Below are 288,358 nucleotides of genomic sequence, written 5' to 3'. Positions count from 1 at the left end.
AGAGAAAGGACAGAAAGAAAGATCTCTGATTTCCAGTAACTCTCCAGGGCCTCTCTAGGTCTGCAGTATAAAACGGTATCGCTACCAAAGATGTGGGGAAAGAAGCCTCTTCCCTCAGAAGAAATAAGCATGGCATTTGAGGCGGCCACTTGCTGTGACTCAAGAGCTCTGCAGGCTGATGACCTTAGTCTTGCAAAGAAGACTGCAAAAATATTACATTCACTTTAAAAACAGAAAAGTAAAGCTCAACTATCACTAATTATCGCATAGTGCCCTGAACATGCGCTTCGTGAGCATCATCTCATGCTATCTTCACAACCCTTCAGGTAGGCACTAGCTCCAGTTTCCATAGAAAACAAGTGTCCATGGTGACAACCCTTCTGTTCCGACCTAGATGAGCTAGGTGTGAAAGCCCCGTTTATGAAAACTCCTCAAAGGCCCTCCTTTCTCATGGTTGTCTGTGAGGGACTGTTTTCACCAAATTGGTGTAGTTTCCTGTCTGATTGTTCCACATTTTCCCACTCGGTTGCACTCTGCACATTTTTAGGAAACATGCATACATTTTTTTTTTTACACTTCTTCAGTCTCAGGCACCAGACGTCCAGGGCTCAAGAGTGGCCCTGGTTGCTGGCACTGTACTGGACATCACAGATGGAGAGTTTCTTTAGGCAGTGGCGAGTTCTCATAGCTTGGGAGATCCCCAGATACTGCTAGCTCTTGCTGTGTGTCACCATGAGAGGTGGTAGCATGCTCCTCTCGTTCTTTTTATGTTGGACTGCCATCTGCTGTGCCATTTACAGGAGAAAAATACATGGCATTGTTTGGAGTAAAATGACCGTGAAGAAAGCAGGCAAGTTTTTTTTTTTTTTTTGTATTGTCCACGAGACGGCAACCTCCTGCTAGCATGGGTGTCCTACGCAGGTGAAGGATGACTAGACTATGCTCAGCCTTGTTTCTATTCACTCTGGAGATGTGTTGAGACAGCTTATTGCTGAGAGCCAAAAACTTCATTTCATAATCAAGGCACCAGCTGCTTGATGAACCTTCTAGAAGCAGCAAGTCTTTTAAAGAGCGTTTGTTTCCCTGCTCTCCTGTCCTCGCTTTTGAATGCTAAAGCACTAAGATGCAGCACTCTTTTCTTGCTGAGAAAAAGTCTTAACATTATCCCAGGCTAAGCTCAAATTTGGTTTTTAACCAAGGATGGCCTTGAATGTTTCTGATCCTCCTGACTCTTCCTTCTGAGTGCTGGTATTGAAGGTGTAACTCAACGAGATGCTGTTTCTAAGGCGCTGGGGTTGAATCCAGGGCTTCCTGCACGCTAGGCAAGCACCCTATTAACTGAGCTGTAACCTGCCCAGAGAAACTGCTCATATTAGCTTTGTACTAATAACGGCCCCTATGAAACCATCCTCTCCGAAGCCTGGACTCTGTTGAATGATCAGCTTCTGGCGTTCAAACTGCCTACATGTCTTCCTTGCAGCTTTGTTGATAGCAAGGTGGAACAACTGTATGCTGGAGATCTCTGTGTGCCAGCCCTAAACTCTCCTGGGAAGCTTGGGGAATGGATGGCAAGGTCCAGTGAAGGACAGGAAGAGCTCAGTCTTACTTTAGCACTGGAACTTGAGCACTGTTGACATTCCCCAAATGATTTCCATGTTCAGAAGGGCCTTGAACAAAAGACAGTGCTATAGAGATGCCAAACCCTGGCTGTGCATAAGCACTGCCTGCGGGGGCACGGGGGAGGACTTTGAAAACAAAGAGAGAGGAGGGAAGGAAAAGAAGAAAAGGAAAAAGGAAAAAAAGAAAATAAGCAGATTCCTAGGCCCTTCACCAACCATGCCCGATCTCTGGGCTTGGGGCTAAGCTACTTGGATTTTTCTAATAAAACACAAGAGATTTCCAAAGGAAAACAGCTTTGTAAACACATGCCTCTGGCTACTTGTCATCATTCAGGGACCACACAGCAAAATGGCCAAGTGAGATAAATCCGCTCTTCCCCTGGGGCTTCAACACAACGTAGGGTTTCCCTTAAGCTTGGACTCCACACACTGCCCGCTACTCTCCACTGCCCCCAGGACCTTCCCAGTCTCCTTTGCGTTTAGGGTTTAGCTCTGCTTTCTAAAAGGGAAAGTAAAATAAATAAAGCTGAGGTCTAGAAAAGTGTTCAGTTTAACAGTCCTTGGGCAATGTGCCGGTTTTTTGTTTTGTTTTATTTTGTTTTGTTTTTCTGCTCTGCCTCAAGATTAGTTTTCTGTCTCCCTAGAGCCTGATCCCTTGCAACTGAGTTCATAGATTCAGTGCCTTGCCTTATGTACAGCGGATGCCAAAGAAATGTATGAAATGGGATGATGAGTGTGGAAAAGCACGCCTAGGTTCACAGTTTGATATTCAAAGTATTTAAGGGCCTTTTTAACTTATACTTGGTGGCGGGTGGGGGGGTGTAGGGGGAAGTTTGTGGTATTCAAGTTACATCAGAGACACATCTTTGCATACAAAGAGGTAGAGTAAAACTTGGGGAAATTATTGAAATTAGCAGACGGTGCACCCTGCAAGCTGTCTAATTAATGCATGGGGAATTGACTGTCACTCCAGTCTGTTGCCTGAATTCAATGGGAGAAGCCACGGAAATCTTCTTCCTTGTAATTGTATGAATTTTGCTCTTACATGTATTTAAACTAACAAGAAGACCAAAGGCATTTGAAAGCATTGCTTTTCTCTGAGGGGATTTCCTGCAGAGCCTGCAGGGCATTTACTAGGAGTGCCTGTAGGTGGTTTTCCTGCGGCTCAACCATCAGAGGCAGTTAAAGCCTGGATATGATCCAAAGCGGCTCAAGTAGGGGTCCTTCATCCCTCTGAAAGCAGCAATGAGGACTTGGGATTCAGGGAAAGGAAGTTTTTTCCTTCCTTTTGTTTACATTCCTTGTTTTCTTTTTTAAATATATTTTATTAATTTATTCATATTACATTTCAATTGTTATCCCATCCCTTGTATCCTCCCATTCCTCCCTCCCTCCCGCTTACCTCCTATTCCCCTCCCCTATGACTGTGACTGAGGGGGACCTCCTCCCCCTGTATATGCTCATAGGGTATCAAGTCTTTTCTTGGTAGCCTGCTCTCCTTCCTCTGAGTGCCACCAGGTCTCCCCATCCAGGGGATGTGGGAAAGTCAGTCCCCACTCTCCACTCAACTGTGGAGAATGTCCTGTCCATTGGCTAGATCTGGGTAGGGGTTTGAAGTTTATGGCCTGTATTGTCCTTGGCTGGTGCCATAGTTTGAGCAGGACCCCTGGACCCAGATCTGCCTGTCATAATGATCTAACTTGTAGGTTTCTAGGACCCTCTGGATCCTTCTATTTCCCCATTCTCCTATGCTTCTCTCACCTAGAGTCCCAATAGAGTGTCCTTGTTTTAGATGCAATAACAATAATTTAGTGGGCTAGGTAGAAATGTCAGTTGGTAAAGCGCTTGCCTTGCAAACTTGAGAACCTAGATACAAGCCCTCGAACCCACATTGCAAAAACTGAGAGTGGTGACAACACACTTGTAATCTCAGCACTGAGGAGTTGAAAACAAGCAGATCCCAGAGCCTCACTGACTGGCTAGCCACCCTAGACAAATTGGCAGGCCCCAGACCAGTGAGAGACAAAAACTTAAACATAATGAACAATTCAAGGAATAACATCCAAGATTGTCTTCCAGCCTCCATTCAAATGTATATACACATGCATGCACACCCAATAACACACACACACACACACACACACTCACACTCTAAACTAAACACACACACACATACACAAATGATACACAAATATGTATATTTAGCATCAGGAATACATTCCTATAATCTCAAGAGATACAGGTAGGAGGGTAAGGAGCTCAAGATCATCCTTCAAGACTGGCATGGCCTTGTCTCAAACAAAACAAAACCTACACACACACACACACACACACACACACACACACTTTCCTCTAAATTTAAGTGTGCCAGAACACTTATTCAGATTCCTCCAGGTAAAGGTTAGAAAGCTTTCGGTCTCTGTGTGAAGATGGGATCAAGTTCGTTGTTGACTACTTGGTAGCTTTTGTCCATTTAAAGCCTTAATGATCAATGTTGCTCCACTATAGCTTCTCTACCACACCAAATTTCCCAGGTAGGTATTTCTTTATGCTTCCTTCATGGATTAAAAAATGACTTCGTGGGCTAGAGTTGGCTCAGCAGTTAAGATTGCATACTGCTCTTACAGAGAGCCTGAGTGGACTTCCAGCACTCACATTAGGGAGCTCACAGCAACCTGTAACTCCAGCTTTGGGGGATCCAACACTCTCATTTGACCTACACACATATGTGCACATTCCCACACAGACACAAATGCATATACTTAAAAATAAAGAGAAAACATTTTTAAATACATTACATTGATTTTGAATATAGTTTAATGAAACAATACAAATATCAAACCTATTTACAGAATAAAAGGATCTATTTATAATGGTAAAAGCTTGGAAACTATTTAAATGCCCCTAGATACCAGAACGACCTAGAAAATTATGATATGGCTATTTGAAGGAATATTTTGCAACCAGTTTAAATGTAGATTTTGAAAGAGGGATAGCAAATAACATCATTTTAAAATAATGTACAATTAAGACCAAAATAATCTGCCACATCATACCTACTAGGGTGGCTACTGTTATGATTAAAACTGAGATGTCACACAACCAATATGAATATGGAGAGATTAATTTGGGAAGAATGGAAGTAGAGAGGAGTTGGGACCTGAGTGGGCCATGATGGTAGAAAGACAGAGGCAAAGAGGCCAGGGTGGGGGGGGCACCCTTAGAGAAAGTACAAGGGAGAACTGCAAGAGTGGGAGAGAGACAAGGTGACATGTAGGCCTTTTTATAGACTGACACACACCTGGAGGCAGGTAATGAAGTCAGAGCTTGCTAGGCAGCCTAGAGGCAGGCTCCTTATATGCCAACATTCTTCCCTTTTCTGATAATTAAAAAAATGAGATTGTTGGATTACTTTTCATACAAGATAGGTTAAAGTATATAAATGTAGGCTTATTGGAAGCAGCTCTTGGCTGCCATGCAAGGGGAGAAGAAAGAGTGGGTGAGAAAAAGCAAGAGCAACAAAATGTCCAGATTATTTTGTGAAGAGGAAGGAAAAGCTCCTGCACTGGAAAGTTCAAAGTAGAAGGCAGGGTATGCCAGCCATATCTTACAGCAGACAGGGACTGAGGGGTGCTAGGAGAATCTGGAGTTGTTTGTCCCCACTGAAGCACACCATTTCAGCCTTTCGTTGATAATAAATAGGGGTGAAGAAATCAATCATCTTTGACTGTTTCCTGCTAACACTAGGCCGGCAACAGGTAATCAAAAGGCTAAAATGTTGAACAAGTCCAGGAAAAGCAGGCTGTTGTATTTGCTGTCCAGGGTCTGAGAATATCTGCAGCAGGAGGGACATTTCAGGTCTAACTGGCACGATCTATAAGGTTAGACTGGAGCACCTGGGGGTAGCTTATAAGAATATTTTTACATTTACAAAAGGAGATAAATTTTAGACATATTAGCTACAACCAAAAGACAGACAATAGCCAAGGCTACACAGAGAAACCCTGTCTCGAAAAACAAAACAAAACAAAACAAAAAGAAATCAATGATGACTGAAAACAGATAAAAGAGTTCTTCATAGAGTAATAAACATGCTGTAACCTCTATTTTGCTGAGGGTTGTATAATTCTCTGACAACACTATAAACCATCGATACTTTATGTGGGTGAATTATATCATATGTGAATTATCTTACAATAACGTGTTATTAACATGTGTATAGTTACATACCACTGTCACTAGAGAAAGACATATACATAGAAAAGGTTCAAATTTTTACTTTTTTTCTTTTATTTTTGAGATTATAATATAATTACATCGTTTCTCCTTCCCCGTTCTTCCCTCCAAGCACTCCCTTATACCCTTCCTTGCTTTGTTTCAAATCTGTGACCTTCTTTTCATTAATTGTTGGTGTGTGTGTGTGTGTGTGTGTGTGTGTTGTGTGTGTGTGTGTGTGCATATATATCCCTAAATATAACCTGCTAACCATCTGGTATTAGATAACCAATCAATATGCTCTTCCTTGGGGAGACTCTCGGCATTCTTTAGTTGCCTGTGGTTCTTTGTCTAGGGTGCTTTGTCTAGAGATCTCATGGCAGTTCTCCCATCCACATTGGCATGTCTATTGTAAAACAAAAACTTTAAATGAACCCTACTAATGGAGAGAAATCTGTGAAAATATTTCCTGTCTAGTTTGGGAAGCCCTCCATTTTTACTTCAGTGGAGATGAATTTGTTTTCAAGCCAGACTCACCTCACTTGCAGACAAGAACATGGAGTAAGAGCGATCTTCCCTAGCATCCAGCTGTGGTGTAATAGTCAAAAAGGTGCTGGAAGCCACAGTAGACTTGCAATGGCAACAAGCCAGGTGTTGCTTCTCCAGTTACATCCCAAGTTCCACTCTTGCCCTATACCATCCTTTACAGTTTCATTTTCTCCCAGAATGTGGGCTCTTTCTATAGTTATCACTCCCGAGTCTCTGTTTGTAGCACTGAGCTCTCCCCCACACTTCAAACTTCTGTAACTGTCTGCCTCTTGTTAATAATAAAGTTTATTAACAAAGCATGCTTGTTACCATTAAAGTCTCTACCTTTAAAAGCAGCACTTGGAAGCTTATTTTTTACCCTTCATCAAGCCCAGTACAAGCTTGTGTACTGGAAGGCTCCATTTCAACACAAACATCCAGCTAGAAATAAGGTAGAGAGGAATGTGAATGGGGACCGGGGGATTTGCTGGTGTTCTATGACACTGTCTCCATTGGATCTCTGCTTGGAATCCAAAGCAGATACAGAGCTAAAGACAATATGGTGGTCCAATCTCTTCCACTCTTCTCCTCCACAATCATAAATCAGTCGTCTGATATTATAAGGGGTGTAGATAGAAGGTCACACGTTCTCCAGAAGAAAGGGAGACAAATTTTGATGGTGATTAACACTGTGTTGGTGTTATACATGTATTATCCCACTTGAAGCCCATATCAAGTCCAAGACCAGTTAAGGCAAAGTCCACTTCTAAATGGATTCAGGCAGACATACCAAGTTGTCCAAGGTCACCCAGCTAGGAAGTAGAAGAATAATACTGAACTCAGACACCTAAACTCTGTCCTTCCTCCATAAACCAAAGTTCCTTTACCTCAGCTCTAATGGCATTTAGGGCCTATCCATGTCATCTATCCAGCGAATGTCAAAATCAATGGTGACAATCAAAAACATCTTCAATAGTTCCAAATGTTTCATGTTGAGCAAAATCACCCCCATCTGAGGAAAAAACATTATGGAAGTTGGAGAAATTAACTTAGATACTACCTAAATCACCAACCCATGACAATCAGTCAATAACCCACCCCACATTCAAACCAAAAATGACCTGACTCCATTTGCAGTTAAGCAATTTTGATCAATATGGCCAAGAAGAAGGCTACAACAAGGAAAAGGAGTGGCAGAATAAAAGAAAATAGGTAAGATTATTCATTTGGAATGAGTTGCTTTTTTTTTTAAGCTGAAGAAACAGAAATGGTCCCTAAAGATTTAAGGAAAGGGCTGTTAAATATTGTTAGAATCTCTAAAGGACTTATGTTTAAATAAGAACAAGCAGGGATGTTGTCTAAGGCAGTGCATTCAAAGCTCAGATACATATTAAAATCATCCAGTGAGATTTTACACTACTGAGATCTAGGTTTTATTCCCAGGAGTCTGCAGTTTAATTGGTCTGCAATGTGGCCTGGGTTTAGGGTTATTTTAAGCCTGCCAAAGTGTTTCTAATATGAATCCTGTGCTACAACATAATGTGGTAAAGGGACAAACTGGTGCTTTATCTCCATGGGTCTTATCAATTGGATATATTAAAGTGAGTGCACATTTATTTCCATGGCAAATTAAATAAATAACCAAAGCATATCCTTTATCCTCAACACTCAACACATCAGATGTGTAGATGCTTACAGCATCCTTCAGTCAGAAATGAAAGAACTCTAATTCATAACTTTGGACCATCTTATTGCCCATTAATATTCTCAACATAAAATGAGCAAAAATGACAGAAAATGTTGGTTATTTGGGCTTTTTTAAGCAACACTACAAAATATGATGTGAGAATTCTTTTTCTTTTTTCCCATTTATTTATTTATTCAATCCCTTTACAGCCTGATCCCAGACCCGTCCCTCCTCTCCTTCCAGTCCCACCCTCACGCTCCCTCCCACTTCCCCCTTCTCCTCAGAGAAGAGGAGGCCCTCAAGGAGTACCAACCCACCCTGGTACTTCAAATCGCAGCAGGACTAAGCACATCTCCTACTGAGGCATGACAAGGCAGCCCAGCTAGAAGAAAGGGATCCAAAGGCAGGCAACAGAGTCAGAGACACACCCTACTCCCATTGTTTGGGGACCCGCATGATGACCAAGCTGCACAATTATTACATATGTATAGGGGGTCTAGGTCCAGTCCATGCATGCTCTTTGGTTAGTGGTTCATTCTCTATAAGCCCCCATGGACCCAGATTAGTTCACTCTGTAGATCTTCTTGTGGTGTCCTTGACCCCTCCAGCTCCCTCTATCCTTCCTTGAACTCTACCACAAGAGTCTCTTAGCTTTGTCTGTTGTTTGGCTATGAGTCTCTGCATCTGTTTCCATCAGCTTCTGGATGAAGCCTCTCAGAGGACAGCTATGCTAGGCTTCTCTCTGCAAGCGTAGCAGAATATCATTAATAGCAACAGGGGTTGGCTCTCTCTCATGGGGTGGGTTTCAAGTTGGGGTAGTCATTGGTTTGCTATTCCCTCAATCTCTGCCCCATCTTTAACCCTGTCCTTCTTATAGGTGAGACAATTTTTAGGTCAAAGGTTAATTATTATATGAAATGTGATTTGGAATAGTTTCAGAGCTTCCAACACTGTTTGAATTTTTTCCAAATGTCAGATGATTTTCTTAAAAGTTAACATTGATACTGCCACTATGAATAAACCAGAATTGACTGGCTCTATCAGTTTCCAATATGTTCTTTATTCAGGTAACAATAAGTCATTCTAGGTATTCATGACTATAGCCTTCAACTACTTCTTCAGTACTGATGACTGTTTCTATCACACTGAACAAAAATTCCACCAGGCCCCTCATACTATGTGTGCAATATGTATGAATGTGTATGTGTTTTTGTATGTGTGCACATGTATTGAGTATATGATTGATTGGAAGTCAACGTTGGCTGTCTCCTCTATTGCTCTCCACTTCACTTTTGAGACAAGCTCTCTCATTAAGCCTGGAGCTCTCTGATTCAGATAAACTGGACGGCCAAGGCAATCTGCCAGGTTCCAACTGTCTCTGCCTCCACAGTTCTGGGATTAAAGGAGTGTATTTCCACACCCAGCTTTTTTTTTTTTTAACCTGGACATTGAGATTCTGAACTCAGGTCCTTATGCTAGTGGGGCAAACACTTTACACTGAACCACCAGACCCCCAAAACTGATGCTTACAAGATGGGTAACATCTCAAATACCATTCTAAATCAATGAGGCTTGAGACAGGCCCATCATATGGCAGGTTAGGAACTGAGAAAACAGTAGAAGCAAGACAGCCCTCTGACCTTCTCCTATTATATCCAGAGGCAGGCCACAAAATCTAAGAAGGTCCCTCACCATCCCTTTCTTCCTAATTGGCCTCACGTGATTCATAGCCTTTTCACCCAAAGGCAAAGAATCCCAGCAAGAAGGCTTGGCTTCCCATTTATAACCATTTATAACTCTTCCACCCATTTATAACCACAAGCTCAATGCTTTGTCCTCCAATCATATTCGGAATCCACTGCCTTTTAAAACGTATACTTTACCCCAAATCTCCAAGTATTCATTTCTGAAGGCCCTGAATGACATTTAAAGTTTATATTAAGATTGATGAGATGGCTCAGCAAGTACCAAACACTTTATGCTAAACTAAATGACTTGAATCTGAACCCTAGGACCCAGATGGTAGAAGAACAGAGCTCATTCCAGATGTCTTCTGACCTCCACACCCATATCGTGTCACACACATACACACATGTCATCTGATAATAAACCAATTAATTAATAAAATAATAAATGTTTTAAATCTATGTTAAATTTTAAAAGATGGGTGTGGTGGCACATGCCTATAATCCCAGAACTTTGAGGTAGAAATAGGAAGATCAGAAGTCCAGGTCATCCTCAACTATATAATGAAGTTCAAAACCATCCTGAGCTATATGAGATCTTGTCTCAAAAATACTAAAGAGTCAATTTGTTAATCTCGTTTTTCATATGAAATATCAGTCATAAGCCTTATAATCAGTAAGAGAAGACATTTTTCTTCTTTACAAAGAATAGGCTACTTTTCACACAGTGGTTCATGGAATGTGGAAGGTTCTTGAGAATCAAGGAATAAACACCCAACGTTGTGTCTTGTTGCAAGTTATTTTTTTCAATCTCTGCTCTAAAGATTAAGGAGTGAGTTTACATATTTTGTTTTTGCCAACATAGCAAAAACACTAGGAGGAAAACAAAGGCCTGGACTCAGAGTGGGTTTCTCCAAGTTCTATAAGTACATAAACACCTGCAAGCATGGCATTTAGGTCAACAGATTATTAGATGTGCAACAGTATGTCACTAAAGCAGGTTAAGCTGGGACTTTTCTTTATACATAAGAACTGAGAAAAATGCCAGGGTCTCATGTAACCCAGGTTCACCTTCAACTCACTGTGTAACTGGGGAGAACCTTGAGCTTATAGTCATCCTATATCCACCCAGCAAATGCTGGGATTACAGGTGAGTATTCCACACTTGGTTTGTGCAGTGCTGGGTACAATCCAGGGCTCCATGAACGCTAGACAAAGACTCCACCAAATGAGTTATATGCCCAGTCTATAAGGAAAAAAGATTTTTAAATGGCATAAAATATTATTCTCTGCTTTATTTTTGTATAATTTCTGATTTTCCTTGTTGCATTCTTCCTTTCTCAGCTGGAGGTAAACCAGACCAGGATGAAGTCTGTGACAGGAAAGGATGAAGTAACATGGAAAGAGAAGGGAGCAGAGGTACTGGGAACTTTTTTTATAGCTATTGATTGCTGGACTCTGCTTTCAGTTTCCATTGATTTGTTGGTATTGACTGGATTTACTATGGCTATGCTCAGATTCAGTGAGCCAGTATTCTGTTTTCCCTGCAGCAGCATGTCCCTCATGCACAGAGGTCTTCCAGACACCTCAACCTAAAACAGAAACAAATGTACCTCTGAGCGACCAAGACAGACATCTCTCCATCAACAAGACGCTCCCAAAACACAGAATAGCCACAGGAGGGCTCACAGTTGTGTGGCTCTTCTTACAAAGCATGTTAGAAGCAACAAATTTGTTGAGAAGTTAGGAAAGAAGGTTGCCAAAAGCTGAGACACCAGCAGCCATGAAAATGGCACCCGATGAAATTGACAGCAAGAGAAAAGAAGATCAACCACAGCCAAACGTGAAATTTGCAAAACTAAAAATAAAACAGATTTGATCGCTCCATACAGAAGCCAACATGCCTATGCTTGAACTTCACATAAGGACATTGTTGTAGTCTCATTTCAGAGAAAGATTGACCTTTATCTTGACAAGCCTGAGATACAAGGGGGAAAAGTGCTCAGGAAACCATTGGCAATAACAAGAATGCAAAAAATACATTTGAGAAAGATTTCTAGTCAAAAAAGATTTACGTGTGTGAGTGTGTGTGTGTGTGTGTGTGTGTGTGTGTGTGTGTGTGTGTGTGTGTGTTGAGAACAAATATCAGGAAATAAGGAGATGTAGATTCACAAGTTATTAAATACACTCCTTCTTCCCTAACACACTGGATAAATTGGGCACTACCAGACTTGAAACTAAACTTGAAAAGCTCTTTAGAAGCCTCTTTTCCAGAAACACAACTATAACATCAATGAGGAAACTTCAAAAGGGAAGGAAACAGAAAGAGAACATGTGTTATTTCTAGCTCTCTGACATGGACATGGGAGGAATCACTGCCATCCCATTCTTCCTGCCATCTTTCCCTGCTCACATTGCTCTTGATCTTAACAGAACCATTAACACAATGTATAACTTACTCTGTTTTCATTTTACTTACTTCACTCCCTTTACACATACCTATATAATATTTATATTTATTTCAATAGTTGCCTATAAACCATGCTCCTAAACATGCTCAAATTTAGCTAATTGTCCATAGATAATGCCTTAATAAACATCTACACATATCTAGCCATTTGATCTTCTTATAGTTTTGAATAAATTATTCAATATATCATCAAAAGCATATCCAAAGTAAAACACAAAAAGTTTTGAGCAGTGACCTGCTTTAAAGGTGAAAATATTTTGTAATATTACCTAAGGCCCTTCTCCTTAGGATAGCAGAGTTCTACATTCTCACTTAGGGACTTCTCTAAATTGCCCAAGAACTCTGAAATTCACTCATATAAAGTCTTTGCAGGGAGAACTCAGAAATTCATTCTGCTCAAGTCTTTGTGGGAGGAAAACCAGAGAATCTGATCTCCTGCAGTTACATCACAATGGTTGCTGTTGCTTCAGTTGCTCTGCTCTGTGGCATAGATGACAGGCCACACATCTCAGGAGTGGGCACCAATGCCTTGAAAACATACAGCTCTCACCTGCAAAGAGGGCCTCGCAGCCCTCACAGATCCCAGACTAACAGATGAAGATAGGAGTTCTGGGAAGCAATGACATAGCCCAGGAAATTCAAAGACAAACCTAGACCAGTTCGTCCATTACACAAGGCAAGTTCAGTATGTATAATATCCATGACAAGAAAAGTGTAACAGTGAGGAAGGAGTGTGGGTAAACTGATCTTTTCTTAAGGGTAAACTGATCTATTCTTAATCTCTAAGGCATCATAGACTCTGTGCAGTACATGGAGATGGGCTTTACCTCCGTCATGGTAAAGCATCTTGTGTGGGCTAAGTAGGAAAACTGTGTTCTACAAGAGCCTTACATGCTGTGAGGCTCAAACAATAGCCAGAGGAAATGAATTGCTGGAGAATAATTTGAACCAATTCTGATGCTGTTGAAGATGTAATAACAACATGAAAAAATAGAGTTAGAAATACATCAATGTAAAATCACCTAGAAACAATACATTACTGAATTATAGATGTACAATTAGATTCACTTACCTGTGACATATGTCACCACAGGAGAAGACAAATTAATACACTTGTTTCAACTTTACAACAAGGACAGTGTTTTTCCATGAATAACCATGTACAACTATGCCCTCTGCTGTATGAAAATGGGTAATATTTTGCTCAGTTAACATTTCTGTTGCTGTTGATAAAACACCATGACTGTAAACAACTGGGGGAGAAAAGGGTTTATTTCAGCTTCCAACACTCAGGTCACGCTCCATTGCTGAGAGAAGACACGACAGAAACTCAAACAGGTCAAGAACCTGGAGGCAGGAGCTGATGCCGAGGCCATGAAGGGGTGCTGTTTCCTGGCTTGCTCATCATGGCTTGCTCAGTCTGCTTTCTTATAGTATCCAGGACCACCAGGCCAGGGTGCCATCACCCACAGTAAGTTGAACCCTTGCATGTCAATTATCAGTCCCCCTCAGTCACAGTCATAGGGGAGGGGAGTAAGGGGAAAATGGGAGGGAGGGAAGAATGGGAGGATACAAGGGATGGGATAATCATTGAGATGTAATAAGAATAAATTATAAATTTTTTTAAATGTAGATGATAATCATAAATGTAAATATAAAATAATAAACAGAAAATAAGTTTAAAAAGTGTACTACAGTCTTGCTCATGGGGCAATCTGGAGAGAACATTTTCTTAATTGAGTTTTCCTCTTCCCAAATGACCCTAGCTTATGTCAAGTTGACATGGACAAACAGTTTTCATGTGCACAAGTAGAGGAAATAACATTGCACTTTATAAGCACTGTATCTTAAGAGAAAAATATAATTTCTTAAATAAAACTGTTTAAAATTGGCAAAGAACATGCAGATTTCATTAAAATGCACTATATGAAATTCTCAAAGAACTGATAAAAAATTACCTCAAAAACAAATGAATAAAAATAAAGTACAGAGCCGAGTGTAGTGGCCTTTAGTCTCAGCACTTGGGAGGCAGAGGCAGGCAGATCTCTACGAGTTTGAGGGCTGCCTAGTCTACATGGTGAGTTCCAGGACAGCTAGGACTACACAATAAAAATCAATCACTTGATGAAAATACAAATTTTGATGCTGAATTCTGAAATGCATATCAGAAATTCATTGGTTCTCTCCACTCCAAATCTTCTAACACTCTTTTTAGATTATTAATACTTTCGTGTACAGAAGATTCAGGTCATTTCTGAGGATCAGCTTGATACTAAGGTACACTTGTTATTTCCTTTAAAAAAGAACTCATACATTAAAATTAAAAAGATGAACTTTGTTAGTCTCTTAAGTGTACTCATCTCAGTAAAATGAAAATTAAGCTTTTGATCATAGAAATTAAGTTTGTAAATTGTAAAACCACAATTACCATCCCATTTTATTTTACTATTCCATTTTACCACAACTTATTCCCACATAATATGCTAGATTTTGATATTGTACAACCAAATAAGCTGTGGTCCAGAGCTCAGGGATCTTATCACTGAGTGGCAGATGGTAAAGGGTAAGTTAACAATTGTAGAGTGCCCCTTGTTGCCATGTTCTTCTCAAAAGGCTCCAGTGGCAGAGAGCCACTGCTGTCTACATCACACCTGTGATGCCTATTCTCGCTTGTCAACTTAACTATATCTGGAATGAGCTGCAATCCAAAAATGGAGGGCACATCTGTGATCGGATCTTGAGGCAGGAAGACAACATGCCTTTGATCAGATCCTGAAGTTTGAAGACGCGGGCTTTTGATCTGGATCTTGAGGCGAGATGACACACGCCTTTAATCCAGATCTTCAGGCACACCTTTAATCTGGTCCATATCATCTGCTGGAAGCCTATATAAGGAGGATGGAAGAAGGAAGGGTTTGTTCTTTGCCTGCTTGTCCTCACGTTGCCAAAACATGCATTCCTTCACTCACTGGCACTGGAGTCTACGTCTTCAGGATTCCAGCATATGCAGAAGACCAGCTGAGACCCACAGCCTCATGGAACTGAGGAACTTCTAGATTCCTGGATTTTCCATTCATAGCTAGCCATTGTTGCATTAGGTGGACTATAACCTATAAGTCATTTTAATAAATTATTTATGTGTGTGTATGTATGTATGTATGTATCTATGTGTATATGTATGTGTATATGTATGTGTGTATGTATTCCATATATGGATAGATAGATAAATAGATAGATAGATAGATAGATAGATAGATAGATAGAAAGAGAGACATTCATTCCATAAGTTCTGTGATTGTAGAGAACCCTGACTAATACAATACCCCTTTCAAAGTTCTTGGATCCAACAACTGATCCATGTCTGAGAATAAGGTCCTGCCGGCTCAGCCCTGAGACTGACACCACGTTCACCAAACCTATTGTTATGCTCTCATCCAATTTCAAGCCTTTTTGCTATATTTTTAACTGGGGGAGACTTGATACCCAGACACTAGGGTATCTGGCAGTATTGAAGTGAGGGCTTTTAGAGGATAAAGACCAAGAATGCTGCTAAGGACTTTATAGTGTGTTGTTCAGCCTTGACCACAAAGTAATACCCCATCCAATATGTCAGTATGCCACCTTTGAGGATCTCTGCTCTACCCAATCCTGCTTTTTCCTCTAGCTTTCATAGGTATCCAAGGTCATTCTTTACTAACCATCCTATACCCTTAACTCCATCCTAATAGCTTTCTAGAGAATAGTTATATAATAACATCTCCAACAAGAAACTATTTGGTTTTATACATGTGTTAAGAGAGAGATTATTCCATTCATGTGTGGATTTACTGGTATAAAACAAAAAGCTTGGAAGACTGACACTAAACTATAAAGAGTACTTAGTAGTGACATTGAGAGCTACTCTTTTTGTTTGCTTCTGCAATTGGTTGTGGGTTTTTTTTTTTTTTTTAATCTTACTTAGAATACTGATGCACTGTCTACCATGTTAAGGAGGCAGTTTTTACCTTATAAGTGTGTGTGTGTGTGTGTGTGTGTGTGAGAGAGAGAGAGAGAGAGAGAGAGAGAGAGAGAGAGAGAGAGAGAGAGAGAGAGAGAGAGAGAGAGAGAGAGTTGCAGGAAGCAATTGTTGTGGAGGTCTAGCAATTGAAATCAGATCATCAGGCTTACACAGCAAGTGCTCTTCCCCACTGAGCCATCTCATTAGTCTTAGTTTTGGTTTTTTTTGAGATATGTTCTTACCATGAAGGCCAGGCTGGCCCCAAACTCTCAATCATCCTATCTAAACTTCCTAATACTGGATCAAAGACAAGTACTACCACACCCAGAGCAAGAGATTCTTAGTATTTTCCTTTGTGTTTAAACTGCCTGAGGTTTTGTCTCTTCCTGCTTTTCTTCCTTCCCTCCTCCTTCCCTCAGCTCCCTTTCTCTTTATTGGTTACATTAAGCACATGTTACTTTGTAATGTGGGATAGATGTTCTAATACCAAAAAGAAAAAAGGCACAGCCAATTTATGTAAGCAATGCAGAAAAGTAGACGAATGATGACCCCCAGGAAAAGTTTACTGTGGTGTCAAAGATTCTGAAAGAAACATCAGTGAGAGAAGTTGAAGAAATAGACAGCCCACTTTGTACATAAAAGCGACCAAAAAGAACCCACCAAGGAGGGATGGAAAGACCCACCAGACTATTGGAAAGATCAGAGCAACAAGTCTGATGCTCAGAGGAAAAGGGAATAGGAAAGAGGAGAGGTGAGGGTGCAAGAGTGGGGCACCTTCATAAGAGAATGAGGAGCCTCTGACACCCTAGGAAAGATTCAGAAAAGACCATGATTGCAGCGGCCCAGACAGGAGAAAGCCACAAGCAGCACACAGAGAGGAAACTTGGATGACAGCATGAGTGCCCGCACTTGTTAATAGGGCAACCAGCTGCTGATCTCACAACAAAGTGAAATCAAGGAGAAAGCATAGGAGAGGACCTAAGAGACATGGGACCCGGAGATAGCTAGAGGGGCTCCTAGAAATCTCCTCTTTCCTTGTCTTTGGAGAAAGTGTACTTAGCAGAGGCTGGCCTCAAATTTGTTATGTAGTCAAGAATGGCCTTAAATTCCCAATCCCCCACCTCCCAAGTGCTGCTATTCCGGAATGTACACTACAACCTTTTCACGCATTTTTTGAAGTTGTGGGGGCACCTCAAACCCAAAGCTTCTTCACCCAACTCTGAAGGATTGTTGGTAGGTGGTGTGGCACCTCTTACTTGACCCAGGTAAAGAACCGGCTCCCAATAACTTTCTCTGTGACTCAAGGTCCTAGGATGGAGTGAAGAGGTCCAAAGAGCCCATGAGATTACTTATAGACTCGTGTACTCCACCAGATAACCCACACTTGTACATCCCATTTGTGGGGAGGTGGGAACATAGCCTAATGTTTTTACAGTTCTACTTCCTCTGTAGCATAACCACCGTAGCATGTAGGACTTAACATTACATTCTCTCACCTTGCCTTTCAGTTCCATATATCTCTCCTCCCACTGCTGGGATGAGCAGGGGTGACAATCACAAACTGTGCAAAGGAGGACATATCCTGTATAGCAGGACATTTTTTAAATTAATTTATTTTATTTTATGTGCATTGGTGTTCTGCCTGCATGCATGTTTGTGTGAGGGTGTCAGATCTTGGAGTTATAGACAGTTGTGAGCTGCCATGTGGGAGCTGGAAATTAAACCTGGGTCCTTTGGAAGAGCAGCCAGTGCTCTTAACCTCTGCCCCTAGCAGAACATCTGTAAGTGGAACCTCATTTCTTTGATGCGCTGTCTTCCTACCCTTACCACACAAGCTATTTCCACAATGCTCTAAGGTTCTCAAGCTTCCTAATGCTGCAACCCTTCAATACAGTTTCTCATGTTGTGGTGACTCCCCCATAACCATAAAATAACTTTGTTGCAACTTCATGAATGTAATTTTATTAATGTTATAAATCACAATGTAAATATTTGGGGACATAACAGCTTGTCAAAAGGGTCATGTCCCACAGGTTGAAAACCACTGCTCTAAGACTACAGACTTAGAATGTAAAAACAGGAAGTTTTATATGACTTGCTTGAAAGAGTGGTTCACAATCAGGAGCACGTCTGAGCCACATGGGACAGTTGACAAGATTTCTGTTTTCTACAAATGAGGCTGGGCACACCAGGAATGTTTCTTAATACCCTACAATGCCTAGGGCAGCCCCCGCTGGGACAGAGCCCCAGATGCCAATGGTCCCAAGCATGAGAAACCGCTCTGTAAAGTTCCTATCATAGATGACCCTTTAAAGTTTTGCATAATCTGAATTTAAACCCCAACTTTTGCTCCTAGAGGACTGCCCAAGTTGTAAATTCCCACCAGGTGGCGCTACAACACAAATAATAATCCAACCTCCCCTATCACATCTCATCCTTTTCACCCTATGAAGTTATTATGGCCATGCTTGTTAAACAAGTCTCGCCTTCTATTTTTTCACAGTCATTTTCCATTTATTCATGAGTAAATGTATCACATGTCATCCATACATTTATGTCGTTCTCTGTGGACAGCATTAATTTCTGCACAAAAGCTTGGAAGGTAACCATGTATTAGATTCTCACCTTAGAGCTGCTGTTAACCACCACCAATGTCTTTTTGCAACTAAATTAAAATAAACAACCACTATAATTCAACCAAGAAGAGAGCCACCTCAATCAGACATGGGGGGGGGAGGGGGCAGCGGGAGAGAATCTGCTAGCTTTTTTACTTCATCTTCAGCTAACTTTTTGCTGGCCCCTTGGCCACCGAAAGACAGGAAATTCAAAAAGTGCTTTATCTTTATGATGGATGAGTCATGAGATTCAAAACACCAGTGAGCAGTGCTGTGGACAAGTCCTAAAACAATAATGCTTAAGTGAGGGGGGGCTTTTGTCTCCAGGAGATACTTGGCAATCTGTCGGGAGGTTTTTTTTAGTGTCACATGTGAGGGATGCTACTGGCACATGGTATGTAGATGGCAGATATGCTCCTAGATATCTTAGTGAGGGCAGCCTTCACAACATGGAATAATTCAGCATCAGCTATGACTAATGCTGAGAAACTTTATCTGGGAGGAAGGGGCAGGCGAAGAGCTTTCCCTTTCCCCTCCCACTGAACGAGGCGGGGTAGGGCGGGGAAGGTGCCATGATAAGTTAACTTAGACTAAGCTGTCAGAGGCAAGAAGGCTAAAAGAACAAGGAGGTGTGTTTCTCATCCTATGGAGTTGTCACATTACTTTGGACTGTTCACACTGACTATGTGAGAGAAAAATCTACTTCTCACAACTTGGAACCACTGATCTGGACCTCTGCAACAAGAGCCGAGCAATAGTGCTATTTTAGCTAACAATACAGTATACACATACACCCTCTGTATGTGTGTGTGTGCGTAGACACTCGTAGTATTTCAGGAACTGCTCTATTTGAAATAAACTTACTTTAAGCTCACTTTGTTCTGCCTTTCCTAAGAGTTCCTCACCTCTTTTTCATTGTTACCCTCTTTTGTTTCCTTCTCTTCTTCCCTGAGGCTCCAACTGACTTGCCTGCTTCCAATTACACCTAAATTTTCCCAAAATATGTTCACACTCCTACAAACAAACACATTGTCAACCTTTCTACCCATAGATAGCTCGTTCCTTGCCTAACCCAAACAGCTTGGTGTGCATGTGTGCATACACGTGTGTGTGTGTGTGTGTGTGTGTGTGTGTGTGTGTGTGTGTCCCTTTTGCAATATATTCTTCATATAATTTACTACAATATACCAGGTATGGTACGGAACACTTTCCCACCTGGGCAATAGAAATAAGAAAATGAGGAATTCCAACTCATCCAAAAGGGGTTCTATCCCAGGCAACATGAGACTCTTCCTAAACAAACAAACAAAACATAATTGCACTTTATTTACTGTCTATGCTCTCTACTCAATCAATTGTCAATTTTATGAAGTCTAAACTGTCTTGTTTGCTAGTGTATATTCACTAAATAAAATACTGCTCTCCATTAGAATTACAATTTATGCCATGTATATAATGTCATGTTCTACTGGACAGACTGATAAAGTCTAAATATAAAGATAAATTAATTTTACTCTTATTCAAGGTAAAATTCTCCTCCCCTGGGGTAAGGTTTTTTTCCCCTGAAACAGTTTCATGTATTCCTAGCTGGCCTCAGCTTCACTATGCAGCCAGAAACAAGCTTGCGTCCATCCCCAGAATCCTAGGATTACAAGTGAGCCACCATGCCCAACTTTGAAACGTGCTAGGGGTATAATCTAGGGCATCGTGCACAATAGGCAAGCATTCTGCCAACTGAGCTAAAGCACTGCCAGGTAGAGGATTGCTTAAGATTTGAGATAGTTAAACCAGGCTTGGTGATATATGCCTACAATCCCCAAACAAGAGAGAGGCAAATCTCTGTGAATTCAAACTAGCCAAAAATTAGGCTGTCTCAACCTCTAGATATCTTGCATTTCCTTTTTCAATATGAACTCTTGATATTATACTATGGAGTTTTCTTAAGCACACCAAAACCTCTCACATTTCAATATCTCAGTCATGTGCTTAGACGATACAAAGTAATGCAGATACTTAGCATTCAGCAAGCATCCAGTATGTTTGTTTGTCAAATAGTCTTTTATACTACTTTGATTCATCATTTTACAGGAATAACAAGATAATAATGTCCCACTACTGACATTGCCTAATTGTCTTAGCCTTTTGTTTGGCATTTAAATTATTTCCAACTTTCTTTCTGCTGTTTTGTTTTGTTTTGTTTTGAATAAACATGCGGTCCAAATCTGATTTTTGTAGGAATAAATTGCCACAAAGTACGGCACGTTTTGCCAAATAAGTCCACTTGTATTTCTAGTAGTTCATATTTGGTTATTAAGGACTCTCCTGAGACTCTAGAAGGGCATACACTGCTGACAATTATGATGACAGAATTACTAGCAGGCACTCTTTTTGTCTAAAGTAGTGAAATAAATCATATTAGGAACAATTTAAGGTTGATAAATGCCAGATTCAAGCAGTTAAATATATAGATCTGAGTGAAGCTATATTTTCAAAAAATTTCCCAGCCTCCATTTTAGTTAAGAAAGCAGGAAGAAAGTGAACGCTGAAGAAAACAAAAATGGAAGCTAACTGTCCTGTTTAGGCTCCGGCCGCGCCCCAGTACCCAATCGGCCCGCAGTTCTCCGCTGGGACCGCCCAGACTAGCTAATTCCCTTCCCGCACCGCCCTCTGGCTCCGTGTAGCCAATGACGTGCCGTAACATCAGCATTCAAGGCGGGACTTCCGTCCTTCGAGACCCGTAACGGAAACGCGCTCCTAGTTGCCCAGGCAACCCTCCCTCCTTCGTTTCGCTCGCGCCTCGCGTTTCCCCCGGCCTTCCCTGTCCCCACCCCTGTACGAGAGGTAGGCGTGTTGTTGCCCACTGCCTGAGAGCTGCAAGCTGCGGGTTTCACGAGGTGACTTTGGGGACTGATGGGTTGCTTTGGGGGAATAAGGGAGTAGCCTGACGGCCCAGGCCTGATTACCACAGAAGCCGTCACGTTGTGGCTTTAATTACCAGTACCCGGCAGCACGAGGTGGTTGCAGAGACTCGAGAGAATCTCAAGCCCTCACATTTTGTTAAAGAAGACTAGTTCTAATTTACGCTCTCAACCCCTTCGTGATGTCGGCTAAGAATTCTGGTGCCCAGGACCCCACCTCAGAGTCCAAATCTTTAGAAGTGAGGCTCAAGTATTGGAACTTTTTTTTAAAGCCCAGGATGTAATTCAAACGTGCCGTGTGGATCACCGTGTTGCAATAGGTCTATAAGTGCACTGTGATTTTTGTCTCTACACCCCTAACTCAGGACACATCCGTGGAGAAATGTCTAAGATACTGGTTCATTTACAAAAAAAAAAAAACAGAACGAGTTTTCTTTCAGCCTCCTTGCAACTTTGAGCTCTGTGGTCAGGAGTCTAACTGGAAATTATCTTGAGAACATTTGATAGTTGACCGAGGAAAACCTTGAGTTCTGAACAGTCATTTTCCCTGACACGATTGTTACAAACTTGTTGCACAGGCTAGGCTGTGAACAACTGTTGTTTGGAGTTTTGTTTCTTTTTTTTTTTTTTTTTTTTTTTGGTTCTTTGTTTGTTTGTTTTGTTTTAACCAAAAGCCAGAACATCATTTGAAATCTTTACACTAAAAGTTAATAACTTAAGGCTCCTAGGGTTATTTACTTTCACTATTCCTATGAAGTATTCTATTTAAAAGCACAATTTATGCTAGGCATAATTTGTCAGAATAACATTCCCTGTAGGATGACACTGTGAAGAGAAACTATGTACATGTGCTTTGGGTAAACCTAACAAAAGCAAGTTCACAGTAACGTATATCATCCCCTCTGTTGACCGCCAGCCTGAGAAAGTATAGAAATTAAACTTGCAGAGATATTTTCATTCTAAAACTATTTTACTGCTGGCAGAGGATTGTTTTGTCTTTCTTAAAATCTAGCGTTTAAGGAGAAGTTGAGATAAGGATGTCAGGAAATTAAACATGGCTGGAGTATAGATAAGAGTTTACAAACACACTATAGAACTCTTCAGAATTATTACTTTATGTTAGGAAATCTACCCATAAAATACTTGGACAAGTGACTACAAACTAACTTTGATTAAGACCAGATGAATTTAAAATATATTAATATAGTAGACATTTGGAGCTTCTTACTGTTTGTTTTTTGGTTGTTTTTTTTTTTTTTTTTTTTTAGTTACTACCCTTAGTAATTTGGGAGAGCATGGGTAAGAGAGAGTACAATCAGGGTACAAAGGATAATCTCAACAGTCCAGTAGCCTCCAGAGGCAAGAAATAATACCTGTTATTTTCTCTAGTGGAAGAAAAGTGGGAATTCTAAAAGGAGTACATTGTGGGATCTATCCCTCCAAATAAGTGCCCAGAGCAAATATAATACTCAGAAAAAGAAATTAGCAATTATTAGGAATGTGTTTATAGAAAGAAATTTGAAATAAGTCCCTGGAAATATAAAAGTGGCCTTATCTGCTTAAACTACTCAAGCTTTCTGCTGCTGTGCCACTAATTTTAAGTGTTCAGCCTCCTTTTATGGTCACACTAGGGTGTGTTGTACGAAAGACATACCTGAAGGGAAATGGACACTATCTGTTTCTTCTTTAGAATTGCATTTTCATTATCATTCTCTGTTGTCCCAGTTCCCAGTTCTCACATTGCCTGTGATGTTTCTGAATCAGAGTATCTTGATTTTTCATGGCCTCATGGTTCATTTCTGGTTGACATTAGCCACATAAGGGATTCAGTGGACTTGCAAATAAATGCATTCACAGATCTTTATCACCCTTGCTGATAAATTAAGCAATGCCATTCTGTGGGTGGAATGTTATTTGTATAGGGCGGGGCAAGAATTGTTAACTATACCTTCCAGTCTTCTCCCCCACCCCCTGTCTTCCTAGTGAAAACACTTACTACAATGTCCAGACAAAACGTAAACTGGAGCCTGAGAGAGTGGAAAGGATTCAAATAATATTTACTCGTCTCTCTCCATCTTCAGCTGTAAAGGTGGCTGGTACAGATGGAAGGACAGTGAAATGTGTGCTTGTAAGCAGGTCCTATATCCAGCTAAAGGGGGAGTTTGGGGAGCTGGCAAGGCGGTTCAGTGGATAAACACACCTGTCACCAAACCGGACACATACACACAATAAACAAATGTTCTTGTTTTTAAAATGGAGCTTTGGACTCCTACCGTGGGTAGAAATAGGGCATTTGGACTTGTGCCATGTTTAATGTCTAAATGACAAAGCCATAGGTAAAAAAAAAAATCCATGAGTGTCAAGCCTCATATGCTCAGCCAGCTATGACAACCAGCTAGGCGTGGCAGAGTAGGATGGCAGGAAACAGACTGTCAGAAATCCCCATTTTATCATTTCTCCTCCTTGAGCATCTTTGATGGGGTTGGCATTGCATGTTCAGGAAGGTGTCTTACAATCACATATCCCTTAACTTCTTTGCTTACTTTGTTTTGGTCTCCAGTGTTCTCCTTCTTTGTAGCAAACAGTATGTTCTGAGGGTCTTAATTGGGCCCTCGAACTGTCAATCTAGCTCAGAGCCAAATCAGTGGGGACCTCAATAGAAAAAAAAAGTTGATCCTTCAGGCTGTAGACACAAAGATTAATGAAATAAATCATTTCTAATATCTTCCTTTGCAAAAGTAAAAGCAAATGGGCTTTCATGTATTTAATTTTCAAACTGTTCAAAAGGAAGATAAGGCAGAAGGGAAATTCATATTCTAGAATACACATTACAGTTTTAGAGGGAGTTTGTGGTTTTATTTTACTTTCTGGTTGCCATGACACGTCCTATATCCTATATTTATAAGAATATAAATATTCAAGAAAAAAGAAATAGTATATAAATACGGAATGAAAAGGCTACATATGATGCCACTCCCTTTCAACAAAGCGTTATCATAAGGTAGAGCTTTTTAGTAATTTAGTGGAAATGGTCACATGTTTATCTCTGGAAAAAAAATGACCAAAAAAAAAAAAACCTCCTAACTGCTGCTCTTTATGTATTTAAAAAAAAATATGTCTTTCAGAGCAAGCAGAGTCACTGTAGAACAAATGTGCTTTTTTTCTATTTTCTTTTTTGCCTTAGAAAGGCTGTATGGGAAAATATATCATTCAAGACTGGGAGGCTCTGTCTTGTCTGTAGGCCTCAGCAGTGTTTAGTGAATGACCTCAATGCTGTTGTGGGTTTTTTCTTCCCTTCTTTGGTGGTTGAGGACAGACAATGAATGGTCTCTGTATTCCCCAGAGCTCAGCTGGGTGGTGACCATGATGCCATTGTGTTCCCTGTGGAGGGCTGCCCAGTTTGCAGAGCTGTGGATCCGGCCTTCCCTGACATTGCCAATCGCTTTTCTCTCCGTTCTATCGGCCCTTCAGAAGAAAACTTGTTCAGTCCCCACATGCTTGTTCCAGAAAGGAGTAGAGACTGCTGGGTGGGGGGCGGGGGGTGAAAGATAAAATGGAAGATCTTAACACCTGCTGTCCCCACATGCTTTCTTTTCTTGAGATGAGTCTACTATGGCAATGCCTGGGAGTATTGCAGTGCTGCCTTTGCCAGGGGTGCCGAGTATTTTTACTAAATCCTTAACCGGCTTAAGATTTTACCAGACCCGACTTTCACACGAACTCTGGTGCCTCACATTTGACCACGTCCCCTGGAGGGGGAGACCTGGTGGCACTCAGAGGAAGGATAGCAGGTTACCAAGAAGAGACTTGATACCCTATGAGCATATACAGGGGAGGAAGTCCCCCTCAGTCACAGTCATAGAGGAGGGGAATAAGGGGAAAATGGGAGGGAGGGAAGAATGGGAGGATACAAGGGAGGGGATAACCATTGAGATGTAATATGAATAAATTAATAAAATATATTTTTAAAAAGATAGCTTTGGAGGGTAAGCTTGACAAGGGAGAATGAATAAAACTGTAGCTGCAAATGAAAAAAAAAAGATTTTACCAGACCCATTCTGAGAGGAGCTGTTTTTAGGAGCAGATTCTCTTTGCAAAGGAGACTGTGTACTCCTTCCAGGTATATCTACTGAAAACTGCCATTCTGCCTACTAATGGCAAGTTAGTAATCTACGCCAGAAATCATGGCCCTGCCCATGCTTTATACTGTTGATTGATAGTATTTTACGGTTCATTTTTGTTGCTTTTTAAAGAAGATTTTTATGTAGGTATATGAATATTTTGCTTGCATATATGTAAGTGCACTACATTCATACAGTGCCCCAGGCAATCAGAAGGTGCATCAAATTTCCTACAGTGGTGTTACAGATGGTTGTGAGCCACTGTGTGAGTTCTGGGAATCAAATTTGTCCTCTGCAAGAGCAACCAGTGCTCTTAACCCCTGAGCCATCTCTCCAGCCCTCCAATCCTCTCCAGTAGGATTCACTGACCAAGATTAGAGATGATCATAATTTCTTTTTGTCTCTGCTAGTCTTACATAGAGCCTGATAATTTGTGAACTATATGAATTCTGTGATTCCTCCACTCACTTGCAAGTAGAAAGTGATGAACATTTGGGATGCTCAATATATTAGGGATAGAAGATACAAGGTATTATCATATTAACTAAAACTTTGGTCAACAGGAAACTAGGAATTGAGTTTATATGTTTTAAGGGGGCGGGGATTGTTAGGTAATTTTATTTAAAGCAAAGATGAACATTAACATTATATGGAAATCATTGTATATGGCCCACAACCCTAAAATATTTCCTGTCTGGACCTTTACTGAGAAATCCTAGCATAAAATATGAAAAGTGAGCTAGAAATACTCAGCTAATAATTATAAAGCTTGGTGCAAATTGCTATTCCTTTGGACATGTTTCTCAGTGCTGTATTTTATTTGAGTTTGAGAGATTAATTTGTAAATGCAAATCTTAACTCTTCAAAATTATTAATTTGAATAGCTATAGTATCTTGGGGGGTGATCCTAAAGTGTAAAAGAATATGATTTAGGAATTCAGGAAGAAAAAAATAAAGCCAGGGATAAAATGAGCATTTCTTCTCTCCAGCCCCAGTGACACTGTACTTGCTGAAGGTTGGCAGCAACTTGATTCTTAGTATTGCAGCAGCCAAAATTAATTGAATTCCTCTTCTACTTTGTATTCAAAATCAAACAAAATTGCTAGCAAAGTTCCTGTAGTCCATCTTTGACATAAATTGCGTCTTTCTTTTGTAGCGTAGATTTTCAAAATGTCTGGTGTCTAAGTGGGGTCTATAACTCGTAGGGTGTTTGCTTAGCTTGCAAAGAACCTAAGCATGGCTCACAAGGAACTGGGTTAGTTGCCTGTTATCTTCTTGGTGGCAGGACACACCAGGCTTGAGGTGAACCTCTCTGGCTGGGAAGCTGAAATCTGCTTTCTTTAGTGAGTGGTTTGTACTGGCTTCTGTTTTACAGAAATGCTTATAGTGAGCACTGGGCCATCCCTGTTACATAGAATAACTGTAACCTAATTACTTGTTGAACCCAAATCGCAGTCAACTTTGTACAAAGTAGAACTCCTTTGAAACCCCTTTTAATTACAGCCATTGACATGTGAGCTGCCGGGAAAATGTCACTAGTTACCCTTGAACCTCTTTAAGGGTTACTACCTTCTTTCTTATATTGCCTAAACGTGTAGCTGTAACAGAATTGTGTCTGCTGTCTCATAGATTTTTCAGAGTATGCTAGTACCTTTAAGGCCCAGATTGGATCTTTGCAATTATAAGTCGAAACAAGATTTGGCCTCTAATAAATGTTTATTTAAAACGGGGCTTATTAAATTTGAGTTCATCAGATTTGACCCATTTCTGTAATTTGTAAGGCATAGAATGAAGTCTAGATCCCAAGCTCTTTGTTTGCTTTGCTTTGCTTTGCTTTGCTTCGCTTGTTTTTTGAGACAGGGTCTCGCTGTATAGCTCAGGCTGGCCTGGCACTCAAACTTAACTGTTCTGTTCTCCTGCTTCAGACTCCTGAGTACTAGGATCACAGGCATACACTGCCATACCCAGCTAGGATGCAAAGCTCTTAATTTCCAGGAGACACACACACACACACACACACACAGTGACTCTAGGGACTTTTTTCATTTAATTCCTATGCTATTTGTTAATCTAGAAAACAAATTTGAGTAAGACATACGTGAAGTTCACTCTAATGTCACTGTGTGCTGCAGGCACTGAAAGTTCTTCAGGTTTCTGTGATAGAAATATGAAACTTGGCTTTAGTGAATTAGCCACTTACAGGCTTCCCCTTCAGTTTAGCACTTCAGTATGCACTGATTTCTACCATAATTGCATTTTGCCTTTTATTTTGTTGGATGGTAACACATTCAATTACTGACTATTTTCTATTTCCTCCATAGCCTATAAAGAGCATTAGCTGTTAGCAGGGTTTCCAGAAAATGGACCCTGTTTTAAACCTGTAAATTAGAGTTGAAGGGTGAGAACAAATCAGCTTACACACTCACTGCATTTGATAACGTTCTACTGGTTTCCATCCAGTGTGTGTGTGTGTGTGTGTGTGTGTGTGTGTGTGTCTGAATTTAGGAGAAGTTTGCAGAATGTCATGCCAACCCTCTTAGTAATGCCCTATATGAAAGCTTACTACACTTCACTATGAGTGCTTTTTTAAAAGATAAATATGAAAGCAATAGAAATAGTCAGTGTGACATCTTAGTTTTTTAATATACTCATGAAAACATTTTATTGAGACCACAAAAAAATCAACTTTATTTTTAACAGTTTGAGGGTTTTTTATATTCTATCCTCTAGTTAAGACAAATAGAGCTTCTTCAGTATCTGATTTCTAAAATTTTCTAATTTTTTAAAATTTTTTATAATTTATTCAGATTACATTTGGAATGTTATCTACTCACTTATGGGTATTTGATTTTTGACAAAGAAGCCAAAACCAAACAATGGAAACAAAGATTTAAAAAAATGTTCAAAACCTTAAGAATCACATTTGGGAGGGGGCTTTTGTTTCCTAGATCTTAAATTTACATGCATTTTAAGATGCTATTTTTGTTAACTGTTTGTTTTGAGATAAGATCTCAGTAGCCCAGACTGACCTTGACCTTGAGACATGGTGATCCTCCTGCCTCAGCCTCCCAAGTGCTGGAATTACAGATGTGCACCACCGAGCCTGATAGAGTTTTTTTTTTTTTTTTTAAGTACATTCTGATGTTGCAAGGCATTTTAGAAACTCTAAATGAGGAGAAGAAAGTAACTTTTATTTTATTATTAGTATGTATGTGAGGGGTGGGTGGTTAGAGGACAGCTTTTGGGAATCTTTCTTTTCATGGCGGGGGCTGGGGGCAGTGCTAGGGTCATCAGTTTTGTGTGGCAAGCACTTCTGCCTGCTAAGCTATCTCACCAGCCCTTGCATTTGTTTAAACTGGGTTGTAAGGATGGGCACATGAAGTCCAGCTGTGCTTCTGGAGCCTCTTCCTGCTAGGAAGCAGAATAATTAGGAAAAGAGTATGAAACTAAAGTGGAGGCTGATGCAACGTCTTATGTGAAAAGGCTTCTACAAGCCCCAAATTTAAGGCAGTTGGAAAGACGAAGCCTGCTCAGTCAGTTGGAAAGATAGAATCTTCTCAAGTCTTAAGAAAACCCAAGAATGGACTGGTAAATTGGCTTCATGGTGAAGGTGCTTACCACCAAGCCTGACAGCTTGAGTCAATCCCAGAGCCCACAGGAAAAGGGAGAACTGACTCATTCATGTGTGATTTACACACACACACATATGCCATAGCACACAGCACACCCACATATATAATAACTAATAAATTAATGTTCAAAAGGAAAAGAGAAGCTGAGATTATTTTAAGTAGGCATTAAACTAGTAAAGTAGGCCAGCGGTGGTGGCATATCCTGAGTACTTTAATCCCAGCACTCAGGAAGGCAGAGGCGGTTGGGTCTCTGTGAGTTCTAGGCCAGCCTGATCTACATAGTGAGTTCCAGAACAGCCAATGCTATGCAGAGAAACCTTGTCTTGAAAAACCAAAAAAGAAAAAAAAAGGTTAAACTAATATTGTAAGCTTGAAGCTCATGCTCCGTACATTGTTTTGTATATGCCTACTATTAAAGTATGTGGTTATTTTCATAGACTTTTTCTTCAGTAAACATGTAGTTGAATACAAAATCAGGCAGGACCCTTTGACTCAATCATACCTAAGGAGGTTGCTCTTCCCTAGACTAAGAGGTCAGAACCCAGGTGGCACAGGTTGTTGTTGCATGAAGGTAAGGCTTGATGGTGGCGAGGACAGCTACTTTGAAGACCATGAAATACTTGTGACTGCTACAGCCCTGCTGATGAAATGTTCATACTGTGTTTTTCAGCACCCGTTTGGACTTTGTCCATCAGAGAGAGCAGCAATGGTAAGAGTACCTATTTTTCTTATGAATTTTTAAATGTTAGTTAGGTCAGTAGTAGTGTACTTGCCTAGCATGCACAGCACCCCTGTGTTTAATCCTAGCACTGTCCCTCCCACCATCCAAAAATGATATTTCATGATACAGAGCAAAGGAAAAAGAGTTTGACTATCACAAATCCAAAATACTCAGAGTCCAAAAGTGTTTTAACACCAACATGACACACTCAATATTTTAAATTTCAAAGTAGTACAGATTATGGATATTCAGTAAAAATGTATGCAGACATTGCAAAATCCACTGAAATCTGAAATACTTCTGGCCCCAGCATTTCCAATAAGGGATACTCAGCCTGTTTGTCAGACAACTCAAAGTAAAAGCACCTCTCCTGTGACAGTAGATGTATGTCTCCAGCATCGAGGCATTATCTAAGCCAGGAGATTAGTAGGAACCAAGAAAAGGAACTAGTTAGCATGGTCATTAGAATGGGCAGGCCATTTTTAATGCGGAGCTAGTTCAGATGGCAAAGATGACAAATGTCAGGACTTTTATCTTTCTTTATCTTATCAAACCCAGCCGGTAAAGTACTGGGAGGACTAGTTGGGAAGAAGAACAGCATTAAAAGTGGGGGAGGAGTGGGGTGAAACAGGGTAATCAGGGGTGTGAATGTGATCAAAATAGACTGTGTACAAGTATGAAAACTTGCTCCCGAAACTTATTACATATACTGATTTTAAAAACCTAAAATGAACTCTTACTAGAAATAAATATTGTGAATAAAATGGAGGGATTTTAAAAAAAGAAAACAGTCTTCATTTGACTCTGTCCTCAATGTCTTGGTTTCTTTTCCTATTATTGTGATAACATACTCAGACAATTTAATGGCAATTTAAGGGAGAAAAAATATTTTGCCTCCTGGTTCAAAAGCCGAGCTCACCATGGCAGTAATATTGCATATACAATAGAAACATAGGGTGATGAATGTGTGCTTCTGCTCCATTTATATAGTCCAGGATCCCTGCCGGGGAATGGTGCCACTCACTGGAAAGGTCTTCCTGACTCAATGAACATAATCAAGATAATTCCCCCACAGGTGGACTCAGAGGTCTGCCTCCCAGCTTTGAATTGTTGAATTGTCAACACTAATCATCACATTATGTAAGCCTCTATAACCTTCAGCTATTGTTCTGTGGGGACCTGAAGAACAGATACTCAGGAAATATGTTACACTTGCCCTCTACTGTGGGGACAAACCTATTTTACACTTTTTTTTTTTTTTTTAGTTAAGCTTAGTAACATTCTGTGGAAAGTCGTGCAGTGTGCAGTGGTTTGAATGATAAATGTTCCCTATACACTCATGTATTTGAACACTTGATCCCAATTGGTGGTAGTGTTTGGGGAGGAAAAGTGCAGCCTTGTTATCAGAAGTACATCACTTGGAGTGGGCTTTGAGAATCTATAGCCTTGCCCCATTGCCAGTTCACTCTCTGTTTTAAGCTTATGGTTGAAGATGTGATCTCTCAGCTTTCTGCTCAGGCTCCTGTGTCTGCTGCTTGCTGCCATGCCTCCTGGCCATTATGGACTCTTAACCTTCTAGAACTGTACACTCTCTTTAACTCTTCTATAAATTGTTTTTGCTCCTGGTATTTTATCACAGTAGCAAAAAAGTAACTAATAACACTCAGTAAATAGCTGTTGATTAGTTGGTTAAACATTTGAAGATTCTCTAGAGGATGAACCATTTTGATGTCTGTCTTATATGTCTATTCCATAGGCATCAAAATGGAACGCTACTGCATCTTGGTATTCCCACCCAGCATATGCAAGATACTGGCAACATTATCATCATGCAATGCTTTGGATGCGAAGCCACCAGAATGCTTACAGAAAGTCCGTAGAGTCCTATTATAATTCTCCATGGTTCTCCCCTCATGGAGTTCTTTTCTCAAATTCTCTGGCTTATAAGGGTGGGTATCCTTGGCATTTTCAAGGCCAGCCCACAGCCGGGCAGGAGTTTCCCTATAGTGCTTCCTATCTCAAAAGCTCTGGGCAGCCTCTCTATGTCTGCAGTAAGGCCCAGACATCCACCAGAGAAGAGGAAACACCAGGTGAAGAGCAAGAGCTGGAGTCAGAGTCCGATTCAGATGACGAAGTAGAATACGACCTGAGCAATATGGAAATCACTGAGGAGCTCCGCCAATACTTTGCAGAGACCGAGCGGCACAGAGAAGAGCGGCGTAAGTTCTGACCTATTACCTCGTGCTCCTTTCACTACCCTGACATTTGCATTTCTTTTCTTCTCTTAACTTTCCATGTTCTTTTATAACTTTTGATTTAGGTACAGTTAATAATCTAGATGTGGTCCTAAGCCCAGAAAAACTACGGTGATGTTAGACCTAGTTACATTGGTCCTCAGAATTGTTTTATAGCAAACTGTTCATTTGAGTTCCTAATACTATATCTACCATTTTCGAGCATCAGACATTCAACCAGATGGAATGTGTATGTGTGTGTGCCTGTATGCCTCTCTAATCCACACAGCCCTCCCTCCAGGCATGAAACTCATTTTACAAATGAGAAAAGTGAAGCTTAAGGAGGTTAATTACATAACTATTCATTTGCTCTTAGGATTCAACTCTTCCAGACTGCACTCTACTGTGCATCTTTCTCTAGGCCGTGCTTCTCCCTGACACTACAAGGCTTCCCAAATGCTGTGTTCTGAACACTTCTCTGGGACACCGCTCAGAGCTAGGACTGTATAGCTCCCTGCAGTAAGAGTCAGTGTGAACCTAAACAGAATACAAAATGCCTCACATGTACAGTTCTCCTGTTTGGGCCACACTACAGGCCACAGCGTAGCAATTAATGTCTTAGAGCCTTGCACAGTAAAAACAGGATTTTTTTTTTCTATTTAAAATTGCTGGTGTTCACCAGACCATTTATTATTAGTATAAGTGCCCTTGAAATTTTACAAATACTTCTTTCCCTACAACAACCAATATTCAGTCTCAGTGTGCCTTTCAGTAGGGTCTTATGTATTTTTTGTAGAGTTTTCATTGGATTCGTTGATTGGTTGGGTTTTTGAGACAGCCTTCTATATGGCCCAAGGTGACTTAGGACTATGATCTTCCTGCCTCAGCCTCCTGAGTACTAGGAGTAAAATTATGCACCGCTATAGCCAGCTTCTTACCTATAATTTCCTAATAAACAGAAACACAAAAGCTTCAAAATAGGAACATTTTATTTCCATTTTAAAATATCTGTGCCCTCTTAACAAGAGATTAGCATTTACTGATCCCAAGTGAGTGCCAGGAACTAAGCACAGGCTTAGGATGAAGTATTATTTCTGGTAGTATCTGCCTGTTACTCTTCCCTAAACCACTTGTTCTGTTAATTTTATCAATTGACTTCTGATTAAACTGTTGATTTCTTTGATGCATATTACAAAGTATATCCAAGGGCTAGAGAAATGGCTCAGAGGCTAAAAGCACTTGTTATTCCACTCACATGGCAGTTTACAGCCCCCTGTAATTCCAGTCCCAGGAGATACAGTGCCCTTCTGACCTTTAGGACCACAAAGCATGCACATGGTGTACAGACATACATGCAGGCAAAACACCCATGCACATAAACTAAAAAAACAATAATTTAAAAAGAAAGTATATCTAAACAACTGTATGAAAATAGCATTTTGTGTTTTGCATAGAATACATTTTTTTATTATTTATTTATTTGGGGAGGTACAAGTCAGAAGACATACATGCTAGAGTTAGTTACCTCCATATGGGTCACAGAGATTGAAACTGCATGATACTTAGAAGGAGCATGAATGAAAGTTAACATCCCCCATAGGAAAGAACGCCCTCCAAAATGAACACTGCCCCTGTTGTGTTGGTCTTTATTAGATGGAATTCTAGGGTAAGATGAGGGCTTGAAACAAGGACATGTTCTCAGAGAGCATGATATTCCTAAATGAAGGTGAGATAAAATCCTGTTTAAAATGATGTATAGAAGAGTATACATCATCAGCCCACAGTTACTCATACAAACAAGGGGCAGAGCCAGCAACCAAGGCAGTGGAAGGAGCATTGTTACCAGGTAGCTGTGGAGAAATGGAGCAGTACCATCTGTTTGGAATGAGAGAAAAGGTGAGTTCACTTGGTGCTGAATAGCTGCCGTGTTAATTTTACTAGAGCCCAGATGTGTTTGTTCATCTCATGGGAAACATGAGCTCCATTATGTCTTGTGTACTCCATTCAGAGGGTTGTGTCCGTAGTGACTGGCCGTTTCGTCAGTACTCCGAGAACCTCCACTTTCTCCCTCATTCTGTCCTCTGGAAAACCTACAACATATAACAAGACTTGCTGTCCAGTGTGTTCCTGAGTTGTTTGGGTTTAGATAATGTGATTAAAGTGTGAAATCACACTGACTGTGCACCATTCCACACATGGATTCATCTCATCTAGTGCAGATGTTCAGAAGAACAAAAAAGCAGCCATCAAGATGATGCATGGCCAAGGTCATAGACGAGTGAAAGGGGCTGGGTAAACGTACTGTCCTTGTAAAAGCTCAAATGGTGATTGCCCACTAACTTCAGGCTTATGTTTGATGAGGAATGAGGGACACAGAATGAGGAGACCAATCAAATGACTGCTCTGCCAGCACCTGTGTTTTGAGTCTATTGCTGATGAGCTGGAAAGTAGGCACTCTTGATTTTATTCAACTTTGTGCTGTCCCTTGGTTGTGCTGTCATCATTAACTTCGGCGCCATAGCAGAAAATCTCATCAGAAAGATGTGCTAATCCTAGAAAAATGAGAGGAAATAACATTCTTTAATGCTCATTATTGTAGTGCTTTGTCTCTCAAACTGTTCTGCCTTTGAGCTAATTATCTGTGGAATATCTAATGAGTGTTTTCCTGCTGTGTAAAATTTCCCTAAAGTCCAAGTAGCTTCCTGTGATTATTTTTTCCCATTATGGATTGTAATTCTACATTAGTAATACCTCTTTTTAAATTCATGTTTAATTACAGGTGAAGTGTATAAATGTTAGTACAAGGCCTGTAAAGGCCAGAGGATTTGGATCCCCTGGAACCTGGAATTCCAGGCAGTTGTTAAGTCCCCTGCCATGGGTGCTGACAACCAAACCTGGATCTTCTGCAAGAACAGTCCAAACTCGTAACCATTGAGCCTTCCCTCCAGTCTCCTGCTAACATCCTGTAGATTCATAGACTGAGGCAAAGCCATGTCAAAACCATGTGCGCTAAACTTAGAGGAGTCCAGTGAAGGTTGAAGGTGGAGTGTGTTTGGTCTGACCCCACATGCATATTAATCCTCATGTTTCTTTTGTAGCAAATTTCATGGACAAACAGAAAAGGTTTATCTTTTCACATCCAAAAATCAATGTGTCCACATGGCTACCTGCCCTCCTACAAAGGCTGTAAAGTAGTGGTTCTCAACCTTCCTAATGCTGGGACCCTTTTATACAGTTGTTCGTATTGTGGTGCCCCCTAACCATAAAATTGTTTCATTGCCACTTCATAACTGTGATTTTGCTACCGTTATGAATTGTAGTGTAAATAACTGTCTTTTCCAGTGATCTTAAGCAACCCCTGTGAAAGGGTTGCTCAACCCCCAAAGGGGATGTGGCCCACATCTTGAGAACTGCTGCTTAAAGCCTAGCATCCTGCACCTTCTGGTAGCTCCCAGCATCCCTTCACTTGTAGCATTGTCACAGCCTCTATCTGCATGTAGCTTTCCCTGTGCATCTCTGTGTCCTTTTCTGTCTCATATAAAGTCACTTTCATTAGATTTAAGGTGTGCCCTAATCTAGTATAATCTCAGCATTATCTTGTAACTATCTGCAAAGCTACTCTTTCCAAGTAAGCTGTCATTTGGATGCTTCAGTGGTAAGGGCACTGAAGCCTCTTCAGCCTTCTTTTGAAGCTAGAATGGAACCTAAGAACTGTTTGGATTATTACTTAGTAAGTAAATTCCCTTGGCCAAATACCCTCATGCTAGTCACACTTTCCATGGCTGGGACAAAACACCTGTCAACTAGGAAGGAAAGGTTGATTTTGGCTCAGAGTTTCAGAAGTTGTAATCCAAGATCAGTTGGATGGAATCACGGCTTTAGGCCTGAGAAAATGCAGAACATCAGGTGGCCATGGATTGTGGTGGGAACAGAGAACATGTCTGTGCTGGTGGGTCTCCTCTTGCTAATCCTTTCATGTTCTTGGGGCCCCAGCCTTTTGAATGTTGCCACCCATATCCATGACAGATCTTCTTTCCTTGGTTGATTATCTAGAAAAACACTCTTAGACACATGCAGAGGTATGCTTTGCTACCTCCTAGGTGTTCCTCAATGCAGTCATGTTGTCAATCCAGACTCAACTGTTACAACCATATGAGAGAAAAGGTGTCTGGTAACATTGAGTGCTACTGCTGTTTTCAGTTTTAAAATGAGCCAGTTCTGTTACCCATGCAAGCCAACCATTCAGGTGTGTCTCCAGTGTGATGTCAGTTGGATCATTTGCTATCCAGTTGGCTGAGCCCTCACCCTACCTTGACAAAGAAAATGTGCCTAGAATTAAGGATCCTGGCTTTCCTTGGGAGGGAGGGAGAAAGAAAACAATGAATAATAAATGAACCAAGTAGGGGCCTTCAAGCACAGATATCATACAATTCTTAGTTCCCTAAGTCAATATATTCTAAAGTATTTTTAGACATTAAGTGATCACAGCTTGTTGGTCAGAGAGTATTTGATTTGAACTAAATGGTTGCGTCTAGGATATAGCTCAGTTGGTAAAGTACTTGCCTTGCCTGCACAGAGCCTGCGATTCCATCCTCAACACTGTATACGCCAGGCATGGTGGCACTCAACTATCATCCCACACCTCAGAAATGTAGACCATAAGATAAGGAGTTACAGGTAGTCAGCCTGGGCTAAGTGAGGATCCTAGGGCTTGTGAAACACTAAGTATCTTACCAGGCAATCTTCTGCCAGAAGAACCAGAGATGGGGGCAGGGTAAAAGAAAAGTGAGCCCAAAGAAAAGAGACGGTCCCAGATGGAATTCTACCCTTGCTTCCCATCAAAAAACCACAGGGATGTATAGAAATAAGAAGCAGACAGAGAACTGTCATGTGATTTTCTCAGACCCAGGTTTGATTTTCATTCTCCAAATAGAAGAGAGGTCAGCAGTGAAATGTCTCATTTCCTGTGCCGCATTCACTGCCATACTCCTCTCCACCAGAGCTTGAGATTAGGGCTATAGAATGCACACACCTCTGAGGAGTGAGCAGCAGAAATGCTGCTGTTTTATACTTGACAGAACGACCAAAGTCTTGAAGCAAATTCTTGGTGACTTCCAATTCATTTGTGCATTCGGCCAGGTTTGTGCACCTCCCAGTAAAGGTCAACATACATGGCTCTTCTGCAGTTTCAGAGTCATTTGCTTTATCCACATATTACTTCCACATGTGAAAATTGATTGCAGATGTTCTAAGACAACAGTGTCTGCATGTGTGGCCATAGCCATTATCTATCATCTATCTGTCTGTCTATTTAGATGTATGTGTATATGTCTGTGTGAGTGAATGCCAAATGTGTGGGAGTATTCTCAGTGGCATCAGACCCCAGCTAATTGTAAGCTGCCCAACATGGGTTCTGGGAATGAAATTTGGGTCTTTTACAACAGTATTATGTACTCCACAGGGCCTCCCCATTTGGTTTTTGGCTGTCCTGAACTCATGATGTAGACCAGCCTGGTTTTGAACTAACAACTATCCACTTGCTTCTGCCTCCTGAGTGCTAGCATTAAAGATGTATGCCATCAGGCCTGGTGTGTGTGTGTGTGTGTGTGTGTGTGTGTGTGTGTGTGTGTGTGTGTGTGTGTGTGTCTGTCTGTGTGTGTGTCTGTGTGTCTGTGTGTCTGTGTCTGTGTGTGTCTGTGTGTGTGTGCTCCAAGTTTGTAAAACTCCTTCTCACCAACTCCAAGGTGTTAGTCATAAAAAACAGGATTTACAAGAGTGACTGCGAATAGCTATATAAATGTCTTCCTTCACACTTGGTTAGCTCACTGCTATCTTCCCTTCCCAATACTAACAGAAAGGCCCAATGAGGAAAGAATGATTTATGTCATTGTTTTATTCCCCTACAGCCATCTTGACTCCTTATCTCCTGGCATTCCTCTCAGTAACAGTAGTGGCTACAGATAGTGCGCTTTCCGCTATCAATTTCCCTCTTGACAGAGTCACTTCCAGAATTTGTGTGAGCGCCATTTTACTTTCTGCAGCATTGCTTTGTTGACATTTTTATGTGGTTATTTACATAGCAATAAGAATTATAATTTTGGGACTTGCTGTGGTTTAAACAAAAGTAGAGAAGGGAGAAACAAATGGAACAAATGCTTACTTTACAGGGATTTGTTAAATTAGTAGACTAGCAGGTTTCACCTGTGCTAAGCTGTGCACTGGGGAATGAAACCCCACACCAAGAAAGGCAAATTTGTTATGTAGCAGGAAGACTATGGGTCAGATACAGAGGTCCCACCCCACATACATACCTCATTTGTGCTAGTAAGAACTGCTTCTTGGTGCTTGAGTAGATGGCTCTGTGTAAAGCACTTGTACAAGTGTGAGGACCAGAGTTTGGACCCACAGTGCCAACAGAAATACCAGATGTGCATGGCAGTCCACCTGTAATCTCAGCATTTCAGAAATGGACACAGGGTCCCAGGAGCAAGTTGACTAACCAGACAAGCTGTATCAGAGAGCTCTGGGTTCAAATGGCTGAGCTTGCCTTGATATATAAAATGGATAGTAAGTGAGGAAGACTGCTGGCCCTGGCCTCTATGTTCACATGTGTGTACACACCCAAGCACACTGCACATGGCTGCAAAGGGGAAAGAAAGAAATTAGGGCAGATGAGATGGCTTGGTGAGGAAATGGATAGCCAGCTTGAGCCCCAGGACTCACATAGAACACTGACTCCTGAAAGTTTTCTCTGCTCTCCACATATATGCCACAGACCAATGTCTATACACTCCAAACGTCATGTTTAAAGATGTGTGTCTTGCAACAGTGGACTTTGAAAGGAACTTTCCTCTCCCATGGGAGAACAGTACATGAAAGCAAACCAGGACTGCCTGCCATTCATGGCCAGGCAGATGACAAGAGAAAGCCAAGTGCTTTCATTTTTCTCCTGTGTCAACAAGGCCTGCTGCAGAGGGGTGGTGGATTGGAATGACGCATTTCTTGGTGGCATTTTGCTATTTCTGTCAGTGACTGCTAAGAAGTGAGCAGCCTTAAGAGCTTCAGAACTACTAACAGATAATGAGAATCTGCAAGTCGTGCCTCAGGATGTGCAGATCCCCTCAGCTACCCCAACAGGGTCCAAATGTACCAGTGGAAAGGGCAAGAGAAGGCCCTCAGGGACCACAGGCAGCATATGGGGTATGTTAGCAGTGGTGGCAGCATTCACCAGATCTCCTGCGTGTGCATAAGTTTTACGGTCATGGACATGTCCATTCCCAGGGCGACAGCAGCAGCTGGAGGAGGAGCGCCTGGATGACTATGTGAATGCCGACCATGGCCTGTACTACAACCAGCACCGGTCAGTGGAGCCCCCATCTGAGAAGCCTGGGGAGCGGCGCCACGCTGAGATGAAGCGCTTATATGGGGATAGTGCTCCCAAAATCCTGGCCATGGAGGCTGCTGTGCAGCTGAGCTTTGACAAGTACTGTGACAGCAAGCAGCCAAAGTACTGGCCTGTCATTCCCCTGAAGTTCTGAGCCCTGGACACAGGGACCCCAGGGAATACCTACTGAGCATAGTTCCTAGCCTCTCCTTCATCTCTTCTGAACTTTTTTTTTTTTCAGAGAAAGGACTGTATGCCACCATGATGGATTCAATCTGTCAGCCACTTAGAATTCTTTCAGCAGGAGGCATACTATTGCCAACACAAGGAATGTTCACTGGCATAAAATGATAATCATGTATTGCACTGGCTCTTGGTTTTCTCTGAAACACTCCAATGTATTTAAATTACTGCCTAGAAGCTGGACGTAGTGGCACACGCTTTTAATTCCAGTACTTGGGAGGCAGAAGCAGGCGGATCGCTGTGAGTTCAAGGCCAACCTGGTCTGTACAGCGAGTCCAGGACAACCAAGGCTACACAGAGAAACCATGTTTCGAAAGACCAAAGGAAAAAAAAAAAAAAAAGGAAAGAAAGAAAGAAAGAAATTACTGCCTAGAGATCCTGCCTGCTGTTTCACATTTTTAATTTCCTTCCTGAATGTCATAAAAGCCGTAAGCCACATGTCATCTATTCTTTATTTTCTTTTGAGACCAGTTCTCATATAGCCCAAGGTAGCCACAAATTCTTAAATCCTCCTGCTAGCTCACAGGTGTACACCCCACACTGGGCTCTTATCCACATTTTCTCTCTGTAAATGATGCAAGTGTACAGTAAGACAAGTGTCGCTTGTCACTCAGCTAGGTGTTATCCTGCATGCTCTATAAAAGACCTGAGAGTAAGTAATTTTGGCTTGGCGGGCCATGTTGTCTATGTCATACTGCCTACCCCTGTCTTTATAACATAAAAACAGCCATAGATACTCAGTAAATAAATGGATATGACTGGGTTACAATAAAACTTCATTTGTAAAAAACAGATCATGGACTGGATTTGTTCTACACAGTGAAAATCACCCATCTAACATTATTGTTACCCCATTTTCTGTTCAGAACTTGGATGTCAAACAATTGATAGCAAAGAACAGTATTTCCCGAATCCTGGTCACGTTTATAGTCTCTTTTGTTGTTAAAATGCACAGTTGAGCTCTTATTGCATATAGTAAATACCGATTTGATAAGCAAATATATCTGTGGGAAGGAAAATCTGAACATTGATGGAGCAGTCCATTATTAGAAGCCAGCTCCTTTTTAAATAAGTTATTACAGTGCATTGCCAGGGTGAGCCTGTGTTGACCTGAGAAGATTAGCACATCCATCAAAGGTTGGTGAAAAGATTTTGTATTGACGGGTTTCTCCCTAGGAACATATTGAGCGTCCATCCAGCCCCTGCCCTGAGACAAACATTCTTTTCAGCAGCCCCAGGTGTTTATGTGTTTCAAGCCCTCACTTTATTACTGGCATTGCAGTTTGTGCTTAGGTACTGAAGACAAAAAAATCAGAATTCACTTGCCCCCAAGGTGATGCGTGACTGCAATTTTCCATGTTTGGTCTTTCTCCTTTTTCTTAGATACGCTAATGCCTAAATGATAAAATTCATGTGAATCAGACAGAGAAAAACCAAAGCCTGTCTCAGCAGCAGGTGCTTAGCTGAGAGTACAGTTTTCTATACCACCTCAGATGCTGCCATGTCATCCCACCACTGCTGGTTTTGTTACTGTAAGACAGTTCACCATTCTCTCTCAGTGCTTCTCCTCCCACCTTGAAATGAGTGGTAATGATTTCCCTTCCGTGCTGACCACAATATTTATATTACACATTCCTGACTTGGGACTGGAGGGAGATTTAAGATGAAAAGAAGAGGGTCAAGTCAGGTATTTTGAAACAGTATCTTCTACCACCGTGACTTAATAAGCAGAGTGATGTCAAAGTTAAAAAAGAAGTTGCTGTATAGAAGATGGCATAAGGGACTCCATTTTGATGCTGACAGCTTAAGACATGTGCTTGTTTCTGCTAGCAACAAACTCCCAAACAGACCATCCAGAAAGCCTACCAAGATTTGCTGCAGTAGATCAGGAGATCTTATCATGCAGGAAATTTCCAAGGGATTTAAAAGCTCCACACCATGAAGATCAAAGACCAAGCATTAGAAATAATATTTTTCTGAGAGCTGATTTCTACCAGAATTCAGGAGTACATTTGGGAACCAAATGCAAAGACCAGTACATACTGCTTATTGTACCACAGGGCTAGTGTGGCTCAGTTGTGAGACTGCTTGCCTAGCATGCATGATGCCCTCAGCTCTGTCCCCAACAGCCCATAAACAAGGTATGGTAGTGTTCACCTGTAACCTCAGTACTTGGGAGGTAAAGGCAGGAGGATCAAAGAGTTCAAGGTCATCCTCAGCTACACAGTAAGTGTGAAACAAGCCTAGGCTATATGAAACCTTGTCTCGAAGAACAAAATCAATAAATTATCACGATGTGGAAGCAGAGTATTTACAAGGTTATTATGGATTATCCAACTGACAATCAGAACCATGGTAATTAAAATAGAATAACATTCCACACCTTTCAAATAGGCAAGTTATGGATAGCCAGTAGAGAGGCAGGAACTCACACCAAGGAGTATAATCATACTATTGCTATGATGAAACACCGTGACCAAAAGCGAGTTGGGGAGGAAAGGGTTTATTTAGCTTACATAGTCTATCACTGAAGGGAGTCCGGTCAGGAACTCAAAACAGGCAGGAAACTGGGGGCAGGAGCTGATGCAGAGAGCATGGAAGAATGCTGCTTTACAAGCTTGCTCAGCCTACTTTCTTGGGTTTTGGTTGGTTGCTTGCTTGGTTTTTCAAGAGAACCCTGGCTGTCCTAGAACTTGCTTTGTAGACCAGGCTGGCCTCTAACTCACAGAGATTTACCTGCCTCTGCTTCTGCCTCTGGAATGCTGGGATTAATGATATGCGCCACCATGCCCGGCATCAACCCACTTTCTTATATATTTCTTATATATTTAGCTTTGTCTCATGGAGCCCAGTCAGACTTCAAACTTGCTATAGATCAGAGGATGACTTTGAACTCCGGACCCATCTGGCTTCATCCCCTTTGCATCCAGATCTGTTTTCAGCCTTGTGATTAGTATGGCCTGGATAAGACAGCCAAAAATCTCTGCATAAAGATGGGCTTTTGACTTTCTCAGCCACTGAGGGTTGCTCTGGCAAAACCTTAAACTCTGTTGCCCAGAGAGGCAGGAGAGCTGGAAACGGTGGCCACACACATTTAATCCCAGCACCCAGGAGGTAAAGACTAGGGCTCTCTGAGTTCAGGACCAACCTGGTCTACATTAAGGAGTTCCAGGATAGCTAGGACTATGTAGAGAGACCCTGTCTCAAAAAGCAAAAAGGGGGGAGGGGCAGGGGATAATAATAATAAGGGGACAGGGTGAGAAGTAGATAGAGCTGTAGAGAGCTAGCCCTAGGCACTGAAGGGAAAAGCCAGGTATAAGCGGCATTGACACAGATCTCAGCAATGGTGTGGTAGTAGTTCCTAGTCTTGGGCACTTGTCCATTCTCTTTACATGAAATGGGAGAGTTGGAAGATAATGATGAAGTGGAAAATCTCATGAAGGGAGAGATGATCCTGTATTCTCTGCATGTGCTACGTCATCACAAGGATCTTTATAAAGTAGGAAGGCAAGTGGGTTGGAGTAGGAAAAATAAACAGTAGCAGAAGTCTAAGGCATGACTGGAAAGACAACTACCTGCAGCCTCCAGAAACTGAACATCAAGAAAATTATTTTCCCCAAGAGCTTCTAGAAGAAACTAAGCTTTTGTTGTACCTTGATTTTAGCCCTGAGACTCAGGAAGTATAAGGCCATATCTGTATGACTTGAGCCCTTGTGTTTATGGTAATCTATCAGCGGCAACAGGAAACTGATATGGGAAATGTATGATTGATTGGTGTTGCTGTGTGCTGAGCACTTCATATGCACTGAATGATTTGGTCCCAGCATAACTCTGAAGGTCAATTCCTCACTGCCCAGAGAAAGAAATGGACTCAAATGCCCAACACCAGCAAATGAGGCCACTTCAGGAGTGAAGATTGATCTGGGTTTTGAGTCTCTCTGAGCTCTTGCCTCTGTGCCATGCTTCCCACCTTTGGATGGAGGAAAGCATTTAGTGAGCCCCACCTCTTGCCTTGGGAGACTTGATTGACTCTCTGTCTTCATTGCCTGGAGTTGCAGAGCGGTTAGATGGGCATTTGCTGAAAAAACTGAAAGAGAAGTCTGAGCCATCAACTGTAGGTTGTTTGTGGTGGGGTAGATTCCCTGGGACTGGAATAAACCATTTAGGATGGCTACAAAGGCTGAAAGGAAAGAGAACCAGTGGTGGAGCTTAAGAAGGCCCATTACTGAAGGATAAGTGCCTGGAACAGAAACCTCAAAAACATATCAATAAAAGAAGACACATACACACATAGTGATAGGAAATATTCAAGATAGACACAAGTCCACGGGGAGCTTACCAGGAACTAGGAATTGGAGTGATACTCCAGAGTCCTGAGACAGTGATGGAACCACATTGTGGAATACCTTGAATATACTTGAGAGCTAGATAAACTAAGGTTTATAGTAGACTTAAATGAACTAATCCATTCATGAAGACAGCGCTCTAACCATCTCTACGATTCCAGTATCTCTTAATACATCATATTAATGCTTACTTTCTGACTTTGAACTGGAGCAAGTGTTCCATGTTACACTGTAGACTCTGAACAAATGTCAAGTCTTTACAAAGGCCTAAACTGAACAAACCCACTTCGCACAAAGCTCTGTCTGAAGGTGATAACAGTGAGAATCAATGGAGCCTAAGCTGTGAAAGTGGCAGTGAAATGGGACAGATAGATGTAAGAGATGGAGCAGAAATGACAAGTCCATCTTTCCAGGTGTTTCAGCCACTCAACCCTTTCAGTACTCCAACCAATTCATCAGAAATTTGCTGGCTCTGCCTGTTGGGCCCTACGGCCAAATCTGTCAGCCCTCTGAAGCCTTGAGGACAGAACTGAACCTGGCTCGAGTTTCAGCAACAGTCTCTGGTAAATACTTCTGCATAGAAATGACTCAACATGGTCCATCTGGGCACATCCTGGTGTTGAGCCCTGCCTGCCAACAGCCATGTAACACAAACTCAATTGGTCCCACAAATGAGGCCACTTTATGTCCTGGGAGATGCCAGATCTCCTGATGCCTTATACCCTGCCCACTCCCTATACTCTATGTAAGAGAAACCCGCCACAATATAGTTGAGACCTCGCTCCAATGAGACTTCTGACTCAGTGCATTCCCCCCACCCCACCCCCCGGGGCATAGTAGGAGGAGGCTGGGTCACCGACACTCACTATCCTGCTCAGCCCCCAGGGAGAGGAAATGGCAGACCTGAGTCCCCTCTTGTTCCAGGACTACTTGCCAGTATAAGAGACCCGACATCTGCCTACATCTCACATCACACCTCTGCCTCCTTATCTGCCTTAGCTACTGTTCTATTGCTGTGAGGAGACACCATGATCAAGGAATTTTATAAAAGGAAGCATTTAATTAGGGGCTTGCTTCCAGCTTCACAGTGCTAGACCATGCTCATCATGGTGGGGAGCAAGGTGGCAGGTAGGCAGGCATGGTTCAGGAGATGTGGCTGAGAGCTCAAGTCTGATCCACAAATTTCAGGCATAGAGACAGCAAGACTAGGCCTGATGTGAGCTTCTCAAACCTCAAAGCCTACCTCCACCCCTAGTGGCACACCTCCTCCAACAAGGCTCCACCTCCGAAGCCTTCCCAAACTAGGGACCAAGCATTCAAACATAGGAGCCTATGGGGCCATTGTCATTCAGGCCCCAAATACTAACATCTGTTTGAAATCAGGACTCATTCAGTAGATTCCAGCCTTCCCTTGCTTTAGTGTAATCTGTTCTCCGCACAACTCTCTGATTTGGATTGAATGTAAACTGTCCCCATAAGCTCATATGTTTGACCTTCTGGTCCCTAGGTGATGATGCTCTTTTAGTGTGTTGTGGTGCATGTGGGAACTGGGACCAAGCTATTGGAGGTAGCTCAGTTTGGGGTGGACATGAAGGCACTATATATTTTCTGGCTCCAGCCCATGTCCTCATCTTCGTGACCTTACTATGTGAGGAGTTCTGGTATGCCTTCCTGCCACCATGCCGAAGCTCTGCAATGCCTTTCCTACCATGATGGACTGTGACCCCTTAAAGCCATGAGCCAAGCCAACGCTTTCCTTCCTTAAGTTGCTTATATCAGGTATATTGGCTCCGGTTCTGAGAAAAGTTAACTAACAGACCCTCTAGGTATCCACATAATTCACTCTTCACGCCATGCCAAAAATGTCACTTAGGGAGGCTAGATAATGGTACTAAAGAGGAATTAGTTCTAGTGTTCTATAACACAGTATGTTAACTATGATCTATAAAGGTTTATGATGTAGTTCAAAATAACTAGAAAGGTATGAAGACTTCCAACTCATAACAAATGATAAATATTTGGGAACATAGAAATATAAATTATCCCAAATCAGTCAGTACATATTTACACATATACCGAACTATCGTACTATACCCATAAATACTAGCAAACATGATGTGTCAAAAAATAAAACACATTTTAGAAGCCAAATTAAGATAGCTCACCAAGTAAAGGCATTAGCTTCATACAAACAGGGACCCAAGCTCCAACCATGCCTGGAACCCATTTAAAAAGCTGATGTGTGATGTGCAATCCCACTGCTATAGCAGAAAGGGAGACAGAAATAGAAAAACCACCCAGAAGTTAGTGGTCTAGCTAGCCTGGAATATGCAGTGTGGCAGAGACAACAAGAGAGACCTTGCCTCAACAAAGTGGAGTAGCAAAACCAATTCCTGAAAGTCTTCCTCTGACCACCACATGTGCACCATGGCATGCACGGGCATGGGCACGGGCATGTGCGCATGCACGCGCGCGCACACACACACGCGCACACACACACCAGGTGGTAATATGACATGTCTTTGGGGTCACTGCCATCAGTATTAGATGTCTTCCTCTTTATGGTGACCAGGTGAAAGTATTTCAACCTTTGCTCTGTCTGGTATATCAAATAGGCTCTTGGATCCTGATAGGATTTTAATATGCCCATGCCTTCCTATAGCTCCAGTATACTTTGATAAAGTCATAGGATGGCACCTTTTCTACTTTTAGGAATAGGTTATTTATCAACCTGTGCCTTATGGGTGGTGTGGGACAGATGTTATTTTTTAGGTGTCCCCCATGGTGCAGAGTCATTTTCCATCCTCAAATAGAGTCAAAAGCTGCTTGTAAAATGGCATCTCTTAAGGCAAGGCACAGCCTGAAATCCAGTTTTATACAATAAGGATTAACCTGGAACAGGATACACCCTGGTCTCAACAGCCATTACCATCCTCACCGAACAGTGAAGGAAACGGGAAAGGTAAGCTGAGCGTATGTAATGTAAGCTTACTTAGCTGGACATAGTGGTAAATACTTAAAATCCCAACAACTGGAAGGTGAAGGTATAGGCTCAGAAATTTAAGAAGATACATGGGCATTTCAAGACCAGCCTGGGATGCAGGAATGGAAGTAGGGAGAAGGAAAAGGAACCGGGAACCTAGATGTTCAAGAGGCATCAAAAGTGGCATAGTTGACTGGTGGGCTTGTGGCCTGAATACACAACTTGGATACCCATGCTGGAAGCAACCTTGCCTGGGAGTCGGCTTCCTTCTGCCGAGGCAGTCATCCTGGGAGGTTAATGCATTGATTGCCTACTCCATTATCTAATCAGCCCACACACTGCCTGAGTTTATCACCAAGCAAACTCCTGGTTGTTTTTTTAACAGGAAAATCACCATCCTGAAATGGCTTAAAGCAAACTACAGTCTCAACAACAGCTTGCCTGTGAGATCTATAAGCTAAACATGAGGCTCTTTGCTTTCTTTCGACCAAGCCCCTGAAGGGTTTTATTTTTCCTCTTCCAGCCTGAACTTGTTTGTAATAAAGGCAGCCAAGAAGAGAAAATTAAAGAAATGACTCAAATGGGATATTTCTGAGACATACAATTAAGTAGAAAAGCGATGTAGTAGAGTGTGTGTGGAATAAAGCCATTTATCTAAATGAAATTTAAAAAGTACATATGAGACAATGTCTCTGAAGGTATATATGAAGCATGGTTGAGCCTAGAGGTCAGGAGCAGGCGAGAGTAGGCCCCATGGATACCAGTACTGTAGGCCCTGGCAGCACTGACTGCTCTGTTCTGTGACTAAGAACCTTTAGGACCACAGTGTCCTCTCTTGTTCTGGACAGCTGGAAGTGTCCAAAATGTCACAGGAACCAGAAAAGGCAAAAGTGGTGGAGAATAGGATGACTCTGTGACAATTGGGGAAGGCTTGTCCTAAGAAACACTCTGCTGGTTCCCAGAACTCCTGGGGCTGACAGGGCTCCAGTTGCCCATGTGCAGACCTACTTCTCAGTGCTCCCCCTTTCCAGATCAGGGCCTGTTTCTAGAGGAGCAGTGCTCTGCAGAAGAACTTTCTTCCATGATGAAAACATCCCCACTGTCTAATGTGGTAGCCAGTAGCCACATGTATCATTGAACACGGTTTCTGAGTCACACTGGAAATATTTCATATGGTCAGCAGCTTAATGGATAGCACACCCATCACCAGCTACAGTTCTGTTGGACAGTACTGATTTGCAGCAGCACTGGTAACCAAACATTGCATCAAGAAGCAAGCATCTGGGAACAGCAGGATGGCTCAACCATTAAGAGTATGTGCTGCAAAAAAATAAAAAATAAAAAATAAAAAAAATAAAGAGTATGTGCTGCTCTTCCTGAAGACCAGAGTTTGGTTCCCAGCATCCATGTTGGGCAGCTGGTAACCACCTATAACTCCAGCCCCATGGCATCTGATACCTCTGCCTTTGTAAGGTATCTGCACTAGAATGCTCATACCCACAAATAGACACACATATACAGAGAATTTGAAAATGGTAAAGCAAAGCTAAAAATCATTAAAGCAGCAGCAGCAGCAACAAGGGCCAGCAGATGGTTCATTTAAGGCACTTCCTGCCAAGCCTAATGACCTGAATTCAATTCTTGGTACTCAACATAGTGGAAGGAAAGAAATGACTCCCACAAGTTGCTCTCTGACCTCAGCCAGGGTGCATACACAAACTAAACTTTCATAAATGTAATAAAAATCAAGAAGCTATCTTGCTTGCGACAGGATCTCTATGTAGCTCTCACTGTGGTAGAACTCATTGTGTAGACCAGGCTTGCCTCAAACTCACAGAGACCTACCTGTCTCTGCCTCCCTAATGTTTGGATTAAAGTGTGTACCTCCACACTGGGCTTAAGCAGCTGTCTAAGGCAGTAAAGATGCAATTGACCTCTCTGAGCCCATCTGGGGTCTAGGTATAGTGTTTGTGTGAAAACCTGGTTAGAATTCAGGTGTCTCCCCTCTCCCCCTGGGCTCTAGCTAAAGACAGTTCTGCTGCTAGCTCTCATGACAGAAAGCAAACTCCCTCCTAGGAGAAAGAGCCCCATGACAATGCACACTAGTTTTCAATATTGTCACCCAACAAGCCAGCTAATAACATTACACAAATCTTCCAAGAGGATCAGGCTTCTGAACTTTATTTTTTATATTACCTATCATTTATTTATTTACTTGTTATTGTATGTGATGTGTGCATGTATTCATGCATGTGTGTATTGTGTGGAGTCCAGAGGACAACTTTCAGAAGTCCATTCTTTTGCTCTACCATGTTGCTAGGCTTGGCAGCAAGCACCTTTGTCCACTGAGCCATCCTGCCAAGGCTTCATAACTTTAAAAGCCAAGGTATGCTTCTCTATTCTTCTGTTCTATATATATTTGAACCCTTCTTGGTATCATGAGCCCAGCGAGAATGGCAGAGCTTAAATTTGGGACTTGACAGAAAGGCCAAAGCATGAAAGAAACACCAAGAACAACATTTTTTAAAAAATGGATAGTATGAGACAAGAATATTGTTTTAGCACATAAGTGTGAATTTCAAATAGTTCTGTTATTATCTATTTGTTTCTATGTGACAGGATATTGACTTGGCTTTGTGATTGTGGCATTTAATGACAAATATGACTCTCTCTAGTCTGTTTAACTGATATGATTCTGTTCATGAAGATGGTAAAATTGTGGCCACACATATATTATCTGAATAGCCTTTGATTCCACCTGGCATACAAAATCTCTAGAATAACAAATCCATAGAGACAGAATGTGAAATGGCCATAGCAAAGGCAGGAAGATCAAAGGAAAGGGGGAAACAAATGCTAATACGTGTGGTGTTTCTTGTTAGTGAGTGACGTGAGTGAGTGAGTAGATTTGTTTATGACAGGGTCTCAGTCAATAGCCTATGCTGGCTTCTAGGTAATCTGGCTGCCTCTTCCTCACAAGTGGTGAAATTGCAGTTTTAAGCCATCACACTAAGTTCAAAAGTTTCCTATGAAGTGATGGAAATACTCTAAATCAGCCATGGTGCTGAGAGTGGCAGGTCAGTGGTAGAGCTCATACTTAGTATGTATGATATCCTAGATTGGATGTCTGAACAGCTCCCCGAAAAAAAGCCCTGTACTGATAGTTGTACAATCCTATCACTGTGCTAAAACCATAAATGTTACACCTTAGCTAGGTGACTTATATAGTATGCAAATTATATGTAAATAACACTATCATTAAAATTATTAAAATGTAACCAGATGTCGATGATACATGTCTCTAATTCCAGCATTGGGAGATGTAGGTAAGAGGGTTAAAAATTGAAGACAGCCTCTGGCACATCACAAGTTAAGGCTGCAAGAGACCATATCTCAGGAAACTAAAAATAAATAAATAAATAAATAAATAGAAAAGGAAGATGGCTCAGTCATGCCAGCTAGACCTACATAGTAAGACTGTTTCTCCAAAACAGGAAAGAAGAAAGAGAGGGAGAGAAAAAAGAAAGAATGAATGAAAGAGAAAAGAAAGTGAAGGAAGGGAACAAACGAGAGAGAAAAGGAAGGAAGGAAAGAAGGAAAGAAGGAAGAAAACAATACATATCCCAGTGACCTAACTTCCTCCTGCTAGGCCTCACCTCCTAAAAGTTCTGCTGTCTGCCTAGAGTGCCATAGGCTGAAGACCATGGACTTTTAAAGAAGCAACAAGTTAATTGTTAGTTGATCAAATCATGGTCATGTCAGTTACTACTCTACTTTTATCATAAGACTATACATCTTAGGTGCAACAGCTAGATATAATTCTATAGAAATATAAGACAGGATAGTTAGATAAGGTCTTCAAAAACCTCAGATACATTCAGAATATGGCATTTAAATTTTTTTTTATTATTTTAAAGATTCACTGACAATGAGACAGGTTAACTCCAGAAAACACCCAGCCTACTTCAAAGAGGATGATGAGTATTCAAAGAACTTCCTTAGGGAGATGGCTTCAAATATGGCAAACCAGCCACTGGGCAAAATGTCCTCATTTCTGCCACAGACAGAATTATACCTAAAAAGGGGCAAGGTAGGATGCAGGCAGAGTTGACAGCCAAACTCTGCCAAGACAGGGTAAGCAAGTCCTCAGTAGTTCCTGTCTCACAAATATGTCTGTCAGATATATTGGATCAGAAGGCTGAAGAAGATGCTCCAACATTATAGAAAGTTTTGGGTGATTATTCAGGTAGCAAGCTGTCTCTGTCCTCTTCTCATTTGGAAAGCTAACTAACGTGCACTCCCAGCATACTCAGGTAATCAAGTTTATTCCTTCTCAAGTCTCTGATGGAGTTAAAGACCAAGTAGCTTACTTTTACAATGAAGTTTAGTTGTTTAGGGGTTAAGATGTTTTTAGGTCTAGATAGATGTTTTAAGTTGATAATGGCAAGATGTAATGGAGATTGATTTACATTCAGAATTTTAGATGCACCAAGATAGGAAAGAATTTTTCTTCAAGGCTGTCAAATACAAATAGCAAAAACACTAAGAATGTAACATTTATATAATTCTTGATTGTGTCATGGTTCTTCTTGCTATAAGTAGTTTATTGTATATATGTGTAATAATATAAATGTATATGTAAAAAATAAAAAATGTTTAATTAAAAAAAAGAAAAGGTTCAGTAGGATTATATGTGTCTGAGGTCACACAGCCAACAAGAGATTGAGATCTTATGTGAACCTAGACTCCATTATTTATGTTCCTTATCCTTTACTGCATCACCTACAAACATCAATTTTATCTTAGAGATAGATCATTTGCAAGAATTCTAATAAGTAATAGAATTGGCACTAAATGTACAAATCTTGGGCTCCATTCCTCTTACTCAAGAATCACACTGGGAAAATAAGATAATATCATCTCTCTGACAGTCAGTTTCCTTATCTTAAAAACAAGGCAAATACTGTTACCTATCTTATAGAGCAGTTCAGATATTAGATGGTAATATTCCAAGCCCTGGGGAATGATGGTTCTTATCCAGCATGGTGATCCAAGTCTAAACTATGGCTTGTTAAGGCAAAGGATCCTAGAAAGAGTTTCCTCCTTGAAAGAAAGAAAAGGCCCACTCCTTCCTGTTGCAGGATATTTGATCCCATTGTGAACCCTGAGATGGTGAACTGTAAAAACTTGTTTCTTGTTTGTCGTGATTCAGCCCTAACACACACCTTTAATCCAAGAACTTTTTGTTTATTGTAACCAAGAGATTATGGTGTGGCTCAGACAGCCCTAGCACACACCTTTAGTACAAGAGCTTTCTGTACACAGGATTTAATAAAGTTAACCCTAGGTCAAGAGGCAGAGCAAGAAACCAACTGACAGGGATTAAAGAGTTGGAGGGACTTTGAGTTGAGGGGTATTTAAGACAGTGTGCACAAGAAGAAAGGGCCTTTTGAGTTCTGAGCTAGCAAACTTTGGCCTTGGGTTGGTTTGTTTGGTTGCTTTGGGTTGGGTTTTTTGTTTGGTTTTGGTTTTGGTTTTGCATTTTCCTCCTGAGCTGTCAGCTGAGCTAGTGAGCTTTTTGGGCTTTTTCCTGTGAGACTTGAGCTGAGTAGGAAGGTCAGCTGGATGCTTTCTCTGCCTCTCTGAGCTAGCAGGTTTTCACCCCAGCATCTGGTAAAATCGAATGATTGGGGTTTTCATTTTTTTAATAACACCTTCCAATTTTGGATGGTTAGGAAAAAGTCTGTCAGAAGGCTTAATAAAGCTGAACACCTGAATTAGTCTGTCCACTTACTACCTTGTTACATAAAATTATTAAATCTATCCATGAAAGCCACTTGACCTGCAGCCTCAAGCTTCTAAACCATTGCTCATGATCTCTAGAAGGGTCTCAGACATGCCATGAGTGGATGCAACATGGCTGCCTATATCTCTGTGCATCTGAAAATGTACAGTGTCGTAGGGAGCTGAGTTTCATGGCCTGACACAGTCAAGACACATTAGGACATTTTCCCCAAGAAACTGAAAGCTGATATGAAGTCTGGCCCAATAGAGCCTTGACAGCGATGGAGAACCAATTAAAACTGTTCAAAGTTAGCCACATTTACACAAACATGTTTACGTGTCAACTGAATTCAGTAAGTTCTTCCTTACTTACCTATTGGCTCTGATCCCAAGTAAGAGCTTTTGAGACCAATAAATAGAAAGCACAGTGAGCACTTTCTAGTATCTAAAGTTCTTCCACTGGAGGAGATGTCACACTTGATCTTAGCCAGAAGGCTGAGCATCAGAGTGAAAATAAGTTTTCTAAAGCAGATTACAGGGACAGACTGAACTATCCATTTCATCTTGCTCCTAGTTGTGGCCATGTGACTAAATTCTAGCCAATGAGATCTGAACAAATGTACCCATGGCTGCTGCCAGGCATCTTTGAAAGTCAGCTGGCACATGCACACTGAAGCTTTGTTCTCCATCTCTTCCTTTTGCTGCCCTGAATCCTTATATAGTGGTTCAACTCCTGACCACAATTTTCAATCACAGATGAGACATCATGCTCTGAGAACAGTGGAGCAATGAAATGAAAGGAGTCTGCATCCTCGGGGCTGAATGGAGCATAAGAGCCATATTGATTCTGAGTAATCTGTCCTGACTTTTTTCATGAGAGGAAGTTTCATTTCCTTGAGCTACTATGATTTGGAGTCTGACGTCTGTTACCTGCAGCTGTCCCTAAGAATTTTGATCAGTTGCCAGCCATGGTGAGAAAAAGCCCCCTATGAAGATGTGGCAATCTGGCATATTAGAAATGAAGGAAGGTGAGCTGGGTACTGGTCTAGAAGGATCATGAATTCAAGGCTAGGCTGAACTTTGTAAGGAGATCCTGTCTCAAAACAAAATTCAAAAGATTGGTTAAGTGGATACAGCCCTTCTTCCATAGAGACCTGAGTTCAGGTCCACATAAAGCCAGGCATGTTAGCACACATCTTTAATCCCGGTGCTCCTGTGGTGAGCTGGGAGGCATGGGCAAGAGAATCCCCAGAAGCACACAGGCCAGCTAGCCTGGTGTACACCTTAGTGGACAAGAGACTCTGTGTCTAACAAAGATGAAAGTCGAAGACTAGCATCCACGGTTGTCCTCTGACCTTCACATATGTACTGTGGCACATGTGCACCCACATTTATGCACATGAACCCAGAGAGAGAGAAAAATAATGAAGGGAAGCTGAAACCATGGCAGACTGTGCCCATCATTGATTCCCAACTCACATCATCTGCCCACCTTTGCCACATTTATAGTAACTTGCTCTTTCCAACTTTTCATTTCTCTACAAGCAGTCAATTTTCTTTCTATTTTTGCTTAGGACCATTTCCTACAATATTTCAAGGGTCTTTTTTTCCCATTTGAAGTACAGTAGAAATAGAACTAGTTGCCAAATAGGAACAACACAAGTAGCAGAGAATCTCATTATGCATGAGCCTTATTCTGCAGGAGTGAAATGCAAAGGGCACAAGAAAGCTTCCTTTCTGAAAGGAAGCCATAAAAGGTATTGCTGCTCTCGCTTCTGTCGCTCCCTTCCGCTTTCCCTGGGGTATGTGGCACTCCCTGTACATGATTCTTTTTATGGTAGACATGCATATATGACATTTCTGTCTTAGAAGATACTGTGTCTCTCTTGGTCACAAAAGACCATTGTTTCCCAAGTTATGAAAAGAAGAGCATTAGTTCATCATGCACATTTGCCAGCACACTGTTCTTTTATGTCATCTTTCCAGGAAAAAAAGTCTGTGTTGTTGTTGTTGTTGTTGTTGTTCTAGTTGGAAAAGTAGAATTCTGGCACAATATTTTATATTTTGTCTTGTTTCATATAAGGAAGCAAAATATACTGAGTAAATATAGCCATAAAATAGCATTCCAAACAAGAGGGATAAGGAAATTGAGAGGGGACAAGAGAGGGCAATGGGGATGGAATCAAAATACATTATGTGTATGTATAGAAATGTCATGATGAAACTCGTTATTGTATATAATTAATATGTGCTATTCTCACAAGAATATTGAAAATATATCATTCCACAAACTGGACATTAATGTACTCTCTCTCTCTCTCTCTCTCTCTCTCTCTCTCTCTCTCTCTCTCTCTCTCTCTCTCTCTCTCTCTCTCTCTCAGGCTGCGTTAAAAACCTAAGAAAGAAATGAAGATATTCTAAAGACACTCTTGTCTTCTGACATCTGATGAAGCTCAAGTTCATCCAGAAGACCAAGAAGTTCATTTCACACCAATAAAACAGATTAGGATGCTAATACATTTCAACTGCTTTTTTTTTACTCACATTTTAAGATTAATTGCAAACTAAATGCAGGTATCCAAATAACAGCCATGGAAATGCCAGCTTTATCCGGGGCCGAGGATGTGACTCAGTTGGTAGTGTGCTTGCATTCACTAAGCCCTGGGTTGCACTTCTTAGCAACACATACGCCAGTTGTGGTGAGGCATGCCTGTAATCCCACCACTCTGGAAGTGGAGGCAAGAAGGTCAAAATGTCAAGGTCATTCTCAGCTACACAGTAATTTTAAGGCCAATCCGGGCTACATGAGGTAGATAAAGGAGGATCAGAAGCTCAGAGTCATCCTTGGCTATATGAGTTCCAGGCCAGCTTGCAACACATGGTAACATGAGACCCTGTCTTGAGATAGAGGTAGGCAAAGCTTTGTGAGTTCAAGGTTAACCTCATCTACATTGAGAGTTCAAAGCCATCCAAAAATGCATAATAAGACCCCCAGGCAATGGGCAAGGAAACACCTTGCTGGTGATGGTGTTCTTAAAGCAGTGAGGGCTAGAGCAGATGGCAGTCCTTTGTTCATCCTAGCATGGTGTCTGTCCTGGTGGCCAAAGCTGTCTTATACCTAGGATTCATAAAAATCAAATCAAATCCAGACAGCTCAGCACAGGAGGAAGAAGACAGAGACCTTGGGACTGCCGTGCCACGCTCAGACCCGCCCTCCAGTGCACAACACAGGCTGTCCATAGACAACTCCTTGCTGCCACACCAGGCAGCACAGATAGAGGATGTCGTACAAGGGCCCACAGCCATGGAGTCAGTTTGCAGAGGGAGCCACCCCAATGTGTGAGTAAGTGGTGGTCAGATGGGAGAGAAGGAGAAGTGCAGCAGCTTGAGTACAATGAAGAGAGATGGAACTGGAGACTAGAGGGTGGAGAGCAGTAGCCTGTTGTGAGTGGCCAGTCCTGCCACCGGGGGCCATGGTAAAGTCCCAGCCTGAGCTTCCAGTGATAGCCATGTCTGAGACTGTGGCTACTCAGCAGCAGGGGCTGGTGTCAATGTTCATGTCTCATATTACCACTAGAGAACATGGGCATGTCCCTGGTTGAGACGGGGAGGGTGATAGGATGAACCAGCCCCAAGGGCAGGAGTGTGAGAGAACTGACCCTACCATGTGTCTACCATGCAACGGCATGGGTGCAGAGGTGATTCCCCTCCCCCCTCTGCCCCTCACCACCTACAGCACTTGGGAAAGCTGCCCAGAGGATCATGAGCTCAGGAGAGCTATCCCTGCCCCTCACCAGCCTTAGCACTCAGGAGTACAGGCCCTTTACCTCCCCCAGACAGCACAGCAGAGCTGTGCAGGTGAGCTAGCCCCAAGGGTGAGAGTATGGGAGATCTGGCCCCGCTACTAGTGTGCCATGAGGTGGCCTGGGTACAGGGGAGATGCCCTTCCCCCACTCCCCCTCACTACCTCCCGCAGTCAGGAGAGCTGACCCCAAGGTCCTGAGATCGGGAGAGCTGGTTCTGCTGGTTGCAGCACTCAGGAGAGCAGGCCCTGCACTACTTCTGTGTAGCACAGTAGAGCTGGCACTGGTGGAGATATAGGGCACTGGTGGAGATGGTACATGTGAGCCAAGGAGGAGCTCCAAGGATTTCCCAAGGGAGACCTGGCCCTACCACCCATCTTTCGTGAGGTGTTATAGGTATGGGGGTGGTGCCCTAATTCCCCTCCTTCCTCACCACCGGTGAAGAATTGGTATTGGGACCATGAGAGTGAGAGAGCTAGTCCTCCCCCTTGCAATGGTTGTAGCACTCCAGAGAGTGAGCCCTGCACCTTGCCTGGGCAACACAGTGGAGCTGACCCTGATGGTGAAGGCACTAATGAGCCAACCCCAATTATGTAAAAGCAAGAGAAATGTCCCAGCTCATCACAGGCTGCAGCACCTGGGAGAGTGCCCATCCCCAGCATGGCTGGGCAGCATGGTGGAGCTGGCTCTGGAGGCATGGGCACGGATGAGCTAGCTCCGAGGGCATGAGAGCAAAAAACCTGACCCTGCCTTTTGCCAGTGATGCCATTGGGTGGCCTAGCCAGAGCAGTGCTAGAGAGCTGGCCCTGGTGGTATGGATAAAGGAGAGCTGGTAGGCTAACCAGCTCAGCTACCACCAAGGTCCAGATCCACAGCTCTGAATTTTCCCACCCCACAATTTATATCACCTGCAAATGGTTAGGACAGATGAGCGAGCCAGTCCTGCTGTTCCAAAGCTGCAGAATCTCCATGACACAGGGCAACAACAGGATAACAGGGAGAAGTCCCAGTAAGGATCCAATATTCATGGTGTCACAAAAGCCAGAGATCTTGAACCAGACCAATGACCCATTGCGATGAATATTTGCAAGTGAAGATGTGTGGACAGAGGGATATACTGTAGGGCACACTGCGACACACTACAGCTTCCATGATGAGATGTTTTCCATGCATTGTTGTTGGTGGTGGTGTGGTGTGTGTGTGTGTGTGTGTGTGTGTGTGTGTGTGTGTGTGTGTGTTTTATTTGGTGGGGGTGTGGTTTCAAGGGGGAAAGGGCGGATATGAAAGGATAGGGAGATCGGCAAGATGGGGGTGCATGATGGAAAACTCACAAAGAGTCAAAAGGTAATTTAAAATGCTATGTTTAAACAAACAAAAAGCCCTTGGATGTTGGTCCTTGCCTTTCACCTTGCTTGAGATGGAGTCTCTTGTTCATTGCTCTGAACGCCAGGCTAGCTGGCCTGTGGGCTACTGGGGGTTCTCCTGTCTCTGATTCCCATCTCAGAGGAGAGTTCAAATGCTGGGATTTACAGAAATTGATGACCAGCTCTAGCTTTTGACTTTAGTTCTGAAGATTAGAACTCAGGTCCTCGTGCTTGCACAACAAGTCCTTTACCTACTAAGCCATCTCCCCTACCCTATTGAGTCTATTTTGTGACTATACAATTTCAACTGAACCATCCTACTAAATTCTTATAAATTCTTCCCAGTGTTTTGCCGTGTTAAATAATGTTTTGATGTTTATAAATAATGCTTTGGTGAAGGTTCCATGCATAAATTCTAGTCTGTTTTTCAGATTCATTTGCCCGAGGACAGAATACAGAGGTGGAATTAGCAAGTCAAATAGAGAACATGTTTTAGGCTTTTGATAGTCACTATCAAATTGCTCTCCAAAAAGGTTATACCTATATAAATTCTCCAGGCTTATGAAAGTCATATACAGCATTAAAGGGAAAAAAAGCCCTTGATTAGCACAATCCTCCTTTAAAAAAAGGGGGGGGGAGCAGTTCTTTTTATACTAAGAAAGTGTTAGGATATCGCACATCATATGCATGGCAGAGAGTGAAAACTAAGATTCTGAGTATGAAAGAGTCATTAGAGCTTTCAGAGCAAAGCTTTGGTTAAATTGTGATGCAGCTTGCGGATCATATGAAAGCAAGTGTGCTTTGTAGGCATAGAAGGAGTCATGACTAAATATATGTGGTTGCTAAGATACTAAGCTGGAGACTAGGAATTAACTTTTCACACCTTCTCCTCCAATGAGTCATTTCAGGACTAGCCGTCTCTTCTTGTTAAATGATATGGCATGGAAACATTTGGGACAAATTGGTATTTGGCCAGAAGGGAAAGAATTGCACAAAATGAGGACAAGATAAGAGATAGGAAGATGTGAGTTCTGAAACAATGGGTTGCTTTGTAACTCCATGTCGGTGAGTCACTTGAGCCTTTCAGTCAAGTAAAATAGGAATGTTATTGCTAGCCTGATATGATCTAATCTACCTCACAGAGCTTTGATGAAAAGCACGTACATGTTAATAAAAGAGAAGTGGTCTTGGATGTTATGACTTCTTTGAAGTCTCAGGCCCTCAGCTTTGGATACTCATACATAAAGAGGGCCTTGAATGCCTCTACAAAGGCTTGGCCTTGTATTGAGTTGTAACAGATTCAACACTCTGCTTCTTCTGGGAGAATCTACTCAAAGAGAGAAAAATATTAACTAAGATCTGATCCTCGAGTTAGACTGGCATTTCCTCATTTGCCCACTTGTAAAACTGTCTACAGCTTCTGGCAAGACAAACCAGACTCATTTCTTCCTGATTTATGTTGAATCTCAGTTATGATAAATAGGAAGAGAAGAGGTGTAACAAGAATGTCTTTGTTGCCTCTGAGCCCCCTGTCCTCCATCTTTTGTTTCCATCCCTCACGATTTACCAGTAAAGCCAATCCTTGTGTCTCCGGTCTTAGCGGGTCATCTCTTCTAAACTTTCTGTGGTTGCAGGGACTCTGTCAGCATCCATCACACTTCATTCCAACTCCGTCCCATGGGAGCTACAATATTCTTTTTCCTGGCACACTATCAGACTCTTATCAGCCTATCATGGTGTCTCCTCCCTTGGACCAATGCTGATTTCTATCACAGTCATCAAATAAATGTGGTCTCTGAAGACAGAAATGGATGACAGGGTTGGGAGTGGATCTTGCTTTGTAGAGTGTCTGAGTGCTTGCCTAGCATATACAAAATGCTGGGTTCCATTCTCAACATTGCAAAATACAGTGGTGGTGGTGGTGGTACATGCCTGTAAAACCAGCACTCAGGAGGCAGAAGCAGGATAATCAGGAGTTCAGCTCATCCTCAATTACTTATCAATTTCAAGAAGAGCCTGAACTATTTGAGACACAAGACTGTGTGCATGCGTGCATTCCTGCATGTATGGTGCATTTTCCAAGTCTCGGGTCACAATAGGAAACAAATAAATACCAAGTAAAAATGAAACCATTCTGTATATCACTTCTAGAAGCAAATAGTTTTAAGCCAGACTATCTACCTAGATACATTATTATCTACTAACTGCTTTTATGCAAGCTGATATCTAGTATTCCCTGGGTAACTGCAAATGTGAAGAATAGAATAACAACTTGAGGTTACTGAGGCCCAACACTGGATGCTAGTTGTGATGAGGTCTTGTATTTAAATAGAAAAGCAGAAGATGGTTTTTTTAGTGTGGCCTTCCTAAATTCGCTACTGGAAACCTAATTTGATGGTTCTCGGGCATCTGGTGATTCTAGATAGCAGCATATTCTCTAATAAATACGGATGCCTGTGAGCCGCCCCCAGAGATTCCAGTGTAATTGATCAGGGTAGGATGTGTGTACATTTTAAATGTTCCCCAGGGGACTGGATGTGCAGCTGAGACTAAGAACCAATGCTCTGAAAGTGTCTGGGCTTGTGATGACTGATCTTCTAATTAAATCACAATGGGCTTCTGGGACATGTACGTAAAATATCTTACTTGCTCATGCACTCTCCCTCTCGAACGCTCTCATTTTCTTGCTTTCTTCATATTTACTCAATAAATTGCTCTGAGACTTTGCACTCTGCTCTTCTTCCGTGCAGTACAAACCCAAAGTCTGTTGGTTCAAACTGCATTAAGCTGGCATCTTTAAAGCCATAGCAGTAGAGAAACTGGCCTACAAAAAGGATGAGGTAATGCAATTGGTCTTGTACTTTGGCTTGTGTTGGCTTGTGTTACGTGGGTGGCTTTATGGAAGAGAGGGCACGGGAGAAGCCTAGAGAAAACATTGGCATATGGGACTTTGACAAACCTTTGTGAAATTTCACACTTGGAATAAGGCATAGCCAGGGAGGGATTCCATCTGACTCCCCTGTGGTGAATGCCATGTGGCCAGGAAGTAGGCAAAGAGTCTCTAAACCAGGTACTTCCCCTTTTTGTCTATTAAGTTGCAGGCTCCTTAGGAATTGTGATGCTTGGGTAGAAGATATACTACATTGTATCACAGTATCTGTGACCCCAAAGGGCCTTTACAGAAACTAGCCTTGTATGAAGGGTGAAATGGTACTGAGGCTCCGATGGAGGTGGCTGGGTTCATCTTTCCTATGGACCTCATCCTTGCTGCCTTTTTCACAAAGATGATGACCAAGCAGATATCCAGTGTACACAGGAAAATCCCCTTGAGAGCCTCAATAGTTCAGTAAACCATAGAAGCCTGTGATTGCCTTTTGCCAGCTTCAGAGATGGTTAACCTCAAGACTCACAGACCTTGAGGTTTTGGTCATTGACCCTTTTACGAGTATGGGTTGTGGACCACAAAGATATGGGTACATTTCTGGTACCATGTCACTCCAAAGAGGGAAAGTGCATTCCTGGTGTGTATTCATGAACCAAGAGGTCATAAAAGACTTCGGGCTACAGGCTCCCTGGCAGCCACCTAGCTGGGCTCTATCTCAGGGTCCCTAAACTAATCATCTCCGTAGCAACCAGCATCAATGCAGGATTCTGATGGACATAATTGCTGGAGGGGCTGAGTTAGACTATTTTCTCAGAGAATTGTGTTCTCCCAGGAGTAGATTCAACTAGTACTCCATTTGAATTTGATTGTTTCAGTCAGGGTTTCAACAATCATAAAGATGAAAGAAATGAAAATCCAGGCAGTCAGGGACACTTTTTACAAAATAGCAAAATTCTAACATGTCTTTTGTCCCAGTGCCTTGGTTCCATTTCTTCCTATTATTGTTTTTGTTGTTGTTGTTGCTGATCATGTAACCAATTTTATGGATATATATATTGCTGTCCTACCCCATGGCTCAGTGGGTAAACGCACATGCTGCCCAACTTGACCACCTGAGTTCCAGCCCAGACTCCCACAAATCATTTTCTGTCCTCCATACCCTCACAGTGGCCACCCGACACCACCCTCCCCCAATACAAAAAAAAAAGAAAAAAAGCATTTTTTTTAAGTTGAGTGCTATTTCAATTCTCATAAAAATGGAGGAAGCTATTCTTAAGACATCTGTTAGAAGGTTCTGGAAGTAAGTTAATGGAAACTGCTCAAGGCCAGCTGTTTGCCTTCCTGCCCTACTCAACATCGGCTGATTCTCACAGACACATTTAAAGGTGATCTAACAAACTAGCTACAATTCTTACTAAGGCTAGAATATGCCATTCTGCCTATAGATAACAAGTCTTTTCATTTTAATTCCAGGACAACCTAATTGAAACTAGCTGATGGGGGGAGGCACCCGAACTCTAGGAGAGGCCTCTTGACATGCACACTCATTTCTAGGGTTGCCTTGTCATCAGCTTGGGAGCTCCTAATTCCTGTTGTATCATCAGATTTCGGGTGTAATCCTCCACCAGAAATAAAGCCAGCCATTCTCCAGGGTAGGAGTCTGTGGGGATTTAGAAGCTCATCCGTGAGCTTTTAGAAACCCAGGAGACAGAGCACTGCAGAGTTTTCTTTCTGAGTCTGAATTGAATTCTAGCTGTAGAGCCTATTGAATCCTACAGCAAACAGATTTATAGACCTTGCTAGCTGCAGTAACAATTCTTCCTTAGGACACAGCTTTTGTATGCATAAAAATCCCACCCACCTCTCTAGGCAGGAAGTGCAGACCTTCAGGCTCAAGCCTTGACCCTTCCTCAGTTGTACTACCTTCAACACTTCTCTCAATTAGCCTGCCCCTCCTCTCTCTGTCCCTTCCTCCCTCACTCCCACCTCTATCCTCCTCCTCTCTTTCAGTTAAACTAAACCAGTACCTTCATGCTAAATTTGAATGTCTGTCTGCATAAAATCTATTTTTTTAAACCCAGAGACAGGGTCCTATGTAGCCCAGGCTGACTTCAGACTTGCTATGTAGCTGAGGATGACCTTGCCTGCTGATCCTCTGTCCACCCCTCCTAAATGCTGAAATCACATGTGTGCATCAGCACCTCTTATTTGTGTAGTAGTGGATCTGGAACCAGGGCTTTGTATGCTTGTTAGGCAAACCTCTACCAACTCCTAGCTCCTGTAAAGCTATTTCAAAACCTTCCCCACAGCTAAAATTCTAGCTGAATCTAAATGTCCAAAAGCCATTCCACCAAGTATTTGTAAATGAAATAAATGAGGGAACCCAGGTATAACTCAATGGGATTTGTGAGCTTAGCTATCACAAAGCCTGGCTTGATCTACCATGCCCTAACTCCCCCTGCCCCACCCAAGAATATAAAGAAATGAGAAACATACATATTTATAATCCAGGAATGCTTTGTTTTAGCTCTGCAACCACCATCTTTTCCTCTTATTTTAGTGCAAAGGATAGAAATCTTTAAGAGGAAAAAAAGGCAGAAATAGAAAGCAGAGGCACAGGAAGGAAATAAGAGAAGAGGAAGAGCCAAATAGTATAGTGACAGAAGCTGCAGCCCCCGAGCCTGCTGTTCCCCACTTCTGCCAGTAGCCCTGAGAACTGTGACAAAACATACCTCAATGAGATCGTGAGAGCCCACAGGGCAGCAGTTCCTGTTCCCAGAGCTCCTAACCCAACTCACTTCAGCAAATATTTACTGAAGCTCTTTCTCACAGAAAACGAGTGGCAACCTCCGACCTTGCAGGGAGACAGAGGAGACAATATGTTTCTAAAGAAACAATTTCAGGAAGTGGAGAATGTAGTCCAAGGCTGAATGACTGAGGCAAGTTACTGTGGAGAACAAAAGGCCCCCTGTGGGCTGAGGGAGCTGGCGGGGGGGGGGGGGGGGGGGGGGGGACACGCAGAAGGGAGGGTGGGACCTGTTGGAGCGTGAGGACTGGCTGATAGGGATGTGTGCGATTGAGGTGCTTTCTAATTCCACCCATTCTTCATGTAGTAGTTGTATCGTAAGTGTATGCACACGCACACATGGGGAGCTCAGAGGACAACTTTTGGGGAAGGGTCCACTGTAGGTTCCTGGGATCCAGGTCAGATCATCAGGCTTGAAAGGCAAGCACTTTTACTTGCTGAGCCATCTTGACATCTCCAGATGGCTCCTTTCTTCCTTCCAAAACGTCTCCAATAAACATGTCACAGGCCTTTGGAGGACAGTCTCCCAATTTTCTTTAGAAACTCACTTATCATTTGTGTTTGTTGGAGACAGGTTTTCACACTGTGGACGAGATCACCCTGGAGCTTACCACATAGTGCAGGCTGGCCTATTCTCATAGGAATCCTCCTGCCACTAGTGCTGGGATTCTACGCATACATCGCCATGCCTGCTTCAGCTGTCATATTAAATAAATATGCATATACATATTCTTAGTGAAAGAATCAGCAGGGTTTTTCCAAAGGACTGTTTGCTCACCCTTTGAAGAGCATTTCTATTTCCTGTTAATGTAGGGTTCATTTCCTGAGAATGGTTTATTCTTTCTCTTTTTCCACTAAGACCTCAATCAGATGGCAGGCTGTTCCTCTCACTGGGGATTTTACATTGTTAGTTTCAAGATGATCCACTCATGTGAGTGATTTATTGCTTCTTTTTTTTTCCATTCCTCCATCTCTGGCTTTCTCTGCTTAGGTTGGGAGGCCAGGGGGCTCAGAAGACAGAAGATGAACTCTCGAATGTGACAGAGTTCAGTTTCACTCGGTGGAACGATCAGAGTCTCTGAGACAGGCAGACAAATGGTCCAGCTTCTAGGCTGGTGGCCGATCTTTTAAAGACGTTCAAGAGAGGCTGGCATGGTGGCTCACTCCTACAGTGATTCTCCTGCTTTCACCTCCACAGTCTTGGAGGTAGCCTGGGCTACCTAGCAAGGCCTCATCATTTAAAAAAAAAAAGTTTAAGGTCTGAATTTTGTATACACACCACAAAAGTATGGCTTAAGAAAATTCAAAAAGCAAAGCCTGGCAGAAATGGGGCTGGAGTGCCATTGATGAGTGAGTGCATGAAGCCCTGGGTTCTGATCCCTAGAGTCACATCAAACCGGGTGAATCAGGAGGGCCAGGATATACACATAGACATATACATAGCTGATATGCATAGAGATGCATAAAGATGTACACAGATAATATACATAGAGAATTTGAGGCCTGCCCGAGCAACCGGAAACATCATCTTTAAAACAACAACAGGCTGTATACAAATGTTTGTAGCAGCATTAGTCATAGTAGCCCCCAACCTGGAAGCAACTCAAATATCCAAATCCAATGAATGAATGGATAAACAAAATATGGTTTATCTATACAACTAAACAGTAGGTGGCTGGCAAAAGAGTAGTACTGATGGTGATCCATACTACAGCACAGACAAATTTCAAACACTTTATGCTCAGTGAGAGAGCCTGACAAAAAGGACTACATTTTCACAGTTTTATTAGCATGTTAATTTTGTGTAATTATATAATAATGGGTTTCATGGTATTTTCATACATATGTAACGGTATTTGATCACATTCACCCCCAATTCCCCTCATCTGTTCCCCTCCAGCTCCCACAGATCCCCTTCCCTTTCTACTTTCATGGATCTTTCTGCGTGTGCACATGTATGTGTGAATGAGTTTCATTAGTATTGCTTATAGGAACGGAAGTATGGGGTTAACTATAGGAGTGTGGCCAGAGGCCCATATTAGTAATGAATCTATTTAAATCAAATATTCAATACAGGCAAATCTTTAAAAGCAGCAAGCATTGTGAGGTTTCTTTTAAAATATTTTTTACTTTGAGTGTGTGTGTGTGTGTGTGTGTGTGTGTGTGTGTGTGTGTGTGTAAATGTATGGTATGTGTGGGCTTAGATATTCCAGGAGGGCAGAAGAGGGCATTGGATTTCCTGGAGCTGGAGTTACAGGCAATTGTGAGCCACCAGCTGTGGGTACTAGGATCCAAACTTGACTCCTCTGAAATAGTAGTAATTACGTTCTCTCCCTTTTTAAATTATTTTATTTTGTTTTATGTGGAGAGGTAATTTTCCTGCATGTATGTCTGTGTGCCACATTCATGCCTGGTACTCGTTGAGGCCAGAAGAGGGTATCAGATTCCCTGGAACTAGAGTTACAGATGGTTGTGAGCCTCCATGTTGGAGCTGGGAACTAAACTCAGGTCCTCTAGAAGAACAGTCAGTACTCTTAACTTATGAGCTATCTTTTCAGTTCCAGCAAGTTCTCTTGAGCACTGAACTATCACTCCAATCTAAGTGGGTTATCTTTGAAACAAAACTCACATTTCTTTCTTTCTTTCTTTTCTTTTCTTTCTTTCTTTTTTCCTTCCAAACCAAACACTGACACTGGGCCGATTTCTCCTGAATGGAGAATTATCATGGTGAAATTCTGTTAAAAAAGGAAAGTGATTAAACCCTACACAAATAACTGAAGGCAACTAAAGTATGCTGAGATCGGGAGAAATAGTCTTCCCCAAGAACACTACACCAATTGAGTATCTAATACCAAATGGTCAGACCTGAAAAACATACATAAAAGTATACATATATAGGCCAAACAGGTTATATTTGTACATATACATATATGTATATATAAGCATATATATATATATATAAGCATGTAATGGCAGTTAATGTAAAAAGAGGTTATGAACTTGAAAGACAGCCATGAGGGATACATGGAGGACTTAGAGGAGGAAAAGGAAGGGGTAAATGATGTAATTATGTTATAATCTCAAAAAAAAAGAAAAGACAATAAAATTTTCAAAAAGGACACCCTTCTAATTCTTTCCTTATAGGAAGGAAAAACAGGTATTTTTCCACCTTGGAATACCATGCCATATACTGAGCAGAAGGAAAAACCCTAAAAATATTGTACATTTTCTCTAAATCCTTGCATAGACCAACACTTTTTTTCCAAATCATCCCTAAAGATGTCTCTCTCTGTCTCTGTCTTTCTCGTGCTTGTGCTTGAATGTGTGTGTGTGTGTGTGTGTGTGTGTGTGTGTGTGTGTGCACGTGCATGCGCTCATGCACACATGTGCAATTTGAAGTTGAAGCACTGTGGATACCTGATAGGAGTCCCTGGCGTTGAGGACACCCACAAACTGGGGAAGCAGTTTCCATGTGGGGATAAAGCCACAGTTCTTAGCCTCTGACTCTCTTTTGATATGGCCAAATTCTCAGTCCAATATAATTGGCCCTGAGTCTAGAATGATAGGTGACTATCAATCTTAGAACTCAGCTTAGATGAAATTGGGGCTCCTATTTGGAGGTCTGTCTCCATGATAGTGCTAAAACCAGCTGCTTTGTACCTGGAACTGCAATGCTTCAGTTGGATGAAGTTTCAGACACTAAGGGGAATGAGGATGTACCCCCATCTTCTAAGGGACCACTTCATTCTGAGACAGTGTCACCAGCTTCCCCTTAAAGTGCCAGGGAACTACTTGGGAGGAAGGGGCTCTCCAAAATGACCAGAAAGTTCTCCAACCAGATCCCATGTCCTGCCCTCCCTGGTCAGCACCTCCCAACATTCATTTGTGCTAGAGACAATTGAAAGTAGCCACTACTTGCTCTAGATCAGTTCTTTCACAGCCAAGGAAAACAGGTGAAAATTTATTGTTGTGCTGGTTGCTACTGGAAACCACCTAAAGAAGAACAAAAAACAAACGTCTTAAATATTAGTATCATTATGGGTGCTAATGAAAAACCGAAGGGTCCAAAATCAAATGACAGTGACTCACCTGCTGCTCCTTCCTAACGCAGGCCATCAAAACAGTGATAATTGGTACAGTGGATTTAGAAAGCAGTCTTTTTTTTCTTCCATTTGCAGTCTTGAGTAGGTCAGGTTGGCCTTGAACTCTCTATGTAGCTGAAGATGACTTTGACTTTCTGAACCTCACCTCTACCTCCCAAGTGCTAGGATTACAGGTGTGAGGAACCGTGCCTGGCTTCAGGAAGCAGTCTAGCTGGCACAGATGGTCACAGGGCACATCCACAGCCTGCTTTGTCAGAAGGCCATGCTGATGCCTGAGCACACAATGCTAGAAGACAGGTATCCCTCCCAGCAGCAGCACAAAGCGTCCCTTAGAGCTAGTGTCATTTTTTGTAGGCTAGAACTGGGTTGAGTAGGCCAGGAGGCGGGAGAAACACATCATTACTATGTCATGGACTCAAGATGAAAAGCATCAGGTTTTTAAGCTTGGGGAAACAAAACAAAACAAAACCAAGTTCCCAATTTACACCTTCACCTTCATAAACAATGTGTCAGTGATGCCCTGTCTTGAACTCCTGATGTAGCTGAAGATGACCTTGAAGTATCGATTCTCCTGACTCTTCTTCCAGAGTGCCGTGATAACTGGCATGTGCCACCATGCTCACTGGATCCAATACTGGGATCAAATACAGGTCTTCACATGTACTAAGCAGCCATTTACCAATTAAGCTGCACCTCTCTCTCATCTTAGTAAACTCACTACCTACGCTTCTCTCTGGCTCGTGCTCTAAGTCTTTGTCTGTAGCCTAGCCAAAGATGTAGCTTTAGCTGAGAGGCAGTCCCTAAGGAGAAAAGAGCCCTCTGTGTTTCTCCAGCACACTTAACATCCCCAGCAACACTGGATGAGAAATCCTGTCAGTGGAGCCCAGGACATGCAAGTTTCTTCTATGATGCAGCACAAGAGACTGGCGGAGTTTCACTTCTCACAATGCCAAAAGTAGTGCTGTTGATGGAGTACCTGCCTAGCATGCACAAGGCTCTGGGATGTATCCCAAGCACCACAAGAACTGGGTGTAGTGGAGCATGCCTGTAATCCCAGGACTTGGAAGGTAGAAGCAAGAGCATCAGAAGTTGAAGGTCATTTAGCTATATATAGAATTAGAGGCCAGCCCAGGCTACGTGAGATCCCATCTCTAAATATATAAACAATAAACACACACACACACTCCGGAGTGTGTGTGTGGTGTGTGTGTGTGTGTGTGTGTGTGTGTGTGTGTGTGTGTGTGTGTGTGTGTTCTAGCAGTGACTGGTGGGAATTGGATAAGGAAGCTTAAAAAAAATAAAGAGAGAGGAGAATAGGAGGAGTAAGAAAAAGGAAACCAGAAAAAGACAGATTGAGAACAGTCAGTGACAATGAGTAAGACATGAGAACAGCAAGGGGGACAACTGCTGGGAGTCCAAGCCAAGGACACTGTGGGAGTGGGAGAAAGGTTCCTCAGCACTGGTGGCTCCTGCCAAAACGAGCTGGCTACGCTATGACCCTCATCCCCCACCCTGGCATCCCTGCGTACACACTCGGCACCTGGTGAGTGGTGAAGTACTAGAGAGAGGGTCTGAACACATAGGGAGACAAAGCTCTTGAGACAAGAAATGAATGCTAGATTTAGAACACAGTCCAGAGATCAAGTGCTTTGTCTTCTGATAAAACCTTCACGAAATGAGAAAAAAAAAATTCCCATTCAGTGCTAGCAAAAGAAGCAGGTGTCAATATTTGTATCGATAGTGATAGTGAACCTACACTTCTACCCATCAACGTGGAAACATAAAAGAGGCCAGAAAAAAACAAAAGGCTCAGTAGGTAAGGGAGGTTGCTGCCAAGCCTGACACTCTGAGTTGGTTCCCTGGAATCTACATGGTGGGAGGAGACAACTGACTTCCAGAAGTTGTCCTCTAGTACACACACACACACACACACACACACACACACACACACACACTGCATTCGGAAGAAGCAGCCATGCCTCAGGAGGATGGTGAGGTAAGTGGTAGTCCACCTCATAGGGCCTTTCCTGGATGACCCTGGCTGCTCGAAATGGGAAGAAACTGTATAAGTGACGAGGCCTGTGCCACAAATATCTATCTAAGTCTATTATAGACACATGTTCTTAACAACCGCTTAGGAGAGGTATGGTTCCTCTGCCATTCTACAGCATGGCAGATAGGTTCAGGTCGTGCAAACTACCACAATGAGGATAGTGCCAGAATGGGTTCTGAGCAGCTAGCTGGTGACTTCTGTCAAATCAAAAGAGCTATGGTGTGACTATCCCTAGCCCCACCTCAGCATCCCTCAAGTCCACGTGTGGACAGGCCTACTGCAGCACCTGGTGAGCCATGGACAAGGTCAGGGTTTGAACCTCAGCCTACCTACCCCTAAAGCTTGCCTTTCTACTGAAAGCATGGGCGACTTCCTAGCTGAGTGGATTGTGCAGGGGCCAACAGAATACCATCACCTCACCACCTGCCCTTCTTGATAGGATTTAATACTTAAGCAGTTGCCCCAGCAGCAAGGCAATAGACACACATGCCAGGAAGGCAGACCCCAACTCCCCACCTGCAAAGAGGCTCAGAAAGCATGAACCCAGAAGCCACTGCCAAGGGGCAGCTCTTTCAGAGAAGAGCCGAGTTTTGTAAGACCTCAATCTGCTCACGCCACCCACGCAGAGCCCCTTAGCACAGTAGAAACCAAATGCCTCATAGCTGCTGCCCGCCTACATATTTTTTTCATGGCCCTTTGCTATGGTACAGAGATGGTACACGCTCAAAGGTCGATTAGCATTGGCATTTTGTACGATAAGCTTAAATCACAAAAACACTGTTTTCAAATGCATGTGGGGCTACAGGGAAACACAGGACACAGGCAGGATAATAGGCGTGCCATTCAGTGGCAAAAGAGAACGCTGTGCTTCATAATTGCTTCAAAATCAGTCATTCAACAGTACAAAGGGGAAAAATTAACTGAGATAAAATTCCCTTTTGAGGATATAATTATGATTATTCTAAAGCAATTATTATTCATTTTACATATTGGGAAATTGCTCCCTAAATATGACCTATTTGGTGATAGAAAGCTACCTCAATACAATTTGAATAAAGAATTTTTATTCTTTATCTTAAATTCAATTGCATTTTAAGGAATCAAAACAAGTATGACGGTTGTTAGAATTATGAATAGCAATTACTTTTTTTCTTAAGGACATTATGTTGGCTGACTGGCACTCTAATGTTTCATCCTTGTGTGTGCTGTGCTTTTATTGGTGATCCACAAAATACAAAGGCTATTTTGAAACCCATGACTAGGCAGAGGGACAAAGCATGAAGTGGATGACAGAGGGATTATTTTCCTCTACCTTTGACAAGGAGCAAATAACAAAAATAAAAAAGTATATGTACAGAAAGAACAAAATGATGATGGCTACCATTCTGAAAAGGGGGTCTGAGTTAAGCTGAATGTGGGAAAGAAAAATGAGAGAATAGCTATTCTTTGTTTGGCCAGCCCAACCCTTCAAGGGTACTAAGGTAGAGAGACTCAGGCTCTGGTAACAGGGCCTGATACTGGGTCTGTCTTCTCACCCATTCATTCATTCTTCTCATTCATTCATTCTTTCTTTCACCCAGTAACCATTCAATGAGAGCCTCACAACAATAGGAAGACATGGAGACGAGTTCAGCCATCTTTCCGGTCATTTGGAAATGAACACCTCTGCTATGACTTGAACATTTGTGTCCCCAAATCCATATGCTGAGATCCTCAGGATAATAGTATTGGAAGCTAATTAGTACCCCAATAAGGGGAGTTCCATAGTGACTCTTTAGTCTTTTCTACCACATGAAGACACGGGGATTCAGAGATGTTGTCTGTGAACCAGGAAGCAGCCCCCACCTAGCAACTACCTTGATCTTGAACATCCCAGGCCCTAGGACTGGGAGAACTACATTTCTCTGTTTATAAGCCTCCCCAACATCCAGACTGTGGTAGTTTGTCAGAGTAGCTCAAATCGACCAAGACAACTTCTTTTTTTTTTTTTTTTTTTTCCTGTAAGTTGCTTTATTGACATATCAGGGGGACAATTGGGGAACAGAGTTTACACAACATTTAGACAGCAAATCAGAATTTAAACTTCACGATAACTGTATGCTTACAAGTACCCAACCACATTTTGTGGTATTTAAGGTCCACTCCAACCTCTGTCATCTCTCTACCCTCATCATATAAGCTTCTCAGATTTTTTTTAAAGACGAGAGCCAAGACAACTTCTTATTCCTTTCATCTGAGTTCAGAATTCCAAGCCTGTCAGTCATGACCCAATCCTTGGAAGACTTTGTAGTCACCATCACTATCAATCCTTTGAGCCACAGTGTAACAAGAGACCAGATTGGAGACTAGACTCTGGAAGGCTTTACATGAAGCTACAAAAGTGGCATGGGACAAACACCTGTTGGCAAACAGGAAGGCTAGAACACACCCATCCCAGCAGAGAAAATTGGCTAAAATCAGTGGCACAGATATCAAGGTACTCCAAAGGGTCTGTCTGAGGGTGACTTGTGGCTTGTTATCTTAAAAATAGACCCCTTGCATGGAGGTTTCAATTGCTAATGAGACATATGACACATGAACTTGTATGTAGAAGGACACTTATGGGAGCACACTAGAGAAAGCCTGTGCTATGCAAGTGACATTATGTGACATGAAAGTTTGCATACAGCATTTGCCATTGATCTTCAAAAGTTCCTCCCTTGACATAATTTATTTTCTTTTCTTTAAAAAACTATTTTTGTTACATAGATAGTAATCTCAAAAGTAAGTAAAATACTTATTTTGTGTATGAATTTTTACCTGTACATATGTATGTGCAGCATGTGTATGCCTTGCTCCCAGTGAATTCCATAGAATTGAAGTTACAGAGTTACCATGTGCACTTAGCTGCTGAACGATCTCTTCAGCTTCCTTTACTTGTGTGTGTGTGTGTGTGTGTGTGTGTGTGTGTGTGTGTGTATGTGCGTGCGTGTGTGCACGCACGCGCGCGCACTTACATGCACTCACTTCTTCGTTTATGTGTATATCACTCATCTGCAGAGGGCAGAAAAGGGCATTGGATCCACTGGAACTGGAGTTACAGGTAGTTGGAAGATGACCAATGTGAGTGCTGAGAACTGAACCCTGGTTCTTTGCAAGAGCAATTGCTCTTAACCAAAAAGCCATGACTCCAGCCCCAGAATGGTATTCTCTTTCTTGATAAGTTCTCTCACCTTGCTTGCTACTCTCCATGTGTTTCTATCTGATTCTATGCTTCAGAGAAAAATCTGGATCACCCTCCAAAGATGCCATGAGGTTCCACTATAAACTAGCATCAACATGGAATAAACAAAATAGTTACCTGAGAAATGGATTGAAGCAAACGTCTACATTTCCAGTAAAGGAAGCATGTTAACTAAAAATACCATGTCAACAACAGCAAAAAATAATGTCTTGATGCAAGGCTTCATCTGACTCTGCATCTTCAAACACTTAGTGAATAAGATGGCATGCGCCAGTGGTATTCTTCACCAAGCGTGAAAGGGGACACAGGGCTAGCGACATGACTCTGTTGGTAAAGGTGATGGCTGCACAAGACTGGCAACTGGAGTTCCATCATGGAATCTACATAAAAGTCAGAGGAGAGACCTGACTCCATCAAGTTGTCTTCTGACCTCTTTGAGCACAATGTAACACACACACACACATATTTATTTTTGACACAATGTCTCTCCACATAGCCCCAACTGACTGGCATGGAACTCTATTGTAGACTAGACTGGCCTGGAAATTACCTGCCTCTGCCTCCTGAGTACTGTGGTTAAAAACATGTACCGCTTACCCCAACAATAAATAACTTTTTATAAAAGAAAGGAAGAAGAATGAAGAGATGGGCCCAAAGGGATTCAATAAGAATTTCTGGAAAGAAAATAGCAAGTGGGCTAGTCAGTGCTGCCCTCTTTCAGTGGGGAAGGGGCTAGGCATTGAATCCAAGGCCTTATGCATGCTAAGCAAGCACCCTACCATTGATATGCTGGTATGTGGGAAAGGAAAGTGTGGAGAAGCTCTTGTGCCTCCAGGCAAGCAGTCATCTATGAGAGTACACTCCACAGCCAAAGCACTACTCCATCTTGAGATTAAGCATGCTCTTCTACAAAGTTCTCATAATGTGAGTCACAGTTGCTGAGCCCCATCGGGGCACTCCTGGGCAACGTGTAGAGGACATATCCAAATGTTTGGTAGAGCTGAACATATTTTAAGAGAAAGAGATCGTCCCACAGATTGAGGGCTTATGAAGTCATCATAGCAGCTTGCTGCCCGCCCTCAATATCATTGCTTTCTAGAATGAGTAAGGATGTTGCTTGATCCTGTCTGGCCTTCAGGAGGTCAGAAGCAGAGTGATGAGCAATGACAGAGCAGAGAAGCCATATCAGATGGTCTTGCTAGACCAGCTCTTTGACCTAGGTCCCACTGTGGTATGAGAGCCAGCTCCTTCACCAGGGGACTACTGCCAGACATGGAGTTATGCCAGAAACAGCTGCATTGTTATATATGTTCCTCTTTCTGAAGTTTTAAATGGAGCTTGTTCAATTGCATTTTGGAAATCACCCTGCCAACAGGTGCCTTTCCCAGCTGAACAGCTGCATAAGCCCAGAACTCTGTGTGTGCTAATAAACAGAGGAGGGCCTTTTTCCACAACAGAAATTGGTCTGTCTCTGTGGACAACATAGAGAGTTGTGTCACACAATTAAGGAGTATTCAGGTGAAAACAGCGGTGCCCAAAGAATGGTAGTCAATGACTTGAGGTCAACCCAAAGGAAGAAAGACAGCAGGAGCAGTAGAAGGAACAGTGCGTATGTGCCACAGGCAAATCAAGACGACAAAGGGGTATGTAGACAACACAGTAGGATATTTTTGAGCTGAATAAGAATTTTAACAACTTTTTTTTTTAGGCTGCAGGTGTATAGCTTATTGGTAAGGCAAGTACCTAGCATGTGTGAGACCCCAAGTTCAATCCCTCAAACCAAACTAAACCAAACCAAAACATGTTCAAAATTGCATCAATTCAAATGGAGATCATTTGTTCGGTGAACAAAGATTCAATGGTATGCTAAAGACTGACAAGGATGCAATGCCAGGTATGGTGGCGCTCACTTTTAATCCCAGCATGTGGGAGGCAGAGGCAGGCGGACCGCTGTGAGTTCAAGGCCAGCCTGGTCTACAGAGTGATTTGCAGGACAGCCAGGGCTACACAGAGAAACCCTGCCTTGAAAAAACAAAACAAAACAAAAAAGACCAACAAGGAAGCAGACAGTCTACCAACAGAAACTGACAAGAAAGAAAGAAAATGAGGAACTAGAGGGATGGCTCAAGTCTAATGACTCAAATTTAATCCCTGGTGTCTAAAAACCTGCCCTCCAACTCCATATGTATGGTGTGGCACATACACACACATGAGCATACACACCACCACCACCACAAACAACAGCAATAAGGAGGGATTAGTGAGACACTCAGTTAGATAAAAGTGCTTACTCATATGTAGAAGTAAATTGGGCATGGTGGTACATTCCTTTAATCCCAGCATTTCCTATCTCTGTGAGTTCAAGGCCAGCCTGGTCTACATAGTGAGTTCCAAGACAGACCTTGCACATGTGTGCAAACACACACCACCACCACCACCACCACCACCACGAATTAATTGACTAATTATTAAAAGGGATATGGTTTAGTGCTTAGTATGAGTGAGACACCAGGGTTCTGTCCACAGCACAGAAAGATGAAGGAAAGTGGGGTAGAGAAGAGAGAGAAACAAAGTTTAGGCGGCAGCAAAACACAAGCAGAAATTGTATCCTCTGAGATAGAAGGGAACCAGGGGTGTCCTGGTTCTCAGAGACTCAGATAAGAAGCTGCTTGGAGAAGAATGTAGGGATGCAGTGCAAACATCCTCTTGTTAGCAGCAGTTATCTGTATCCTTGACACAGTTCAGGGGGAGAGTGTGGGCATTTAGGCTTACTGGAAGGGTCTCCAGAGACGGGGAAGTGAGAGAAACGTGTGCAAATATGGGTGACCTTTCCTAGAGGTTTTGCTTAGACAATGGTATAGTGACTACAACCTAAGGGATCAGCTCAAATGACCTGATTAAAAAACATGATTCAGGATAGACAAAAACAAGCAAGCAAAAAAACCCAACTGTTGTCCCAGGAGCAGAGCCCTAGGGAAAGGGGAAATCAGCGTTGGATTTAGAGAACTTTTTCTTTTCTTTGTTTTTGGTTTGTTTGTTTGTTTTGGGGTGTTTTTTGTTTGTTTGTTTGTTTTGAGACCAATCCCAGGGTCTCATATAATCCAGGCTGGCCTCCACCTTACTATATACCCAAGAATGATTTGAACTTCAACTCCTCCTGTTCCTCAACTCCCTAGTGCTTGAATTACAGGGATGTGGCAGTGTGCCTGGTCTATGCAGTACCAGAGATAAAAACACAGGGCTTCATGCATGCTACTCAAGTATTCTATCAACTGAGCTCCACATGTGCCTGAAATGAGAGAGAGAGAAGTGTTCCAGTTTGTTCCCACCACAGTCACGGTCTGGTGGAAAACAACATACATTACATAGACACCTAATCCAAATTAAAATTGGAACCCTTGCAGGCTTTGGAAGGATGATGAAATGCCACTGTGCCACCTCACAGGTCAGACAGAACTTTAGGAGGCAGGTGTGATGTCCCCAACTGAAAGTCAGATGCCGAGGGAGACCTAGCCAGACACAGAGAAGGTAGCAGTGATGTGCACAGAGGTCCTACATTGGAAGATAACAGTAGGATTATAAGGCAGGAGCAGGAAGAATTGAGGCAGACAATAGGAAATTAAGGTTGGTCTGAGCATGGCAAGGTGAACTGAAAATACAGAATACTAGGAATATGACTGCATCCCCACCATAATGGCTGTAATGAAAATGACAGAAAATAACAAGTATTGGCAAGTGAAGACAGTAGAACCTTTCTGTACTGACGATGAGAATGTTCTCAAAGGCATCAGTGAACTTACCAAATGACCCAGTTGCTCCAACAGGCTCAAAAGAATTGAAATCAGAGAGTTTAACAGATCTTTGTAAACTGATGTTGAGAGGAGTGTTGTTCACGGTAGCTAAAAGGTAAATGTCTGAAAGATAAATAAATAGGTCAAGAAAATGTGTGATATTTATACAATGGAAAGCATTCAGCCATAGAAGTGGAATAGAATACTGGTACCTGCTACAGCATGATGTTAAGCAAAAGAAGCCGAACACAAAGGTCACATATACTATGCCACTAATATGAAACATCCAGAAGAAAATAATCTATAGGAATGTAGGTTAGTAGCAGTTAGGACATGAGGGAAGGAAGAAATGGTGGGGACAACAGCTTAACTAGTATGTGGTTGCCCTTTAAACTGGTGAAAATTCAGTGGAGCTAGTGTTGATGTTTCTACCATAGTGTAGATACACTAGGCATCACTGAGGTCTACTTAAAAATGTTTAATTCTGGCCACGTGTGGTGGTACATGCCTGTAATCCCTGCACTTGGGAGGCAGAGGCAGGCAGATCTCTGTGAGTTCAAGGCCAGCCTGGTCTACATAATGAGTTGCAGGACAGCCTGAGCTATGTAGAAAGACCCTGTCTCAAGAAAAAAGGGATGGGATAACCATTGAGATGTAACAAGAATAAATTAATTAAAAAATACTTTATATATATTTAAAAAAAAAAAAAAAAAACTCTAATTCTATGTTGTGTGAGTTTTTACCTTGAGAAAACAACGAAAAAGAACCAGAAAAGGATACTTTTAGTATGTTTCCAGCCTGAGACAAGAGAGAATTCTATCTTCACCAACAAGGCATGAATATACTATTCAGAGCCCCTTACCTGAAGACCAAACTTGGGCAATCAGGGAATGGTGGTCATAGGACAACTCAAGATGCTGAGACATTTTTAAAACATTCCTGAAATTTTGTAAATGATAACTTTTATAACAGTTGAGGGAGCTTCTACTAGCTTGTGATATTTTCTTCTAAGAATGTTAATCTACATTGTGAACTGAAGTTTTCTCAAACAAAGGCTGATTGGCTGGTTAGAACTTAAAACACTGTGGGGCAGTTGGAATACTGTAGGTGAGGGGCTGTGTTGTCTAGGAATCTCTTTAGGCTTCTTAATACCCTGCCCATGTGCTTGATCTAACATCCTCATAAAGGTAAAATCTTTTCAGAAGGTACAAACAGACTCCTACCTTCTGTCAACCCTATAGCTATTAATGTCACCAGATAACATCTGAGGCCTGTAGCAGAGATTTCTCCCAGTTTGCTATGGTAACCTGACTACCTAGTGCTCCCACTAATGAAATTTTTAAGTGTCTTGACTCCAGTGAGGTGATGGAAAGGCATTTGCTGCCATGCCAGACCACCTGGGTTTAATACCCAGGATTCACATGGTAGAAGGAGAGAATGACTTCTGTGAATTGTTCTCTGACTGCTACAAACATACCATAGGACAGGTGCGCTCTCGCACACATGAGTTCGCGTGTGTGAGCACGCAGGCACACCCCCACACACTAAATGTAATAAAAATTAAGTGACATCTTTTAAAATGTTGTATGACTTCTTTTTTTTTTTTTTTTTTTTTACTATAAAAGACTTCATGAAACTGTGGTACTTGAGGTAACCTGAATCTGTTCCCTGACCAGGATCACTCATACTTTGTTCCCAAGTAAACTGTCTTATGTCCATTGAGGTGGCAGCTGTGTTTTGTTTCTGTTTTGCATAAACATACCAAATTCATTGTTTCTAAGCCATAGGAAGATGTAAAAAGAGTAAGAGAGATAATTTGCCCTTATTACAAGTAATAGCCTATGTGCTGGTTAATTTTAACCATTGACTTGACACAACTTAGAATAGCAGGGAAAAGAGGCTTCATGGGGGATGGTCTAGCTCAGATTGTCCTGTGGGAATGTCTGTGGGGGGGGGATTGTTTGATTGTTAAATGATGTGTGAAGATCCAGCCCATTGTGAGTGGCACCATTCCTTAGGCAGGGAATCCTGAGCAGTGCAAAAGAGAAGCAAGCTAGCTAAGAGTGAGCAAGTAAGAACACATACGTTTATTCCTTCTCTGCTCTTGACTGTGGATGGAATGCTTTAAGCTCCTGCCTTGACGTCCTGCAGTGATGGCCTGTAATCTGTAATGGTAAACCAAATACATTTTTCCTTTCCTAAGTTGCTTTTTGTCATTATATTTTATCACAGCAACAGAAATGAGACGAGGTCAGGTTAGTTAATTACTTTTGGAGCTGTATAAATTGTTCATTTTTAAATTGTATCTGTAGCTACAAGGAGACGTTGTCAGGTTAGCTATAGTCTCTGTCAGCTTAGCCATGGTCTTGGGCATTTGCTGTCAGTTCCTGACGTACTGCTGTGGACTGTGATGTAAACTCACATATGTGAGAAACTTGGCCATGGTGCAAAAATATGGACTATCACATGGAAGTCCCTAGCCATGGAGACAGACGTGGCCCAAACGGCTGGATTAAGACGCTCAGTACAAACCACATTAAAAATCGCTTGCCAATTGCTATGACTCACAGGAGCAGCATGAGATGACCTATGTTTTAAAGGCAGGGTCTGTTTTCAGTCAGCTCCGAAATCCACAGTCCCCGGGGCTGCTGCTAGTTTCTATGTGCTCTAGTCCTTCGCACTTCTAACCTCGGACTGCATAAGACCTGGCCACAGGATGTAACTTTTTACCCCATTCTCTAAGCCACAACCCAGCTGGATACCAGTTCTTTGAAAAGAGGACCCCAGAATGGACCCCTGGAGAAGGCCTTGCATTTATCTCCTGTAGCTCAGACTAGTAGTCCCACAGTCTGGAAAGATCTCTGACAGTACCAGGGTGAAAAGAACAGAGATGGGCCCTCCAATGTATTCACACTGCTCAAAACTCTCCAGAGCTGGCTAAATGTCTCGGTGGCCTCTGGTGGGAGGGAAGGAGACAGAGAGAGACTGCTGTGGGCCAGAGTCACAACACCCCTTTTGGTTGAGAACCACAGAGCTAACTCAGAAAAAAAAAATTCTACAGCTACTTCCTGACAGTTGAGCAACGCTCACTTTCCTGTTTTTGTTTTGTTGTCTTATTTGCTATTTTATCTCTCCATCTGATAAACATCCTTTTGCATTTCTTTTGACTTTAACCACCATTTACTGAAGAGAGAGTCTCAGGACAGGACTTATTAGGTTAGGAGCAACAAAGGTCTCCTGACACACACACACTGCCAAAGGGCTTTCCAGAAAGATTTGCAAAGTTTATTCACCCACCTGCAGTGAGTCTTGCTTTAATTTGTAAAGACTGTGGTTACTTAGCATGAGAACCTTAGTTTTGTTTTAAGGAAGTAGTTAATAGGGAATTCAAACCGGCTGGTTAGTCCATCTTCTGCACTTTGGTTTCCTAAGACTTAAGACTTTTGATGTTAGCAGCTTGGTGAAATCAGTCCATTACACTTGCAAAGTGAGGGAAAGTTTCTATTAAAATGAGGCTTTCCTTTTTAATCATAGAATCCCATGGCGACCACCTCCAATATTTGGACAGCTGTTCTTTCTTTTCTGTGGTTTAAAAAAAAAAAAGGCTGATATGCCCAGTCAGTGATAATAGCATGGCAAATGTGGTGCGCAGGACTTCCCAGCTGCTGGTCCTCAAGTAGCTCACGGAAGCCACAGACATACTGCTTGTGCTTGTGAATGCCCAAATCCCATTCTGGTGTTTTGACTGTCTCCTAGGAATCTGCGGGGCTGTAGGAAGCAACCAAAGGGCTCTTCCGCAAGCCAGGACTTGACATGGCTTCCTCTTGTCCTCACACAGACCACCTTGGACTATCTGTTCTTCACAGGCGGCCTCCGGTGATCACGTGCACTTGTATTCCTACCTAAGGGTGCACTCAGGACTCATTCAAAGGGATTACTCTCTGGTAAGAGGAAAACTGAGACCTGTGAGATCCCTGCTGCTTTATTACCACATGAATATTGGGTAGGAATGATTGTTCCCGTGGGACCGTGAAAACGAGCCAGTGATCCGCCTAGCACAAATCTCTGTCCTTTTATGTAAAATATTATTAGGCTTTCTAGAGCTCTGCCTTAATAAAATCTTTCCTAATCCAATAAATTTCAATAGATGAAATGTTTGCTTCCTCCTCCCTTTCTCAATCCCAAAGCCTTTCTCTTCTGGCTTAAATGTCCTTTAAATGCACTATCTAGTGTTACTGTTTATGTAACCCTCCGTTCAAGTATCACGCAGCATACCCAAAGCCATAAAGGAACACAACACAAACTATTCCTGGTGAAAGTCGGCCTCAGAAACTGCCAGGGTCCTACGGCTTTTCTAATACTTCTGTTGACAGGAAGACTCTTCTCTTACTAAAGAAGCAGAAAGAATTTAAGCGCTCGACACTGTTAAACCATTAATTCGCTTAAAGGCTCAAGTGGAAGGCCTGAACAGTTGGAGCCTCCTTTGGCTGGCATAAATCTATGGTCTCCAACAGCCTACCAAGGGTGGGCGTCCAGGGATCTAGAGAGCTGACTAACATGGAAACGTCTAGATCTAATTCCACCCCAAGACTGGAGGGTATTGCCTGAGCTCTCCTAAGTCACTTGCTATCCACAGCTAGCTCCAGTAGGTGGTCCGCACGAGGTCTTATATCAGCAGCATAAAATCACCTGGAGCAGTCTGGAAGCCCTTTCCTGGAACCCACTCACAGATGCCCTGATAAACTAGATGGTTCTAAAATGCCACTAGATTGAGGCCCAATCGATTAAGTCACCACCTGCAGCTTGTTAGCTGTACAAAAGGATTCAGGTGTGTACGTTGCCACAGCAGCTCTGCCCAATACTGGGTATCCTTCGAACAGTGTCTGCCCCCTCAGTTTCTTTATCTGTACAACGGGTAGTGAGTGGCTAAGACTTCAAGCACCCCGCGCCCCGCCTTAACTGTACTAGTTTTCATCTGGGACGTAGATTCACGCCCCCAAATTCTAGGATCCCCCTCCCCTCTTTCTACATCCCTCACCCCCTCCCCGCCTTGCTTCTCTGGTTTCCGTGCCTCTCGCTCCAAGGTCTCAGTGAAAGCTACAGGCTTGGCAACAGGGCGGGCTCGGTCACTGCCCCCAGCCTGGCCCTCGCTCCGGGCGCACAAAGCCCCCGGCGCTGACGTCAGGGCCCCTCTCGGCACGGCCGGCCCCCAGTGCAGGCGGAGCTGCGCGGCGCTCCCAGCCCGGCCAGGAGCGAAGAGCGGCCAGCCCAGCTCAGCCAAGCGCAGCCTGCCCGGAGCCCGGCCCCGCGCACGTGCCTGCCAGACCTGCAAACTTGTGCCACCGGCTCTCGTGCGTCCCCCGGGAACCCAATCGCCTGGAGCTCGCACCCCTCCCTCCAGTCTCCAACCATGGGTAAGCGATCGTGCTGGCCCCACGCCACCGCCACGGCCACCACCACGGCCACGGCCTCGCGTCCGCGCCTCACAGCCGGGCGCGCCCCGCCCTACCCCAGCTCAGGTGGCGCTACCTGAGCCACCTGGGTGACCCAGTCCAGACTGGTGCGGGAGGGGAAGGAGGCTGGAGGTGGGAGGGGCACCGCGCAGGTGTCCGCAACGCCCAGGTGCGCCTCCCTACTCCATCCACGGGGACGTCCCCACTCCCGCTGCACCTACACTGTACCCAGGCGCGTGCTAAGCGCGGGAGCTAGAGAACTGGGCCCAGAGTCGGGTAGCAAGGGGGATTGGGCAGCGCGTCCCGGACTACAGGCTCCTGCTTTATTTCAAGGGGTTGGTAGAGAGTGGCTTGTTGCCCAATTCCTGGAACGATCTCTCTGTCACCCGAGCTCCCAACCCTGAGTGCAGTACTGTTTCGCCCTAGGACCTTTAGTTCTCCTGAAGCCCAAGGAAGCATATCCACACACCCCCCCCCCCTTAAAGCCAGGATCTTCTAAGAACATTCCTTTCTCGGAACCCAGATCTTTGAAACCAATGAAGTGGGAAGGGGTGGGAGGGGACAGGATGGGACGTACTGCAAGTCTTTCTTTGTTCCCTGTTCCAATTGCCTAAGTGGAACCCCCTAAGCAGGTGGAGCCAGTGAGAAGTGGGTTCCAGTGCAATTGGGGAAACGACTATCAACAGTGAAAATTACCTGGCCAGAGGTGGGTGTTAGGTGGCTGGAGAATCCCTTCGGTCATTTCCTACCCCTTCCCTCCCCAAAATGCTGCCGTCAGCAACATGTCCTTAAACCCACACCATGGGGAGGAAAACTCAGAGTGCCTTGGAAATAAGCCTTGTGTGGCTGCTTGCAAAGCTATGTATGAGAAAGGGGTTTCTCTCTGTTTCATTTTCCTTCTCTAGTGACAGCTCCAGCCACAGCGCCACGAGGACTCAGAAGGGACCCTCGGGAACATTTTCTAACGTGAAAGTCAGTGGGCTTAACCACTGAAGGTTAACGGGCCAGGGCTTAAGAGTCACAAGCAAGCCTTCAGCCAGCACTTGTCACTACACTCCCTCCTCTACGTGTGTGGGGTGGGGAAGTGGGTTGTTTTTTCTTTTTTTCTTTTTACTGATTGAGTTTTGGGAAAGAGATAGCAAGGACACATTTTCCGTTTAAAAAAAAAAAACCACCCTGGATTAACGTTAAACAATTTTAAAACTTACTCTGATCAAAATATGAAAGAAGAAATACATCCCAAAAAGTTAGATGAAAGCTAGGATAAGAGTCTTCTAGAAAGAGTAGAACTGGGTGGGTGGCGTGTAACTCTGGTTCTTACTGCTTTCAATGCTCTCCTGTGAGTGAGCAGTACCCATCAACTTGGTCTCTCTTTTAAATGAGGTTCATGCCCAAAAGTCAGATGAGAAGTGTGGGCAGCTTGTAGCTGCTTTAGCAACTAATGCTGTCCAAGGTAATTGTAGTTTCCCAGAACTGCAGGATTGAGGAAAGCGGAGATTTTGCTGAAATGAAGTTATTTCTGCTGTTTGAACTCCAGTCCAGCACAGGAGCACCTTCTGCACAGTGGTGTTTGAAGGACTCTGGTCTTTACTGGGGGTGGGCTTTGTTTTTAAGTGGGCGTGGAAAGGAGCTGCAGTTCTCATGAAATAAATATCCAAGCCAGAAGCCTGCTCTCAAGGAAGTACTTTGTGTCTTGGACAATTATTGGTTCTACATTACGGTTGCCAATTTATGTTAATTTGTGCATACTTCATTGGTTCTGGCAGTAGCCTTGGTTTTAGTTTTGTAATTTATGTGAAAAAAGTAAGTTCCCCTCATGCCAAAAAGGAAACATAGTGACTTCCTTTAAGCTCCAAGTAAATACACTACAGGGCAATGAACTGGCTTTATTTTTCCAGATGTTGTTAATTACTGTACCCTGATGAAATGAGCTAATGTAAATGAATTAATGCTGGGAAATTTCTGACCATTGGCCCATTCCATTGATTTTTATACACACGACACTTCTTAACGTGGTATCAGTTACTTCACTGATGAAATAGATGAAATTTGTAGACATGAAAGCCCCCTTGGGGTTTCACTTTAAGCTATTTTAAAAAGTGTTAAAGAAAAAACATGATAAAAAACCAGCAGCTGCATATACAATTCCATCTCTCCATTCGTCTTCAAAGAAAACGAGCTTTTATTGCCTAATCAACTGATTTTCTTTTCTGCTCTGTTTTAGCTACCATTCACGTACAATTCGCACATTCAAAGTAGGTTTTGATACAGAGTTGTGTAACTATTACCCCATCTTCACCCCCAAAAGAGACCTGTGCCCATTAGCAGTCCCTCCTCATCCTCTCTGCCCTCCAACCCTAGCAACCAGTAGCCGACTTTCTGTCTCTATGGATTTACCTCTTCCCAATGTTCCAATAAATGAAATAAGCCAATTAATGTTTGAACTCAGTAACGTGGGTTATTTGGCACAATGAGGAGATGTTGGTGGATTGTTTGTATAGAGTACACCACCTAAATTAGTGTGCTGAGACTAATTATTTCTCCAGCTGAAGAGTTCACATGCCACAACGTGTCCTCCATCTACCAGCACTACTCTATTATATCTGATGGGAACCTATTATGGCCAACACAGTTTTGATTCTGTTTTTCTGCTCATAGGCTTGAAGACATAGTAATTAAACATATGCAATGCAACAAATTCTCAAAAGACCTCTGTGGAATATGGCTCATGTGTCCAGAAAGAGATGCTGACATTTCATTAGCTTTTTATTACTTGGATGTGAAGAAATCCAATGTCACAAAATATGGATGGAAATAATTATTTAACTCATTTTTCACAGTAAGGGAATGTATTTTAGTTTAAGACAGGCTCTCACTATGTTTCCTAAGGGTGTTTTCAAACTGGTGGGCTCAACTGGTTCTTCTGCCTCAAACTGATTCTCTGCTTCTCAAATAGCTGGGGCCAAAGACCACTATACCCAGTTGATGGGATTTTTTTATGATTATAAAGTAAAGTCATGTCACTATTGCTTTAAAATATTCATTTAAATTATATGTGGTGGCTTATAGCTATATAATCTTACCACCTAGGGGATGGAGGCTAGAAGATTTGGGGTTCACAGATATCTTTGGCTATAAAGCTAGTTTAAGGCCAGCCTGGGCTGCATCAGACCCAAGAAAGAAAGAAAGAAGAAAGAAAGAAAGAAAAAACAAAAGTGCCAGTGAGTTGACTCAGCTAGCCAGCATAACTGGAAGGGGAAACTGACTCCCAAAAGCTGTCCTCATGCACACTGTGGCAAGCACTTGAGTACACACACACACACACACAGAGAGAGAGAGAGAGAGAGAGAGAGAGAGAGAGAGAGAGAGAGAGAGAGAGAAACTAACAATAGATAAAGCTTACAAGAAAATCCAAGGTCACTGAGATGGCTCAGCCAGGCTGGTAAAAGAGTTTGCCATATAAGCCTGATTACCTAAATTTTTGTTTTGTTTTGTTGTTTTTCGAGACGGGGTTTCTCTGTGTAGCCTTCGCCATCCTGGACTCACTTTGTAGACCAGGCTGGCCTCGAACTCACAGCGATCCGCCTGCCTCTGCCTCCCGAGTGCTAGGATTAAAGGCGTGCGCCACCACCGCCCAACCATGATTACTTAAACTTAATCCCTGAACCCTACATAAAAAAAGATGGATTTGGAGGTGTCTTATCTGTAATCCCAAAACTTCTACTTTGAGATGGGAGGTGGAGAGAAGAGAATTGCCCTGAAGCTCATGAGCCAACTAGACCAGAATACACAGCAAGGCAGAAACAATAAGAAAGACCTTGCCTTGACAAGACGGAAGGAGATAACCCATTTTGGAAAAATTTTCACTGACTTTTACATGAACATCATGGCACACACACACACACACACACACACACACACAGAGAGAGAGAGAGAGAGAGAGAGAGAGAGAGAGAGAGAGAGAGAGAGAGAGACGGACAGACAGACAGACATAAATAGACAGAAACAGAGTAATAATGATGTGTCACAAACCATCTGGAGATTTTGGTGAAAGGAAAGGCCCTAACACAACCAGCCTGTCCAAAGCCGGAAAATAGAGAGAACTCTAGGAAAGTCAGGCACCTGGTCCATGCCCCAGCTTACCCTCACCACTGACTGTATACTCATTGTACACCATTCTCGCCTCTTCAACCTCAGTCTACTACAGAAAGTAAATCTATAAAACTACTTCCTTAAATCCATACACATCTACAAGTATGTAATTTAGGGCTCAAAAATGAAAAAGTATTATTATAATTGAAAACATAAGAGCAAACAGTTCCCTCATTGCTTAAATACTGTTTGGTTCTGTCCAGGCAGCAGCCAAACGTCATTTGTAGTTGGGTGAAATGCTGGCACCTTCCATGTGCCCGCCTACAGGATGATGGCTGTTCTCCAAGGCAAGTGATGGACAGAGCCCTAAGGATGCCTTTTTAAAAACATTTCCAGCTCTGGTGTTTACCCTCTTGTCTTTATAGAGCTCTTCCTGACCCCCACACCCAGGCTGTGCTCCAAAAGGAAGCAGTGCCCTGAAGACCCCTCCATACAACATTTAGTTTTAGAAGTTTGCTTAGAAATTCAGATGCAATTGGAGACAAAAGAGTGGTGTCCTGATGCATAACTGGGCAGGAAATGGTCCCAGCATGTGCTAGGCAGCTTCCTTCTGAGACTAAATGTCTAGTGAGGAGCCCACCCGGGGCCTCAGAGAGGCTCTTTTCAAAGCAGGCTGAAATTTTCTGAGTAAACCTCAAACCAAGTCCACCAAGGACTGTATGTGACAAACAAGAAGTAATTGATTCTTTATTTTTGCCCTAGCAGTAGCTGTTGGCCAAACCACTTGGCCTCCCCAGGGCATTTTAGAGGACAGTGACATCCGGGATCAAGCAGTTGGATGCTTTCTTGAAAATGCCAAAGTGGTAAATCCTATAAAGTGCCTTTTCTGTGTCCTAAATGTATTTGTTATCTTTAAACATTAATCTGCTGAGTTTTTGTTGGATACTCAAGGCCTTTCTTTGACCAAGAAATCCCAACTGGGATTGGGGTTCCTTGAAGTTTTCCATACATGAATCATAGCCACTCATTGGTTTATAATGACCAGTTTGCAATACTTTTAAAGTAAAATGAGATATAAAGACACTTGAATCTGGTCTGTGTGCAGAATCCTTTCACATCACCCACCCCACTCCCCATAAAACTTTTAACAGTTTATTACCATTTATTATTTTGGCAACTATTTTCCAAGTGACTCATTTTGGATAAGACTTTGCAAAGCAATGGACCTGGTTTGAAAAGAAAGAAAACTTCCCTTGGGGACTCATATTTCGTTAGTTTATGCAATGTTGGATTAATTTGCATAATTATGGTAACAAATACAACTGTTATGAATACCTTTTGGGACAAAGACAAAGGACTCTTCTTAAGTGCATAAACTGATAAGAGAAGTAATAATTATCATTTGGAGAAGAACTCCAGTTTTGTGGGCAATATTAAGTAAGATTTTAAAAAAGAATAGAAGATACAAAGTGCTCTAGTTACTTTGTCTCATTGCTATGATAAAAACACCAGACAAAAGCAACTTAAGAGAGAAAGGGTTTATTTGGCTTACTGTTTGAAGGTACAATCCATATGGTAAGAAGTCCATGCCGCAGGAGTTTGAGGCTGCTGATCACATTCCAGCCATGGGAGGCAGAACAATGAATGCAAGTACTCGGCTCATTTTTGTTTTTATGGGATGACACACACGGGCAGGTAAGGTGGGCCTTCCCACCTCAATTAAATTAATCTAGATATTCCTTCACAGATATGCACAAAGGCCAGCCTAATCCAATTAATCCCTCACAGCAGTGTCTAGGAGGGCAGAGGCTTGCCTCCTAGCTGAGTCAACATCTTGTGAAGTTGACAATATTGACCATCACACAAGGCAATGAAGTGAGTGCAATATGCTGGGTGAATGATGTTGGTAAGAGCACTTCTATTATATATTGGGGTCATATTCATCATTTAGATCATTGTAACATGATCGTACTGGTGATCATGGCCTGACACATTGGTATATTTATTAATAATATGACTGTCTTCCTTGCTGCTCAAATAACCAATTGTTTCAAAAGCAGAGATAACTCTATGCATTGTTGCTACCCAGTGTTCATTTGAATGATCAGCATATTATAGGAGCTCCAGATATATTTTGTTAGAAAAAATGGAATATATCATATAAGATGCAACTTTCCTCCAATAGACATATATGGACCCTAACATATGCAAAATCATTACAAGCTATGATAAACCATTTTTGATTAAATAGTACAAATAACATCATAGTGTAATTAAAATTAATATTTGTGTCACACCATTTTACATAGTAACAGAATTTTAGCACTGGAAATTGCCTTCAAAGTAATTCCATCACTTCAGGCAGCACAGACACAAAAACAATTTACACAGCAGTTTGAATGATCCTCCATTATTGTGGTTGTTATTGTTTTGCCTTTAGCTTTTTGTCTCATGATGTTAGATTTTCTTCTCTCAGTGAAAAATAAGTTCTTCTTGTCAAATTTGTGAAATTTGGGAAATCTAGGGAAATACTTAATTTTGGTGAAAACTTCCATTGTTTTGAGAATTAAAAAGCATCAAAATGTTGCTTTTCCATTCTCAACAGCTTTAGGGTTAAATCAGCATGTACCACAGTACCCTGAAGTGAGCATGTGCAGAATGAAGCTTGTGCCTCTGCCTTCCTGGTAGTACAACACCCTGACTATTAAAGGAACGGAGGAGACCTGCTTAGATGCACCAAGGACGTGTGTTATGCCTTGAAGCAAAACTCAGATAAGCATAGACTCAACCCCCCCCCCCCAAAGATACCAAGGCAATTTTACAAAACCCATGGAGAAGGTCCTGTAGGGGAAAAAATGACTAAGGAGGTGTCTGAGACAGAATATTCAGGGCCTGTGAACAGACGAGGAAAGGCAGGAGCCCCGACAGAGGCTGTTTTGTGGATACCTTAAGGAAAGGAGAATGGTCAGATGTGGACGGGTGGGGAGAGCTGAGGCCAGACTGTGTGGTATCATGCCTGGGAAGCAATCAGTCAGTACTCTGTTAGCCATAGAGAATCATGAAGGGCTTTTAAGCAAGTAAGTGACAGCTGAAGGAAAATGGCAGTCTCCCCTAGGGACTAAAAGGATGACCATTAAAGCTGAACATGGTGATGGAAGCGTGTAATCCTAGCTACTTAACAAGGCAAGGTGAAGGACCATTTGGGTTACAAAGGCAGTTTAAGGATAGCCCAGGCAACTTATGAGCTCTTGTCTCAAAATAAAGCTGTTGTTACTGTTGTTGTTGCTGCTGCTCTAATGAGGAAAGGAGATGGAGAGAGAGCTCAATCAGTAAAGCGTTTGTCCCACAAGCATGAAGACTGGAGTTCAAGCCTCAGAACCCAAGGTGAAAGCAGATGGATTCCTGAGCCTTGCTGGCCAAACAGTTTAGCCAGATCACCGACTCAAAAGACAAAATCGACAGTAGACAATACCTGAGGAATGACACCAATGTGTGTTCTGACATCCACATACATGCGCACACGTATACCTGCACACAAATGTGCATACACACACGCACACACACACACACACACACACACACATGCACACTCACTCACTCACACTCCACGAAGGCGGTACTTGGGAATAGCTCAATGGTAAAGAACTTGCCTACCAGTGCATAAGGCACTGGATTCCACCCCCAGTATTCCCCAAATTAAAACACAACAAAACTAAGCCAGGCATTGGTGGTGCACACCTTTAATCCCAGCACTCAGGGGGCAGAGGCAGGCAGATCATTGTGAGTTCGAGGCCAGCCTGGTCTACAAAGTGAGTCCAGGACAGCCAAGGCTCCACAGAGAAACCCTGTCTAAAAAGAAAAGAAAAGAAAAAAAGCTAGAGAAAGCTCCACTAACATAGAGTCCCTGGTTGTAAACTTCCAAATGAAAGCATAGGCAGAGTTCTGCAAAGACTGAGACCTTGTCTCCTCTGTGAGGGTTCTAGTGCAGACTTGCGCTGAAGGTGTCCTATGAGGAAGGAGAGAAAGGATTGGGGCTACCCATGCTGAAGAGGTAGGAGCGAACAAGGCTTATCAGTGGGAGCCTAAAGAAACTAACTGGACATAGGAAGGGGTTGGTGTGGTGGAGAATAGAAAAGAAGGTCTGGGGACTCAGCAAATAAAGTCGTTGCCACCAAGACTGGCCATCTGGGTTCGATTTCTGGGACCCACATGCTGGAGGTTTGAGACTGACTGCCTCAAGTGTCATCTGACCTCGGCACACACAGCATAGCGTGCACTTGGGCATTATATACACAATAAGTAAAAGTAATAAGAATGTAAATAAGGAAAACAAATTTGGTGGGCTGACCATGATCCAGTTGGGAATAACACAATTTAGTTTACTATAAATGAGCACAAAGAACCTTGCAAATCTTTTATCGCCTCCCTTTCAAGTGCACAGAACAAAGTGTAAACTTCCTCGGATGGAAAAAGATAAGGAGTGACTTTGACGTAACTCCTTCATGATTTGAAATTGAAGTAGAATACCACTCGTGTCTATTTATCTGGTCATTGTTATTTTTTTAAGCATGTCTGCTGATTCATTATGAAGGATTTTATAGTGCCTACAGCTAGAGAGGTGCGTAGGGTAAGGTAGGAGGGAAGTCATGAGGAACTTCCATGCCCTCTTTTGCTACACTTAACCTCACAGAAAATCTATGGGCTGAGCAACCTAGAAGCTCCCTGTCCCCTCTCCCTTGCTTTTTGTCTTTTAGAGTTTTAAAAAATTGGCATATGTTAATGATATATAACAATGGCCTTCCTTATGGCCTTTTCATATGTGTACATGTAATTTGGTCATATTCACCTGTCGTTGTCCTCTTGTGTCTCTCACTGGTGTATTGCCGAATACTTAGCAGCATCCCTGACCTCTAGTCACTACATGCTGTGCCATTCCTATAATTATAACAGTCAAATGTCCCCAGATATGGTCTGATCACCTTAATGGCCTAGGGGATGGGTAAGGAGCCATACTGAGAAGTGTTTTGTAAGAGGAGAGTGCAGATATAGCTCAATTGGTAGAGTATATTTCTCATGTGCAGGAAGCCCTAGGTTCAATCCTCTGTACCTAATGATGATGACACATGCATAGAATCCCAGCCCTTGGAAGGCAAAGGTAGGAAAATCAGAAGTTCAAAGTTATCCTTGCCTACATCGAAAATCTGAGGCCAGTGTGGGCTACATGAAATCTTGTCTCAGAAAAGGGAGTGGCTACTAAAAACCTTTGTGTGCCACAATATCATAAAGTCAGAGTCATAGCATCATTGAGGACTTGGCTGAGCATGTCTGCACATTCAGTGAATCTCTGGTTAAAAAGAGAGGAATGCTTGCTTTAACCCCCACCCCCAGCTTAAGAGCGTTGTATTTTGTTTTGATCTTTTTCTAACATCACTAGAGGAGATTGCACTTCACTGGGGAGCTTGGTAGGCCACATGGTTCATGCTTTCCTGGAAGTAAAATGACACTATAAACCACCTCAATATTGAGGCACCATGCCCTCCCCCTCCCCTGGTTTACTTGGGTCACTTTGTCTAATGTGTGGTATACTTTCTCGCTCAAAGGGCTCTGTCTCTGACATTTGTTGTGCTTACTAAAATCGCTAACATTATCCCCCCTTGGTTTGGGTACTTGGAAAGACATAAAGGAGCTAATCACGTCCTTAATTACTACAATGGCCCTTCCAAATTTAGACTTCATCTCCTTAGCTAGAATCAAATCTAACCAGATTAAGGCTTTAAGGCTGCCTTCCTACAGGTTGTCCTTCGAGTGCCTGGCTGTATCTTCATCATGTTTCTCAAGTTCAAGAGTGAAGTACATAGACTGACTTCCCACTTGTTGCTCAGAGATCTCTCTCCTGTGACCACTGGATCGTCCTTCCTAGTCTTAACCCACCTGGTCTTCACCGCTCTTAACCCACCCCAGGAAAGACTAGAAGGCCCAGAAATCTGACCATACTTGTAAACGAGGTTTTAAAAACTACAGAAGGCACATCAGAAGTGAAAGTTTGGAGGAACCCACGAGTCCTGCTGTTCATTTATGTGCAGCAGGTCGCTGCTGTAGGTGGGGAGTGTGGTGTTTACAACCTCTCACTGGAAAGGCTGTTCTCATGGCGAGTTTTCAAATGACAGCTTGAGTTCAGACATCAGTTCCTTCATACAGTGAGTGAAGAACCGAGTTACCATTAGCAAAGTCTCACAAGCACCTTGGGTCACATTATTTGATGTAGCCCCTTATTTCATATTGCCCTCTTCATCTTCTCACTTGGCATGTTCTGACACTTTGCATGACAAGAAAAACAGAATCCAAAATGTTAAAGGGTTAAAGCTCCAGTGTGTGTGAATTATGGCCATTCTGCAAAGCTTCTGTACTGGATATTACGTGACGAGGGCTTGTCACAAATACTGTTAGATGCTTTGTTACAGGCATGGCTATTACAAACTCATTTAGCATTTGTTAGCCACAAAAAGTGTGCAGATCATAAGCATACAGGCTTGATACATTTTTACAAATGCAGAACATAGGCCCAGGCATATTATCTCAGTGATTAAGTACTTGCCTAGCACGTGAGAGACCATGGGTTCTGTCCCCACCACTGGAAAAAAAAAGGCCAAGCCTGGTAGTGAACTGTTTAATCTCAGCTCTTTAGAGGCAGAGGATCTCTGTGAGTTTGAGGCCAGCCTGGTCTACACAGTGAGTTCCACGACAGCCAGGGCTACATAATAAGACCCTACCTCAAGATGGAAAGTGGAGGGGAAGGAAGTGGACGGGAGAGAGAAGGAGGAGGAGAACAGAAGGAGGAAGAGAGGATGATGATGAGCAAGAGGAGGAGAAAGGGAAAGAGGAAAAGGAGGAGAAAAAAGAAGAAGAGGAGGAAGAGGAGGAAAAGGAGGAGGAGGAGAAGAGGAGGAGGAGGAAGAGGAAGAAGAACTAGGAGCCCCTTAGAAAGGGCCTTTCTGTCATTCCCACCAAGGGTAATCACTAATTTCTAGCAGTATAGTTTTACATTTTATGTCAATTGACTCGTACAATATAAATGCTGGCAGCTTTTTCTCAATATTAAAAACACCATTTTAAAACCCAGGGATATTTTCTGTTCAGAAGAAAAGCATGCTTCTGAATAATTATGGTTAAGAGCATTTATGAAAAGCCTCTGTCTATACAAATTTGGTAAAAAGGTATATAAAGCATGGGTTTGTACCTCCTATTTTAGGTGAAAATCACAGCAGCTGTGAGAGAACTTGGAAAATAGACAAGAGATGGGTTGTATGTGAAAACATGATGGAGCTGAAGAGATGAGGAAAATAATATATCCCCATGAGAGGGAAAGTACATGCTGAGGAGCTTTCCATAGAGAGGAAGCTGTCACTGTTAGCTTAGATCATTCCGGAAATGATCAATATGGATGCTTTCTGGCTTCAGGATATAAGGCTGCACTAGATGCCAGGGCCTTTCTCCAATGAGTTTCCTGAATAGGATTGGGACTCAGGATGTGTCTGAATTAACCACAATTCCTCAGAAGCTGGCAGTAAATAAGAGTACAAAGTTGGAAAAAGGTTCGAGTGACTGTAATGATTTCAGATTTTCATCCTGCAGATACGCAAATAGATACAGAATTATCTTCGACAAATGACTTCTTTGAACATTGTTTGGACATACACAGCTATAACCTGTCTGTCTTTCCTCAGTTTTATCTTCTTGACCACAATAAAGATGTGGTCAGCAGAATGGATTCTTTATTGTCCCACAGAACTGCCTTTAAATTTTATCATGACATCATGCCTTTCTAAATGATTACTCCCATGCATTCTCCTCCTGAGAGCATGAGAGAATTTTAGCTTCCTGGTGCCTTCAGCTTTGGTATATTTATATTGCTCAATTTTTAAAAAATAAATCTGGTAGGTATGAAATGGTATTTTAGGGCTTTTATGTTGAATTCCCCGCCCCCCAAGAGATGTTGAAAGTGTGGGTTAGGGAGGTTTTTGGCCTCTTGGGTTTTGTCTTCTATTTGTGTCCTTGTTTGTCTTCATATACCTTTTGGATCCTAATCTTTAGAAATTATATGGTCAGTGCCAGTTTGTCCTGTGTGTGACCCACCTTTGACTTTGCCGAACATGCCCCTTATTGTACTGAGTTTTCAGTTTATCAGAAAATCCCAAATATCAATGCTTCCTTTACTACTTTATAATTTGTGCTTTTCTCCCCTTGTCTTATTTAAAAATCATCCTTGTCCCTATGGTCAGGAAAATGTTTTTCTTTTCCTCTGATGTTTTTTTTCCAAAAAAAAAATTTTTTTTTTTACCAAATTAGACTTTGAATTTTTCAGTCTTCCTTTACTTGTCTGTGTTGTGTGTGTATGTATACTTTCTTGTGTATGCAGTGGTGTGCATGAGCCCACAGAGGTCAGAGGTGACCTCTCACTCTCCACCTTAATCCTGAGACAAGATGTTACATGAACTTGGAACTCACTGGAGTTTGGCTTTGTTTTGGTTTTGTTTTGTTTTGCTTATTGGGAGTGGGGGATGGGCTGGTGACCAACAGACCCAGGCAATCCTCTTATCTCTGCCCAACCCCTCCTTACTTAGCATCAGAGTTCCAGATGTCCAAATCATGCCTAGTTTTTTAAAGATGTATTTACTTGTATGATGTGTGTGTGAATGCCTAGATGTATGTATGTATGTATGTATGTATGTATGTATGTATGTATGTATGAATGAATGTATGTATACTACATATGATTCTGGGACACTCAAGTCAAAAGAGGAGGTTGCATCTCCTGGAACTGGAGTTACAGAAATGTCTACCATATGGATATAGGGAACCAATCCTAGATCCTCTGTAAGAACAAAAAATACTCTTAAAAAATCGAGCCATCTCTTCTGCCCATTACCTCATTCCGAGCTTGTTATGTGTCTACTGGGGATTTGAACTCAGGTCCTCATGCTTTCACATCAAGCCCTCCCTGTCCCTTAAGCCCTTTTTCTACATCAGGATGTTTTTCTTTTCTTGTAGAGTGAGGCTGAAGTGTGCTATTTTATATTCTCTGTATAGAAACCACCCATGGTGTGTAACTCATCCTTTTTGTGTTGGTTTTATATTTTATGGATATGTATTACATATGTGTGTGAGTATATCTCTGTGCTAATATAAACAGCCTTGATTACTATCCATTTAAAATAAGCCTGGCAATCTCACAGAAGTTGCTTCTTTTAGCTCTTCTATACTGGGCTATTCTTGGTCCCTGCTTTTAGAATGAGCTTTTCATGCTCCACCAGCATCCCTGGTAGGCTTTTGAGTGGGACTTAAGTAAATGTACTGACCAACAAGCTGATTCTTCATGATCCCAGTCTTCCCATTTGTAGACATTTGACCTTCAGTACCCAATAATGATTTCACATCCTCTTAACATTATTTTAAGGTCTCTCGTAGTCTTAGTAGCTTCTTTAAAAGTAAATCAAATAAGGTCAAGTTGAACTCCATGGAATGTCACAGTTCCCTTCCATACACTTGGGACTTTAGGATATCCAGCCAATGGGCAAACTTGGTCAACAAAACAGTCAGTATAGAAAATTTGATTCAAGCTGGGCATAGTGGCACACGCCTGTAATCCCAGCACTAGAGAGGCATAGGCAGGCAGATCTCTGTGAGTTCAAGTCCAGCCTGGTCTACAAAGCGAGTCCAGAAAAGCCAAGGCTTCACAGAGAAACCCTGTCTCAGAAAGAAAGAAAGAAAGAAAGAAAGAAAGAAAGAAAGAAAGAAGAAAGACGAAAGAAAGAAAGAAAGAAAAAAGAAAAGTTGATTCTGAGTTAACACATACTAGCTTGTTGGTAAGAGCTACGTATAATAGCTATGTGACACTGTCACTGCTTCAGGGTTTAGGTTGGTTGGTTTTGTTTTGTTTTGTTTTTTGAGACAATCTCATGTAGTCCAGGCTGGCCTGGAGCTTGCTCTACAGCTATGTCTGGTCTTGAACTCATGATCTTTGGTTTTCACATGCCCTGCCCCAAATGCAAGAATGGTGTGTACTTCCATGCCTAGATTTGAAAGGTATTTTTTGTCTTTGTTTTTGTTTCTGGTTTTTTTGTTTGTTTGTTTTTTGTTGTTGTTGTTGTTGTTTGGTTTTTTGCTTTTTTGCTTTTTCGAGACAGGGTTTCTCTGTGTAGCCTTGGCTGTCCTGGACTCACTTTGTAGACCAGGCTTTTTTTCTGTTTTGAGACAAGGAACTCTTTGTGGACCAGGCTGACCTCAAACTTGTAGACATACGCATGTCTCGGCCTCAGGACTGTTGAGTTTAAAGACATGTGCCACTACTGCCAAGCTTTGAAACTATTTCTAATGGATTCCTGTTAAAATTTCACAGTCTCTCTTGGGGTACAACCATTTTCAATAGAAGGAAATTTTCTATGTCCAACCTAAACCCTTTCCTTCTTTCTTGTAATCTCCATAAAGACTGAACTAGCAGGCCCTGTCCTTAGGGTTTTTGAAGTCCTAAAGAAGATTCCCTCATCACAAGATGGTAAATCTGTTATTGTGTGGAAATGACAGTTTAACATTTAACCTGTGCCTCCAAACTTCATAGGCTTCTAGAGAAATTGTGAAGCAAGCAGCCGTCGTTGCACGGTGCTCTCTACTGCTTACCAGCATTTTCTTACTAAAAAAAAAAGTGATTTGGAGTCTCACTCTCTCTCAGTATGACCAGGATCTCTACATTCTTTTTGGAAATAACACTAATTAGAAAAGGCAGTGCAAGTAATCAGCTAAATAATAACTGTGGGGACAGCAAGATGGTTCCGTGGATAAAAGTGCTTGTCACTAAGCCTGGCAATCTGAGTGTTGTCTCCCCAGAATCCACTTAAAGGTAGAAGGAAAGAATCAACTTCACAAAGTTGTCTTCTGACCATACATGGTCTCCCATAATAATACATTTTTTTTTTAACTTGGGACGTAGAGGCAGGAGGATCACTGTGAGTATGAGGCCAGTCTGGGCTACACAGCATGATTTAGTCTCTCTGTCTCTCTCTCTTTGTCTCTCTGTCTCTCTGTCTCTCTCTGTCTCTCTCTGTCTCTCTCTCTGTCTCTCTCTCTCTCTCTCTCTCTCTCTCTCTCTCTCTCTCTCTCTCAAACACACACACACACACACACACACACACACACACACACACACACACAAATACAAATCAAACAAATAAAAGAGCAGGGAAAGGGACACAGGCCTTCAATCTCAGCACTTGATAGATGGAGGCAAGAGAAACAGTAGTTCCCAGTTGGAAGAGAAAGAAAAAAGGCAATTTTCCATTGTGTCTCCGCAATGTCCACATGTTACTTCCAAGTTCAAGTGATGTTACTTGTGGGAAAATGAAAATTTCATGGTCAATTCAAGATTACCTAGTTTCCCTAAGTAATTTAATGGAACACTTCTCCCAGAATATTTTACATAACGACGCACCCTGCAAAGAGGAGGCCAGCAGTTGGCCTGTAGCACAGGCTTGATTTATTTCGGAAAGCAGCTTATTCAGCTGTCAAATGAGATTACGTGTGCGGCTGCTACTCATCACTTCATAGAAATATTTGTATTCTTCAACAAGGCCTCAAACTTTATTTATTTATTTATTTCAAGGGCAACAGAAGACACAAATGTAATTTTCCAAAAAGATAAGCTTTGGGAATGTTATTTTTTGTTTATTTGATTAGTTGGGTTGAGGTTTTTGTTTTTTGTTTTATTCTGTTTTTTTGAGACAAGCTTTTTCTGTGTAATAGCCCTGGATGTCCAGGACTCTCTTTGTAGACCAGTCTGTCCCTGAATTTACAGAGATCTGCCTGCCTCTGCATCCCAAGTGCTGGGATTAAAGGCACATGCCACCATTGCCACTGCTGGCAAGAATGTGATTTTTAGAAGTAGGGTGCTGTTACTGTCTCATGGGCAGTGAAGACTCAAATCAAATTTGTGAATACTTTCTGTGTCTATCGATGGTCCTTAGTACACACACCTAGACATGTTTAGATTGCAGCCACCTTAAAAGGCTGCAGACTTAAGAGTCATTCTCAGGGTTTTCTTCTTTTATAAATGTGACCCCCCCACACACACATATTGGGTAGCTTCATAATGTAAAATAATGTGAATACTTTACAATGTAAAATTGAAATCAAGGGTTGAGGGTGTACGTCACTTGCCAGGGATACTGGTGGCCTAGAGCTCCATTTCCAACACTGCAAATATAAATAAATAAATAAATAAATAAATAAGAGTATTCCTTAATGGTAGGACATTTGCCTCGTATATGCAAGGTCCTGGGTTCAATCCTCAGCACTGTAAAACAAATGGATAAATAAATAAGTATTGGTTCAGGGCATGGCTCAGTGGTGAAGCGCGTGCTCAGCATGCACAGGGACTTAGCTTTCGTCCATAACACCAATAATTAAGCACATAAGTAAATAGGTTAAACTAAAGTCTAAATTTGGATGTGAAAATAAGATTCTTTTTATTTTACCATCTTATTTTAACCGTTAGGGATTTGTGAAGACAAAGAAGTAATTTCGTTGTGATAGAATTAGTTTCCAGTCTTAACACAGCAAATGAGATATTAAAAAAAAAAAAAAGAAAAGAAAACAGCTGAACATGGTGATACACGCCTTTAGTCTGCCACTCTGGAAGCAGAGGCAGTTGAATTCTGTGAGTTTCAGGTCAGCCTGGTCTACAAAATGAGTCCAGGACAGGTAGGGCTACACAGAGAAACCCTGTCTTGCAGGGCAGGGAGGGAGGGAAAGAAAACAAGGCTGGGGCTGTAGCTCAGTCTTTTCATGTTCTCATCTAGCATACAGCAAACTTTGGGTTTGATCCCCAGAATCTCATAAATGTGGGCTTGGTGGAACACACCTGTAATCCTGGCAGAAGGATTGGAAGTTCAAGGTCATCCTCAGCTACTTAGGGAGTTCAAGGCCAGTATAGATTGCTATTTAAAAAAAAAAAAGAGGATCAGGAAAAGAAAAGGCCTAAGCCAAAGTAACTGGTGTGGTAAGCCTCACCTGGAAGCAGATATAGGCCCCAGTACTAGTAACAATGCCAACCTACTCAGATAATTCTCTTGTTACTCACAGGACTCTTACTATGAATGTGGTACTGTGGCTTGTTGTTTTTCAGACAGTCTGCTTACATATCTCTGAGTGGCCTAGCAGCAGCTTATGTATACTAGGCTAAGCTTGAACTCCTTGGTGATCTTCCTGTTTCTGCCTCCCTGGTAGTGCTGGGTTGGCAGATATGTGCCACCATGCCCAGCAATGCACTATTCTTTATCATTTAAAAAAGGCAGGGGACTACAAATGGCATGTACAAAACTGCATCATAATGAACTTCAGAAAATCCTCTCTACCAGATATTGAGGGAGGATAGAACAAAATGTAGATTATTGAATCTACTCCTCAACTCAAGGCCTTAATTGTTACTCACAAATAAGGTTATTTTTAATTTATTGGTATAGAATTTTGTATATTGAAGCAAATCATGGTCATGTCAAAAACTAGTCAAATTTTATCACAAGAATATATATCCTAGATATAACAGATAAATATGATTCTATAGATACATAAGGTAAAATAGTTAAATAAGGTCTTTAAAAGCCTCAGAGACCTACGAATATAGGATTTAAAGATGTTTTTACTATTCTAATGATTCTTTGACAACAAGACAAGTTAACACCTGGCAACACCCAGCCTACCTCAAAGAGGATGATGAACATCAAAGAACCTCCTTATGGAGTTGGCCTCAAATGTGGCAAACAAGCCACTGGGCAAAATGTCCTCATTTGTGCCACAGACAGAATTCTGTCTAAAAATGGGCAAGTTTAGATGCAGGCAGAGTCAATGACCAAACTCTGCCAAGACAGCGTAAGCAAGTCTTCAATAGTTTCTGCCTTGCAAATATGTCTGTCAGAGATTTGGGCTAAAAGGCTGAAGATGATGCTCCAATGTTATAGAGAGTGTTGGGTGACTATTCAAGTAGAAAGTTGTCTCTGTCATCTTTTCATTTTGGAAGCTGCTAACCTGCACTTCTGGTTCACTCAGGAATTTAAGTTTTATGCTTTTTTCAAGTCTCTGATGGGGTTGAAAACCAGATAGTTTAGTCTTACAATTGAGCTTAGTTGTTTAGAGGTAAAGATGTTTTTAGATCAAGATAGATATTTTAAGTTAATTGAGATGAGATATGATAGATATTGATCTTCATTCAGAAATTTAGACCCGACAAGATAGGAAAGAGGCTTTCTTCAAGTTTGACAAATACAAATAGCCAAATCACTATGAATGTAGCATTTATATAATCCTTGATTATCTCATGGTTCTTCCTGCTGTATGTAGTTTATTTTATTCATGTGTGATAATATAAATGTATATATTAAAATTAATTTTAAAAATTAAAAAGAAAAGAAAATCCTTTGTACTATAAATATTTTGTTTGTATATTCTTTAACTTCTCTAGCCAACACTCACATAATTAATGTAACAACAAGAAGAATAAAGATAAGGTAGAGGAAGCCTGGTGTGGTGGCACACGCCTTTAATCCCAGCACTTGGGAGGCAGAGGCAGGTGGATTGCTATGAGTTCAAGGCCAGTCTGATCTACAAAGTGAGTCCAGGACAGCCGAGGTTACACAGAGAGACCCTGTCTCAAAAAACCCAAACCAAAACAAACCAAAAAAGATAGGGTAGAATGTGGAAGCAATCCAATTATTTTTTCATTCATCATTTAATTTGAAGTAAGAGGCTTAACCTTTTTACATTTTGAGAGCTGCTAATAACCAGTCAAATGGCAGGTTTAAGTGTCAGGTTGCCCTGACTTTCCCAGTTGCTGCTAGGTTGAGGTGCATGAATTATACAATATTTGGGCCTTTTTTCTTTTTCGTATGCAAGCATAGCTTCTTCATATGGTTCATTCAAATGTGGCCTAATTTTCCAACATGCTAACAAAGGGGAGGCATGGTCTCAATCTCAGACCCCAGAGTTCCTTCCAACCAGCCATTGTTGTTCTAAAACATCGTCCATGTCATAGTCTCATTCTCATCAGTCTTCAAAAGACACTCATTTTAGTTTCCTCTGTCTGTAGATCGGGAGTTGCTCTCACAAATACCATCCTGCACAAGGACAGGAGGCCACACCTACTACTGCAACTCCTTTGCAGAAGCAAACAAATAATGCCCTAGCATCTGCTTCTGTAGGCACAGCTTTCTGTGTGCTGTCTTGCTTAGGTGTAAGCAATGCCTGTCTGGATGGATATGACATGTGGACAAGCAGGGGAAGTTCAGTATCTTCTTTCATTCACAGTTGTGTGCTTTGATGCTAGTGTACAGTTGATGATGGGCACTATTTTTATTTTATTTTATTTTATTTTTTTGGTTTTTCAAGACAGGGTTTCTCTGTGTAGCTTTGGGTGTCCTGGACTCGATCTGTAGACCAGGCTGGCCTCAGACTCACAGCAATACGTCTGCCTCTGCCTCCCGAGTGCTGGAATTAAAGGCGTGTGCCACCTGGCGATGATGGGCACTATTTACAGGAAGTGGTCTCTCCATGTATTTAGTTGAAGTTGGTAATATGTATATATATAATTGCTAGATAATTGTTAAATGTTCACACAATTGAATGATTCCTAAAGATGTTTATACCTCTTGTCAAGTCAATACCTCACAAAGAATTGTCCTCTCACATAGATATCTGCACAGATTTTTAAAAGTCTTATTTTTAATTACTTATGCACATTATTAACCAATCATGAACATTATTAGAAATGAAAATAATATTCCTTTTTGAGGGTGAGGAACAGGGAAGCCTGTACCTTGATTTCCTAGAATTAAAAGTTGATCCATGGCTATTGAGATATCTCAGTGAGTAAATGTGCTTGCCATCAAGCCTGCTGACCTGAGTTCAAATCCCAGGACTTATATGATGGAAGGAGAAAACCAACTCCTGTGAGTTGTCCTCTGACCTCTAGATGGGTACTCTGATATTTGTACACACACAGAGAGATGTGTTTTTAAGATTTAACTAATTAAAATATCATCTTTCTATGAAACAAAGTAAACAGAACCTGGTTCATTAGATAATTTACTTTTATTTGTATACATTTGCATAGTGTTGGTGGTAGAGTCCAGGAATTTGTACATTCTAGGCATGCACTTTCCACTGAACTACATCCCCAGATCTAACTTACATATGTTTGAAAGTTGGCACTTGTCCTCAAAAATATCAAGGAAAAATCATAAAACTCCATATTGGCCAGTGAAGAAACTCTCCAGACATGGCAATGCATGACTGTAATCACAGTATTCAAGAGACTGAGGCAGGAGCATCATGAGTCCTATACCAACTGGGTCTACAGAGAAACTTCAAGACTGGCTTAGGCTACAGGAGAACCTGTCTCAAACAAACGAAAAGCACGCCAAACTTAATCTCTTCTTACTTCTCACACCCATCTCCAGTCTGTCTTTTCTGCTTCCATTCCCCTATATACAAATGCTGTAGAAAAGGTCTACTGTTTAGACTTGACCTTGCTAGCTACAGCAGTACCCGAAGAGAAAGGCTGCAGCTAAGGCTCAAGCTCTGAATATCTACAGTAGCCATTTGGGGTAGTGTTTTGACCCATGTTGATGCCATCAAAGGCATTCTTTAAGGCACCATTTTCTTTCCTAGCCAGCCTCACAGCTCTCTTAGCACATGTTCATTGCTCAAGGGCAATTTTCAGTGTAGGCTACACACATAAACCTTATGCACTGCCAGCCCTTGCCTTTGAAGTGGACTCTAATAGTCTGGTGGCATAGGCACTTGCAAACAGAAAATTTGTTTTTTGTTTGTTTGCTTGTTTGTTTATGGTGGTGTGGGCCTGCCATGGAGCATGTGTTATGAGTCAGAGGACAATGTATGGGAGTCAGTTCTCTCTTTCCACCATGCATGGCCCTAGGATCTAACTTACATTATCAGCTTTGGAGGCAAGTACCTTCCTTTGCCTGTTGATTTATCTTGCTAGCCCTAAAGAAGAAGTTATGATAAAGGTAAATATAAAGCAATAAAAATATATTCAAGAAAGCATTTTCCTCTGATGATAGAATACTACTTAACACTGGCCTGTAGCTCTCCCACAGACATGTGTGTATACACAGTTCTGTCTTCTTTTCCACTGTAGTTGACTGTTTGCGTGACTGCGTTAACAAGTTTCACATTTTACTTGCATCCACATGCTGCTCTTTTTACAAGTGCACAATCTGCTGAAATGAAATATGCAGCTGGGAAGAACTCGACCTTTCCAAAAGGGCATTTTCTAAATGTAGCACATTATCATTGATAGTCTTGTGCAATTAGGAAAATAGAAATGGTTGGGGATAAAGCTGATCAAAACCACAAGTCATATAGGAGAATCAGCCATAAATGTCAGTAGCTCTAAATGACCTGACACAACAGCAGCATTACTTGGTGCTTCCTTCTTCACAAACTTTGTGACACTGCCAGGTTATATGAAAATGAATAAGGGTGCTGGCAAGATGGCTTAGCTAATAAACGTGCTTGATGCTCAAGTTTAACCTCTTAAATTTGATCCCCAAAAACCATGGGAGAAGGAGAAACTGACTCCCAAATTAAGGCATTATTTAAATGCCGAAGGAATTCCAGTCTCAAATGTTACTGTCTAATTCAGTAATTCATTTGATTATTTTCATACTGTTATCACCTATAACTATGTCTGGAGGTCACAAAGACAGGCTATATGTTATTATTCCTATGATAACTTTGTAATTAAAATAGCAAACTATACTTAGTTGATGTAAAAATATCTACAGTTTTATTGCTGGGAGAAAAAGGAAAGAAACCTCTGTATCTAATGTGTTCTTGTCCAGTAACTGAATATTCGTTTAACAGGAATGTCACTTGGTGAAATAACGTTATGTAATAAAGCACTAAGGAGATTTAAATGGCTATCATTGAAAAAATGTAATATGTTTTTAAAACTATTATATATGTGTCCTTCCCATGTTAACAGAGTACAACCACCTTATTAGAGTGTTTCTTAAAATTTTGCAGACACAGTCATTAGTTGTACTTGAGCATGGCAGGAATCTTCAGCTCTGAAGCTCCTGACTTTTCACGAATCTGTGCAATGTCTCATTTGAGCTCTTCAGTCTGTCTGTCCCTCCACTCTGTTGTCACAGAGGTCCCTTAAATCTTAAATACTTCTTTAAGCTGAAGCTTTCTTCCAACACGCACAAATTTATGAACAACTACATATCTTTTCAAACAAATATGAGCAGTAAAGAGTGCTGCATTCTTTTCCATTCAGTAGCCTGGAATAGGTGCCCAGCAGTGGTCCCACCTCGGGACAGTACACAGGCTAATGTGGCAGGCATTGGCTGTTCTGCCTTTTGAATAGAAGTGTTTTACAAATGGCTGAGGCTTGGTGTTCACATCTTAGAAGAGGAAGGAATATCAGTTTGTGGAGCTATGGGTTCATATTGATGGGATCAGTGTGTCCTGCTTTGGATATAAGCAGCGACAAGTGCCTTTTGTTTGTTTGTTCCTCTGTTTAGATTTCCATTCCAAAAACTTGGGGGCAGCATAGGAGAGAGATTCACTTCAGCTGCGAGCTTCTCTTTGCTCCACTCTGGCTGTTATGGAAACCTTTCATTGGCAGTGTCTGTATTTCTGTGTTTACATCTTTGGGGTGGCTCAAACAAGCTCCCTTGGTCACTGAGAAAATAAAATTATAGTTGTAGCCTCCCAAGGCAGGCTCAGAGCCTGCTGCCTGTGGTGCCCTTCCTGCTCTCTACCCATGTGTCTCCTTCCCCTGCTGAGGGTGGGTCCCCAGCAGCTAAGGCTCCTGCTGGGCCATTCACAGCTCCTTGGGGGGCATGGGTAAGTGGCAGATGCACTTAGTTAGTGGACATATTATGAATGCAGGAGAATGAGCTTTGACAAGAGTATTGAAGTCAGGACAAAAGGACGCTGCTGTTCTGAGTCTACCTGATTTTCACAGAAAAGAGAATATATGGGTATATTAGTTAAGAAGTGAGCATATGGTCATACATACACATGGCACATATATTGCCCCCTGCCCCCATCATCTAGGAAAGGAGCATATGTTAGCCATTATGCATATATAATACATATGCTAATGTGTCTTGTGTTCATGGCAAATATACCCAACATCCACACACATATATGTTATATGCACATATACATACATGACACATACATATATAATATAGTACATATAACATATGCATATATTGTGTATATATATACATATATATTTAAAAGACACGTGTGTGTGTGTGTGTGTGTGTGTGTATGTGTCTGTGTAGTGGACCGAGCACCTACTATCTATAGGCACTATTCTAAATGCTTTCCTTGATCAGACATTGTAATCCTTGCCATATTGCACATGTGACAACTGAGACCCCATAGCTAGAAAATATCAATATCAGTGTTTGAAGTCAATAGCCCTAGCTGGATGGGCAGTGCAACCGTTTAATCTCAGCACTCAGGAGGCAGAGGCAGGTGAATCTCTGTGAGTTTAAAGACAGTCTGGTCTACAGAGTGAGTCCAGGACAGCCAAGGGCCACACAAGAAACCTGTCTTGAAAAAAAAAAAATGAAGTCAAGGACTCTGGCTCCTTATTTATGGCCCTCACCTCCTCTTAGTGGAGACAGTGCAGCTGATACCATTTAATTAATGGTACCCTGGTTTGGTTAGGTTTGGTTTGGTGTGCTTTGCTTTGCTTCGCTTTGGTTTGGTTCAGTTTGGTTTGGTAAGGATTGCTGCTCAGAACCACAGGAAATCTGCTAAAAGACCCAGAGAGAGAACAAAGGCATATCCCAGCTATGCACTAGTCTCACCTAAGAGCTTTGAGAATGCTAGTGCCTAATATCTGGTCCCACCTACATAGATTTGGGTATAATTCTTTCGGGTGACACCCTGAGAATGGGGAGTTTTTGTGCTTGACATGTGATTCTAAGATGGGTGCATTGGACTAGACTATACCCAGTGATAAGGAATGGCTGATTTTGAAGGGTGGCCCAACCATTGCTTATTAAAAGGCTACACCAGGCTGGATGGAGCTAGCTGCTGGTTTTCACATAATTCTGTCCATGGGCCTTTGTTTGTTTGTTTGTCTGTCTATTTGTTTTGACATAGTATGTCTCTCTCATGTAGCCCAAGCTGGCCTTGACTTCTCTATGTAGCTGAGGATGACCTTGCATTCCTGATCTTCCTGTCTCCATACGTCCTGAGTGCTGGGATTATGGTTGAGTGCTACCATACTCCATCACACTCCATTTCTCCAGTGCTTGCTAGAGATGGGGTCCAGGAATTCATGCATACAAACACTCTACCAGTTACACCACAGCAGTACCAACACCCAACTTTTTTTTTTTTTTTTTTTTGGCTTTTTGAGACAGGGTATCTCTACATAGCTCTAGCTGTCCTGGAATGTGCTCTGTAGACCAGGCTGGTCTAAAACCCAGAGATCCATCTGCCTCTCTGCCTCCCTGAGTGCTGGGATTAAAGGTGTGCGACATCATGCTCTGCTTCTGTTGTTGTTGTTGTAGTTGTTATTACAAGGTTTCTCTCTTTGTAGCCTAGACTGACTTCAAGCTCATAATCCTGCTTCCACCCCTCAAGGGCTGAGATTATGAGCATGCATCATTACTCTGGCTCAGGTCTGCATTTTGGTCAGGAATAAGAATGCATGCCTAGCTTATGAGTCATACCCCAGAATGACTCCTTTAGGCTGAAAAGAGTAGACATTGGCTACCAGGTGCTAGAAGCAACACTGACAAGTTAGAAGAAAAGATGCTCAGATTTAAAGAGAAATCCAAGAGGAAGAGGGAAAAAGCTGTTTGATTACTTGAAATAAAACCTATTGGATTGTGCCTATGACATGCGCAGCTAAATCAAACAGCTGCATGGGGGTTAGGTTCACTTACAGTTGCAGTAGTAAAGAGGGAACCCTTAGAAATTGTACTAGGATTGAGTCTGGCTTCCCTGTTTCCTCCAGGATGATCTGGGACATATTTGGTAAACTCACTGACCTTCATTCTTCTCCTCAATTTAGTGGGGATAAGAAAAGGCACCCATCTTATTTCATTATGATGATAATTAGATGATTTATGTAAACTGAAACTCCTGGCCCACTCTCAGCACTTGATTATAAATTACAAAAATACATGGGCTGTGGTTGCAGCTCAGTTGTACGGTGCTTGCCTAGTATGTACAAAACCCTGCATTTAATCTCCAGCCCTGGATAAATTGGGAGTAATGGTGCACTCTTGTAATCCTAGCACTCAGGAGGTGGAGGCAAGAGGATTAGAAGTTCAGACTCATTCTCAGCTACTTAGTGAGTCTGAGCACAGCCTGGAATATGTGAAATCCTGGCTTAAACTCAAACTATGGCACCAGGCAAGGACAATACGTGCAGTAAACTTTGAACCCCTACACAGATCTAGCCAATGGACAGGACATTCTCCACAGTTGAGTGAAGAGTGGGGACTGACTTTCACACGAACTCTGGTGCTTCATATTTGACCACGTCCCCTGGATGGGGAGACCTGGTGGCACTCAGAGGAAGGATAGCAGGCTACCAAGAAGAGACTTGATACCCTATGAGCATATACAGGGGAGGAGGTCCCCCTCAGTCACAGAAATAGGGGAGGGGAGAAGGGGGAAATGGGAGGGAGGGAGGAATGGGAGGATACAAGGGATGGCATAACAATTGAGATGTAATATGAATAAATTAATAAAATATACTTTTAAAAAAGAATATTATCCTAAAAAAATTTAAAGAAAGACATGGTTAGCATCAAGTTGGTCTTCATCCTTATCAGAATAAAGAGCCTAGTAAGATGGCTGGCAGAGTAAACCAGTCTAGAAGTAACTAGTGGGGTGCATGTTAATAGGGAAAGCTGATAGTGTGAAGCATATGATAACTTTGTGTAGCATCTTGACAAGAATTCTGTAAACCTAAGAATTCTAAGATAAAATGTTTTAATAACTTATTACCAAGAGAATACTGTCTTGGTAAACGGGAACAAGCTATTTATCTTTTATTTAAATGTTTATGTGCCAGCTATAGGCTCAGTAAACCTGATGAATCCTTTCGTAAAGGACCAACATTTTTATTTTACATATTTCTGGGGCAAGAATTTCTAAGATTCATATTTTCATATGTATGCTTAACCAAACTTGACTCTTGTAAAATTGCTCTTTACTTCAAAAAGTAATTTTATGTAGAAAAAGTCAGGAGTGGTGGTGTATGCCTATAATCCCAACACTTGCGAGAGGGGAGCAGGAGGGTCAGGAATTTAAGACAAGTGTGGGATATGTGGGACCCTGATCTTAAAAGAAAAACATAATAATAATAATAATAATAATAATAATAATAATAATAATAATAATAATAATAATAACTCAATAATAATACTTTTAGATAGAGAAACACTATAGAAACAGCCCAAACTTTATGTCTACTTTCACCAAGCTTCCACTAACATTTGTTTATATAACCATAGAACAGTGATTAAAACCAGCAAATTGGTGCCAGTATGCTGCTGTTAACTAAGCTAAGATGTTTGTTTGGACCTCACTAGCTTTTCTTCCAATGACCTTTTCTGTAGCAGAATGCAGTACAGTATCCCACACGGCATTTACTTGTCATATTCCCTTAGTCTCCATTCCATGGTAGTTCCTTACTCTTTCTATGGCTTTCAACTTCTACTAAAAACACACACACAAAATCCAAAACAAACAAACAGCAACAAAAAAAGCCAGACAGGGTCTCACATAGCAAGGCTGGCCTCAGATTCAATATGTGGCCAAAGCTGGCCTTGAACTTGTAATCCTCCTGCCTCTACCTTCCTCAGTGCTTGCATTACAGGTATGCAAATACCCTGCTTAGTTTTATGCCATGCTGGGGACAGAACTCAGGGTCTCATGCATGGTAGGCAAGCATGCTAGCAAATTTGTTGCATCCCAAGCCCTTGATTTCAACTCTTTTAGAAAGCTACAGATCAAGGATTTTGTCTGATGCTTTCTCATGATTTGGGGTGTTCATTTGGGGCACAAATGCCACACACATGATATCTATCAGGGCATATATCATGTCTGTATTTCTCATTACTACTACTGCTAACCCTGACAATTTATTGAAGGGCATATCTGTAGTTTTGAACTTGTGGCTTTTTAATTTTATTTTTTAGGGCATTTGGGATTCACAGGAAAATGAAGAAGAAGGTGCAAGATTCAAGTTGGGATCTATTTTCATAAATATCTTTAATAACAGACATCATTTGTATGCCATGTTGCAGTACAAAAATGGCAGAGGAAATACTGGGTCCACATATAAAATGGTTCCAAATAACCCATGCTTTTGACATTTTGTTTGTCATTTTTGTCATTTGCTTCCTTTTGCTCGAAGGTTTCAGCATTCTACTGCTGGTAGTGGTTGACAAAGCAGCTCACCAAGCTCTTAGAATTTTGTGTAGAGAGGGTTGGCTTTGAAGCCAGACCTGAGACAGGGCCCAGGAGAAGAAGTACGCTAACTTTTGAGCATGGTCCCTGAAGCATTTTAGTTTTTCTTGCTTTTAAAATGAGTACACTATTTACAGCTCATTTTATCTGTTGTTGTTGTTGTTGTTAATTATTATTTTGAGACAGGATCTTACTATATTGCTCTAGGTTTCCTAGAACTTACTCTGTAGACCAAGCTGACCTTGAACTCACAGAGATCTGTCTGCCCCTCTCTCCTAAGTGCTGGGGTTTAAGGCAGGATTAAACCATACTCAGGTAACTGCCTATTTTAGAATTTCACAAACTTTAATTGGAATCTGACTTTTAAGGGTACATGGAAAAGAGTAACTTATAGCCAGGCATGAAGGTACATACTTGTAATGCCATCACTTGGAAGATGGGGGCAAGAGGATCTGGAGTTCAGAGATTCAAGGCCATCCTGGGCTACATGAGAGTCTGCCTCAAAAGCCAGCAAACAAACAAAATGAATTGAGTCAGACCATCCTAGATTAAAATTGTGACTTTAAGATGGGCGGTGGTGGCAAATGTCTTTAGTCCCAGCACTAAGGAGGCAGATGCAGGAAGATCTCTGAGTTCAAGGCCAGCCTGGTCTACAGAATAAAAGCTACACAGAGAAATGCTGTCTCAAAAAACCAAACCAAACCAATAACAATTTGTGACTTACCTCTCACTAGCAAGTCCCTTAGCTTCTCCAAGAAAAAAAAAAAAAAGCTCCATGGGATGACGTGAGTGATGTGCTGGTTTCCGTCAGTGAAAGACTGCATATACTGCAGTGGTTGCATGTTTGGAATCCCAACACTTGGAAGACTAAGGCAGCAAGATTAGGCATTCAAGATCATCCTGGGCTATAGGGGAGGTTTGAACCACATTGGGCTACTTGAGACCCTATCTCAAAACAAACAACAAAAAAAGTGATGGTGATGAAAAATTCGTATCACCTGATGATGGATGTCATCCTGCAATGCTTCACTCCTGTTTGTGGTGAAGCTGGTATAAAGAAGCCTACCCATAGGGTATTTGATCATTGGTTAAGAACAGTTATTAGGCAATCATGAAGACCAGAGTTCAGATTCCAGCATTTACATAGCAAACTGGACTGGGTCTTCTATGCATGCCTATAACTCCAGCTACAGGGGCAGGAGAATGAGGGCAGGGACACAAGAAAATCACTAGGGCTTGATAGCTGCTAGCTTTATTTATGAACTGCAGTTTTTGCCATCATTTTACAGAATACTTCTCCTTATACAGCAAGAAGTTCACTGTAAAACGGTGTGCCAAGCTATGCTGGCAGCAGCCTCACACACATTGCTTCCTTCCTCTTCTCCTGGGCTTGATTTCATCTCAAATGATTCTGTTCATCCTGGCCCCAGAAGCTTGAGGCTCTACCATGTGTAGACCATTCATCGCAGGTGGGTAGTAAGCTGTAGCAGCTACCTTTGAGTTAGTACACCTTACGATGTTTGCACAATTACAGAGTTCTCAGAATATTGTCAAGTGACACAGGAGCACACAGGGTAAGGGCCTCATCAGCATCAGTTTTGGTCTTTGTTATTATCTCATATGGCTCTTATGGCCACTTAAGAGTTGACAGATCGCAAAAGTCTAAGTAATTACCTTTACATCCTTCTAAATCTGCAGGTGAGTTATGGAACAAGTGGAACCATAGAAGACATTTGGACATTGATTTCCTCATCTTCAGGTGTAGTTAGACCATTCTCAACTTGTTAGTCTTGCCTTTGTGGCCATCTTCTCTGACTTCTGGAGATAGCTTTAGAACACAAAAGAGCACTCCCCACCCATCACCCCTAACTACCACATGACTTGACTGTGGGGACTTATGTCTGTAATCCTAGCTCTCAAGAGGCTGTGGAGGAACACCTGAGTTCAAGACTAGCCTGTGCTTTATAGGGAGTTGCAGGTCAGCCTAGATAGACTGCCTTAAACCATTTCTCTCTCTTCCACTCCAAAACCTCTTATGCTATAACTGAATATAGGAGTCATGTCCAATGTCAAGATTTTCTAAATTGTGTGTGTGTGTGTGTGTGTGTGTGTGTGAGAGAGAGAGAGAGAGAGAGAGAGAGAGAGAGAGAGAGAGAGAGAGAGAGCAGATGACAACCTCAGATCCCCTGGAGTTGGAGTCATTGTATAACGGTGTGCTAGGCTATGCTGGCAGAAGCTTCACACAACTTTTGATCTCCCCAGTGTGGGTCCTGAGGAATGAACTGGGGTCCTCTCGAAGAGCTACAAGTGATCTTAAACCCTGAGCCATCTCTGTAGCCCCCTTATGAGGTTTTAAAGGCTTATTAAAATTGGTCTTTGTAGTTGATGTGGGAATAATTTCGTCACTGGGAAAAGCACACAAATTTGAGCAATCTTTCTTTCCCGGGAGATACTCTGGTTTTCGGTTTGTTTTTTGTTTTGGTTTTTGTTTTGTTTTGTTTTGTTTTGTTTGAGTACTGGATATTGCTGATGAATTGCTCCCTGAAGTATGAAATTCAATAGGTTGAGTATTTCTTACAAAATAAAAGACCACTCAGTAGTAGAGCGCTTGACTCCCAAGCATGAGGTTCTAGGTTCAAGTTCTAGTAGTGGCAAAAACAAACAATGCCATAAAAATAGGGAAGATTTGGGTTGTAGTTTGAATGATAGATTATGTGATTGGAACGTATATCCATTGAGCATAAAATTTCCTCCAGTCAGAAACTGATAGTTCAAAGGAGCTTCTTTATAACCTAGCAGTGAGAAACTGTTGATTTTTAAAATATGGATCAAATCTTCAAAATGCTGTGGCCAATCAAAGCAAATTTGGCTCCCTTCCCCCTCAGCAATAGGGACATGGTGTCCTTGAAACAGCCGGACCTATAACTAGATTCCAGTTGAAGCTGAGCCTCTAGAAAGGGTCTTTAGAATTAAATTTGGCTATTAGCCCAGATTTACTCAAATTTGTAACAAGCTCAGCTTTGTATCCAGCATGCCCTGGCCCCCAACTTTGTAAGTGGTTGGGGAGAGGGGAGTGGGAGGAGGCAGTGGAACAAAAGACAAAAGCAGCTGCTGGGAGAAAACCCAGCCAAGGAGGAGAAGAAAAACAATGCTCTCACAGCAGCTGTGCAGATTCTCAAAGAAGCAAGCAGCCATGGATTTATACTGGATCACTCTGATGATTCTGACACTTTCAGGATGTTCTTTATCAGGGGAGAAATGAAATGCAGTCTGGGTAGGAAGAGGGTGAATTAACACAGAGATGAAACTGGTTTAAAGAGACCAGTGACTGTTAAATCAACGCAGCTTTTACCTGGTTTCAAAATCCAGGGCTGGTGTTTACTATGTAACATGAAAACAGCTTCTGGAGGCAGTTATGATGATAGTTTTGTTTGAGCATTTATTTCTTTTAAATGTGATCTCGTTATTTCATGAATAATGGGTATAGCTGGCTCAAGCCAAATCTTCTCAAATCTAAGACTAAATAGGTTTTATTTTATGGGTATGAGTGAGTGTTTTACCAGCATGTACGTACGCCTGATGACTGCAGAAGGCAGAAGGAAGTTTCAGGTCACCTGGAACTGGAGTTACAGAGCATCATGACCCAAGCCTCCTAATAGGTGCTGGAAATCAAATCCAGGTCCTCTCCAGGAGCAGTGCATGCTCTTAACCACTGAGTCATCTCTTCCACCCCAAATAATGTTTTGGAAATATTTTATAGTCAAAGAACAACATGGTATAAGTGGGGCAAACTGGGAGGACAGGCTTCACGGTGACACCTTTATTTTATGGGAAACTAAAGAATTACTGGCTTTAGTAGAGTGCTTGCCTAGCATTCAGGAAGTCTCAGGCATAAACCTGGCATGGTGGTACATGTCTGTGGTCCTAGCACTCAGGAAGTGGAGGCAGGAGGGCCAAATGTCCAATGTTACCCACAACTATATATAAAGTTTGAAGCCAACCTGGGCCTCATGTGACCCTCTCTCAAATAAAACAAAGCCAGAATTACCTGAGCACCATGGAAGCGGCTAGACTATCTGGCTCTTCTTGGAAGGCCTCACTTCCAAGCTTATAAATGGCTTGGTGTATGTAATACTTCTGTTGCCATACTTCTAGCACCACAGAGTCCTTCACTTTATAAGCCAATGGAAAGCATCTCCTGGCATGATGTTGCCACTGGGGCTAAGTAAACTGTCAAGAATGAATTCTTAATAGAACCACATTTGCGCACAGAAGGACCTAGTGAAGGGCATGGCACAGCTTTGTATAGCAAATAATTTGACTTTTGTTTTATCTGCAGAGCTGGGGGTTGACCCTAGGACTTCATGCATGCTAGGCTGGGCCTCTTCCACTGAGCCTCACTCCCAGGCCACACAAGTAATCTAAGTTTTCTCGAAGGTGTAAGTAGGGTTAAAGTTGAAACCCCTATGCTGAGCCTTATTCTTTCCTGGGTTTGGAGATAAACTGCTTGAACAGTGATCACCTGCTGCCTCCAGTACAGAATTGTTCAGGACCTCTGGAGGATAGTTGAGGCCCTAAGTACTTTGTAGGTGAAGTCTAAGAAATCGGCTTAGATTCTACAGACTCCTACCCTACTCCTACTCAGGGCCAGGCCTGAGCCCCACTGAGTCCCTGGGTTTCAGAGATTTCCAGCTCCCTGACTGTCTCCTATGCCCCACCCCCATGTATGAACCACTAAGCCTTTAAAAAGCATTGTGATTGTGTGGGTCCCACTGAGATTCCCCTATTTCCATCACCCCTGGTGCTAGGCACAGACACTCACCGCAGCCCTGCCTTGTTAAAATGGCATCACTTGCTTACGTGTAATTTTGAGGCCCCAGTGAGAGCATCAGCTCTGAAATCGAATGGATCTGTGATCTGTTCATGGAAAGAGGCCCTTCTCTTGTACAGTGACACATTGGTGTTAAATAGCCTTGACCATGAAGATGACCTTGAGCCACCCTGACCATGCCGGTGTCTCTTTCTGGAGTCTGGCCTCATATTGGAGAAGGTCCAAGAGCCTGCACAGCAAAACCATAATGAGCGGGAGCTTAGGGGCAGAACGCTGATGTGTCCATTCCACTAACTATGTGCTTGGGAAGGGCCTCTCTTTATTCTCTCTGCACTTCAATTTCCTCATCTGCGAATTGGGGATTGAACTTACTTGATGGGGTACAGTCAAGATCAAATGATAGACCAACTCAAGGAAAAGTGATTGGCCTGCTGCATGGAACACACTTGGTATTTGAGAGGTAGTATTTGCCTGGGCTGGTTGATAGTTAGATGTTAGGGGTTTGCCTGGTATAAATCCAAGTTCTGAACCATGTGTGTCCAGAGATGCCCTGAGGTCTCAGTGTAAGAAAAGCAGGTGGAGGTTTCTGTATCAAGGAAGTCACCTGGCAGCAGCACAGTGGACGCTGTCAGGCCAGGAGAGGATCTCCTGAACAGAGTGGTGTGCAGTGACAAAGTATGGAGTAAGTCTGTTCAACGCTCTTATGATCCTGATATCTATGTTGGTCTTTTATAGGACCTGGTAGCCAGCTGTGAGTTCTTAGATGGCCCCACATCACCCAGTAGAATAAGCCTTGAAAGGTCCCACTTCGGGGAGGGGCACTGAGGAGATAGCTCTGTTGGTAAAAAAGCATGATGACCTGAGTTTGAGTCCCAGAACTCCTGGTGTTTGTTTGTTTGTTTGTTTGTTTTGTTTTGTTTGTTTTTTAAAGCCAAGCACAGATAGGCATGCCTGTAATCTCAGAACTGGGAGTTCTGGAACAAGCAGAACACTTGGGCTTTCTGGCCATCTAGCCTAGCCTGCTTGGCAAAGCCCAGACCAGTGACAGACCCTGTCTCAGAAATAAGGTAGAGCATACTTGAGAAATGGCACCTAAAATTGATCTCTGGCTTTTACATGTACCTATACACAAATGCACATGGACACACACAGACAGATCTAAGTATATATCACGTGGACTTCCTTTTGTCTTAATGGATCTATATCTTCAGTGTGTTCTCTCCACCAGGTCCTGTGGGCTTCCTGTGGCTCCAGGCACCAGTGGCTCACAGGAGTTGTCAAAGCCGCTGGAATGAGTAGAGATAAGCTTCACTGTCACGGCTCAGCAGGAGCTCTGCATGAGTCATGGGGCCTGACAGGTTCAGACCGGTGCCTGAGGTTCTCAGTGATTTGCTGCTGGCCTTCAGGCAGCCCCTGCAATCCCAGCTACTGTGACAGAATCTGAGGAGTGTAGACGGAACATCAGAGACCTGGGACCTCTGCTCCCTCTCTGATCTCGGGAAATCCACTGAATTCTATGGGCAGACTTGACTGTCAAAAACAGGAGTAGCTGAACGTGGTGGTGCACGCCTTTAATCCCAGCACTCCGGAGACAAAGGCAGGTGGAGTGCTGTGAGTTCGAGGCCAGCCTAGTTTACAAAGCGAGTCCAGAACAGTCATGGCTAACACAGAGAGATCCTGTCTTGAAAAAAACCAATAAATAAACAAACCAAAGGAGTCCCCTCCCTAAGCAAGAAGTGACACAATGGAGAAAAGTCATTCTATCATTTATGGTATGGGAAATAAGCAGGGTCTAGGTCAGAGGGCTGAGAGGGGAAACTCATCTATACAAAATCTTAAAAAAAAAAAAGTCAATCTACATTCAGGGAATCAGTTTTGGTAAGAAATTATGGTGGCAGAGGTGGCAAAGGTGGCAGATGTAGATCGGATCTCTATAAGTTCAAAGCCAGCCTGATCTACAAAGCAAATCCAGGACAGCCATGGCTACACAGAAAAACCCTGTCTTGAAAATCCAAAAGAAAAAAGGAAGGAAGAAGTTAAGCAAGGGTAAAAATTCATCTTTGGGAGCTGTGGTTTCTCCCACTTGTTTTGGAAAGTACCTGTTGTCAGAAAAGAGCAACAACCTTCCTCAACAAGATCCTAATTGCATTTCTGCATTGAAGGGTTGGATTCTAGATCCTACTTATATTAGTTTCTTGTTGCTGATTGCTTCAACAAGACCAAAGCAAGTTCTTTAAGCAGTTTAAAAAAGGGAGGCTTCCCTTTAGCTTATAGGTCAAGGGGAAGTCCAGCATGATGAGGAAGGTATGGTAGAAAGATGTGAGTGAGGCAGCTGCTCACACTGTCTCCACAGTTGGGAAGGACAGGGCAAGGAAAGCTGATGCTCAGCTCACTCCTGTGTATGTAGCCCAGAACTCCAACCCATGGAATGGTACCTCCCACAGCTAAGGTAGGGCCTCCCACCGCAATTAACCTAGTTTAAATAAGCTCTCATGGGCATGTGCAGAGGCTTGTCTCCTAGGTGATTTTAGATCCTGTCAAATTGACAATCAATATTCATCATTACATTACCTCAGCAATGGTGGTCCCAAGTCTAACCTCACACACCCATGTGGCATTCCGCTCTTACTCAAGTTCCAGTGACCATGTCACAAGTCTGTACTCAAACCAACCAAAGAGTGTGTCTCTGAGAAGCGCGTACATGTAGTGCAAGCCTGCTCCTCACCTTTGACCTTTATGTGACAACTCTTTAAACTTTTAATGTAGCAAGAAGCCCTTAAAGTCAGAGGTCATCTAATGAATTTATAATAAACAAAAAGAAATGGGCAGGTAGATTTACACTTGCTAAGCCTTTTCCGGTCTGGAAATTTTTCCTGGCCCTCGTTCACATGGTGGGCTTGGTATGTGGCATATGTTCAGTACTTGAGGGGTAGCATTCAGGGTTCTAAATCAGTGTGTAGATGAGCAGGAAGAAATAAGAAGTGGAATCCACCAAAGGGCTTCAGTCAGGATCCTGCTTCAGAAGTGGACTTCCCAGAATCCCCGGGATGAGCAAGCACAAGTCTCTGGACGTTGCCTCATGACCATGTGTGTCTGTCTAGACTTCAGAACAAATGGTCCTCATTCCTGACAGAGGTAAGGAAACAGTGGAAAGCAAGTCAAATGGCTCTGAAGTTCTCTCTAGCACCGTGACAGGAAGAGGAGATTGAGCAAGAACTATATTGCAGGCTCCAGAGAATGAATCTTCTTATCAGATAAGGAAGTGGGATGGACATTCCAAAGCGTTACACACACAGACCCACACATACACACACACACACACACACACACACACACACACACACACACACACACACACACACACACACACGCCAAAGCATCAAAAGGTAATGAAAACTCAAGGATGAAATTAATTTCTCCTTGGGTTGGTAGAAGCAGCCGATTTCCCCCATGCTTGCTGTGTTTCTCTGCTGCCTTCATGCTTGGCATGTTTGTTTTCTCTTCTGTCTGTTTTCACAGCTGCCTTGGTGAGTATTTTATGCTGAGGCAGTCCAGGACATTTCCCGCAAAGAGAAAGGTTATAATTAAGAACTGTATCCACATGTCCATTCAATTCTTGTTTTTCTAAGACTGGCTCAGGTAATTTTAAACTATGTTATCTCACCCAGCCCTCAAAACAACTTCTTTGGAGAGGTAGATTATGAGGCTCCAAGCAGGTTATGCAGGAGTCTGTCTAGAACTTTCTCTTTAACTGCTCCCATGTTCAGCACATTGTATGACTTGGTAAATTTTGACCCTATGGAAACTGAGGAATGGAACAGAATGTTATGTATTAGAATTTTCATGGAGAAAAAGGGCTTCTAGAAAGCTCTGTTGGGGGTCTCAGACTATAGACGGATCTGATTCTTAACTAAAATACCCTGATGAAAAAGAAGATTTTTTTTCTTATAATGTATCTGAGATTAAGAAATTAAGCCAGGCATGGTGGCACATGCCTTTAATCCCAGCACTTGGGAAGCAGAGGCAGGCTGTTCTCTGTGAGTTCGAGGCCAGCCCAGTCTACAAGATGAATCCAGGAAAGCCAAGGCTACACAGAGAAATCCTATGGGGGTAAGAGGAAAAAAAAATGTATAAAGAAAAAAGAAATTAAACAGCTAGAATATTTTAAGTGTTTTCATCACAAAGAATACAAGTTTGAGGAGAGGAATATGTTTCACTTGATTTGAGCATTACATAATGAGCATTACAAACCACCTTCACCCTCGTTAATATGTACACCTTTTATGATTTATTGCTGTTTCCTGTATAGTCAGAGTACTGGCAGCACTTACTTCAATTCTCCATTGCAGTCTTATTTTTTAATTAATTATTTGGGGGGGGGGGTATGGTCTTAGTAAGGTCTCATATAGCCCAGGTTGTCATGAAAGTCAATGTATAGTTGAGGATGACCTTAAAACTCCTCATCTTCCCGCCTCTACTTTCTATGTGCTGGGATTACAAGCACGCACTACCACATTCTGGTTGCTCTACCACACTCAGGCTGTTCTACCACACTCAGATTGTTCTACCAGTTCAGTATGGGGAGTGCTAAGAATACAACCCAGGATTCTGTGTATGCTAGGCAAGCACTCTACCAACAGCGTTTCATCTCCAGCTCGAGCAATTTAAAAAAAAATAGAGGTGTGTGTATGTGTGGGGTGGGGGTGGGTGTGCGCACGCGCACGCGCGCGCACTACAGCAAAGGTAGAGAGATCAGAGGACACCATTTTGAAGACAGTTCTCAACTTCCATTGGTAGGTGGGTTCCAGGTATCCCTCTCAGGTCACCAGGCTTGTACAGCAATCATCTTTACTTTCTGAGCCTTCTATTGGGTCCAAGAAAATTTTAAGCCAGCCTATGTTGGTCACATTATAGTATAAATGACTGTATAGGTCATTTGCTTCAAACTTTCCATCTAACTTCATGCCAGTTAGTGTTATTCTTCTAGATGAGATAAAAGAGGCTCATCTCTTTATAGATGCTTCATAGTATGTTAAAATTCTATTTTTTATTTATCCAAAATCTGTACAACAAACAATAGCTTTACTTGCCAAAGGAGCAAAATTAATGACATTTAAAACCTGTAGCTGGATATGGTACCTAAGAAGAAAAAGGAACACTTCCTAGGTGCAGGTCTCCTTGGCTGTAGTTGCTGTGTAGTGTCTGTCTTCATGGCAACCCTCTCAGATGATAAGTGAGAAGTTAAAATTCAGAAGTGATCCACCCCAAGTCATGGCTCCCATAGCAATGTGATCCCCAGACCGTCCTCTGCTCCACTATTCACTGGCTTTCTCATTCTAGACTTGTGTGTGTGCCTTCTGTGTATTGTTGACCACAGTTCCTACATTCAGCAAGGCAAACTTGGAATGTTAAAAGAATTTAAACCATATTTATTATTTTATTTGGAGGACTTCATGTGCCTTCATGCACCTGTGGAGGCCAGAGGACAACTTTTGTGAATTAGTTTTCTTCTTCTACCTTGTGAGTCCTATGCCTCAAACTCAGGTCCTCAGGCTTGGAGGTAGCAACTTTAACCTCTAAGCTAGTGTTTCTCAAACTGTGGTTATGGCCCTTTCACAAGGGTCACCTAAGACCATCAGAAACACAGATATTTGTATAATAATTCATCACAGTAGCAAAATTAGTTATGAAGTAGCAACAAAAAATAATTTTATGGTTGGGGTTGGGGTTCACCACAACATGAGGAACTGTATTAAAGGGTTGCAGCATTAGCAAGGTTGAGAACCACTGCTCTAAGCCATCTTGCTGACCTCAAATTGGCATCTTAGAAGACTTCGCCTTTTGTCCGATTTTAAAGCCATTTTTGGTCAACCTTTTGTTTGTTTTGTAGAGCTGAGAATGGCCCCCAGGGTATCATACTGTCACACCAAACCACACTCCCAGCCTAGTAACTGCACTTTAAACAACAATATCCTAAGAAAGTGTGAAGGCAAATATTTTATTATCATTGGGCCTTCTATTTACAATAAATTTAGAGAGGGTCTCATGTATTCCAGGCTGCCCTTAAATTCACTGTGTAGCCGAAGATGATTCAGAACTTCTGATCCTCCTAGCTCCACCTCCCAAGCACTAGGATAAAAGCATTCACTACCATGCCTGGTTTAATGTGGTGCTGGGACTTGAAACCCAAACCTCCTACATTGCTAGGCAAGCACTCTACCAACTGAGATATGTTCAGTGCTCAAACTGCTTTTAGAATTCCCCAAAGTCTAAAGCAGTGGGTCTCAGCTGAGCATAGTTTGCTATCCAAGACCATTTGGTACCATCTGGCAATGTTGGCCATTAGTGCTGGAAAGCTGAGAATACACTACAGTACCAAGATAGCCTCCACCATAAAATGATGTGGCCCAAAGTGTCAGCAGTACTGAGGTTGGAAACTGTCTTTTGAAGCGATTACATACTTATTTGTCAGTAATGCAGCACAGACTATCACAAATGCTCCATCTTTGGTCAGAGTGATTTTGGCCCGGCCTGTTGGTATCACATAGTATTTAGTGGTGAAATTTGGCAGTTGCCATGAATAGATGTCTTCAGTTGATTTAAAGTGAGAGAATATGTTAACTACAATCTAAATCAACACAGCTAATTAAGTTAAAACAAAACCAGTTTGGGCAGCGTGAGATCTACAGACAGACTTATGTATACTGCATAGACCCTTTGGGTGTCTTTGGGAAAGGTGGGTGCCTCCTCCTTACAGAATGTGCATGTAGTGAACTGACCCAAGCCTGCACATCTATTGATGCTGTTACTGGAGTGGCATGTGAGTGACTCCAGCCGGACATTTTTTGGAACAAGTTTAGGACATTCCTTGGACTCTTGACTATGACTTGCAGCTGGGTAACAAAGTGGTGCACTATTATGATCTGCAGACCTCAGATTCTCTGCAACGATAGAAATGCTCCAGAATTCTCCATGGAAGAGTTTTCCCTTCCAGGAAGTAACAAATTCAGACTGATACATAGAAGTTTATATGCTTGTTAACAAACCACTCTTGTTCCCTAGAACATACATATGACAGCATCTGGATTTTTCCATGCAGTGATATAATCACTTTGTAACTGAATGATTTAAAATAACAGCAGCAACAAAATATTGGAGTAGCTTATCTGAAAATGGGTTTCTTGAAACTTTCTTTTATTAAGTGTCATTTTTAGTATGTGATAAGAGAAATTTAGGGGGGTATGGGTATAGCTCAATGGGTACAGTTTTTGTAGCATGCATGAAAACCTGGGTTTAAACATCAGCATTGTAAAAAGGTAGTCATTGTGGCACAAACTGTAATCTTGGTACTCGGAAGGTAGCTGCACTGACAATTAGAAGTTCAAAGTCATCCTCAGCTATACAGCAAATTCAAAGACAGCCTGAACTACATGAGACCATGTCTTAAAACAAAACACAAATCTACAACAAACAAAAGAAATTTAATATGCTATATCTTGCTCCTGAAATATATTTGTAAGCTAAATACAGTAGAGACACTCGAAGACAATGTAATATTAAACCATTGTCAGCTAAAAACCGATCCATATGTGGAAAGGAGAAAAGAAGGGCTGGATCATTGAAGATGTCTTTAAAACTTGTTGACTGTGATTATCCATGGCTGGAGAGGCCATGGACCATAAAAGACACCCTCTTCTGTTCCTTTCCTATGCCAGCATTTCTAGCTGCCTTCTAAGTACTTATCCTTATACCCACAGATTAGTGTAGTTCTCATCCTTCACCAAAGAAGCCTCCTTCTGCAGTAGCCAGAGACCATTACAGAAATCCGCAGCTGTCCAAAATACAGAGAACAACTGATTATAAGATAGCCACCAGCTGCAATGTATATATCTACAGCACAATCCTCATACCCAAGGTTCAGGCAACATCACAGAAGATGAGGCAGAAAGATCATAAGAGCCAGAGGACAAGGACATCTGCTGTGACCGATATGTAGCAGGGAAGCTGAGCCTAGGAAATCTCAAAAATATAGTCACCCAAACCAGACCCATATGATGCCAATGTCAATTGACATAGCAATATGGACCAGGGCAACCTCACAAGGCTCCCCTCCTAGATGAAGATGTACAGGCAGAACTATAGGCTCCACTTTTATATGGCTATAAAAGGAGAATCATTCTTCTCCAGGACCAGGTCACCCCAATAGGTTATCTAATCCCAAGTGGTCAGCACTAAAAAGATATACATATGAGCAACACTAAATAGGCACAACAGGAGATATGTGTGTAAAATAATAATTAAATAATTTATATATAATAACTACATATAGCAATAATTAAAAAGAGGTCATGAATTTGAGTGGAGAGGAATTACAGGGAGGCATGGAATAATGTAACTAGAGTACCCGTGTATGATGTTCTCAAAAAATATTTAAAAGGCTAATTCTTGCCAGAAGCCGTATAAAAGTTGAAGTAAGCACTGCATACCTGTAACCTAGACCCTCAGAGGCACAGACAAGCAGATCTGGAAGCTCACTGGCCGGACAGTCTAGGCAAAACGGTGAGCTCTGGTTCTGTAAGACAGCCTGCTCAAAAGCTTAGGTGAGGAGGAGATCCTAAGTCAGCATCTGTCCTCCATAGGAAAGTACCTGTGTGCACGCACACACATGCACACACCATCTACATCTACACACACACACACACACACACACACACACATTTTAAATACATCCAAAGTAGAATAACTAATACAAAAAATTAATAAAATACACAATTCCAACATCTCTTAAAGCCAGTAGAGTTTTAGAAACAAGGCAAGAATATGTGGAATTTTAAGAAAGTCTAACATTTTTCTACCAATAAAGAATATATCTAGAGAGCGGGACAGATGGCTCAGAGGTTAAGAGCACTGGCTGTTCTCCCAAAGGTCCTGAGTTCAATTCTCAGCAACCACATGGTGGCTCACAACCATCTATAATGAGATCTGATGCCCTCTTCTGGTGTGCAGGTGTACATGCAGGCAGAACACCAAATACATAATGAAACAAATATTTAAAAAAAAAAGACTGTATCTGTGAGACTGACAAGATATCTCTTGTGCACATGTCTAACAACTCCAAATCAGTCTCTGGCACCTAGATGAAGAAAGAAGAAGAGAGCTGGCTCCACGAAGTTGCCATAATTAAAAAAAGAAAGAAAGAAAGAAAGAAAACAAATGCTTAAGATTTGGGCTCAGTATGTTAAAAAATAAATAAATAAATCTACTAACCATTTATTTCATCATGTGGAATAAATGTTGTTTATTTTTTTCCCACAAGTAAAATCAAATTAAAACCATCACAGTTGCCCTTATTTAATATTTAAAACTCTAGACCTCCCTAGCTTGTACTTATCTCTTTATAATTTCTGTTAGAGCAAACCATATCAAACTGACAGTGTACAGCCATTTTCTACCTAGGACTTCCTATGTCCCCCTGTAGTATTTAACTCTATATTTTCATTCTTCTATTAAAAGTAGCTTTCATAAGAATGAGGTGAAATGGCTATTTTCTGACCAGCTGGCTTGGTCTGATGTAGTCTTCATCCCAATAGGACGTAGTTGCCATGTCTCTTTCCCTAACAGAAAAGGCATCTTTCTCACTCTAAGATTCTGGTAAGGGTAGCTCTTCTCATTTTCTTCCAGCTGCCCAGAAATGGCATTTCTCTTCACTTTGTAAGATAAATTAATCTAACTTATATTTTCTTGCCATTTAGTCTTTTTCATGCACATCATCTTAAAGGCATAGTGTTTCATTTTGTTTTGTTTGAGATGATGTCTCTTTCTATAAGCCAGGCTTGCCTGGAATTCACTACATAGTCCAGGCTGGCCTGGAATTAACTACGTAGGCCAGGCTGGCCTGGAATTCAGAGCACTCTCCCTGCTCAGCTCCCAAATGTTGATTCTAGGTGTAAGGTTACATTTTAAATTTGGATTATGATATTTTCTAAAGCCCTATTTGTATCTCAGCCTTTCTGTCCCATTAGCCACATATGGCAAGATATTGACAGCTATTTCTTCTGGAGAAATGGGGTTTTTGAGGTCTGCAAAGGTCTTTTCATTACTAGTCACTTTCCAGAAGGAGCTGTTAGTAATTGGCTATGATTTTTTTTTCTCCCAGAATGATAATATGTTGGGTTGTGTTTTTCCCCTTCACTTTTTGGTCCATTCCAAAATACACATGGATTTGACCCAGGAATTTTGCTAAAGGAATATTATCCCGCTCTGGGGAAATGAAAGCTGCCTGTTTCAACACAAGTTTAGAACTCCTTAAATCAACTGTAAATGAAGAAAAAAACAAGTGCTAGCACATTGTGCTCTGGGGAAACACTGGACTCATTCGTTTTCCAGTGATTTTTTTTTTTTCAGTGTGGTACCAAGAGGCAGGATCATAGCAAGGCGTGCTGAAGAGCTCACTGTCACCCCTTGAACCGTTGTGATTATGTGGGTAAATTCAGAAGCCCTGGAGAAGGCAAAGCACCAGCCAAGAGGTCCCAACAGGCACTTTCAAATTAACATCTCGCCCACGATAAAAGGAAAACTCCAAATGAAAATATTTGTGTGGCAAGAAATGACAAGCTCATTCTCACCAAAAGGATGTAACAGTTCTAGAATACTAGAGAGTGTGACTTGTCTTGTCATTTTATTTCCTAGGTCTGAGCAGCTGTCAGAGAGAAGGGAGAAGGAGTGTGCAGGATGGCCACTTACCCCACGCATATTTGAGCAAACTTCTGTTTTATCCTTCCAATAGATTCAAAGCAGCAGTCCCTTTTGTTCCAAATGCCAAATACAAACATGGGGTGTTTCTGTAGCTAAGTGCTATACCTTGTTTACAGCCAACGCTTATATCTGCTGAATTCTATTTTTAATTAAGTACATATATTTATTTATGAGTGTGTGTTCATGTGGATTTCATGTATGTGCATGTCAAGTATATGTGTGGAGGTCAGAGGACATTTTAGGTCTGTGTAAGTTTTAGTGAACATCCAGGTGTGAATTTAGGGACAAAGTCTTATTATAAAATGACAATCTCATATCAGAGTTCAGAAAACTGTAATCCATGGACTCATAAGCTGGTCCACCATCAGTTTCTGAATGGCCTATAAAGTAAAAATGATTTTTACCTTTTTTATATTAAAAAAAATGAAAGGGCTGGTTAGATAGGTAAAGGATCTTGCTACCAAGCCTGATCACATGCATTTGAGCCCCACGACCCACATCGCAGGAGAAAAAGAACTATCAAAAGAGGTACTTTGGCTTCCACAAGCACACCATGGCATGTCTTCATCCATACATGTGCACACATGCACAGAGAGAGAGAGAGAGAGAGAGAGAGAGAGAGAGAGACAGACAGACAGAGAGAGAGGCGCACATACATACACATAAAAATAAATAATGAATGTAATAAACATTTTCTTTTTTTTCTTTCATTTTTCTTTTTTTTTGTTTTTGTTTTTGTTTTTGTTTTTTGAGTTAGGGTTTCTCTGTGTAGCCTTGGCTGTCCTGGACTCACTTTGTAGACCAGGCTGGCCTTGAACTCATAGCGATCCACCAGCCTCTGCCTCCCAAGCACTGGGGTTAAAGGCATGTGCTATCATGCCCGTCTGTAACAAATATTTTCAAAAGAAAAATAAGAGAATATTTATGAAGTATAAATTTGAAGAAGTTCAAACCCCAGGGTCCATAGTAAAATTTTATTCCAGCACAGGTCTTTTATTTTTTTCCAATTCAGGCCTTCTTGTTTTTTATGGAATCCTTGAGACTCCCTATGTTGCTGCATGGTCTGGCCTTGAACTCATGTGCTGAAGTGACCATCCTGCTTCAGCCTTCTAACTAGTTGGAGCTACATATGCCACCATGCCTGGCCAGGTCCATTTATTTGTGTATTATCTATCCTTGTCTGGCTGTGTTTCTTGTCTAAATGAGAAAGTTGACTCTTTGTAATATGGGCCACATATGGCCCACAAAGTCCGAGCCCCATTACTGTCTGGCCCTTTACTGAGACAGTTTGCTGGTCTTTTGGGGATTTTTGTTTGTTTGTTTGGGTTGGTTGGTTGGTTGGTTGGTTGGTTGGTTGGTTTTTTGAGACAGGGTTTCTCTGTGTAGCTTTGACTGTCCTGGACTCACTTTGTAGACCAGGCTGGCCTCGAACTCATAGAGACCGACCTGCCTCTCCCTCCCTGAGTGCTGGGATTATAGGCGTGCACCACCACACATTTCTTGTGGACAACTGGCTGTTCCCTGTGATGAAATGTTAAGGCATGTTCTGAACATGGCCACATAAAAACATGACCACAACTTCAGTTATTGAGTTATTCAGTTGTGCATGTGAGTGCATGTTTGCAAATGTGCACATATATGTGTGTATGCACAAAGCAAGGTCAGAGACCCACCTTCAGTGTTGTTCCTTAAAAGCTGTCCATCTTGGCTTTAAAAAATTGTTTACAATGTATGTTTGTGTGTGAATGTGTGGTGTACACATAGGTTTGGGGGCGGGGCTCATGTACCTGCATGAGGATGGAGTCTGTGAAGAACACAGGTGTCCTGATCTATCACCTACTCCTTTGAGACTGTATCTGTCACTGAAATGGAGTTAGGCTGGTGGCCAACAAGTCCCAATAATCACCCTGTCTCTGTACCACACAGCCCTGGGGTTACAGGCATAGGTGGCCATGCCCAGCTTCTGTCATGTGGGTTCTAGGAACTGAACTCAGTTAAAATTGATCTTGGTTTCTCATGCTTGCAAAGCAAGCACTTTGTTGGCTGAGCTCTGTCCACAGCTTCTAATATTTATCTTAATGTTAACTATCCCAGCTCTCCTCACCAACACACTTATCATAATGTTGGTTAAACTTTGTCTCCTTTTGATCTAATATAATGTCATTGAGAGCTAAAAAAAAAAAAAAAAAGAAAGAAAAAAGAAAAAAGAAAGTGCCAAGTTGGGATAGTACTTCTTTCCTCCAGTACTGTGGTCAAAGAGAAGGTAGGAACTAGTATTTGACAGGAAGGGTTTTGTTTTGTCTTTTCTCTTTGGGGGTTTAATATGTTCAGCCTTAAACTCAAGGGAATTGGGGGATTATTCCAATTATTCTCTAGGCATCCTGAGAACTTCTGGAAGGTTGATACTGTCCCCTATAGTCCTTGGCATCTCTGTCATGTATTAAAATCCTTAAGTGTAATTCTTTTTAAATATCTGCTTTCCAAGGAAACAATAATAATTGTTACTATTAAGATGGGGCCTCCATATATAGCATAGGCTGGCCCAGAATTCTCAATCCTCCTGCTTCAGCTTTTCCAAGTGCTAGGATTATAAGCATGTGCTACCATGGACCTGGCTCAGGGAACATTTCTAGATCACCTCCATCTGCAGGGATGGATAATATGCTTATTGTGGCCAGCCCTAGCATGCCATCCCCTGACCAGAGCAGTGAGAACTATTTGTTGAGATGGCTTTTTTTGTTTGTTTGTTTTGTTTTTCAGGACAGGGTTTCTCTGTGTAGCCTTGACTGTCCTGGACTCTCTTTGTAGACCAGGCTGGCCTCGAACTCACAGTGATCTGCCTGCCTCAGCCTCCCAAGTGCTGGGATTAAAGGCATGCGGCGCTACCACCACCCGGCAAGATGGAACTTTTCTTGGCAATTTTTCACTCCTCTGGATCCTAGTGGGCAAGTTGCACTCAGTGTGTCACACGCCTTTGTTATTGGAGGAAAGTGTGCATCTCTGTGTGAAAAAAAAATCATTCTGTTCAAATAGCCATATTTGCATTGAGTTTGTCCTCACACGCAGGGTGCACTATGGGCACAAGGACCAGGAACACAAACCTGTGTGCCTATGTGACTAAAGATTGTGTTGTACAGAAGATATTTCAGAGACCAGGACGAAGAGAAAACTTTATTCTCTACACACTAGGTAAACACTATTCATTTAGGCCCTAGATTTTGTCAGAAGCAGTGACTATTCTGAACTGCTTTAAAAAAAAAAGACTGCAGACAATCTTGGAGGGCCAGCTGGCATACTGGAAGGGCGTGTTGAATGCAGTACTAGTTCTTGTGCGGGCTTAGTTACAAAGGATTCTGTCATGACTTGTCACATTAGTCACCACGTCCTCACAGAAACTTGAAGGCAGTAGGATGCTGCTGAAGCTACAGGATGGTTGTGTCAGCAGGGACACTCTTGAAACCCTTTTGGTATGCCATCTTTGTGTAGCCGGGCTACTGCAGCCATTTTGAACAATTGCCTTTGCTTCAGAAAATGGCTTCAAGAAAAAGAAATTGTGTCTAACATACCTGCGAGCTCTGCCAGACAGCAGTCTCAAACGTTCCTTTTCCCCGCCCCTAACAGGAAATGTTTCTTTGGCCCACAATTTGATGCCCAGGTTTATAGCACAGCCCCAGAAAGAAAAATGCACAATGCTTGGTAGGCAGAAATTTTTGCCCGTGGACATTCACAAGGCTCCATTGTGGAAGCAGAAGCCGTTCAAATTGTTCATTGTTTGGAGGCCCCCTACTTTGGCAGCCAGAAGCGAATTCATTATGCGGTGATTGGCATAGTTTTCTTCTGTTTATTTCATGCCATGGGTACAGAGATGCTGAACCGTCTTGCTTGGCCTCTTACCTCTCCCCTCCAGCACCTCCTGCCCCCGCCGCTTTCCAAAACCCAGGCACAAGCTGACTTGTGCCTGCTGTCGTGCGGTCATACACAGCGGTTAGGTGACTATATTTTCTCCAACTCCAAGGAAAACACACTTTGTTCTCACATCTGGGTGAGCTAGGCAGCCAGCAAATATTTATTAAGCACCTACAGAGCTCATAGCAGTGCATTGCCCCACCCCCGTATGGGGGACTGCATGCTCAGACAAATGGTAAACACCATCCGTGTTTCTGCCAGCCAAAGCGAGGCCTCCTGAGCGTAAAAGGAAATTAAGAAGCTGCCCTTTCACAGCTCCCAGTTGTTGCTGTTTTTATCCGAGTTGTTTTCTGTAGCTGGAAAGCAAGATTGACATGCCCATCGTATTCTTCGTATGCATCCCGGAGTAGCCGTTGTTTCTGCAGTGGTTATGTGAATTTGAGTCAGCTGGGGTCTAACCGTCAATGAGCACACTGCAGTTTGTAACTACGTTCCAAGTCGGATGGAAGACTGCGGTGGAGGGATCAGTAAACCTTGGGAGTAGGTGGGCTCATTCGGGGACCTTTAAGAACTACTCCTGGGTCAGTAAGCTGGCTCAGCAGGTAAAGGTGCTTGATGCCAGACCTGACATCCTGAGTCTGAGTCCAGGAACCCACATGGTAGACTATGAGAGCCAACTTAATGAAAGTTGTCCTCTGACCTCCACACATGTGCCTGAAAACACACACACACTAAATAAATATAATTAAAAAATATATATATGAAGAACAACTCCTGGCCCAGCCCCAGCCTCAGATTCTGAATTAATTAATTCTCTAGACCAGTGGTTCACAACTTTCCCAATGCTGTGCCCCTTTAATAAACTTGTTCATGTTGTGGTGACTCCCAACCATAAAATTACTTTCATTGCTATTTCATAACTATAATTTTGCTACTGTTATGAATCATAATGTGAATATCTGATATGCAACCCCAAAGGGGTCTAGACCCACAGGTTTAGAACCACTACTCTTGAGCATGGCCTGAGCAGAAGGTAGTTTAGAAGCACCTCAGGTCTACCGATGGATGACTAGCCCTAGGTTCAGTCCCTGGCACAACATAAACAGGATGTGATAGTGTACACCTGTAACCCCAAGAAGCAGGAACCCAGAAGTTCAAGGCTATCCTTGGCTACCTAGCAAGTTTAAGGGCAGTTTAGCTACATGATACCCTGAGATGAAGGAAGGCGTGGCATCCTGTGATTTCTTGATCATCGCTTAGACCATAAACCATATGCTTCCCTGGCCCTAATCTGGCGCCATCAGGATGTCCTATCCTCTCCCTGCACTCAGTGTTTTTGCCTCCCAGCACTTATGTCTTGAAATCACATGGCTCTGTGTTCCTGAGTGGTGCCCTTCCTCACCAAACTGGCACTTTCTGACAGTAAGGACCAAGTCTGCTTTGTTTGTCACCCTACTACCCAGGAGCATCCCTGGGATTTAGCAACTGTCCCACAAATATTTGCTGGCTGGCTGACTCTTGTAGTACATCTGTCAACCTCCTCGGGGACAGTAACTCACTTACTCATGCATTCATATTTAATATCTCCTGTCTTCTAGCCCTCTGGCTATGAGTTGTGAGATGATGGACAACTTGTGGCTCACTACTAGTTTCATGATGTTATTCTCTGGAGACTGGCATAGATTCGAATCACCTGGAGTGGTCTATTCCCATTAATGCCCAGGCCACAGACCAGAGATGCTCATTTCATTGACCTGAAGGCCGGCCAACCCTCCAGCCTTTATATAAGAACCCAACAAGTGCCACAGTTTTCAACTGTCATCTAGGTCCCTGCTTCCCAGAGTGAGTTCTCAGGACCAGCAGTATCAGGAATATCTCCCGGTTTCTCTAAAACACATGAGCCACAAGTCTAGCGGTTGGAAGCAGCTTAACAGACAGCCTCAGGTGAATTGTTTGCGTGGTAAATGAAAGAACCCTCCAGCTTCCTTCGCTGTTAACAGGGGCACTGTTTTAGTTGGCCCTGAGAGCCGGAGAGTGGCTGGCTGCACCAAGAAGGAAAATGTGTATCTCTGGAGGCCACAGATGCCGGCAATGCAAAATTAAAAATAGTCCACAGAGAAAGAGGTATTGTTGCCATCTGAAGCAGTCGTGATCCTATTTTAAATAATTGGCTTTGGAGACAAAAAGGCAAAAGGCATTTAAATTAAAAAAAAAAAACTTTTTTTTTTTTGCCCTATTTCATTTCTATTCTCAGCTTGTAACAGGACCACCAAACAGAGCAAGAGAAGGGAATGGTGAGGGGGGGAGAACCCAAATAGATGAAACAAAATAACGTTAGCCTATGTAGAGGAAAAATAAGCGGCAAAACGTTACGTCTTTTTCCTCTAGAGAAAAGAATGCATTTCCTGTTTGCCTTTACCAGAGGCCTGGACATAATGTGTCAGTGTGTACAGAGCCCCTAAACAAAGAATGCCAAGAAATGGCTGGGAGGCCTGAGCTGCAACTACCACACAGTGGCTCAGTTAGAAGCCATGTGACAAAAGATCTTGATTTCATTTACCAGGGCGAAAGGGAAATGTGCCCATGTTTTTCTGCCCTTTGTGGGTTCCCATGAAAGAAAATGGAAGGTAATTGATTTTACCCACCAAGAGTTTCTGCACGTACATTAGAAGATCTGTAAGGACCAAGGCTGCTTTCCTAGTCCATCCTTGTACCCAATTGCTTTCTTAGAGAAAGCAGGCTTTGTGGTAATCCCTGGCTGCTTAAAGAAATATTTGAAGATTCTAGGGACTGGAGAGACGGCTCAGATGCTAAGAGTGCTTGCGGCACAAGACTGAGGACTTAGATTCCATCCATAGCAACCATGCAAAAGAGCTGAGCACGGTGATGTGAGCTTGTGATCTCAGTGCTGGTAAGCTGCAGACAGATGGATCGCTAGGGTTCCCACCAGCCAGGATAGCTAATTGGCAAACCCAGAGACTTGGTAGAAGACCCTATCTCAATAAACTAGGTGGATTGCTCCCTAACGACACTGAGGCTGACACCAGGGCTCCACACACACCATGCTCATCTACCCAACGGATATACCCATGGGAGAAAATGAAAATATGAGCACGCTTTGCCACTTTTCCTTAATGGCGATTCCCATCAGGAGATGATGGGAGATGTTATTGTGGTCACTGCAAAGTGACCCCTCAGTGCTGAAAGACGTCATCTAAGTCAGCGCTGCTCCATCTGTTGTTCTGGCCCCACCACACGTGTAAAATATAAAGCCTGTGTGTGGCATCAGCTACCTAATTCAGGTCTTGGAGCCTGATGGGACATGGCAGAATCATCGGAGTACTTGAGAAGAGATCTTTTTGAACAAAAATAGTGCAGACCAACTGGTGGCTCTTGAGCTATACTGTTAGTGAGGTGAGGTGACTGTCCTCTGGTTTCACCTCTAGGGGCTCTGATTGATTGGACCTAGGGACATAGCAGCAGCAGCCTCCCCCACTGCCTACTCCTCAAGTGATTCTAATGCAACCACTGTTGAGACTCCCTTATACAACACTGCCCTTCTTTCCCTCCATTTTCAGATACTGGGGAAATAAGGCTAAGAAGGGATAGCAAGCTAGTGATGGAGAGTGCCCAGTGGTATTCTGATGCTCTCTAACCCCGCTGTCTTCACAGCCACCACGAGAGAGGGTAACAGAGTTTGTGGTAAAACAGACTAAGAAGATGCTGTGCTGTCCCCTTTGTCTTCCTTGAGAATAGCCCCAAAGTCCCCTGGAAGGAGAAGCCCCAAGGACTGAACTCCTTCCCCTGTGCATATGTCATTAGATTTTGACTTATTACATGAAGTGAAAACAAAAAAAGCATTCATCAGTGACAGGCACAGATAGACAGACATTTAATCTAGCTGAAAGATGAAGAGTGACATGCCCAGGGACACCAGTAGCCTAGCACCCAACTCCATACCTTAAACAATAAGAGTGAAAACTTCTATATTTTAACATCATTTTCTTCTATGATAATGGCTTGGGTAGAGACTGAAAGGTGGTGGGTGGGGAGCCAGGATGCACATTGAGAGCTTGGGGGAAGGGGCGTTATTCCCAGGAGAGTGACTGCTGAGAGCTTCCTGGTGCCTTTTCATGTAGGCAAAAAGAGGAAATGTAAGATTCCAGGGCAGAGGCCTAGGATGACAGGATTATATAGGGATGCTATCCATCCGGTCCTGGCCCTGTAATGTCAACAGTGCTGGGAACTTATAAATAGTGCCTATGTTCGCAAGCATTTTTCACATGCTCCAGCAATGCAGCTATATCCTGATATATACTCTACTATAAACATAAAGATGAAAGAATGTACTAGTCACGGGCTGTGTTTGCACATTTCTCTGGAGAAGAATGTGGTGGACTACAAAGAGATCAGTTGAGCTCCTAAAGGCATAGGGTTAAATTCGTCATTGATTAAATGTGGAACTTCAGGGTGAGCCTTTGTTTGCTAATTCATTAGCTGAAATTTGAATACATTTGTCTCCTTACATATGTTGAATACTAATTCAGTGGAGTCTTTGCAGCTCAAAACTCAGAAATCAAGAAGCATTTTATGCTCATGAGTCAGAAAATCAAGAGACCGGGGTACAAGGCAAGGGCAAAATGGCACTTCTGTTGCGGCTTTAAAACATTACAAATATAGTGCAGATGCAAGCAGATAAATTCTTTTGATTTGCACTCATTTTCTGATCGGTTTTAGTTCTCAGAAAACTCAAGTGTTTCTACCTTTAGGGTTTGGGGTTTGTTTTTGTTTTGGAACAAGGTCTCCTATAGCTCAGGCTACCGTAGAACTTGATTTCAAGCCCAGGCTGGCCTGGAACTCCCGATCCTCTTGCCTTTTCCTCCTGAGTGCTGGGTTCACATGTGTGTGCCATTACACTTAGCTCATACATTTCAGTTGTCCCATTTGAAAGTCGTGGGAGGGGGTGAAAAATTTAAACCACCCCAAACTCAAAGAGTCAAATAAAAAATAATCACATTCGACTTTTCAGTGTAAGGCTACCCTCTTCTCTACTGGTTCATCTTAATCAGGGGAGCGCCCTGACTTCACTTAAGGAAGTGAAGGTTTGGGGCCCATAGTTGCATATATTTATGGGTCCAGCGCTATCTTGATAGAGATTCATAGTATATAGTAATCTAATCAAGGTAATTAGCACATCTGCCGTCTCACAGACAGTTTTAATGTCTTTGCATTACGAACATTCACAATTCTTCCTTCTAGCTATTTTAAAACTTCCAAGAAATCATTAAGTATATTCATGCCACCATAGTATCGACACGTTTTTGTCATCTTGACACAAGCTAGAATCACCCAGGAAGACGGACTCTCAATGGAGGAATTGCCTTCATCAGATTGGCCTGTGTACATGTCTATGGGGGCATTGTCTTGATTAATGATTGATGTGGGACTGCCCAGCCCACTGTGAGTTGTGCCTTCCTCAGGCCAGTAGTCCTGGGCTCTATAAGAAAACTGGCTGAGCAAGCTATGAGGATCAACTCAGTAAGTAGCACTCCTCCATGGCTCAGCCTCAGTTCCTGCCTCCAAGTTCCTACCTAAGTCCCTGCCCTGGCTTCCCTTAATGATGAACCATAAACTGTATGATGATTACAACCCCTTGTTTCCTTTTGGTGATGGTGTTTATTGTAGTAATGGAAAGCGAACTAGAACAGGCATTTAGCTGAAGCTTCTAGACATCTATGTGGTTTTGTCTGTTTGGTTTCTGTTCTGTTTTCTCTCAGTGGTATCAGCTGAACTCAAGGCCTCTCTGTATGCCATGAAGGCCTGGACATCTATTTGAATAGTATAAAGTTCCCTTTTCCAAGCAAATGCTCTGCCATTGAGCTATACCTCTCTCCCAAGCATTCCTTCATCTAAGGTAGCAAACAGGCTAACTTATAGGCTATCTGGCACTTGTTTTAACGAATGTTAGTTTGGAGTGAAAGTCAATGAAATTTCTTATTTTAATGATGTTATATATTTTAATAAGGCAATCTTATATACTTAATAATGACATTTTACTTCTATGTTTTATAGATTGGTAAGAAAATTGTGCAGGAGCTAGAGAGATGGCTCAATGGCGAAGAGCACTTGCTGCTCTTGTAGAAGACCTATGTTCCCTAGTACCTACGTTTGGTGGCTCACAACCACCTGTAATTCTAGCCCAAGAAGGAGGGGTCTAGGCTGGAAAGATGGTTCAAAGGTAAAGAGCAATAGCTGTTCCTCCAAAGGTCCTGAGTTCAATTCCTAGCAAACACATGGGGTGGCTCATAACCATCTATAATGAGATCTGTTGTTCTCTTCTGGTGCATAGGTGTACATGCAGGCAGAACACTATACATAATAAATCTTTTTTTAAAAGGTGGGTTCCAACACCCTCTTCTGGACTCTTTGGGGAACCTGTACACATATGATATACATACGTACATTCACCTATACATACATATAAAATTAAAAATAAAGCTTTTAAAAAAAAAAAAGAGGTCTATTTGATTCTCAGCATCCACACCAGATGGATCACAACTCCAGCTGCAGGGGATCTGATACCTTCTTCTGGCCTCCCCAGACACTGCATTCATATGGACTGACTGCACTCATATGCACACACACACATACTTTTTCAATGTTTTCAGGCAGTACAAATAGGATTTTAAATACCCTGCTCTGGAAACTCAAAGCTGGAAAACTAGACTCCTTTGCAAACAAAAGTACTCAGTGTTACCTCAAGTGAGATGACACAAAATATGTAAACATGCTCCACAGATGTTGCTTTTCTCCCCACTTTTCTCCATTTCCTTCTCCCACAAAGATTTCAGGGCAGACCAAATGTCTTCCTGGATCGTGTCATCTAAGCCTTTCTCCAACGTGTATCCTTTCATGTTTTCAATGCTATTCAGGCTCTAGACATTGTATATATTCTTCTGTCACTGAGTTACATCTTTCTCTCTGATTTAGAGTCTTTGGTCAAGAATGAAACCTCATTTATCTAATGTCTGTGGAGAAAACTCACCCTATTTCATGATTTGATGAATTATAGTTTTTAGCTCTCAGGAGAAAAACATTGTGACAATATAGCAATAGTATTTCTTATACTGTATTTCCCAAATTCTGTGTGTGTGTGTGTGTGTGTGTGTGTGTGTGTGTACCATGTGCATGTGCCTCCATGTACCTAGATACTGACAACTGAGCGCTCCCTCAGTCAATCGTCTCCTTATTTTCTGAGACAGGGTCTCTCACTGAACCTGGAGCTCGCCTATTTGGCTATACTGGCTAGTCAGCAAGTCTCCACTTCCCCAGTACTTGGATTAGAGGCACACAGCTTTTTATATTGATTGTAGGGATCAAATGCCTGTATGACAGCCATTTTACTGGCTGAGTTATCTCTTCAGCCCCAGTTCCCAAATACTTTAAGGGCAGTAGATAGAGACAAGGTAAAATCTACAGACTCTTTAGCTTTAGGAGTTTGCGGTGCCTCTTGGTAGACCCTTAAAATACTTCCCTGTGTTTCAGAGCAGCGCAGAATTCTATTTAGGCAACTGAGTGTTCCTTGCTTGAAAGAGATGAAAAAAATTGAACATTAGATTGTTTAGTTCTGTACATTTGACAAGTTAATAAAGAGAGAATGGTGGGTTTACTTGACACTCAGCATCAACAGGAATCTGTGGCTAGAGAAATGGCATGCTGAGTAAAGTGCTTGTGACACAAGCAAGAGAGACCTGAATTCAGGGTCCTGGTACTTGCGTGATAAGCTGGGTATGGTGGCATAGGTCTGTAGTCCCAGAACTTGGGAGACAGAAGCAGGAGGAGCAGGAGTACACGACTACCCTTGGCTACATAGTGAGTTCAAGGCCAGTCTGGAATAGGAAAAACCCTGTCTCAAAACTAAAATAATTAAAAAAAAAAAAAAAAGCTTCCCTAGCTCAATGAGCTGGTTCCCAGCAGATTTGGTTCCAGCCACTCTGGAGCTCTGCCCTCTTCACTCTCCTCCATTCTACAAGGTGCTCTAATGAAATTAATCCAGGCTTTCTGTCAAGTTTCCATGACTCTGGAGACAACCTTGGGATCCTGTTACATTTTCTTTCTTGAGTATCTCAAGGGCTTGTTCAAAATCTAAAAGGGGCTTCCTTCTAGGAGAACAGCATGCCAAAGAGAACAGAATGCCAGTCAAAAGCAGTTCTGGGTGCTGGGTGTTTCCTTTAGCTTCCTGAGTGTGAGGGTAGGGGTTTCTTTAGGGGAGGGTATGCTGGCGGAAGTGTCCTCATCTGCCCTGTGACCCAGGTCTTTTGATGACACTGAAATGCATCGCTAGAATTTTGGGACTCAAAGAATGGTTTTGCCTATTCACACTCATGAACTCCAACTGGCTGTCCAATTTGGGAGTAGAGAGGGTGTTCTGAAATTAGCCCAGAGTCTTGTCCATTATTCCGAGGGGTGAGACAACATCATGGCATGTGCATGATGTCACCTCCAATGCTGCAGACAATGGTCATACTCAGTGTTACATACACAGTACTTTATCATGGCCACTGAAGTCCATTGGGAACAACTCTTCTCTTGTTCACTATCACCCGTGGTTTTCTGTTGATACTTTGTGACTTGAGTTTGTACAAACTGGCAGAAAATCCCTGCTGCCTTTAGAGTCAGTCCACAGGTCACCTTGACAAATGGTAGGTTGTTCCAGATTACCCCAGAACACCTGTCTGGATCCATCTCTATCTGAGCACATTTCACTTCTGTGTGTCCATATGCATGCGTGCCTGTGTGTGTACTCTCATGTGTGCATGTGAAGCCAGAGGACAACTGTGGATGTTGTCTCTTAGATGCTGTCCACCTTATACTTTTTTTTGAGACAGGGTTTTTTTCTGTGTAGCCTTGGTGGTCCTGAACTTGCTCTGTAGTCCAGGCTCGAACTCACAGAGATCTGCTTGCCTCTGCCTCCTGAGTGCTCAGATTACAGGCCTGTGCCACTGTGTCCAGCTCATCCACCTTATTTTCTGAGACAAGGATTCTCACTGGCCTGGAACTCACCAAGTAGTCTAAGTTGGTTTGCTAGCAAGCACAATAGAGCCTCCTGTCACCACATCCCCCATGCTCAGATCACCAGCATACACTTGCTTTAAAAAAAAAATCATGAATTCTGAGGATCAAACTAAGGTCTTCATGCTTGCCTACAAGTACTTTACTGACTGAAACATCTCAAGATGTGAAAAGGTGAAGAGTTCTAGCTACATATTTCTACTACCATAGAGCTGCCTGATGATGTGTCTTCTCTGCCATGATGGACTGTACACCCTCAAACCAGAAGCTAAAGTAAATCCTCCCTCCTTTAAGCTGCATTTGTCAGGGGTTTTGTCACAGCAAAGGAAGAAGTAGCTAATGTAGTCACTATGATGTTATTCTTGTGGAATTTTCTCATTTGTGCTTATTTATTTTTACTTTTTAAGTTTTTAATTTTTATTCATGTGTACCATGTGTGTATGCAGTACCCATAGAGGCCAGAAGAGGACATCAGATCTCCTGAAACTGGAATTATAGATGGTTACAAGTTACCATGTGGCTACTGGAAACCAAACCCAGGTCCTCTGCATTAACAGCAAGTGTTCTTAACCACAGATTTATCATTTACTAATTTATCATTATTTATTGTGAGGAAATATATATGACATTAATAAAGCTTACCATTGGAACCATTTAAATAGCATTTAGTACATTAATAAAATTATATAAATATCACTACCCTCCACTCCTAAGATATTTTCATCACCAAAGAAACCCTGCTACTCATTTATTCCTGCCTTTCTCTCTTCCTTCCCAATCTTGGCAACTACTAGCTTCCTTTCTGTTTCTATGAATTTGCTGTTTCTAGATATTTCACATGGATAGATTCATAAATAGATCCATATGCCTCTTTCACTCAGCATTGTGTTTCAAGGCCCATCTATGATCTGTACACCATTTGCTTTCCTAGATGCCTGCATTCCATTGCATGGATAAACCTCAGTCTATTTATCCACTCGTCATATGGTAGCTATTGGGGCATTTTCTTCTTGGGTAAAGAATGCTGCCATAGCCAGGCATGGTGGAGTACACCTATAATCCCAGCACTCAGGGAGGCAGAGGCAAGCATATCTCTGTGAGTTTGAGAGCAGCCTGGTCTACACCAGCCAGGACAGCCAAGGCTACACAGAGAAACACATGTCTCAGAAAACAAAGCACACACACACACACACACACACACACACACACACACACACACACACACACAAATGCTGCCATGAGCAGCAGATGTCAGTTATTCTTGGGGTACCTGTTTTCAGTTCTTTGAGATATCTAACTAGAAACAGAATCAGTGCAACGTACAGTAATAGTATGCTCAACATACTGAAGAACTACTCAAGGCCTTGTGCTCATGCCAACTCCCCTCTGCAATACCAGGTCTGTCTTCTTTGAAACTCTTCTTGGAACTTACTGTACCTTGAATCTTTTGGTATTTTCCTTAGTAGTTCTATGAATGCCGCTTGTTTGGCTAGTTTTTCCTGGATAGACTCCACACATGCCTCCTCACACCTCCATTTGAGTCAGCCCTGATCCCTTTGGGCTTGGGTGATGTTGAGTTTTCTACCTGTACCCTTCTCCAGGACAGAGATGGGTACCAGCTCTCTGTGCTTAAAGACACTTGTTGCTATTTTTGTCTTTCTGTTGTTGGGCTATTCTAATAACAACTGGAAACTGCAAAAATAAGTTGTGGGGGCTGGGATTGTAGCTCCACGGTAGAGGAAGCTCACAAATTTAAAAGTTGTCCCCTCCTCCCAGAGCCTTCAGAATGTGTTGCATATATGCAGTGTTCCGTGAGCCTTTGTCAAATCTAATTAACCAAGGAATATAGCATTTGGAGACTTTATTTATTCAGTATATATTCTTAAGTTCTCCTCAAGCCCCAGCCAGAAAAGTGTAGGCTTTTTCTTTATGAAAAAAAAAAATTGTATTTTATTCTTAGACAGGAAGCTTATTCATTATATCTGTTTACAAGCCATTAAAACAAAGATTTTGACTGTCTCACAATGTCTTTCTTAATCTCACACATTTTGAATAAGAATAGCATTAATATATGTGTTGTAAGTTGCTGGCAGCTTCAGTTGAGATGTGTCTTTTTGCACAATATGCACTATTGAATAGTCTCATGTGTTGGTGCTCAGGGTAAGAAAAGATGACATGGTAGGCTTTGTTATTTAAAGCAGCCCAGTCTGTAAAATGCTGTGTTGAATTTTTAAAAGATGAAGTACAGCTTAATGAAATGAGAACTTGCTGTTTTAACACAAGAAATTGTGATGGATGGGGTATCACAGAGACGTTATTTAAACAAGTGCATTTAGCTGTCCTGAATTCGCTTTGTAGACCAGGCTGGCCTTGAACTTACAGAGATCCACCTGCCTCCGCCTCCCCTAGGAACTACACTTTTCAATATGTTTGGGTTTTTGTTTTTGTTTTTGTTTTAACATCTCTTAGGTAACAATTGCAATCATGAAACCATCTAGATCTCTTGAGCGTATTTTCATGGCCCTTACGTGAACTGAAGCATCCCTTTTTAATCTGAGTCATTCGAGGCCTTAACACACGGCAGGCATTGTTCTAGTTGGTCCATTTAATCCTAAGATTGCCTTATGAAGTGGATGCCATCACACCTTTCTGGAAAAAAAAATGAGGGGGCTGGAGAGAGCGGTTAAGAGCACTAGTTGCTTTTGAGGAGGACCAAAGTTCTATTCCTAGCACTGACATGGTGGCTCACAGCCTCACATAACCTGTTCCAGGGGATCTGATGCCTTCTTCTGACCTCTACAGGGATCAGTCACAGAAATGATGAACAGACTTCCATGCAGGCAAAATATTCACACACTAAAAATAAGTAAAGATATTTAGAAAATTTGAGAGTACATAATATAAAGTGGATCCTTCTGAAGTATGAAGCAGTGTTTAGTAGCACACTTGGTCAGTCTTGTACCACCTAAGTTCCAAGACATTTTCATCACACACAAAAGAAACACTACCAGCAATCTTTTTTTTATATTATGCATTTTTGCAGGGTAATTATTTTTTCTTTTAAAAATTAATTTATTCACTTCACATCCTGATTGTAACCCCTTTCCTCCTCTCCCCCCTGGTCCCACCCTCCCCTTCTCACCACTCCTCCCCCTCCCCCTATTCCTCAGAAAAGGGGACCCCCCCGACTCACCAACCCCAGCTCATCAAGTCACATCAGGACTGAGCATGTCCTCTTTCTTAAGTGATAGAAAAGCAGGCAACAGAGTCCATGTCAGAGACAGTCCCCTGTGCCCCTTAGTAGTGGGGCCCACGTGAAGCCTGAGCTGCCCATCAGCTACATCTATGTAGAAGACCTAGGTCCAGTCCATGCATGCTCAGGCACTAAGATCAATAATTAATAAATGGGGCCTCTTTAAACAGAAAAGCTTCTGTAAGGCAAAGGACACTGTCAATAGAAAAGCAGTCTACAGATTGGGAAAGGATCTTCACCAACCCTACATCTGACAAAGGGCTAATATGAAAAATACATAAAGAACTCAAGAAAATAAACACGAACAAACCAAATAATCCCATTTTAGAAATGGGGTACAGAGCTAAACAGAGAATTCTCAACAAAGGACTCTTGAATGGCTGAGAAGCACTTAAAGAAATGCTCAGTGTCCTTAGTCATCAGGTAAATGCAAATCAAAACGACTGAGATTCCATCTTACACCTGTCAGAATAACTAAGATCAAAAACTCAAGTGACAGCACATGCTGGTGAGGATTTGGAGAGAGCAGTCTTTTTTTTTTAATTTTATTAATTTATTCATATTACATCTCAATGGTTATCCCCTCCCTTGTATCCTCCCATTCCTCCCTCCCTCCCATTTTCCCCTTACTCCCCTCCCCTATGTCTGTGACTGAGGGGGACCTCCTCCCCCTGTATATGCTCATAGGGTATCAAGTCTCTTCTTGGTGGTCTGCTAGCCTTCCTCTGAGTGCCACCAGGTCTCCCCATTCAGGGGACGTGGTCAAATATGGGGCACCAGAGTACGTGTGAAAGTCAGACCCCACTCTCCACTCAACTGTGGAGAATGTCCTGTCTGTTGGCTAGATCTGGGTAGGGGTTTGAAGTTTACTGCCTGTATTGTCCTTAGCTGGTGCCATAGTTTGAGCGGGACCCCTGGGCCCAGATCTGCTTATCATAATGTTCTTCTGCAAAGTTGAAGGATCCAGAGAGAGCAGTCTTAAAGCTGAGGAAACACACGGAGTGGATCAGTCAATGAACTACTGTGCCAGAGCGATGGAGTCCACATGGGAACCTCAGCCACCCTGTACCACTTTTCAAACATCTAGCTTGCAGTAGAGAGATGGCTCAGCAGTGAAGAGCTCTCACTACCTGCTCTTCCAGAGGACCCAGGCTTCAATTCCAGGTGCTCACATGTTGGCTCACAACTGTGTGTAACTCTAGTTCCAGGGCATGAGATGTCCTCTCTGGCCTCCAGGGGCACCAGGCATGCTTGTGGTCCACAGACCTACATGTAGGCAAAACCCATATACATAACATTTTCAAAAATTAAAGATGACCAAACTCAAATCTGAACTCTCCCTTGTGTCCCAGATAGGAGCAGAAAAGCACTTCACTTCATACTTGTCAATGAGAAGTAGGTGGCATAGCTTGTGGTTGCTAACACCTCAAGATGACACAAAATTTCTTATGCTATTTCCATGGTGAACTCAGACAAACCCTTTTCTCCCTTCATTTCCCCTCAGAGCCTCATTCTGCAAAGATCATATGGAGTGGTAATTCTCTAGTTCCTGATGTTTTCTCTCTCTGTCTGTTTCCATTAGGACTGCAGCATGCATGTTTCTGAAGATTTTAGTACCTTTTCCGTGGTTGGGGCCAATTCAGGGTAGAAAACAGTCCTAAAGTGGTGTGCATGTTGAGTTGTATAAGCTGGGGGCACTTGCTTGCCTTCGCTGGTCTCGGTTTTATCTTGAATTTCTCAGCAAGGTCATATTCAATTGGTACCACTTCTCACTTCATTCCTCTCTTCTATCTGTTGCATTCCAGGATCCTTTTTACTTCTGATTCTTTGTTCTGTTGTTCAATAATTTCAATCCTCTGTGACATCCCCCCTGCTCTACCAACACCCTAAATGTGGGCAATCTATGTTTACCTTTCTGTTTTCCTTTCTCTATAGAACCCACTTCCCCCTCCCTTGGATTTTCACATCCATTCTGCATCCTCTCATTTTTATGTGGATGTGGATTGCTTTCATACCCACAATTCTAGCCATTTTCCTTCTCACTATCAGCCTAGGTGGCTGTGCATCCTGATTAGCCTGGAAAGTCCAAATTTATTCCTATACCTCTGGTATCATTATTGAAAATATCCCTGACACTCTCAAAAATGGCACAGAGTGAGCCGGAGAGGTGGATCAGCAATTAAGAGCGCTCACTGCTCTTGCAGAGGACCTAGGTTCAGTTCTCAGTGCCCACATGGCAGTACACAACTGTTTGTAATTCCAGTTCCAAGGAATGTGATGCCCTCTTCTGACCTACTCAGGCACTGAATGCAGACAAAACACCAATACATACACACACAAAAAAATGAAACTAAATCTTTGTTTTATTTTTAATGACATATAAAAGTGGGCAGATGGCTTCGTTGGTTAAAGCACTTGCTGCACAAACATAAGGACCTGAGTTCAAAACCCTGGAACCCATGTAAAAAGTTGAGCAAGGTCATGTGCATGTCTATAGCCCCAGTGCTGAGGGGTGGTAGAGGCAGGAGGGTTGATGGTGCTTAGTGGCCATCAACCTAGCCTCTGGTTCAGTGAGAAACCCTATCGAGAGGGAATAAGGTGAAAAGTGGCAGTGCAGTCCCTCTATCTCCTAAGGAAGTGATAGCGCAGGACATCCAGTGTCCTCTCCTGGGGTCCCTACAAGTGCATCATCATATATCTTTCCAAGCCCTAGCCCCCATACGCACATATAACGTGGCATATGGTAATCATGCTTTTCAGTTTCTTTTGTTATTTTCTGTCAACCTTTTAATCTTTAAAGATTAGCTGGACAAGTCTAGAAGTTTTCAATCTGATTCCATTTTGAATAGTAAAATGGGATCTTAGTCTGACTTGGGCCTTGGATCGGAATCATTGTCTGCCTAGTACATCCACATGGTATAGGCCACCCACCCATTAGGTACACAGTAGCCAGTTTAGTTATCAAAATTACTCTCATGGTGCTGATTTTCAAATTACTCTTATTTTTCATAGTAATAATGATGATAGTGACTGGGATGTGCCAAAGAGAAATTGTTCCTTTAAAACAAAAGGTGGCAATTCTCAGCTTAATAAGTAAAGACAAAACCCATACACTAAGGTTGCTAAGATCTACTCTGGCCATAAAATTACAAGGAAGGAAAACTAAATTTGCATTAGTTTTGCTAACACAATGCAAATTGTAAACATTATAGCCAATAGTGCAAGATAAGTCCTTAGTTAAGATGAGAAAGGTGCTACATTGTGTCCTGTCCTGTGCACACTCTGGGGGAATTCATTCAAAGTTCTGACTGTGATCTTCATGGCCAAGGGACAACTAACTGAATGGTTGACATGCTGAGACATCTTCCGAGCCCCTGTTCTATTAGCAAAATCCACAGGCATTTGAAATGCACCAGATGGAAAAAGGCAAACTCCTCAGCATCTTTCCTAAAGACACTTGGTTTTGCTCTGTCTGACTTAAAAGCTCCACTGATCATTTTCATTTACAGACAGAAATGAGCAGTGATATTCTTAAGCCTGACATTGTCTCTGGGCCCTGGCAGGTATCATCAACGTGAGAGCCCATGAAACTTAGTTCTAAATTCAGCTTATCAGTAGAGAACTGTAGCAGACCGCAACTTAGCAAAGTGATCGAGGTGCACGTCAAAAGTAATATGGATCACTGCCATGTCAATATCATTCACTCCTGATACCATGAGTGGGGATGTGAAGAGCATCCCCCTTCCGATTTCCCTCAAATGTACAATCTGAGCCAAACAAGAAGAAATGGCAACTAAAGCTAGGGTGAAGGGTTTTCTCCAAAATGTGTAACCAATCATCTTGAAGAGAGTCAAGGTCATAGAAAAGACCGAGAAACTGTCAAATTGAAGTAGACCAAAGACATGTGAAAAGTAAGCATAGTGTAAGATCCTAGGATAGAAAAGAAACACTACTTGGAGAACTGGTAGCTTCCCAGTAACTGCTATAGTTGAGTTAATAGCATTGTACCCAGCTTGGCTGTCCAGTTGTGAGGACTGTTGCACAGCAATGTAAGATGTTGACATAAGAAGTTCAGTTGGTAAAGGATTGATCAGAACTGTAATGACATTTAGCACTTCCTACCTACTTGAGATAAGGTCTCACTTTGTAGCCCAGTTTGGCCTTGAATTTGTAGTCCCTCTTCCTCCCAGATGCTGGAATTACAATGCCTGGCTCTATGACATCTTGACATCCCTCCTGAAAGGCTAATATAAAAACAAAAGAGCTGGGGTTTTTTTCTTTTTAATTGGAAGGTTACTGTGTCCTGAGAGAGAGAGAAAAAAGCCAACAGGGAGAGAATTGTTTCAACATGAAAATTAAGTCAGATAACCAGAGATTACCAATCGACGGTTCCACATTTTGTCATAAGTCCATTTTTAACAATTAAAATAGAATTTATATACCACATAATCCACCCTTTTAATCTGTACAACTCATCATGTTTTATGATAGTCACAAGGTTGTGTCTATCACCGCAGTCTAATTTTATTTTCTTAAGATTTGTTCTTATCATTTTAATTATGTGTATATGATGGTATGTGCACATGAATATGGGGATATATGCAAGTGTTCGTGTAGCTCAGAGGTGTCAGATTCTTCTGGAACTGGGGTTACAGGCTGCCTGTAAGCTGCCTGATGTGGGTGCTGGGAATCAAACTCAGGTCCTCAGGAAGAGTGGTATATGCTCTTAACCTGAGCCATCTATCCAGCCCCAATTACAGTCTAACTTTAGAACATTTTCTGTCCCCTAAAAGGAAGGGCTGGGAATGTGGCTTAGTGATAGAGCACTTGTCTGGCATTCTCAGTGCCCTGGATTCTATCTGCAGCAACTCAAAAAGAAAAAAAAGAACCTCATTCACTGGCATCCAACATGTCTTCTCCCCACTTCTAAACAGTTCTAAGCAATCACTTATTTTATATCTGTCCTTATTGGTTTCCTTATTCTAGATGTCTATTTTAAATGAAATTCTATGTGATCTTTTGTGTCTGGCTTCCTGCACTTGGCACAATATTTTTGTGGCTTATCTATCTTAAAGCTTCTATTTCATTCCTTTCCATGATCCAGTGTTGCATTGTATGGGTATATATGTACCACATTTAGTCTATCTCTTGATCATGTGATGAATACCTAATGTCTTCGGGACTATTACCACAATGACTTTTGGTCAAATCCTTCTGGAGAATCATCTCCAGGCTCCCATACTCTGTGTATCTGTTGCTTCAGAAGATAGATTGTTGGGAATGGAACATCTTTCTATTTTTCTACATTTCTGAGCATCCCACCCAGTGCTGTTTACTTATACACATCACTTTGGAATGTCTTTAGAATTAAAGTAAGAAATGCCTCCCCAGGGTTGCAGAATGGGGGATGGGGTGTCTTATTTTATGTGGAAATCAATAATCACTTTAGGGAATTATGTGGTGAATTCCTTTATTGAATAAATGTGAGAAAGGAAAGATATTAGTTGTTCAAGAATGCTTATTGCCAAACTTCGTGGAAACAGAATGTTTTCTGTGGAAACAGCATGCATTGCTTTCTAGGTCATGGAACTTCCCCTCGTTTGACCCAAGGGGTAAGAAAAACTCTTATGCAACCATCATATTTTAAATGTTAATCTTTTACTTGTGGGATGCTTAATAACCAACACCAGACAATTTTATCTAAAGAGAAATGACTAAGAGCCTGAATTTTACTTTTAGCAATAGTTGATTTACATATCTAATTCATGTTCTATTAACAGAAATAAATGAAATAGAAGTGGGGAGCCCAGGTTTGCTTTGGATCTGAGTTAAAAGTTCCACTTGGATTTTGTGCCATTGTTCCATTCACTTGTGAAGGCAACCTTCTAAAGTCAAAACCAGAAGAAATCCTGAAAACTTAACTCCATTGAAATATCGCCCTTTTATTTAAAAAATCTAGAATTTTCAGCTATTGTCTAAAAGTGATTTTTTTTTTTTTTTTTTTTTTTTTTGGTTTTTCAAGACAGAGTTTCCTCTGTGTAGCCTTGGCTGTCCTGGACTTGCTTTGCAGACCAGGCTGGCTTTGAACTCATAGCAATCCGCCTGCCTCTGCCTCTCAAGTTCTGGGAGTAAAGGCGTGTGCCACTATGCCCAACCCTAAAAGTGATTTTTTAACACAAAGTGTTTTCTGTCATTTCAATGACTCTTTCTTTCCTATAGTACTTTAAAACATATTTGCAAGCAATTTAAATTACCATTAAGACCTTCTCACTTCCTAGAAAATTTTTGCCCTACTTGAATTTTCCTCAGTGCTGATATTTAACTTGTGAACAAAATGGAGGCATTTTTTCAGAGTGCAGAATTCAAGAGAACTCTGGTACTTCTAAGCCACCCACCAGCTCTTTTGCATGAGTTACTAGACTCCTTGTTACAGACCGTACACATCCAGAATGGATGTTTTGGTTCCTGTTTGGGTTTCAGTGTAAGCTTTGATTAGCCTTTTTGAATGACCACACTATTTGAACTTTACTGGCTGTTTAAACAAAATAAGCCCACTCAATTGTTTTCTGTTGCTGTTGAATCTGCCCCAAATCTTTTGTTTTAGCTACTTTTCTATCACTGTGATAAAACACCATGACCAAAAGAACTTACAGAGGGAAGGATTTATTTGGCTTATGGAACCAATGGGGAAGAGTACACTTTGGTGGGAAAGTGTGACAGCAAGCAAGCATGGTGGCTGGTGCAGCAAACTCACGTCTTCAACTACAAGCATGAAGCAGAGATAGCAAAATCAAAGGCACCCGCAATGACATACTTCCTCCAGCAAAGCTATACCTCCTAAGCCTCCCCAAACAGTGTGACCACCTGGGGATCAAGTAATCAAGTGTCTGAGACTATGAGCTACATCTCATTCAAACCACCACACCGCCTTTTTCCCCCATCTTGAAATCATGAATTTAGTTCCTAAGATCCAAGCATTTGTCCTCATGATATTTAGTCTTTCCAGACTCCCCATTTTTCTGGCTTTCCAGGTTCCTTTAGGTACCTAATTAATTTTGTCATGGTATTAGTTGGCCTTACTTCTTGGCTTCAAATCATATATATGCATTGTTAATCAAGAAAATATCAATAATGTAACTTTAGACATTGATAAGCCATGTGGTTTTATGTGAAATGTCCAGGTATTTGAACACTTTGTTCCCAACTGGTGGCACTATTTGGAAAGGTTCTAGAACCTTTAGCAGGGTAGAGCCTTGATGGCAAAGTATGTCACTGGAAGTGAGTCTTATGGTCCAGCACTACTTCCTGTTCACTTTCTATTTCCTGAGTGCAGATGTAGTGTGACCAGCCAATCTCTTGCTCTTGCCATCAAGCCTTTGCTACCCACTGCTATGTCTTCCCTGCTGTGAGGATATGCAACCTTCTGTGGCCTATAATACACCCTTTGTCCTTTAAGTTGCATTTGTCAGGATATTATATTATAGAAACAAGACAAAAATTGAGATAATAACCATGCAGAAATACCTACATCCCACTCAGCCACTTTATACTTTGATCACCACTTCCAGACACAGCTTTGGGACCTTTTGAGAACCAATCTCACTGAAGAGCTTTATTCCACATTCCCTTTGAATAGGGGAGCGTAGAGCTTTGGCAAATCCCTTGTGGTGCTTAATCTTGATTGGACTGCACATGCCTAGGAAAACATGTGGACCCAAGTTCAGTCTTCAGAACCTAAGCAAAATAATAGTAGTTGAGATAGTGCATGCTGAAAAAGTGGAGCAGATGAGTCTTCCTTCTAGCCAGATTAGCCTACTTGGTAAATTTCACATCAATGAGAGGCTCTGTTTTAAAGAAAGATGGTGGGTGATGCTCAGGGAATGATCCCAGAGGTTGTTCTCTGGCTTCCAAATGCACACTTGGACATGGACACGTATTATGTACACATACACATTGAAAAATTATGACTTTAGATAGCATTTGTGAAACTACCTTCAAATTTTTGAAATATAAAGTATTTGAAAAAGAAAGAAAGAAAGAAAGAAAGAAAGAAAGAAAGAAAGAAAGAAAGAAAAATGCTTATTCTGGGCTTTTTATTTCTCCATATGAATTTGAGAATTGATCTTTCAGTATCTTCAAAATATTTTGTAGATATTTTGATAGGGATTGTGTTGAATCTGTAAATTGCTTTTGGTAAGATAGCCATTTTCCTCCTCAAACTAAGGCACCAGCCAAGGAGAATATAGGCAGTAAGCTTCGAACCCCTACCAGGACATAGCCGACGAACATGATATTCTCCACCGTTGAGTGGAGAATGAGATCTGACTCTCACACGAACTCTGGTGCCCCTTTTCTGACCACGTCCCCTGGATGGGGAGGCCTGGCGGCACTCAGAGGAAGGATAGCAAGTTACCAAGAAGAGACTCGATATTCTAAGAGCATATATAGGGGGAGGAGGTGTCCCTCAATCACAGACATAGGGGAGGGGAGAAGGGGGGAAGTGGGAGAGAGGGAAGAATGGGAGGAAACAGGGGAAGGGCTAACAATCGAGATGTAATATGAATAAATTAATAAAAAAGAATGAAAAAGAAAAAAGGAAAAAAAAGAAAAATGCTTAGGAAGTTGGTAAAGCATGTGTCTGGCTTTCTTTGTGAGAGAAGATTGCTAAGGAAGGAAGACCTACTCTGAATGAGAGCAGCAACCATTTTACTTATTTTTTTATTAAGTTGTTTAGTCCAGGTGCTTTGTTGCAGTAAAGAAACTTGACTAATATACTTGTCCAAATCCTGATAGTTTGTGCCTCGATCATTCCCTGAGCTTGGCAATATAACCTTATCCGAAGATAGCAGAAGAGCCTGGTCTTGCATCTAATAATTACTATATCTACTCCTAAGTATGCAAAAGACATTTTTAAAAAATATTGTAGACGGTTGTCTATGATGTATATAAATTCCTCACACTATGGTTGTTGGCAAGGGTGTATATCAAATTCCCCACCCAATGGTTGTTAAATCATATAGCTTCCTTCCCTTTTTGCAAATTGCAGGTACATTTCCCTTATCCCCTTAATATTATAGGGGAAGATTTAGTTACTTTCTTCAAGGCTGGTGATACAATTTGTAGTCATTGGAATGCTTAAATTTGTTCAGAATATCTTCTAATAATTTTGAGACCTCAGGTCTCTCTTCCTCCAATTATTTTTTCCCTATTCTTTTCTGGCTAAACGTCTTTTTTTTTTTTTTTCTTGCCCCCAAAGACAATGGTTTTGCTGTCTTATCTTATTTTGTGAGAGAGGGCCTCATGTAGCCCACGTTGGCCTTAAACTTGACCTTGAACTTCTGAATCACCTTCCTCTTCCTTCTAAGCACTGGTTTTACAGACAGCTAGCACTATCCATATCCAGTTTATACATTGCTGGGGATCAAGTCTAGGGCTTCATCATACTGGGCAAGTACTCTACCAACTAAGCTACAACCTCAGTGCTTGTTCAAATGTTTATATTTACATTTGTTTGTTTGCTTATTTGTTTACTGGAGGATGTGCACAGTGGCATATAGAGGCCAGAGGACAGTTTGCAGGCATTGGTTTTCTCTTCCCATTATCTAGGTCCCCATAGGTCCAACCCTGGTCACCAGGCTTGATAGCAGACATCTTTAGCGTGGAAACCATCTTACTGGCCCTATTTATTCTTTTTTATCATGAAGTCGGGAGCTGTGTTACAGTTTACAAGAAGCTCTTACATGCACGTGTGTGTAATGTTTACAGTCACTGTGAGTGCAGGTTTTGTGGCCTGCAGTTTAGTAATGAGGAAGCAAAATTGAACTTCTGTTTAATGACACAAAGGGTTGAAGGGTTCAGGTTGGGAGGCCTTTTGGTGACAAAGCCCAGTGCCTGTTGGCATTTTTGCCACACAGCCTTTACTGCATGTAGCATATACTTCACTGGGAAAGGTTTCGGAAGCTCACCTGTCTGACTGTTCCCTGAATTATTTTCATTCCTGCCTTCCACAGAAACATAGCATTAAATGGGCGATTCCCATAAGCCCCTCCTGCGCTCTGCTCGTCTCATTTGCTGTTCTGTGGGGCATTTTGATGATAACATCTCCAGAGCATCCCATCTGAGATCATCTCAGTTCTCTAAGGCAGCTGATCTTTAAGAAATTGATCCTGGGCCAGACAGATGGCCTGGCAAGTAAAGCCACCTGCTGTCAGGCTTGACTAGCCCAATCCCAGTCCATCACTGAGAGCCACGTGATAGGACAGAACTAATTACCCTGGGTTGTTCTCTGAGCTCCATAGGCTCACCATAACACATGAGTACCAATATACAAACACACACTCTCTCTTTTCTAAATAAATACATTTCAGGTACAAATTCCAGGTACAAAATCCAGCTGGCTCCCTCATTAGTAGGTGCCTCTTCCACCTCACTATGAAATGGTTTGGTCATATGTATTACCACCGAGTGCCTACTATTCTGATATCAGTTGTTGAGGTAAGGCAACATGGATTTCTTTTTTAACCTGGGACCTGATTGAAGGACAGGGGGAGAAATAAATGTAAAAAATCATTTTCTTTTAGAAATTGATCTCAGGGGACCAGGAAGATGGCTAAGTGGGTAAAGTGCTTGTTTTGCAAGCATGGAGGTGAGAGTTTGGATCCCTAAGAGGACCCATGTAAAACATTACGCATGGTAGCATATGCTTGTAATCCAAGCACAAGGCAGGCAGGGACCAGAAGATCCCTTGGACAAGTCAGCCTGTCTAGCATAATTAGTGATCTCCAAGTTCAGTGAGTGAGTTTATGTCAAAACTAGGATGGCTGGACATGGTGGTGCATCGCTTAAATCCCAGCACTCAGCAGGAAGAGGCAGACAAATGTCTGAGTTCCAGGCCAACCTGATCTATACAAGTTCCAGGCTAGCCAGATAGAAAGAAAGATAGATAGATAGATAGATAGACAGACAGACAGATAGACGGAGGTAGAGAATAATTTTTAAACACACACACACACACACACACACACACACACACACACACACGGTTGGGGGACCTCCGTCCAGGAAACAAACTTGCTTTTTAAAAGAATCTTTGGAAGATCCTAAAGTCAGAATTATTCCCTTTAGAATAATTTTCCTGAGTTCAAGGCCAGCCTGGTCTACAAAGCGCGTCTAGGACAGCCAAGGATACACAGGAAACCCTGTCTCGAAAACAAAACAAAACAAAACAAAAAAATTAGAGTAATTTTACCCACACCACCTAACATGAAAAGTCTGTTTGTCTGCTCCCAAACAATTCCCAAGGCCATATTTGCTCTAATATAGCAGCCCCCTTTGTCTGCCTTCTACCAGTAGGAATTGGCACCATATCGGCTACTCTGTCTTTTTGCTAAATGTGACACTCTACAGACCTATTTCACTGGTTTATTGACATTACTTTGCATGCCCTTGGGGAGATGGGATGAAGGGTAAGGGTCAGCATCAATTCTTCCAGCTTTTGTCAAGTCTCTTGCTAGTTTCCTATGGTCCCTTGTGCCTTAAAGTGGGAAGCCAAGAGATAGACAACCTTTTTAAAATTGTCTCATTTGGTTCCATTTAAAGTTTTCCCTCTTTTATTAATCTTGCATTGCTTTCCAGAAAGAAATTGACCCTAGCCCACTAGTTTTCTGGGAGGCAGTAAATTACCACAAATAATTGCCTTAGGTGCTGGGGAGATGGATTAGTGGCTAAAGCAGTTGCTGCACAGTTGCAAGGACCTAAGTTCGGATCCCCAGAACCTACAGAAAGCTGAATGTAGGAACGAGTGTCTGTGGCCCCAGCACTCTGTGGGGAAATGAAAAGCAGAGTCAGGAAAATCCCCAGAGACTCATAGGTCAGCTAGCCTGGTATGTAGCTGTGAACAACAGAGCCTGGTTCAAGCAAGAGAGAAAGCAAGGAATGCCACTGCATATTGTCCTGTAACCTCCACACACACATGCTCTCCATGGTACTTGTGCACCCATACACACACACACACACACACACACACACACACACACACACACACACACGAAAGGGAAAATCTATTTTAGTAAAAATATGAATATTACCTAAAAACCCAAGCACTTTCCCTGTTTCTTTTCCCATTTCACCACAAGCTTGAAAACAGACAAGGATAGACCAAAGGGAAAATTATCTCTTTGTTGTTTTGCCAAGGACTCCATCCCTTTCCTTTCAAAAATGCCACATATCCTGAAGTTTTGAAAACTGCTATAATTGTCACAAGGCAACTCATTCTCTGGGAAGAAAGTGAGTGAATTTCCCATTAGGAGATCATGGTTAAAATAACCTATCAGAGCTGGGACCAAATAGAACTAGAAAGTGTATTCAAAAGCCGCATTCATTGAGGAGGGAGAAAGAACAACCTTTGTCGTAATGAGCACTGGGAAGCAGCCAGCATGGAAAAGAGGCACACAATGGGCAGCTTGGTTGGCATCAGAATATACACAACCAGCTTGCTTTTGCATGTGGCATTCGGACTCCTGGGCTTTTTTTTTTTTTTTTTTTGTCTCCTGTCAGGGGCTGAATCCTTGCAGTCTTCAAGCAAAATTTCTGTATTGTGACACTGGGATCTCCCATTTTTATAGGAAATAGAAATTGTTACTCTGGACTGAGCAACTGAAATGGAGCTTGCTATATTTTTCTTTCAAATGGTTGTAGCACATGGAGCAAGCATTTGTTTTTAATCTAGAAATGAGATTAAACTACATTGGTGTGAAACTATCTATTTTCGTGGCTCATTTTTCAAGGATTACCCCCTGGAGGATGTTAGGGTGCAATGAATTATGGAGTGTGTGAGAATGTGCAAGCTCCTTCATCATTAGAGCAGAGCAGGGACCATTGCCGCTGTCTGCCAAAACAAGATCTACAATATGGGCGGGGTTAGTGGTGGAAAAGGATGATCACATTATAGCTCGATGGCTTTGTGTGACCATGCCAAGTCTCAAAGTGTGTTTCTGCTAATAAATCAGAAGTAAAATAGATAACTCTTGGAAGGGACAGTCATAATTTTCTCATTGGATATTTTCCAGTAGCTCTATAGCGCTCAGTCAGCCCTTGCTATCTGCAGCGTATTGTTCTCAGTATCTTTTTTGATACCCAAAATCCATGGATGCCCATGTATCCAGCATATTAATATCTGCATATAAGAGATTTGAGATTCAGCTCAAGTAATGTAGAAGAAATTCAACATAATAGAATTGGTATCAAGTGGGAGCGCTCCAAAATACCCCAAAGATAAATAGGATGCTAAAGCAGGCCTGTTAGAGATAAGGGAAATTTACAGTGCTAGGATCTAAATGCTTGTTCGCCAGGATTGCCCAGCCATTAGGCCCATCTCCAAAGACCATCCTCCTGACAGTCAGCTCAAGTGGGCAGCACAGGGTCACAAATGCCATTAAGACCTGCTTTCTCCATCATTAAGTCCCCTCATCAGGAAAAGCATAATTCTGCCTGGTGGGCAAGATGAACCTCTGGTAATAAGTATCTGCAAAGAATAACACTGGTGTACTAAAGGAATGAGTCTGGTAATCTCTTTGGTGTGTAAATCTCCCATCTGCCCAAGCGGCCAGACTTGCAGTCTCTTGTCTCTATTGAAATTGTTGAAATTGTTCCAAGTATAACCAGGGATCTAAACCTAAAAGAGATTTAAGGATAACAGTTTATGAGGAATACATAAGCGTAAGGTGTATATAAATTAGTAAAATCTTCTGTTCAAGGCCAGCTCTTCCTTGGATGGTAGCCACAGCTGACCACGCACTTTTTTTTCCAGTAAAGAGCTTTTCCTTTATTAATCTCTAAGTGTGAGGAGTGATTTCTCAGTGAGGAGGCATGTTTCTTCTATAATACAGTGCTATGCCAATGCAAGGCCCTGGCTTCAGTCCCCAGCATGAGGAAGGGGCTAGCTACATATGATAGTTTCTGTCATCCCATATTCTTTAATTCATCTCTAGAGCACTTACAGCACACACTACAGTGTAAAGGCCATGAAGTTTGTTCTGTAGTTTAGAGAACAATGATTTTTTTAAAAATCTGTTTTCTTACTTACTTACCAATTTGCTCATTTTAAAATAGTTTTAGGTATCCCAAGGTGGTCTCAAACTCTCTATGTAACCAAGAATGACCTCAAACTTCTGATCATCCTGCCTCCAACCTAAGATCTAAGACTACCAAGAATTCACCCTTACATTCATTTTATGTGGTTGTGGGGGAGAAAACCTAGTGTCTTTTGCAGGCTAGGCAACCACTCAACCAACTGAGCTATGTTCTTAGCCCTAGAAAACAAATTCTGTGTGTGTTCAGTACAGACAGAATTTTCTCAGATATTCTCAGTCGCTCCTTGTGAGATCTATACACGAACACAGGGAGCTAGCCGTATTTGTGTTTATTGCTAGTGCTTCACAACATTTATATGGCCCATCGGGTTACTCTTATGATCTCATGCTATGAAAATAGGCTTAAGCTTTGAAGACTGTATATCCTAAGCAGTGGGATTACAGAAGCCAGGGCTTGATGCATGATAGGTGAGTGCGATACCAATTGAGCTACAACACCTGCCTGCTGCTGTGGCTTGGAAATGTCTGAACACCTGTAGGCACTGTGCTTTTGACCATGTATCATTTTGCTTTCTCTACTGACTTGAGAACCTAACCTAGAATCCTATCATTATCTACTACTCAACACATGGTTATCACCATTTCTGAGCCATGGAGTCTTAAAGAATCTGTTGATTGGTCTTCCCTTGAAAAGTGCAAGTACGAATGTAAGCAGGGGTTGGCCTTAGCTTTTGAGGGATCTGTAGCCATGAAACCTATACTGAGGGACTTTTTTGCATATATGCTCTTTATTTCTGTCTTAATTTTGGTATTACTATTTGTATATATTACATTAGTTAATAGAATCTGTTCAGGTTATTTTTAATTAGCAAGTTACTTAGAATGCCATGAGGCTAAAAATAGATTTGTTACTTAATGAAACATAATATTGAGTCCTGAGAGTGAATTTGGAAGCACAGTATTTATTATTGACTTTTAAAGTACTATAACATTTATCAACATGAGTGCCAAAGCCAGTGTGGAGAGCCAAAATAATAGATATTCATCAGTTAATTTTTTAATTTTATTTTATTTTATATGTATGAGTGTTTGCCTGCATGTGTACACACACACACACACACACACACACACACACACACACACACACACATATATATATATATACACACACACACACACACACACACATACACACACCATGCGGGTACAATGTCTGCAAAAGCCGGTAGGGCGCGCCAGATCCCCTGGAGCTGGAGTTAGAGATCATTGTGAGCAGCCATGTGGATGCTAGTGACTGAATCCAGGTCCTCTGCAAGAACAGCAAGTGCTCTTCACCATTGAGCCATCTTTACAGCTTCTTCCTCATCAGTTATTATTAGATGTGTACTTGTATTCCCTCCCATAAGGTTTTCATATGTGTTTCTCTTAAGTGGCTTTCTTTGAGAATGAAAAACTAAGTCTGATGTGGTGACATGGTGCATGCCTTTGATTCCAGTGGAAGGCAGAGGCAGGTTGAGTCTCTTTGAGTTCAAGGCCAACCTGGACTAGGGTAACTAGGGATATATAGTTGAGATCCTGTCTCAAAAACAAAACAAAACAAAAAACCTGAAAACACAAACAAAAAACCTCCAACTAAACAAATCTTCTTGGGGGTGTTCATAGGAGTGCTGTGCTCTTACTAGGCTCCACATAGGAACCAATTATTTGTTTGTTTTTTGTTTTTTGAGACAAGGTTTCTCTGTGTTGCCCTGGTTGTCCTAAACTCACTTTGTAGACCAGGCTGGCCTCAAACTCACAGCAATCCACCTGCCTCTGCCTCCCCCGTGTTGGGATTAAAGGTGTGTGCCACCACGCCTGGCTAGGAACCATTTTTTAAACTAAATCTTTTGCCATCCCAGAGATTACATTAAGAGTCCTCTGTGTGTGCATATTTACATATATGTATATTTGTACCCAAACATGGGACATAAATCATGGACCCCAGATTCCTTTCTCTTTTTTTCTTTTTTAAATTTTTTTTATTAATTTATTCTTGTTACATCTCAATGTTTATCCCATCCCTTGTATCCTCCCATTCCCCCCCCCCCCATTTTCCCATTATTCCCCTCCCCTATGACTGTTCCTGAGGGGGATTACCTCCCCCTGTATATGCTCATAGGGTATCAAGTCTCTCTGGGTAACCTGCTGTCCTTCCTCTGAGTGCCACCAGGTCTCCCCCTCCAGGGGACATGGTCAAATGTGAGGCACCAAAGTACGTGAGAAAGTCATATCCCACCCTCCACTCAACTGTGGAGAATGTTCTGACCGTTGGCTAGATCTGGGTAGGGGCTTAAAGTTTACCGCCTGTATTGTCCTTGGCTGGTGCCTTAGTTTGAGCGGGACCCCTGGGCCCAAATCTGCCTATCATAATGTTCTACTTGTAGGTTTCTAGGACCCTCTGGATCCTTCTACTTTGCTATTCTCCCATGCTTCTCTCATTTAGAGTCCCAATAGGATGTCTTCCCCTCTGTCCCAGTTTCCTGGTAAGTGAAGGCTTTCGTGGGACATGCCCCTTGGGCTAGTATGCAGATATAAGTGAGTATATACCATTTGATTCTTTCTGCTTCTGGGTTAACTCACTCATTATGATCATTTCTAGCTCAATCCATTTATCCACAAATTTCGGGAATTCCTTGTTTTTAATTCCATAGTGTATATGTACCACAGTTTCTTTATCCATTCTTCTACTGATGGACACTTAGGCTGTTTCCATGTTCTGGCTATTATGAATAAGGCTGCTATGAACATGGTTGAGCAAATTTTCTTGTTGTGTGCTGGAGCATCTTCTGGGTATATTCCAAGGAGTGGAATAGCTGGGTCTTGAGGAAGCCCTATTCCCATTTTTCTGAGATAGCACCAGATAGATTTCCAAAGTGGCTGTACTAGTTTGCATTCCCACCAGCAATGAAGGAGTGTTCCTCTCTCCCCACATCCTCGCCAGCATGTGGTGTCACTTGACTTTTTGATCTTAGCCATTCTGATGGGTGTAAGATGGAATCTCAGAGTTGTTTTGATTTGCATTTCCCTGATGACTAAGGAGGTTGAGCATTTCTTTAAGTGTTTCTCAGCCATTTGATATTCCTCTGTTGAGAATTCTCTGTTTAGTTCCAAGCCCCATTTCTCAATTGGGTTATTTGGTTTGGTGGTGTTTAAGTTCTTGAGTTCTTTATATATTTTGGATATTAGACTTTTGTCAGATGTAGGGTTGGTGAAGATCTTTTCCCAGTCTGTAAGCTGTCGCTTTGTTCTCTTGACAGTGTCTTCTACGTTACAGAAGCTTCTCAGCCTCATGAGGTCCCATTTATTAATGGTTGACATTAAGGCCTGGACCGTTGGTGTTCTGTTCAGGAAGTTGTCTCCTGTGCCAATATGTTCCAGCCTCTTCCCCACTTTTTCCTCTAAGTGACTTAGTGTCTCTGGTTTTATGTTGAGGTCTTTAATCCACTTGGATTTGAGTTTTGTGCAAGGTGACAAATATGGGTCCAGTTGCACTTTTTTACACATAGACCTCCAGTTAGACCAGCACCATTTGTTGAAGATGCTATCCTTTTTCCATTGAATGGATTTGGCTTCTTTGTCAAAAATCAAGTGACCATATGTGTGTGGATTCATATCTGGGTCTTCGATTCGATTCCACTGATCAACCAGCCTGTTGCTGTGCCAGTACCATGCTGTTTTAATTACTATTGCTTTATAGTACAGTTTGAGATCAGGTATGGAGATTCCTCCAGAGCACCTTTTATTGTACAAGATTGTTTGAGCTATTCTGGGGTTTTTGTTTTTCCATATGAACTTCAGAATTAAACTTTCAATGTCTTTAAAAATTGTGTAGGTATTTTGATAGGGATTGCATTGAATCTGTAGATTGCTTTTGGTAGGATGGCCATTTTTACTATGTTAATTCTCCCGATCCATGAGCAAGGAAGATCATGCCATCTTCTCAGGTCATCTTCAATCTCTTTCTTCAGAGTTTTGAAATTTTTTTCATACAAGTCCTTCACTTGCTTAGTTAGAGTAACTCCTAGATATTTTATATTGTTTGTGGCTAATGTGAAGGGTGTGGTTTTCCTAATTTCTTCCTCTGCAAGCTTGTCATTTGTGTATAGGAAGGCTACAGACTTTTTTGAGTTAATTTTGTATCCAGCCAATTTGCTGAAGGTGTTTATCAGCTGTAGGAGTTCTCTGGTGGAATTTTGAGGGTCACTTATGTACACTATCATATCATCTGCAAATAGGATAATTTGACTTCCTCTTTTCCCATTTGGATACCCTTGATCTCCTTTTGTTGTCTTATTGCTCTGGTTAGAACTTCGAGTACTATATTGAAGAGATATGGAGAGAGTGGGCAGCCTTACCTTGTTCCCAATTTTAGAGGAATTTCCTTGAGTATCTCACCATTTACTTTGATTTTGGCTATTGGCTTGCTGTATATCAGATTCCTTTCTATTTGAAGTGAAAGTCAACTTTTACTCTCCCCAGTGAGAGAGCTCTAATATTTTTTTAAATGTATTCTTCAAACCCAGAAAACTCAAATCATTCAAGGAAAGTATTTGACCATGTCCCTTGGATGGGGACGCCTAGTGGCACTCAGAGGAAGGATAATAGGTCACCAAGAGGAGACTTGATACCCTATGAGCATATACAGGGGGAGGAGGTCCCCCTCAGTCACAGACATAGGGGAAAGGAATAGGGGGGAAGCAGGAGGGAGGGAGGAATGGGAGGATACACGGGATGGGCTAACAACTGAGATGTAATATGAATAAATTAATAATTAAAAAGAAGAAAAAAAAAGAAAAACAGTTGATGGTAGAAGTGAAGAAACTCTAATAAAGGATTATCTTGTTTTTCTTGTCAAATTCCAGGTACCAAATCCACCTGGCCCAACTAGTAAACTCTTCCTCTACCTTGCTGGAAAATAGTTTTGTGTGTTAACACTGAATGGTGTCTGTTGTCACTGCTAATGTGGTATCAGTTGTCGAGGTGAGGAGACACATTTTTTTTTTTTTTTGCCTGGGACCCAGTAAAGGACAGGGGTAAAACAGAGAAAAAGGGAGTGATGAGGCATTATTCATTTATTTCAGTCGCTGTGCAACCTTATTTCAAACACGGTTGAGTACTCTGTGGGTGGTAGGATCATGTGTGGGAAAGAACTTAGTTATAATAGCTGACATTTATTGAACGCCTACTATTCTAAGCACATTATATGTATTAACTGATTTGATCCCCATGACAACCATATGGATTAGCAGAGTTCAAATCCTGACTCCTCCACTTCCTTGTTGTGTAAAGTTTTGCAACTTTGCTGTTTTGAGTAAGTTGAAACTCTTCCAGAGGGGCGATATTAATGTGAAGTAAAAAGCATTTATAATTGGGCTTAATATATAAATGAACTCACTGATTGATACAAAAGAACATAAAACATGTTTACATGGAGACTTATATATTAATGTTCATAGCAGCATAATTTATACCTTCTCCAAGTTTGAAATAATCCAAATGTGACTCAAAAGGTATAACTGTCACCATGGCATGTGTTTTCTCTGGAATGCTACTGATCAATTAAAAAGAAAAGTCAGGGACATGGAAAAGGAGATGAGTTGCAGAAAGGAACTAGTGTATTATAAATGGAGGAAGCTGTTTGTATTTTGATTATTGTAATCATACAACTGCATATAATTACTAAATTTCATAAAATTATACACTTAAAATAGGTGAAATTTAATATATGTAAATTATATCCCAAAACTAGAAGTTACTGCAAATTATAAAACTGCTTAGCATTAGACATTCTTGTATTTAGGAAAAGGTGAATGAAAAATCTTGGAACTGATTTTTTAAAGACTATTTGCATTTTTAAAAAATTATTTTATTTTTAATTATGTGTGTATGAGTGTGTGTGTGTGTGTGTGTGTGTGTGTGTGTGTGTGCTGGTGCATGTGAGTGCAGGTGCCTATGGAGACCATAGGAAGGTGTTGGATCCCCTGGAGCTAAAGTTACAAGCAGTTGTGAGCTATCTGACATGGGTGCTAGGAAGCAAGCATGGGTGCTCTGTTAGAATAGTATATATTCTCAACATCTGAGCTATTTCTCCAGCCATACTAAGATTAGTTCAAAGGGTAATTAATATAGATGTTACTGAGACCTCTCCATATACCTATATACTATCAGGTACAAAGGAGGAAGCCAGAGGGACTTAGAATAATCTGTGCATCCTTTCAGAAACAATAGGGAAGGTACATAAAAGCTATCATGAAATCCAACGAGAATTTAAAATGTGCTGTTATTGACTGGGAGTAGGGGTGGGAGTAGGGATAAATGCATTAGGTCCAAAAAGGAAAGGTAGAAAACAGATTATAATCTTAAATAGCAATGGAAAAATGAAAAGACACAACATTATGATGCTAAAGTAGGAAGTAGTGGGATGGTTTTGTGCAGCGCCCCTGAGAACTGAAACATCAGAGTACCATATCTGTAGCACAGATGTGATGAGCATCTCACACAAACAGGTTTTCAGGCCTGTTATAAATGGTGCTTCCTCTCTTCTCAACTTCTTTGGAGGTCTATGAAGCTTTTGAGTCTTTTCGCCTTCTGCTATTCTTCAGGCTTCTAGAACATAGACAGTAAGCATAGTCACTGTGTGAATTAAATCATCAACAGATTATTTCTTTATTTATTTTGGTACTTAGTAAAGTAGGCAACAATTACCATGGTTCTTTATGACATTTTTATATTGTTGACACAAAAACCACAGTTCTAATCTTAAAGGAAATAAGAGGTAGCTTATTCTGGAGACATTTTGACCGACCATGGCCTGAGAATACAGATTTGTGTTTCCCCAAATTCTGTTTTTCAATATGGACACAATTTTGTAGTTTTAAAGAACTAAGAAAGTCATGAATCAAGGAAAAATTTAAATACAGTGCTGGGAGAGGTGAGTACAGCATGATGCAGGAAGCTTTTCTATAGGCCCAAGATACTGTCTGATAGCATCCTTATTGGTGGAAACTAGTATTCTGACAAGTTAAAAGATTCCAAAAATGTTTTTTTATCTATTAGTCACAAGAAGTGGGCACAGAAGTAGGCAGGGAAAGCCTGTCCTGGAGGACAAGAACTAGCTCAAGATAAGGTAATTAGCCTCTGGCCCTATAACCTCCCAGTCTTTCCACAGTACCGTAGTTTTAATCAGTTAGTTTCTACGGACACAGCTTCTTCTCGGGAGTTTTGTTCACAATATCTGCTTACTTTGGCTGACTACTTGCTTGTTTGGGTTATTGCTCTTTGAGACAGGATCTTATGTAGCCCAGGCTAGCCTCAAAGTATGCTATGTAGCTGACAATGACCTAGAACTTCAGATCTTCCTGCCTCTGCCACCCAGTGCTAGGATTATAGACATGTGCCACAATGATTGGTTTATGTGGTCCTGGGAATTGAACCTAGGGCTCCTGCATGTTAAGCAAATGTTGTACCAACTAAGTTATGTCCCAGCCCCAATTTGTGAACTTATGATGTTACCCATATTGTACACTTGCATGTGCTGAGCAATAGTGATATGGAAGAAACCGGCCAGGTAACAAGTAGAAAAAATGGCGTTTGGCTGCTTTTTTATTTTATGGAGCCAGCTAGAGATGACCACAGGAAGGATTCCAGTTTAGGAAGTACACACTGCCTATAGGTTTCTTTGACAGGAATTGCAAAGGGCCCTGATGTCCGTCTTGTTGCATCCTCTCATTTGTTAGACCTTGAAACCAAAGCCAAGAGTGACCCCCCCCCTAGGAGGTTACCAAACACTGACAGAGGATGGCCAAGAATTGGTGTACTGCCCCACCTCAGTTGGAAGCGGCGCTATATGTACAAAGACTTGGGGGTTGCTCCTGGCTTTGGAGTAATTTAAAATCGAGACTGTCCCCCATACTCTTCAGTTTGGTCACATGGGTTATACTGATGGATTGGATGTCAAACTCATCTTGTCGAATACTTTAGAATTTGTATACTTGGTTGTGAGCCTGCTATTTAGCTATTTTGAAATTCTTACTAGCATTTGAAAAATGAATGTGTTGAGCTCTTCCTCCTAACAGCAAATGCAAAACAATTCAAATGCCTTTTTTATATAGGCTGGCTAAGTAAGCTATGGTTTATTTCTGTCGTGGATGTCTGTACAGCCTTGAAAGTGAGTGAGCTACTGCAACATGCATCGAGCAGGAGGATATTGCAAGAGAACATTCCATAGAGTTCCATTTCTAGAAAAGTCTAAGCTGAGCAGGCTTATTAGTGGCAATGCAAGTCAGCTAAGGGGTTGGGGAAATGGCTCATTGGGTGAGAGATGCTGGGCAAGCATGAGGATCTGAGTTCGAATGCCCAGCACAAATGTAATCCACCAGGCAATGCTGTGCTTGCCTGTAACCCTACCATTTTCTTTCTGTGTAGTCTACTATACCTTCATGATTTTGGAGAACTATGAATATGAAATAGGTGTCAGAACACAGAATCCCTGGGAAAAAAATACTGGCTCCAGAGAGAAAATGCCTGTTAAGGAATTTGTGTATTTAAACCCCTACTTCCAAACCAAAGGCCATCTATCTATTCTATAGCCTGCTTCCTCACTTGAACTGGTAGAGTCTTTCATAAAAATCCCTAAAGCCAGTATCAGCTCTGTTCCTTTTTGGCCCTTTGTAGTGCAGAAGAATGAAAGAATGGGGTCATTTTTTTTCCTCAAGCAGCAGCTCGTGATAAATAGTAATTTTGTTAGGAGACAGTTTTGTCATGCCAGGCACATTTCCCTGCGGCAGCTCAGAGAGAGCTGAAGTTCAGTTCAAATGGTGTGAAGTGGTTCCAGGCAAGCAGCCGGCCAATCAGAGCCAATCCCGTGGAGCCGCAGCTTGCCCAAAGCCACATCCACTTCCTGCCTTTGGTGGTGCACATTCAAACTAGCTGGCTGGCTAATCTGAAAAGACTTCATCTTGCTAGACAGTGCAAGGGAAAATTGGCATGCAAAGCCTCTCCTCCGTGTGTGTGTGTGTGTGTGTGTGTGTGTGTGTGTGTGTGTGTCTGTCTGTCTGTCTGTCTGTCTGTCTCTCTCTTTCTGTGTCTGTCTGTCTGTCTGTCTCCTTTACATAAGAGAATTGAAACAGTCATAGGGGAGGGGAATAATGGGAAAATGGGGGGGGGAGGAATGGGAGGATACAAGGGATGGGATAAACATTGAGATGTAACAAGAATAAATTAATTAAAAAAAAACAAAATAACAAAAAAAAAAAGAGAGAGAGAGAGAGAATTGAGGTGATGAGCTATTCTCTAGGGGACTATGAGATCCCCCCCACCCCTGCACAGTCCCCTCATCAAGCTGCTTCAGGTTGCCTACTGGTGTGGACATGGTTGATGCAGAACATCAGTTTTCCTTCCTGGAGTCTGGATCCCTGCTGTGGGTAGCCAGTGGATGCCTGTGGACCCAGCCTGCCTCTTAAATGGGCTTCCCTGGGTAGAACTTTTACACAAGAGACAAGCATGCCAGGTGTCAGCCTCTCCTGGGAGGGAGAGAGCAGAAGGAAGTCTGCACGTGGCTGCTCCTAGGCTCTGTGCCATCTTTTCCCCTTAGGATCTGTTGCTGTGTCCTTATGCTGTTGCTGTAATAAACAGTGCCTGGAAGTTCAAGGCAGAGTCTGGCAGGGGCTTCTATGGAATCTTTGATCAGAAGGTGGCCTTGGAGACAAGTATAGGAAACAGGTTTTGGGGGTTTTGTTTTGTTTTGTTTGTTTGTTTTTGTTTTTGGCTTTTCTTTCTCCTAGTACAAACATGGTCAGAAGGTACCCAAGTATGCTGTGGGAGGACAGGACCCTTTGGGTAGACCTCATAAATTCATTGAGTCCTTGATCCAGGAACCCTGCTTCTAGATCTATTCTGTAGCCATCCCTGTACCATGTGATGCACACACGAGTTGCAGTTGTCATCCCCATCACCAAAGCACCAGAATTGTGTGTCCTGTGGGAGGTTGGTAGAATTTTGAAAGGTACAGGTGCAGGGGGCAGAGGGATAAAAAAGTAAAAAGCAAGATATACTACAAGTCATGGTGGTACACACCTAAGCTCCCTGGACTAAGGAGACTAAGGCAGGATGCTTGCTGCCAGTTTGAAGCTACACAGTGAGACTTGTATCTCAAAAAAAAAAAACAAAAACAAAAACAAAAAACCCAACTAAGCAATAAAAAGCAAAACCAAAATCCAATTAAGATACCACGTAATAAATCTAGCATCTTATTTTGTGCATGCAAATAACTTCTTTTTGAGACAGAGTTTCCTTATATAGCTCTGCTATCCTCCTGCCTCAACCTTATAAGTACTGGGATTGCTTTTAGTGTATTCCTTATTAATATTGTCTTGCTTTTTCACTTGTATCAATTGGAACAATTTTAAAGAGTAGATGAGATGCTTAAATGTAGGTGACGTGTAGCAACATCAAACTTTCATTTCTGGAGATAAGTGTACATTCACCAGCCATGGTGGTGCAAACCTTTAACGCCAGCACTTGGAAGGTAGGGGCAGATGAATTTTTGTGAATTCGAAGCCAGTCTGATCTACATAGTGAGTTAAAGAACAGCCAGAGCTAAATAACAGACTGTCAAAAAAACAACAAAAAGAGGTGTGCATTCTCCCAGCTGTTACCTTTGCTTGAACCAGTTACAGCCCATGATGCAGCCACCTGCTTTCATGGTTTCACTGAAATATAGCCATGACAGTCTTTATGTATTGCTCATCTCCTTTTGTACTGTAATTAATGGTAGAAATGAAACATTGTAACAAAGGTCATATGGATACCAAAGTCTAAAATAGTCACCGTCTGTGTTTTTCGGGTTTGTTTTTGCCTTTTTTTTATAAGAAGTTGTATATGTAGTCTGTTGTTAACTAAAGTATTATTAGATGTGTACTTGTATTTTAAAGTTTTTTATTTTAATTTTGAGAACAGTTTACTATACTTTTTACTGTTTCTATATATGTGTAGAGATGTGTAGAGATGCACATGAAGTTCGGAGGACAGTTTGTGGAAGTTGGTTCTTTCTTGTCATCATGGGGGTTCTAGGGATTGAACTCAGGCCATCAGGCTTGATAACAAGGTGCCTTCAGCCACTGAGCCATCTCACAGGTCTATTATTTTCCAATCGTGTGCGTGTGTGTGTGTGTGTGCGTGTGTGTGTGTGTGTGTGTGTGTGTGTTCAGGGGGTTTGAAGTGGAAAGAGGAGCTGGCCTATAAAAGACCCGCCCTCCTGTGACTGCTTCCTTCAGCTAGGCTCCACCTCCTACAGGTTCACCAGCCTCCCAAAACAGCACTGCCAGTGGGGGATCAAGTGTTCAAACCCATGAACCTGCACAGGGAGGACATTTTACATTCAACCCAAAACAATCATGGTGTTGATGATGTTACAACTTTAATACAAGGGGAATTGCTAGCTTTATTGTCTTAATATTATGATGGTTGTTTGTTAGGAGAATCTAGAATAATCAATTACACTCTGCCTTGGGTGGATTATACTCAATTGTTTCATCATGCATTTGTTTATATTTACAGTGCACCCATGTCTACACCAGCCTCCAGTCAATGACTCTGTGCTCCAAATAACTGATAGTGTACAGCTATACATGATTGTGTCCAAATGAATAGGACAGAAGATTCACAGAATGCTGACATTTTAAGGAAAGGACTGGATATCCAGACAGTTCTGTCCCTTACTGTCTTTCTGATCAGTCCTCTTTTCTCTAGTTCTGTTCCAACATAACCCAAGAAACGATCATCTCACTACAACTACTATACCAGCTCATTGCTTGTTTCTTCCATGTCTATTTACTTTGTGTTCGATGCAGGTGTTGCTATACAGCTCTGGAAGTCCTAGTACTTGTTATATAGTCCAGACTGACCCCAAACTCACAGCAAGCCTCCTGCTGAAATTATATGCATACCACCATGCTTCTGTGTGTGTGTGTGTGTGTGTGTGTGTGTGTGTGTGTGTGTGTGTTTATCAGAGGATCTCATCTAGTCTAGTTCAGTCTTGAACTCACTATATAGCTGATGATACCTTTGAATTCCTAATCATCTTGCGTCCGCCTCCCTAGTGTTCCGATTACAGGCGTGAACCACCATGCTCACCCTCCTCTTTATATCCATCCTCCTTTCATCATTTTTGTCACTGTTTTAATTTTGAGGGGTGGGATGCACATGTGTAAGCTCCAGGTGTCAATGTCAGATATCTTTCTCAATCATCTTCTGTCATATTTTAATTTTTTTACTGTTATTGCCTTTGGAAATTAAAGGACCACTTTGAGGAGTGGATCCTCTCCTACCTTGCTTTCATTTGTTGTGTTTTGTTGTGTTTCTCAAGGCAGGGTCTCTCTTGTCTCTGCCTGGCTTATTTAGACCAGCTAGTCTGTGAGCTTCCTGCTGAGTCAATTGTCTCTGCCTCTCATCTAGCCTTAGGAGTGCTAGAATTACAGATTTGTGCCATTATATCTGACTTTTAAAAAAAAGGTTCCAGCGTTGAATTCAGGTAGTCAAACTTTAACAGCAAGCTCTTTTACCCACTGAGCCATCTTGCCAGACCCCCACCTTTTTGTGTAGCCTGGACTCCCTTTGTAGACCAGGCTGGCCTTGAACTCACAGTGATCCACCTGCTTCTCCCTCCCTGAGTGCTGAGAGGCTTTTTACATGGATAGTGGGGTAGGACCTTGGGTTTTCAAGCTTACATTGCAAGCTTTACCAAGTGAGCCAGCTCTCCTACACCTTGGAACATTTCTGTTAGGCTTCTGTAGTTTTTAACCTTCTCTTACAAACCATTTCCATACCAAATGAGAGTCCTTTGTGAGGCCCGCTTCAATAGTGGTCATAAGACTATGTTTTCCAAGCCCCTTTCCATTCAGGTGAGCCTCCACGAAGTAAAAGTCCCGGGAAATTATGTGAGGGTGTTTGAGCTGTAGAGAGCTGACTAAGAGACATTTGTGAAGTGTAACAGAAGTTAGAGTCATAGGAAATGTGTTTGAAGTTCTTGATTTTTTTTTTTGTAGCTTCCTTAATATTTTTGTAATGCCCATTGAATATTCATGTAGTCCTAGGCTTAGATATAGAAAGAAAATGTAGGTGTTTCTTTTTCTATTTCACCTTTGATATCTTGAAACAAAGGTGATTAAGGAGTGACAGAGGAGGCTGGAGATGTAGCTCAGTGGTGGTGTTCTTGCCTAACATGTATAAAGCCCTGGGTTCCATCCCCAGCACCATTTAAAAACAGTGACAGAGAATTTTAATGAACAATTAATATTTAAAACACTATTCTAGTAAAGTTACTTGTAAAAGAACCTTGATAGACAGTGAATGTTGAAGCCATCGTTTGGAGGGCCCTTTTGGCTTTACTACAAAGTCCAATATTGGGAATTACTCAGTTGGCATGATCTATAGGGGCCATTTTCTAATGAAGTAGCATTAATCTCTTTGCAGCTAAGTGGCTAGTGGATTAGCAAATGTATTTCCTGTAAAGGGATGACTATGGGGAGGGCCTGAGTAATGGCAAGGAGGGGCTGAGTTGAACTGTAATTCATATATTCAGTCTATGTGAAATGCAATGTAAATGAGGTTAGTACTGACTTAGAATTTAGATAAGGGTATTTATACATTTCTTTGAAAAATAATACACTGAAATCCATAAGGACCAGAGATCATTATTTGTTGAAAGAAGATCTTGAAAGACAAAGTCATTGGCAAATATTACAATGTAATTTCTTAAAAGTCAATTACATAATTTCTTATATTGTTGATGACCATTACATTTTGAAAAATCACCTTCTTTTCATTTTCCCCCACTTTTAAGCATTATTACAGATTGAACCGAAGCCCTGATGCAGGAGAGCCAAAAGCTCAACCACTGAGCTACATCCTCTACCCTTGTAAAAGTTTGTTTTGATGGGGCATAGGATACTTAAGACACTGTCTCAAAAGAAGTGGTAGGATGCTAATGTCTTAAATAAAAGATGTGTAACTATTAGGCACCTGCAATCTAAAATTCGATGCAAAAAATCAGATTTTTCACTCTCAACCTTTGCAGGGAAAAATAAACTCTACCATCTGTGTATATTGGAAGCACTTGGACTGTTGGAAGAGGTGAGGTGGGAGGCTATTTCTTTCCAATGAACAAAAATTCTGTGAGATGGAACTTGGCAATTTTTCCTAAATAAATAGTTAGAGTTGGAAGCTTTGCAGGTGCTCAGGTTTCTACTGTGGGGGGGGTGAGAGAGAGACTATCCTTGTACATAGTAAGAGACACTTGAGTAAATGGAGGCAAGCAAAATCCCAGTTCTCTTGGTTTGCTTCATGTTAAAAGTGATGAAAAAAAACTTAAATGGACTGGCTGAGTGGATAAAGGTACTTGTTGCTATGCCTAACAACCTGATTTCCATCGCTGAGATCCATATGGTAGAAAGTGAGAACTGACTCCCATGCAGGCACATGTGCATGTACACACACACACACACACACACACACACACACACCTTTCTTAGATGTAACACAAGAACTATAAGGAACAAAGGGGAAATAGGCTAAATTGGTATTTTTATCAAAGTTTTAAATCCTGTATTGCAAAGGATACCATGAGAAAAATAAAAATGCAAACCACAGAATGAAAGAAAATATTTAAAAGAGAGTGTACAACTTATCATGATGGCACATGCCTTTAATGCCAACACTCAGGAAGCAGAGGCAAGCTGGTTTCTGTGAGGTCAAGGCCAGCCTGGTCTACATTATGAGACCTGGTCTTGGAAGAATAGAAAATAAGAGACTTGCATCAAGAGTGCATAAAATGAGCTTACAACTGGCAGCTCAGAATGAAAGTAAAAGATTTAGCAGACCATCTCTCCAAAAAAAAAAAGAAAAAGATACCCAGATAAGTGCATGAAACATGTCTTTTGGGAACTACAAACCAAAACCACAACGAGATACAACACCACACCTGCCAGAACCAGACAGACAGAAAAAAAGTGTTGATAAGGGTGTGGAAAATTCAAAACTCTCACATTGCTGGAGAAAATGGAAAATATGTAGGCTAGCCACTTTGGAAAACAGCCTGGCAGATTCTCAAATGGCTAAACATAGAGATCCATATGGCCCAGATATTCATCCCACTCCTAGCTATATACAATCAGGAGAAGTGAAAACTTGCTCCACACAAAATGCTTGTCCATAGCATTAATATTGATAATAGCCCAAAAGCCAAAACTCAAATGAAGGAACAAAATTTGCTACATACTGCAATGGAATGTGACTCAGCAATCAAAAGAAACACAATAAGAGTGGATGTCCTTTAGAAATCATTACGCTAAGAGAAAAAAGCCTGTCATAAAAAAATTACATATTGAGATTGGAGAGATAGCTAGCTCAGCATTTAAGAGCACTGGCTGCTTTTCCAGAGGTCAAGGGCTGATTCCTGACACCCACATGGCAATGCACAACTTTCTTTAACTCTAGTCTTGGGGGATCTGATGCCCTCTTCTGGCCTCTGTGGGTACTGAATACATGTGGTGCACTTATATACATGTTGAACAAAACACTCATTCAGATTTTTTATTTAGTTAATTTATTCAGATTGCATCTAAATTGTTATCCCATCCCTTGAATCCTCCCGTTCTTTCCTCCATCCCGCTTTCACCCTATTCCCCTCCCCTAGGTCTAAGACTGAGGGGTCCTCCTCCCCCACTATATGGTCATAGGCTATCAAGTCTCATCTTGGTAGCTTGCTTATTCTCTCCAGGGGGTCCTAGAAACCCACAAGAAGAACATTGTGATGAGTGGATCTGGGCCCAGGGGCATCTGCTCAAACTATGGCACCAGCCAAGGACAATACGTGCAGTAAACATCGAACTCCTACCCAGGTCTACCCAATGGACAGGACATTTTCCACAGTTGAGTGGAGAGCGGGCACTGACTCCACCATGAACTCTGGTGCCCCGTATTTGACTCATTCAGAACTTTTTAAAATGTGTTTTTTAATAACATGTAAAGTTTCCAGAAAAGGCAACTTTATAAAGAAAGAATATTACTTGTGCCAAGGTTAGCAAGAAGAGTATAGACAGCGCTGGTAAGATTAGGCTTTCTTTTAGGGGGAACAAAAACATTCAAAATCAGATTGTGGTGACAATTACAATAAGCAGAAAGATGGTAATATGTATAAGACAGTTTAATTGACTAATTAGGTGAACCGGAAGAATAGAGTTATGAAATATGTCTGCACTATCTTAGAAAAGCCGTATTTGTTGGGGTTTGTTTAAAAAAAAGGGGGAGGGGATTCTAGTTCTAATCGTACATTATAACCAGCAAAAGAAATAGGTTGGGTAAATGTTAATAACACAGGATTTTGTACTGTGCCCACTGATTCATATTTTAATCCAAGAATAATGAATCTCTAATTACAGCTATTGTGTAGCTGAGGCTGATGTGTTTGGATAGATCTTTTTGACCATAAAAATAGTTGTTCTTTAATCAGGTCAATAAAACAACTGCTGCTGGCAGATGGATGGGTCTCCTGTTCCACGGTGAGGTCATGTGGGGCCCCCTGGGCTTCACAAACCATAGGAGGAAAATGGAAGCTACTTAGTAGCATTTCTATGTATCCAGCTCTAGGGATACAATGCATTAGATGCATAAATTTGTACTGCATTGTTTGCCAAATTCCTTCCGGTTATGAAATGCCATTTGTTTAACATATTTTGGTTTTGGTTTTGGTTTTGTTTCAGCTTTGTGTGTGTGTGTGAGAGAGAAAGAGAGAGAGAGAGAGAGAGAGAGAGAGAGAGAGAGAGAGAGAGAGAGAGAGAGAGAGAGAGAGAGAGAGAATGCACAGGTGAAGGCTGGAGGGGCACCCTTGGGTGTCGTCCTCAGGAACACCATCTACCTCATTTGAGACAATGTCTTTCATTGGCCTGGAACTCACCAATTAGGCTAGTAGTGCCCTATGCCAGTTGCTAAGACATGGCAGCAGAGAAAAAACATACAGGAGTCTTTATGAACTATAAGACTGACAATATGTGGATGCTTTGGAAGAAAAGATAGGGCATTATAATGGGATACGTTGGGGAAACATGGTGACAAACAAATCACAGTTTCATACATGCCATGACCCTTGAGACATATATTAAGTTGGAAGGCAAGGAAGAATGAAGAAAAAACTGGTCCAAGAAGCAGAGGCAAGAGCGTGCACAAAGGTTAACTGTGGGGCGCCTGGTAGTAACGCAGGGACATTTGGTTTGGAAAAGAGGAGTGTAATTTGTGTGGGTCATTGAGAGCCAGCCTGGTCTAGTTGGGGCATATTTTCATTGCAGGTGAGGGAAAAGACTCAATGAAACTTTTCATTTCAGGCAAAGAAAGCTTGGTTTTTGGTTTCAGATGGGAGATTGTGGAGGTTCTAACTGACCACTGCTAATTATACAGGTCTGGGGTCAGAGGAGGTTAAAGAAAGGGATAAAGAGAGATTCGAACAGCTGACCTCCGGTTTCACATCTATTTAGTAACTGATGTAATGTGAATAACTCATAGTTGATATACATTTTATAGAGAAAGCATGCATGCACAGTATAAAGGGGGCTTTGTCTACCATGAATGGGTGTTCCAAACTGAATGGTATATGGTGGTGTGAGAATATATTACTACATCCACTATGCAGATGCAAAAACTACATCCAGGGAAGAAGAAGTTAGCTAGCTTCCCAAAGTGGCTTTGCTGGCAAGTGGCAGAGCTGTGACTCTGAAGTGTTGGGAGCAAAGATGCCTTTGTTGAGAAGAAGAACATTGGGGTTGGGGTATATGGGAGGCATCTGATGGCGTTAGGGATCAAGAAGAGAAATGTAATCCCAGCACTAAAGAAGAGCTTTATAAATTTAAGGCCAGCCTTGTCTACATAACTACTTCCAGGCCAGCAAGGACTGCATATCAAGACTGTGTCTCAAAATCCCTAAGTGGAGACCAACAAAATGGCTTAGCAGGTAAAAGAACTTGCTACTAAGCCTGCTGATCTGAATTCAAACCCTGGGACCCACATGATATAGAGAGAGAGCCAATTCCCACAAGGTGTCCTCTAACCTCCTGAGTGTACCATGGCATGCATGCACACACATACCGAAATCAATAGAAGTGTAAACTATTGTTTTTAACCAACATGAATACATAGCCAAAGAGAGAAAGTTGGGGGCAGACAGATGGCTTAGCAGTTAAGAGCACTTGCAAAGCACCCATGTAGCAACTTACAATGGTCTATAACTCCAGTTCCAGGAGATCTAATGCCCTCTTCTGGTCTCTGCCGAGGGCCCAGATTCTATCCCCAGCACCCACATTGCAAGCAGCACACAATTGTCTGTAACTCCAGTTCGAAGGGATCCAGTGCCCTCTCCTGACCTTCCCAGGTCAAGCATGCATGTGGTACACATATACACGTGCAGGCAAAACTCTCATACACATACAATAAATGTTAAATTTTTTAATGAATTCAACTATGTATATTTTGAGTTTAGAAGGTTGTAATAAATTTAAATTAAAGTATCTATATAAGTATATGCATATGTATACACCATGTTTCCATGATTTTATGTATATAGGGGTACATGATGTATTCATACATGTTTGTTATTTATCAGTACACATATTATGCCTATATATGTATCAGTGCCAGCATATATGTATACATACACTTTCATTTAAATATTTATTTATTGAAAATAGATTCTTCTCTCATACAATATATTCCCACCACAGTCTCCCCATCCCTCCACTTCTCCCAGCTCTCCTCTCCCAGAGATCCACTCCCCTTTCATTTCCCTTTAGAAAAGAGCAGCACCAACCAAGATATTTCAAACCCTTCTAAATTCAACGTATTATAAGTTAAATTTATCTTCCCTGTCCTCATTAGACTCTGTATCCTTCCTTTCACATGTAAACTAATGTGAACATGTAGATGTGTGTGTGTGTATACACATATATACACATACTTATACACACACACATACACACACACACACATACACACACACACACACACACACACACACACACACACACACACACATCTGTTTGGTAGATAAGAGAATGGAGTCTAGAAAAGACATCTTGTCCTGAAGTTTAGATTGGAGGCTTTGGGGCCAGGAGGAATCATTTGACTCTATAAGATAAAGTGACTTTGTGTGTTTCACACATTCACAGATGGACCTTAGGGAAAATAAAGTGGGTTGTCCAATCAGGGAAGACAGCCATGGATAAGGAAGCAAGATTGCCTCTCCCTGAGTAGCTAGCTGTTCCAGGAATAGCTCAGTTGGAAGTAGGAGCCCAAGAGCCATCATCTGAATGTTTGTCAATGTTTTGTTTTGTTGGATGTTTGATTTGTCTCTACTCTGTACCAAGCAAAGGATAAAACCCAATGACATTATCTCATAGAAGGAGAGGGTAGGGAAGGTCATTAGACCCTCAGCTGAGATTCCAGCCTCTCCCTCCTGCACCTCCCAGCCATTTGTATGTGGTTTTGCCCTGAGTATGTGTGGCCTGGTGGCCTCTGGACATGCTCGAGTTTATAAAGGTACCCCAGTTTGCACCTATAGGGAAGTCTCCGTGTTCATTTGAAAATTTCTGCTTGTGCTGCTGCTTTGAGGTTATCAATGTCCCTCTACATAACCTCACACAAAAGCTCTGTAAGTACGCCCAGTAGATTCAATGGTTCCCCAAGTTGGACTGTAGTGGAATTAGACTTTGGGTAGCTGGGAACCTGGAGGCTGTGGAAAGGAAGCCACTCTTTTAAGGACTCCCTAATGGTCTTGAGCTGCCATTAAAGGCTCAGAGCCCTTTAACGAATTCATTCTGAGCCAGATAAACCTCCATTTGATCCTATTGAAATGGAGCATCAGTATTTGAGGGAATTAATAGTTCATTACATAGGCCATGAATTGTTTCTTTTGCTAGTCCCTAGAAATTGACTTGAGTTTGGGGGGGAGGTGGAGTATATGCACACATGTGTGGGGGGAAAGTGGAGTATATGCACACATGTGTGGGGGGAAAGTGGAGTATATGCACACATGTGTGGGGGTTGTTCATGCCCAAGTGCAGAAGCTGGAGGAAGAAGTCAGATGCCTCCTCTGTCACTTTTTCTCATATTCCTTTGAAATAAGGTCTCTCACTGAAGCAAACCTGAAGCCCCAGCAATCCTCCTGTCTCCACCGCGGACCCACCACGGATGTATGAGCCCTCCCTGGCTCATTGCATGGGTTCTATGACCTGAACTCAGGCTCTCGTGCTCGCTGCTTAAGCACTGTAGCTCGCTGGGTGATCTCTCCAGCTCCTCAATTGACGTTTTTAGGACCTTTCAAATGGGTCGAGCCTGTTGTGTTTTGGGAGTCTCCTGAGGTGAAGTCAGCATGAACTGATCGCTGGCACCCGACAGGCAGATGGCAGGCTAGCATGGCCATGCTGCTTTCCCTAATCATTGCTCCTCATTATTCAAGGAGATGGGAAACAGGGAAATAAGTATGACAAGGGTGTCCCCTCAGAGCACTTCCCTTTACTTAAAATTAATACATTTCTTGTTTTTGTCAATTTCTCTGGCCAGAGTATGCCATGCTCTGTAACAGGATTATAGAGGAAGGGCTGCAAGTTTATAATTCTTATTTTTTAATCAAAGAATTGAATTGTGATTTAATGACAAGAGGGGGACTGTTTCTCACCCAGTGGCCAGATAAATACTTCCTAATAAGTTCCTCAGCCATTTGGGAGGAGGCTTGCTTGAAGAAAATTGAAAAACATACAAGCTGCAGATCATTGAATTTCAGACACTGTTGCTAAGAGCTGCCTGGTGGCTCCCCTTCCCCCCAGCCCCTGGTTTTTAAAAAGCAGAAGCTTAAAAGCCTCTTTTGTGTGTGGGGGTGGGGTGGGGGGATATGCTAATTGGTGGCACATTTCCCATCAGAGTCTTTTTTCGTCCTGTCATAGCTGAGATATGAATGATGATAGAGAGGAGAGGGCAGCATTCCGAGGGTTTAGGGAGGCTCCTTATTGTACCAGGAGAAAGGCGATGAATAGGGTGGCAGCTCCAGTCACCCATGAAACCCCTCAGGTCTAGAGGCTGCCCAGCATCCGATGGGTTCTCATGAGTATGTTTGGCCCTCCCACCCCAGATGGCTGCCTCTTGTCATCTTCGCTCCATGGCAGCATCCTCTAGGGGACTGTCCAACTTTCTTCAAGACAGACTATGTGCTTCAAATTAATAAACAAGCCAGGAGGGGGTGGGAATGGGAGAAAGATGAGGGTTGAGCTTCCATGTCCTAGACAAGGCATCGCCAAGGGGTGGGAGTGGGGGCAGAAATCAGTGTTTTGAAATGGCATCACTGACCTAATGATGCTACGGCAACTTAGGCCTTCATAGCCTCACCTTGACTTCCAATTTTATTTACTTAGTTTGAGACAGAGTCTGACTATACAGCCCCAGCTGGCAATCCTCCTGCCTCTATGGAGATTGCAGGTACATCCCACCACTCCTGGCTTAGATTTTTATTTTTATTTTTATAGGGCAAATTTCACCAGAATTTCTGCAAAGCGAGACAACATTATTGGATGTGGAGATTCATACTCAACAATAGAAAGCAAACATGTTTTCCTTCCTGCTAAGAGTGGCTGATTTTTATGCGTGAAAGTGCATTGATATAATTCCTTGTGGGCACATTTTAGCTGGGCTGCTTTTTAAATATGCGGTTTTTTTTTTTTTTTTAACAACTGAAGAATAATGCATTCGTTAGCAAGCAACCATTAAGACAGGCAAAAGTGCTTCTAAATCAAAATTTCACATGATTCATTGGAGGCAGTTTATATATTTGTCATGTGTACTTGTGGCATAATCTATGTAGGTCACAAATGTTAGCTGAATTCTAGATTTGTTTTGGTAAATATTGATGGCAATATGCTTTATGTGTGAAACAAAAATAAAGGCTTATAGTCTTCATTGCAGTATTATTAATGTTATTATTCTTTTTAAAATGAAGGCTAGAGAGATGGCTCTGCTATAAGAGTTATGCACTGTTCTTCTAGAGGATCCAAGTTTGGTTCCCAGCACCCATGTTGGGTGGATCATAAACACCTATAATTCCAATTCCTGGTAATTTGATGCCCTCTTCTGAGCCCCATGGGTACTTGCACTCACAGACACCATGCCTTCCCTCCACATATCCACATAATTAAAAATAAAAATAATTTTTAAAAGATCTATTATTAGATATACAGTGTTCTGCCTGCATGTATGCCAGCATGCTAGAAGAAGGCACCAGATCTCATTATAGATGGTTATGTGCCACCATGTGGGTTCTGGGAATTGAACTCAGGACCTCTGGAAGGGCAGCCAATGCTCTTAACCTCTGAGTCATCTCTCCAGGCCCCAGTTATCTTAGTTTGTATAAATACACTTGATCTCACAACAAAGGAATCGCTTAACCATGTGTTTCTCCAAACATACCCCTTCTTTGAACAATATTCATGCATTTATGACAACATTTCATAGGGTAGAAATAAGGATCAGAGGTTGTTCGCTTCATCTGACTTCACTGTACAAAGAAGTAGCTCACTTATGCATGGAGGTGTGAGTTGGTTGAGACTATGGGTTTGTGGGGTTTTGTTGTTGTTTTCTTATTCTGGTGTCTTCTGTTTGGTGGTCTGTTTACTTGCATGGTAAGCATCCTTTAGCATTTAGAATCATGGCCTGTGAACAGCAATCATTTTTTAAATGGTGGAAATCATAAGGAGGTCAAGGAAAGCAAAGTGAAAAAGCAAGTCAGCCACCTGTTAGTGATTCAAAGCACTATTCCCAGTGGGTATAGGCTCCAGCCTTAGCTCACATAGATCACAGCTAGGATGGTGTGTGTGTGTGTGTGTGTGTGTGTGTGTGTGTGTGTGTGTGTGTGTGTAAGAGAGAAAGAGAGGGAAGAGGCAAGGGAGAGAGAGAGAGAGAACATAACGGCCAAGTTTAAGAGCCTCATTAATCTAAGTAGCATCTTAGATCTTTAATCTTCTGAGTCTGCTTTAGCATGGTCCTGTGCCACTGCTCTGTTCAGGTCTTAGAAGCTTGAGGCGGGGGGTGGGAGGGCGGGGGGCGGGGGTAAGTAACCTGGTGTGGTGGCACAAGAGTGCAATCCCAGTACTCAGAAGGCAGGGGTAGGAGGGATTCCTTCAAACTCAAGGTCAAACTGATCATATAACACATTCCAGCCTAGTCAGGGTTGTGTAAGGAGACAGACTTTGTCTCAAAAAAAAAAAAAAAAAAAAAAAAAAAAAGAGTAAATACAATGAAATAACAAGCACTTATTTATGTGGAATAATTTCTCACTTTTCCCCTGTGAATTGTATTAAGTATGAAGATAACAAGTTTGAAAGTCATCTAATTTCTTTTTAATATTTTCACTAGCACTAGCAAATAGTGGAAAAATAAGTTACATCTCATAACTAATAATAAATATATTACATAATGACTGATCTGCCCTTGGATGTGAACATGAATTATCCAGCGTTTCCATCTGTGAAATTGGCAAAGAGGGTACACAGTGAGTCCTCTGAATAACATTCTTGTTTAACACAAAGCAAGTGCCTGAATGTCCCCTAGTTAAAGATGTTTAAATCATCAGTGGATATCTGTAATGCCAAGCCTTAAGAGGCTGAGAGGCAGGGGGATTGTCACAAAATTGAAGACTAGATTGGGCTATAACATACAACCCTGCCTCCCCAAATCCAAAACAAAAAAGAAGAAAGAAAACCACCTTAAATTCTCTAAAGATACTTAAGCTTCATTTTACACAGCATCATGTTTAATTACTCCTTTGTTAATCCTTAGAATCAGGAGCTTAAAAAGAAAAGAAAAAAACTGGCTTCAAACTCATATTTGAGTTGATAATTTGAAGAATTAGCCCACATCAAGAACTTGCTTTTTGTTCTGTTAGCCCAAATATCAGTAAGGGTTTCTTCTTGGGCTGTGTAATTATGCAGCTTTGATTCTTTGAGCACTTTATTCTTTAAGTGCTTAGAGGTTCTTCAGAACTCCTAAAGCAGCCATTCTCAGCTACAAGCATGTTAACCCTTGTGTGCTTCATTAAAGCTATTAGACTTTCTAATCACTTGTTATATAGAAGGACATGCAAAGGTGCATCAACCCTCTCTTAAATGTATGCATTTATTCCGCTCATATTCCACTGTCTCTGCCTTGCACTTGGCTTTGGTTTTCCTGAGTGGGCAGAAATAAGTGGGCTCTCAGCTTGGGAGCTGAGACTTATCCATAATCCAAGAGTAGGTGGAGCAGGTGACCATTAGCCATGCATTATGCTCTGGTGAAGGCAGGTTGACAAGCTTGGTCCTAGTCCTTACTGCCTTTGTTAAAAAGCATTTCCCACCCAGATCTGGTCCTACCTATTCATCATGGCAGCTGTTTCTCCTGGAGGGTTCCTAAGTCTCTTTGAAAGCCTGTGGACTGCATTTGTTCCCTTAATCCTATGGTGTGGTTTATCAGAACAGTTTTATTTAAAAGATAAATTGGCCAACTGTAGTGGTGCATGCCTTTAATACCGGCAGTGTGGAGGCAAAGGAAGGCAGATCTCTGTGAGTTTGAAGCCAGCCTGGTCTACATAGTGAGTTCCAAGACAGCCAGGGCTACATAGAGAAACCCTGTCTTAAAAGAACAAAACAAACAAAGATAAATTGATATTATGGAGTATTGATTTCCAAAGATTTATGCTCTCTTTTCTACTATGCTCTGCTTTGGCCCAACAGGGTTTTATTTTTGAGAATATTTTGTAGAAATACATGAAACCTATTTTGTGCAAAGATGTATATTTTGGAAAATTATCTCTTTTTTTGTTGGTTTGTTTGTTTTTTGAGACAGGGTTTCCCTGTGTAGCCTTGGCTGTCCTAGACTCGCTTTGTAGTGCAGACTGGCCTGGAACTCACAGCAATCCGCCCGCCTCTGCCTCCAGAGTGCTGGGATTAAAGGCATGCGCCACCACACCTGGCCTGGAAAATTATCTTTACTGGTATATATGTTGTAAAATTTATATTTATGCCTTATTATAAGAGAATATTTACAAACTATACATCAAATAAAAACAAAAGCATTTCAGCTGTGGTCAAGACAATTAACCTCTCTAGTCCTGTCGTGTCCTGATTACAGACTGAGAAAGGAGAGAAGAAGCTAGATGCTCTTAATTTTTTTTTTCTTGTTTTGGGATTCTTTGTGCATCACGTTTGTTTAAAATAAGATGAGAAGACTTGAACAAATTCTTCTAGCTTTTTGTGAAAAAGTTCCAGATTGACTCCTGTGTCTTTATTTCACTTGAGCTCCCCTCCCCCAAATGTGATGAAATTTTGCCAAGTGCTTTAAAGTCAACACAGATGTTAGCATCTGCCTGATCTCATAATCCTATTGTTATAAATTTGGATGCTGACAGCTTATTAGGTTAGACCTCAGAGGTAAGGCTAGCTACAAAATTTTCAGAGCTCAATGCAAACTGAATATGCGATGTGCTTGTTCAAAGTGCAGGAAAGGGGGCTGGAAATGGTAGCTCAATTGGTAGACTGTTTGCCTGGCATGTACAAAGCCCATAGGTTCAATCCCCAGCATTGCATAAATTATGTGTGGTGGTGCATACCTGTAATCATGATCCTGTCTCTAAAGAAAGAATTTTAAGACCTTGATATCAAAGCATGCCCATGACAGTGGCTCTATTTGTATGGTCTCCAATGTGAAGAAATTCAATTGTGTTTGAAAAAAAAATTGAAACTAGAGGCAAATCTAATTTTATCTCAGATACACAGGTGTTAATAAGCGGGCACCCCCCAACTTCCAGAAACAAATTCCATCCATCTGTTAAAGAGTAAATACCCTTAGAGACACACCTTCTGTAATCTTGTTGCTCTATTCATATCAGCCCAAGTTATTTATCTATGAGGCATTATATCCTCAGCCATCCCCCTTGGGTAGACCTCCTTGGGAACGGTTAGGGGAAAACTTAGGACAAGGCCATAGCGAGGTGTAGCGCAGATAGCGACTGAGGGCAGAAGTGCCCTAGAAATCTAATCAATCTAAACAGGGTCAGAGAAGTGAAGCCAAGCATAGTGGCTCATGCCTAGAATCTCAACGCTCAAGAGGCTGAGGCAGGAGGATTGTTATGAGTGTTGCAGGTCATTCAGACTACAGAGTACTAGCCTATCTCAGAAGAAAAACAAACCCTAAATTGAAAACTATGGGGGGGGGTGCGGCAGGAGGGTGGGGAGGAAATGGTTAAGGACAAGGAAAGCTCTAGTAGGATACGCAGTCACCCACTAGTCCTTCCTTACTTCACTCTTCCATAGGACTGTATGGCAGTAGTGGGAGCATGAAAACCTTCCAAAATAGAAATACCATTCTGTCAGTACCAAGTAGGAGGCATGCTGAGGCTTTACAGCATCTTGATATGTTAAGTAGCCCAGCGGAGGATGCTTCTGCATGAGTTCTTCCCATAGCTAATGAAGTCAAGGTTCATTCGAGGTCAGGTGACATCACCAGGCTGGTCATGGGAAAGATGTCTATGACAGATGGTGGGCAAGGGTGTGGCTATGAGATCCTCAAGCTGTCAGGGAGGTGCATGGCTCTGGGTTCTACAGAGAGTGGGGGCAGGTAGAGTTAGTTACTCTGGATTACCAAGTTTTGGATAGAAAGTAGTGTAAAAGAGCTTTTATCTCTTTTTTTCTTTTCTTTTCTTTCTTTTTTTTTTTCTCTTATTGAGACAGAGTCTCAAGTATTCCAGTCTATAGCTGAGTATGGCCTTGAACTTCTGCTCTGCCTCCACCACCACCCCACATGCTAGGATTACAGGTGTGCACCATCATAGCTACTTTATGAAGTGCCGGGGATTGAACTCAGGGCTTCATCTGCGCTAAGTAGTCCGTTAGCTAAGCTACATTCCCAACCCTAGAGAGCTGTTTTGAGAAAATCCCAGGTGCTGACCTGAACTCTTAAAGCTAAATGGTTGATTATGTTGAATGCCCTTTTTTTTTTTTTTTTTTTTTTTTTTTTTTGCATTGGCTCTTGTTTCAAACTGCCTGCTTCCTGAATTCCCAGCATTAGCATCCGAGAGCCAAGGCTCTGCTCAAACTCTGGCCTTACTTAGCCTAAGTCCCTTTGCTTCCCCCTGCTTTTGATGTCTCTGTCCAAGGAAGATGGTAAGGCCTGCTCTCAATATTGTCCTGCAGGCAAAGAATGGAAGAACATGGAATCAACTTCCCTTGGCAATGCTAGTGCAGAGGACACCTGCAGTCCTTGTCCTTGAGCAAGGCCCTGTGTCACACATCTCACAGATGGGCACTTATAATTCTATAGAGACCGTGTTGATTCCAGTCAGTAGGTTCCACATGTAATCAGAACCCTTTCTGGCCAAGTGTCCCTGGCGCATATATAAAAAGTTAGCCAAATATAACTATTTGATGCTGTCTGTCTCCCAGATGAGTGAGAGTTGTGAGTGGGCCTGGGTGGATCTGCCACTCCAATAGAAATATGGTGGAGGGGTCCATGTAGCAGTGTGATAAAGCATCTTTCCCTGGGAGGCCAACAGACAGAAACTCATTAATCCTCACATCGACTCAATTTCGGGGAAATGTATGTCTGAGGGCAGGGAGCCAGCTGAAGTAGATCCCAGGCAAAATGACAACAGTGGATTCCTTAGTGTGCCTGAGTTCTAAGAGGGGCTATCAAAGGAGTCACGTCAGCTTTATTCTTTTCAACTTGTGAGATATTTTACCACCCCAATGTCTTGTGATTTATTCAAATCCTCTCTGCTTAGCGAAGATGGCCAAAGATACAGAGACATACCGGCTTTGGGTGGCCTTCCTTGGGGCTACCCTACTGAAAGTTGGGTGGCTCCAAGGGATCATTTCCAAGCCGGGAAGCAGGCAAAACTGTATGGATGTCTTCTCACTGATTAGCGAGAGGGATTGAAGAAGAGTTCAACTGACTGCTGAAAATGGAGGCAGGGAGGGAACCCAGGAAGCCACCTAAAGGAGAAGGCTTTGAGGCTGTGCCCTGATCAACAGTCAGAGATGGAAAGGCTAGCTGGGGTGGGGTTTTTGACCGATGATGTGAGGCAAATCCTTGACAGAGCACTCCAGGCTCCCCCAGCTGTCAAGCAGAGCAGCTCACTCGTAGCCAAAAAATATATATAAAATAAAAAAATAAAAAAACAAAACAAAAAACAAACAAACAAAAAAAAACCAACTCTACTCCTCTGAGATTTCTGGTGACATAAGAAGGAGCACAGCAGAGTCCTGACTGGCATTCTAAGAGCTGCAGTCAAGACCTAACAAAGGGACTTGGAAGGTCTGCCCCTTGTTCATACTGATCGGGTACATGGTAGCACAGGTGTGTTGACAGGCGCCTTCAGGAAGAGCTTGTTGGTGGTGTACCACTCTTAATGAGGGAATCCAAAATCCCTGTGGAATGTGATAATGAACCAGGAAGCGCCTTCTCATTATCTCAGCTGCCTGGCTCCTGATGTATGTCTTGTGTACACAGAAGTAGGAATTTTCTTTTATTAAAATTATTAGAAAAGGACTAGTTAACACAGCTAACAGCACATATTGCTCTTGTAGAGAATCTGGATTCAGTTCCCAGAACTGACATGGTGGCTCACAATCATTTGTGACTCCAGTTCCAGGGTGTTGGATTCCTCTTCCGATCTCTGTAGGCATGCATGCGGTGCCTGTACATATACATAGGCAAAACACTCATATGCAAAACACTCATATGCCTACCTTTTTTTAAATAAAAAAATTTAAAGAAATAAAAATGGGGAAAAGGAACATATCTCAGTTGGTAGAGTGTTGCCTAGCAGGCACAAAACCCCATGCTCTAAGGAAACTGGGTGTGGTAGTGTATACCTAAGTTCCCAGTACTCAGGAGGTGGAAGGCAGTAGCAGGAGTTGAAGGTTATCCTTGGCTGTATAGCAAGTTTAAGAGCAACTTTGGGTATTTAAAAAAAAACTGTCTCAAGAAAACAAAACAAAACATCGTAACAAAACATCTAGTTCTTGGGTTTTTTTTTTTTTTTTTTTTTCTTCATTTTTTAAAATCAGGTATGACTGTCGTGCTGGGATCCATTCCCCAATGTAGGAAAGTCATCTCCCCCCTCCCTTCCTCCTCCCCTCCCTATCCTCCACCCCCTGGGGCCTCTGATATCCTAAACCTTTAAGATCATCTAATATCCGCAAGCAACCCAGACTCGAGACAAGCTGTCTACCTTAATAAGGCCAAGACCATCATCCTTCCACTGTCATCTATTGGGGCTGGTTGTCCCTCCTAAGATTGTGTGTGACATGGATCAAGGACTGAATGTGCCCTTTTCCACACAGGACAGGCTGTACAAGTAACATGCCAGTCCCCACCATGTCTTTTGAGTGTTTTGAGTCTCGGAGTTGGATAGACATCCGTTTTCCTGTGTCCTAATTTCCATGTTAAGAGAGCTGTCCCAGCTTGCCCTCTGTAGCTGGTGCCTACTCTCCTGTCCTCTTGATTCGTTGTCATTTATCCACCTCCACTTACATCTTAATCTCTTTCAATCCCAGATGCTTTTGCAGGATCTGACGTTTGGCAGGCTTACTTTTGGCCGTGTTTTCCTCCTTATCTGTTACATCTTTCTCCTGGCTTATCTCACATTTCTTTAGAATGTGGCCCACTCTTTCTTTCTCTTCCTCACTTCCTAGGTCCTCCTGTGATCCTTCTAAAAACTGTTTCCATTCTAGTCTCTGTGATGCCTCTGGCAAGGAAATCGGAATTTTCCCTTTCGGTGGTCTTTGCCACATCCTCCCAGTCTGACTGCTTTAACTATGTCACATTCCCCCGCTTCTCAAAATTCTCGCCTCTGTGACAGTCTCCTGGCCCGGATCATCTCCAATATTCTCGGCCTCCTTTGAGAGTGCTTCTATCCAGGCCCCTGACTTTAGGTGGCACTTGCATGGTGTTCTCCTCTGTGCCTTCTGCTTTGGCAGCCCACCCACTCCTACTAGAATGTGTTCTTCCCTGCTGCTAGCACCCAATTCTTCGTTTTCAAAGTCTGCCTAGACTGAGCAGTTTTACAGGCATAACTCACATGGCTTCCAAATGTGATCGTCTTTCTCAGTCTCCCTCACCTGATGGGAGTTGAGTCCTAAATTGCCCCCCCCCAGGTGCCAATATATTTAAGTTTTAACTGCCTTTACCTGTGCAGATTCCATTACTTGAAAATAGTCCTTGTAGATATAACGAAGAGGGGATGATGGCACAGTTGATTGGGGTAGGCCTGAATCCAGTGTGATCGGTGTCCTTATGAGACATACAGAGAGAACACCATATGGTGACATGGGTGGAGGGTGGAGCACAGTATCAAGCCAAGGAATGAACATTAAGGACCACGGATGACTGCTGGAAGCTGACAGAGGTAAGAAAGAATCTGCCCCACAATCTCTTCAGAGAAAATGCAGCCCTTTCCTCATCTTGGCTTTGAACTTTTAGCTTCCAGAACTGGGAGAGAATAATATCTGTTGTTTAAAGTGATCAAGTTTCTGCTCCTTTGTCACAGTGGCCATAGGAAATCAGTACATCCCCTGCTCACTTTCTGTTCCCTGTGGGTGGCAACACCGCCTCCCCCATCTCTTGTCTTGATGCTCAGTTGGTCCTTTCTGTCCTAGCTGGCTATAGAGCCTCTATCTTTGCACTATTAGACATGGTTTCCCTGACTCTGATCTCTTATATGTCCATTAAATTCCACTCATTGTATGTACTCTTGCAAAAGTAGCTAATTGTGTTCCAATTGCCTACATGCTTGCTACGAGTTTGAATGACCTGGGGAAGATTTTTGAAGATTTCAGGACACCACACCACACAAGCTGACTTCTAACTAGTCCCAATATTTGGAGGTGGGGTGTATATGGAAAGCTTCCCAGGTGACTCCAAGGCATGACCAGGTTTTGGAGCCATTGCCTAATAGAGTATGTTATAGCAACCATAGAAAACTGCATTGAAGATAATGGCTCTCAGCTGAGAGTGATTTTCTTCCCTCAAAAACAAGCATTTAATGAGTGAAAGCTGGGAACATTCTCAAACACCCACGTGTCCAGGACAGCGCCTCAGTGAAGAAGGACCTCATGCTGAGTGTGGCTTATGCTGACACTGAGCAGCCGTGATATGAGAGAGAGGAAGGAAGCCACAATCCTGACATTGACTTTGAGATAGCTGTGGCCCACGTCACTTCTTGGCCCAATTCTTTCTCTGCTGAGCCCATTCCTCAGCTGGGAATGTGGAAACTGCCCATGTTGCACCCGTTGCTATCATGTCACGCCCTAGTCTGTGCCTGCCAAACTTATCCTTACTCTCTGAACATTTGGTTCTGTGGAGGGTTTTTGTTTGTTTGTTTGTTTGTTTGTTTGTGAGTGGGGGCGGGCAGAGGATCTGGGAACACCTCAGGCTGGCTGTTGCCAAACTCAACAATTGCTGTTTTGGCAGCTCCTGAACCTTCTAATGAGGTTATTACCTGGCACTAAGTAAACAGCTGATGTGGCTGGACTGTAAAGGGGAAAAATAAAACTCTTTCTGCTCATAGTTGTAGACATTAGCCAAGGATCTCCTTAGGAACAACCTCTGCCATTAAAGAGAACTATTACAGAGAGTCATCATTTTATGGTATTAATAATCAAACCCAGGGCCTCTTGTATTGCTGGGCAAGCACTCTGCCACTAAGCTACATCTTCAACCAACCAAAATGTCACAAATTTAAAATAATTTAACTTTATTTTTATATATGGGTGTTTTGCCTGCATGTGTATCTGTGCACCACGTGCATTCTTAGTACCCTCAGGGGTCAGAAAAGGGCGTCAGATCCCCTGGAACTGGAGTTACAGATGGTTGTGACCTGCCATGTATATGTTGGGAATCAAACTCAGGTCCTCTGGAAGAGTAGCCAATCCCTAGCTTCACCATTTCTAAAGAGTATTCATAAACATCACCTGACTTGATCTGTGCTTTCTGTTCCATATAAAGTGGTGTTTCTGGAAAAATATAGTAGATATACAGAAGACATGGAGGAAAGACATGAGGAAAAAAAACTAATGCTAAGTGATGAATCCAAAGTCATTTTCCAAAACTCATGTTCCATGAACAGTTAAAAATTCAATTTTTTTTCTCTTTTAATGACATTTTTGCTGATTCCGTGTTTGTCAGCACACATGCACCATAACACACATGTGGAGGTCAGAGGACAGTTTTTTCTCCTTTTACCATGTGGGTCCCAGGGATCCAACTCAAATTGTCAGGGTTAGTAGCAAATGCTCTTATCCACTGAACTAGTGCTCTTGTGATTTGTTTATGTGGGGGAAGGTATGGGGCATGATGTCACATTGGTAGCTGATGCTGGCTAAGAATTTACTATATACCACAGGCTGGCCTCAAGCTCTTTGTAATACTTCTGGCTAAGAAAAGCCTTACCAAATTGATAAAAAAAAAAGTTTTAATAGAGTCTAGATATGGCTAAAACCTAATTCTTAACAATCACATTCTGAATTTCTAATGCTGTTCTGTTTTTCTAGTTTGTGATTCTTATATTTATACAGCATTTCCTTTATGAGACAATGAAGAAGAATTAGTATATTAGAGTATATATAGAGTATATTTGATGTGACATAAATGTTCTATGAACAAAGAAGGCTTGTAGAGGAATTCACAGAATGAATTTGAAAAATGTCTATTTTCGGTGGTTTGGACTCTAGTCATTTTGAGCCTTGATCCTCAAACAAAAACCCTAAAATATAATTCCAGAAAGCTGGGGGAAAGGCAATTGGCAAACTTGTTTTATGGCCGTGTAGTTAGGCTAAGCATAGGTAGGTCACTGTGCAACCTGATGAACTTCCAGATGAATAACCATGGTCACATATCACAGATAGATGGCTCAGTTCCTCCTTAGCAGTTCTCCTATGTTCATCTCATGAAATCACTGGCAGGAAGGAGCGTTCGCTAAGCATGTTCTCTGGCTTGCTCATGGCCATACTTGTAGACATTAGCACTTGGGAGACTCGTCCCATGGCTACAGTATCACTGACGTCACTGTGATACTCTAGCAGATGGATAGGTGGACAAGATAAACTCTGTAAGACTGTACTTCTTTTCAGGCAATACCAGAAGTTCTGCAGGATTTGACCTAATACATCCATTTTCTGTCAACATCTTTGATTCTTGTATCAGCTTTCAGAAGTGTGTTTAACTGTCTTACAGCATAGGGCTCAAAGAAATATTTTCAGTTCAGGGAACCATTTCCTTTCCCATTCGTTCTATGTATTCAGCTTTTCTGGTAAAAAAAAAAATATGGATGCATACCGCAAGAATATTTTAAATGTATATGCTGCTCTTTCTTCTTGACAGGTTCTCTATTGCTTCTTTCTTTTCTTTCTGAATCGTATGGTTTATCATAAACATCTGTGAGATTTTAAAGCTGCTGATGAACTGGCACAATGGCAACTTTCAGAAGTGTTGTCATAAATCATGATCCTAGCAGAAATAAATGTATGAATAAGGTAAAAATAATAAATTGCTCATTTGCTTATAGTCTTTCAAAGTAAAGCTAAAAGAACATTTTATCCAGTGGTTTTGATTTGTCACTATATTATAGAACAACAGCTGTTTAACAAAAGTTAGAATGTCTTTTATATTTTGCCTTTTCATTTGTATTAGTATTAAAATAATGTTTCTAATGAGGTTCAGTAGTGGGTACCTCACCATAGCCAGACCCTGTTTCTTATGGAAATAAACTAATTAGTCTAATGGAAGGGCTAAAGAAATTAGGCTCCTCTGATATAGTTCTATAATTAAATCACTTTGTTAGACACTTTATAAAAATCCCAGTAACATAGTTAATCACAATTATACTTTTCCTTTTTAAAATCACATTCCTTCATTTCACTATGTGTATACACACATGTCGTGATATGTATATAAAGGTCAGAGGATAATAGTGAAAGTTGGTCTCTCCTATCATGTGAGTCCTGAGAATCAAGCTCAGGCAATACTTGGCAGCAAGAGTCATCTTAACACCCCCCAAGTCAAACTTTTATACCTTTCTCTTTGAAAGGACCTAAGTTGTTCTTATACAACATGTTTTAAATTGTCCCATTAAGGCACACTGTAAGTTTTCCCACAGAAGTAATTACATATCACGCACACACACACACACACACACACACACACACACACACCCCTTTCTTCCCAAAGACTGAAGTTTTAGGTGGTGTCTTCCCAATCCCTTCGCCAGGAGACAATAAAATTGGCTGAAGCCATATTTCAGGGGAATAGCTGGCCTGTGGGTATGGTCTTCAGGGACAATGGCTAAAATGGAAAGTGAGATGGAAAATTAAAAGAAAGTGTTGAAGCAGGCCAAACTGGTTTTCAAAGTCTTTTCTTGTTTAACACAGCAGAAATGTTGAATATAAATGGGCGTGAGAGATTATCTAAAACTGAAGCCTGAAGCATTAAAAGATTGAGCTGTTAAAGGATTTCGGTTGGGGATCTTCCCACATTGTTTTGCGTATTGTGTAAAACTTTGAAGAATGTTTTTAGGAGAGATGGTTTTCAACTTATCTTTTAAAAGGTGTGTGTGTGTGTGTGTGTGTGTGTGTGTGTGTGTGTGTGTGTGTGTGTGTGTGTGTAAGCAAACGAATCTGGAGGTCAGAGGACAACTTGCAGCAATCAATTGTCTCCTATCTTGCGGATCCCAGGAATGGAGCGCTAGTGGTCAGAGTTGGCAGCAGACAATTTTATCTGCTGAGCCATTTCACTGGCCCTCCAACTTGTCTCTAAATTTTATTCCCAATGTGGGTGTCAAGCCGACTGTGGTGGCTCCAGGAATCCTGTATCCTATGGATATCAATATTACCTTTGTATATGACTTCCATTTGTAGAATTTTTCCAATAGGGGCAATGAAGATGAGTAGTCTAAAATGCAATTATAAAATGTCTCTGAAATTGGTGATGTTTGAAAACTAAGGCTCATATCACAGTAAAGATTTAACTACTATGAGTTAAGAACATTGGTCTCAATTGTGTAAAGGGGCTTGTGAAAACAGCCATCAGAATTATTGGAATCCTTGTCAGTATAATAGCCTTGAAGCCAGATGTTTAAAGTACTCTTAAAAAGTACCTTCTTACAATTTTGATTGAGGACCTCTAATGAATAAAACTTCATGTAGATATAATCACATCCTATCAAAAAAAAAAAACCCCACAACTTTTGATTTTCATATTAGAAACCACCAAAATATCAACTAGATATAGTTTTGATTGTTGAATAAGCAGGGGCCCCTTTTTGGAACTTGGGTTTGAGCTAAAATTTCTTATATATTAGTACAAAGAAGTAGACTCTCATACTGAATTGCTATGTTGCCATTGTTAAATCTATTTAAAATTTCTTCCCTCTTGAATACCTTTATTCTCTTTAGTATTTTTTAAAAGTCAGCCTGTCTAGAGATTTGTGAAACAGAAGTCTTTTAAGAAATACAAGGGTACATCTTTTGAAGATACTTTTCCAGGGCTTCTGGATAAATAGCATAAACAAAATTGGTGCCCCAGAAAGGAGAAGCATAGGAAAACAGGCATTCTCCTGAGAGATAACATATAGTGTGGTCTGACCAAGTCACGTGGTGGGAGGGGGCTCTTTTCTCTCTCCTCCACATCCCTTCCTCTGATGTCACAAGTCTATTATTTCCTGGGAGAATTAATTAGTATTCATTGGGTTGCAGTTGGCAAGAAGAAAGAAGGGAGGGGAGGGGGAGGAAGGAGGAAGAGCTTGGTGAGGGAGCAGGACCTTCCTGGGGTACACTGGGAGTGGGGGCACAGAGTAGCTGTTTTATAACTGGAATCCTTAGTGACGTATGGTCGCCTGCTCCTTGGCAGCTGTCTTTATGGACCAGTAGGCAGAGCGAAATTGACGCTGACAAGACTTTTGCATCTTGGAAGGCACTGTGATCTACTGTAGTGAAGAACAGAGCCTCTCAATCAGGCGGGCGTAAATAGGAGAGACGGAGGGGAGTCCAAAGAAAAGGAAGAGGAGGGGGAAAGTGTGTGTTGGGAGGAAGCAGGGAAAAGCATTTTTGGTGGATGGTATGAAGCCAGCCATGGAAACTGCAGCCGAGGAAAATACTGAACAAAGCCAAGAGAGAAAAGGTACCCGGCGCTTTGACAATAGCCTGTTTTAAAGCTTTTCACTGAGGGTTCTTGAAAGGGGTTAGCCAGGTTTTGTCTCTTGTAAAACTGCTCTAAAACAATCCCCGGTGGTGTGGTCTTGTTTGGGGTGGGTTTTTCCTTTATCCTGGGGGCTAATGTTAAATTAATAATGTAGCCTCTCTTCTATTTTTGTTGCACGCATTTCTATGTAAAATGGTATTTCATAGAAGGATGTCTGTAGTTTATCACCTTGGGCTGCTGGATGGGGAAAAACTCTCCTTTTTTTCCACTAAAATAATTAATCATAACTTAGGTCTTGTGTTCTGCATGCTATAATCAGGGATTAGGGGACGCATTATGCTGTACTAATGCTGAGGAGAAACTGGAGGGGCATGCATGCTAAATATGCTTTGATTCCGATAGCACTGGGGTGGTTTAGATATGCTCTAATTTTCTTCTTCTAACATGATTGTTCCTTCCGTGTATCTGACTATGACATGTAATAATCATTTATAGTGAGAGCTTGAGAGGGGACATCAGCTTTGTCCCTAGGGCTGATAGGAGGAAAGAGGTCTTTTACTAATTAAGACTTAAAGATTTGGGGGAGAAAAACTATCCAAGGGCTTCATGCTTAAAGGAAGTCTCAGACTATGTCACAATTTCTATATTCAGACTTTGGAGAAATTGATGTTATTGCACCAAGAAAATGGCAGAAAAGAGACGCTCTGCCACTGAGGTCAAGTTTGATGCCCCACAGACACAGCTGAGCCGCTGTTAGGTTAATGGTATCTCGCTGCACTGTAATTGATCTCTTCACTCCAAGATAGAAACTGTCATAAAATGCACAAACATGTTTTATCACTGCATTGGCTCAGTTTTTTTTTTAAATCATGCTAAGGTTCTTTCTCGTGGCTTTTGCACTCAATGGCAATCACTAGTAATAGTTCTTCAGCCACGTTTTTTTTTTTTTTTACGATGTGTACGATATGTGGATTGAGCTATATGAAATTGCTGCTGTCAACCATTTTAAACATTGAAAATCACATCTATATGTAGTTCCCCTTCATAGTACATTGGATTAAAAGGCTGCTTATTTTCATATAGAATGTTTTCTGCCTATATTAACATTAACATTCCATTCTAAACCGACCAATTTCATTTTTTAAAGTTTATTTTTAGAAGCATGATATAATTTACAGGTTTGCCACGTAACCACTTTTAAACCTACAATTCAGGGCCAACAAGTACATAGCAATTTAATTTGAAAGTTGGGACTTTAGTTCAATCCTTATACAGAGCCTACCTCTCCCCCGAACAAAAGATGCCCTGTCTTTTCTTGCATGTGATTTCTGTTTCTGATTTTTTTCTAGTCTATGTAAATGGTCAAGTAGCAATAAGAGACACTCTTGGGAATATTTATCAAGTTTCATTTCCGTCACAATTAGATACTAAGTTGATTGCATGTGTGATACTGTACTAGTATCCTTGAAGAAACTTATCACATTTACTGCATTTTTCTTCTAAAATGGATGATTTTGTTTTATGCATGCTTTTTTATAAATTTCATATTTGCTTGTGGCAGATATAGCCACTGTGACCTCTGCAAGACCATCTAGGTCTGCAGAAACAAACCATTTGCTTTTCTCTGAAAATCAAAAGGCATAAAATTTTTATTTTACTATTATGTGGCTTATTCTCATTTAGTCTCATAGACTGTCATTATTTTACATCATCTACATTTTGAATGGCAGGTCTATGGGTTGCCTCTACATCCTCAGTATAGGAAAACTAGCTAGCTATCATGATAGGGGCAAAATTAGAAGCAAAATACTCTATTTAGAGAAACTTTAAAGATGATCAGGATTCATAAACACTGTTGTTAAATAATTCAAAAATGACAAGCTACTAAGCTAAGGTCACATGCATGATTTGGATACGAATCCAGCCAGGAAATTTATTCTCAGTCTACAGCAACAAGGATTGTGATCGCCGTGTGAACACCTCCCAACCCCAAAGCATTCTGGAAGATGACTTATGTACGCATTTTGATTTGGATGACCAAGTTTATATGCTAGCTGCACAAAGTCCAAACTCCCACAAGTATCTTCGCTATTACCTCGTTCGCTGGCCCACTGTCATAAAACAGTAGTCACGAATGGTCCTATATGCTTATCACTTCTGCATTCCTTCACATGTAGTGTTAAGAGTATCTAATTGACATTAACATTCACAAATTTAGCGATATTACTTATAAAATTAATTGTATGATTTTGGAGCTTGGAGACTTTTTCTTTTTCTTTTCTTTCTTTTTCTTTTTCTTTCTTTCTTTTTTTTTCTTCTTCTTGAAAGCCTTCTTAGTTCCTAAATGTAATCCTCTACATTTTTGTTACTTCACAGAGGTTTATATGTATATATGTAATTCCTTTTTCCCACTGGTTTTCAGTTGTTGGTGGCAGAGGTAATGCCTGTCTGTTAATTAGGAGTATTGTTGCCCAGTGGCTAGCACCCAACAGCTTGTGAATGAATAGCTTTAGATAATTATTACAGTGTCTATGAAGAATGTAAATTAAACTAAAACTTATAAATTGACCTCAGCTTTTCTGGTTGGTGTCCATTCCCAGACGGAATTTACATAGAGCAACACATCTGAGTTACAGCAATTCACGAACTGCCACCAAAAGGTCTGGTTCTTTAGAAACTCAGAATCGCTTTGTTCTTATTTCAGACAAAAATGATCTAAGTCTTAACAAAAGGGAAAGCGTTTGCATTTTTGCAGTGCTCTCATAGTGTTATCCTGGAATGCTGCTGAGCAACCAAAATTCACACAAAGTGTTCAGGGATAGACAGGGGTTTGCTTTTGGTTTTTTTGTTTTTGTTTTTGTTTTGTTTTGCTTTGTTTTTTAAAGGAAAGCAAGCAGGTTTTCTCAGATGAGTGTAGCAAATGTAAAATTATTATGAGTGATGGCTTTTAAATGGGAACATAGAATTAAAGTGGCAGAATTGAGTAAACAGATTCAGCAAAGATGGAATGAACAGAGAAAATGAATAAGGCAATTAAAGGAAGTGGATGATGGCTCTGCTAATAAAAAGATGGTTTCCATTTGTTTCTGTGGAGTATCACTTAGTGTTACTTCATTTGTGAAAACAGATGCGCCTGGAATTGTTGGAAGCATGTCATCCCAGGGTAGACAACAATCGAGCCCCTAACAATCCTGAAGCTCTGTTATGGCGGGGAGACAGTATCTGTGATGAAAATTATTTTTATTACGTGTAGGAAATTGGAGTCTCCCAGAATAATTATAAGCAGGCTAGTTCAGTTCCTGTAAATCATTGCTGAAATCAATTCCGGATCCAAGTATCAATTTAAGTTTCTAACCACATTGGAAGAGAGAACTGTGGTAAATTGGAAATAATGTTTGAATGAAAATAAATTGGAGGACAGGGTCGGAATACAGGATGAATTTGAAACAGTGGCTTGTTTATAATATTAACATATTTATTAAAATCTGCTTTTTTAAAATGTTGCAAAACGTGCATGTTGATTCTCCATTTTTTGTTTAGGGGGAAAAGGCCCTCTGGAACATTTAACATGTTGCATTATTCTGAAGGATTCAGGACATTCTTACTGACATTTACTAAACTCATTTATGTGAATGTGATACAGGGCAAGTTTCAGATGCAGTTATTCTTTGTAAGAGTTTGCCAAGGTGAACATCTGAAGTGATGGTGCCTGGGGAATAGGCTGTAGCAAAAAATAGCTGGCCAGATGGTGGGGGACATATGTGGTAGGTATGACATGGAATTCTGTGATGGTTTTGCAAGGGGGGGGGGAAGAAAGGGGGCCGTTGGGTTGTTTTTCTTTTTAAGAAAATTTAAATCTGGAAAAAGATCAGAGTGAGTTGGTCTAGCTGTTCCTTTTCTGTTATCAGTTGCATGAGCACGCTTTTCATGACTTGGCCACAGTATTTCATTAGACAAATGAAAAAGGTCAGGGGTGGGGAGGGCGGGGAGGATTGTTTTCTGGAAATTCAGATTTGTCTTCCTTGAAATTGAGCCTAAACCTCATGGCTATAAGTTATAAGATTGTGTTTTTTCTGGGACTTAGAATACAGGTCAGTTTAGGGTAACAGATCTTAGTGACACTATTTCTTAGGCTTGCTGCATCCATAGACATGCAAAACAGCCAGCGTCTGCCTGATGTCCACTCCCTTGACCAGGACTGGGGATGAATTATACTATTCCAAAGGAAAGATACCCTTTCCTTTTTGTTTTCCTTTAAATCAAATACACATACACATGAGCCAACTGGTCAGGAGAAGGGGTGGCTATGGGATGGAGGAAGAAGGGGCTACACACTGGCTTTGGAGACCGGGAGGCTCCACTCACAGTTTTACAAGTGTGTTTTGTTACTCACCATTGTTAGTCATTTATTCATTTAATAATATGCTCCTCTGAAATGTCATCCTTCCTCCTGTGCACTCAGCTCCTGTTGAAGGGCTGGTGCCATTTAGGCATCATTAGAAGTCATATCATAATAGTTTTAGCTATATTGTGCTGTTTGGTGGCAAATAACCAACAGCAGTGACAGGGACTCTTGATTCTCAGCCAGCTAGCTCCATGATACTTCTCTTCAAAGAATGAATAAGAGAAAAGAAAAGAATGCCTTGTTTTACAGGCTGATTTTTATTAACTCCATTAACCACTTTGTATACCAAGCCCTACTAACCAAGCACTTGATGCCAGGGCACAGTGCACTCTTCCTATAAATGCCCAGGTGGCACATATTTTACCCTTCCAGGCCACTGAGATTTGCTGTGCCTAGTCACTTCTGCCATCCTAGCATAAAGAAGCAGCCACATATGTATGTGCACAAGGGTATGTGACATTGTGCCAGTCAGGTTTTATTTACCAAATGGGATGGTCTGCAGCCCTGTCCTGGACCCTGTTGGAACCTTAAGTCTTTTGCTTCATGTTTTAGCTAATAGCTACAAACAGGCAACGGCAAGCATAGTTTTGAAAGACTTTGTTCAGTAAATGTGCTTTTTCTCATCAGCCATATTTGTTACTTGGTTGTTCCCAATGCCATTTCATAAATGCTGAGAATCATTCCAGGCTGGCAGTCACTTCTCCCTGCATTATATTATCAAAGTAAATGGGAAATATGGAAGGGCACCAAGGCATTGTTTTGCTTTTTTTTTTTCCTCTCTCAATTTCTTGTTATTTATGTCATGCTCCCTTTGGTGATAACCACTCACAGTTGTATGTGTTCCCATGAGCCACTTTTTTTTCTGTCTTCTCAGAGGGAGAGCATGTCGTAGTCTGCTTGTGTATGGAATAGACCATTTCCTCACTCTTGGCCATGCCTAGAATCAGCAAGGCACTTGACTCCTTCTAGGGGCCTGGATCCTGTCCTTGGGATTAAAGTGTGTATGTAGTCTGATGTCATAAACACTGTAGATGTCATAACACTCTAATTTTGCCTCAAAAGTACACAATAGAAGTGAATTTCTTTTATCTAAAGACATTTTGTTGTAAAAAGGTCTCTCCAGACGTATTAGCCCATGGGATTGGAGAACAGCCATGCAGTTGTCGAATCTCATCTTCGGATCTGCTGCAGTCATTGTACTTTCACATTCTCGGAAACATTTTGAGAAGGCATAGCTGACATACTTTACTCTGAGAAACTGTCACAGTTGGAGGCCTAGAGAGATTGCACAGTGGTTATGAACACTTCCTGCTCTTTTGGAAGACCAAGATTTGGTTCCTCGTACCCACATGGTGGCCTATTCTGAACTCTGTGCGTTCTAACTTGCATATGAGGTACACAAACATACATTCAGGTGTCCCCCCCCCATACACATACACAGAAGAATTTTTAAAAGTCACACCTGGATAATCCACACATATCCATTTATCTTTGCTCATTGGCTACTGTCTGACTGCCTAGATATCTGCAGACATTCCCATCCATGTAAGGAGATGAGGACAGGCCACAGAAAGAACTTATGAATTGAGGCCATTTATATTATGTGCACAAGTGTATGCAAGAGCGTTACAGTCAGACTTTATAGACTAAGAGGAAATTCAGCATGGTAGGGGTCCATAAGGGTCCTAGAGTGGTCCTTTGCTTTCAAAAGAAATCATCCAGCAATCATTTATTGAGCATCTATTATGTGCTGCACATGTAGAGATAAACTTAATAGAATAAGATGAGGATTGTGGGGGCAGATCAATGGTAGAGCACATGCCTAGTATGCATGAGGCTCCATCTGTAACACCTCCCTCATACTTACAAAAAGAAAAGAAAGGAAGAAAATCAAATCAGAAGAGAGTGAAGTACTTAGACTCTTTTTACTTGAGAGGTCACAGTCAGCTTCACCAAAAGGAAATCAGTTTATACTATGAGGTGACTTGACCCTTTGATTCTTTGCACCAGTCTGCCTGTTAGAGCATGTAATATAACCTGTTAGAGCATGTAATATAACCTTTGTCTAAAAGAATGCTTTTTTTTTAATGTTATGAATCTTTTATTTATTGTGATTGGGTTTTGAGTGGTACCAAGGACCAAATCCAGGACAACACACGTGATAGGCAAGTGCTGTACTGTTGAGCTATACCCTCAGCCCTGAAAACCAGAGGGCAAGCATATGATTCCACAGAAATGTAAAATTAAGTTTTATGAACCCTGAGTTACCAGAGAGCCAGAACCATTTCTTTCGGAACAGATGAAGTACCTCTCCCTTCCACAGGGACCTTAGAACTAGTCTCACTGACCTTAACAACTAGAGAAAGGAGGAAAAGGTGGTACTTTTCTAGGCCCCAACTGGGATGATGCTAGGCTTTTGCAAGTGTGCCCTCTAGAGGCTGATTTTCCTACTGCATAGCCAGACTCCACCTCCAGGCTGTGTCCCAGGGCAAGGGATGGGTCTCTTCTTGAATTCCATTCTAATCTTGTAAAGACTCAATGATAATTTCCTAGGGTGGTTACAGCTAGTGAAAGAGCAGACATCACGTGCATAACACTATGGCTAGCATACTGTAAGCACTCCATAAATTATAGCTATTGTCTTTATTGACAACCCAAACAGAAGCAGCAAAAATAGCTTCGAGGCTTTTACTTGAAAACCTTTATTTACCCTTATTTACTTAATTTTTGGTGTTAAAAATGTAACCCAGTGCTTTATATGTGCTATCCAAGTGCTCTATCGCTGTCTCTTAGCACGCTAGCTCTTCTTTTCCCTTTTAGATAAGACATTTTTAAAAATCTGATCTTGAAACCAAAATGAGCTTCTCTAAAGCACCACTACCCAAAGTGTGTCCCAGTGTCAAGTCTCTTGAGAGCTTTCAGAGACTGGTGAGCGGAACTGGGATATTTCTAAGCTCGGTAAGGTTTGTGGTGTACTTGGTGAGGATTTGCTAGCCCCACACTGTGGTTATCTATGTGGTCTCCAATGACTTGAAATGCCACATGGAAAATTAGACTCTCAACTTCTGAAATTACCCACATCAATGCCAAAGCTATTTTTTTTAAGTATGTAAGTTTTGTAGTACTGCAGAGAACATCACCACTTTATATGTTTTCTGGAAATTATAGGCACAAATGAACACTTTTAGCTTCTTAAGAACCTCAGGGTTAGAATTCCACTAAGAGTGACTAGAAGCCTATGCCAAACAAATTGAGAAGTATTGTTGTTGCTTCTCCAATCTCCTCAGAAGTGGGAGTTGTATTACCAGACAGAGACCCAAGTCTCTGGGAGGCCACTTGTTGCCATTTGAATAAACAATCCCTTCTTCATGACACACTAAAAGATTATTGCAATAGGATTCCATTCAGAATAGTCTGGACTTTGTGATGGATGAAGTGACAGAGACTACTTCAGGCGTCAATGAGAAGATGAGAGTTTCATCCTGAACTCAACAGGCCACAGAATAATTTGCCAGAGTTCTAGAATGGAAACTGGTCACCATGATGGGAAGTGAGCCACTATGTTCACCTTTGCCTGTGATGCTGGCAGTAACAGAAAGAAATACATTATAAGAAGCCACATTTTAACCATGAATCCTATCATCCCCAAGTGAACATTTTAGGGGATGGGATAATACCGAAAATAGAAGCAAAGAAGTTGTTGGTGATTTGTATAAACTTAAATTCAAAACTGGAGGACAAGAGTCCAACTGATTCTAAAATTTATCATGCTGAATTGATGAATTGGTACTGAAGGGTTGCATTTTGATAGCATATTTTTAACTCCCCCTTTTCCTTTACTATGTGGTAAGAGAATAACTAGAAATGCTGATTATAGAATCTTTGCTGGAGATAGACACTGACTCTTTGCCACTGAAATTGGCAGTGAACAGCAGAGCTGAAATGGAAATTGGCAGGTACCACTGGATGTACCCAGGCTCAAAGAACCATCAGTACCGTCCTGTGCCAACCCTGGGGGACAGGGCTGGCCCCTTGAGCAGTCCAGGTAAATACAGCCTTGGGGTGAATTCCACAAGCAACTCGACTGTTATCTTTATTGTGATTTATAATGGCTCTTTCAGTTTGGTGATATCTTATGTTTTGCTTGATGCATTCATTTGTTGACTTGGGTGTGGGTGGAAATGGCCCTCTAATAATTTTTAATCATTTTTTATTTTTTCTCCTTCTTTCCATTCCACCCCATCTTTCTCCACCTTCTTCCCATCTTCCCTCTCTTTCCTCAACTCACTTCTTTGTATCAAAGGAAGCAGTATACAGTGAGCTATGCCCTTAGGTTAACCACAGACTTTTAGATATCTGGATCAGCAATGGGGGAGGGGGTCTGTACATATCCACCGCAGGGCCCAGAACTGGATCAGAGATGTCAAGGAGACTCACCTCTGAAAGTCTTGTGAATGTGTACTTATCTCTCCAATAGTACAGCTTTGTACTACCCTCCTGTAGTATCAACTTATACTTTCAAGAAAGCAAAAATCAAAGCCTGTGCAATTAAGATCAGATAGCTATGAATTGGATTCCCCATCAGGTAGGTCCTTTGAACCTAGTTTCCATTTTCCTTGCCTGGAAAGGACACTCATCTCTGTGACCATTAGGGGGCTAGATCTGAGCAAAATATATGTGAGTCAATTTGGGGATTGGAGATGGAGAGGATGCTCAGCAGTATGAACCTTCCCATTCCCCATCCCCAAAGCCCGAATGTGTCATTAGTGTTCCACTCAATTAGCTCAATGTAAGATGGTACCTCAAGCCATGTAAAATGTGATACAAAGGACCAGTGATGGGTCAGATAAACTCAACAGTAAGTTTAAAATATTACTATCATTTTGTCTGAATCTGTGACATTATTTCTCCCAACTGAGTTGTGTAGCTGTTCAGGGATCAACCAGAGAGGGCAATAGTAAGGAACTGGGGAGGTGTCTCAGTGGAAACGGTGCTTGTTTCTCAACTAGTCTAGAGTTCAAATCCTCAGCACCCAAGTAAAAGCAAATGGCAATGTGCATCTGTAATCCCAGCATGAGGGGCATAGGGACAGGTGGATCACTGGAGCTCATAGCCGATTGGTGAGCTCTAGATTGAGTGAAAGGCCCTGTCTCAAAAAATAAATAAGGGAAAGAGCAATAATGAAAGATACCCAGCATCAACCTTTATTCTTCATATGCGCGTGTGTGCACACACCTAAAAAGAACGAAGAAATGACAGTATGGTGAATGACACTAGAAACAAAAGTCTCCAAGGACAGTAGAAAATATCCTGTCAAATGGCAGATCTGTTCTCTTTCCTTTAAGACCTAAAATGGAACCATGTGGTTAATTATCATGAAATCCAACTTTGACTTTGGATTTAGTTCTGTGTCTTAGTATCATTCCACATAGGATTGATAGTGAAGAAGTCCTCAAACAGCAGGGGATCCCTCCCAAACCCCAGATTAGGCACTAACCATATCTAAACACGTGTTTTCACTGAGAGATCCTTTATTAAGCAGGGAAGGCAAGTTAAAGTGGCTGCTTTCTGACTCAGGCAGAAAAACAGCAGCAAATGACCTTGCAGGTGTAACTTGGGGGGGGGGGTTGTTTTGTTGGTTTTTCCATCAGGGTTTCTCTGTGTAGCCTTGAATGTCCTGGAATCGCTTTATAGATCAGTCTAGCCTCGAACTCACAGAGATTCAGCTGCCTCTGCCTGCTGGGATTACAGGTGTGTACCACCGTGCCGAGCTGCAGGTGTAATTTTTAGGAAGAGAAAAAGAGAAGATCTGTGTTAGAATGGGCTAGGATGAGGTGGGTGAACCAAAAAAGGGCTTTTGATTGCTGGACTTTGGTAGTCATCCTCAGGAATGAACCCGGCAAAAGAACGTGTCCAAATAAGAAAATAGACCTTGATGGCTAGCTTTATGGATGTAATCTATGGTTTATGGGAGAGGGAGGAGGGCAAGGCAAGACCTTTGCCAGGCCCAGGCCTGTTGGGCCGTTCATATAGGGCTGCTATTTACTGCTGCTCCTCCTCCTCCTCTTTTGCTTCCTTTTCAAGACAAAGTCTCATGTATTCCAGGTTATTCTTAAATATCTGAAGGATGCCTTTATGTTGGGATTACAGGTGTCTATCATCATGCTCAGTTTATGTGGTGCTGGGGGTCAAACCCCAGGCCTCATGTGTGCTAGGCAAGCCTTCTACCAGCAGAGCTACTGCCCTGGCTCAAAGGTGTGGTGTGGTGTGTGTGTGTGTGTGTGTGTGTGTGTGTGTGTGTGTGTGTGTGTGCCTGCCCATAAGGTGAGCAGGAATATAGCAAGCATCCTTTAGCATGGATCAAAGAATGCAGTGGGGAGGGGTGGGATCTTGGTTTAAGAGTCACCGTTGCTGTTCACTGTGATACAACCAGACAAGGGATGCCTGTTCAGCAATGAAAGGGAATGAAGTGCCGTTACATAGCATGACATAGATACACTTTAAAGGCATGAAACTATGGAAAAGAAGCCAGCCGTAAGACCCCAAGTGCTGTAAGGCTCCATTTGTGTTGCATTTCCAGAACTGGTGCCTCCTTAGAGACACTCCTTAGAGAGTGGCTGCCCAAGGCTCGGGGAAGCATGGAGCGGAGACTGACTACAGATGAGCACCAGGGATCTCTTGAGGTCATGAAAATGTTCTAAAGTTAGACTGTGGGGATAATTACACAACTCTGGATTAACTTAAAACCATCGAATTGTAACATTTGAAATAGATGAGAGCATGGCACAGTGGGACTCACACCCATAATCCCAGAACTCGGAAGGCAGGATCAGGATGATTAACACAAATTGAAGGATAACTTAGGCTAGTAAAACATAATAAGAATATACCTTTTAAAAGAGTGAGCATTCTGGTTTATAAGTTATTTCTGACATCCACTTTTGTTTCTTTGTTTTAACACACACATACACACACACACACACACCATTAGATATGTGTAATTCAAGGGCAGGAAGAAGAATGGAATGTTGATATTATCCACTAGGAATCAGAACTTCTGCTTTTGAGACAGGATGCTCTTCGTTTTAAGAATAAGTGTTGAGTTTAGCAAGATGGCTCAGTGGATAAATGCACTTGCTACCAAGCCTGATGACCTGAGTTCAATACCTGGGACCCACATGGTAGAAGGAGAAAACTAACTCATGTAGTATGTGTGTGTGTATGTGTGTGCAAACACACACAAATAGATAGATAAATAAATAAATGCAAACAAATTAATGATACCAGGACAGTTGGAAATCTACAAAGAGCTTTGAGTCATTTCTGGATGCTAGACACTAAACAGTGTGGTAAGGAATAAACACTCATCTTCCTAGAGGAAAACATTACCTCTGTCTGTGGATCTAGGGGGGTTCTCCAGGCATTAAGCAGTTTCACAGAAGAGCACTGGAGTAAGATGTGTGTGCTTTTCATCTGACAGCTGAACCCCAGAAGGTAGGGCATTTGAAGCTGCAGTTTCAGCTGAGAAAAAAATAAACAGTAAGGCTTTGAAGACTTTGCTTCACTTGGTTTGTCTGGGAACCCTGAGGAACATGGGTTTTCAAGGTGATACAACTTGTGCAGAGCATGGTTTCCCACTAGCAAGGTTGAGCTGCCACTGCACTCACTCGCCTCCCCTGACATCCCAGCTCTGCTCCATGAAGCCCCATTGGCCATTCAGATCAAGGCTCAGCATCAAAAGAAGTTTAGTCCAATGGGAGTTTTCATTCTGTCTCCTTCCACCCCAATTCAAAACTTACATTTTCAAGAGTTTTGAAATTCTAGGTATAATGAGAGGCTTGGGCTGCCAATGGTATTGGGGTGCTGGTAATGTTACAAGGAAGGCATCTGGAAGCTATCAGGTTCTTGCCTCGGGGGTGGGGGAGAAAATCCTTGTACTTGATTTGAATTTATTTTAAAGAATTATCTTCAGAGATCCTGAGAAGGTTTGCTTACACATATTGTTTTAACTCTTGTATGCATTCACCTCAGTCTTGAGTACGAAATGTATGTCTGAAGTCCCATTTGTATCTGAAACAATGTTACATCAGACAGTGTAAAAGATGATGGATTCAGTCACAGAAGGGAGAGACCTGACCCAGCCATATATGTCACCATCTTCCCAGGAGATGTCTCCCCAGGATTTTTTGGCTTCAAAATCAACACAGTTGCTATCCTGTACTTAGATTCTAAACCAGATGGTATGAGGGGAAAAAATAGAGAATTCCATATGGCTCATGTGTCTTTTTTTCCTCTCTCTCCCTACATAGTTCTGTTTCTTTCCATGGGGGCCCAGGAGGTGTTGATACTGGCTGACCAGAAAGTCTTCTCCAAAGGAAAATGCCTCTCTCGCCCATGCAGTCACTAGCAGAGACCACCTTGCCCCAAATTCACTGTTCCCCACCAGAAAGAAAGATCAAGTTTGGTCCAGTGTCTTTCCTCAATTCCCCCTCACAGATACACAGAGAGAGAGGAGGGGAGGGAGGGAGGGAGGGAGGGAGGGAGGGAGGGAGGGACGGGCAGGGCAGACAGACAGACAGACAGACAGACAGACAGACAGAGAGACAGAGACAGAACTTTCTTTTCTTTTCACTGGACTTCTAAGGAAATTACATTGTTAAGACTTGATAGTTACTCTGGACTTAGCCCACCCTCCCCATCTCTCGACAGGGTCTCATGTAGCCCATGCTAGACCTGAATTCTCTGTAGACAAGGATGACCTTGAACTCCTGATCCTCCTTCTCTCACCCTCCAAGTACTATTGCAATTTTATTTTCTTTTATTTACTGTGTAGCCTTAGCTGTGCTAGAACTCACTATGCTGACTAGTCTGGCTTCCAACTCAGAGAAATCCACTTTCTTCTGCTTCCTTAGTGCTAGGACCACAGGCATATGTCACCACACCTGGCACCGTGACAGTTTTAAATCTTTTTTCCTTCTCTATTTATGAAGACATGCAAGTAAGAATGATGGAGGTGAAAGTTATGGATGGGGGCTTGGGGAAAAGCCACAATATGATTCAATCATGTGTCAGTGACGGTTATTTAGCATACACTACAAGCTAACAGAATAAGAATGGCTGTTTAATCAGTAAATATGATGTTCAGAGTTCAACCTGAGAAACAAAGACTAGATCATCCACTCACTTCACCAACCTCCACTTTTTTATTCCACATGCAAATGACTCTGATGTTTGGGTTGAGATGGCCATAGGTAAGTCCAGAAGTCCCAATGAGGACCATACTCTCTCATTTGTGTAACAGCATGGCAAGAGTAGGGAAAGGCAAGCTGGAGGAAGGGTTGGGGCCCAAGCATGGTAACTTACATTACCAAGAATGGATCCCTAAGTGCCTGTGCAGGGGTGTTGCGAGGGAGGGCCTGAAAGCACCTTGAGGCCACTGCTTCATTCTCCTGTCCCCCTGCACTGATGACCTTTGACCTTCTCCTTCAGGATCTGCCTTTAGCCTGACACGGAGGGGGAATGGTAATGCCCCCTTAGGGCCGCTCTTTCAGAACTTAAGGATGTATGGCCACTATGTTTGAGGGTCATATCTTCAAACAGTGGGAATGTATCTAAAGAGAGAAATTCCCCTCCTTACTATTTTGACATGTTCCAGGAACATGGTGTCTGTCTGTGGTGGGGTTTCCTTCATCATTGGAGAGGTGGTGGTGTCGTATAGGTTCTAATAGCACTTGCCTCTCTGTTCTGTAGAGTCTAGGTACAGCAGCTTTCTGAGTATGTACAGGTCAAGTTGGGGAAGCTCTCAGTCTATGGTATACCTCTAGCCACTTGGGATTTTCTGGTTCAGTGAAGGTGAACTCCATGCAATCATATCATAGGTCAGATTTGTACTGTTAAATCTCGGTTTTCTTGGGTTCTTTTGCTTTTCATTTTTATAAAATGTGGTCTATTGTACAGTAACTATTTCATGGCTTACTGAGCAAAAAAACTATAATCAGGCATCTTATATATCCAGCAAACCCTTTGTGTTTGTTTACAAACATTCCAATTTGGAGCTGCTATTCTGACAGCACATGAGTAGCAGAGCTTTGTGTCACAGTGGCCCAGTGAGTCCCCACTGCATCAGTGATGGATTAGACTCCAAGGGTTCAGAGCTCAAACAGAAGTCACTGGTTTTGTGGAATCCCCACAACAATTGACTTGATAATCAAGTGAGAATCCCAGTTCTATTCAAGTTCATGTCAATTCTCCAGGCCTCTTGCTCTTGTCTATGTTCCTTAGCTCACAGGAGGCAAGCAAAGAAAGCGAAGAGGAGGAGGAACTCCAGCAGCACTGGATGCTGACCTGGAGCCATTTATCAGGCACAACAGTTTTTAGGAACAAAGGCTGGATCATTTCAGAATGAGTAATTCCCAGCCTTTTGCAACTGGTGATGTCTGATCACTTCTTTGCATTTTTTCAGTGATGACTACTTAATTTTGCCTTGATATCTTTTGGCCCTCTTAGAGGTAAGTGGACAGACATACCCTGGCAAGGCTGGGAAGAAGACATTGGCTTTTTGAGTGGCCCCACCTCTTCAGGTTGTATCCTTTCTGTCATCCTGGTTCACTTCTAAATACACCACACACATAGCCAGTTTCTGGGTCTGTGACAAACTGATACTAAATGGAATGCTTCTGGTCTCCAAAATCCATTTACGTCAGTTGAGCCTTTCTCTGAAGTTCTTGGATTTTATCTATCAACTTGCACGCACAGTGCTTTTGCCCTAACAAGGCTAATGCCAATGATAAAATGTCTGCGTAGTAGGAGAAACAAGGGCTGAAACTCTTTGGCCTTTCTCTTTGTGATTTTTCCCCTGGGGGTAATTAGTGAAAATGTCTGTGGGCATTTGTGATGCCACCTATTATGTTTTTATAAAATGTTATGCAAACCAGCCATACCCATTCACTTATAGGTGACCTATGGTTGCATTCCTGCAAAAAATAAATATCTTGTTTTGAGGTAGAAGTAACATGCATACACTGATGGAACAAAATACTAGATAAAAGCAGCATAAGGAAGGGTTTGTTTGGACTTATGGTTCGAAGGTGTCAACCAGTGTTCTTCTATACCCCTTTGGGGGTCAAGCAATCCTTTCACAGAGGTCACCTAAGACCTTCAGAAACACACATATTTACATTATGATTCATAACGGTAGCAAAATTACAGTTATGAGGTAGCAATAAAAATAATGTTATGGTTGGAGATCACCACAACATGAGGAACTATACGTATTCAGAAGCACTGGTGTAGACTATCATGGTGAAGAAGTCATGGGTAGCATGAGCATGAAGCAGCTGGTCACATTGAATCCACAGTCAAGGATCAGAGAGAGAGAGAGAGAGAGAGAGAGAGAGAGAGAGAGAGAGAGAGAGAGAGAGAGAGAGAGAGAGAAGCAAGTATTGCAATGCCTCCTCTTTTGGACCTTAGTCCATGGAATGGTGCCACCCAAGTATAGGGTAGGCCTTCTCACCTCAGCTAGCCCAGTCTAGATGCTTCCTCACAGACATGCCCAGAGGTTTGCCTCCTGGGTGATTTTAGATTGTGTCAAGTTGACATTCAAGATTAACCATCACCCTACATCTATTTCAAGGGTTGACGTCTTGGCTTCCTTGTGCACGAAGTATGATGATGATGTGTTTATCATGCTCCAGAGACCACCAAGCCCTCTTTAATCCCTTGTTCCTCCCTCCCCCAAACAACCTCGGTTTTGCCCTCTCTCTGGATTTTTGTGCTTTTTCTAGAATGGCCTTACAAAGATGGATTCACGTACGTTCTTGCCCTTTCTGCTTTATCCATTTCTACAAACTTGCATGTGACATTGATTGCTTAATAATAGCTTTGTGGCTTTGTTTGATTTTCATCCTTCCTGCTTCCCTTGAAGACGCCCTGTCCCCTTTGAATAAAACTCAGAAAGACTGCTTCTGCTTCCGCCCACAGCTGAAGACTGTAGCTTGCACCCACTTGGGTCCAGCCTACACACCAGTGCCAGATGAATCTCACAAGCACATCTCCAATCATGTCACTCGCCTGCACACAAACCTGCCCCCTCTCTTGCTTGCAAATGAGGCAGAGAGGCTCAAGATGGCTTGACTGCCTCCTACGGTTGGAGGAGGGCCCACCTGCCTTTCTTATCCAACTCCTAGCACTATCCTGGTGTCCTTGAGAAACTCAGCTAACCCTTGGCCTCCACACTACATTGATTCAGCCCACTTTCCCCAACACCTATCATGGGAACATGTGCGCTCTCCAAGGCTTATCTACACTGTGTCCATCCATAGACTTTTTTTGTCAGTATCTCACACTAACCAAGGACATCTGTCCTACCTTACTCTCCATGTCCCTATGTTGCCTCTTTTCTTATTCTAATTTAAAGTTGTGTACTTGTATGTTGCTCCCTCACCAGCCCCTATAAGGATCAGTGTTAGGAAGGGAACCTAGCACAATGTCTTGCACATAGCAGCAAATCAAGAGACTCAATGAATGGGTCCAGGAAAGCAAAGATGCTAACCCCCCCAAATGGTCAAAGATGCTGAATGTCAGTAGGCCTCACACTCACTTCCCACAGATCCCTCTGCTCTGTAAATCACTGTTATTTGGACTTAGAGCTACCTTTCCCTACAGTGTTAGCTTCTGCAATCCCCTGCTCCCCGGCTTTACCAGGAGAAGAGTTAAGCATGGTCTTTAAGAAAGTCAAAGCCACTATTATAGAAAGCAAAAGAAGGGCCTAACAAGTGTCTATTTCTTGACTGTGTTCATTCCCAGCCATGTAAATGTCTCACTTTTTGTCACATAGTTTCCATAACTCACTTATTATTACAAATTAATCTCTTTAAGATTTTCATGGTATACCACAGAAATAAAAGTCTCTTGTTAAATAGATTTTAGGGCAAGCTTTTAGAAGGGAGTACTAAGAAATTATTCCTTTTATGGCATTAGAAATCATCTCAGCATTCATATCATTACATGGTTGAATGGGCATGTCTAGGTCTATAAGAGAGTCAAAAGGCCTGGGAGGTGAGTTACCATGTGACTGTATTTAGCTCTTTAGGTGCTTTGAATTGGTGATTCGCAGACTTTGAGATGTTAGTCCCTTTTGTACTCTGAAAGTTAGAGACTGCCTCTAAAACAAATGCTTTTAATGATATTAGTTATATGTATAAATATTTTATATAAGAAATTCTAATTAATATTAAACTTTTGGTTTGGGCAGAATGAAACTCAAAAGGCTGCCTTGTGCATGCTAGGCCCATGTTCTACCACTGAGCTACATCCTCAGTTCAACTTATATATGAAAATAATAATAAACCCATCCTATGTCATCCGAAATAGCATCTTCAAAAGATACATATTTTCCAAATTAAAATAATACTTTAATGAGAAGAGTAAATACTGTTTTCTATTCTTAAAAGCTTCATAATATGGGACTTAATGAGAGACAGCTGGATATGCCTCCACATTCATTCAGTGGTATCTTGGCTTATCTTACTTTAGGTGAGATATATGAAGAAAATTCCATCGCTCGTGGGTAGGAGGTTAGAGCAGAGTTTCAATGGCCTTTTAAAATGATTATAGAGTTAGAACTTCTTTTCTGCTAATGGCAAGATTCAGTAACTAGTGGTTTTATTTTTTAATATTTTGCTACACTTTGTGGGGGCGGGGGCAGGCAGAGGACAAACTTGCAGAAGTCCTTTCCATCTACTATGTGAATCGCAGGGATGGAACTCAGGTCATCAAGCGTGGCAAGAAGCACAACTTCATTTACTGAGCCATCTTGCTAGGCCAAGTAATGGCTTCTTAAAGACTCTTTGCTGTGTAGTATCTGAAACCATATTAATGATCCCTTGGTATTCTGATCTATTAAAATCCATTGCTATAATCTGGATTTTGGTTGGCTTTTATATTCAGAAATGATTTTGTAAAGTTACACACTGAGTAGTTGGAAAACACTAGCAGAGTATTTTGCCCATGTCTGGATTCCCAATATTGACACGTTTTATTAAACCACATAAAGTCCTATGACTTCCTATCACTGTTAAGACTTCATCAAGAAGTCTTCAGAGCTAGGTAGCTGTCAGTCTCACTGTGGCAGATATAAGTTTTTCAAAGTTCATTGTCAACAGATACCATGAGTTGTTTTCTTTGGAATGACAAGCTCTCCACTTAGTTCATGTCTGTGAAAATCCCTTCTAAATAGCTATGTTTGAGTAACTATAGCCTGTCAGAGCTTCTTTCTAGGAAAAAGCAGTGTTCCATAAAAAAAGGTACTAGGTGGGCTTGTAACACAACTGAACCAGGAATTTCTGAAGGTTATGGACACCATTGCTGGGCAGTTCAAGCACTCTACACTTCCTCCACATTCGTTGCATAGAATAATCAAAGACTCCGTCTCTGGGTTGTGATTTAACGAAAGTACTGTATGGTAGTATATGTGGTTTTGTAGGTGGAGGGTCGTCTCCTTTGTACTGAGGATGTTTTGACATGAAACCAGCTCTGCATTTTCTTTCCCTTGCTGGGATGTTTAGTGCTGGAGAATGTGCTTACTGCACGTTCGAGCCACTGTCTGCTTTGTGCTACAGCATCAGCACTTTTCCTGTGCAAATGTCAGTACAGTGGCAAAAGTAAATAATGCCTCAGCGCTATTATGACAAAAGCTTGGACCTCGAAGGCCTCCTGAAAAGGCCTTGAAGTCTCCCAGGGATAAACCAATCTTCTTTCAAAAGCTCTACATTCTTCCTTCCTGGTTTAGAGTGGGCCTGGACGACTTGCACCATAGCATCTTCTGGGGGGGGGGCTGGTAAAAAAAGCAGCACCTTGGTCTTCTCCATGGACTTAAACAGACTGGTGTGTGTGCGTGCGTGCGTGCGTGTGTGCATGCGTGTGTGTGTGTATGAGCATGTGTGTGTGTGTATGTGGGTGTGTGTGGTATGTGGTGTGTGTGTGTGTGTGTGTGTGTGTGTGTGTGTGTGTGTGTGTGTGTGTGTAGGCCAAAGGAGAATCTCAGCTGTTGTTCCTCATGCACCATCTACCTTGTTTTGGGGGAAAAATGGTTTGTCATTCAGCCTGGAGCTCTCCTAGTAGGCTATACTGGCTGTCCAGGAGGCCCTAGGCATCTGCTTAGCCCTACCTTCACAACACTGAAATTACAAAACTCCACCTCGCATTTTTACATAAGTTCTGAGCATTAAACTCTAGTTCTCATGGTTGAGCAGCAAGCATTTTACTAACTGAGCTCTCTAGACCCTACATAGTTCTGCATGGTAAAGTATGTAAGCTACTATTCTTCTCCAGTGGAGCCCTGAAGGCTTTTCCTGTAGAGGTCTGATGTAATTTTCTGTGGCCTACCACTCAGCTCTGCCTCAGGAGCTTGACTATAGCCCTAGATGATATGGAAATGAATGTGGGTGGCCATGTGCTAATTATTTACATATGCACAAGTTTGAATTTCATATTCTTTCCATATGCCACAAAATATTTTTTTCAAGCCTCCCTCTACCTGCCCCATTTAGACTGAGCTCACTTAAGGGTGGTATGAACACAGAATAAAGAAATCGCCCAAGCTGGCCTTAAACTTGTGAGAAAACAATAATAACAACAACATTCTTCATAGCCAAAAAGAGAGCAAACCAGATTAGACCCATGGACTAGTTTGTTGACCTGTGTTCTGTATCCTTAGTTTTCCAATCTGAGACTCCATTGAAATCACCAGGAAATCTTAAAAGCTTGAACAAAAACCTCTCTAGTTTCTGAATACTACCTACTTATCAACTGAAAATCCCAGTCTAATTGATCGAGGTTGGTGGAGCTTAGATATCAGGACTTACAGATATTTCTAATGTGATAGAAAGAGTAAGACCTTCTGTTCTAACATGTTTTTAAGTAAATTTTATCTTAAACATTTCTTTTTTTTTTTAAATTAGAGTTGGGGGGACTGAAGAGATGGTTCTGAAATTAAGAGCATTTGCTGATCTTTCAGAGAACCCTAGCCCAGTTCCTAAGCACACACATCAGGCAGCCTACAACCACCTGTAACTCCAGCTGCAGAGATCAGGCGCCTCTAGTCTCCAGGGACAACTGCACCCACATGAGCAAACCCACACAGAGATGCACACGAACACATACTAAAGAAAAACAAACTTAGCTGGTGACAAAACCAAATTCTAAGACCAAGGTCAAACACTGTAACCTCAGAGCAGGGGTCTTCATCCTTAGCATCAAATATAAGCATCACCCTCCAGACATCATTAACCCCAAGCTATCGCCAGACATGCCAGTGTCTCCTGCGGAGCCAGCTGGTCCCTGCTTGAGAACAACTGGTCTAAATAATATGTTAGTTTTTATTTATGGTATCTCAGGAATTCTCCTCTTAGACTATATTGACATTTGGGATCTAGTAAGTCTTGGTTGTGAGAAGCTGTCTTGCACACTGTAGAATAGTTACAACCTTCCTGACTTGTACCCACTAGATGCCAGTAGCATCCCTTATTCCAGCTGTGACAACCAAAAATATCAATAAACTTTGCCAGATGCCCCCAGAGGGCACAATCGGTCTCTCTTAAGAAGGCTACTTAGCTTCTGAGCACTGCCGTTTACTTTGGCTTCTCTTAAGTAGGATTCTAGCTACTTCCATTTCCCTGTAGCTGGCGGTCTGAACATTGTAAAAGCTCCTTTCCTTTTTTAATTTTGTAGGTTGGTAAAGGGGCAAAGCATGCCCTGGGTAGAGAGAAGTATAGTGTGTGCATGTGTGTGACATTCATTCCCTGGGGAAGAATCTGAGCCCTTGTTCCCGCTGGCCCTCCTTCTGAGCCAGCATTAAATCTGAAGCCAAGATCACGAATGACTTGGGCAAATCACTTGGCCATTATGAACTCACAGCCATGGCAACGGCCATCCGCAAGCCTGAGGACAAAAGGTGTTTTATTCTGTTGTTCAGCACAAAAGGTTCTAGGGATGCTGGGGACAAAATGGCCATTGACAGTTAGAAGCATTGATGTGTACTTTTTTCTCCCTACTATATGGTTTATATTTAAATTGTCTTAGGCTAACACACACTGGAGCTTTTGTGTGAATCAAACCTAAAACTATCTTTACACAGAGACCAGCTAAATGAAGGCTTAAGATATTAGCTCAAAAGAAGTTTGGGAGTTTGGTGAGTGAGATTGAAAATTACTAGTAAAAATATGTTTGAAACCCTGGCATTGGTTTTTTCCGTTTTAATTTAATATCCCAGTCATAATAACAGGGGAGAAAGTGCTTTTCTTGTTTCTCTGGTTTGTGGTAACTAATATTATGATTGGTGGTGTGAAGCTTGGGAAAACTCAAGTCTGAGGGTTTTGCAAGTGCATTGAAGCAAAGCATTACTCTTCCCTTAATGAGCATTGGCTTTTAGAAGCCAGGGACTCTGCTGATACACAGCACCACCTCCATACTTAAACTGTCACTTGCGTGGGACTTCCTACCCTGGAGCTATCCTGAATCTAAGACCCGTTTCCTTTTCACTCCTGGCGCTTGGGGAGGGGGGTGGGTGGTGCATATAAATCAACTTTCTCCAGTGGCACCATATCTTTTTTCTCAGCCCAGATCAGGGCAAAATGCATCTTTAATGTGAAAATCACTGAGGTTATTGCAGTTTCCTTGTCTCCAAGAAAGTACTGTGTGGAGAGCCAGGACTGATTCTGACATGAACTCTGGTGCCCCATATTTGACCACTTCCTCTTCGTGGGGAGGCCTGATGGCACTCAGAGAAAGAATAAGCAGGCTACCAGGATGAAACCTGATAGGTTTTAACCATATGGGGCGGGGGAGGTCTCCTTCTGTCACAGGCCTAGGGGAGGGGAATAGGGTAAAAGAAGGAGGGAGGGAGGAATGGGAGAAGGGAAGTGAAGGGATAACAATTGAGATGTAATCTGAATAAATTAATTAAATTTTTAAAAAGGAAAAAAAAGTACTGTAGTTGCAGTCTTTCAAGACAGCAGAACATTTCAGAACATTTTGTTTTTCCTCCTCGTGGGCCCCAAACTAGCCATTTGATTTGCACGTGACTAGAATATAGTAGCTGAATCCTAGAGGACCTCCATTTTTTTTAAAGGGCGTAAAATGCCAAGTACCTTGTGAAAGCAGGCATTGCATATGGACTCAGGATGCCACACATCTGAGCTTAGCAAGATGGGACCACTAATGAGAATGGCTCTCCAAGGCTGTGCATGTCACTCTAGGAAGAAAGTGTTTGCTATAGTACAGGTACACACTCCGCTGGTTGGTAGAGACTATGCACAAGATTCTACATGGCTGTATAGCTCACAAACTCCCCACTTCTTGAAGCTGCAGCTGGTTCCTCCCAGAACCACCCTGTGTAAGGCACTTCCAAACACGACCTGTTCTCTCCCTCTCCCTCTCTGATCTTGGATCCTTCCTTGACTCTTTGGCTAAGATCAAATGGAAACAGTGTGGCCTGGAATGGCTTTGAACTCACACTCCCCCTAGCTCAGCCTCCTGAGTGATGGAATGAGAGATGTCCACCTCCAGGCCCAGCGCATATCTCTTCTTGACCCCTGGAAGTTTCTGTTGCTGTCCAGTAGAAGCTGTTGGCTTCAGGTTTTGCTATGCTGAGCTGCAAGACCATGTGTTTCCTCTCATGAGGAAACCCTTGTACAAACCCTATTTGTATGCCTGTTTTAAAATGTCTAATAGTGGCTTTGCATAATACTGAGAATGCATTTATTGACACAGAAAAACAGCTGTCACCTCAAAGTGATAGTCCATTCTAGAGCCAAATATGAGTGACCATGTCCCAAGAACACAAATTTAGACACCTAAGTACCATGTTCCAACATGACAATAGGTTTTGTTATATATATATCAGAATAAGGAGAGTCATAAATCAAATTATTTTTAAAATACATAGGCGAGAACATCGGATACACAGATTGCAGAAAGCAAGGAAATCTATGCTGCAGACCTGAGATGCTATCTGATGTCATTCTTAGCCCTTTGGGCTGGTAAAGGCTATAGTCTATTTGTCTCTTCCAAAAGGATCTACCTAGTAAGTCATAAAGATACATGTTATGGCAAACACAGAGGTAGGCAATGATTGTCTGTTAAGAGGGCTAAAGATAGACCAAGATCATTTGTCTCAGGACCTGTAACATTCCAGCTCTCCACAATCAGAGAAATTCTAATCAGTTAGTCAGTAGAATCTTTTTTCTGAGGGGTGTATTGAAATAAGATCTCAGTGTGTAGCCCTGGCTGTCCTGGAACTTACTCTGTAAACCAGGCTGGCCTCAAATTCACAGAGGTCTACCTGCCTCTGCCTAACAAGCGCTGCAATTAAAGGCGTGCACCACCACACCCAGCAGGAATCGAACATATTCCAGAATTAGTAAAGTGATCTGATAAACTCTACATGACCAAACATCTACACACCTTCCTGCTTTACCACCCCACCCTCTCACTGAACTGTTTCTGTCTTTTACCCTTCAGGTGGCCTTTGAATGTACCTTGTTCTCTCCCACCACAGGTTTTTCATGCATGTTTTTCTCACTTCCTGGATCACTCTTCCATCCTTTACTCCCTTTGCCTAACTAACCAAGTCGCTCGGGATGTTGTCCCTAATTACCTCCTGAAACCTGAGTTAACTGCACTGTTTGTTCTCCTCATACTTTTGAATTTAAAATAGTTCGTCTCCCCTAACCCTCCATAAACTGCAAACTTCAACAGAGTATAGATCACATATCTTAGCTCAGCATTAGGTCCCCAGTACCTAGCATAGGACAGCAAAGGCACTCGATGTATACTGTCTACCTTTTGAAAGGCATAGAATAGCTAGCCATTCTTGCTTTGGCCTATAATCCTGCCATGAGGCAGCTCCAATAAAGAAGACTATCTTCCAAAAGACCCCAACACTTGTAATAATGGTTAATGGAAAGGACTTCTTTAGTTTGAGCAAGGGCCAAGCTGTGCTTTCACATAGACTTGTGTTACCATAACTGCTTTTTCACTATGATTTACTGATTATATCATTAGTCAAGGATAGCTCTTCATAGCCTGTTGTCTATCCTTATATGTATATTGTTTCATATACTCTGTCCAGTTTTTGTTTTGGGCAGGAAGTTAAATTTTGTCTTTGATCCTTCTCTATCTTGGCCAACAGCAAGAATACTTTTGCAGAGTTACGTTTCATTATAGCAGAATTTGGCTTAGCACAGAAGGAAGCAGTCAGAACTGGACTAGTAAGGGACTTATATCGGGGCAGTTTATCTCAAAGATGAGCTTATAGGAGTGTTGGAGGCTTCTACGATGACATAGATATGGTGACAAGCAATCCGTTTGTAGGTAGCTGAATATTCACCACACAGAATTTTTAGCTCTTTAGATAACTGGCTAACAAAGCTAGAATAAGCTCTAGGTCTACCCAGTAGTAGTACTTCCTAATCAGGTTTTTCCATGCTACATAGCACAAGTTTCTCATCATATTATTGTAGTGTCTGTAAGAGGTGTGTGTGTGTGTGTGTGTGTGTGTGTGTGTGTGTGAGATGATCAGTGTGTGGTTTCAGTTCTAGAGGAGTCACAGTTCCCAGCCACAAATGAAGCCAGCTGCTGAAAATATATGTTGGTCAAGACTGACATTCTGACATTCGCTAATGTGGCTGTGATTTCGCCCCAAGTTCCTTAATCCCTGCTTTCCCCTGCTGTTCCCAGACTAGCTCCACAGCCCGTGGTATATGGTGTCTGTGAGCAAGAAACCAGAGAGAAACATTAGCCTTGATGGAGTGTTGAATTTGGGACTGTATGGCATTGTTCTTTTAACCCCACTTGTGTTTTTGAGCCTGGGAGCAGCTGTGATAGTTCCTTTGAAAAGAAGAAGAATACTCTAGCCCTCTGGATAAAAGAGCCTTTCAAAGCAGCCACTGAGGATTTGGAAGGATGTGTTCCATTGTTGGGGAATGAATGAATGTGCTATACTGTAACACTTAACCCTAACTTCAAATGACAAGCAAAGATATGTGTTGTTAAAAATACATATATAGCCAAAATGTCCTGAAATGAATGAGCACTTTATTAGGTTATATGTCATGGTCATCACATCAGTGAGGCACAAAGCCTTCCTGTCCCATCTCCAGGTTGAATTACATTCCCTTCTGACACACACACACTCTCTTCCTCTTCTCTGATTTCCTCTGATGCTTTATATCCTGTTCTTCATCATGCTACCAGGTATGCCTTATCGATGGCCTATAGGCCACATACACCACTGGATAACTATGAATATGCTTCAACACAAGTTGCTTAAAACATAGTGGGGTTTGGGGGGTTTTGTTTTGTTTTGAGACAGGGTCTCTCTGTGTAACCTTGGATGTTTGGACTCACTCTGTAAACCAGGCTGGCCTTGAACTAATAGTGATCTGCCTGCTTCTGCCTCCCTGAGTTCTGGGATTACAGGCGTGCGCCACCACACCCAGCTAAACATGGATTCTTTTTAAATTTTATTTTGTGATTCAACTGTGCAGTTCTTGAGCGTGAGCTCTATAAATGACAGTGTTGTATTGCAGTGTTAAGAGGGTGGATGTGCCTGAGTGAAGTCTATTCTTTGATGCAGCATCAGACTGATTTTGAAGGTGGAAGGATCTAGTTTCAGATGTGTGTCCTTGGTGCAAAGCATAATGCTTGACACAGTAGGTCTTCAAACGTACCTAATGGATGAAATCCAAGGTGATTTCATTGGGTTCAGTTAGAACCCAGCTCACATTACAGACAAGCAAATGAATGGTAAGTCCGAACTTTGTAATAATGAAACACTATTTGTCTGCAGCATTCATCGTGGCAGCCACTAGGTCCAGTGGGTACCCAAGGAACATGGCCAGTGCTACTGAGGAAATAAATTGTTCTTTTTACTTCATCTTAAATAACTTAAATTTCAATAGCCACATGTGGTAGTGACTACTTGATCAGATAGCACAGTCCCAGAGCCACATAGCTGTTTAATAAAGATCAGATACCATAACAAGCATCCATCTTGTTCTTCATATTATCACAGAAACTGAGAACAGGAGGTCAGAAAAGACACACACACACACACACACACACACACACACACTTTTATCTAATGGGACAGATCAAGACCACGGATGTTGGTTTCTCTTTGTTTGGGAGCCTGGAGAGAATTTGAACTTTAGTTTCATTCCTTTCACTCAGTTCCCAGAAAGCCATGTGGCAAAATAAAACCAGGCCCTAACATCCGTGTTCACAAACCTCAAAATGTCCAGAGTTCTTAAAGGGACTAACTTGCTAATGAACGTGGAACCATACTGTACACTGGTTCTATTATTTTATGAGGTTTCACACATCTGTTTCAATGAGTTAGACCTTTGCAAATACATCTGGTCTTTTTTTAAATAGGGCACACAGGCTCCTTGGAAACCCTAATACTTTACAGTTTCCAATGAGCTAAAGAGCCAAGGAGCTAAAGAGCAATTGCAAGAAGCAGAGGATCCTGTCACCTCAGGAATGTTGCCTTCAAATGGAATGCTCATCTGAGCAAAATCCATCACTGGTCTGTTCTACTAGGTTTGCAATCACTGAGTCCTATGAAGACCATTAAAAAGGAAGGCTTTTAACTGGCTTAGTATGCTTACCCTGAGCTAATGAATTGCCCTTGATCACATTTAAACATGTTAATGCATTTGAAGTTGGATTTTTCCAAACAGGCCATTTACTGAAGTGTCTGGATAATATAAATATGGATGGTAGGTCAAGAGAATGAAAACAATATCCCCAGGCCCAGCACTGCGATAACTGGAAGATATCAGGCAGGCCCTTATGGCTATTTTCAAGGAAAAGTGTTCTTAAAAAGTACAGGGGCTGGATAGTTGTCTCAGTGGGTCAGAGTACTCCTTATTGTTGCAAAAGCTCAATTCCCAGCATCCACAAGGAGGCTCACTACCTCCTCAGGCATGAGGCATGCCTGTGGTACACCGATATGTGTACACACAGGCAAAACACTCATACACATAAAATAATAAAAATAAACCTTTAAAATGGTAGATACAACTCTCATCTTCTCAGACCAAGTGTGAAGTCTGGCTCTGTCCCCTTCATTTCACTTCATGGAGTCTCATTTTGTCCTTTTTATCCCCCCTTCTGTTTCTTTTTTCCTCCTTCAACTACTGGGTTTGGGTTCTGACTCTGAGCATGTAGCATGTATGTTAAAATGGAAGCTGGGGAGGAGGAGGAAGAGGAGGAGGAAGGCTATGACTGGATTGCTTGTGCTGCCATGGTGGGGAGGGGGATTTTTTATTAAACACCTGAGGTAATTTCTGGTATCATTTTGAAGCAAACTTTGGTGGGACCACTTGGGTATATCTTGGTGACTTGGTGCTTCAGTACCTATAGGCCCTTTCCAAAATGATCTCCTTGATATTTTTCCAAACCTGGCAACACTCTAATTACCTCAATGTATTCTTCCAATTTTCCAGGACATCAAGGGCTTTGGGAAAGCCATCAGGTACTACAGCAGTAGATGAATTTGGAACCTTAAGGGCTGAGTTTGGAGAAAACCTGACTGTGGCTTTTCTTCAATGGAGCCTCAGTGGCTCTGTAGTCCTCTTCTTTGCCTTTATCGGTGGAAAGAGTGTTCCTCATTGCGCCCCTCTGCCTCACAGTCAGTTAGGAAGCTCTCAAATGAGGCTACATCTCAAAACTGACAGCTGATGGCTGTCACTCATTACCTTTGGAGACTCTAAGCAAAGTCAGCTACAGTACCCTTTGAAGTGCCAGGGTCCTTACAGGATGAGACACCATGGGAACTACCCATGTGGTCTTTGGAATGTTGACATATGAGTCATAGACTAGAGAAGGGTGATAGAGTAAAAATATATATATTAATGGTAGTATTCATGAAGACCAGAGGGATTCCTGCCCATCATGGCTGCCTCTTCCTCCTTTGGTCTAGGTTGCTTCGAATGCTGCATCAAGTGTCTGGGAGGAGTTCCCTATGCCTCCCTGGTGGCCACCATCCTATGCTTCTCTGGAGTCGCCTTGTTCTGTGGCTGTGGGCATGTGGCTCTCGCGGGCACCGTGGCAATTCTTGAGCAGCACTTCTCCACCAACACCAGTGACCATGCCTTGCTGAGTGAAGTGTGAGTATCTCTTCCCTTTACAAATGTATTTAAGATGCTACTATCTCACAATGTTTTTGACAGAATATCTTGTCCTTTTCTGGGAGAAAATCTATACATTTGATTAAAGCTTGCTATATTCAGATAGGAAAAGTCCATGAGGAATGGGGGTGTAGCTAAGATGGTTACAGTGCTTGTCTCCCATGCACAAAATCTTGAGATCCATCCCCAGCACTGCATAAACTAGGCTTGCTTGTATTCCTAGTGCTCGGGAGAGAGAAGCTGAAGGAGTAAAAGTTCACGGGCATGGTCATATTTAATTGTATTCACTCAGAAAATTCTAAAGAATAATTTTTAAAATAAATATTAAAAGTTCAAAGCCATAGCAAGTTTGAGGCCAATCTGGGATATAAGATCTTGTATCATGAAATAAAAAGTTGGTGGGGCATGATAACAACAAAAAAGAAAAGGCCAACAATGTGGTGGATGCTTGAGGCCTAGAATGGAATCTCATTTGGACATGACAAGGTGTACATGGCTCCACACAGTAATGGTAGATGTGGTGGACTGTAACATGGTGACACATTGATGCTGTCAAACATCTCTCTAGACGGTTCTCATTGTTCCTGAGTAACAAGGACCCTCTAGTTTACCCCCTCTATGGAGGATTCCCTAGTCTAAGTTGACAGGAACCATATTTCCACATTAATTCTTCTGGCAGGAGAACTAAGCCCAGTGCATCCTAATGCAGCAAAGAGGAAGCTCTGGAAACGTAGTCCTAGCCCTCTGTCTTCCTACTCTGGAATGATTCTCAGTGGAAGCTCAACAGTTCTCAAGCTCGATCTCACAACTGCAAACCCCACTGGTATATGTACCTCCTTTAAAGTAGCTTCCCCTTGCTCAATTTGGCTTTAGTGCTGATGTTTCGGTGTTTGTGGACTGTAATTGTGAAGAAACATCACCATCAGAGTGAAAAGGGCACAAATGGATGTTTGTGGAATCACAATGAAATGGCTTTTTGTTTGGTTGTTGAGGGTCTTTGTTGTGGCTCTGGCTGCCCTGGAACTTTAAGTGAATCTCCTGCTTCTGCCTCCCAAGTGCTTAGAATTACAAATGTCGATTACCATGCCTGACTCCTCCCAAAGTTTCATATTTTAAAATTTTGTTTTAAAATGGCATCTAAATAAGTAAGTAAGGATAAGAAGGTTGTAATTGGGGGAATCAAGTAGTAGATATACAGAATAAATGTGCACAAAGCTGGGACATAGCCTGATCAGTAGCATGCTTGCCTAACATGTATGAAGCTCTGGGTTGGATTCACAGCACTGCATAAGCTGGGTGTGTTGGCATCTACCTGTAGCCCCAGCACTCACGCAGGTAGAGACAGGAGTTCCAGAAGTTTAAAGTCATCCTCAGTGTTGATGCAAAAATATGTTAGAGCCAGATGAGAGTAATTGTGGCCCAGGAACAGATTTAGGTAACCCCAAATTCCATGTTCCAACATGGAAGCAGTTTACTGTTTTTATAGTAACAATAAAACCACAAACCCACATATTCTTCAAATACATTGATGGAAAGATCAGAGGCAGGTTACAGCAAAGCAGAAAACTTCTGTTAATGGTCTGAGATACTGTCTGATGACACTCACAGCTTTTTGTTGGTGGAAGCTAGTGCTCTAAGTTAATACCTTCTAAAGGCTTGTGTGCTAGTCACAGGATGTTCGGTCTGACAGAAAGGTAGACAAGGAATGGCTAGGTGGGCAGTTAAAGACAGCCCAGGCTAAATTGTAATTAGGCTCTGGAGCTTGCCAAGTCAGTAAGTTCTAAACAGTTACTAGGCCTTGCAGAAGTTCCCGTTTGAAAGTGCAGTTTCTTTCTGGGAACTTTTGTTCACATCAGCTATATATCAAGTTCAAAGCCAATCTGGGCTACATGACACAGTGTCTTTTCTTTATTTAAAAAACAAGGAAGACAGAAATATGTAGAGAAGTAGTACCAGAAAAGGTATATTAAGTTGATTAGCCAGTGTTCTTAAGCCATGGCTCCCAAAATTCCAAGAAACTTTAAACTATGCCTGAGCCTCGGGGCAGAGCCATTAACTAAATCTCTTGGAGGTGTTATCCACATTTTCTAAATCAACTCAGATGATTTCACTGGGCAGCCAAGGCCTGTGGACTTGCTTTCAAAGGACAAACTTAGTGGTGAATGAACTTTCTGTAACTTACATGTACATTGACATCCTACCACTTGTGTAACAAGGATCTGCACAAATTTCTCCTTAAAGATACCCTGAGTGCTGACTTAGGTGTTTTCTCAGAATAGCATCAACCGTCATGCCTGCTTAGGAAGCATTTTGATATGTTGAAAAAAGCAAGCTCTCTACTGAACCAGGGTCCAAATGTCTGTCCTGGCACTGTGTAGCTTTGAGTGGGTAATTTAACTCCTCAATATCTGTGCTACATGCAAGATAGAGATACAAACCTTCACTGTATGAGACTTGGGTAAGTAGCAATGCACCACAAATGGGCCCGTGATTAAAGGAAACTCCCACCATTTTGCTTGAGGTCATCTACCTCATCCACAGGACTACTAAGAGAAGAAGCCCTGGGCTGCTAGAGTGGACAGAGATGTTCCCTGGGACTGCCCTATGAGCCTGCTGAGGCCACGAGAGATGCCACAGTAAAGGTACCTTATGTCCCCACTCCACAGTGCCCCTCACATTTGCAGCTGTCTTCTTTTCACAGGATCCAACTGATGCAGTATGTCATCTATGGAATTGCCTCCTTCTTCTTCTTGTACGGCATCATTCTGCTAGCAGAAGGCTTTTACACCACAAGTGCAGTGAAAGAGCTGCACGGTGAGTTTAAAACAACTGCCTGTGGCCGATGCATCAGTGGAATGGTGAGTACTAAATTCAGGTGCTCTGCCAAGCCGTGCATAGCTGTTTCCTTCTACTTGGCGAAACTAGGAGCTATTCACGAAGGGTCCATGATACAGAGATAATGCTCTTACCAACATGGCCTCAAGAATTTGAAAAACACTGTGTTGTTGATAAAATTTGTAACTGATAGTATTAAACCTTTTTGTTGAGCTCTGTTCTAGAGGAAGATAATTCTTAAAAGACAGGGTTAAAAGCTATTCTATCACACACACACACACACACACACACACACACACACACCATGACATGTTATACATGTGTATTTAGCACTGGAAATCAAATCCAGGGTCTTCTGCATGCTAGGCTACACCTCAACCCTTGTACATGCTTTGTACATGATAGATCCCTATCAAAATGTTGCACAGATAGCTGGACATTGAAAGAATAGTTTGATGTAGGGAAAATATTTGGAAGTCTGAGAACAGTACTGATGCGGAGGAAGAAATGTGAGGCATGGTGTGCCCTGCCCCCAGCCAGAAGGAAACCGTCAGCACTCAGGCTAGGGCTATCGGCTTTCTAATGTATATATAGCAGTGACTGCACCCCACTGCAAGAGGGGAAGAAAGTACAGAAAAGCAAAGGATGTGGGTATGGCTTCCAGCACTGTTTACAACAGTTTTCATGAAGGAGGCATGTTGATTAGGGTAGAATTCTTTATGTCCATAGTGACTTGTTGGTCTGAACCTGGGCATGAAGAATAGATATTATGGGCGCTATTATATCAAGTTTCTTAAGGGAAACGTATGGCCGATGAGATGGCTCAGTGGGTGAAAATGCTCACCATACATACCAGACAACCTGAGTTCGAACCTGAGAACCCGCAGTGGAAGGAGAAAACCAACTACCTGAAGGCTGGCCTTTGACCTCTGCAAGTGTGTTATAGCATCCTGCACCGGTATATACACAATACTCACACAACAATTGAAAAATTTTTAAATGATCAAAATAAATATGATCCTGCCTTTGGCAGAAGTATTACTACCCTGGTAAAGGCCTGAGAGTCACGGGGACATGGGCTATCCCAGCTACTGTTCTGCCTGGCCCTAGGTTTCTGTGACATTGACTGCACAAAGAGGGAAAGTGGGGGAGGGTTGTGACACTGACAGCAGCATGTGACAGCAGGCCAAGTGACAGGGGCGCTGAAGTGCAGAATCAGGAAGGGCTTTAATGCCAGACCAAAACAGTGGAAACTGCTTCACATGAGACCCAGAAAGAGGAACTCATATCCTGGGAGACCCAGACAAGTCCAGTCATGTGAATAGGCTGAAGAGGAAGAGTACAGGTAGCAAGAAAGAACACTGCTTGAAGGAGGGGTAGGGAATGCAACTAAGATGAGCCTTGAATCACAGACAAGGAATGGCTTTGGTAGGCAACGACCAATGGGTTAGTGACAGGATCAACTCAGTAATCATAAGATTTGGCCAGTCACCTAATGGTATGGAGAATGAATTGGGGGAAATGAGGTTGTAAGAGACCATTTTGAGACTCAAGTGAGGCAGCCTATGGAGTTGTGAACTGAGCCCGGGCAGTGGAGTAGAGGAGGGGCTCTGGGAATGATCATGGGTGGGACAGTGAGAGGAAGAAATGAGTGACAAGTCTGGCCCAGTACTGTGCACCATTAGGCTGCAGAGAATTCAGGTGGATTCAGTATGAATCCACAGGAGCTTAATACAGCCTTAGAGGGTCGTGTGCCACATCCAGTCTTGGGGCTGGAGCTTCTGAAAATACTCTGGGCTGAGATGACTGAGAGCCTGCTAAGAGTACTAACTGTGGGAAGGTTCCACCAAAGTTGGTGGAGGGGTCCTGAGGTCTGTCATTATCTGTTAGGTAGGTTCAGAAGCCACCTAGAGTCAAATACTGTCTAGCAGAGTTCAGGAAAGAAGTGGCCAAGGAGATTCCTACAAAGGATCCAGATCATTTGATGGATCAGGTCCAATCTATATGTCATTCCTCCCATTAATGGCCTCCTCACCATTACAGGAACCCACATCCTGAAGGCTGTGGCATATGGTACCTAAAGATGTCTTACCCTGACCTCCTCTCTGCTAGTTCTGTCCACATCGTACCATAGTTAAATGATTGTGCCTCAGGCTCTGCTCTCCCTTGTACCACTGTCCTCCCACAGGGAATGGCCAGGCCTCACTTCCCTCAGCATACAAAAGACAAAGCCAGAAACAGTCTTACTGAAAGATAAGTCACCATTCCTGATAGGGATCATATGCCTGTCACCTCACATCAGCAGTATCTTCTGGCAGGTCTGAGACCTGTTGCTTAGACCACACTGAGTAGGGATGTGCCTGTCTCTGCCTCCTCAGCACTGGGACTACGGCTGTGTACCATCACACTCTGCTTTTAATGTAGCAACTGGGGATCAAATGTGGGCCCTCATACTTGCAGCACCTTGCCAACTGAAGCATGTCTCTAGCCCCCACTTTGACTTTTAAAATGTTTATATTTACTTAGTGGGGTGAAGAACATAGTTGCACATTACATGGCATACATGGCATGCTGTGTGTATTGCTGTCAGAGAACAACTTGCAGGAACCAGCTCTGTCCTTCTACCTTGTGTATTCCAGGGATTGAATAGATCACCATCAGGCTTGGCAGCAAATGCCATCTCACTGGCCCACACTTTGGATTTTAAAGGTTAGATTGACAGGGGAAAAGTGTAGGTTCAATGGCACTACAGCAGCATGTTAGTGAGAGGTAAGGAGACGAGAGCTGCATTTTGTTCAGGAGGGCTTTGCTTTCCTCAGACCTTTGTGGGAAACAAACATCTACTTGCCTGGGGGTTAGGGGAGATCCTGCTGAGGAAGACTCTGAACTCCAGGTTCACCTTGTTAAGGGGAGCAGCCTCCAGATGATGCATTCAGCACTGGCCTGACCTCGGGGACCTGGACCCTCCAGAGAAGTTAAGGCTCACCAAGGCCAAGAATCATTAGAACCTCCTTCTTAAGTCTCCACAGTGTTATCAGATAGCCCATCAAGGGCATAAGTTTTCCATGGATAGGGAAAGAATGAGAAAACCTATTCTGGAACAGCCATCTTGGCCCGGGGGGGGGGGGTGGGGAGAGAAAAGATGGAACTCGTGAAATACATTCCTTTGAATAATTTTAGTAAAGCTGGTGCTTCAGGAATTGTGAAGGTCCTTGAAAGAACAGGACACAGCTGGAGAGATGGCTCAGAGGTTGAGGGCACTGGACGGCTCATCCAGAGGTTCTGAGTTCAATTCCCAGCAACCACATGGTAGCTTACAATCATCTATGGTGTGATCTGATGCCCTCTTATGGTGTACAGGTGTACATGCAGGCACAGTATACATAATAAATAAATAAATCTTTTTTAAAAAGAAAAGAACCTCATATCTGCCATTCTCCAGGGTGATCAGTAAGGGGCATCAATGCAAACCTCATGTCCAGATCAGACATCTATGCATAAACTTAGGTGGAGATGAAATATAACAAGAAAATGAAAATCTTGACAGATTCCCTGTGCTCGTGACTGTTTGAAACTTTTGGTCAAGGTCCAAGCATGTAATGCTTCCAGTAAGTCCCCAGGATAAGGAAACTAGCAGTTCCTTTTGAGAGAAGGCTTCTGTTGGCGGGTGCTATTTTTCCACACCCACATGCAAGGTAAAACAAAGGGAAGTACTGAGAAATCAACATGATGTTATGATTCAGGGACCTATAAAGACACTCTGGACCTATCCCACATTAAATACGCGGCTGAGAGTTTAGAAAGAACATCTCATAGGCTGGCTCAAGTGTGCTGGCCTGTGATCCCAGCTTTATGCAAGGTTGAGGTAGGAAGATCAAAAGTTTAAGCAACTTAGTGAGACCATTTTTCCAAATAAAAACATAAAAAGGGAATTGGGTGTTTAGCTTAAGTGGTAGAGCATTTGCCTAGTATGTGCAAGGCCCCAGATTCAATTCCCAGTACACAACACAAAACAAAACAAACAATAACAACAAAAACCAAACTTCATTCAGGCCCTGTAACTAATTAGTTGGGTGAGTAAGGTCACCTCTTTCTTGGGTTCTCATGAAATTGATAGTTAAAAAAGGAACATGGGAGGCAGGAGGGCTCAACTGGTCCTCAGGAAGATGAGATATGATAGATACTGAGTTACATTCAAAATATTAGACTCACCAAGATAGGAAACATGTTCTCTTCAAGGCTGCCAAAAACTAATAGCCAAAACACTATGAATGTAACATTTATATAATTTCTGATTATGTCATGGTTCTTCTTGCTAAAGGAAGAGACAAGTGGCTTCCTGGGCTCAATGGCCAGCTAATCTAGCCTGCTTGGTCTGTTCCAGAACACTGATATACTGTGTTAACAACAACAAAGTGGAAATCACCTAAGAAAGAGTCAGGTTGTTCTCTGGCCTCTACAGTTCATACACACACACACACAGACACAGGCCTCCACAGTTCACGCACACACACATACACACACACACACACGTGCGCACATGAGTACCTGCACATACAAACACACGATCAATAAATCAATCAAACCAATCAGTAACAGCCTCAGAAAGCCTTTCCCATCTCCTCTGTGCTAAGCAGATGTTTCTTCCTGGAATGCATTCTGCATCCCACAGGTTCCACTCTGGGCAGAAAAGTACAGTCCTTTGTCTGAGATGAACATGCCTATTTCAGTGAGATTCCTTTTCCCTCCTCTCATTGTCTGTCTGCCTAGTTCGTTTTCCTTACCTATGTGCTGGGAGTGGCCTGGCTGGGTGTGTTCGGCTTCTCTGCAGTGCCCGTGTTTATGTTCTACAACATATGGTCAACCTGTGAAGTCATCAAGTCTCCACAAAGCAACGGGACCTTGGGTGTGGAGCAGATCTGTGTGGATGTCCGACAATACGGTACCTCTTTTCAATCCTGGCCCCATTACTTCTTCATTGTCTTCTTCCTGGGTCTGGGTTATGATTAGCACATTGACCTCTCTTCAGTCACCACAACACAGTTCCTGGAGGCAAGCATCTCTGGGCCTTTATACTTACTAGAGGATATTATTTGAGATTTGTAAAAATATTTTTCAACTTAGGTATATAGTTTTTAAAAAGTCTTTTATAATGCAAAAGTACTTTATAATGCAGTTCAATTTAAAAATACTTCTACATGCCTACTATAAGAATTTATATTTTTTTTCCAGTTTTTCATTTTTGCCCTCTTCTTCTTCCTTTTTATTTTTATCTTACTATGTAGTTTAGGCTGGCCAACTGGCATTAATGTCATAGGCCCAATTCAGCTTCTTGAGTGCTGAGAATCTGGCGTGTGTTTCTATGTCCAGCTCTTTTCAGTTTCATACTGACTTTTCACCTAGTACATTTGCATGGCTGCCTCTTTGGAAGGAGTCTTTTTAAATGACCAATTGCTTCAACTCATCTGTACTGAAAAAAAACTCAATATAAAATGTAGATGGATTTCAAAGCCATCCTGATGGACTCTGGGAAAATGGTCCCAGTAATCAGAAACGAGTTCAGACATTTGTTCTCACAAATGGAATCCTCAAATTACAGTTCCTGTGACCAGCCACTGGGGCCTCCAGCCAATTAATTTGTGCTTCCAGAGTTTTCTTGAGCAAAGATGGCACTTTCATTTTTTACATAGATTTTCTTATGTGGCTTACTCTCAATGTCTTATAGCACGGTATAAAACCAGCCTCAAACGGCCCACAATAGATCTAACAAAGACATAGCCATGTAACAGATTCAAAGGGCCCTGGGTTCATTTGTAAAGTACTTGGAAAGCTGGGGGTGGCCCATGTCTACAATCATAGGAGTCAAGAAGCTGAGGCAACAAGACTACCTGTTCCCTGCCTGCCCAGGCCACAAAACAAAACGTTTCCATCAAGAAATATGTGCAAATAATCTCTATGTTCCTTTACAAATAACTCTTGTTGCCATGGTAATAATTCTTAAAATCCTATCTCTGCCCAGCTGGTTACTTTTTCAGATTACTTATTTGAGTTAATGTTAGGTATAGGAGGAAATAAGGACTAAAAAACAAAAATCCGTTGTCTCTGAGGCTTCTGAAGATCTTATCTAACAATTTTACCATATATATCTATAGAATCATATCTATTTGTTAAACATTGGATGTATATTGTTTTATTCCTTCTCAAGTCTCTGATGAGGTTGAAGACCAGATAGTTTAGTTCTACAATGTAGCTTAGTTGGGCAAGGGTTAAGATGTTTTTAGGGCTACATGGATATTTTAAGTTGATAGAGATGAGATATGATAGATATTGATTTATATTCAGAAATTTAGATTCTCCAAGAAAGGAAAGATGTTTTCTTCAAGTTTGCCAAATACAAAGAGTCAAATCACTATGAATGTAACATTTATATAATTCCTGATTGTTTTGTGGTTCTTCTTGCTGTAGGTAGTTTATTTATGTGTAATAACATAAATGTATATATAAAAAAGAAATATAATAAAACTGTTTTTAAAAAGAAACAGATATTAAGAAAACAAACAAAAATCCCTTCCTTCCTTCCTGGGAGAAGTATAAATATTTAAGCATATTCCCATTCGTTAAAGAAGGAAAAGAATGGTATTCTGGTGGACAGTTGTCCATTCCAGAAAAAACTTAAGAGTTGCAGCTAGAAAAAGAATACAGCCTGGGCTCTTCTGGCCAGGACACACACACAGCTCAGACCCATGTGGCCAAAGCACCACTATCATGCTTCATGAGGGGCTTCTCCTGCAAGTTTTGTTTTGTTTTTTGAGACATGGTTTCTCTGTGTAACAGCCTGGCTGTCCTGGACTCACTATGTCAACTAGAAGTCACAGAAACTGCCTACCTCTGCCTCTCAAGTGTAGGATTAAAGGAGTGCACAACCACGCCCGGCTTTCCCCCTGCAAATTAATAAATTCACTGGAGGAAAAACATCTAGCCTTGAAAATGTGGGCCAGGCACTACAATGCATACATTTAATCCCAGCATTCAGGAGGCACAGAGGCAAGCAGGCAGATTACTTCAAGGCCAGACTGGTCTACATGGCTAATCCCTGGCCAGCCAGGACTACATAGTGAAACCTTATCTAAAAAAACTAAAATAAAACCTGACATTTACCAATACCAACAAAGTACGCTCTACAGGGGGAAAATGCAGTTGTTGAAACCTTGCATGAGCTAGAGTGACTTGGCTCTTGTTCTGTTCTCCAAATAGAGCCCTTTTTGTTGTTGTTGGTCCTCATTGCCTGAACTGCATACACCAGGTACCTCAACTGAAAAGGAACATGGCTAACAATTGTAACTGGAATCCAAAATGGAAAGGTCTACTAAGAATGTGAGACAGGCTGGGATTGTAGCAAAGTGATTGAGTGTGTGCTTAACATGTGCAAAGATCCTAAGTTCAATTCCTAGCATTATGGGTAAGAGGGACCACTAGCACCATAAAACCCAAGCAACTTGAATTGAAGTCAAGCCACGGGGCACTACAGCCTGTCTCATATTTGTTGGGGTTCACTTTGCAGGTATCATTCCCTGGAATGCTTTCCCAGGAAAAATCTGTGGCTCTGCCCTGGAGAACATCTGCAACACGAATGAGGTAAACAAGTCAGTCCTGAGGCCTCCTTCACATACTTGGTGACTGAGAACCTAAGCTGAGAAATAGGGCACTAGATGACAGCCGAAGTTCTCTGAAAAGAAGGGCTTTCATGTAAACTGTTGAATACTGTGTAACCATCACTCTTCATTTTCCACCTACAAAAATAATGTCCATTTTGTATGGTCCAGCTCATTTATGAAGGATCCTTAAGATAATGGGCTGTTCCTCACTGCTATAGTTTGTGATCCCAAACCTAAAATTCTGAGAGATGAATTTTGGCAACATTTTCACAAAGAACACTGTCACAAGCAAATGGAAGCTAATTCCATGCTTGTTTGTCTGTCTGTTTGTTTGTTTGTTTTAAAGTCTGGAGCTGGAGAGATGGCTTAGCAGTTAAGAACACCCAGTGCTGTTCCTAGCACCCATACAGCAACTTACAACCATCTGTTAACTCCATTCCCAGGGCACCCATCATGCTCTTTGGTCCTCCAAGGACACCAGGCATACATGTGGTGCACATATATTTTACATACATACAAAACATCCATAGGCACAAATTCAATTCAAACAAGTTAAAAAGTTATCTTACATGTATTCATGTTATATTTTTAATAAGAGCCCAGAGCTAATAATTTCTAGTTCCAGAACAACTTCTTATGGGGGCTTTTGTTTTCTTTTTAGTCCTTATTTGGCAATATACCCTACCACTTTGAAATCAAACTTTCTTAACACTAGAGTATTCTTCAGTTGTGGGCTTATAACTGTTTATGAAACAAATGTCTTCAATGCACTGGTGAGAGTGTGTATATTTAAGACAACATTAATGTTTTTGACAACACCAAGTTATAGAAACAATAGCCCTCTACCCTACCTGGCTTGTCAGTTTGAATAGCCATAACATGGATTGTTGGCTCAGAGCAGAGCCCTCTAACCTTGGCTGCACATTGCAGTCATGAAGGGACTGCACTATATCCATGCTTGAGGGCAAGACCTTCAGTATTCTGGTGTGATTGGTCTGGGGTACAGACTGAGCATCAGAAAGGCTGGAATTTCCACAGTACTTGTAACACGCATCCAGAACTCCTAGGGTGGTAGGCATTGGCCGCCCAGGCTGGCAGCCAATCTGTGAAGGAGAGTGAAGCAGCACTCCAGGACACATGTAAGGCCCTTTGCGCCACACAAATTATTCATGGTGCCCTATTCTTTCCTAGTTCTACATGTCCTATCATCTGTTCATTGTGGCTTGTGCTGGAGCTGGTGCCACCGTCATTGCCCTGGTGAGTAACTGTCCCAGAAACACCCTAGTATAGCCCTCCTCCTCCTGCCTCCAAACCACAGACTTCCTTTTCAGCTCTCACCAGCAGATGAAGCAAAAGATCTGTGTGTTCAGCTGTGGTGAACTATTCCCTCTGTAAACTTACCAAATGTCTAGTTTGCAGGAAGTACTAGTGGCTGCCTTGGCACTGACTGATCCAATTTGGACACTGGAAAGAAGAGAGGGTACCAACACCTGCTGTCTAGGCATAGCATGTTGCCTTATTGCATTTAGCAAGTAGTTCTATGATTTCATTCATGGACAGAGACTCATGTGAGGCACTGCCCATTCCTTTGCAAAGAAATCTTGACTTCCAAATAGAAAGATAATGATATACATATGTAGTTGATCTCCTTATGTGCAGAAATAACCTTCTATAAAGTTGACTCAAATGCTAAAGTGTATATATTGAACATAGCCTGTTGGGGCAGTACAGAGTAGCTCTGGGTCCCATCATCCCATGTAGATTTTAGTATAAGATACCCTAGTTAATATATGCTATCAATTTATTACTATTGAGTTCATGGCCAACATCACTATCACCCATGCCTAGCTAAAGGTTCTCTAACACACGTTACCTCTGGAAGGCACTGCCACACCTTTCTTGGGAGCTAATTTAGCAAAGGTAGTACAAAATAGGATGCTTGTTTACAGTGTGACTGCAGAACAAATGCAGCAAAGCATCACTACAGTAGACTTCTACTGGGACTGTGCAAATGAGGGGGCTCAAATTTTTAAGTGCTTTGTAAGTGTCCAGTCATGGGTGAGAGAATATTGTTTTGGTGGTTACATATTTTAACAAGTAGGCAAATTTGGAATCTGCACATAATGACAATCAACCTATAAGCAAACAGGCTTGCATGCATGTATGTGTACAACTGATGGGAGTGAGAGGCTTGGTTTATGATTTGTAGAAAACTAATTTAAGATTGGGAGAGTAAAGGATTTCAGCTGCTTGAGGATGACCCATTCCCAGTTTTCCTAACCATTAAGTCATTCCTTCCCATGAAATCACCATGGTGACCTGTTCTCTTGGCTGAGCAACAGGCAGGAAGAAGGCTAATTGCTGCTGAGCAGGCAGTTTGGGAAAGATGAGAAGAAATAGGGCACTGAGCTTCATCTCTCATACTGCTGACCCAGCTCTCTATCTTGTTATTCTTGAAACAAATCCAAGGCTTTTTAATAAGCTTACTGAGGGCAGAGCCAAGGACTTCTATTATGTATGTATGATCAGAAGAGTCATGTGCTAGATGAGAGAAATCATCTGCTTTGATTAGGTGGGGAGAAACCCCTCAGACTATGAGCTGGCACTCACCCCTGCCCTGCTTTAGAGGTGTCACACCATTAGCCCCCACTGCCTGTATCTTACCGCCCTGTTTTGTTCTTTTCCACCAGCTGATCTACATGATGGCTACTACATATAACTATGCGGTTTTGAAGTTTAAGAGTCGGGAAGACTGCTGCACTAAGTTCTAAATTGCATAAGGCCGATAAGGAGCTTTAGAGAGCTCAGCTCTGTAGCGTGAACATCACTGACACTCCAGACTAAAGCGGAGCCTAGATTTCTGCAGTTTTGCTACAATAATTTGTAAATAGCTTCAGTTAACTCACTTTGCATGGTAGACTAAATAATAGGACTTCCTGTATGCGAATTACAAAAGAATTGGGTCTGCCTTTTCCCACAGTTTGAAAAGGATTGTTATTTACCGACACTGGTGAGCATCCTTTGAAAAAATAATTTTCTTGAACTTAAACTTTGAACAGTATCTCGAAATGAAGTATTAACACCTTGACATACCTGCATTTTCCGTTATTTTGCTTGCTTGATAATCAGCCTTAATGATGGAAAAGAAAACAAGTGCTGAAGATGGAAAATTATAACCAAGATTTCATTTTGTCACACTTTTCTAGAAAACATTTGGCAAATATATTTTAAATTCAATTTAAAGGGTTTTTATATCACATGGTTGGTTCATTACCAAATAAATGCCTTTTCAAGTAGGCCAGGTAAAAATTTGAAGGATGTCACCCATTTGATTTTTCTAAAAAATGATTCTATATTTTTGACATAACACAGTCACTTCTTTAAAACTCACAAAACCGTAACTTTAAATTGTCTTGCTGCATAGTTAAATGTTCCCTCATAACCAGGTTCTTAAATTATATGTAAGATTTTAGTGGAAGAGAAGTTGGGCCCAGATTTGAAGGTCTCATATATGTTGAGAAGGAAGTATGGTATGAGAAGGAAGAATGGCATTGAGCTGTGTAGATTGTTTCAGGCAATAGGAAAATACATGGGAAGGATGTGTGTGCCACAGAAACTGTAAAGCATTATAAGGATTTTTATGTGAAATGAACTTAGAAGAAATGAAATAATGGCAGTTATAAAAGGAAGAATATAGTTTTCGTTGCTAAAAATGTTAACATATGGACTGCATACTTAGTTTTTAATTTTGGTTTTGATATTCATTTACTTTCTCCATGTTAAATATATAGTTCTATAATCATTTACTCAAAATAAACATTTTTTACACTTGTAGGCCTTTGGGGGAATCCTTTTTACCCACAGATAAGTTTTGCTCTACATTTTTAAACATTAAAAAAAATGTTTCTGAACTTCTGCATTTGTCTTTAAAATTACTCTCAAAATGGTTTAAAAAAAAAAAGCACTGTCACAGATTTCATTTTACTTCTTCTTAACAATAACTTTGGCCATTTTATTCCCAAGTTCACTATATTTGCATACTAACTTTTCTTCAGCCTCTTAATATGAAGCAGACTAGTAGAGCATGCTCCGTGTCTCACAGCTCTGCTAGCAGAAGAGTATTAATAGTGAATAACCCTCGCCCCTTTCCAGCTGATCCGTCTAATCTGACTAGCAGCTCGCTTTGCCTTCTCACATGCTCACTAGCCATCATGCTCACCCTTCTTTTCCAGATCCACTTCCTCATGATACTGTCTTCTAACTGGGCTTACTTAAAGGATGCAAGCAAAATGCAGGCATACCAGGATATCAAAGCAAAGGAAGAACAGGAACTGCAAGATATCCAGTCTCGGTCAAAAGAACAACTCAATTCTTACACTTAAAGTGTTTGCCAGAGTGTGTCAGCCGACGAATTTACAGCTCTGACACATCATCAGACAGCTGCTCTGCAGTACAGATGTGTATCCCACCAAACAAACTAATGTAGACGTACCAACATTTCATTGTCTGTCTCAAGCTGCTGGGATGGATCTCTAGGAAAACCTTCCAGTGGGTAAATCATTTTCTTTAGAACAAATATTGGAGGTTTCATGTTAGGCATTTTAAAAGGCAACACTTTGACAGAATAACCGTTCATCCTTTGTAAAGTCGTGCCATGTACATTTAGCTGCTAGAGCAGTTCTAACACAGGCAATGGAATTACAGCATGCTCCTTCATAGGAGCATACCAGTATCAAAGGATGTAACCCTAGATTTTCATGTCACCTGTCCTCAAGGGTTATCAAAATAGAAATCGGTGTGAAGTTCATTTTTGATAGCTGACCTATATTAACTTCTGGCCCGTCAAAGATATTGTGATTCTCTCAAACTTTTAACAATTTACACGCCCCAAGGTCTCGTGCATTCATGTCCCAAGCCACTCAGAAATCTATCTAATGCTAAAATGAGCTGCAATTATGCAATTATCAGTGCAGAAGCCAGATTCTGGCTCGAGCTCTTCAAAATCAACTTTATAGTAGATCACACCGTAACAAAATCAGAGTGATGGTTTGGTGATCACCATTCTTGTTTGGAAACAAGTGTCAGCTCTGCCTTAATATTTGCTTTCAATTTCTAAGAATTTGTATTGTAACCAGAGACCCAAAATTCCTTCATAGACTTTTGTTCCATGAATATTTTTAATTAAGAAGTGTTACCTTGTTAAAATGGCCACCGTTCTAAACCATTTTTAAGTGGTCTGGATAGTGAGTTTACAGTTTCATATCAACTATCTAAAACCTAACTGCAAATTGACCACAGACCTCTGACCTCCTACTTTTATAGACTTTAATACATAAGTAATTTAAATTAGGGTTGGTATTTATTTCATTGTTTTCTTATCTAAATCTTAATTTCCTGGAATAATAATGTTTGATATTCAGCAAGTAAATTGCTTGAGTTTAAGCCATTTTCAAAAGAAACTTGCCTTCTAACTCATTGTGTTCCAGAACATTAAGTAACTAATAGGTACTGGGTATTAGTGATGGTAAGCTTTGTGTTGTACTTTCTGGAATGATCCATATAACTGTGGGGTGCATCAGTGCTTTTCAAAGGGGCTGCATAATATAGGGTTAACTATGTATATTCATGTTAAGAGTTAACTTGTGGTTTGGCTGTTTCCTGGATTTTAAAACATATACATGTGCAGAAATGTATTCAAATGAAAGGAAGCATACCTTTATCAAGATGCTATTAAAATCGAACATCAACTATTATATTTCATTTGGATTTTTTTCTTTTGGTTAATGCCGAAAAGCGCCTATTTGGATTCTTTTTAATTGGGAGACGCTCTCTTCTGTGTAGAAAAGTTGTTCCAAGATAGCTTAGTGTTTTGTTTTCCTGTTGCATGACAGAATTCAATATTTTTTTTTCCAGCAGTGGAGGTGCTGTTAGAGTCCAGTGTTCTAGAAGAGGCAGTGTCTAAAGCCTAATTTTACTTTTCTAATTCTGGTAGCTATTGCCAGGAATTTTTGAAAGTTTTGTTGAAGTAGTCTAATATTTTTTATGTAAAGAGCATTAAATTTTGCTATGTATAAATTTTTGTAACCTAACAGTGAATCAATATTTTCTATCAGTGCCAAGGGCTTCCTGTAGTTCTATTCAAGTGTTACAATAAATATTTGTAGATAATAGTCAATACTTGTGTATGCTTATTTTAAAGATCTATTTAGATGGAAATAGTTGTGGATGTACTAAAGAGTAATGAAATAAAATTATAGCTTCATTCGCTTGCCTTTTTACCATACATAAATCCTATCTTTCTCTGTTCGCAGTATGGTGTCATTTTTGAATCATCAAGATTTCACATTGGTAGAGCAATGTAGTCTGTGGGAGAATGCTACTGATTTTGCACTCGTGTGTGCACGCGCACACATATTTTTAGCAAGAACAATTTGAGAAACTATTGTAACCCATTGGGCTATATTTTGTATAGAGTGCTACTAGCACTTAAGAGTCTGAAAAGCACAGGATTTTCATAACTAGCTTCTCCAATAAAAAGCCATCTACCTACAGGATTAACACATAGCTAACTAAGTCTTGGGCAAAGTAGAAATAACAGGAAACTTTAGTAAGGGTCTATATACTATTGATTCATTTTTAAATGCAAAGTCTGGGGGAAAAGGTTCATTTGGGGCTATAATGAAATCTAATTCTAATCATTATTCTCTGGAGCAGCACTAGATATTACTTGGGATTTCACTCTTTAACTTGAAACATTACTGTGAGTATGATTACACATTTGGATTGTCTACACCTGACCTTTCTTAGTGAGGCCCAGCCTTTTGGCATTATGGACATAACAACATGTCTAAATGAGGTGTTGACTCTGGATCACTACCCTTCATTTACATACTGCAGGTGAACAAGCAGGAGCTCAATACAATGACATTTCTCTCACTTAATACCTTCTACTTAGGTTACATTAATGGGTAAGCCATAGGAATCTCGGGATAAACTCCAGTGATTTAACAAAATCACAAGTAATCTTAACTGACCACCAGGAATTCAGCCATCAAACATAGGAACCTGCAGAGGGCACAGGTCTTCCCAATTACCTCTTGTAAAACATTTTAATACCAACCCTTTAGAAGCAGAGGCAGGCGGATCTGAGTCTGAGAGCAGCCTGGTCTACAAAGTGAGTTCCAGGACAGCCAGTGCTGTTAGGGAAAGCCTGTCTTGAGAGGAAAAAAAGAAGTCATTGTCGAAGTTATAGGGAAACTTACCTACTTAAAAATCAACAAGTCCATCCATTATAAATAAGGATCAAGGATTCTACAGTAAAGATGTTGACTTACTCCTGCTACAAAAAATCTTAGACAAGGTAAGTTATAAAGAACAGAAATTTGGGGGTTTTGTTTTGTTTTTATAGTTCTAAAGACTGAGAGTTCAATAACAAAGGGCTAGCAAATTCAGTGACTGCTGAGGGTCAGGCCTTGATTTGTACATTGGTCAAGTTCTTGGTACTTCTGAAAAGAATGACTGCTGCCTCTCCAAAAGGTGAGTTTGCAAATGGGCCTGTTGTAACGTCATTCATTCTATTTAAGAGGGTCTGCTTTCATGCCTTAATCAGTCCTTTGAGGCCAACCTACTACTATCACATTAGGATTCCAACATGTGAGTATTGGAGGACCTACACATTTAACTACAGCAGATGGCAAAATATTTATAGACATTACAACGAAAAACTTTGTGTTATGTCCCGGGAGAAAACAGTGCAAGGAGGATGGCCTCCTGTTTTACACATCATAGGCCAAGTAAGGAGCAGGAGGCACACAACTTAAACTTAGCAAATGTAGGGCCTGAAAATATAAGTTTTCAAATTAGGCGTAACTTAAGACAAAACCAGAGAGGTGTCATTTTAGTGTGTGTGTAATGAATAAATTCCATTACTAAGGAGAGGATTACATAGGCCTCATGTGGCAATGCATGATGCCCCTTGACAAATTTTTGTGATTTCAAGGCCAGCCAGGGCAACAGAAAGATCCTGTCTCAAGAAATAACAGGGGTGGAGGAAAAGTTCAACTGACTCTATTACTGTTGTTTCATACATTATGGTACCAAATTAAAACCATGTTTTTTTAAAACACTATACACAAAGTTTTTATTGACAACTTTAATTCCAGAAAAATAAGAATACATATTATACAACTTCTATGTGAGAAGCAAGACAGCTAATGTGATTACCAGATGTCATCTGGTTCTTCATGAGAAAAGCCTGGAAAGCTAAAGAGAAAAAATTAGATATTTAAAAAATGCATGCCAATTTCTAGAGCAGTGGTTCTCATCCTATGGGTTGCAACTCCTTGAGGGGGTAGAAAATTCAAATGACCCTTTCACAGGGGTCACCCAAGACCACTGGAAAACATATGTATGATTCATAACAGTAGCAAAATTACAATTATGAAGTAGCAACAAAAATAACTATAGTTTGGGGGGGGTCAGCACAACATAAAGAACTATATTAAAAGGAAGGTTCAGAACCACTATTCTAGATTTGCACAATGTTTCTATCCCATTTCTGTAGGGTTTTTGCCCTCACTTATAACTAGTATCAGGTCAATTTCACAAGTCAAATCACAATGGACTTTTTTGAAGCAAGTGGGTTTTGTTTTGTTTTGATCTTTAATTCAGGGTCTCCCGTGTCTCAGATTGGCCCCAAACTATGTAACCAAAACTGACATTAAATTTCTAATCCTCCTGCTTCCACCTGAATGTTTGAATTACAGGCATGAAGCACCATGCCATTTATGAGGTATTGGGGATTGAACTCAGGGATTTCTACCTTCTAGTTAAACACTCTACTGAAGTAACCTCCCATCTCTCTTAAATTCATTTATTTGAGTCTTTTACTATGTAACCCAAGCTAGCTTCAAATCTCCCTGCCTCAAGTTCCTGAGTGCTTTCAAAAGTCAGTAATTTTTACTGATTCAGTAATTTCTTTAAGGTAAGCCCAACTATCTGATCATTTCTAGCTGACAAAATGAGCAATAATGATAGGCCTAAGGGACATAATGTTTGAAGAAAAACATACCTTTCATCCTTGTCACTAGGTGTCATCGTGTCCACTAGCGAACATTCTCTGCCTGATTTTTTTGAGCTCTGACAAAGGATGGAAAAAGAATTCTGAAGCAAGTTAACTTCATTAAAGAGGCTTTTACACTTGAACTTAGTGAGAAGGCCAAGAATCCATATACTTTTGATTTCTCTAATAATTATTTTGGAAAAATATAAGGGCCTAATAAAAAGCTTCTTTAAAATGAAATTTAGCAAGCACATCAAAATAATCCATAGCATGCATTTTCAATACTTATAATTCAGATAGAAAAATGTTTCACAACCCTTAACTCAATGATACATCACTACTGCTTCTTTTCAAATTAAAACATCCCATGTGGTACAAAATGACAAATCAGAATCTCTTCAATGTTTTATCTAAACAAAGACTGAAATTTTGTCAATCTATTTTAAAGAATCTTGGTTCAAGTATTCAGCTTCTAGCCTTTAACCTTTTTGTCTTCAATAGACAACACACTTTCCAAGGTGTTGGAATAAGCCCCACTCCCCACCCCCCAGGACTCCCCTTCTCCTCTGCCACCCCAGACTGCTATCCATAGCACAGGTACCTTATCTGTACTTGATTCCTCCTGTCTCTGTTGAATGATTTTCATGTATTTCTCTAAAGGATTTTCACCATAAGCTGATTTGTCTTTCTGTTCTTGAACAGTCTTTTCTAATTCTTCTTCCATCTCAATCTTCAGTGATTCTTCAATCACCCTCTAGAAACAGACCAGTGCCAAAATAGGAAATACATGAACATGTTTTAAAAGCTTCTCAAGTCTTTAAAACTCATACTAACTTGATACTTATCCTGGAGGCACAACTTGCATACCAGATAAATATGTGTTTTTAAATTGAAGTCATTGCTACTATCAGACAGACAAACATTTCAAGGAAAGAAGGGATTAAACCAGGAGGCCAAGAAACATTTCTAAGGCATGTTAAGTGGCCAGAGAAAACCCTCTTCCTCGCACTAAAATCAGAGCAACACAGGCAAGGAGAGAGGCAAAGATGTGTGCCTAGAAGCCACTATGGACTGACTAGATGTGCAGCCTTGCCCTGGCTCTTACAGGAGTGCGTGTACAGAGGGAAGTTACACAACAGATGAGAATACATGTCAATGTCTTTTCAAAACCAAGACATTCAGAAGGCAAGCACAACAGGAGAGGAGAGAGAATGCCTTTGAGATTACTCGCTGCTTCTGTGGCTTCACAGCACTACTGGTGTGCACACTTGAGCTCAAGGTACCTGCTGAAGGTGTCCACTGGAGAAACTTATATAGAGACTTAAGTGACACATTACCCGCTCCTGCTCCAGTTTTTCCAGCTCTCTTCTTTCCCTCTCTATAGCCTTTTGCTGTTCATTCTGCCTTTGTTCTTCTTTCTCCCTCCGTTCTTTCAAGTGGAGTTCCCATAGCTGCTGTTCTTGCTGTTCTCTAGTGTAGTTCTGATCAGCACCTAGTAAGACGAAAATAGTGAGTAGCTGCTAGCATCAGATTTTTCAAATCTAGTCTTCTGCAGATCTGCTTGATTTTTCTACTGATTCTGATAACCTGCTCTAGGCTATTGCCCTATTTTTATTGTTTTCTAGCCCACAGACTGACCCCTAGCAATATATCTCTACTTTTATTTTCCTGAGATGAACATAAGCCACCACACCACAAATGACCCCCAACTGTCCTCCCTCCATGCCATATTGTCTTCACTCATCTCTTTTCTTCCTGCTTCAGCCTCTCCATAGCAAATCCTGCATTTCTGCCTTCACATTTGAGTACGATCCCTCCTCTATCTTCAGAACCATTAGCCCTTAAATAGGGCTTCCCAAAACCCTTTCTCCCTACTCCTAAAAAGATGCTCAAGTCATTCCTACCCGCAACCAGTACAGAACTCCTCCCTCTCCCCTTCATCCTCTGTCACTAGGCTAGCAATATCACTATTCAAATACCTGTGCACTAATCCTGGTCCTTTCTAGGGACCATATTTTTCCCCCATTTTTATTTAATATGTGTTTTGCTTATCTGTGTATTTGTGTACTATGTGTATGCAATGCCAGTGAAGGCCAGAAGAGGTTGTCATATCCCTAGGACTGGAGATACAGACAGTTGTGAGGTGCCACAAGGGTAAAGGAAAATGAACCTAGGTCTTCTGGAAGAATAGTCAGTGTTCTTAACCAATGAGCCAGCTCTCCAGCCCTTAGAGATCATCTTGAACTCTAATAATTTCCATATCTTTTGTCATTTCCAACCATTCTCCCAAGTCTCACAAACCATGTTTTTAATGGGCTTTCTGTCACAGGCATGGAAAAATCCCAAAGTTATACAGGTTCTTTCATCATCTTTGTCTAGGTAGGTCATGGACATACACAACTATAGTGCTAGCAACTCAAGAAGCTGCTAAGCCCACAAGTTCAAGGGCAGCCCAAGCAATACAGTTTATCCCATATCCACTGAGCCATCAATGCTTGTGTGCCTATACAATTCATCTTGCTGCTAGAGACCTCTGTGTGGGCTGGAGAGATGGCTCAGAGGTTAAGAGCACTGGCTGTTCTTCGAAAGGTCCTGAGTTCAATTCCCACATGGTGGCTCATAACCATCTATAATGAAATGTGGTGCCCTCTTCTGGCAGGTGGGCACATATGCGAGCAGAATACTGAATAAAAAATAAATAAATCTTTAAAAAGGGGGGAGAGGGAGACCTCTGTGAGCTTCTTCTTACCCTCCAAGTGATACACAAACACACCAGCACATTACTTGCCAGTATGTTATACCCTCTTTTAAAAACATCATATGTGATTATTTTTCCCACTTCTATTTCTTCTGAGCAAGGCCCATGTTTTAATTACTTGTCTGTTCCCTTTCACTCTCGGCACAAGTCCCTACCCTTCAAAAGTTTAATTAAGTCTCGATTTCACAGATGATGATGCTGGCCATTCTTTCAGCTCTGGCCCATGACCTAAATTTTTTCACCCAAACAATGCCAATCAGCAACAGTGTCACAGGTTCACTAGAAGACTTCAGACTCTTGTGTTGTGCCTTGTCCCAGATGCTTTGTGGGAATGGAGTTAGCTTTACTGAAAGAGAATGGCCACACAGGTCTATCTGTCTATCTATCATCAATCTATCTATCCACGTTCATCATAAAATTAAAATATCAGAGGCCCACACTTATTTCCATAAGCACAACCACCCTCACCCTCTCCTTGTCAGTAGAGGAGAGGTTACTTCCAATGGTTCTACTTTCCCACAGGGAATAGCAGTAATAAAATAAGACTGTTGTTGAGATAAAGCAAAAGGAAGAAAGGAAAAAGGGAAGAAGAGGGAGGAGGAAACAGAACAGGATGAAAAAGGGGGGGGGGGGGAACAAAAGAGAGAGGAAGCGGCAGCATTATATAGAAACTTCTTTGGACACAAAAGCAAAGACCAGAAGCATATACATTAGGTATCTCAGGAACATCACAATTTTACCTTTTTTGTGCCTAGATGAAGAGGCAGAGATGAACATATGAGAATTTTTCAAGTGACCAAAACATAGCCATGCTACTTACTAATTATTTCAAAAGCCATGAATGTAGTCTCCTATACATCTCAAGATAGAACATCTGCCTACTCACTGATTTCCCTTAGCTGTTATTTTGGCTACTTCCCTCAGGTTTGTGAACATCGCTGCTGTACTTCTTCATTATGCCACCCCCGCCCCCCCACCATCCCTTATCCCAGAAGATAGGAGCTTGGTTTGGCTCACTGATTATACCCAGCCCCTAGACAAGTACCCAACAGAGAGAAGGCACTTGCTTGGGTCTGGTTAAATGAATTGTCTTCCAAAGTACACTTACTCAGGAGTGACTATAATCAAAATCTCTTGCTCCTTTCAGTAGTTCCTCATCTTCCTGAGTACAGTGGCTTAAACCAAGAAACTACTACGGAGAGGCTTTAAGTGTGTTGTGTGTAGGGTGATGATGGCATTTCTGTTTGGGCAGCACTAAGAGTCAGCTTTAAGAGAGACATTTCCTTTCAAGTTTGAGGCTGAGAAGAAAATGAGCTGGCTGTTGACTGGGCTGGAACAAAGCATAAAGTTCCTCTCAGTTCTGCTCTCTGTTCCCTCTACCAGAAGTAGATAAGCTGAAGCATGGGCCAAGAAGAAGTCTGATGACCACTTTCCTCCAGTGACAATATAACAATATCAACTTTTTTCAAGATGGAAATATAAAGCCTTTCTATCTTAATTTATGCCATAAATGAACAAATACTAAAATGTTGTGATATTAAATAAAGACAATGGACTTGGCCATTATTTCAAGTTTTTACCACAATTTCTAAAGATGATAAGATTCTTTATGGAACAGTTTTTGCAGAAGAGAAGAAAAAAATGTAATTGCTCTGTTTGACTGTGACCAAGTCAACATTTTAAAAAGACTAAATGAGAGTCTTGCTCTTAGAGGTTTCCGTTAGCAGTTTGCACATGGTCACAGAGGGAGAGTTTCTTTAGTATGACTTTAAGAATGACAACACCACGAGCCCAAGCCTGTGAATAATCTATGCTTAGGGAATCCCTACAGGGCCAGAAAGATAGCTCAGCAGATAAAGGCACTTGCTATAAACCTGAGTTTGATCCATGAGAACTGACTTTCACAAGTTGTCCTTTGGCCTCCACAAACGCACAGAAACAAACAAACAAACAAAGCCCACACAGCCAAAGAAACAACTAATGTTGAACCTGGAGAGATGGCTCAGGAGTTAAGTGTTTGCTACTCTTCCAGAGGACGAGCATTTGGTCCCTAGAACCCATCAGCAGGCAGCTCACAACTGCCTGCAGCTCTAGCTCCAAAGAATTCAATGCCCTCTTCTAACCACATACTTCCACACATATAGACACATACCGACAATATTAATTAATGAAACAACTCAAATAAATAAATGTAATAATAGAAGTGATTTGGGAAATACATTACAGCACAGACAGAATAGCACGCAACGTGTGGCTATTGGTTACTGCTGGGTTAAGAAAAGAACCACTTACCTGGGTGGTCATATGAAATGGGTCTGGAAGGCACAGTAGCTGCAGCAACATCTATGGCAGGCATGTCACCAGCAGGGTGGAGTCCTTCTGCTTCAAACTGTTCTGGCTTGTTCCCTGTATCCACATAAAGTGCGACTTATTGTGCCATGAGTTTAGTAACAGTAGCAAGTGAAGAGAGTTCTATGCAGTGCAGGGGTGGGGTGGGGTCAGGGGATGCAGGTGGATGGAAGTTGGGGAATGGTGAGGATAATCATGGAACAGCAAAACTGAACTAAAAGCAACTGGTGGCCCTTTCCTACAGTGTTCTAAGTCCAACCACTTACAAAGTGCTCAACTTTCAAGTTTCTTTATATTTTAAAGAATTATATTTGTTTACAAAACTGTATTCATCACTCAATGAATACAGTTAACAGTGATTTTATTTGGTTTGCTGATAAAAATCTTTCAAATTCAATTTAAATATCAATGACTGAAAGCCAGTTACATCCTGGCACAGATGGGGGAGGGGCTTAACTGAGGAGCTTTGGTAGCTGAAGGCCACTGGAATAGGGAGTCTCATGGTTTGTTTTTTGTTTTTTAAGTAAAGGGGCTTCTGATGGGTTCCCCCTGCTCTAGTGATGTCCTACACCATGCACATATGAACAGCTCTGACTGTGCTCTGTGGGTTATGAAGTTGGGAGGGGGACATGGCAGTGGGAGTCAAGAAGGAGTTTGAAGAGGAGTAGGCAGTGGTTATGTTCAAAATACATTGTATACATGTATGAAATTCTCAAAGAATGAAAAAACTGATGATATAACAAAGTCATTAAAAATATTTCACAAAATTTACTAAGCCTTTTCATTTAACTACACAAACAAAATATGATTCTTTCAGATTTGACAATGAAATTCACAAGCCTAAATGGTAGGTTACATACAAATGTAAAGAATTCTCAAGCTAGAAAGTCTCAGAGGTAAGGAACCCTATATCTTTATACTTGTAAAGTAGAATCATACAGTCCAAGGCAAGGCTATAGCCATGCCACCACTTTCTTGACTCTCATCTAAATTTTTGTGGACGCATGTGGAGGCCAGGTCAATGCTCAGTGTCTATCTCAGTCACTCTCTACCTTATCTTTTTGTGATAGGGTCTATCACTCAACCTGAAAGTTCACTGAGTAGGTTAGGCTGCCTGGCCAATGAGGCCCCAGGCATCCTCCTGCCTCTACCTCCCAAGTGCACCACTCACCCAGCTTATTTTTAAGGGGTGCACTTTACAAATTGAGCCACTGCCCCAGCCCTCATTTGAATATTCTTTTCATCTCCATTTTACCACTGAAGATGAAGTTTGCTGAGTCTGAAAATTCAACAGGATTAATATAACTTAAAGAAAATATCTTCATATTCCACAGAAGGGAAAACAAATGAACATTGAAAAATGTCCTTTTTTAAAACTGAAGTAACACCAACCTTGAAATGTTAAAGATTCACTTTATGGCCTAAGCTTTAACTTGGAAGCTATGAGTTATATCAATTTTTCCCCAAGGAAACTCAAATGCAACCTAAAATCCTTTATGATAGCTACTTCCTGAGCCATCTTGTCAGCTCAGCAAGTAAAGGTGCCTCCCACTAAGCTTGACTACCTTGAGTTCAATGCCTGGGACTCACAGGGTGAAACAAAAGAGCTGACTCATGCAAGTTGTTCTCTGATCTCCACATGTGTACATAGCTACACATACACATATATACATGTGCATACACACATATATCAAAGTATAATAAATTTTTCAAAAAAGAAAAATAAAGCAATGTAATTGTACCATATCACAAAATAGAAATGTCCAATATACAACTTTCCTACATTTTCTACTTGCAAAAATCAATGTGTGTGTGTTACAGTTGGGGGTAGGGGATGAGGAGATGGCTCATCAGTAAAGAACATTTAACTGTTCTTAAGGTGGATGCAAGTTCAATTCCCAGCACCCATGTGGCAACTAACAATCATCTGTAATTCCAGTCCCAGAAAATCTGACACCCTCTTCTGACTATAGTTATGGGCACAAGGCACACAGATATACAGGCAGGCAAAATACCTCTACACATAAAAATAAACACCATTTTTAAAAATTGCTATGTGACTAGGGAGATTAGCTCTATGAGGAAGTGCTTGCTTTGTAAGCTGAAGCACCCAAGTTAGAATTCCCAGAACCCACGTAGAAAGGGTTGGGACATTTAGTGTCTATAGTCCCAGCATAACTAAAGCTGATGCAAGTCCAAGAAAGGAGAATCTCAGTTAGTCAGCTAACAGGCCGTGTAGCTTGGCATGCCAGTATGCAATGGTGAATAAAGAGACCCTTCATTAAACAGGGTGGAAGATGAGACATAACATACCTGAAGTTGTCCTCTGACCTCCACACATGTACCATGGCATATATGTAAACATGCACATATACACACACAAAACTGAATATTCAAAACTTACATCTGAAAGATGGTTCATATTCCTCATTAACTTTCAAAGATTGCTTGTCCACATTTGAACATTCATTTTTGTCTTGCGTTTCAGTTTGTCTCTGATAAAAACTGGATTGGAAGAATAAAATACATGAACATGAAAGGTTAGTAACACAAAAAGCCAAGAGAAGAGGGTGATAAAAGTTTCTGGTTGCTGAAAATAATTTACAAATTTTTTTTCTTTTTTTGAGACAGGTTCTTTGTGGCTGGCCTAAAACTGTGTAGCCCAGACTGACTGCAAACTCTTGGCAATTCTCGTGGCTCAGCCTCCTGAATTTAGGGATTATAGGCCTAAGCTGTCATACTTAGCTCTGACACTCATTTTTCATTGGCTTATAAAGAATGGCTCTAGGTACTACAAAGAAGGCTCAGTGGTTAAAAGCACTGGCCACTCTTGCAGAGGACCTGGGTTCAATTCCCAGAACCCACACAGTAACTCCAGTTCCAGGAGATCTGACACCTCCTTCCGGCCTCTGCAGGCACCAGGCACATGTGTGGTACAGAGATATACATGGAGGCAAAACATCCCTACACATTACAAAAAAAAGCACTTGCCCAACATGCATGGGATCCTAGTTTCTATATCAATACATTTCAAAAGAGAAGAAAAAGGAAAAATTATGTATGTGGTGGGAGAGAAAATGGATCCAGGTAACTGAGCCTGCCACCAGGAAATGTTCTTAGCAACTAGTCTATATTTACTCGGCCACCTCCCTTGTTACACGGCCTGCCCTTTATAGACATTGCTCCAATTAACAAATACTGTACTCTCAATACTATTCTTAGGATAGTTTTCCAGTAACCACAAAACAGTTTCTAAAAGACAAAGTCCATATGCCATCAGCATAGACCAGCTAAAGATGAAACTCCACAAGCCAAACTATGTCTCAAAGTGTGCTGACTCTACATACTATGGATTTTGATGCTCTTTTTGGCTTTCTCATAAGAAAATTCAACACAAGCTGGACATGGAGACTCATGCCTGATGCCTCAGAGTTCAAGAGGCAGAAAGGCAGGAGGAAGTTTGAAGGCAGCCTGGGCAACAGAGTAAATGAGTATGTCTGAAAACAAGACAAGTGCAATATAAAAATAAATAAATAAATAAATAAATAAATAACATTAAAGAGCCAGGCACAGCATGGTGGTGCATGCCTGTAATCCCAACATCTGGGAGGCTGAAGCAGGGGAACTCTGTGAATTTGAGGCCAGCCTGGTCTACAAAGTGAGTCCAGGACAGCCAAGGTTACACAGAGAAACCCTGTCCCAAAAATAAACACACATAGCAGTTTTCAAGTATGAACAGATAGCATTCATAAACACTAGGTGCCCAACTGGAGCCCACAAGTAGGGATTCAGAATCTCCTGTTGTGGTCCTGCCTGTAAATCACAGCTCAGGCTACCCACTGGCCTAGTCCACTTCTTCCTACTTTTGACAGTCACACCCTAGAGTGCACCATTACCTCAGAATTTGTTTCAATGATCACAAACTGAAACATTGTTTATATGTAAATGCCAAAGAGTTTTTGGTGTTGTTGCTGTTGTTGTTTTGGTTCTTTGTATGCTTGTTTTCAAGACAGGTTTTCTCTGTGTAGCCCTGGCTGTCCTGGAACTTTCTTTATAGACCAGGCTGGCTTTGAATTCCAAGATCCATCTGCCTCTGCCTCCTGAGCATTGAGATTAAAGGTGTCTGCCACCACTCCTGGCCCTCAAAGCATATTTTTAAATGACATTTTGATGCATGGTATTTCTCCAGCTTTCAAAATGAGCCCAATTTGGCCTGACAAAGTTTATATACATTTGCCTATCTTTATGAACCAAATCCATTCACAGACCCACAAAGATGTTTATGTAAACAATTATCACACTCTCCTTCATAATTCAAATGATTTTCAAAGCTCACAAGCAATTTTACAACCCAACTATAAATTCCAGACTGCTACATGATCTTTAACATTGCCTTTAAAAGGTCAAAGGAGTAAAGGTCAAACAAAACAGCAGGTCAGTAGCATGATTCAACAGAAGCTGATGAGAAAATAACTTACCAGGCATTTTGCTCTGGAGGGCTGGTGAAAGAATGACCAGAGAAGCTGTGCCTAGATGGAACAGGTGATAGCTGGGCTGTTGTTCTCTCAGGACAAGGACTAGAGGAAGCAGCATGTGACTTAACTGCTCTGTCAAGACAAGGGCTGGAGGAAGCAACATGTGACCCAGCTGTTCTGTCAAGACAAGGACTGGAAGAAGCAATGTGTAATCTACCCAGACCTATGAGGTAAAAGGAATCAGGGTAAGGATATTACAAACTACATGGAGAAGATATCAAAGTGGTTTTTAAAAGCGCTATTAATTTGAAAATAAATCCTATGCCATCCTTGCAAATAGCCAAGCGTGATGTATGAGATCCACAATGATTCAAGCACCAAAATCAAACTGTAGAGGTAACACAGAACATAGAAAACTAATCGGCAGCAGAACAAAGGCCATGTTGCTCCCTCAACACTTCTGTGTGCTAAGGAAACTCTGGACCTTAACACCCTGTGTGCTGCTAACTTCTACAATGGCCCTGGGACATGGGAAGGCTACCACTGTTGGCCAGGGTACGGTAGGATAAGAACAGCCATCACTGCTAGAACAGGATCCCCCAGGTTAACTACTGAGTATTCTGCCCAAGTCTAAAGCATCTATGTCATAACCTCTGGACCGTGGCTTACCTTCCAGATACATTTCATTATCAAGACTTCTTCTCGATTTGGGATGGGGTGTAGAGGAGAGGCGTGTAGAGGAAGAGGTCCTGCGTGGCCGTGAAACCACACTGCTCCTGATCGCTTTGGACACATCACTCCTTTCTTCCTTCAGCATGTCCATAGGAGGCTGTTCAGAGACAACTCTGTCCTCTGCAGAAGCATGTCTGTCCATGGAACTAGAAGCTATGCTTCTGTGAACTCCTGGCGAGTATACAGATGAAGGACTCTTCGCTGGTTGAAGACTCAGAAAAGGATTCCGAGTAACTCTTCGATGGTAATTTCTGAACGCCTTTTCTAAGCGTTCAGCCTCTTGCTCTAGTGCTCTTACTTTGGCTTTAGTACTACTGGCTACAAACTCAAGGTCAGAGTCTGGGGAACTAGCCTCTGTTGCTGCATTTGCATAAGGTGGGACCTCTGACGTAAAAGCACCTGCTATAACCTTGTTCTGCTCAAGGGGCGCATTCAGGAAACTCCCACTTGTATCTCCATTATGGGGTGCCATCTTGCCACTCACTAGGTCACTCAGGGAATGAAGAGTCAGGGACTGCTTTGGATTTCGGAACACTTCATTCTCTAGGGCTGCAGGTCACAAAGAGAAAATTTGAGAAGTGAAGAGAAAAGGATGTGAATAAACTTAAACTACACTTAAGAATAATTTTTAAAGTAGTAAGAACAAGCTGACACATTAAACAGTTTCTGAAGCCATAATAATAATCATTAATATTTACTGAAAGCTAATTTCATGTATCAAGCCTTTATAAAAATGATAAATTTCACAATCTGTTACCTATGAGCCTGAAATACCTATGCCTGAAAGTGAAAATATATGATTTACTGGGTACAAAGCCTAGCCACATCTGAACTGTAGCAAATGCATTTAATAAATCTTTTTTTTAATCCTGACCAACATCAATATTCACACATTTGACTGTAATATAGTGTCCCTGCCAAGCCATAGTATAAGATAATCTGGCCAGGAGAGGGAGGAGAGGGGAAGGGAGAGGAAATGGGGTCTTCCTAGGGTGGGGGCCACATGATCAATTCCTAGAGCTGATGAAATTTCCTAACATAAATCTAGTGCCTATTCGGCCTCTTACCCTGCAACAGCTCCTTACGATGCTACAAAGACCAGTGTATGATGGGCTATGCTCATACATCTGGAAGACTGCAAGCTTCACTAACCTACTTTCACACTACAAGACTACTATAATTTCAGTGGCGACTGTCTAACAAACAATTGCTAGCAGAAAACAAGGAACTAACTGAAAGAGTTCAGAAATGAGTAAAGCACTAGAATGATATGAAGGCGTCCAAGCAGGAACTGAGAAGACTCAAATCAAGGAAGGATGAGAAACAAGCTGAATTGGTAACAAATACACACTGGGCCCAAAAGGAACTGAAGAACAAAGTATTTGAGCTTTTCTACTCTTTCCCTGAAGCAAAAGGGAGAGAGACATCCACAGTGAAGACAGGAAGGAATGACTAGCAGTAACTAGTGCCTGAGTGGCTTCCATATACCAGGTCAGGCCATTCAATATTTGCTCACTGTGGCCCAGTAGGCTTCATCATCTTCATCATAAATGAGGAACCTGAAGAAGTTCTCAAGTGTCATGCCCAAGATCAAACAACTTCAACTAAAAGCCAAAACAAACACAGGTCTCGAATTCTGAAAGCAATGTTCTTTTTAACCAGCTAGTCTGCTTCTCTTATATATTTATACACAAGTCTGCTAAGGACTATATAGCTTTATGGGAAATCCTGTTAGCCTTATCATGGACGGACGGGGACACGGACACACGGACGGACGGACACACACACACACACACACACACACACACACACACACACACACACACACACACACACACACACACACACACACACACACACACACACACACACACACACACACCACTGAGTTGGAGAGAAAAAAATAATAAGATACTCAGGAGGTACAGACACTTACCAGCAAACATTTTGGTTGTTCAATGCCAGGGACTCAAATCATGGAAGAAAACAGATTCCCTCCTGCAAGTTGTCCTTGAACCTCAATCTGCAACACCTCCTGCCCCTCCACCACCACCCCAGCCCCCTGCCCAACACACACACACACACACACACACACACACACACACACACACACACCCCAAAACAAATAGAAAAAAAAAAGACAAATTGGGGAGCATCTATGTTACCTCCACACTTGTTCTGTTTAGGGTATCTATGGAGGTGAGTAGTTAATGACTCAGTTGATATTCTTACAATAGGAAGTTTCATTTCTAGTATGATTTGTGTTTCTACAGCATCTCCCTAATACAACTACCTCTGAGTGGTTAACAGATTACAATTATTATACTTCCACCACTGCCTGAAACGTTACACACACACACACACACACACACACACACACACACGTTAAATTCGTCTCTTAGAGCCAGGGAGATGGCTCAGTGGGTAAAGTGATTGCTGTACAAGCCTGATAGCCTGAGTTTGATCCCTGGAACCCACACAAAAAAGACCTGGATACCTTCTGGTGCAATAGTGGCAAGACTATCCATGGGTGTGAACAATTGTCCTCTAAATTGTATTTAAGGCCTTCTCCACTGGATGGAGTTCAAGCCTGCTACTGTAAACATGGACAAAACCCATGAGTAGGGGGCTGACGAAATGGCTCAGCAGTTAAGAACACTGGCTGCTCTTTCAGAGGACCTAAGTTCAGTTCTGAACACTCACAACTTTTCATAACTCTAATTCTAGGCTATTCAATGTTCTCTTGTGTCCTACAACAAGCACCAGATATGTACACAGTACACACACACACATACACACACACACACACACACACACACACACACACACACACACGAAATGGTCCTACACATAAAAAATAAAAATAATAAATCTTCAAAAAGCAAACAAGCCAGGCAATGGTGGTGCACGTCTTTAATCCCAGCACTCAGAAGGCAGAGACAGGCGGAGGATCTCTGTGAGTTCGAGGCCAACCTGGTCCACAGAGTGATTCCAGAACAGGCAGGGGTACACACAGAGAAACCTTGTCTCAAAAAATTAAAAACAACAAAAAACCAAACATCAAGAAAATCCATGAGTAGTTGGTATGGTGGCGCACACCTTTAACGCCAGCACACAAGAGGCATAGTGAGTTCCAGTACAGCCAGGGCTATATAGAGGGACCCTGTCTCAAACAAAACAAATAAACAAACAAGAAAACCAAAAAAAAAAATGGGTAAAAAAAATCTTAGGTCCAAGGGGAAATCTTTTGATGTTGTTTGGCTAAATGGTTATGTTGTCAAACTGCCACTTAAATATAAACATAAAGTTGTTGTGCTCCCAACCATGGTTAAGAGAAGTTTCTTACTACAGTGCAGAATGGTTAATGCAGAGACTCATAAATGTTCAAAGTGCCAAGAGTGAATGCTGATAGGTGGGACATCTCTAACAACCCCTCTCCCAGAAGCTCAGGAAAGCATCAAGGAAGAAGGTGTGAAAAAAATATAAGACCTAACAGATGGGGACAAGTGCTGTAAAATGCTACCTTCTGGACATGACATAGCTGTTGTATACATAAACTCAGGCTATCTGCACAAGAACAAGCCAGTTAAAAATTTCAGCACTAGGAGCTGAGGGTAGGGCACTCACAGCTGAGGAGCAATTAGCAGTTAACACATGCTGGGAGAAGACTGTCACTTGTGGTGGCATTAACAGATTGCCTATACCCCAAGCAATGACCTCATAACCATGTACATATGGGCAACACTAAATGGACTCAGTGGGTTATATGAGAAATAAAGAGGACTGAAGCGGAAAAAAGATATAATGATGGGAGAAAGAAGCTGGAAAGAGGGTGTAGGATGAATATGATCAAGATGTACTGTATACATCTATGAAATACTCATAAAACTAAGGGAAAAGCTGGATGTAGTGGCAAACACCTGCATTCCTATGGCAAGATGGAGGTAGGAATAGCAGGATGATGGGCAGCAGTTCACAGGTTAGCTAGCCTGGTGTAGGCAGTACAGACACTAAAACTAACTCACTGCCTAAGCAAGGTAAAAGCAGAGAACCAATTCCTGAAAAGTCCTGTGACCTCTACAGTGTTCTGGTGTTCTATGTCTGTTTGTCTGTCCCTCTGTCTGCCTCCCGCCCCCTGCTCTCATGTGCGCGCTCCCCCTGCCCCCCCACACACACATGAATAAAACAGTTTTTAAAGTCTCCAACCTGTCTGAGTTTGTTTTAGCTGTGACTTTAAATCAGCAACCTGGATAGTTAGCCTTTTAACAGAGGCATCATATTCTAATATCTGTGCCTTTAGCTGTGTAGAATGTTCAATCTGAAAAAGATTCAAAGAAAAAGAAATAAACACAATTACAGCTTGCTTCAAAAGGAAATTTTCTTTTATTGTGCTTATATTATTTTTTTGTTTTTTGAGACAGTGTCTCACTATACAGCCCTTCCTGGCCTAGAACTCACTCTGTAGACCAGCTAGCCTTGAACTCATAGAGATCCACCTGCCTCTGCCTCCCAAGTGTTGGGTTTAAAGTTGTGCGCGCCACCCCCCCCCCCACACACACACACACTGTGCTTATATTCTTTGTTTTGCCAATTCTGAGATGTTTTGCACCAACAATCAATAGGATGACCTCTATTAAAACAACACTCAAACAAGTTTTTCACCAAGCAAGTTTTGGTCTTCTGAAACAGGATTAGCCTATGAAGCCCTGGCTATCCTAGGCTCACAGAGCTCACAGCTCACTTCTGTCTCCTGAGAGCTGGGATTAAATGTGTGTACCACCTCCCATTCCTCCCTTTTCCTTTTTAGTCTAAAAAACAGCTCTTCTACTGCTTACAGGCAGAAATTACAGACACAGTGGATGTGTGTAAGCCACAAAGCAGATATCAAGACACTCATGATGGGAATTTCCAGGCCCTCTGAGTTTAGGTCTACATGAATTTGCTTTCCATTCAGTCCTATTACTATTAGGTATATAAAGTCAGACTCGCCAGAGCATTTTCCCCATGAGAAAGTCCCTTTGCAATGCTGAGAGGGAGGGATTATTTGTATTCAGTTAAATCTGATTTTCCCTGGCATGCCATGGATAGATTCCTGTAACTACTACAAAGTAACCTGGCATAACAGCCACACGACTCAGGAACAATACTCACTTCACTCTGCAGCTGTCTCTGTAGAGCTTGCCTATGAGTTTCAAACTCCTTCTGCTCCAGTGCTATAGCAGTTTCTGCTTTCTGCAATTCTTTCTGAAAAACCAAAAGCTCAGGAGGTGGCTGAGTTATGCCTAGGAAGGTTTAAAGGAAAAGAAAAAATTCCTAGTCATTATCAACCTTAATTTTGCCTATTTCCTTTTTCAAAAAGTACCTAGAGAGGTTTAAAATAGTTTCCTTTCTTTGAACTCATGCAATTAATATTCTACTAATTCTATTAAATGACCTAAGAACAATCCTGATTCACAAACTTCAGAACAAAATAATTTAATGTATGTGAATATTATTTTATTCTTCTGAGAGCTCTCTAAGTTAAAGATTTCTTTCAAATTCTTAAATTAACCCAATAGCCTATCTCTTTCCTCTACCACATGCAGAAGGTATTTTAAGAGCTCCCCAGTTGTCACCTGTCAGTGTCCATTCCTCGTTTCATCTCATCTGAACAGCAGCCCATGGCAGTCAGGCTCCAGAAATAAAGCTGATAGTGCTCTCTATTTGGGTCACCCAAAAGCCCCGTTAGTAAAGTATCCCTAATGTAGGCTAACCATAAAGGATAGTGTAGTAGAAAGAGGACTGCAATGTTAGTGCTCCCTTAGCACTAGGGGCTTGAGATGGAGAAACTTCTAAAGGTGCACTGAGTTGGCAGAGGCACAGAGCACTGGTGGGAGGCCCCCAGCAGGGACCATGATCTCTCTTGGGCTGAAGGACACAGTAGTCAGACAGTCCAGACTGTTATACCTGGAAGCCAAGGCTATAATTATAATTTCAACCCACTCTCCCTACTTTCCTGAGTGTTCTGGCTCAACTGAGGCAACAGCCAGAGAGCATGAACCCTGAAGCCACCCACAGAGGTAGTTATTTAACAAATATTACTTACAATGAAACTCCTTTTTTATATTAATTTATTCAGATTACAACTAAATTGCTATCCCATCGCTTGTATCCTCCTGTTCCTCCCTCCCTCCCACTTTCACCCTTTCCCCTCCCCTAGGTCTATGACAGAGGGGGACCTCCTCCCCCACTATATAGTCATAGGCCTCATCTTGGTAGCCTGCTTATTCTTTCTACAATGAAACTCCTAATTATGCAATAGCAAACAAAAAGGAAGCCTCTTCAATGTAAGGATCTTAAAAGACTCTCCCAGTGTAAGCCTCCCTTACAGATATGAAGTAGTTCTATAATCCCGACCTAATGTAAATTACAGAAACATGCAGATCAGAAAAAAAGACATACGGTCTAGGAGACGTAAGTTTTCATTCCTATTCTCTTCCAGTTGCTGCTTAAGTAATTTATTTTGTGCCTGAAGCTCCACTTTCTCTTCTTTGAGTAGTGAGTAATCATTCATCTCTTTCACCTTTTCATTCAGAAAATGGTTTTGTTTTGACACTGCCAAAAACTGGGCTTTGACAGACTCTAGCTCCAGCTAAAATTGAAAAAGGAAAACTTATAACTGAATAACTTTTACAGCATTGCAGAAGTAAAGGCTGGAAGACTGTCTGAACTGAGCATCATAAATGAATGACAGTGACTACCAGACAGATGTCAGGTCCTCTGCAACAAGATCCCTCCCACACTGGTGATAGGCCAGGGGAAGCTCAGAGTCTGTATCAACAGACATCTGTTCTAGTAAGTGGGAGAAGGATGTATGGTGAATGTAATTTGGAGTCAATTCCCAAATGCCACCAATACAACTGCACAAGGTAACAAGACATTTTAAAAACACAAACAGATAAAAGATGAAAGTAAGCTCTACTGCTGTAAGGTGCTTTCCTTTCTTAGTCTACTATGTCCCATATCTGGATCTGAAAGCCTACATAGATATGATAGCTGCAAAAGCAAATTTCACCTATAGAATCTACTTCAGTTTATTTTAAACGGGTCTCACTTAGCCCTGGCTGGCCCGGAACTCAGAGATCTATCTGCCTCCTAAATGCTAAGATTAAAGGTACACAGTACTACACCCAGCTACAATCTCCTTTAACTACCCAAATTTCTAGTTCTGTCTACTACATGACAAGCATACCACTGAAGAAAGTATAGACCTAGTGGCATATGCAAACGTTACCTTGCTTTGTCTAAAAGATCTAAGAGAATAGTGTAAGGATAGAAAATTTTACTTGCTACCAATGGAATAGAAGAGGCTAAGATAGAAGCTATTATATGCTGGCCACCTGTTTATGGGTACTTCACCCAACTCCCTCAACAATCATGCTTTGTTAGAAATATCTCCAAGTTACAGCCACAAAACTTGCCTAAAGGCACATAAGCAGTAAGGGAGGGAGACACAATTTGAGCAGGGACTCTTAAATATAATCTCTTTTTCTATGTGTCTTTACTTGAAATTAGAATCTACTGGATTACCTTCAGCTATCATCTTCTTAGTTATGAATAATTAGTCCAAGCATACCAAAAAGATGGCATAAAGGGCTGGAGAGTTCAGTGTTAAGAATACTGACTATTCTTTAGGGTTTGATTCCCAGCACCTACATAGCAGCTAAAAACCCTCTGTAACTCCAGTTCCAGAGGATCTTACACCCTCTCCTGCCCTCCATAGGCACTGTGCACGTGATATGCAGACTTACATATAGGCAAAACTCCCATACACATAAAGTAAAAACAAATAAATCTCAAAGCACCCTATGTTCTCTATAAATAAACATATAGCATTAACCATAACATGTCATTAAGGAAACTTAAGAAATAGGTTTAATGATTACCTCAACTTCTTTCGTATGCTTTATAGATTTACTGAGTTCTTCCTTTTTTGAATTAAGATCTGTGAGCTCTTCCTGCAAATAAATATTTTTTTCTGGGGAAAAAAGGAGAACCAATTTAATAGTGATTTCCTACTGAACACAATACATTTAATAGTTTATGGCTGCTCTGTGAGACCTACTCACCATTATCTCATAGTTTAAAGCAACAAGTATATCAGGCAAAACTTTAGTGGGCAAACAAGAAGTAAGTTCCATTACACAACAAGTGATGCCAAGTTACAACTGTCATGTATGTGGTGAAATTCCTCCTATAAGCTAACCAGTTACTCCATCTAGGCAAGGCATGAGACCTTAATGTTAAGAGTACCTACTTCCCTTAAAAGCAAAGATTTGTTTTCCTTCTGCAGTTTTTCCTTCCTATAACACAAGTCTATGCAGATACATAGCACAGAAGAAAATTCTGTTGCTAAATCTACATACATGACAGCACTAAACTATGAGATGCACCTGCTTCTATAAGACAGGAACAAAAGGAGCTACACAGTTGGTATCTAGTCAATAATAAGTGGCTCCAATTTAATTCAAAAAATGTTTGAAATTTCCAAAGTTAATGTTCTTCTCACAATTTCCTACAAATATATTGAAATGTAAAATATCTGAAAATTGAAAACTTAACCAACATTCATAGTCTCAGGTCAATGTAAACTTAAAAGCTTAGGAAGTATAAACACATAAGAAAAAAAGAACTATGAAACCTGATCACAGAGAAAGTAAAAATTAAGCCAGCCGTGGTGGCGCACGCCTTTAATCCCAGCACTCGAGAGGCAGAGGCGGGTGGATCACTGTGAGTTCAAGGCCAGCCTGGCCTACAAAGTGAGCCTAGGACAGCCAAGGCTACACAGAGAAACCCTGTCTCAAAAAACTGAAAGGAAAGAAAAGAAAAAAAAGAGAGAAAGTAAAATTTCTATAATGAGGCTGGAAAGATGGCTCAGTAGTTAAGAGCACTGGTTGTTCTTTCAGAGGACCTGGGCTCAATTCCCAGCACCCACAGGGCAGCTCACAATCTGTAACTCTAGCTCTGAGGATCCTCCAACAAGCTTTACTGGCTTCCACAGTCACTGGAAGCCCATACACATAAAATAAAAATAAATGTCTTTAAAAAAAGAATTGGAGACCTGATAGGCTGTAATCTTATAGTGGGAGACGAGGTCCCCTTCTGTCACAGACCTAGGGGAGGGGAATAGAGTCAAAGAGGCAGGGAAGGGGGAACGGGAAGATACACAAGTGAGGGGATAACAATCAGGATGTAATCTGAGTAAATTACTTAAATAAAAAAATGAAGAACTAGTCAGATGAACTAATGGGTAAAAACATCTGCTGCTAAGTCTGACAACCCAATTTCAATGCTAGGGACTCAATGGTAGAAGGAAAAAAAAGAAGTCCCATTAGTCCTTTGACCTCCACATGCACACTATATAACGCATACACACCCTCTCTCTGACAAATATATAAAAAATACGTTTTGTAAAAAGTGAATGCTGTATTCAAGACTATACAACAGAAGCCAGGCAGTGGTTGCTCACGTCTTTAATCCCAGCACTCCAGAGGCAAAGATAGGCGGATGTCTAAGTCCGAGGCCAGCCTGGTCTACCAAGTTGAGTTGAGTTCCAGGACAGCCAGGGCTACATAGAGAAACCTTGTCTTGAAAACAAAAAACAAACAAACAAAAACCTAAAGAATATGCAATAGATACAACTTAGGAGGTTACTAATAACCTATAGCAGAACTGAAATAAGGCAGCCACCCACATCACCTTTATTCTTCCTTTCCTCTTCCAGAAGTTTATTTGTTCTAGCAATGTAGTCATCCTTTAGTTCCAGTTGGTACCTGAGAATCAGAATGATTAAATGAGGTCCTGGCCATCTCCCTAGGAAGACCACTAACCCTGAAGAGCTTATCTGTGGCCCTGCATACATGAGGGCGCCAGCATGGCTGAGAAGAAATACTAAAGTTTCAGTTCTAAGGCCAAGCAACTGAACTCTAAACATCAAAAGTCTGCTAAAACCCTACCTCCATCCTGTAAATGTAGCCCCAAAATGCAAATCACACAAAATGAAGGGTGTTATCATGGAGTTACTAAAAACAACTACTTTTCCATTGGTCTCAATTAGTACAGAGAACATAAAGAAAAGCTTACCCAGCACACAACAGTCTGTGTCCCCCAGAGATGGCAAAGTCACTTGTAATCTGTCTGCACTATCTCCCCAACCCCAACCAGGATGAAAACTTTTTTAGGGTTTATGTACAATTGAGAGCCTACTGGTATTATATTCATATCAGAAATAGCAAAAGGGATGGTTCCATGGAGTTTTATATATTTTCTAAGACAAACACTCTTGTAATGAATATCCTCCACCCCTACCTTTGCCAAATACTAAAGGTTATTAGGTAGAGCACATACAATTGCCACTGAGAAAAGTTACCATACAATTATCCTTGCTCTGGGATTCTATTCACTGGCACATAAAATTCAGACTAGAAAAGCTAAAGTACCTGGGAATGATATTTCAGAGCCTGGAGCAGGAGAATCAAGAATTTTGGGTCGATCTGAGCTACATAGCAAGAAGTAGGAGGGAAGGAGGGTGGGCCAAAGTAACCATAGCTCTCATATTTTCGTTTCCTTATATCATCTTTTGCTTCATGTAGTTGACTTTAGTTCCTTTCTTTTGATTCTTGCTTTACAGAGTCTTTAGAGGCCAAACCACATACTCATGATCAGATTCTACCTTAAACAATTTACCAATTGTTATTGACACTCATCTCAGTGGCAGCATGAGAAAGATGACTAAAGTGAATAGAATTCCAATTTTACAGCTGATCAGTTACACAAGCTAAGCAAGTTATGTAGTGCCCTAAAGTTAAAGGGAATAATTAATACAATCTAATCTATACTTATGTATGTAAAGTTAAAGGAAATCACAAGTCCTCACAGCCAGAGGAGCTATAAATAAATGCAGTTGATGTAATTCTCTACATTGTATGCTTTAAAAACTATCTTAACTCAAATATTCATCAAAAAGGTTTGATTTGTCATAGAAAATAGTTTTGTTCAAACACAACTTTGTCATGTACATATTAGTCTCATGTACTTCAGCAATTTTGGTTATATTTTAACCAACTTAATTCAAACACATTATTCCTTATAAACCACCAATTACTTTAGAAGTTCAGTTTTCAGTTTCTGATCATAGGTCTCTTCAATATTCTTTAGATTCTGTTCCCGTCTCCGAAGTGCCTCGGCCTCACTTTTATTTTTTTCTTCTTGGAGCTTCTGGGTCCTGAAATTAACCAAATATACATACATATATATATATATATATACATACACACACAAAGTACAGTATCTGATTAACGGATCTGAAGAAAAATGTTTGTAGGAAAACAGACTGTACTAAGAGGAAACAAAAGAGAAAGTCTCCCTATATCTTATAAACAGACCTAGTTACAGTATCAAATGAGGGAGGGGGTGGGATAGGGGCATCTGGCTTAAAGAAATGGAAAGGAGTCAACACCAAAGTAGGTTCTTACAGGAGATGATTAACACTTAAAAACTTGCTAGGAGGGCAGTTTTTGGCACTTGCCACCAAGCCTGAGTTTGATCCCCAGGATCCCCATCTGAATGGCTGAAGGAGAAAACTGACTCTCACAAGTCGTCCTCTAACACCATGTGTACACTGCTGTGGCAGGCAAGCACCCAGCCAAGACAAGTAAATATATTAACTTTAAAATGAAACACACACACACACACAAACAAAACAAAACTGGTTATATGGTGATCACTGGCCCATGCCTCTAACTCCAGTACTAGACAGGTGGAAGTTCAAGGCTGGCCTGATATACACAGTGAGTTTCAGGTCAGCCAGGGTTAAAAACAAGATAAAACCTTATCACAAAAAAAAAAAAAACAAAACAAACAAGCCGGGCATGGTAGCACACACCTTTAATCCCAGCACTCCACAGGCAGAAACAGGTGGATCATGTGAGTTCAAGGCCAGGCTGGTCTACAAAGTGAGTCTAGGACAGCTAAGGCTACGCAGAGAAACCCTGTCTCAAACAAACAAACAAAAACCCAACACACCACCACCAACAACAACAAAAACAACAACAAACCAACCTGGCTATAGATGGTAAATGGCCATAATCAATTCATGGTGAAGCATGATGTTACAAAAGCACAGACAAAAGTTACCTTACACAAATAACTGGGTTTTTTTCTATAATACTGTTTACAACTGTTGGATCTAATTCACTAGTCCATCGATACTAAAGGTTGAAGATCTGCTTTCAACATTTAATAATCATTGATTAAATACTGAAAAGTGGGGAGGAAGGAAGGGAATTGAGAAGGGAGAGAGGGGTCATGTACTTGCTATACATTTATCCAACAAGGTCTTCCTAGTAAGTATTAGCACTCTGTACTTCCCAGGTGCTGCAGACAGCAAGCCATTCTGCTGTCTAGCTCACTAGTCCAAAAGTTCCAGGTATGGGCACCAGCACCCTCTGCTGGCTAACCTGGAAAGGAATGGAGCAGCAAATACCCTTAATTTACCTGAATGCTTAGAAGGAGGGGAGAACAGAAGTAGAGGTAAAAAAAGTTAAATAGAGATGAACTGAGCCCACAGAAGTGAGAAAACAACAGCAATGAAGATGGTGACAATTTATTTAATACACTAAAACTTCAAGAGTGCCTATGAGTGCTAACAGCAGCTTCTAATTGGGGAAAAGGGGTTATACACACACACTACCTACATATGGTGAGCTTCCTAGCAGTTCCAGATAAGAACTGAAGGATGGAGCATTCTGAGCACTTAGAAAACATTAAGTAGCACCCTCATCACAAGAAATGGTTCCATACAAGACAAGACAAATTAGAATAGATTTCCTTACTGGAGTACAAAGTAGCTAAATGGAACAGGCCAGGATGCCTGGAGTTCAGCTAAATATATGAAACTATCAGGTCTGATAACTAACATAGCTGCAAAGCACATGATCTATTAAAGCATTAGGAGTACTTCCAAGTTGTCCAGGCTCCAGGCTCAAGGCAGTCTGACAGAATTATTTCAGCATGGCTTCTGACTTGTCTAATAATGTAAAAGAAAACCTAAGCTCCCCTCCCCACAAGCTGTACCTTCTAAATCAGCTGATATCACTTTAACAGCCAATAACTCTCCTTGGAAATTTTGTTTTATTTTGTTTTTAGGGAGAGTATTAATAGTTCCATCCATGACAAGTCAAGTTGGACTATTCTATTTCCTTTTTTTTAGTACGGAGCAGATAACTGTAGCAGATCTGAACAGCTGATTCACATACACAGCTTGACATATAACTCACCATGTAGCTTGAGATAGTCTCAAACTCAGGGAAATCATCCTGCCTCAACCTTCCAAAGTGCTGGGATTACAGACATATACTACCAACCCCAGGCTTTTATTTGGCTGGGAAGCAAATAAATAAAACGCTTGCTCAGCAAATAAAGTGTTTGCCATGACTTGAGTTTAAATCCCCAGCACCCATATAAAAACCAGGCATGGCATGGGAAAGGACAGAAACACCGGAATACCCAAAGCCTGTTGTCCAACCAGTCTAGTAAATCACTGAGCTTCAATCCAACCAATGTAATACTGTGAAAAACAATATAATAGTGAGTGATAAAGGAAACCATATTGACCTCTGACCATCACAGCCACACATAGGTGAGTGCACCTGCATATATCCTTGCAAACATCACACACACACACATTTTAGAAAAGGCTGGAAAATTTAGACATAATACTTTTCACATCCAAAAAGAACACGTATTACTTACAACTCAAAGGTTTCAATTCGTTCCTTCAGCTCTGCTTCTCTACGTCTGAGCAAGTCTATATCATTTAGTAGAAGCTGTCTTTGAGCATAAATTTCTTTTGTTTCAATCTGCATAGGAAAGCATTTCTTTTTAGCAAGCGAGCAAAGTTAAATAAAACACTGGAACTCAGACATTGCTTCCTAAATTCTAGAAGACAAGGAAAGTTACAGATATTTAGGGTAACAATTCCTCCTTGAAAAGATTTCAATGAAGATTTGTTTTTTTTTTAAGTTATATTGTAGTTGCTCAAAAATGTACTTCCTTGGACACACACACAAAAAAATCAGCCCTTCAATGAATGCTAAACTGCATTGTCATGGTTAGGAATATAGACATCCCAAGATTAGCTCTTAAACTTCACTCATATTTCCTTACTCAAAAATTTGATAACTTCAGCAAGAAAAACTTTAAACATGCATATTCAGTAATGAAATTCCAAAAGAAGAGAATCTCCATGGTGATTGATGGTACCTAAATGTTTCACTTTATGGATCATTCTGACTCAAAGCCAGTTAACGGGCTCAGGTTAAACTCCCGAGTGAATGGGTCATCCCATCACTTAACAAAACAACAGGAGCAGAAAAGTTCCTCATCTTTAAAGATCTTACAATTTGGTTGAGGGAGAGAGAAACAATCACAAAGGATGTAATGATTTCATAACTGAAGTATATCAAGACCACATCCAGGAAAAATACCTGAACAAGTCACTCAGTGAGTTGGGGAAGAAGTCACTGACGTGACAACAAGCTAGGTCTTTGAAGACCAGCACAATCTTCCCAGGGAGAGATGTGGATAAGCATCCAAAGGCAAGATGGTGCCATAAGCTTCAACTCTTTCAGGTAATATTAACTAAAATGGGGATCTAGTCAGATACTTATGTTGAAAATAAAGTTGTTAGTCTAAACAGAACCCAGTATTTTAAACATCTATGCTTATTTTCATAGATTAGTCTAATTCCCAGATAGGCGAGGCACAAAGCAGAGGGGTCCTATATAATGCTGGATACCACATCTTATAGAAAATCCTGAGCAAGGATAAACTCTAGGGGGAAGCATTCCTATTTTGAACATTTTCTTACAACTGCTCTGGATGAACACTGAAAACAGTGCTCACGTCCTGTTTGACTTAAGACAGAATCTTAGCAAACAAAGAGGTTTTCCTGAAGGACATTTCTGCCTGAAATGTAACTGGGCAAGTCTGAACGCAGCCTCTTAGGCTCCTGGGTCATTTCTGAGACTGCCATGCATCCCTTCATTTCCTCTTAGGATGGGGGCCACTCACCTTCTTACCTGGTTCTCTTTGCTCTCTTCATCCCCTAGCAGAGCACCAAGGTCATTAATTCTTCAGGCTAACTTTCTCAACTCAAACTTGGCAAAACATCATTCCTCAACCACTTCTACCTTCCCGCCCTCACGGAAAGGAGTGAATAGGTGCTCATAAATTACCAGTCCTCCCCAGAGCCAGAACAGAAACCTCTTGTCCAAGCACATGGTTTGCCCTGCCACTTCCTGGCTAATCTTTCAGCTTGGTGTTACAATGTTAACATCCTCTCTGCTATAATGAACTGCTCCCCCTCCTCCATAGCAACTATTTACTTCTAAGCCTCTCCTTAAAGCCACCTCTCTCCTGACAAGATAGAGCCTGTTTGCTGAGTGTCTCCAGGCCCAGTGTGGACATTCACCACAGTCTTTCTTTTCCACCATTGCAAAGTCTACAAGAGCCTGCCTTCTCTCTGCACTCTTAACAGCAGTTCCATCTGCTCCTCTAGAGCCTTGTTCTATTAGTTGTCCTTTCTGGATCTTAAAGGAAGTTATTAATAGCAGCAGGACACAGCCACCCATAAATTGTTTCCAGGTATTACCTCTCGGTGCTTTTTAATTCTTTCCAGAGTATTCTTTTCCTGAGAAATCAGGGCTTCATTTTTTGCCTGACAAGTTCTTTCAAATTCATTCCGGAATGCAGCCAATTCCTTTTCATACTTTCTTTTCTCTTCCATCTTAACTTTTGTTATTTCAGCTTCTCTAAAATGCTTCAGCTATGAATTGAGCACAATTAATTGAAAAATTACCCTAAACACAGTACAAATTCACTCTGCATTCGATTTAATAATATTCTGCCCAAAATATACCTTCATTTTTAGTTCATTCACTGTCCTATAGGATCCAGTCAAAAAAAGTGTGAACAAATGATATCAATGGAGATTACCAAAAAAAGCCAATATGTGTAACAGTGTGTCACTCCATTTTTTAATGAAAAGTTCTAGATGTCTCCCCACATACATAAGGTAAAGACAGTAGAAGATAAATGGGAGTGGCTCTCATTAACAGCAGGAAGAACTACAGCTTACCTTTTGACACATTTCTACCTGAAGCTGGTGTTGTATTTCTTTCTTATATTCATTTAACTTTGTCTCTAAAGATTCTAGCTTGGGACGATGAGGAAAAGCTTCTGCAAATTGATCATCAATGAGCTGAAACTTCTCGGCTATTAAAAAAATAACACATTCAATTAGGAAATATAAATCAACTCAGTAAGGTATGCAAGAGGCCCAAAGTAGACTATACTAAAAGAGAAGTATAAAAATGTCTGCTCCCACTGGGCACAGTGGTACAATGCTTGCACTCCCAGCACTCCTGGGAGCAGAGGCAGGTGGATCCCTGTGTTCAAAAATCCAGGTATGTGATAAACAAGTATAATACAAAATTTCATTGTAGCATCTATGTAGGCAAACATTCACTGCAACATTGTTTCAGCTGTTCTGCATGTTTGGAAATGTTCATAATAAATTGGGAGGGTGGCAACAAGTACAAATCAATCTCTTCTCAGTTTCTAGGTGCAAAATGCTTGAACTGGACTTAAAAGTTTACATATGCTCACATGGACTTTCAAAGTGTAAAAGTTATGTACTTTGACTCTTGAATTTTACAGATAGGAAACAAATGGCCATAGAGTTTGAGTGACTTCCAGAGAGGGTTAAGCAACTATAGCACAACCAGGCTCAACTCGAGGCCTGTTGCCTTTTTCATGCCAGATTTCTTTCCAGGAGGCCCTTGGCCCTCAAACCAACCATTAAGCAGAGGGTAAACCTGAACATAGAGTACAATCTCATGCACAACCACACACATACACACACCCACACACCATCACCACAAGTACAGACATGAGAAGAAAGGGATAGATTAAAATATTGAGTGTTTGTGGCAAGCATAATTGTGGACATGCTTTTCCAGCCACTTCACTTATTTTCCAAATGAGCCATAACCACACAGTCTGACACAGGACTTCTTGGCCACATGTGGTCACTGAATATTTGAAATGAGACCAATCAGAGTTGAGATGTGCTCTAGGTGAAAATGACACACTGGGTCTCCAAGAATTGCTACAATATATGTAAAATAACTCATTAATATTTTAACTGAGTACTTGCTGAAATATTGAAATGTTTTGGGTTAAATAATTAAAATGAATTTTACCTGTTTCTTCTCATCTTTTTAAATATAGCCACTAGAAAATTTCAAAATTATCTATGTGCTTTTAATTACTGGAAATCTCTCCTTTGCAATGAATACATAATATTTTGCTAATGGTACTAAAACTATACTTGAGCCTAGTTGTAGAATATAGCTTTGCAAATGATGAATTCCTTATCTTCCTGTAAGTTGAGGAGGAGCCAAAAAGTTAATTAAATACATCAATATAAATAACTGCTTTCCATCTCTTTTGACACAAAACCAAAAGATAGTGTTCTCCTTTGCTTTCTGTTGCTGTGATCAGCACTGTAACCAAAAGCAACTAGGGAAGAAAAGGGTTTATTTTCAGGTTATACTCCAAGTCACAGTCTGTTACTGGGGGAAGTCAGGCAGGAACTCCAGCAGAAATACAGAGGAATGTTTACTGCCTTGTTCTTGGCTCATGCTAGCTTTTATATACAACTCAGGATACCAACCTAGATAGTGCTGCCATAGTGGGCTACACCCTCCCACCCTCCTGTGGGGATCAAAAGAATTCCCTATAGACAAGCCCACATTCCAATCTGATGGAGGCAATTGTTCAATTAAGGATCTTCTAAGGCAACTCTAGGTTGTGTCAGGTTGACAATACAAACTGGTCAATACAGGTGGGAGGATACTATAGAAGGTGCAAAATCTGTAGGCCTTGGACCTTGGACTCTACTCAAATGGGGATTTTCAAGTTGCTCTCACCTCTGAGGACCTCAGTTTCAACTATAAAGTGAAATGATGGGGAAATGACTTCTCTAACTCTTTGCAAAGTTTGTAACATACTGAGCTAGTTGGAATAAGAATGTCCCTGCCATGGGCTCATATAGTTGAATGCTTGGTCATCAGAGAATGGCATTATTTGAAAGGACTAAGAGGTATAGCCTTGTTGAAGGAAGTGTGTTCACTAAGGATGGGCTTTGAAAATTTAAAAACCCAAGCTCACTCTAGGGGCTCTCTTCTATTTCCTGCACATCTGGATGTACAACTCTCGGCACCATGTCTGTCTGTGTGCCGCCAAGCTCCCCATCATGATGACTGTGGGCTAAACCTCTGAAACTGTAAGCAAGTCCCAATAAAATCCATTTCTTCACAGCAATAGAACACTGACCAAAACATATACTAATTTAATGGCTATAAAATAAAGTCAGAAGGCATGAGATGAATTTCCTAGTTAAGAGAGGTTAAACTACATAAGTAAGGAAAAACCTCAGTCTTGAGAACTCTGCATGACTGACCAGTGTAGCCCTGATTTGATAAATTATGACAGTGAAAAGCAATTCCTGGTTGCTCCGGCAAAATAACTCCGGAAAAAAATGAATTTCCTTTTTTTTTTTCTGCTCAGAATTTTAATGGCAATCAGAATCACAAACTACTTTTCAGGCTTAATAGGTATAATTCCTTGTCATATATGGAAATAAGATATTTAGTTTGTATTAGAACAGTTACTGAGATGGTAAGTAATACTACAAAGTTACAGCCACAAAATGTTTATCCAGGAACTGAAATTTGATAAACTGTAGAAAGAATTCTCCTGCTGCACATCTGCATTTGAAGATGAGCAATGTACCTACACATTTCAGACTAATTTCATTTCCATCCCTATATGTCATCTAGTAGTTTATATAGACACCCTTAATTCTTTTTTATATCTTTTTAAAGTTATTTTATTTTTGTACATATACATTTATATTATTACATATATATATACAATAGGTAACATTTATATAATTCCTGATTGTGTCACGGTTCTCCTTGCCATAGGTAATCTATTGTATATATGTGTAATAATATAAAAAATGAATTTGTCACCTATATACGGGTAGCATTTTTGCTATTGGGGGTAAAAAAAAAAAATCACATAATATGATAAATAAAGGGTTTTGGGGGGGGGTTGTTTGGTTTTAGGTTTTTCAAGACAGGGTTTCTCTGTGTAACAGCCTGGCCATCCTAAACTCACTTTGTAGACCAGGCTGGCCTTGAACTTACAAAGATCTACCTTCTTCTGCTGGGATTAAAAGCATGTGCCACCACACCTGAGCTAAATAAGGTAAGTTTCTTCTCCCAAAAACCAAACAAGGCCAAGTGAGGTAGTATACATCTGTAAATACCAGCATTCAAAGGAGGCAGAGGCTGGACAATCAAAAGTTTGAGGCCAGCTCCATCTACATAGTGAATTCAAATCCAGCCAGTGCTATATAGTGAGACCTTGTTTGAAAAATAATCAGGCGGCCAGGTGTGGTGGCACATGCCTTTAATCCCAGCATTCTGGGAGGCAGAGGCTAGTGGATCTCTATGAGTTCGAGGCCAGCTTGGTCTACAGAGTGAGTTCCAGGACAGCCAGAGCTATACAGAGAAAGCCTGCTTGAAGAACCAAAAAAAGTCAAAGAAATAGAAAAATAATCAAGTAAAAACAAAATCCAAAAATTATAACAAGATATCTATCAGAATTGAAGCAAGAAGGCTATAATTATAATTACCCAGGGACACTTTACTAGGAAATGTGGCGCTGGTCTGAGTTTCCACATCACAGCTCTCTTTAGTTTGATGATATTCTGCCAACTCCTTTAAGAAACTCATAAGAAAACCTAAAAGCATAGCATACATAGTTTTGTTTCAGAACATCATTCAACCATTTCTTTATTGCTATTTGTTTACGAGTCTTGGTTTAGAGCATTATAATTTATTACCGAGGAAAGATCTTCCCAAGCATGATATAAAGCTTAAAAGGAATACAGAGATTGTTATAAGCACAAAAATATAAATTTACATATGGTATAAAATAAAGTGAAAGACAAAAGATATATTGGGAAAGATTCTGCAGTACAGAGAAGTCTCATTGTAATGTCAAAGAACTCATATAAGTCAGTAAAAAAAAAAAAAAAAGGAAAAGGCATGGACAAAGTTAACAGGAAGAAAATTTAAATGGAAAATAAACATGAACATCTTTTAAATATTAAACAAATGCACAGAGACCCATAAATAAATGCAAATTAATAACAAAAACATTTTCTGCATAACACTGCTAAGATTAAATTGCTGATAATGTCAAGTGCTGACATGGGAATCTAAGGGAGCAATTTGTCAGTGTCTCCATATATTCCAAATGCACATTATTTTAACCTAGTTATTTTGAGTTTACACTGCTGTACTACCTTTCAATAAGGGCAAGGTATGCATGATGCACACTTATTACTTCTCATAGCAAAAAGCAAACAACTGAGTCTTCATCAATAGGGAGTTAAATGTTTGTTAAAAATGGTCCAAACAGGGCTGGAGAGATGGCTTAGAGGTTAAGAGCACTGGCTGTTCTTCCAAAGGTTCTGAGTTCAATTCCCAGCAACCACATGGCGAATCACAACCATCTGTAATGAGATCTGGTGCCCTCCTCTGGTATGCAGGCAAAATACTGAATAAATAGTAAATAGATAAATCTTTTTCAAAACAGGACTTCTCCTTCATCAGCCAAGTTACAATCAATCTTTTGTCCCTCTCTACTAAAGATCTTCAAATTCTATTTCCACAATTGCTGCTTCCTTTACATATGCAGAGACATATGGAAACCTAACAACTTCCCCTTACAAACACATGCCTTCTCTATCTAAAAATCAAACACAAACTACTTAAATTCTCAATCATAATAGGAGTCAGTTGTCTCCTTCCACCATGTAGATCCTGGAGATGGAACTCCCGAAGTCAGGCTTGGCAACAGGCAACGTGCTGACCCATCTCACTAGCCCAAATTCCCATTCTAACAGTGAGAAAGTTGGCTCTTGCTACCTACTTACTACCTACAGACTTACTGTAACTGCAATTTCATAACTATCACTAAGTCCTCACAATGTAAGTAACTATCACCTACAGTCCAATTCCTTCAGCTAATTTCCAAAGTTAGGAGGTGCAGTACTCTCCAAGGTACAGTACTCTCCAAGCCCAAGTGAAAACATTATTGTAACACTGGTCACAGTCTACATTCCATCCAGAGACCACCTAATATCCTAAATTTGAATTGTAGTTCTCCTTGTACTGATTTTTGCCAAAATTAACAAATGGCTAATGGTTAACAAAGAGCTCTCCAAATTTTGGCACTTGGATGCTCAATTTCTCTGGGTTCCAAACATTTATTGGATTCAGCTGGTAACAGGTGTTAGATATTTTTTTAACCAAAAACATTTAAGTAGACTATGGAAACATGGGCAATAATAAATGATAACATAAATATCTATAGTAAACTGCATTATTCAAAAATATTGCTTCAATCTTCAAACTTCCTTCTCAATATCTTGGCAACAGCTATTAGTGGCATTGTTTAGGCCAATACTTTCTAATATGGCAGCTATGTGGGTAATTAAATTTAAATTCAAAAAAATCAGGTTCACTGTTCAGTCACAGTATGCCCATTTAAGTGGCCAACACATGAGACAGCAGAGATAGGTAGGCATCTCCATCAAAACAAGAGTTACACTAAATAGTGTACTGCCTTGGAGTTCAGAATGTAGGATCTATCCATATACTTAACAGTGTGGAATAAAAGATAGTCATTCTTTTATTTTGTATACTAATTCTCTTGTATTAAGACTACCCAACACATTATTTTGTTGTATAAACAGATCCATCTTTAGCCTTTGGAAGCTGTTTTACAGTGGAATGTGGGATCAATGAAATTCAATAGGGATGATCTATGCTGCAGGAAGCCTAGAACATCTTGTAAGCAAATTTACTTAACCACAATGAACATCACTTCCAAGAGACCTAGCAATTAAGTCAAAGACTAGTGGCTGGTTGAAAGTAGACATGCAATTGTTGCTCATTAAGTTCTAAGCTTATGAACATGCTAGCAGGGATGGCAAGACAAAAACCCAAACACAAAAGGACCACTGCAACATGTCACAGACTACTTAAAAAGACCGAAAGATTAACTAGCAATGGAAGCTAAGTAGCCAGTTTATGTTCAAGACAGGAAGCCCATTACCCAGTCTAAAATATAGTCTGGTAAACGTAACAATATACTATATGAAAGGTCATTATCAAGGTCAGGGTTGAGGTAATTTATCAAGAATGTATTAAAAACTTAATTTACAAAAAGGCATTGATATTTTAAAGAAACTGTTAATACATTTAATACTTCATAAATTATATTCAAGGGGGAATATCTAATATACAAAGATAGTCAGCTTGTGTTACTAGCTTTTTTCAGGGGAGGGAAGTTACGGTATAAATGTTCTAAACAGTGGGTATCCTATAAGTAGCATTTTCATTTGCTAAGTTCTTGACTACTGTCTGCAGTGTCCTTACTTGATTATCTAAGATTTGTTAATAAGAGAAATGTGGGAGAAATAACGAATTTTTATCAAAGTAACATGTGAATGGTTGTTTATTTAAAAGTAAGCCACAGTCAGCAAGGAAAACCATTTCCATTCTAATTAAATTCCCTCTTCTCCCTAATAACACCAAGCTTCACATTTTTATAAGAAAAGGCACATCTAAAGATCTTGCTAGTCCCCATACAGATGAAGGCTCCTACCTTTTTGGTTTTCTTTATCAAATCCTGAAATCTGTTAAAAGAAAATATTTTACCCTTATTAATTGCTCATTTATAAGTAGCAAATCAAAGTAGATTATAAAAGCAATCTTACCAGTGATTTGTAGAGACTGGATGAGGGGTTGATTCGAATAAGCTGCAATAGATCCTGCATAGTAAATACCTTAAAGAGAAAAAAATTTTTTAAAAATTAAAAAGATTAGTAGCCAGATTTGTGTACCAGTAAATTTAAATGATTAAGATGTTACTGAATATAAAATTAAATCTCATTTGAGATTCAATATTACAATTAACCTAATGATGCAAAAATAAAGCTTTCATGTTGTTAACAAATGACAATAAATATATTGAGGTCAAAAAGATCAAAGAGTTTTACTTTTTAACTTACATTTATTTAGTGTGTGTGTGTGTGTGTGTGTGTGTGTGTGTGTGTGTGTGTGTTAGGAAGGCATAAACATGGTATGGTGTACATGCAGAGATCAGAGAACAAGTTGTAGGAAGTAAGTTCAATCCTTCCTCCATGTGAGTTTTGGGACTCCAACTCAGGCCATTAAACCTTCGCAGCAAGTACCTGTACCTGCTAAGCCATCTTGCCTGCCCAGAAAAAATACCTTTAATCAAGTTATTAACCTCCAAATGGTAATGAGAATGAAAGAAATGATTAAAGCCTTAGAGATAACTTCAACTATCTGGTGAACCAGTGGATATATGAATGAATTCCAGAGTCCTTACAGTTATTTAAGAATGTAAATAAACAGCAGGTTTCATTATTCTTACAACTATGGATGACTACTGTGTGCCTGAAGTATTTTTAATCACACACCTATTCTTGATATATGTATTTGCCTATAGTATGTATTATGTACTATGTATCTATCCTTAGACCACTGATACAATGTATTTTCATGTAGTCTCCCTTTAAAGAAAAGGTTCTGGTTTGCATTTATATTGTTAGAAACTATTAATGATATAAACTGGTTTAATTATTACTATAATTATATACTTATTACACAGTAACGAAAATTATAAAAAGTATCATTAGAAAGAAGATGAGCTAAAAATGAATTCTTGTTTTAAGTCAGGGTCTCATTACGTATATCTGGTTGGCCTGGGACTCACCAAGCTGACAAAAAACTTGGGATTCTCCTCTGTCTATCTAGTACTGAGATTATAGATGTGTACCACCAGGCCTAGCTTAAAAAATAAGGTGCTTGTGCTGACAAGTTGAATATAATTGTTAATAAAATACAACATATTTAAGATTCAACCTTTTATAAGAATACTAACATTGTATTCATTAAAACTTTTGGACAATTACAAACAATAACAAAAAAAACCCAAAGAGACAACACCAGGAATGATCCTAGTATAAAAGATAGCCTTAACTGACAATTAGCATCATTGATTGCAGCTAATGTATCCCTAGATATGAGATATTGAGTATGGGGCTCTGTGCCCGGGGGACTAAGGGAGAATATTTGAAAATGCTCAATTCTATTGCAAACCTAAAATTGTTCAAGAACAAAATTCTATCTTAGATACTATACAAATACTGAGAAGGTTTGCTAAATATGACTTTAAAATAATTAATAAAATGGGACTATTAAATTCAATAGTGACACGAACTAGTTAAAAATCACTAGAAGAGTAACTAAACCAGGAGACATGTGCCTTTATATTTGAGAACTTTATAGATTTCCTTAAATTATGCATTTGCACTTATCTTATGTAACTACAAAAGAAAAAATATCTGCAGCAATCTAAAGGGAACACATGTGAGAAATCAAAATGTTCTGCCCTGCAATGCTATTTAGAAGCTACTCACCGTGTGCAAATCAAAACTGCTTCTTCACCTGTCTACAGTCAAGTCAGATTTGAAACACTGGTGCCAGTACCAGTTTCACAGTCAACATTATAGAAACAGCAGTTACCAGTCTAAGTTAAACCACATTGAATGTAACATCATTCTCAGCTCCAAAACAGTATCACTATTTTGCAATAACAACAACAACAAAAAACAAAACAAAACAAAACAAAAACAGAAATACCAAAGCATTAAACAGTCACATTTGGTACTCATTTATCTAACAAATGTTTGTGCAGAGATGTCATCAACAATGGACACAAAAAAATGACAGGACAAACAGAGCAATTATGCAGCACTTCCCAGTTATTAGAGGAAGAAACCATTAAGAGAAAATTCAAAACCACTGGGCTTTACCTTTTCTTTTGCCAAACCACTTTCCGGAAAGAAAACAGAAAGTGAATATTCATAGCCACATCTTTGTAAGTGATCTGCCACCAGTGAATTAGAAGCACCTATTAGAAGGGAACTCCCTTCGACTGAAATGGATGGAGGCTTCACTTCCCCACTCAGTACAGGATGTATCAATTCATGAATTAATTGGTTCCGGAGTTGTGTCTAGTGTGAAAATAGGAGGGGGAAAAAGACAAAAGGAGATACATTTCACTAGAATAGAAATATACACGTATCTGTTACATTAATTGAACTCTTTAATTTTTGGCTGTCCTGGACTAACTTTGTAGACCAGGCTGGCCTCGAACTCACAGAGATCCACCTGCCTCTACCTCCCGAGTGCTGGGATTAAAAGCGTGCACTACTACCGCCTGGCTCGAACTCTTTAATTTTCAAAATGACTCTAGATCCATAGGCAGAAGATAGCAATCACTTCCTTCACACTGTGTCTTAGACTTCAGCGGACTTGGGCAAAAGCTTTCTTTCCCCAGCTCCCATACCCACTGTCCATAGACCATAACTTGACTTCTTCAAAAGCAATTTCAGCTGCTTGTGATCAGGAAATCAAGTCAAAGGGAAAATTCTGCCACTTCATGCCAACTGTGGATTGTGGTAGTCTATGAAAGAAGTATTGGCTCAATCCAGTTCATTGGACATATTGATCAAAATAAAACTTAGTTCTCCACGCCCTGGGACAGGGCTACTCTGCATAGCCCTGGCTGTCCTGGAACTCATTCTGTAGACAGATCAGTCTGGCCTCAAACTCAGAAATCTACCTGCCTCTGCTTCCCAAGTGCTGGGATAAAAGGCGTCAGCTCAGAATTTAGTAAGGTTTTTTTTTTTGGGGGGGGGGGGGTCGGTTCAAGACAGGTTTCTCTGTGTATCCTTGACTGTCCTGGACTGGCTTCGTAGACCAGGCTGGGCTCCAACTCACAGAGATCCACCTGCCTCTGCCTCCCTGAGTGCTGAAATTAAAGGCATGTGCCACCACACCTGGCTAGAATTTAGCTCTTAATAGAAAAATAGCATACAGAGGGAAACTAGTAGCCTTAAGAAAGCATATCAAGAATGTACTTTTAAACCAGGCAGTGGTGATGCACGCCTCAGGAGGCAGAGGCAGGTAGATCTCTGTGAGTTCGAGGCCATCCTGGTCTACAGAGTGAGTCCAGGACAGCCAAGGCTACAAGAGAAACCCTGTCTCTGGGGAAAAAATGTACTTTTGACTGACAACACAGCTCAAAAAATAAAGGAACTTGTCATGACTCAGATGACCTAAGTCATCTGAAACTTAGTGCCTCAGGTGGAGGGAAAGAACACTCTCAAAAAACTGCCTTTGAGTTCCACATGTAGATGTGCACAGTCATGCACATACACACTTGTTTTTAGATCTAGATAGATGTTCTAAATTAATTGAGATGAGATATGACAGATATTGATTTACATTCAGAATTTTAGAGTCAACAAGACAGGAAAGATGTTTACTTCAAGTTTGCCAAATACAAATAGCCAAATCACTATGAATGTAACTTTTATATAATTCCTGATTGTCTCGTGGTTCTTTCTGGTGTATGTAGTTTATTTTATTCATGTGTACTAATATAAATCTATATGTTAAAAAAAGAAACATAATAAAATGTTGAAAAAACTGGAAAGAAAAAAGAGTGCACTATCACACCGGGTATTCATTCACATATTAAACCACTAGAAGATAAATTTCTCACCACTGATAAATGAGGAAATGGAGGGTCAAAGCAGATAATTTTCTTTATGTTATAACACATTATTCATTTGAATTTTAAGAAAATGTCCTAAATTAATGCGACTATTAGATGTTTAAGTAGGTTTTTTGCATATAACTTAGAGATGTACAATTGTGCTGAACTTAGCAGCAGGTTGCCTAGATTCTAGAGGTTCAGCAGAAAACAAAATCTAATCATTTATTTCATATAAGGAAGCACCAAACGGAGTCTTCAGTTTAGCCCTTTCTGCTATTCTTGACTATGGTAAAATGAGTGCTGCTAAAATCCCTTCCGTAAGAGTCAAAAACAGCATCCACCCCTCCCAATGACAAATGATGCTCCAAAGTTAACTCGGAGGAGCCACTGAATTTCTTAGGTATGCTTACAGAGCAGTGGGTGAGGTATCATGGGCAGGAGTGTGGAATCCCTGAAAGGAGCAACAAGGAAGGTCTGCACCCAGTATAACTCCCCCATCGCTGCACAGATGAAGACTCATCTTCTAGTGCTTCCCCAGTCTATACATTGTGGCCCTTCCCCCCAGAACAGGGGAGGCCATGTGCAATTAGGGTAGAGCTGTAATTAGGTTAGGTAGGAGTAGCTCCATAGTCAAGTGAGGGTCGCCATGATCCTTCCCACCCTACTTTTAGGAAGGAATATCAATAGTCAAAAAGCCCAGCTGCAATGATCTTTTGTAAGCAGGCCCAGCTCAACTCCTGAAGATGGTGGGAATTTGGCTCAGAAGATAGTACTGCACAATAATGGTATACGTAAGTGCCACAAGCGAACAAAGCATATTATGTATCTAAAATCCTATACTTAAAAAGATATTTACACTGAAAAAAATATACATGCTTGGCATCATCTACAATTCACAACCTGAAATAACAGAGCAAGAAAAAGAAGAAAGAAAAAAGAAAAAGGTAGAGTGCAGCACCCTTCACCAATCAAACTAGAAGTAGCTTAATTAAATTTGTAATATTCTGAGGAAGTGATATATTCAGTGCCAGCTTAATTAATAGAATTTAGGATTTCTTGCCTAAAAGAAAAATTTAGTGTTGGTAGCACACTAGAAAGAAAATAAGAGGCAGAAAAATTGACGTGGCAATTATAAATGAATTGCCATCTTGACAACCACAAAAAACAAAAGGCACTTGCTAGGAGTAACAAAGCTGGCTTGGTGCTTCCCAGAAGCCAGGGAAATCTGTTCAAAGTAAGATTTCACAGGTTGGAGAGATAGTTCAGGCAATAAAGTACTTCACCTTACAAACATGAAGACCTGAGTTTGATCCCCCAAACCCACAGAAAAAGCATGGTGAAATGATAAACAATTATAGATCAGTGCTGAGGAAGTGAAGACAGGAAGATCCCTGGGGCTCACTGGCCACGCAGTCTACCTGAATTAGAGGAGAGCACCAGATTCAATGAGGGACTCTACCTCAAAAAATGAAGAGAGTACAACCACTTTGGAAATCAATCTAGTGCTTTCTCAGGAAATTGGGAATAACTCTACCTCAAGACCCAGCCATACCACTCCTGGGAATATACCCGAAAGACGCTCCACCATACAACAAGGACATCTGCTCAACTATGTTCATAGCAGCCTTATTCGTAAAGCCAGAATCTGGAAACAACCTAGATTAGATGTCCCTCAGCTGAAGAATGGATAAAGACACTGTGGTACATTTACACAATGGAATACTACTCAGCTATTAAAAACAAGGACATCTTGAAATTTGCAAGCATATGGATAGAACTATAAAAGATCATCCTGAGTGAGGTAACCCAGACCCAGAAAGACATACATGGTATATACTCAACATATAAGCAGATATTAGCCACATAATACATGTAACTACACTACAATACAGAGACTGATGCACCAACCAAGGACCATGTATAATGTAAACCTAGACCCTCTGCTCAGATGTGGATCCCATATATGGGGAGTAGGGACTACATCTGACATGGACCCCCAACTTTGATCACTTCCCCCTGGCAAGGCAGAAGGACCAGGGGAGGGAGGGAGAGGGTCTGAGAGAGGGAAGGGGATAGAGAGGGGCTGAGGGAGGGGGATACCATTGGGATGTAAAGAATTCAAACTGCAGAACAAGCAGGTAACTTATATTGCTAATCCCACTACATGGGAATAACTCTGAGACTGGCTGAGACATGAATGTCTATGCATAGACAATGCTTCTTGTTGACTAAAGAATCCCTGTGAATTATTAGATGCCATTCTTTGTATGGCACAAATGAAGATTTACAGATGCCTTATTTCTGCGCATACAAAGAGCAGAAAACCAGCCTTAATTGTTCTGTGCATCATGCACACCTTATACATTTATAATTTTAGGACTGTATAATGCTTGTGAGAAACTATGTTTTCAGAACAAAAGAACTGGACACTGACACTGGATCAGACCTAACAGGATTCATTCCTCTCAGCACACTGGACGCTGACATCCTGCATATGTCATGTTCCAGCACCAAGTGCTTCAGTTGCTGTGCCTTATCAGAACAGGGCAGCTCCTAAGACAGCTTCCAAGACCTTCTGATCCCAATTGGTCCACCATTTCAGACTTTCATACACAAGACTTCTATTAAGCCTGGAATTTCTCAACATTTAGAAACTGGACCACAAATGCTATTCCTAGCCTGTTTAACCATTTTGCCCAATTTTATTTGGGCCCCTACAAAGGTATAATCCATTCCAAATCAGCTGAAAGAAACCTTAAGAGAACAACTCCCTATTTCCCTTAAGGGGGGTTGGGTAGGTTTTTGGTTGCTTTCTTGGGTGTTAGATGCTTATTTTCAATGGGAGTTGGTTATAAGTTATTATTGGTCTTATTTAGAGAGAACATAAGGTTGGACTCAGGGATGTTTCTCTTCTCCTTTATCTTACATTCTTAGGTTTGGAGATAGGGGTTAAAAAGAAAGAAAGGGGAGTATAGAAATATATATGGAAGATGGAACAAAAAGTAGATTAGTGAATCTACTCCTCAACTTAATGCCTTAATTGTTATTCACAATGCTATTTTTAATTCACTGGTGTAGAATTTTGTATATAGAGGCAAAATAAGTTTAATTTTAGATACAGTGGTACAGAATTCAAATTTAAGATTATTCTTCACACACATTATATATACTTCTACTCTAATATGTGGTACTGTACCCATACAACTCAATTATAATACACGGTTTATTTCCAATAGTTTGAAAGTGCTATTGCAGACTGCTATGGATAAGTAAATTATACAAGTTAATTGTTAGTTGATCAGCTCATGGTCATATCTAATTTTTATCACAAGAATATATATCCTAGGTCTAACAAATAGATACGATTCTATAGAAAGGTAAAATACTTAGATAAGGTCTTCAAAAACCTCAGAGACATACAGAATATGGCATTTTAAAATGTTCTTATTATTTTAAAATACATTTACAATGAGACAGGTTAACTCCTGGCAACACCCAGCCTACCTCAAAGAAGATGAGAATCAAAGAACCTCCTTATGGAGATGGCTTCAAATGTGGCAAACAAGCCACTGGGAAAAATTCTGGCTAAAAATGGGCAAGCTTGGATGCAGGCAGAGTAGATGGCCAAACTCTGCCAAGAGAGGGTAAACAAGTCCTCAGTAATTCCTGCCTCACAAATATGTCTGTCAGCTATATTGGGCCAGAAGGGTGAAGGTGTTTTACAGAGTTTTGGGTGACTGCTCAGGTAGCAAACTGTCTCTGTCATCTTCTCATCTGGGAAGCTGCTAACCTATACTCCCTGTATACTCAGGTAATTAATTTTATTCCTTTTCAAGTCTCTGATGGGGTTGAAGACCTGATAGTTTAGTTTTACAATTAAGCTTAATTGTTTAGGGGTTAAGATGTTTTTAGGTCTAGATAGATGTTTTAAGTTGATAATGACGAGATATGATATTGATTTACATTCAGAATTTTAGACTCACCAAGACAGGAAAGATGTTTTCTTCAAGGTTGCCAAATACAAATAGCCAAAACACTATGAATGTAACATTTATATAATTCCTGCCTGTTTCATGGTTCTCCTTGCTATAGGTAGTTTATGTATATATGTGTAATAATATAAATGGATATGTAAAAAATATTTTTTAATCATATTTTGAAGTGAGAGAATGTAAAAAAAAAGCTTATAGGGAAAAAACTTAACTCATTTATAGAAATACGTTTCAAAAATATTTTGTTGGCTGGGCATGGTGGCACACGCTTTTGATCCCTTGGAGGTTAAAGTCTAGTCTACACAGAAAATTTCAAGCCAGCCATGGCTACACAGTAAGACCCTGTTTCACAAACGAATATTTTGTTAATAGTTCCATTTTTGTAAAGTTACACCATTTTAAATATTTATCTGACTTTCACTTTAATTGTCACATTATTTCTGGTTTTTAAATACCTCTAAAACCATGAGTAATGGATGGTAAAACAAAGAAACTTTAATAATATTGATCAGCTTTGTATCATTTAAGCACCTCAAAGAGAAGTATCACTTCCCTTATCTGTTGCTTCTCATTATTTCTAAATCTTTCTGCATGTGGATTTGCCTATTCTAGACACTTTCTGTAAGGGCAATGGAATGTGTTCACTTTGGGGGCTGGCTTCTTTTGGCTAACATTGCTGTAAAGGGACAGGATATATTAACACTTCCTTTTTGCTTAAATAATATTTCCATGTATGCACACACCTCTTTAATTTCTTTATTCATGAGATAGTGATTGAAATTTGGTTATGTCTACCCTTTGGATGTTCTAAATAATACTTCTATAAGGTACTTAGTTTTTAATCAAGAGTCAGGAATACTTTATTATTATCCCTCTTGTCTGTTTTTGTATTAATACCTAAGCACATCTTGTTTTAGCTACACAATATATTAAAGGAAACAATTCTTCTATAAGGGCAATAAGTAGTAAGACTTAAAAAAAATTCTCCCTTAGGAGATGGCCTCATTGTGGCAAGTTAGCCAATGGATAAGAATTGTCCTTTAATTCCAGCACTCGGGAGGCAGAGGTAGGTGGATAGCTCTGAGTTCAAGGCCAGCCTGGTCTACAAAGCGAGTCCAGGACAGCTAAGGCTACATAGAGAAAGAAACCCTGTCTTGAAAAAAACAAAACAACAACAAAACAAACAAACAAAAAAAGAATTGTCCTTGCCTCTCCTGCAGACAGAATACTGAACAATGAGCAAAGCCAACTGCTGAGCTTTCCAAGGACAAGGTGGGAAAACCCTTCATATTACCTGCTTCACAGTAAAGTCTGTCACATATTCTGAGCTAGAAAGCTGAAGATGATGCTCCAATGTTATAGAGATATCCTGGGTGACTGTCCAAGAGGCCAGCAGTGTTTGTCATTTCTTAGTTTTGAAAGCTGCTTGCTCTGCATTTCCTGTTTATTCAGATAATATTTATCTTTCTAAGGTCTTTGATGGGGTTGAAGACTAAATAGCTATAGTTTTACAATTAAACTTAGTTGTTTAGGATTTAAGATGTTTAAGATCAGAAGATCTTTGAAGAAGAAGTTTTTGATTGGTAATGCAAGTTTGTATACAAAATGATTTAGGTACAGAACTTTGGACTCACTAAGATAGGACATACTGTAGAAAACTTTCTCCAAAGTTGCCAAATACTATTGGACTAGAAATTATGAATGCAATTTTAAAAGATCTTTTATTGATGTTAGAGAAAACATTAGTCAAAAAGAGAGGAATGTTGCAGGATCTTTGATCCCAATGTGATCCTTGAGATTGTGAGCTGTAAAAACCTGTCTTTTATTTGTTGTTGTTGAGCCCTAACACATGCCTTTAATCCAAGAGCTATCTGTACATAGGATTCAATAAAGTTAACCCTAGGTCAACAGGCACAACAAGAAACCAGCCAACAGAGATTAAAGAGTAGGAGGGACTGAGTTGAAGAGTATTTAGACAGTGTTTAGAAATAGAAAGGGTCTTTAGAGCATTAGCTTTTAACTCTTTGGCTAAAAGGCTTCTCTAGTTCTTGAGGTTTTTTGAGACAGGGTTTCTCTGTGTAGCCCTGGCTGTCCTGGACTCTCTTTTAGACCAGGCTGGGCTCCAACTTACAGAGATCCTCCTGCCTCTGCCTCTCGTGTGCTGGGATTAAAGGCATGCTAATTTTTATTTGCTTAGTTCAATGTCTAAATAGGTGAGTTATAACTTTTTAATAGAATTAAGTGACTCTTAATTCTCTCTCGTAGCTCTCTAGTTCTTGAGCTCCTCAGCAACTTGGCCTTTGTTTTTTTTGAGCTTTGAGCTAGCAAACCTTTTTGGTCTTGGGTTTTTTGGCTTTTTTCTTCCTGTGCAGTCGGCTGACCTAGTGAGCCTTTTGGGCCTTTTCCATCAGTATGTGAGCTGAGTAGGAAGGTCAGCTGGGTGCTTTCTCTGCCTCTCTGAGCTAGTAGGTTTTTCACCACAAAAAGGGAGGAATTTCCTTTCATTCATAAGACCTCAGGTTTGATCCCAACACCACATAAACAGGTGATTCAAATAACCTGGGACGTTTAAGGTCATCCTTGGTTCTATAGATAGTTCAAGGCCATTCTGGACTACGAAAACTCGTCTCAATAGGGGGAAAGTAGTTAAGAGTACCTGTTACATAATCTTGAGGATTAGAGTTTAGATCCTAGTGCCTGTGCAGCAAGGCAGCTGGGTGCAGCATGAGGGATCACACAGCCTGTTCAGGCCTCTATGCACACGTGAGCACACATACTACTCATGTGCATACACTCAGGCAGACACAAATAAATCTCTTTTGACATAAATAAACCTTAAAAATATAGAATGAAAGGACAGTTGTCACAAAGGAGGTGGAAAATTCAAAAGTATGAAGAAAAAAATGTCAGGCTTTAAGACACACCTCAGAAATGGTCTCAGCTAAACCAAAAGCAAAGAAACAAGACTTGACAAGTTTAATTTAATATGTACCTAAACTGGATATAGCAAAAGATGCCTGTAATCCTAATACTAGGAAAGCTGAGGCAGGAGGATCACCATGAGTTTGAGGCAGTATAGTAACACACTATCTCTAAAAACACAAAAATTATAACAAAACCCACAATGCAAAAGCATCCTATACATAAATGAATTCATAGTTGACCATAAATACAAATTCTTTCAAATAATAAAATATAAATTAAGTCACTTAATTCTATTAAAAAGTCATAATTCACCTATATTAGACATTGAACTGAGCAAATAAAAATTAGCACGCCTTTAATCCCAGCACATGGGAGGCAGAGGCAGGTGGATCACTGTAAGTTCAAGGCCAGCCTGGTCTACAAAGAGAGCCCAGGACAGCCAGGGCTACACAGAGAAACTCTGTCTCAAAAAACGACAAAAAAATTTAGCTAAATTTGAGAAAATAAAAATCTGCCCTGCCTTTAATGCAGTTAGGCTAAAAAACAAACAAACAAAACAAAAACAAAAAAAGCAAGGCTTTCACAAAAGGGCTCAGATAAAGATAGCCATTAGGCAATACCAAATAAAACTAAGATGTGAAGGACCATCAAGTCTAATCTAGAGTATGACATGGCCAGAATGTAAAGACTGTTCAACATTATAGATTAATAAAGTACAATCAATCCAGGTTACATCTAGTGTCGTTAATGGGTTAATGAGTTGGACATAAAAGATCAAACCTTTCTAACATTTCAAATGCGAGAGCTGGAGAGATGACTCAACTGCTAAAATACTTTCTGTACAACCATGACAACCTGAGTTTAATCCTTAGCATACATATAGAAAGCTTAGGCATCGTAGTGCTTGTAATCCCAGCACTGGGCGGTGGAGACAGGAGGATACCTGAAGCTCAACAGCCACAGTGAGAGAGAAACTTTGTCTTAGAACACAAGGTAGATCTCTGGCCTATACAGGAACAAACACACACACACACACACAAAGAGTAAATCAGGCTCACCTTTCCTTAATTCCTAATTCTATATGCAAATTTTCTGAAAGGCATATTGTAATGAAACACATTGAACTACTCCATCTCTTGCTGTTACCCAAAATTAAGTGGCACTAATATATATTTGCTGTTCATTTTAAATATTCACATGCCAATATATTTCATTTGTATTTATTATCATTAAGACACTATGCAGCTGGGCTGTGATGGTGATGGTGGTGCAAACCTCTGACTCCAGCACTCAGGAGGAGGAGACAGGCAGATCTCTGTGAGTTTAAGACCAGCCTGGTCTACAAAGTGAATCCAAGACAGCCATGGCTACACAGAGAAACCCTGTCTCTAAAAACCAAACAAACACAATGCAAGATACTATGCAGTCTTGGCTGACCTGGTACTGTTTTTGGTTCGGGGGGGTTTTGTTTGGGGGGAGCTTTGCCCAGGCTGCCTTTCAATTCAGAGATGTGCCTGCCTCTGCTTCCCAAATGCTGGGATTAAAGGCATGTGACAACATACTATCATATTTTCAATGTAGTGCCATCCAAACAGACTCTAAAACTAGTTGCTTATTAATTCTGAAAAGTATGAACCTAAGTTAATGGGTGTATTGTTTTTTAGTTAGCAAAGAAATTAATAGGCTTCATTTTAATGTTTTCATACATGCATTGCTATTGTACTCTGCTCATAGTCACTTTCCCATTACCCTCTCCAGTCCTGTCCTTTCCCCACAATAGTCCCCCTTCTGCTTTCACTACATATATGTAATATGGTCAAATCTAGATTGTAAAGAAAATTTGTAACACTAGCTTAGTGTTATGACGTGTTCACTATATACATGCTATCTTAATATCAGTTCAATAGATTATATGTTCTTTTATACCTGAGTATATGTTTTATACCTGATTACATGTTCTTTTTATACCTGAGCCATTGTTACTTGCTTCCTTCCGAGCCTTCCACAGCCAGACTGAAACTTGCCATTTCAGAATGTAGCTCACCATTAGATCTATATTTTATTATTTTAGAAAGCCAAGCTCTGGATGAGTTTAAATGTGGAACTACTTGCTGTTAAAGGTTACACTTGTGGAGTGGCGCATGCCTGTGATCTCAGCACCCGGGAAGCTGAGGCAGACGGATCTCTGTGAGGTCAAGGCCAGCCTGGTCTACAGTGAGTTCCAGGACAGTCAAGGCTACACAGAGAAACCCTGTCCTTGGAAAAAAAAGTTACACTTGTGAAAGTAACGACACAGTCCTATCTAAATCTGATACCTTAAGTGTGTCCAGTATACCCCGATCCTTAAACGTCTGGTATAACTTTTTGCGCAGTTCATCTTGACTCAACACATCACACTTGTGGGACATGGTGGACTGGAAGAAAAAATTAATGAGTTATCTAGCGGCAAAGGGGACCTAAATTTCACAAACCCGACCAGTGGCTTTCCCGAAAGCCCTAAGATGCTTAACGGTACTTTAACGAACATAAACAAGGGAATTCCTTTCTAAAAGACCCTGGGAAGTGGCAGGTGGAACTACCTGAGCCATCGTTCTCTGCTTCCTCCCGAGTTCGCCCCTCCCCACGGCCAAACTCCGTGGCCCAGGTCAGGAGGCAGGTGGAGGGGGAGCCCCTGACCTCCGAGCCCAGCCTCTGTCTCAGAAGACCCGAAGGAACAAGGGAGCGGAACATTCAGCCCATTGCTCCGGCAAGCACAAACACTTCCTCCCTCAGTTCGAAAGGGGGGCTGGGCCGTGACCCAGGAGGGACTCTGGATGGAAGAAAGACCGAGACCAGAAGAGGGAAACCAGAAGCGGCCGCTCAGCAGGGAGTTTTTCACTGTTCCACGCCGCCCTCCTCCCGCTAAGCTGGACCAAGGTATCAGCCAAACATACCCGCTACCGGTTGGAGCACCGTGACGCTTGCGCGAACATAGGCCGGAAGTCCCTGCCACATCTCGCGAGAGCGCGGTCTCGGATCTCGCGGGAGTTATGCCGGGTCTCCTGGCTAAAGCTACGGAAAGTGGATTTGTGAGGCGGGTCATTCTACGGCGGTCGCCTCCCTACAGGTAGGATTTGGAGGGAAGTCGGGGGCGGGCACTCCAGGTCCGTGAGGGCTGTCCCAGGCCCCGCGTGATGCCGATGTTGGTCTTGTACTTTTATCAAACCCGACTCGTAACCGCAGAGCCTGCCCCCAGGGCTGCTTAATCACAGTTCTCACTGCAGATAATCCATCGTTTCCATGTGAAAACGACCTCCGCACTCTCGGAGGCTTGTCGTTTTCCAAGTCACTGTCAACCCAGTGTATCTTCACTGCAATGCCATTGCTGCTTGCAACCGGAGAGTCCTTTGTTGTTGAAAGCAGTCCTGGGCATCGCAGGTTAACCGCATTTTTGGTCCATTTCCATTAAATGCCAGTAGTACCCTATCTCTGCACACACATCTCCAGACTTTGACAGATGCTCGCAAAGAGGAAAAAAAAAATCGCATCTCGTTGAGAAGCACACAGCTCAATTTTATAGAAAACCTCCATTGTGTGTTTGCTGTGAGAAAGATAAAGAAGACCCAAGTGTCCAGGATGCCTAGCTCAGATGGTAGAGATCCCGGCGCGGTGGCTCGCC

At 41.4% G+C, this 288,358-nt stretch overlaps 3 protein-coding genes across 8 annotated transcripts; 2 read left to right on the top strand and 1 right to left on the bottom strand.

Moving 5' to 3' along the window:
• Positions 1-21,592: 21,592 nt before the first annotated feature.
• Gemin8 (gem nuclear organelle associated protein 8) lies at positions 21,593-40,261 on the top strand. The gene is made up of 4 exons (XM_051141204.1): positions 21,593-21,710; positions 30,158-30,196; positions 31,965-32,427; positions 39,724-40,261. Exons 2-4 carry the CDS (start codon positions 30,194-30,196, stop codon positions 39,978-39,980), a joined length of 723 nt encoding a protein of 240 aa, XP_050997161.1. The 5' UTR covers positions 21,593-21,710; positions 30,158-30,193; the 3' UTR covers positions 39,981-40,261.
• Positions 40,262-82,394: 42,133 nt separating this feature from the next.
• Gpm6b (glycoprotein M6B) lies at positions 82,395-237,873 on the top strand. 5 transcript variants are annotated; one of them, XM_051142151.1, is made up of 8 exons: positions 192,091-192,457; positions 200,809-200,928; positions 220,870-221,056; positions 223,779-223,935; positions 228,683-228,854; positions 231,474-231,547; positions 232,759-232,824; positions 235,800-237,873. In XM_051142151.1, exons 1-8 carry the CDS (start codon positions 192,397-192,399, stop codon positions 235,947-235,949), a joined length of 987 nt encoding a protein of 328 aa, XP_050998108.1. In that variant the 5' UTR covers positions 192,091-192,396; the 3' UTR covers positions 235,950-237,873. The 5 variants fall into 5 exon arrangements, with proteins under 5 accessions (XP_050998113.1, XP_050998108.1, XP_050998109.1 ...); XM_051142152.1 differs by lacking the exon at positions 235,800-237,873 and adding an exon at positions 234,258-235,421 and having other exon boundaries at positions 192,094-192,457; XM_051142156.1 differs by lacking the exons at positions 192,091-192,457; positions 200,809-200,928 and adding an exon at positions 82,395-82,623.
• Positions 237,874-239,701: 1,828 nt separating this feature from the next.
• Ofd1 (OFD1 centriole and centriolar satellite protein) lies at positions 239,702-287,575 on the bottom strand. 2 transcript variants are annotated; one of them, XM_051142610.1, is made up of 23 exons: positions 287,280-287,575; positions 287,016-287,114; positions 276,033-276,233; positions 273,906-273,974; positions 273,794-273,824; positions 270,750-270,857; positions 267,120-267,256; positions 266,634-266,807; positions 264,734-264,840; positions 262,086-262,205; positions 260,681-260,754; positions 258,868-258,959; positions 257,384-257,573; positions 256,094-256,224; positions 255,149-255,260; positions 250,880-251,491; positions 250,214-250,433; positions 248,140-248,240; positions 245,679-245,792; positions 241,966-242,120; positions 241,230-241,382; positions 240,638-240,705; positions 239,702-239,829 (listed from the first exon to the last, which is right to left on the bottom strand). In XM_051142610.1, exons 1-23 carry the CDS (start codon positions 287,286-287,288, stop codon positions 239,787-239,789), a joined length of 3,120 nt encoding a protein of 1,039 aa, XP_050998567.1. In that variant the 5' UTR covers positions 287,289-287,575; the 3' UTR covers positions 239,702-239,786. The 2 variants fall into 2 exon arrangements, with proteins under 2 accessions (XP_050998567.1, XP_050998568.1); XM_051142611.1 differs by having other exon boundaries at positions 245,679-245,794; positions 248,172-248,240.
• Positions 287,576-288,358: the final 783 nt, after the last annotated feature.

Source organism: Acomys russatus, chromosome X (genome assembly GCF_903995435.1).
Source record: "Acomys russatus chromosome X, mAcoRus1.1, whole genome shotgun sequence".
Classification (NCBI taxonomy): domain Eukaryota; kingdom Metazoa; phylum Chordata; class Mammalia; order Rodentia; family Muridae; genus Acomys; species Acomys russatus.
This window is presented reverse-complemented; position numbering and strand designations above follow the sequence as displayed.

What these genes read in the sequence shown, in the direction of transcription:
- Gemin8 (XM_051141204.1), top strand. An exon ending in GCGGCACAGAGAAGAGCGGC is followed by an intron (nt 32,428 to 39,723) that starts GTAAGTTCTGAC and finishes GTCCATTCCCAG; the next exon opens with GGCGACAGCAGCAGCTGGAG.
- Gpm6b (XM_051142151.1), top strand. Translation starts at nt 192,397, where the DNA reads ATGAAGCCAGCCATGGAAACTGCAGCCGAGGAAAATACTGAACAAAGC. An exon ending in ACAAAGCCAAGAGAGAAAAG is followed by an intron (nt 192,458 to 200,808) that starts GTACCCGGCGCT and finishes TGAAATTGGCAG; the next exon opens with TGAACAGCAGAGCTGAAATG. An exon ending in GCCGATGCATCAGTGGAATG is followed by an intron (nt 223,936 to 228,682) that starts GTGAGTACTAAA and finishes CTGTCTGCCTAG; the next exon opens with TTCGTTTTCCTTACCTATGT.
- Ofd1 (XM_051142610.1), bottom strand. An exon ending in CTGAAAACTGAACTTCTAAA is followed by an intron (nt 260,755 to 262,085) that starts GTAATTGGTGGT and finishes TCTGATTCTCAG; the next exon opens with GTACCAACTGGAACTAAAGG. An exon ending in CCTCCAGAGCAAAATGCCTG is followed by an intron (nt 248,241 to 250,213) that starts GTAAGTTATTTT and finishes CTTCCAATCCAG; the next exon opens with TTTTTATCAGAGACAAACTG.